The sequence below is a fragment of the Pan paniscus genome, chromosome 12, assembly GCF_029289425.2.
Source record: "Pan paniscus chromosome 12, NHGRI_mPanPan1-v2.0_pri, whole genome shotgun sequence".
In the NCBI taxonomy this organism is placed as follows: domain Eukaryota; kingdom Metazoa; phylum Chordata; class Mammalia; order Primates; family Hominidae; genus Pan; species Pan paniscus.
This window is the reverse complement of record NC_073261.2, coordinates 15,142,756-15,431,113: the sequence shown is the minus strand read 5'-3', so window position 1 is coordinate 15,431,113 and position 288,358 is coordinate 15,142,756. Positions and strand designations below refer to the sequence as shown.

Genomic DNA, 288,358 nt, shown 5'->3' with positions numbered 1-288,358 from the left:
ATGGGTCAAAGTGGGCGAGGGAAGGAATGACCCGGAAGTGAGGCTGGAGGGGCAGGAAAGGAGTGGAGTGCCAGCATTCCTGCTCCGCCCTACGCTTCCCAGGCACCCCTTACACACACCTCCCTGTCCCCAAAGCCCCCAGCCATGTCTTCATGGAAATGAGGCAGGAAAGCGGAGCAGGCGCCGAGGTGCCCATTGCTGTACATCTGTAGTTGCTGCAAAGAGTGAGAGCAAACCTGGCGATAAAATTGGTAGTAGGTAAATAGATAAATGAGATGGTCCCAGGAGAGAACTGCTCATGCTCTGAAAGACTCATGTGACCAAAAAGGGCAGACAGAGTGTCCTATTTTTTTTTTTTTTTTGAGATGGAATCTCCCTCTGTCACCCAGGGTGGGGGGCAACGGTGCGATCTCGGCTCACTGCAAGCTCCGTCTCCTGGGTTCAAGCAGTTCTCCTGCCTCAGCCTCCTGAGTAGCTGGGATTACAGGCACGTGCCACCACACCCAGCTAATTTTTGTATTTTTAGTACAGACAGGGTTTCGCTATGTTCATCAGGCTGGTCTCGAACTCCTGATCTCAAGTGATCCGCCACCTTGGCCTCCCTAGGTGCTGGGATCACAGGCATGAGCCACCGCGCCCGGCCCATGGTGTCCTATTTAACAAGCCATCTGGCCCAGCCGTCATTGGAAATCCACCTGGCTTCAGGTCAGCCCCATGCAGGGCCCTTTCTGAACTCTTTACACCCTAGGCTACTGCCAGTTGGGGTGGGATGGGTGCGGGAGGTGGGTGCTGGGTTTTGTACACCCAGAAGTTTTCAAATGAAACCGTGTTCTAGACATTGGAATGCCCGTGAGGCCTTCAGTAGACCCCACATCATCACCTCTCAGTGCCTGCCCTGACAGGGACTAGGACACGTTGTGAATGTGAGGGGAGCATGGCCATGGGCTGGGCGTGAGCAGCTGTCCCCAGGCTGTCATGTTCAGAAGGCACCTAAGCTTTTAGGGTTTACTGGTTCTTTCCTCCTCCTGGAAGGCCTCCACTGATTTTAAACAAATGGTTAATGCATTTATTTATTTATCTATTTATTTATTTGATTGATTGATTGATTGAGACGGAGTCTCGCTCTATGGTCGCCCAGGCTGGAATGCAGTGGCTCGATCTCAGCTCACTGCAACCTCCACTTTCTGGGTTCAAGTGATTTTCCTGCCTCAGATTCCCAAGTAGCTGGAATTACAGACACCTACCACCATGCCAGGATGATTTTTTTTTTTTTTTTTTTGAGACGGAGTCTCGCTCTGTCACCCAGGCTGGAGTGCAGTGGTGCGATCTCGGCTCACTGCAGCCTTCGCCTCCCGGGCTCAAGCAATTCTCCTGCCTCAGCCTCCCCAGTAGCTGGGATTACAGGGTGCGCCACCACACCTGGCTAAGTTTTGTATTTTTAGTAGAGATGAGGTTTCACCATGTTGGCCAGGATGGTCTCAAACCCCTGACCTCAAGTGATCCACCCTTCGAAGATCCCTGCTCTCTCAGAATTTGTAATATAAACATAATGTTAATGAGAGGTACAACTTAGAGAACTTATCGAAGTCAAAAGAGTGAGATTTTAAAAATACAATACAGTTTTAGTTATAAAAATAATAGATGCGATGTGGAGAAATTGGAATCCTTGTGCATTGCTGGGGGGGAATGTATTTTAATTTTAATTTTTAATTTTTTTTAGAAACAGGGTTTCTAAAACCGTGTTTAGAACCGTGGCCCAGGCCGAGTGCAGTGGAGCCGTCATTAGCACACTGAAGCCTTGAACTCCTGGGCACATGCGATCCTCCCACTTCATTGTTCCAAAGTGCTGAGATTACAGATGTGAGCCTGACTGGGAATGTAAAATGGTATATAACCTCTGTGGAAGACAGTATGACAATTCCCGAAAAGTTAAACATAGATTCAACATATGATCCAACAATTCCTCGTTTAGGTCTATACCTCAAAGAATTGAAAGCAGGGATTCAAACAGTTAGATAGCTATACACCCCTGCTCATAGCAGCATTATTCACGAGGGTCAAAAAGTGAAAACAACCCAAGTGTTTATCAACAGGTGAATAAATAAGCAAAATGTGTTGTATTCACACAATGGAAAGTTATGCAGCCTTAAAAAGAAAGGAAATTGGCTGAGCATGGTGGCGCATGCCTGTAATCCCAGCACTTTGGGAGGCTGAGTTGGGTGGATCACCTGAGGTCAAGAGTTCGAGACCAGCCTAGCCAACATGGTGAAACTCCCGTCTCTACTAAAAAATACAAAAATCAGCTGGGCATAGTGGCAGGTACCTGTAATCCCAGCTAATCGCTGGAACTGGGGAGGCGGAGGTCACAGTAAGCCGAGATTGTGCCACTGCACTCCAGCCTGGGCAACAAGAGGGAAATTCCATCTCAAAAAAAAAAAAAAAAAGGAAGGAAATTTTTTGATACATGCTATAACATGGGTGAACCTTGAAAACAATTACACTAAGTGATATCAGCCAGACACAAAAGGAAAAATCCTGTATGATTCTATTTACATGAAGTACATAGGAAAATTCATAGAGAAAGAACATAGAATAGTGGTAACCAGAGCCTGAGGGGCAGGGGAAATGAGTTAGTGTCTAATGAGTACAGTTTCAGTGTTGGAAGACGAAATGTTCTGGAGATGGATGGTGGTGATGGTTGCACAGCAATGTGAATGTACTTAATGCCACTGAACCGTACACTTAAAAATGGTTAAGGCCCAGAGCGGTGGCTCACGCCTGTAATCCCAGCACTTCGGGAAGCCGAGTTGGGTGGATCACAAGGTCAGGAGATGGAGACCATCCTGGCTAACACGGTGAAACCCCGTCTCTACTAAAAATACAAAAATTAGCTGGGCGTGGTGGCGGGCGCCTGTAGTTCCAGCTACTCAGGAGGCTGAGGCAGGAGAATGACATGAACCTGGGCAGAGGAGCTTGCAGTGAGCTGAGATCGCACCACTGCACTCCAGCCTGGGCAACAGAACGAGACTCCATCTAAAAAAAAATTAAAAAAAAAAAGGTTAAAAAGTGGCACATTTTATGTTGTGTATATTTCACCACAATAAAAGACAAAAAAGTGATGAATGCACATAGTAAACATAATTCATTCAAAAAAGTGAATGTTTTCCAATTGGCTTTCCCACCCTGATTCCCAGTCTTGCTTCTCAGTTACCCATTGTTAGCAGATGCTGGTGGATCCTTCAAGACATGTTATCCCTACGCAAATAGAATCATGCTGTCTACAAAACTGCAACATTTTTTTCACTTGCTAATATCACAACCATCTTTCCAATTCAGTATAGGAGCATCAACCTCATTCTTCAGAAGGTTTCATTTTAGGATATTCCGTAATTTAACCAGCTCTTTCTTAATGAACATTTCGGTAATTTCCAGATTTTTGCTCTACAAACTATGCCACGTTACATATCTGTTTGTGCTGCATTAATTATCTTTTACATAGCTGTGGGAATATATCTGTTAGATAAATTCTCAGAAAAAGGATTTCTGGATCAAAGGGCATGTGTGCTAAAAATGTTGGTAGATATTGCAATATTGCCCCACAAAAAGAATACACTAATTTTAATTCCCGCCAATGGGCTAACTCACTGGCTGTTCCTCTATCCCTCCCTCCCTCTCTCCATCCCTTCTCTCCCTCCCTTTATTTCCTTCCTTCTACCTAACAAACAGACAAGTAAAAAGTCCTTTTTTTGGCTGGGCGCCGTGACTCACGCCTGTAATCCCAGCACTTTGGGAGGCCAAGGTGGGTGGATCACTTGAGGTGAGGAGTTTGAGACCAGCCTGGGCAACATGGTGAAGCCCAATCCCTACTAAAAATACAAAAAATTAGTCAGACGTGGTGGCAAGTGCCTGTAATCCGAGCTACTTGGAAGGCTGGGGCAGGAGAATTGCTTGAACCCGGGAGGCGGAGGTTGCAGCGAGCCGAGATAGCGCCACTGCACTCCAGCCTGGGCGACAGAGCGAGACTCCATCTAAAAAAAAAAAAAAATGCACTTTTTTTCAAGGTACATAACAGAAATAAAAATAAAATGTATACTGTTTCTCATAGTCTGATGATTCAGGTTTGGTGTGTTTATATGACAGATTATTTTGAAATGTTTGGGCCTTATGCATGATTTTTGTGTTGCCCATACACATTTAAAAAATATATTTTGTTTTAAGGAATGACTGTTGTGCTCAGGGAATAATTTTAGTTTTGGTTGTAATCACCCTTTCTTTATATGATTACTTATTTCCCTGAAGTTTTTAATTTTTTTGAATAGGTAATATATTTCCATGGCTCACAATTCAGAACTAGGAACCAATGTATTGTGAACAATTTATCTCTTTCTCTTATTTCCTGTCTCTAGTTCCTACCACCTTCTCTGTCCTCTGAAATCCTGTTTTTAGTTTCTTATATATTCCTCCAGTTTCTTTATGCAAATGGAAGAAACTTCAAATATAGATTCTTATTCCTCTTTTTTTAAATAAATAATTTCAACTTTTATTTTAGATACAGGAGGTATATGTGCATGTTTGTTACCTGGATATATTGCGTGATGCTGAGGTTTAGGGTACAATTGATCCGGTTACTCAGGTAGTGAGCTTAGTACCCAACAGTTAGTTTTTCACCCCTTCCCCTCCTCCCTCCCTCCGTCCCTCCCTCCCCTCTCTAGTAGTCCGCAGTGCCTATTGTTGCCATTTTTGTGTCCATGTGTATCCAATGGTTAGCTCTCACTCACAAGTGAGGACATGTGGCATTGGTTTTCTGTTCCTGCATTAATTCACTTAGCATAATGTTCTCCAGCTGTATCCATGTTGCTGTAAAGGATGTGTTTCACTCTTTTTTATGGCTGCTTAGTATTCCATAGTGTAGAGGTACCACATTTTCTTTAATCCATGGATGAGCACCAATCCATGATTTTGCTACTGTGAATAGCACTTTGATGAACATACAAGTACATGAGTCTTTTGGTAGAACTATTGTTTTCCTTTGGATATATACCCAGTAATGGGACTGCTGGGTTGAATGGTAAGCTCAGCTTTAAGATCTTTGAGAAATCTCAAAATTACTTTCCGCGGTGATTAAACTAATTTACATTCCCACTAACAGTGTCTAAACCTTTTATTTTCTCCACAGCCTCATCAGCTGTTTTTTTTTTAAATTTTTTGACTTTGTAATAATAGCCATTCTGACTGGTGTGAGATGGTATCTCATTATGGATTTGATTCCCATTTTTCTGATGATTAGAGGGTGGAGCATTTTTTCATATGTTTGTTGGCTCCGTGTGTATGTCTTCTTTGGAGAAGTGTTTGTTCATATCTCTTGCCTACTTTTTAATGGGGTTATTTGTTTTTTTGTTGTTGTTGTTACTCCCTTCTTTTTTTTTCATGCAGAATGTAGATACTATTTGTTCTGCAAACTTTTTCCCCCACAGTTGTTGGTAAATCTTGGAGGTCTTTCCTTACTAGTAGATAGAAAGCTTCCTCATTCTTCTTTTTTTTTAAATTGAGGTATGATTGACATGCCAAAAAGCTGTACATATTCAGTTTGTACATCTTGATGAGTTGAAAATAAATATATACCCATGAAACTGTCACCATAAAAAAGCCATAAACATAACCATCAAATCTAGAAGTTTTCTCTCTTCCTCTTTTTTTGTGGGTGTGATAAGGGCATTTAATATGAGCTCTATCCTCTTAACACAATTTTAAGTATACAATACAGTATTGTTAATTATATGTGCCATGCTGTACAGCAGATCTCTACGACTTGTTCATCTTGAATAGCTGAAGCTTTGTACTTTTTGACCAGCATCTCCCTGTTTCCCTCTCCCCCCAGTCCCTGGTAACCTCATTTTTCATAGTCGTATGTGTATAAAGTATTGCATTACTGTGGGGCCTTAACTTTATTTAACCAGCCTTCTATTGATGGATATATGCTACTTATTTTACTGTTATAAGCAGTGTTACCATGAGCAGCCTTATATATGTGGACATTTTGGATTTGTACAAATCAATCTGAAGTGTGAAAGTGGAATGGGTCAAAGGATTGATCTTTTTTTTTTTTTTTTTTGTAGAGTCAGTATCTTGCTGTGTTGCCCAGGCTGGAGTGCTGTGGCACCATCGTGACTCACTCTGGCCTCGAACTCCTGGGCCCAAGCAATCCTCCCACCCCAGCTTCTCAAGTAGTTAGGACTACATCACAGCCAACTAATTTTAAACATTTTTGGCAGAGATGGGGTATTGCTCTGTTGCCTGGGCTGGTCTCAAACTCTTGAGCTCAAAAGATCCTCCCGCCTCTGCCTCCCAGAGTGCTGGAATTATAGGCATGAGCCACCACGCCTGGCTGATTTATCTTAATTTTGATAGATGCTGTCAGATTGCCTTCCAGAAGTGGTTGCATCCATTTACATTCCCACGAATAATGTTTGAAAGTTCCTCTTTCTCCACAGACTCACCAACAGAGAATATTATCAACTAGTTGGATTTTTGCCAATGTGATAGGTGAAAATTATCTGTAGTGTTAATTTGCAGTTATTTTATGAGAGAGTTTGATGATCTTATACATTTAAGAGCCAGTTGTTTTCCTTTTCTTTGAATTGTTTGTTCATTTTTCTCTTATTGGGTTATTGATGTTTTTCTCAAAACTCTTTATGTATTAGGGAGATTCACTCTTGTCTGTGTTACGAGTTGTAAGTTCCTCTTCCCACAGTGTCACATGCTTTTGGTTTTGCTTATGGTGTATTTCATCACTGCCTTCTGAATTATAATTGCTTAAATTTTTTTTTTAATTTTGAAATAATTTATGACCCAAAGAGTTACAAAGATAGTACAGAGAGTTCCCTTAAATCCTTCTTTCAGCTTCCCCTACTGTCCTCCAGAATTATGGTACAATGACTTTCAGTCAGAAAGGTAACATTGACTCAGCGGAGTTAATTAATACATAGATTTCAGTTGGGTTTCCCTAGTATTCCACCTAATTTCCTTTTTCTGTCCAGCATCCAATCTAGGATCCTGTTTTGATTTAGTAATGATATCCTCTGAATCTCCCATCTGTCACAGTTTCTCAGTCTTTTCTTGCTTTTCATGACGTGGACAGTTTTTAACAGTAATGGTTGGGCATTTTGTAGAATCTTCCTCAATATAAGTCCATTCAATGTTTTCTCATGGTTATATGAAGGTTATGGATTTGGGGGGAGAATAATGCAGAAGTAATGTGCTTTTCTACCAGTGTACCATGTCAGGATACATGATATTAACTCTGATTGCTTGGCTAAGACAGTGTCTAGCTGGTTACTCCACTGTAAAGTTTCTATTTTCCCCCTTGTAATTAACAAGTATTTTGGGGGAGGTACTTTGAAGCTACTGAAATATCCTGATTTTTCTTAAGCTTCTGATGCAGGGCAAGTGAGCCTCCAAATTGGAGATTAGCCAGAGGGGGTTTTTGGCTTTGCTCAGGAAAGAATTCAAGAGTGAGCAGTGGTGTGAGACAGCAACTTTTATAGATGCGGTAGTGAAGAGCAGCAGCAGAGGAACTGCTTCTTCTGGAGCACGGCTACCCATAGGCAATGTGCCCAGAGCAGCAGCTCAGGGGCAGTTCTGCGGTCATACTTATACGTACTTTATTTATTATCATTATTATTTTATTTTTTGACAGAGTCTCACTCTGTCGCCCAGGCTGGAGTGCGGTGGAGCGATCTCTGCCTCCCTGGTTCAAGCGATTCTCTTGCCTCAGCCTCCTGAGTAGCTGGGACTACAGGCATGTGCCACCACGCCCGGCTAATTTTTTATGTTTTTAGAAGAGATGGGATTTCACCATGTTGGCCAGGCTGGTCTTGAACTCCTGACCTCAAGTGATCCACCCGCCTCGGCCTCCCAAAGTGCTGGGATTACAGGCATGTGCCACCATGACTGGCCTGTACTTTATATACAAATTAAGTGATGGGTTATTCAGAAATTTCTAGAAAAGGAGTCATAACTTCCAGATGTCGCCATGGCAATGGTAAACTGTCATGGCACTGGTGGGTGAGTCTTATGGAGAGATATTTTTGGTGCCTCTTCTCTGTTTCAGCCAGTCTTCAATCTCATCTGGAGTCAAGTCCTGCCTCCTACCTCACTTCTACCCACTAATTTTAGCATTCTTATATGGATCTTGTTACAGACTGGGCCAGCTACATAATTTGTAGGTCTTAGCACAAAGCGAAAATTCAGAATGCCTTTTAAATAAAGTATTAGGAATTTCTAGATGGAGACAGCAGAGAATTAAACAAAGTGTGGGGTTTTAATTGTTGCTGTGGAATTTTAATGATTTTACCATTTTCCTCATTATTTCTACACGTATTAATTGGAGTTCTTCTGTAAGGAAGAGCTGTCCCTTCTGCCCTATTAATTTATTAAGTCATTTATTTATGTCAGTATGAATTTGTAGATATTTATTTCATTCCTTGGGTTATAAGTCAATACTATTGTTATTCATTTTTGCTACTCATATTGTTTCAGTTTTGAAAACTTGGAGAGCTCTTACAGGTGGTTCCTGTGTTCTTTTAATATGCCCCATCTTTTCTTAATTATTTATTTATTTATTTGAGATGGAATTTCGCTCTGTCATCCAGGCTGGAGTGCAATGGCGAGATCTTGGCTCAGTGCAAACTTCACCTCCCGGGTTCAAGTGATTCTCCTGCTTCAGCCTCCTAAGTAGCTGGGAATACAGGTGCTTGCCACTGGGCCCAGCTAATTTTTGTATTTTTAGTAGAGACAGGGTTTTGCCATGTTGGCCAGGCTGGTCTCAAACTCCTGACCTCAGGTGATCCACCTGCAGACGTGAGCCACCGTGCCCAGCCTTAATTTTTTATTTCTTTTAGTACTTCTTTACTTCCTGGTAGCACAAGATGCTCCAGGTTCATTTGCATTTTCTCTTTCTTAATCCTGGAATCAACCACTTCTCCAGGGATCCCTGATTCTTCTTATTATTGGAGAATGGTATTAGAAACCAAGATTTGGATGCTAGGTGTGCTCACAGGTACTGGGGTGTCACTGTTTCTAGCCCCTCTTAGTGAACAGAGCTAGGAAATAGTAACCCATACTTACAAACATATTTTATTTCATCATATTATTTCACTCAAATTTTTCAAATATCATTGCTTTTTTTTTTCTTTTTTTTCTTTTTTGAGAGGGAGTCTTGCTCTGTCACCCAGGCTGGAGTGCAATGGTACGATCTTGGCTCACCGCAACCCCTGCCTCCCGAGTTCAAGTGATTCTCCTGCCTCAGCCTCCTGAGTAGCTGTGATTACAGGTGCACACCACCATGCCCAGCTAATTTTTCTATTTTTAGTAGAGACGGGTTTCACCATGTTGGCCAGGCTGGTCTCTAACTCCTGACTTCATGATCCTCCCCCTCTGCCTCCCAAAATGCTGGGATTGCAGGCCTGAGCCACTGTGCCTCATCAATCATTGCTGTTTTAAAATTAATAAACTTTATCTTTTAAAGCAGTTTTAGTTTCACAGCAAAACTGAGCAGAAGGTGCAGAGTTCCCATCCACCTCTCCCCACCCATGCACAACCTCCCACACTGTGGACATCCCCCACCAAAATATTAACAATCGATGCACCTGCACTGACTCATCCTCGTCACCCAGAGTCCATAGTTTACATTAGAGTTTGCTCTTGGTGCTGTACATTCCATGGGTTTTGACAAATGTATAATTACATGTATCCACCATTATAGGATCATGCAGAATAGTTTCCTGTCCTCAAAATCCTCTGTGCTCTGCCTGTTCGTCCCCTCCCTTCCCCCAACCCTTGGTAACCACTGACTTTTCTGCTGTCTCCATAGTTTTGCCTTTTGAGAATGTCATGTAGTTGGAATCATACTGTATGTATCTTTTTCAGCTGGCTTGTTTCACATAGTAATATGCATTGAAGTTTCCTCCCCGTCTTTCCATGGCTTGATAGCTAATTTCTTTTTAGCAGTAATATTCCATTGTCTTGATGTACCACAGTTTATTTATCCATTCACCTATTGTAGGATATCCTAGTTGCCTCTAAGTTTTGGCAATTATGACTAAATGTGCTGTAAACTTCGGTGTGCAGGTTTTTTTTTTTTCTTTTAGACAGGGTGTCACTCTGTTGCCCAGGCTGGAATGCAGAGGCACAGTCATTGCTCACTGCAGCCTTGACCTGCTGGGCTCAAGCAATCCTCTCACCTCAGTGTCCCAAGTAGCTGGGACTACAGGCATATGTCACCATGCCTGGTTAATTTAAAAAATTGTTTTAGATATGTGATTTCCCTATGTTGCTCAGGCTGGTTTCAAACTCCTGGGCTCAAGCAATCCTCCAGCCTTGGCCTCCCAAAGTGTTGGGATTGCAGGTGTGAGCCACCATGCTTGGCCTCTCTGTGCGGATTTTTCTGTGGACATAAATTTTAAATTCATTTGAGCAAATATCAAGTAATGTGACTGCTGAAACATATGGTAAGAATATGTTTAGCTTTGCAAGAAACTGCCAAATTGTCTTCCAAAGTGGCTGTACCATTTTGCATTCCCCACCAAAAATGAATGAGAGTTCTTGCTGCTCCATATTTTCACCATTATTTGGTGTTGTCAGTGTTTTAGATTTTCGACATCCTAATAAGCATGTGGTGGTACCTCATTATTGTTTTAATTTACAATTTCCTAATGATATATAATGTTGAACATCTTCTCATATGCTTACTTACCATCTGTGTATCCTGTTTGGTGAGGTGTCTGTTAAGGTTTTTTGTCCATTTAAAAAACATTATTTTTTACTTTTTTAGAGACAGGATCTTGCTCCATCACTTAGGCTAGAGTGCAGTGGCACAATTGTAGCTCGCTGCAACCTTAAACTCCTGGGCTCAAGCGATGCTCCTGCCTCAGCCTCTTGAGTAGTTGGGATTACAGGTGCATGCCACTGTTCCTGGATAATAATAATGGTTATTATTATTAATTGTAGAGAAGGGGTCTCGCTATGTTGCTGGGCCTGGTCTTGAACTCCTGGCCTCAAAGTGATGCTCCCACCTTGGCCTCCCTAAGTGCTGGGATTACAGGTGTGAACCACTGCACCCAGCCTTTTGCCTATTTTTAAATTGAGTTGTTTGTTTTCTAGTTGTTGCATTTTAGGTCTTTTTTTTTGTCAGGGGCAAAGGGGACGGGGTATCATTTTGTTGCCCAGGCTAGAGTCCAGTGGTACAGTCATGGCTCACTGCAAACTCAACCTCCTGGGCTCAAGCAGTCCTTCTGCCTCAGCCTCCTGAATAGCTGCAACTTTTTATTTTGTTTTGTAGAGATGGGGTCTCACTATGTTGGCCAGGTTGGTATTGAACCCCTAGTCTCAAGCAATCCACCCACCTCAGCCTCTCAAAGTGCTGGGATTACAGGAATGAGCTGTGACGGCTGGCTAAGAGTTCTTTGTATAAAGTGGATAACAGTGCTTTATCAGATGTGTCTTTTGCAAATGTTTTCTACAAATTCCTGGCTTCTCTACTCATTCTCTTGGCATTGTCTTTCAATATTACTGCATTTTAATTAACCACTTTGAAACTCTATAGGGAATTTTTAAGTTCATTTTATTTATTTATTTTTTTGAGACGGAATCTTGCTCTGTCGCCCAGGCTGGAGTGCAGTGGTGCAATCTCAGCTCACTGCAGCCTCTGCCTGCCGGGTTCAAGTGATTCTCCTGCCTCAGCCTCCCCAGTAGTTGGGACTACAGGCATGTGCCACCATGCCCAGCTAATTTTTGTAGTTTTAGTAGAGATGGGGTTTCACCATGTTGACCAGGCTGGCCTCGAACTGCTGACCTCAGGTGATCCACCCGCCTCATCCTCCCAAAGTGCTGGGATTATAGGTGTGAGCCACTGCTCCCAGCCTTTAAGTTCATTTTTAAAAGTTGTTTTTTTTGTTTGTTTGTTTTGTTTTTTTGAGATGAAGTTTCACTCATGTTGCCCAGGCTGGCGTGCAATGGTGCGATCTTCACTCACTGCAGCCTCCGCCTCCTAGGTTCAAGTGATTCTCCTGCCTCGGCCTCCCGAGTAGCTGGGATTACAGGCATGCACCACCACGCCTGGCTCATTTTTGTTGCTGTTGTTGTATTTTTAGTAGAGATGGGGTTTTGCCATGTTGACCAGGCTGGTCTTGAACTCCTGACCGCGGGTGATCCGCCCTCCTCAGCGTCCCAAAATGCTGGGATTACAGGTCTCAGCCTCTGCACCCGGTCTCATTTTTAAAAGTTTGAACTCATTTTTTTCCTTGTCCTTGAGTACGCTTTTCAGTCTCGGTCTTTGCCTTCTTCCCTCTTATATCTACTGTCTTCACCCTTTTTCACAGCTTGAGTCATTCAATAAATGTTGAGTGTGCATCTACTATATGCCAATCCCTGTAGATACTGTGGATATGCTATGGAACAAGAAAGACAAGCTCCGCGCTCTCTTGAGTCTTCCTGAAGGGTCACATCTACTATATACATAGAAATGTAAAAAGAAATACATGCTTGTTATTTTAAAAAAGAATAAAATAGAAGTGTATAAAGTAGGATGTGAATGTTTCCCCTCAGTCACCCTAATCCCACTCCTCTGTAGTCTCTACAGTTAATGGCTTGGGGCGTAGACTTCGATGGTACCTTTGGCTAAACCAAATCTGCATGATGTGGAGGTCTCAGGTTGTGGCAGACCTGGCAAAAGTATTTCCAGATGGAAATTGGCACTGGTTGGGATGTAAAAACCAAGCCAGAGTATCCCCATTTTCATTCCCAAAAGTTATCTTTTCGATAGGCTTGCCTGATTGTTGCCTGCTGACCTTGGAAGTACTTGAGGCTTCCAAGATGTGTTCCTTGGAACCCTGGCTGGGATGCTGTTCTGAAAGATTCCATGGTCAAAGGAATTTGAGATACACTCTCTATTACAGTTCCCTTCTTGAGGGCTCATTATGCATATCAAAGCATCAAAGCTCTGAGAAGTCCTGCAGTCATAAATCTTGTTTATTCCCATCTTCCCTAAATGTATTTAATCATGTCTTCTATTTGTTCCATGGAACTCTCGTTACTCCTTGTTGATCCCGGGTTCTGTGGAACTGACTCAGGGAGCCCAGGAGCCTGTGCTAGCCCATCTGCATATGGCTATTGCACCAATAGCTCAAGCAGGTAAGCAAGCAAAGTGTTCCAGATCAGTGACTGACACAGCGTCCTGTGCAAATGTGCTGTGAATACAGCATTTCTCCAGGGCATTTTGTATCTTTCTAGGGTGAGGCGAAGGCCTCCGAGGATGTGAGCTTCCCCTGAAAAAATTCACAGCAGATGACCAGTGATGCAGACCAACCTCGCCACCACTCATGCGAGAACATTCTATATTCATGACCTTTGCTTGTGAAACCCAGTGACCACTGTGAGCTCTAGGCTTATTTAGACATAAGCTTGGCTCGCACTCCAAATTCAATGCCTTCTAGAAATCCAAAGTACTCCTCAGAATTTCCACCATTTCCCTAGACACCATGCCCTCATGTTATCTCTGACTTTAGCTCCTGTTCCTATGGGTGCTGTCCTGGCTCCACGCCTCCGGATGGTAAAAATGTCAGCCCTTGAGATTTCTGCAAAGGGATCTCTTCACAGCAAGCATGTGGTGTATGGGAGGTTTGAAGCAGGAGTGGGCATGTGAAGAAGACAGAGGAGAGGTCTCGGCAGCCTATGGTATGGTAGGCAGCCCCATCTGTAGAGTCCCTGATCTTGGGGGCACCAGTGGCCTCCATCTCATCCAGTCCTGGCTTCCTTTGCACGTGTTGCTGCTCTCTTTCTGTCTCTTCCTTTCCTTCCCCTCTCTCCACCCCCTTTGCTGCAAAGACTCCTGACTCACACAAGAGTTCAGCCCTATCTGCAGATCTCACCTTACTCAAAGGGGCTTATCAGGCTGGTGGTGAGGGAGTGTGGTCTGTACAACCACAGGAAGCGGGTTGGCCTGTTGGAGCATGAGCTCTTTTTTTGCTTTGTAGCTCTTGGTATTTGTTCTTCTTGGATTTTCTAGTGCTTTCTGGAAACTCTGCTTTCTCAGGCTGTAGGAATGGGAATTCAGGGCATGTCCCCATGTGGGAGCAATGAAGGAAGCATAGACAGAGAGATATGTGATGTGCGTGAGAAAGGACAATTTTTAAAATTTTTAATGAGAACAAATTTCTTGGAAAAGATAATCTAAACAAAAGGAAAAAAAATCCAAGTTATAAGAAGAGTATACAGTGAAAAGCAAGCCTTCCTCCCCACTTTCAGTCCCTTAGTTCTTGTTCCTAAAATAGCCACTGTCACCAGCTTCTTATTGATCTTTTGGGAAATGTTTTATGTGTATATAAACAGAAATGTATATGTATTCTCCCCCAATAAAAAAATAAATGATAGGCTGGACGCTGTTGCTCACGCCTATAATCCCAGCACTTTGAGAGACTGAGGTGGGTGGATCATTTGAGATCAGGAATTCGAGACCAGCTTGGCCAACATGGTGAAACCCCGTTTCTACTAAAAATACAAAAATTAGCTGTGCATGGTGGCGGGTGCCTGTAATTCCAGCTACTCGAGAGGCTGAGGCAGTAGAATCGCTTGAACCTGGGACGTGGAGGTTGCAGTGAGCTGAGATTGCGTCACTGCACTGCAGCCTGGGCGACAGAGTGAGACTCTGTCTCACAAAAACAAACAAACAAACAAACAACAATAAATAAATGGTAGCCTGTCATACATGTAATTTTACTTTTGCCTTTTAAAAATTTAACCGCATACCTTCACTATTTTACATGGAGCTACTTATAAATATATGTTCATAAACACAACACACGTATATTTTATTTTTTTCCTTTTATTGGCACAAAAGTCAAACCTAGGTGATCCTTCTCATCAGCCATTGGAGAAGGCTTCTAGGGCATGGGATTTTCCGGTATGAGGTGGTATTCTGGGTGCCAGAGATTCCTGACGTCAGATTTAGTGACGATGAACACTAAGCATCGTTTCCAACTGCTCATAGCTGTGGCAGATTGTATCCTTGTTCCCAGTTCTCTTCTGTCCACTCTGTAACAGGATCTGTGTGTATCACCCCAGGCCGCGGGACCTGGAGCACCTTCCCATGGGAGGAGTGTATTCCCTTGCTTCCTTGGCTTTAGGCTTGGAAGAGGGTGGGAGTTGTACACGCCAAGTCCAAGTCAAAGCTCTAAAGACCATTGTGGACTTCTGCTTTGTGTCTGTGTCCTGACCATGAGGATGGAGATAGGAGCTGGGCTGTTCCTTCAGCTTGGGTCTCAGACTAAGAAGACATGGAATAAAGCCACAGTTGACCCACATCTTTGAATGATGTGTGTGAGAAATAAACCGTGCTTGCTGTAATCCCCTAAAATTCTGGAGTTGTTGGTTACAGCAGCCTAACCTGGTGAAAGGTGACTCCTGCTAGGAGACAGTGTTGGCTGTGCTCAGTCACAAGGCACCAGACGGCTCTGAGGACCTGGTTCCTTGCTCGCAGTGTCCTCTGTTTGATCTGGATCAGCTGTCCGTTGATAAAGAAGCTGAGCTGTAATCACAGCACTTTGGGAGACCAAGGCAGGTGGATCACCTGAGGCCAGGAGTTTGATACCAGCCTGACCAACATGGTGAAGCCCCGCCTCTGCTAAAAATACAAAATTAGCCAGGCGTGGCGATGCATGCCTGTAATCGCAGCTACTTGGGAGGCTGAGGCAGGAGAATTACTTGAACCTAGGAGGTGGGGGTTACAGTGAGCTGAGGTCGCACCATTCCACTCCAGCCTGGGCAATGAGAGCGAAACTCTGTCTCAAAAAAAAAAAAAAAGGAACCTCAGGTTGTTATTACAGGAACCAAGATGTCCCACACTTAGGGACTTTTCTGTACTTTCTATATGATGTGGAAGTGCCAATAGCTGGGGATTTTCAGGAAGTTATTTGGCAGTGCAAAACAAGAGTTCTAAATAATTTTCACTTCTAGAAATCTAGCTCAAGATAATAATTAAAAATACACAGGGAGGTTCATGGTAGAGTTATTTGAAAAATTGGAAGCCACCTAAATGCCCCATTACAGGGCAACAGTGTATACACTATTCTATATGATGGACATTATGAAGCCATTAAAAATCAAGTTGCTGAATATTTAATGACGTAAAGGAGATGTTGGTTTTTAATATTGAATGAAACAAACAGGACACAGAACTGCATATGTATAACAGTCCTAATTTGCAGAACAAATTTAGGATTGTGCCGTTTATAATTTTATATATTTTTTTCACTTACACTTGTGAATAAACATTTCCCCTCAGTCGTCAAATATGTAAATATGTATAAAAAGAAGACCGGGAAGGAAATAAGCAAAAATAGCGGTTATTTCTAGTAGAGAGCATTTCCTTTCCTGTACTTTCTATATTTTCTAAACATTCTACGATGAATGTGTACTACTTTTATAATAAAAAAAAGTGGCTGCTACTTAAAAATGAGAATTATTCCGGTCACCTCTAGGGCTGTGCCTTTGTGCTGTGCTTACCCAGGGGCCTTAACTGGGGCCCCTCGTCTAAGAATAAGCCTGTGTGTTTAATTAGGTCACTCTCCTGCCGACCTAGAATCTCCTCACAGGGCTTAGCTTGTGCTGCCCAGGACCCCCCAGGGGCCGCCCTCCGAGGGAACTCTCAGCTTCTCACAGACAGGCACTGCTTCTGCCTGCTGAGTGTGAATTTGAGACTTCTGTGAACTGTCACTCCTACAGAGCTGCCACTCTCAGGTCTCTCCAACCTATCTTCTTTAAAAATCAATTCAGACGGCCGGGCGCAGTGGCTCCCGCCTATAATCCCAGCACTTTGGGAGGTCAAGGCGGGCAGATCACTTGAGGTAAGGATTTCGAGACCAGCCTGGCCAACATGGTGAAACCCCGTCTCTACTTAAAAATACAAAAATTATCTGGGCGTGGTGGTATGCACCTGTAATCTCAGCTACTCGGGAGGCTGAGGCAGGAGAATCGCTTGAACCCAGGAGGCAGAGGTGGCGGTGAGCCGAGATCGTGCCACTGCACTCCAGTCTGGGTGACAGAGCGAGACTCTGACTCAAAAAAAAAAAAAAAATCAATTCAGACATAACTTATTGAAGAGAAAATGAAGATGGGAACATTTTAACCATTTTGGATGATGATAATTCATTAATTCAATAATGAACAATAGCTGCGGTGCCAGGCAGCTACTGTTCATTGTTTCCTAAGGCCTTCCCCGTATGTCCTGTGTCACATGCATTCAGGCTCTAGAGTGACTGGTGTGTGGACAGAGGGAGAGGGAGAATTCTCAGAAGTCAAGCTGGTGTGACAGCTGGAAAAGCCGCCTGGGAAGGAGGTCATCCCAAGGGCAAAAGGAGCTTGGCACAACCAGCTTGACCCAATAGAGAGGCCTTCAGTAGAGACTTCCTGGTCTGCTTCCCCACGTGCTGTTTCACTCACATCTTTATCCAGGTCTGGCCCTTGTGAGGGTGTGCAGTGTGCTGTGTGGGGTGCTGTGCGGTGTGGTGTGCATGTCTGAGTGTGAGTGAATGAGTGAGTGAGTGAGAGTTCAGGGTCTGGTGTCCACGGGGGAAGCTGCAATGGAGTCAGGGAGCAGAATTGGGGACAGGTGGAGAAGGGGCAGCTGGGACTGGCAGCCTCATAGGGCAGAGTCTGTGAAAAAATAGTACAGCCCCATCCACTTTCAAAAATAGTCTTCTGTAACTGTTTTAGAATAACCCATGTGAACTGTTGGTGACACCTTGGACCTTGTCATCTCCCAGGCTGCTCCACATCTGAAACCTTACATTTTATCATCTTTCATGGTTTTAAATTCAGGTAGGAGGTACATACAGTGATGTACATGAATTCCTATGCCCACTGCTGGGTCTGTAAGAGTCACCCATGTTATTGTGGGTAGCATGTTTGGTTTTTCTTCATTGCTGATTCCACTGGGTCGACACGTCACCATTTATTGACCCATTCTGGAACTGCTGAACATTTGGGTTGTTTTCAGTTTGCGACGATGATGGATAAAGATGACGTGGCATTTTGCACACGTCTTTTGGTGGACACAAACCATTGTCTTTTTTTGCTTGCTTGTTTTGGGATGGTGTCTCACTCTGTCATCCAGGCTGGAGTGCAGTGGCAGGATCTCGGCTCACTGCAAACTCCACTGCCTGGGTTTAAGCGATTCTTCTGCCTCAGCCTCCTGAATAGGTGGGACTACAGGTGCCTGCCACCACGCCTGTCTAATTTTTGTATTTTAGTAGAGACAGGTTTTCACCATATTGTCCAGGCTGGTCTCAAACTCCTGACCTCAAGTGATCCGCCTGCCTCAGCCTCCCAAAGTGCTGGGGTTATAGGTATAAGCCACCGCAACCGTCCCACACCATTGTCTTTTAACCCACTTTCCTTCCTGTGGCCTCTTTGCTGCTCATTGAGACTCTGGTCCTTCAGCCCTGCTGGGTTTCCTGCCCATCAGTCTGGCTACTTGCCCTGAAGTCATTTCTTTCTTGGCTAAGACTCCTGCAAGGGTTGTCTCTCACAGGCTGTTCCCACGTCTGCACCCTCCTCTCCCTCCTGACTCCTGCCCTATCTCACCACTGACATCTCATCGGCCAGCCAAGGCCTCCTCTGACCTATTGCCTAGTGTAGGGGGCATTGGGGCCTTCTCTCCCTCTGCCTTTCTGCAGCACAGTGCCTGCTCCAGGGGCTTGGGCCAGCCTTTCTCTTCCTCCTCTTCCGCTCCTCTGCCTCCTTCCTCTTGGCCTTCTCTGCTGGGTCCTCTCCTGTCTCCATCCTACCTGGTTGTTCCCGGGGCTCCGTTCTTGCCTCTCTTTCTGTCCCTCTCCAAGGCTCCTGGTGCTCGATCTTTAGCTGCCATAGACGCTGATGCAACATCTCTCATCCTTGCTCCCTAGGTCCAAAAATCTAGGGGGTTTTCCAAACTCATTTGATGGAAAACCTTAATAGGCCTGGACAGGAGGTTATTTGCTGTCCCTATGTAGCCACTTCGTGTGAATGAATATTCATATGTTGGCTGCAGGAATGTCAATGTGTTTGACTATGGGCTGCTGCCCCAGATCCCAACAAGGGTGTGATCGTGCATATATAGAGGAAATTATGTTTTACCTTCTTACATCCAGAAAATATTAAATCTAGCTGGGTATGGTGGCTTGTGCCTGTAATCCCAGCTAGAGGCTGAGACCAGTGTATTGCTTGAGCCCAGAAGTTCCAGACCAGTCTGAGCAACATAGTGAGACCCCCGTCTCTAAAAAAATTTTTCTTAAAAGGAAAATATTGAGGCTGGGTGCAATGGTTCATGCCTGTAATCCCAGCACTTTGGGAGGCCAAGGCGGGCAGATGACCTGAGGTCAGGAGTTTGAGACCAGCCTAGCCAACATGGTGAAACCCTATTTCTATTAAAAGTACAAAAAAATTAGCCAGGCATGGTGGCGGGCACCTGTAATCCCAGCTGCTTGGGAGGCTGAGGCAGGAGAATTGCTTGAACCAGGGAGGCGGAGGTTGCAGTGAGCCAAGATCGCACCATTGCACTCCAGCCTGGGCAACAAGAGCAAAACCCCGTCTCAAAAAAAGAAAAGAAAAGAAAAGATTGAATCTGAATATATCTGGCCCTAATGGGTTCAGTTTAGGAATTGTAGACCTGCAACTCCCAAGTGTGCCTCAGCCCAGGCCTCCCCAGCTCATGAATGGGGCCGTTCACCCTCCTGACAAGCCCCCTTCCTTCTGGCATCCCTGGGTGGGTGACCCCATACTCCTCTGGCTCCTTAGAATCTAAGCCTCTTCCCTCACCAAGATCCCCTACGGCTGATCAGTTCTCAAGTCTTGACTAACGTAGTGTAGTGGGTCTCTGGGCTGTCCTCCCTTCTCTATTTCCCATCAATTCAGGCTCTCAGTAGTGCCTTCCTGGGCTACTGCAGTGACTTCTCAGCAGCTCTGCTTTATCTGAGCTTCCAATGCCTCCTTGAGCTGACACCAGGGGCAGCCTTAGAAACATGGTGGAGCACATCCTCATCGTGCTCAAGATGCTGCCTGGCTCCCCACCACCTATAGGATCAAGGTCAAGCTCTTTAGTGGAACACAGGAGCCTCCCAATCTGGCCTCACTCCCTGCTCCCATCTCCCATGGGTCCTTGGGGACTGGTTGTGGGCGGGTCACACCCCTTCTCCCTTTCACACCCACTGTTGTTCTGCTAAGAATTCTTCCTGTGGTCTGCCCAGGGGGCTCCTGTTCAGTTTTCAAAAGAGAGTGGGCATCACCTTCTCCTGGAACTGCCTTCACCCCGGACCCCTACAAAGGCCAGGTTTTTGGTGAAGTACAACTCTCCTGTTGATGTCCTGCTTCTATATTTTACGCCCAAAGCCCCGTGACTGTAATGGGGCCAGGGAGATCGACCCTTCTTGCACAGGGGATTAGGTCACTCTCCCTCTTGCCACTTTCCACGTATGGTCTGTCGCCTACAAGATAAAGTCCCTGGAGAGCCACTGCAGCGTGCCCCAGCTCACCCCTCATGCCCTTCTGCTGCATTTCCAGTCACGTGTGCCCCCCTCCGGCCAGGCCTGTCTGCTTGCGATTCCTGCCCACTGGCCAGTCTGTCACTCAGCACCATTCGTGGACACCCTTGCATGAGTGCGGCTCCACCTGCCCTTGCCTGGCGGCTTATCCTTCAAGGCTTCCTTCTCCGGAAAGCACTCCCTGATCCCCCTGGGTGCTCAAGGACATGGGCTCATCTTTTCACTGTTTCCTAGTAACATGTGTTGTCTGTCTCCTCCTGTACTGTGAACTCCCTAAAGGACAAGTGACACATCTTAGTCATAGTTTTGAACCCAGCTTCCAGCGTGGGCGTGGCGGGAGGCAGATGCGTAATCAATGCATGTTGTCTGACTAGGATGGTTTATGAATAGGAGCTGCCTGGAATACGCAGATCTCAGACTCCCACCAGCTTCCCCTTGCCTCTGAACTCTGCCCTGGCCCCTCCTCATCTCTTCCACATCCTGCTGTGTAGATACTCGTCCCTTCCGACTCTGAAGGTTGCAGGGAGGGGGCCCGTGGCTCTCTGTGGGAGAGGTGCCCTAGCTTTGGCTCTCGGCCTCCCCTGGCTGAACCTCAGTGGGAGCTGAGCAGGTTTGCCGTGGCCTTGGATGCCCTTCCTTCTGCCCCAGATCTTGCTTCGGTGCTCTCCTGCAAATCCCTGCCCTCTGCTGCTGGACTAGAGGCCTCCAGCACCCTCCCTGACATGTTCCTCCAGGAGAGGACACAGCTGTCTCCTGAGACTCCAGTGCCCTCCACCTCCGCGATCCTCAGATGCTTCCCTGGGGAGACACGACCTGTCAGGACTGCACAGCTGCTGAGATGAGGGACCCCTTGCTGTTCCAATTTAGGAGTAAATAAGGCTTCGCCCCCTCAGGGGTTAAAGAGGAGTCCCAAGAGCCTTGCACTGATGGCACTTTGGGGGAACTCTTGGCTCCTGGTCTCCCCTGCCTTCTCTGGTCTGTGTAATGACATTCCTGTCCCCACCTCTCTTCCACCTTTCCCTGAAACTGCAGGCTCCAAGGGCTCCAGCCCAAGCTTGGGGTCAGTGTCTGGCATGCCCTCTGCCCGGCCCTGGTCCCAGCATGCCCACCCAGGTCACACAGGCGCACCCCATTACCCACCCACCCACCCACGCTCACACATGCATGCAGGCCATCATACACGCTGACAGCCACACTCATGCACATGCGTGCACCTGCTCACGTGTGCACATATATCCACACTCACACATCCCCCACTCACAGATGGACTTACACACGCACCACAAACTCCTAGCAATGTCCATTGTTTTGATGGAAGGAGAGATAGGTTTTTGGAAATTTCCTAATCTCACCCCAAATCTCTCCCTCCATGACCCTGAGCCCAAAAAAGTGGCCAGCATTTGCCCTGGGTAAGGTAGAATTGAATCTGGGCCATGGTGCCCCACATCCCTGACTCATTCTCTGACCCTCCCAGCCAGTAGAGACCACCCTTTGGTCACAGACTGGTCGGAGTCCCTCCCCAGCCAGCCTAGAACATGGCTTTTAGCAGTGTGGCCACATCAGAGGGGAGCAGACACCTGGGGACCATAGCATGGTTCAACGGCCATTGCCCTCAGGGCAGGTCCCATCCTTTGCTGTACCCTGTGGTTCGTTTTCTTTCTGCCTCCCAGCACTGGGCTCCTTGCTGGCTATGTGAAATTCCTTTCTCTTCTAAACTAACTAATAAAAATCCTACATTTTCTTTAATACCTCATCCAAGACTCTCCTCTGTTAAAAAGACTCCCTGGTGTACCGGTTAGGTCCCCCGCTCAATCCCTCTGTACCAGCTGCACCTGTGCGAGGAAGGCCCTGTCTGGAAGGAGGTTTCTGGTCACCTCAGGATGGTTTCTCCAAGCTCAGGAGAATGGAAGTTGCCCCATCCCCAGGCCACAGGTTCCGCACTGCTAAAGCTGTGGTGGATGCGCTGTGGGGATCTGGAATTTTGCCTCTTACAGAAGGTGAGGGGAGGCAGCCACGCCCTGCGCTTGGTCCCTGCCCCACCATGCACCCCGGTGCTGGTGGCCTCTTTGAGTGCAGGCAGTAGGGGTGAACAGAGCCTGCTTGGTCTTGACACTTTTTTTTTCCAAGAGAATGGGTCTCGCTCCGTTGCCCTGACTGGAGTGCAGTGGTGCGATCATGGCTCACTGCAGCCTCCACCTCCTAGGCACAAGAGATCCTCCCCACTCAGCCTCCTGAGTAGCTGAGAGTGCAGATGTGTGCCACCATGGCTAGTTTTTTGAAATTTTTAAAGAGATAGGTCTTATTATGTTGCCCAGGCTGGTCTTGAGATTCTGGCCTCTAGTGATTCTCCTGCCTTGGCCTCCGGACTCACTGGGATTCTAGACGTGAGTCACCGTGCCCGGCAACACTTTTTAAATGGATACAGTCTAGGTAGAAGAATCAAGAGGAACGCTGGCTGGCTTGGTCCTGTTTCCACCTCCCTGTAATAAAGGAGAGCTGCCAAACTAGGGGCTCAGAAGAAGGTGGGAGGAAGAGGGGAAGAACTCCAGGATAGCAATAAGGAGGCTGGAAAAGGGGTCTTGGAACATAGACCTTCTTTTTTTTTTGTTTTTTTTAGCTTTACACATTTTTTAACTTTACTCCAAAAGTGATATATTTTTACAAAAGTAATCTGTGCTTAATACAAAAAGATTAGAAAATAAAATGTGAAAGACAAATATATAAAAATCATCCATAATCCAATCACTGGAAATAAACATTTTGTTGTACATTCTTTAATATCATGTACTATATACATAATCACTATTTATTTGAAAAGTAAAAATAAACCTTTAATTTCTGGTGTGGAGGGCATTATTAGGTACTCTGAGAGACTCCTCCAAGGTAGAACAGCTAGACTGTAGACAGAGCAAAGCAAAACTCATGAGCTGATTACAGAGTTAGTAGTAATGATATTTGGCTACACAGGGGCATGTAGATTGCCCTGCAGTTAGATTTTTTTTTTTAAATAACACTATAACAGGAAAACTGAGTCTTAAACTAGCATCAAAGTGTTAGTGTTTTAACTGTAACTCATTAAGCCAGGACATCAAGGATGGCTGAAGTTGTTATAAGTCCAGAAAGAAATCAAAGATTTCAGCAGAAGTAGACAAAAATCAACTCTACAAAAACAGTGATCTAATTTAAGCCATATAATTTCCACAGATGAAGGTCAAGCACCAAACTCACAATCAAGGACAATCCCAACATGTTAAAAAGGCAAATCAGCATTTTTTCTGGTTTTTTTTTTTTTTGCACCTGTTTTTTTATTTTATTTTATTTTTTATTATTATACTTTAAGTTTTAGGGTACATGTGCACAACGTGCAGGTTTGTTACATAGGTATACATGTGCCATGCTGGTGTGCTGCACCCATTAACTCATCATTTAGCATTAGGTATATCTCCTAACGCTATCCCTCCCCCTCCCCCCACCCTACAACAGGCCCCAGTGTGTCATGTTCCCCTTCCTGTGTCCATGTGATCTCATTGTTCAATTCCCACCTAAGAGTGAGAACATGCAGTGTTTGGTTTTTTGTCCTTGTGATAGTTTGCTGAGAATGATGGTTTCCAGCTTCATCCATGTGCCTACAAAGGACATGAACTCATCATTTTTTATGGCTGCATAGTATTCCATGTTCTATATGTGCCACATTTTGTTAATCCAGTCTATCATTGTTGGACATTTGGGCTGGTTCCAAGTCTTTGCTATTGTGAATAGTGCTGCAATAAACATATGTGTGCATGTGTCTTTATAGCAGCATGATTTATAATCCTTTGGGTATATACCCAGTAATGGGATGGTTGGGTCAAATGGTATTTCTAGTTCTAGATCCCTGAGGAATCGCCACACCAACTTCCACAATGGTTGAACTAGTTTACAGTCCCACCAACAGTGTAAAAGTGTTCCTATTTCTCCACATCCTCTCCAGCACCTGTTGTTTCCTGACTTTTTAATGATTGCCATTCTAACTGGTGTGAGATGGTATCTCATTGTGGTTTTGATTTGCATTTCTCTAATGGCCAGTGATGATGAGCATTTTTTCATGTGTTTTTTGGCTGCATAGATGTCATCTTTTGAGAAGTGTCTGTTCATCTCCTTCGTCCACTTTTTGATGGGGTTGTTTGTTTTTTTCTTGTAAATTTGTTTGAGTTCATTGTAGATTCTGGATATTAGCCCTTTGTCAGATGAGTAGGTTGCAACATAGACCTTCTTTTTAAGAAATTTTGAAATTTGGAAGCAATTTCAAGTTTATGAAAAGTTGTAAAAGTAAAAAATAGTACAGAGGCTATCCTTACAGGCTTTACCAAGATGTACCTGTTGCTAACATTTTACTCTGTTTGCTTTGTTGTTTGTCCCCTGCTCTATATGAACACACATGGGTATGTATGTATGTATGTGTATGTATGTATGTATATGTGTGTATGTATGCATGTATGTGTCCGTCTGTCTGTATGTATGTGTATACACACAATTATTTTTCCTGAACCACTTGAAGGTAATTTACACTTATCATGAGCTTTATCCTAAATTCTTTAGTGAGAATTTCCCAGGAATAGGGATATTTTCTTACATTACCACAGTATAGTCATCAAGTTCATAGGTTTACACTGAGACAGAACTTTCATCTGACCCACCACCCACACTGCAATCTTATTTGTTGACCCCATCATGTCCTTGGCACTATATGTGCCTGCAGTACAGGATTCTGCGTAGGCTCGAATATTGCGTTCATTCACCGTGGCTCTTTAGCCTCCTGTAATCTGGAACATTTCCTCCACCTTTCTTTGTCTTTAACGACATTGAAAAGTCAAGGGACTTTTGTGATGGGCCGTGGGCAGAGGCGGTTTTGCCTACCGATTAAGAATACGGATGCTGGCACCCAGCTGCCTGGGCTCAGTCCCACTCTGCCATTTATCAGCCTGGTAAGTGTGGGCGAGTTGCTTAACCCTTCTGTGCCTCAGTTTGATCATTCATGAATCCACTGAACAGTTAGCCTGTCTCGTGGGGCTGTTAGGAGGCTTGGCACACAGTAAAAATGGGCAACCATTTGCTTATTGTTATGGTGGCAAGTCTTTTCTTGAAGGGGCTCCCAGTGCATCAAGCCTCACAGGGGTGCCTTAGCATTGGCTCAGGAATCAGGACCAAGCGGGGCCTGTGGCAGCCTGCAGTCCTCCCTGACTGTACATGCGGTTAGCCTAAGGACTCTGTGGTCTGGACAAGCAGCCATATCCTAAGATGGTAGCAGAGACCATACCAGCCAAAGACTCAACAGGGATGTGGTTACCTTAACAGGCAGCAATGTGAGGACCTGGGACCCTCCAGGAAGTGAAGCCCTTCCCAATTACCAGTGTGGCTGTGGATAAGTCCCACATTGTTGAGTCGACCCCAGAAGAGGTACCTGGAGAAGGGACCCGAGAAACCACTGAAGTGATTCATCGTACCTGAACGTTGCTGGATGGCTTCACCACCCTCAGGTGCAAAGAGACTTCAAGATAGAGCCTAAGTTCAGCTATAGGAAAGGCAGGTTTTGTACAGCTGCCATGATGCCTCCCAGTGGAAGGGCTGAGCAACCCCTAGAGACTTCTCCTAACCAGGTATTACTCCTCCTTCTCTTTTCTGACCTAGAAAGGAGCCAGGCAATGTGGAAAAGGGGCTTAAAGGGCTCCCATGAGATGAGCAGAGCGCATGGAATAATGAGTGGAAGTGACTCCAGACAGCCTCCTGATTTCTGAAGCTCAGTTCTCCCCTGACACCTTCCGTGAAGGCTGCTGTATATAGCCTGCTAACCATCAGCCCGTCTATCCACGAATCTACCCATCCAACTGTCTGTCCATTCACTCATTCATGCATCCACCCATCTCTCCATCCATCCTCCATCCCTCCATCCGATGAGGAAACACATATCCTGCAGCCTCCATATCTTTGCCTCACCATCTTAATACAGTCATGCGGGGCTTGACCACAGGGATCTGTTCTGGAAAACGTGTCATTAGTCGATTTCATCATTGTGTGATGTCATAGAGTGCACTTACACAAACCTAGATGGTACAGCCTACTACACACCTCGGCTGCAGGGTACAGCCTATTTCTCCTAGCCAGCATCACCACAAACATGTGAGTGATGCTTTGCATTATGATGGCGATGAGGTCACTAGGCCATAGGAGTTGTTGAGCTCCTTATCATCTTACGGGACTCAGTGGCATACGCAGTCCGCTGTTGGGCAGAACATCGTTCCGCAGCACACAACTGTGCTTGCCCATCTGGCTTTGTCAAGGAAGGAGCTCTTCCATGGATATGTTTTTCTGTTGTTGTTCCAGATAACTTTTATCCTTTTAAGAGTGCCACCTTCATTTAGTTTAGTTTAGCCATTTTAGAGAGAAAGTGCTGAAACCGACTGTAAACTTGTCTGTCTTTTTTTTTTTTTTTTTTGAGAGGGAGTCTTGCTGTGTTGCCCAGGCTGGAGTGCAGTGGCACGATCTTGGATCACTGCAACCTCTGCTTTCTGGGTTCAAGTGGTTCTCCCACCTCAGCCTCCTGAGTAGCTGGGATTACAGGCATGCACAACCATGCCTGGTTAATCTTGGTATTGTTAGTAGAGATGGGGTTTCACCGTGCTGGCCAGGCTTGTCTCAAACTCCCGACCTAGTGATCTGCCCGCCTTGGCCTCCCAAAGTGCTGGGATTACAGGTGTGAGCCACTGCGCCAGGCCCTTTTCTTTCTTCCTTTCCTTTTCTTCATTTCCTTTCCTTTCCCTTCCTTCCTTCCTTCCCTCCTTCCTTCCTTCCCTCCCTCCCTCCCCCCTCCCTCCCTCCCTCCTTTCTTTCTTTCTTTCTCTTTCTTTCCTTCCTTCCTTCTTTCTTTCTTTCTTTTCTTTCTTTCTTTCTTTCTTTCTTTCTTTCTTTCTTTCTTTCTTTCTTTTTCTTTCTTTTTTTCTTTCTTTCTTTTCTTTCCCTTTTTATTGACGGGATCTCACTCTGTTGCCCAGCCTGGAGTGCAGCGATCTCAGCTCATTGCAACCTCCAACCCCTGGGTTCAAGCAATTCTCCTGCCTCAGCCTCCCGAGAAGCTGCCAAGAGGCTAATTTTTTTTTTTCTCCTGCCTCAGGCTCCCAAGAGGGCAATTTTTTTTTTTCGTATTTTTAGTAGAGACAGGGTTTCACCATCTTGGCCAGGCTGGTCTTGATCTCCTGACCACGCATCCACCCGCCTTGGCCTCCCAAAGTGCTGGGATTACAGGCGTGAGCCACTGTGCCCAGCCTTGTCTTTCTTTTTAAAAGAGGGCCTGGCACTTCAGTTAAGTCTTTCTGGATGATCCAGGTCACCGCTCCAAATGGAAGTCACATGCTTGGTTGTGGAGCCAGTGGTATGGGCCCTCAGGGAGTATTTAGAACTCTACACTAAATGGCCCCAGTGGTTCTGCTTTTTGACACTTCCTTTTGTACTTTCCGCCACCCCCCCATTCTGAGATCCCAGTTATCTTCCCAATTCTTATAGCCCTTGGCATGCTTCTAGCAATGTCTTCTCTAAATGGCCTTGAGCTGGGAAATTTGATAACCAAATGTGTCAGAATTGTGCATAAAGCAAGAGTGCTGAGTTATTTCTTTGATCATGAGTACAGTACGGAGCCTCCTGACTTTGTATCCCGTCATTTGCCTCATTCTGGGTTCTCCGCTACTCTCCAGGCCGCTGAGGTCCAGCCCTAGGAATGAGGAGGGTGCAGTGGACATGAATTGCTCTTCCTAGATCCTTGCTGCTTTTGCTCTAGAGAAAAGGATGGGATACCAGAGCCTGTCCTGGCTGACTCCTCCCTCAAAGGGGCTCAGGGGAGATGGGAGCACAGGGTGGGGCCAGCTGGGTCAGTGGTGCCTGAAGCTTCTGAGGGAGAGGAGAGTGGCTGGGCCCCACTGATAGTGTGCAGGAGGCTGAGGAAGGGACACTTGCCTCCTCCTCACTCTGGGTGACGATGGCCAGTGTAGACTGGGGAGAGCCGGAGGGACTGGTCTCCCCTCAAGGCCCGAAGCAGGACTGGCACCAGCGGTGAGATGGGCACCTGGGGTGGGGGCCAGGGGTCTCAGCCCATAAACACCCCACACGCCACAGCAGCACACAGGGGCTCCTTTAAATACACAGCTATGGGGACTCCCAAAATGCAGACGAACACTTGCACTCACAAGGGACGCACTTCCATAGCTGCAGCAACCCATCAGGGAACTGACCACACACACTCTGGCGGGAGGTCCCCTTCACTTCCCTCCCTCCACGAAGATCTCTCCCCTTCACCACGGACACAGTGACAGGTGCTATCCAATTGTGACAAACACATCATCTCTGAATTTGGACACTGGGGTCCCATTTCAGAAGGTGACAACCCTCACACCAACCACTGCACCTACTTTCTTACAGGGTTGGATGCCTATAACATGCCTGCATGGTGGGACAGCAAGCTGCTGATTGCCCGCACACACTCAGATGCACGCTTGCACACATGCTCACACATGCTTACATGCACACTCACACTTGCCTTCAGACACACATGGGTCCAGGCAGGGCCCTGGCTTGGCCCGACCTGTTTCCCCTATCCTTTCTGCAGCTGCAGGGGGTGCTCTGCCCTCCTCTGCTGGGTTTCCACCCCCTCTGTCCTTGGGCCTTGGATTCTGGGGGGCTGGCGGGCTGATGCCAACATCCTCCTCTCTCTCCCCAGGATTTTTGTCAACCGCAGCCTGGCGCTGGGGAAGATTCGTTGCTTTGGCTTCGACATGGACTACACTCTGGCTGGTAGAGAGGGCTGGAACACAGCGTATTGGGAGCTGGAGGGAGCAGGGGTGGGCAGCTGGGCACCAAACCCCTGATTCTGTCTGGGCCTCTGCAGCCTACGGGTCCCCAGCTTATGAGGCCCTGACCTTCGAGCTGCTGCTGGAGCGCCTGGTGTGCATTGGGTACCCGCATGAGATCCTGCGCTACACCTACGACCCCACCTTCCCCACCAGGTGTGTGGCTCAGGACAGGTGGGAGGCCACCCAGCCTTGGTACCCCCACCCACAGTGCCCCCCGACCCCCGTCTGCAGGGGGCTGGTGTTTGATGCACTCTATGGGAACCTGCTGAAGGTGGATGCCCACGGGAATGTGCTGCTGGGTGCCTATGGCTTCACCTTCCTCTCGGAGTAAGGGACAAAGGTGCCAGGAGGGTGGCAGGCCAGGAAGGGAGGACTGCTCACCTTGGGGGAGGACAGAGGGAGGGAGGGAGGAAGGACACAGGCCCACGGTGGAGGCTCAGCACAGAAGGGATGCGTGGTGGTTGGAAGGGATGGCCAGAGCCTGGACAGGCCTCCAGGAGGCACTGGGGAGGGGTCATTGGCTGCACCCAGCCTACCCCTCCTCAGGGCAGAGATCTGGAGCTTCTACCCCAGCAAGTTCATTCAGAGGGACGACCTGCAGTGTTTCTACATACTCAACATGCTGTTCAACCTGCCTGGTGGGTGGAGGGTTGGGGGCACGGGAGGTGGTCCTGAGTTCCGGAGCTGAGGGTCCCAGCTCTGGCCTGGTGGAGAACTGCCTGGCTCCCTGGGCTGACAACTGACCATCCTGTCTGCCCCCAGAAACCTACCTCTATGCCTGCTTGGTGGACTTCTTCTCCGGCTGCTCCCGTTACACTAAGTGCGTCTTGTGCCCTGCCCAGCCCTGGGACGACCAGTAGGACACTGCCGCTGCTCAGGGACCAAACCCCAAAGAGGGGCCCCCCAAGGGTTCCCCAAGGGGCTGGAGGGGCTCCAGGAGGCTCAGTGCGAAGGCCTCTATTGCAGGGCAGCCCCCAACCCTGCCACTGGTGCTGCCCCCAAGGGGTGACCCTTAGCTCTGGGTGATGCCCCTCCCAGGATGGCTGGGACATAAGCCCAGTGAAGGCCCCAGTGTGGCTGGTGGGGTTGCTCTGGTGTGGGACTCAGGGTTGGAGGTCATTTCAGGCCCCCTTATTGGCCTCCCCGTCCCCTCTTTGCCTGCCCCAGTTGTGACACCGGCTATCAGCATGGGAACCTCTTCATGTCCTTCCGAAGCCTCTTCCAGGATGTGACTGATGCCATGAATAACATCCACCGGTCGGTGAGTGAGTGGTCCAGAACCCCCGGACCCCTGACCTGTCTGCTCTTGGTTCCCTGGGCAGCCTTCAGGCCTCCGGTCCCCATAGACTTTCCATCCTCTTCCCACTGAGGACTGAGGTCTGGTCTGGGCTTCCCAGAGCCGCCCACTTTTCTCATCTTGGACACAGACATGTGGGTGGGTACACACGCGCACACACACACACACACACACACACACACACACACACACACACACACAGGCGCTTTGCTCCCTCCTGCAGGGCTGTCTCAAGGAGAAGACCCTGGAGGACTTGGAGAACTATGTGGAGAAGGATGTGAGTGGCCACAGACCCAGGGCCATGGCCATCACCCCCGAAGCAGCAGGGCTGCCCCCGCAACCCTTCCCTGGCTTTCTTCGAGGTTTAGGCTGAGCTCTGCTCCCCGGATGGCTGGGGATCTTTCTATGGGGCCTGGTGCCTACCTGCCTGGGCTGGGGTGGGCTCCCAGAAGGCTGAAACCTGAGGAGAGGATCCCAGGGCGGCTCTGGGAGTCCCACCCCTGCAAGTCCCTCTATCTCTGCCCCAGCCACGCCTCCCCATCCTGCTGGGGAAGATGAAGGAGGTTGGGAAAGTGTTTCTGGCCACCAACAGCAGCTACAACTACACCAATGTGAGTATGTGTATGGAGGGGTGGACCGTCGGCCTCCTTCCTGGCCCCAGGGGACGCAGAGGCACTGCAAGCAACAGGGAGGGGTGGGGCGGGGAGCCAAGACCCTCCTACCCCCACCACTGGGCTGGTCTCCTGGACTCCATTTCTTGGCCTTTCAAGGCCTCAGAGGAATGAGCAACTTTCTCACCATCTTGCTCCCGTGGCCACCAGTGTGCTGGGGGGATGGTGGGTGAGGGCAGAGGCAGGTGGTGGCCCAAGCTTGGTGCCCTGACGCTGCCTTGTCCTTGCCAGGCCATCATGACCTACCTGTTCAGCATCAGTGAGGTGAGTGTTGGAGTGTTGCGTGCACGGCTGCGGTGGGCTGTGCAAAGGGCCGGGGTGCCAGGCTGCACCGCGATGCTGAGGGCCTCTCCCAGGGTGCCGGGCTGCACCGCGGTGCTGAGGGCCTCTCCCACGTCCAGCCTCCCTTTGAGGAAGACCTGAGTGTGAGTGGTCATTTCTCACGAGTGGAAGCTCCCCAGTGGGTAGGAGCCTGGTGACCTCAGCCAGGCCCTGGGAGGAGCCTTTGGGGGTGATAGGAGGCAGTCAGGTGTGTGGGGACGGGCGGCAGAAAGTGGGTGAGATGAGGGCATGGCAGGTCAAAGGGAGGGGTGCTGGGAGTGACAGGTCCTGGGCACTGGGAGTGACCAGGTGTCACTGGGCAGGCAGCAGGGCCCTAACTTGGTAGCCGTGCTGGTGCCACCTGTCCCTGGGTCTCTGTGCTGTGAGGAGCTCTGGAGGCTGGCCTGAGGCTGCACATGATGTTCGACACCCACCTCCACAAGTTCCTTTTGAGCACTTCCTAGTGCCCAGCTTGGCTGGGGAAGCTGGGCAGCGAGACCTGGTTCCCAGGGGCTGAAGAGGTCTCATCCAGCTGGGAGGTTGGTGCGGAGAGGCAGGCTGTGGTGGGTGACTGGCTGTGGCAAGGTCAGATTTACCAGGCTGTGTGTGTGCAGCCCATGTGCACCCCCAACAGGCTGAAGCCTCGGGCAGGCCCTGGAGGTCCTACTTTGACCTGATCGTGGTGGACACGCAGAAGCCCCACTTCTTTGCAGAGGGGGTGGTCCTGAGGCAGGTCAACACGGTAATGGCAGGTGCAGAGGTCAGTCCACCTGCACCCATGGACCACGGTTGGGGAGGGCAGCCTGCCTGCCCCTTAGACTTGACCTGCCTTTATAGCTGGCAGCTCTGCTGGCCTGTCTGTCCCTGGAGGCAGGGAACCCGAGGCCGCCTTCAGCGCCCTCTGCTGCCTCCTTCCTCCCACACCCCCCCATGGTTACCTCTGCCACTCCCAGCTCCCTGCGACCCTCCCTAGCTAGAGACCAAAGATGTGGTTCTCCTGGCTCCAGGGCACCCCTCTGCCCCTCCAGGACTCAGGAAAGCTCCACGTGGGCACCTACACAGGGCCCCACCAGCACTGTGCTGTCTACTCTGGAGGTACCAGCTCCCACCATGCCCCGTCACCCCTTGGGCACCCTCCTTCCCGCGACTAGGAGCCCAGGCCCCTCACCTGCCCTGAGTCACCTACCCCAAGGCAGGAAGGGCAAATGAGTGTCTGTCCTCCCCTTGGTGGGGCAGGCTCTTCGGACATGGTGTGCGAGCTGCTTGGGGTTCGGGGGAAGGACATCCTGTACATTTTTGGGGACCACATTTTTGGGGACATTCTCAAGTCCAAGAAGCGTCAGGGCTGGCGGACTTGCCTGGTGGTTCCTGAGCTGTCCTGGGAGCTGGACATCTGGGCCCAGGAGAAGGGTGAGCTGTTGGGGTCTGGAACAGTCAGAGGGGCACTGGCCTCCCATGCAGAGGCCCCAGCACTGCCTTCTCCTTTTTCCCGTGGGGGGTTAGTAGTTGTGACCAGGAATCCTGGCCACTCTGTTGTTTCTGAGGGAGGAAACAGACAAAGACATACAGACCCAGAGAGGCTAAGTGGCCTGCCCGAAGTCACACAGCCAGTAGGGGGAAAGCTGAGAGTCAAATCCACTTCTCCTGACCCAAGAATCCCGTGGTGTTTCTGCAGGCGGTGCCTTCCTCCTGCACCTGACGCCACCCTCCCCACCCACCCCAAGGATGTTCAGTGAGTGGAAGGTACACACCTTCCACCCAGGTATGACTTGAAGTCATCCTCCAGGGCAGGGAGTTGTGTGAGCCCACACAATTTGGGCTTTGTCCTGAGAGCTGAGGCTTTAGGTTTGAGTCATTGCCGTGTGACCTCAGGAAGGTCACCTGACTCCCTCACCTGTCCCATGGGGCCTACAGGGCCTATGCTGTCCCTGCCTCAGCCTGGGCAGAGTCTCACGTGATGTAAGGGGCCAGGGGTGTTATGCACACAGCTCAGGGTGTGCAAGACCTCCGCTGGGCCAGGGCAGACACAGGCAGGCAGGGCCAGTGGGTGACACAGGCCGTCACTCACCCCCACTGACCCCTGGTGGCTTTTCAGAGCGGTTGGAGGAGCTGAAGAGACTGGACACGCACCTGGCAGACATATACCAGTGAGACCCTGGCCTTTCTGGGGGTGGGATGGGGCAGGGAGAGGTATGGAGGGGCAGTGGCTCACATCCCTGCCTGGCGGCGAGGTCCCGGCCAAGGTTGTCAGAACATCAAGATCTGTTTCAGGCTGGGCTTCCCTAGCAAACTGAATGTGGGGACCCCTCTCACCCCCTCGGGACTGCTCACATTCTGTGACCTCTAGGCCCTTCCTCTGAACCTATCCAGCACTGAGGGACCCGCCCTCGCACGCATGCACACACCCAGCCCGGCACCCCCACTGGATGCCCGCACGGTGTCCCCCCACCCGACCCCTGCTGGGGTCTAAGGAGACTGTCCTGGCACTCGGAGGCTCTGTGCCTCCCCTGGGTCACCTGGCTATTTTTGTACCAGGCACATGGATGGGAGCAGTTGTGAGCTGCAAGTCATCACCTTCACCAAGAGAGAGATCCAGGTGAGAGCTGGGTGGCGAGGGAGGAAGGGACAGGCCCAGCGGGGGCGGAGCCGGGTTTGCTTCCCCACTGCTTGCCTGTCAGCTTTGTCCTCGGTGCCAAAGGCCCAGTTACCCCATTCTCCTCAACCTCGCCTGGGCTCCACCTGCCTTGTCAGCCAGCGCCCTCTGCTGGCCGACATTCCAAAGGGCAGCGGTGCCCTCTTGAAGGGCTGAGTTGAGCCTGATTTGCAGGCTTTGCCTCCAGTCCCACAGTCTTTGCCAATCACCCTGCCCGGGAAGTGCCTGTGTGCTAGCTGGGCCCTTATTGACTGACTAGCCAGTTCTGATAGGAAATGTGATTTAGGGCCAGTGAGCCCAGGGTCCTTGGAAAAGAGAAGAAAAGACAATGTTCCCTTGTGGCATTACTGACCGGCCACCAAAAAGCTGGAGGTGCCCATGGGTCGGCCAGGTGGAGGGAGTCAGGTCACTTGGTCATCCCAAGCCCAGCTGGGGCCGATCACAAAGGGTCTTTGCAGAGCCTTTTACAAAGCACAGCTGTTTGATCTTCCCCACAGCCTTAAGAGGTGGATGGAGCAGGGATTGTCACCTTTATTTTACAGATGAGGAAACTGAGGCTCAGAGAGAGGTCATCCTGGGAGTAAATGTTGGAACCATTCTCTAGGCTCTAAAAGCAGACAGGAAACAGGGCCTGGTGGCGGGGTGGGGCCTGCCAGGATAGTAGGAGCGAGGCTGGGGGTGTCGCCTTGCCAAGTCCTCTGTTGGACTCAGATGGTAAACGAAGCTGTGGGTTTAGTCCTGGGTGGTCCATCTTCAGGGCCAGGCAGGTAACTGTGATGGAAAGCTGCAGCGGGGCCTGTGGCAAAGTGAGGAGCTGCCCCACCTCCAAAAGCCAAGTGTGCAGCCTGTGGGTCTACAACATGCTGCTCCTTCCTACAGAGAGTCACAGGTTTCAATGTCCCCCGGTGAGAGGCCCAGAGAGGCCAGGGTTGCCCAGAAAGGGAGTAGGCCAGGTCAGGCCTGAGCGGGCTGGGATTTCAATTCAGTGTGTTGCCCCTCTGGCCAGAGGGCCACCCAGGAGCTGGACCTGTGCTACGGCACCACGGGCGGCCTGTTCCGCTGCGGTTTCCGCCAGACACTCTTCTCCAGCCAGCTGGTGCGCTACGCCGACCTCTACACTGCCACCTGCCTCAACTTCCTGTACTTCCAAGTGAGCTCAGCTCGCTCGGGCGGCCCCGGAGTTGGTGGGTCCCTGCGGAATCTCCACGGCTGTTTGTGAACATTTATCCTAGAAGGACCCACTGGTCCCCAGCCTTGCTAGGAGCTTGCAAGGTCACCAGCCCTAATCTCCCACCTTCAGACTCAGTGGGATCACCGTCTTGCAGATAACTGTCTGTGTCCTAACAGATGCATGGGAAGAATTAGGTTTATACAGATAAGATGCCTCGGCAGGGATGTTCTTCCTCATGCCCAACCTTAACTCCTGCTTTAGATTGAGATCACACTATCTCGTCATTTCCTTGGTAGAAAGGATATCAGTTGCAAGGAGGAAGGCACAGTCCTCCTACCCTCAGTAAACATACAGTGGCTTCCGCAGGGGTGGAGGAGGCAGCAGATGATACAGTAAACACTCTGGCTGGTTTTCCTCTGGGAGACCGGAGGATGCTTCTGGGTTAAAAGCAGGGTGGTAGAGGTGGCTACGATGGCACTGGGCAAGGGTTAGTAGGAGTCATGGGACTGGCCAGCTCAGGGCTTCCCTGGAACCTGCACGTGTCAGTCCTCCCAAGTTGGCATCATCATTTCCATTTGATAAGACGTAGAGCTTGCAGTTTAGGATCTGAACTTGAAGCTAGACCTCTGAGGCTCCCTGTCGCCTGCCTTCCCTGCTGCCCTTGGCTGCCTTCCAGACGTCTGAGAGGGGAAAAACCATTTATTGAGTGTCTGCTGTGTTTCCTGCACTGGGCTGGGTGCTTTTCATCGATTATGCTTAATGCTCAATATAACTCAGCAAAGTAGGTTTTATCTTCCTCATTTTATCATTGATGAGGAAGCACAGAGAATCTAAGTGACTTGCCATCACACAGCTAGTGGACCACACAGCTGGGATGTGAGCCTGTCAAGCTCCAGGGGTCACACTGTGTCTCCCGCACTGTGCTGCCACACACTTGGGGGAACTGGCTTTCAGCGGGCGGCCTCATCTCATCTCTGGACTCTTAGATGGGCTGGACCAGAGAGCTCCTGTGGGCGAAGCTGGGGGTCCAGGCATAGCCATCTGTGCTGGTAGATATTATTGTTAAAGTAGAGACCAGACAGGTGAAGAACACACCAGCCCCCCATCCCCAAAAGTGACAAGGCGAAACACTTAAAGAAATTTGACCTTGCCAATCTTCCTGGCTTGGGATTTTTTTTTTGGCCAAGTCTAGCTCTGCTGCCCAGGCTGGAGTGCAGTGGTGCAATCTCTGCTCAATGCAACCTCCACCTCCCGGGTTCAAGCAATTCTTGTGCCTCAGCCTCCCAAGTAGCTGGGATTACAGGCATGCACTACCATGCCCAGCTAATTTTTATGTTTTTATAGAGACAGGGTTTCACCATGTTGCCCAGGCTGGTCTTGAACCCCTGGGCTCAAGCGATCCACGTGCCTCGGCCTCCCAAAGTGCTGGGATTACAGGCGTGAGCGACCGCGCCTGGCCTTGGCCTGGGATTTTTGAGGAAGTGAAGTCCAGCTGCCAGAACCTTCCTGCCCCTGCTGACCTTCCGAGGTTCCTTCCTCTGCAGCAACATCGTTGGGCAGGAAGTTGGCAGCTGTGGGCAGGGGAGCCTGTGCATAGCTGAGGAATCCTGGAAGGCCGTACCCAGGACGGAGTGCTTCACCTCCACCTGCATTTATCCCTACAGATGCCACATGAGTCAGTTGTGGAGCAAGAACAGGCCAATCTAGACTCTGCCTCCTGCCTCCTCTCCTGCAACCAGAGGGTGAGTGGCTGTGGCCGACGAACTCTGTGGCTTGGGGTCCCATGGGCTAGAGTAGTGGTTCCCAGTGGGGTTGTAGCAACCCCAGGACGCATGAGGCAATTGGTGGGGGGGCTTGTGGGCTTGTTTTTGTCTGCAAGCATAGTCATTCCTCATTATTTATGTAAAAATGCGTATTATTTTATTGTAAAATGCTTTTCTCTTTATTTCTCCTTTGTTAGAGTATTATCTTGATACTTTAAATTATAGAGATGATAATTGTATCGATGAATTTCAATTCAGGATGGAAAAGTAGAAGTTAAATATTTGTTTTTAAAATGGGATATTGGAGCCAGGTGTGGTGTTTCACACCTGTAATCCCAGCACTTTGGGAGGCTGAGGCAAGTGGATCACCTGAGGGCAGGAGGTCGAGACCAGCCTGGCCAACATGGTGAAAACCCGTCTCTATTAAAAATACAAAAATTAGCTGGGCATGGTGGCGGAAGCCTCTAGTCCCAGCTACCCGGGAGGCTGAGGCAGGAGAATCACTTGAACCCAGGAGGCGGAGGTTGCGGTGAGCTGAGATTGCACCACTGCACTCCAACCTGGGCAACAGGGAAAGACTGTCTCAAAAAAAAAAAAAAAAAAAAAAAGAAAAGCAACAGTTGGATCCAAAAGGGCGACAGGTTCTGCTCAGCAGTGCTTTGTGCACTGTTGGGCCCTGCACCCCTACGGACTGCTGTTGGCCAATCCATACACATTATTCCCTCCAGGGGAAGCTGCAGGACGTGCCCTCTTCCACATTGAGGCTTCCTCCCCAGACAGGCTTTGTTAACATTAATGACTAGTGGCTCTAGCTTCAGATCCCTTTGACACTTTGTGAGGCTTGACCCGCCTCTGATCTGAGACAGGAGTGGATGCCTGGATTCCTCGTTGGGTTCTGCACCCCCAAAACCCTGCATAAATGTTCCTCTTCCTCCCTTGGCTTTCTGGGGGCTCACTTTAAAAGATGTGTATCCCATAGGCCCCCTTTAGCTGGGTTGTACCAGGCACAGTGTTTGTTCTTTCAACCAGTATTTACTGAGCACCTCCTGTGTGCCGGGCAGTTTAGAAAATAAAGTGTAAGTTACTTCATTCCTGCCTAGGAGAAGCTCAAAATTCAAGTGCATTCACAGGCTTTAATCAGTGGTTGGCAACTGTTTTTCTATCCTAGCCCAGCAGAGAGATGGACACACTCCTGTCAGTAACAGAGGCTTGCTGGGGAAGCCTGTGGTTTGATCCCTCTATATCCTCACCCCATCAGGATCCAGCCTAGGGCATTTTGACACATTATCTACTCCTGGTTGGGAGTCACTGTGTGAGCTTGGGAAGAAAATATCCATAGTCACTTTCTGTGTTTCTTATAAGGGTGAGGGCAAAGAGAGAAACGAGGACCAGGAAAGTTACATCGAGGCTGACGGAATCCCAGACATGGGCTGGCATCACGGGCCATCTTCTACTTGAGATATTTTTCAGATAACACAAGTATGGAAGAAGGAAAAAGCAACTGTATTGAAATCTCCTAAATGCAGCAGATTCGGAGCCTGCAAACACTTCTTTTAGGGAGGAGGCAGTATTGCCCTTAACCTAGAAGGCATCCTCAATGGTCTTTGAGACATTTGGAAACGTGTGCGCAAGTGAAATTATTTTACCTACTTCTCTTGAACGCATGATGTCTCATATCCAATTTTATTTCTAAACATTTCTTTTAAAAAATAGTTATTTCTGTGCACTTCTGATTCTGTTAGTAGTAAGAACAATAAAACCTGATTGGCTATATATTGCCTCACTACCTGCACTTTCATTCTGGGTCACTACGAAAGATGTTAAATGAGATAGCCCAAATGTCTTTGAGTTTGTGTATACACATTAAAACACATACAAAGTCATGCTCATGATTTTAAAACTTGACTCTCGAATGTGTTAGAAGCTTCTCTGTGGTATTAAAGTGCTGAAGCATCATTGTTCTGATGTCACTGATTTCAATTTACTCCTACAGTTTACTTTTTGTCTGTTAAAGTGGTATCATCTGGCATTTTGTGGAGACCTAGGTTGAATCTGCATGTTTGAAATGACAAAGTAAACCCTTGAAGGAACAGGTCTGAGGACACACTTCATTAGCTTCATTTTCTGTGGATAGACAATGGCAACACTTGGATACCTGAGGGTAAATAAGGGACAACGGGCCATGGAATCAGAGAGTTTACTTTTTTTTTTTTGAGACAGAGTCTCATTCTGTCGCCCAGGCTGGAGTGCAGTGGCACAATCTCGGCTCCACCTCCTGGGTTCAAGCAATTCTTCTGCCTCAACCTCCGAGTAGTTGGGATTACAGGCACACTCCACCACACCTGGCTAATTTTTGTATTTTTAGTAGAGACAGGGTTTCACCATGTTGGCCAGGCTGGTCTCAAATTCCTGACCTCAAGTGATCCGCCTGCCTCGGCCTCTTAACGTGTAGGGATTACAGGCGAGAGCCACCGAGCCTGGCATTTTTTTTTTTTTTTAAACATCTTCTTTGCATTTCAGAAGCTTCCAGGTTTGACACTGCTAAGGCCTTTTCTTCCTTTCCCTGGTTTGACTTTCAGGTCCCAGAGCCTGCAGGGGCAGGTTCTCCAGTAAATACCAGGTCTCACTGGCCTGTGTCTTTAAACACTTGATTCTTAGTCAAGGGCTAAAGGATAGTATTTATCAGAAAAACTGCTCAGACCCTAGAGCCCATACTCTTCCGGAAAGGTCCTGAAATATAGTGTGGTAGCTAACACTACAAAAGTCAAATCTTAGAATTCCTACCCAGGGTAGAGAGGATACAGAAAAGGACTGAGGGATAAACAATCTGGCAGAAATGCTTTAGGGGATCCTAGCGAGGGAAAGGAGAGAGGTGGCCAAAGGGCCTTTCTTGTGCTTTTCCTATGTCTGGCCCATTCCCTGCCTCTTCTCCCTGTTACCTCTGCTCTGCCCTCAGCTAAGATCCCTGACTAGACCAGTTTCTCTTCAGTCCCTCGCTCATAGGCCTCTATTTCTCAGGACTTGGAGTCTTGCATTTGCGGTTCTTAGATTAACATGTGTCCCCACTGGACTCTCAGCTCCAAAAGGTAATGTCCTTTTGGCTCACCGTTGTGTCTCTGGCATCTACGTACCTGTGTATTTTATTGAAAGACACATGCCACCCAGTTTATTATTACTCTTGTAGAACTGCAGGGAAAGGGGCAGGACAAAGAATATGAGAAAAAAGAAAGTGGAGAAAGCATATACGGCTTTGGATTAGAATGCTGCTCCTAAACTCTCAGGAACGTGTCTGGGTAGGAGGTAGGACAGATACTTCTATTTGGGTGTTTTTTTTTTTTTTTTAAACTTGATGTCACCTCTACACTCCTGTTTTATCTATACCTTAGGGACAGAAGCACACCATTGCTTCCAAGACTGTGTGCAGACACTGACATTCATCTCCCAATTTCTGGAAGAATTTTTAGCTGGGCATGTGGCCATCTGATACACATTTCCCTGCTTCTTTAGATGTTGGTGGGGTGGGGGAGGACATGGGACCAAGTTCTGGCCCCTAAATTCTGGACAGAAGTAATGGTCCAACTTCCAATCCGTGACCTCGGGAGGGGCATGCCTTCCCATTCCTCTCTTCCCCCTTCCAGCTGGCTGGAGAGTGAAGTTGGGTGGGAGCCTTCTTTGGCCACACGGACGAGGCTGCCTCCGAGGGATGGTGGAGTCACAAGACAGACATAGCCTGGGCTTGGCAGTAGATTAGCATTGGGCTGTCACTTGGATGGCTGATGTGAGAGAGATGCATTTCCATTTGGGACTAGTGACAGCAGCTGAACTGACATCCTCATTCTGGCATCGTCTTAAGCAGTCAGGAAATGAAGAGAACAGAAGCAGCATCTCTGCGGTAGTGAACTAGTGGTAAAAATGTGATCATTTATTTGTAGAATAAATGACAGTACTTTGGCTGTCACAGTGATTCCTGCTTGGTAAACTGGGAACAGTTCAATAATTTATCTTGCTCAGATGTGTTTCCTTATCATCACCTTAGTCCTCATTTCCTTACTTTAAATAGAGATAGGAGTTAAAAGTTCTGAACCTGGAGCCAGACAGCCCTGACTTTGAAATTGCAGGACTGACATTTATTAACTACTCTATTTCCATAACCATGTCATAAAGCTATTATAAGGATATAGTGAGATAACGGACATGGAGCTTGGCCAGAGTAAGCACTAAATAAGTGTTTTCTATGCTATTGTATATATATGTGTGTGTGTGTGTGTGTGTACATTAGTCAGGATTTTTTCTTTAGCAATTGAAGGAAACCTAATGAAACTGGTTTGAGAAAAAACAGAATTTATTGGTTCATATAACTAAAAAGCCCAGGGTTAGCCCAGCTCCAGGCATAGCATTAACCAGGGAGTCAAATCAATGTCATTGGACATAGCTTGCTCTCTCCAACTCTCAAGTTTATTCCGTGTTGGTACTATTCTCTGGCAGGTTTTGTCCATGAGGTTATAAGATGGCTGTTCCCAAACTCCAGATTTCTATCTTTATCTTTTCAGCAACTCTACCAGGAAGCGTCTTTCTAATGAAAGTCTGGGAAATGATGCCTCACTGGTTGTGACACTACCCCATCCTCCAATCAATGCCACTGGCCAGGGAGATGCCAAGTTTGGCTTTGCCAGGACTGGGTCACATGCTTATACTGCGGTTGAGTCCATTCTTCTTAACCATGTAGATTGTCAGCAGGAAAGAGGTGGTAGTAGGGAAATTGGGGTGCTTTTTTCGTGAGACAGAGTCTTGCTCCGTCGCCTAGGCTGGAATGCAGTGGTGTGATCTCAGTTCACTGCACCCTTTGTTTCCCGGGTTCAAGTGATTCTCCTGCCTCAGCCTCCCAAGTAGCTGGGACTACAGGCACACTCTACCACACCTGACTAATTTTTGTATTTTTAGTAGAGACAGGGTTTCACTACGTTGGCCAGGCTGGTCACTACTCTTGGCCTCAAGTGATCTGCTCACCTTGGCCTCCCAAAGTGCTGGGATTATAGGCATGAGCCACCGCACCCAGTCTGGGGTGCTTTTATTGGAAAAGGGAGTACATGCCAGGGAGGCAAGAACTTTTTTTTTTTTTTTTTTTTTTTTTTTTTTTTTTTTTTTTTGAGACTGAGTCTTGCTCTGTCACCCAGGCTGGGATGCAGTGGCATGATCTTGGCTCACTGCAACCTCTGCCTCCCAGGTTCAAGCAGTTCTCCTGCCTCAGCCTCCTGAGTAGCTGGGATTACAGGTGCGTACCCCCACGCCTGGATAACGCCTGTATTTTTAGTAGAGACAGGGTTTTGCCATGTTGGCCAGGCTGGTCTCAAACTCCCGACGTCAAATGATCCACCCGCCTCGACTTCCCAAAGTGCTGGGATTACAGGCATGAGCCACCATGCCCAGCCTCAGGAACAGTATTTTATAGTATGTAAAAGACTCAGCCGAGTGCCTGGCATAGTGAGCACTAACAAATGTGAACCATCATGCCTCTCCTGTCTTCTGGTTCATGGTCATTCTGCACAGAGATGCTATATATAATCCCCCCCCCTTTTTTTCTTTCTTTAAAACTTGCTTTACACTCACCTCCTCTAAAAAGCCATCCCCGAACAACATTAGACTTATTTCTGCAAAGGCCCATATTTCCACTACAATTCCCTATGAATCTCCTTCCCAAATCATTAAGGGCCCACCACCTTCTTTCCTTCCCACTCTCCCTCCTTCCTGCTCCCTATGTCTAGGAGCAGCTATTTACTAAACAAGAGGGTTACTGAGTATCTAGAAAGAGTCCCAGAATTAGGGTGCAGTTTTCTGCAGCTGCAGTACCATCCACAATCATTTCCACATCCTTTTGTGTCTGCAAGACTCTATAGTCTGACGAGGCTGTTCGAAACCTCCAATGTGCCATTTTGAAACTTATAATTATTAGACACCAATAGTTCAACCTACACTGTTATTGTTGGTACCCAGGGTAATACTGTGAGACATCCTGCAAGGAACTAGCAATAAAGAAAATAAAACTGCCCTTTTGGGAACTAAACTGTAATGTCAAGACAATGGTTTTGAGGAAAGACATAAAACCACCATAAAGAGACAACTGACTCCTAGGCCTGGGATCAGGGGAGGGATTTAGGTAGCAAAGATGGACCATTCTAGAAGCCAGAAAAAAAGTAAGCGCACAAGCAATGGATGGCACTGCAGGATCGATCATGAGAACCTGGTTGACGGGCTTAGGACAGTGTCTGAGGTTCGAGGCGAGAATATTCCTAACAACACAGGACTCACTTCAGACTCTCTAAGCCTGGTGATTTTGAATATTTGATGCCTCTACGTCCTATGTTCAGATTTTGTGATCTCTAAGCAGCCCTCTGAGCATTACTTGGCTTCACAGGTAAAGTTAACTCTAATTCTTGCATTTTGGTGACAATTTTATTTTATTAGGTATATTTAAGATTTACAACATGATGTTATGGGATACATATAGATAATAAAATGGCTGCTATAGTGAAGCAGATTAACATTATCATCTCAGTTTTTTGTGATAAGAGCAGCTAAAATCTACTTATTGAACAAAAATCCCTAATACAATTGTATTAACTTTAGCCCTATCTCTAGACTTGTTCATCTTACCTGCTATTTTGTATCCTTGGCCTGCATCTCCCCATTTCCTCTTCCCCAATCTGTGGTAAGCACTGTTTCTCTGTGTACTTGAGCTCTTTCTTAACAAATTAAATATTCCACATGTGAGACCATGCAGTATTTTTCCTTGGGTCTGGCTTATTTCACTTAGCATAATGTTCTCCAGGTCCCTGTACGTTGTGGCAAATGGCAAGAACTCCCTCTTTTCCAAGGATGAATACTATTCCACGGCATGCATATGCCGTATTTTCTTTATTTGTCCATTGATGGGCATTTAGGTTGTTTCCACATCTTGGCTATTGAGAATAACACTGCCACAAACATGGGAGTGCAGATATCTTTATGAGGTGATGATTTCATCTTCTTTTTTTTTTTTTGAGATGGAGTCTTGCTCTGTAACCCAGGCTGGAGTGCAGTGACGCAATTTTGGCTCACTGCAACCTCCACCTCCCGAGTTCAAGTGATTCTTCTGCCTCAGCCTCCCAAGTAGCTGGGATTACAGGTGCCCGTCACCATGCCCGCCTACTTTTTGTATTTTTAGTAGAGACGGGGTTTCACCATGTTGGTCAAGCTGGTCTTGAACTCCTGACCTCAGGTGATTCACCCACTCCAAAGTGCTGGGATTACAGGTGTGAAGTCACTGCGCCCAGCTGGTGATTTCATCTTCTTTGGGTACATACTTACTCAGAAGAGGGTCAGATAACAGTTCTATTTTTAATTTCTTTAGGAGCCTCCATACTGTTTTCCATAACGGCTGCCCCAGTCTACATGCCCACAAACAGTGTACTAGGGTTCTCTTTTCTCCACAATCTCAACATTTATCTCATGTCTTGTTAATAGCCATTCTTATAGATGTGAGGTGATAGCTCACAGTGGTTTTAATTTACATTATTCTTATGATTAATGATGCTGAACACCTTTTCATATCTAGACCTACTGGCCATTTCTTATGTCTTCTTTGGAGAAATGTCTGTTCAGGTCCTTTGCCCATTTTTAATTATTAGTTTTTCCACAGTTGAGTTGTAAGAGTCTCTTATTGAAAGTCTGCTGGTATTACAGGTTTATAGCTCAGTTTTTTGAGCTTTATTATAAATCTGACTTTCAGAAATAGATCTGCTTCCCTTAAAAAAATCTAGTTCCTGGATGAGGCTGATAGACCTTTGATCAAAGTCCATTCTCCTTGGTAATGAATGCTCTTTGTGAGGTTTCTTAGGACAGCCAACTGGTATATCCTTAGACAAACTCCTAATTCTCTATGCAAAGCCATTATCATGGTTTTCTATAATAAATAAGATAAACAAGCAGGAACTAATAGAAATTTAATGTTGTTTTAAGATAATACTTAAATATTAAGAAAGCTAAAATTTAAAATGTGTTGACTAGGTTTTTCTACACATTATATTTACATAATGACTAAGGTAAAACCTTTCCACAAATAGTTGCCCAGGAGGAAGAAAAAGCAACCTACAACAGTCTCTGGGGCTTGCACTGCCTTCTCAGGCCAGCTATCCCCTAGCTGAGCAAAGAACTGAAGAAGCAAGTGTCCACTCCCCACCCCTCTCCCCTGCCCCCCTTTTGTTACTTGAAGTGTTTCTGAGTAACAAATGCAAAACTAGGTTTGAATATAAAAGCTAGACGACCACGCCAATTCAGGATTGTGTTTCATCTGAGGAGACCTGGCATAGAAAAAACAAGAATTCTCTCTCATTTACAAGGATACTGTGATGAAAGTCAAAGATCACACATAAATTTATGATCTCTGAGCAAGGGCACAGCTAGCATAAACTCATCTGTAAAATGAGGGGTTTTGACTTGGCCGTCTGTCAAGGTCCATTCAGCCTGTCAAGCTAGCGTCAAAGTTCAGATCTTCCACGATGAAAGAACTTGCCCTCTGCTAAGGTGGATGCAGAAAGAAAAGTCCCATTATATTGTGGGACCAACCTTCTGATATAAAAAACTATGTTGGGATTAAAGTAGATCAATAAAGTATAAATATTTATCATAGTTGTAGGGTAAATATTCAAAAGTTTGAAATTTATGTATACTGTAAAACTGGCAAACTGGTCTTAAACACATAAAGCAAAGATTTTCCCATGGGGAGATAAAATTTGAGAGTAAGCCCAGTGAATTACTGAAGTCCTGAGCGTCCATAATCTGCATCCACGATGCCTCTCTATTACACACTTTTTTCCAGGTCACTTGGACAAGAATATTTCTTGTCTTATGTTGGTTCTGAAACACCTTTTTTAAAAAAAGCATCAAGAAATTATGATTCAGGGGTTTGAAACCCCAATGTTACAGGCAGCGCCTCATTTCTACGGAATATAAAACATTTTGTTTCTTCCACTTCTAACAGTTCATCAAGAGAAGCCACTACTAAATCGTGTTCCTGCAGCATTTCTGGGTAGCGGGACACTGCTCGCTCAATCCTCGACGAACGCCGTACAGGAGTGATAAGTTTCATGTCTTGCACTTCCGGCATCCCATTTATTCTGAGAGACAGCAAGAGATGCATTAAAAACCTTATCATTTAAAAAAATTATCTTTATTATTTTTTGTTTCTTATTCAATAATAAAACAGGGAAGACATTTTAACATAGGGTGATACAAGACATATGTCTAGAGCAGCTTTCATCTTCAGATGGCTTTTTCCAGGAGTTCGAGACCAGCCTGGGCAACATAGCAACACACTATCTTTACCAAAAAATATAAAAATTAGCTGGGCATGGTGGCACACGCCTGTAATCCCAGCTACTCAGGAGGGTGAAGTGGGAGGACTGCTTGAGCCCAGAAGGTCAACGCTGCAGTGAGCTATGATTATGCCATTGTACTCCAGTCTGGGCAACATGGCAAGACCCCAGTCTCAAAAAAAAGGCTTTTCCCTGATTTCCAGAATGTACTGGGTGGTGTCCATCTGTTCTTGGATGGTGTAAGCATAAGGATTTATTGAATGAAGTATGAAGTGTGGTTTTTATTTGAAGTCAAATATTTGGCAGTTGGTGTTCATTTATTCTATAAACTTTCAAAACAGATGACAAGTTTTAAGGAAATGGGGCCTAATACCAAATTTGGTTGAATTAATGAATTCTAAGATTCTTTCTAGCTTTTTCTTTTTAAAGACAGGGTCTCACTCTGTTGCCCAGGCTAGAGTCCAGTGGTGCGATCACAGCTCACTACAGCCTCAACCTCCTAGGATCAAGGCATCTGCCCACCTCAGCCTTTCAAGCTGGTGGGAGCACAGACGTATGCCAGCATGCCTGGCTAATTTTTTATTTTTCATAGAGTTGGGGTCTCCCTATGCTGTCCAGGCCACTCCTGAACTCCTAGGCTCAAGTAATCCTCCTGCCTCGGCCTACCAAAGTGACAGGATTACAGGCGTGAGCCACCATGTGCCCAGCCTTTTCATTTTTTTTTGAGATGGAGTTTCACTCTTGTTGCCCAGGCTGGAGTGCAATGGTGCAATCTTGGCAGACTTGCCTGCTAGTTTTCCTTAGGCTAATGTAATTAGTGGTTTTGTGAATTCTAGAGCCATTAAGAGGTAGTTTTTCGATTAACTGTTTTCATCTACTTATGAGCTGACTGTAGTTCATCCACTTATGAACTGAACTGTTTTCATCCTCTTATGAGCTGACTGTAGTGGGAAAATGGTGTGTGTCAGAGAGTTTAGGACTGGAAGAGATTCGGCTGTGCTTTCCAGGGAACTAAAACACAGAACTGTTGTCTTGGTGCCCTTGTTTGGAATTCTTTCCAGATCATGATCAGAGAAGAGTGGTGCTACACTCACATTTTAGAAAATGACACTGACGCCCTGACACGGCTCCTTAAATTACTATGGATTCTGCCTTAAATTTATACTTGTTAAAAAATAAAACGTTTCTGACTTTATGAGCAGTCTCTGACTAGTACATACTCCACTGATCTCCATTCTTAGAGGGGTATTCACTGTCCCTTTTCTCCCACAGCTACAGAGTTTGCTCCCGCTTGGGACTTTGTGCCCCATCTTATCACCCCAACCATACCCAGCTGTGTCAGGACTTGCAGGAAAGGCAGGTAGGATCTGCAAGTGCAGGACAAATGAGAGTGAAAAGGTAGGCGAGACCATAGGACGGGGGTGAATGCATTCTAATACCCCTCCTGACTCTGGCAGCACCTTCCTCACTGCAGGTCAGGTCTCAGTTACTCTAGATCTGTGAAGGAAAAATTGAGACTTGGACTAGAATTAAGTCTGTGAACACAAAGTCTGCTTTAGAGTTTGCTTACCTAGGGATTGGACCAATCTGTAATTTGATACCAGGATAATTATGCTGTTCTGCCTTGGCTGTTCGGGGTGTCGCCATGACTTCTTCCCTCTCTTTTGGAGAAAGACAAGACTTCACAGATTCCATCTTCTTGGCCAGCTCTTCCACTGATGTTATACTAGTTTCAGCAACTAAAGAGTCAGAAGTAATCCCTGTGTATGTAAGATCATGAAGGAAAGTAAGATTTACCAATTTAACACTTCAACTAAAAGTCAATAACATGAAAAATACATACATACAATGATTTCCCAGTGATCTTCATGGGCTCCACATACTGAATAGTGATTAATTTGAAGTGTGACTTATAACTTGTTTTTTCACGTTAAGCTCTGTAGCAGTGTCTTGCTACACCAGGGTACCCTCCTAGCCAGCCCCCGAGACTGCTGTACGTAGATTCTTGACACCCTTTCAAGACTCTGAACATATGTCCAGTCTCCTATTCACTCTCAAGAGAGCTCTCTTAGGGACTAATCACTGGCCTTCTACCCTTACACCACACCTTGGATCAATTTTCTTGACTCACTAAGGTTAACTCACACAACCTCCCAATCCCATTCCTCCCCAGGATGACCACATGGTTACTGCCTTGGACAGTGGGTAAAAACTGTCTTGCATTAATAGTTTTCATGGTAGCCCAAACACAATCACCAAAATGAAAGGAAGGAAATCAGACTGTGCCAGGCACACTGTGGCTAGAGGCTGACACCCTAAGTGAGGTCAATAGGGTGCAACAAAGGCATGGATTCCTGTCTTCTCTTTTTATTCCTCTTAAGAACACTGCCATGTTTTAACCAAATAACTGAATTGTAGCCTCATTCTCAAAGAATCTACTATTATCTATTTTATGTCCTTCTTACCACATGTAGTGGGTTACTTAGCTACATGACTTGATTGTTCCCCAGTTAAATCTACTCTTTTTTTTTGAGATGGAGTTTCGCTCTTGTTGTCCAGGCTGGAGTGCAGTGGCGTGATCTTCATTCACTCCAAATTCCACTTTCTGGGTTCAAACGATTCTCCTGCCTCAGCCTCCTGAGTATCTGGGATTACAAGCACGCACCACCACAACTGGCTAATTTTTCTTTTCTTTTTTCTTTTTTTTTTTTTAAGACAAGACAGGGTTTCACCATGTTGGTCAGGCTGGTCTCAAACTCCTGACCTCAGGTGATCCACCTGCCTTGGCCTCCCAAAGTGCTGAGATTACAGGCGTGCGCTACCGTATGCAGCCTAAATCTATTATTAAAGGAAAAAGATTTGTCACCTTTTAAGATAACAAGAAGAATCCAATTTATTTTCTAAAGATAGCTTGCTTTTTCTTTCCATTCATATAACAAGTATCGTAAGCAATTATAATGTCACTCGTGTTTGGCACAATATATGTCTCATAGAAGAGTCTTCTAAAGGTTATGACCACTGACAGTGATGGTCATCCAATTGAAGAGATGCCTGAGATAGCTATTTTTAAAGCGTAACACAAATTTAGATGAGTATGTTGGTGGGTTTATTATGATTAAACATGTAACTTAAGGCATTTCTCCTTTCTGCCTCAGTCTCTTCCAGCAAAGAGCTGTTTGTCTTTGCCATCTAGGATTCCAAGGAAGTGGGACACTCCAGTCTAGGCTGTTTTGGTGGAAACAACCTTTGTTCAGTATTGAGCAGTGCATTTACTTGTAATAATACAAATTAATCAGCTGATGACAATGGCTGAAAGGGCCAGGTCATGGAAACCAAGAAGTGAGAAGCATTTCAGGGGATGATTCTTTTCTTCTTTTTCCTATATGTCCTGGATGATTTTTACTGGTACAGCTAGAGAAGATGAATTTAAATACAAAAATAATAGTACCTTCTGTGGTTCTGTTTGAGTCTTGCAAGATATTAAGAACAACTTTCCGCAACTCTTGTATTGGCTGGAAGGAAGGAAGAAAACATACAAAATCTTAAAAACATTCATGCAAAAAATTTGCTAAGGAACTTTAACTTCAAATACATGTTTTATAATAAAAGTTTCCTTTTAAAATCTCTTGTCTAACTATAAATCTTTTGTCTAGCTTGACAGTTTTATAGCTTCATGAGAAAAGTAAAGGAACAGAGAAAATTCTGATTAAGTGTTGGCACACTCGACTTAATGAACAGATGTATTTAAAGTTGTCCATAATGTAATTTGTCTACATCAAATTCTATTTTCCTATTGATTTGTATAATACTGTCAAATATGTATTCCTACATAAAGATTCTGGCCCAATGATGTAAAGCTAGCCACACAGAAAATGCATTTTATATATAGATATAGATATATTTTCTTGAGACAGAGTCTTACTCTGTCCCAGGCTGGAGTGCAGTGGCGCGATCTCGGCTCATTGCAAGCTCTGCCTGCCGGGTTCATGCCATTCTCCTGCCTCAGCCTCCCAAGTAGCTGGGACTACAGGCGCCCACCACCACGCCCAGCTAATTTTTTGTATTTTTAGTAGAGATGGGGTTTTACCGTGTTAGCCAGGATGGTCTCGATCTCCTGACATCGTGATCCACCCGCCTCGGCCTCCCAAACTGCTGGGATTACACGAGTGAGCCACTGTACCTGGCCCCAAACACAATGTTTTTTGAGATGGAGTCTCTGTCACCCAAGCTGGAGTGCAGTGGTGCGGTATCAGCTCACCACAAACTCCACTTCCAGGGTTGAAGTGATTCTCCTGCCTCAGCCTCCCGAATAGCTGGGATTACAGGCATGCGCCACCCCATCTGGCTAATTTTTCTATTTTTAGTAGAGACGGGGTTTCGCTACGTTGGCCAGGCTGGTCTCAAACTCCTGACCTCAAGTGATCCACCTGCCTCAGCCTCCCAAAGTGCTGAGATCACAGGGGTGAGCCACTGCGCCTGGCCCAGATACAATCTTTGTAGGCATTGTGGGTAATAGTGCTGAGATCACAGGGGTGAGCCACTGCGCCTGGCCCAGATACAATCTTTGTAGGCATTGTGGGTAACAGTGCTGAGATCACAGGGGTGAGCCACTGCGCCTGGCCCAGACACAATCTTTGTAGGCATTGTGGGTAATAGTGCTGAGATTACAGGGGTGAGCCACTGCGCCTGGCCCAGATACAATCTTTGTAGGCATTGTGGGTAATAGTGCTGAGATTACAGGGGTGAGCCACTGCGCCTGGCCCAGATACAATCTTTGTAGGCATTGTGGGTAATGTTCTCCAGCTTTTCCTGTTTTTCTTCTTTTATTTGTTAACATACTTAGAAGAAAAAACCTTCAGGGAAAAGTAATTTTCTGATAAAATTATCTGAGATAGGCTTTATTTTTCAAGTATGTAAACCATGCCATGAAGCAGAAGCTGCACTTTCCCACAAGAAAACTATAGTTGGAGGTTTGTCTTCCTTACCTGGAACTCTGTATCAAATAGATATAAACTGACAATAAAGCATAAAAGCAAAGCTTTCCATACATTTTTTCAAAATCCAAAATAGAATTATGATTTCAGCTAAATGAATGGGAATAAATGTATAGAATATATTACAAAGAGTGAATTCTATACAACATTCATCAAGCATATTTTATATTTGTATAGCCTTCTGGTTAATGATGGTGGATTAAATATACGTTTATTTCTAATCTCTCTTGAAAATCGACTGAAAGGATAATAAAGGGATTAAAAAGAGGCAATAACCACAAAACATAGGAGAGAAGAAATGACAATAAGGTTTTGGAAGCTGCAGTGCAGAAGGAAGAGAGGTAAACAATTTGATCTACTTGAGAGAGGTGAATCCCAAGCTGGCAGTGTGGCTAAGAAACAACCTGACAGAAAGGCTAAGGAATGGGTGGTAGGGCCCAAATTAGGAGGACTCTTTAGCATCTGTTCAAAAAGCAGTCAGACCTCCAAATCCACCCTGCACCCCTAAACTCCATGCAGCCTAGTAACTGTGTCTGACTCCCTTCATCCTAACAGAAAACTGGGAATGTATTCTGCAAGTCTCTGAGGGATATCATGCAAGATTAGGATAGGGTGCTTTCTGAGAAAAGGAGATAAGCAAAAGTTTCTATGTTGAGGGTTGAGACTCCCTGCTCTCTTCTCTCCCACAGCACTGGCAGCCTGGTGTCTAGCTCCCAGGAAGGAGATTGGAACAGATTTCTCCAGATAACTTGACCAGCTTAAGAGGAAAGACCTAAAGATACTGATATTGAGGGTTTTCTAACTAGTCAACTCAGCCAGATCACCCTGTGTTGAAGCCCCATCCATGTGTCTCGGGCTTTAAATAAGCTTTTTCAGACCCACCTTTTATATGTGCAAACAGCCCAGTTTCACCAGCATCTGTGTAAAGCCTTTAAAGAATAATAGAGAACAAAACAAAAAGAACAAACAAACAATAACAAGAGAGAAAGAAATGAAAAACATTGGAGAAGAAATAGACAATGTAGGAAGAAGAAAACTAATATGGGTTCTAAAAACAAGGGATCCACCCAACTTAAGAAGGATGTAAAGGGAATCTAAAGGTGATGGTAAAGAGATCCCAGAAAGACAGCTGGTGAAGACGGCAGTAAAAAGTAACTTGTTCAGTCTGGAATAAGCCAGAAGGGTCTAGGAGAAAGCTCTTTATCTAAGAAAAAGGAATCAATAGAATATCTGATGTTTTCAAAGTATTGAGGAACTTAGACAATTAGAGAAGAGTTTGTGAATTAATTATATAATAAATACTCAGAAAACTAAGCAAAGGCAAAACAAGACAATAACTCCAGGAAAAGTAGAAAGTTGTGCTTGAAAGGCAAAGTAATCATAGTATATATTGCATGGCTCAACATATTCATGTATTTTTTTTTTTTTTTTGAGACAGTCTTGCTCTGTTGCCCAGGCTGGAGTGCAGTGGCGTGATCTCGGCTCACTGCAAGCTCTGCCTCCCAGGTTCATGCCATTCTCCTGCCTCAGCCTCCCGAGTAGCTGGGACTACAGGTGCCCGCCACCACGCCCGGCTAACTTTTTTGTATTTTTTAGTAGAGACGGGGTTTCACCATGTTAGCCAAAATGGTCTCGATCTCCTGACCTTGTGATCCACCTGCCTCGGCCTCCCCAAGTGCTGGGATTACAGGCGTGAAACACCGTGCCCAGCCCATATATTTCTTATATATTCATAACAATGTGAATGCTAAATAGTGACCAGAATTTCCATGACTCTAATGAAAGTATAAGGAATGGCAAAGGTCTATAAGGATGGTAAATAGGGGTGTGTATTTGTGTGTGCTGGGGATCTGTGTATGTATGTGTGAAAGAGGGCTAAATCTTCACTCTGCATAGCTGGAAGTCCATAAATCATATCTAAAACTGAAAAATCAAGAAACAGAAACACGTTTTCTGAAACTATAGAGGTTAATATAAAAATAAATCAGTTTGCTCTAGGAAGGGGAAAATGGGAGGGAAGGAAGGCAGAGATCTTATTGAATGAAACTTATCAAACTACTTGACTGCTTAAACTATGTGCATGTACAATTCTGATTTTGAACCATTATGGAAAAAGGTATCACACAGAATATGGAACATGACATGGAAAATGACATTTTAATGAAAAGCATTATAAAACTATTTGATGCAGTGTTTGTAAATAATAATTATATAGTTTTTTTTTCTAAATTTTAGAATTAAAAGTTATTTCATGCCATGGCTCTGAATTATTGATTTAAGGATGTTGATGTATTGGGTTTAATATATTTTTAAGTTCTTTATGGTAAGGTATGACTTTATAAGTATTGGATATTGATGTTGCAAACTTCTAACCATCATATTACAAACAACAACAGAGAACTCACATGAAAGAGAATTTTAAGAAGTTACCCACCCAAGACAGATACTCACTGTTGCCCCATTTTTAATGGCCTCTTCATATAGCCCAATAACATCAAAGGTGCCTTTACTTGCCAACAACTTTGCTTTGCAGATCCAGAATTTAGCAAATTTTTCAGCTTCAGGAATGCTGGACAATATGTTAAGTATTTCATTAGAAGGTACACCCTGAAATAAACCAAAATATCCAGAGGTAATTATTGCCATTTCACTGTTAGTCTCACATCTCCTAATATTTATTACAGCAGGTATGCAGAAATTGGTTTGATCACTAATATTTTTGAACTTTTAAAAAAATTTCAATTTTACTGAGGTACAATGTACATGTAATAAAATGCACCTGTTTTAATTATCCATTTTAATGATTTGAGATTAATAATAATTATTATTTTTTTTTTGAGATGGAGTCTTGCTCTGTCGTCCAGGCTGGAGTGCAATGGCGTGATCTCGGCTCACTGCAACCTCCACCTCCCAGGTTCAAGCAAGTCTCCTGCCTCAGCCTCCCGAGTAGCTGGGACTACAGGCACATGCCACCACATGCTCGGCTAATTTTTTGTATTTTTAGTAGAGATGGGGTTTCACCGTGTTAGCCAGGATGGTCTTGATCTCCTGACCTCGTGATCCGCCCACCTCAGCCTCTTAATGTGCTGGGATTACAGGCATGAGCCACCATGCCTGGCTTAATTTTTCTTTTTTTTTTGAGACAAGGTCTCACTCTGTTGCCCAGGCTGGAGTGCAGTGGTACGATCACAACTCGCTGCAACCTCTACCTCCTGGGATCAAACAATCCTCCCACCTTAGCCTCTCGAGTAGCTGAGACCACAGGCATGAGCCACTGAGCCTGGCTTCCTCATCATTAAATTTTAAGAGTTATATGAGACCAAATAGAAAATGTTTATCATAGCTGAAGGTAAGAAATATGTTCATTTTTACATGGTACAAAAACAAAACAAATCCTAAACATTTACATATTCATAATATTCCATATTTATAATAACGAGAACACTGAGTAGTGATGAGAATTTCCATAGGACTAATAGCAGTGTAAAGAATGACACAGGCATGCGAACGTCATAGGGGTGTATATGTGTAAGTGTCAGGGATTTATGCAGGTGTTTATGAAAGAGGGTTAAATCCCACAAAAAGATACTTTGAAATGGATTCACTGGTTTGGTTCCCTTCTGGCTTGTGCCGTAAGCAGGACAGTGACATGGACCCAGAGGAATGGGGAGCACTACCATGCCCAGAAATCCAGGTACTGGCACACTCAGCCAAGCAGCACCTTCTACTGCTAGAAATGGGGGAGACGCAAAGGTAAGTTCACAATTGAGAATCACTAACATTTGAGAAAACCAACACTACATGAAAGAGGCATAAAACTCAACAAACAAGAATGAACACTGGAGCAAAGAGGAATACTTTTAAGAGTATCACAGTCAATATCTTCAGAGTGATAAGAGAGAGTATTGCTATCCTAAAACTAGAATGGGCTGTTATGAAAAATAACCAACAGAAAGGCAGAACAACTGCCATGGACAGCGCTGAAGAATACATCTGTGAGCTGAAAATTCAGCTGTGAAATCCTCCTAGAAACCAGTGTAATAAAACAATGAAGTGAACAGTATGAAAACAGCATTTAGAGTTCTGAAGGATATATCCATTACTCAATAACTCCAATATCCATCTAAGAGAGTTTCTAGAAGGAAAAAAGTTCAACACACAAAGTGGTTGTAGAAGAAGAATTTCAAGAAATGAACAAAGATAACAGTTGTTCAGGTTGAAAAGGCTCTCAGATAGTTAAGCAGGATGAATGGGAGAAAAAAATATAACAGAAAACCAAAGATAAAAAGAAAATCGTACAAGCTTCCAGAGAGGGGGAAGAAAAGAATTACCTATAAAGGAATGAGAATCAGACTGACGTGAGACATTAACAAATGTCTCCAGATGCAAGAAAGAAAATGAAGCAGTCACTTAAATTTTTCCAGGGAAAACAAGCTGAAATTAAGAAATTTCCCCCAGCCAAACTATGATTCCAGCATGAAGGCAAAATAACAAGTTTCACGAGAATACAGACTCAAAAGGTTTGCCATTCAAAAATCATAAAGTCACTAGTGAGTAAACTTTAGAATTCACATGAAAGACTTGAAATAAAAGTAACTGCAGGCCAGGTGCAGTGGGTGGTTCACACCTGTAATCCCAGCACTTTGGGAAGCTGAGGCAGAGGACTGCTTGAGGCTAGGAGTTTGAGACCAGCCTGGGCAACACAGTGAGACCCTGTGTCTACAAAAAAATGTAAACTATAATGGGTGTAGTGGTGTGTACCTGTAGTCCTAGCTACTCAGGAGGCTGAGGTGGAGGATCACTTGGGTCCACCCAGGAGTTCAAAGTTGCAGTGAGCTATGATGGCATCACTGCACTCCAATCTAGGCAAAAGAGTGAAACCCTGTCTCTTAAAAAAAAAAAAAAAAAAGAAAAAAGGAACTGCAAGAAGAATATGATATATATTCTGCAAATCATGTTTGAGCTTACATCTATCACTTTATTTTCATTTCAGTGTATTATTTTCTTTATGAAATAAAACTAGATTAAACACAGAAATGAGGAAAAAATAATTCATGTAAGCTGAATTACAAAATAAAATGGCAGGCATAAGTTTAAACATACAAGTAATCATAATAAATGTGTACGAACTAAATTTGCTTTTTAAAAGCAGAGAGTTTCAAATTTGTTTAAAACATTTAACTGTGTGCATTTATATGAGACATACCTAAAATAAGCCAGCCCATGAAGGCTTAAAGTAAAGGGATGGAAAAAGAGCTACCAGAGCTACCAGACATATTCTAACAACAAAAAGCAGGTGTGGCAAGATTAATCAGACGAAAGAAATCAAAGCAAGTCATGAATCTTTCTGTACCTAACAACATAACTTTAAAAAATAGAAAGTAAAAATTGACAGACATATGAAGAGAAATTGTCAACGATTAATCACAGTGCCAGTGACAGACTTTGGCATATTTCTTTCAGAAAGCAATAGATCAAATAAACAAAATAGGATATACATTATTTTCAAACACTTTTGGAACATTTACCAAGAATGATCAGATATTAAGGCCACAAAGAAAACTTCAACAAAATCCATCAAGTAGAGTACACATAGGACACATTCACCAACTACAATGCAATATAATTAGAAATTAACAGCAGAACAAAAAAATCTACACATCTGGAAATTAAAAGATACTTTTCTAAGATATTTTTTGGGTTAAAGAACTCAAAATGGGAATCTCAAGCTATTTAGAAATGAACAATGAGAAGATATGTCAGTTATGAAGCTTTTGTGTATTGGCCCCAAACCCCATCCTCTGCTTTGTGATGCTGGGGATGAAACTGTAAAACTTTCTGCTGGGCAGCAGCTCCCTGCTCAGCTCTGCCAGCTGGGGGCACGAGAGGGAGGCTGCAGGGATGGAGAAGGAAGACACTTACTTCTTCCTATTTGCTTTCATCACCCCAGCAACGGTCCCTCACCCTGGCAGTAACAGTTGGTTCTAGCATCTTTTTTTCCCCCTCAGAGCCCACCTCCCTGTGCAGCTTCAGAGCAGAAGCACCAAATGGATAGCATCTTTTCCTCAAAATCTGAGCCCCAGCCCTGCAGGGCCTCTCCTCCATCATCTGCTGGGTAGTATGCCTTCCTTACAGTTGGAGTCCCATTTCTACCAGGGTTTGTCTCTCCTGCTTCTTGGTTCTGATACCCTAACCTCTCTTTGTTCCCCTAGACCCAGTGGGTACAAGCTGCTTCCTACAGTTATCACATTACCTCAGGTTCCTCTGTGCTGTCTGCCCTGTGTGTAGCACCCACACCCCTTCTGATCCCTTCAGCATCTTGTGCACACAGGCTTACCGTGTGCTTTCACAGCCAGCATCTGTGCTCCCTTGTATGTGCCCAGAGAGTGAGAAGTGCCTGACAATTCTTGTCCGCCCGAGGCAGCCATGAATAAATGACCATGGAAGCTTTAACAATGTAGCTTCCTTGCCTCTGATCAGGATGATTCTGAGAGATGTGACCCACACTGTCTCCAGAGCTCCCCTGTGGGGCTGTGCCAGAGTCACCGTCCATGGATTCGCTTTTCTGATCCTACAACTTCACTCCCCTCCCAGTTTTCCCTGGAGTGTTTTCCTAATAAACTACTTTCACATGGATTCTCCTCTTAGGGTCCACTTCTAGAGAACCCACATAAGATACTGTGTAACCAATTACGTTCTTTCTGTGGTTTGTTTTTCAGACTTGATCCTGACTGATAAAGAGTATTACTTAGTCAAATCTGAGGGATATGACCAAAGTAAAATTCGGAGGCAAATCTGCTATAGCACTGAACATATTTATAAAAAAAAAAAAAAAGAAAGACTCACTTTTAAATGATCTAAGGTTTCAATTAAAAAGCTAGGAAAAGAGCAATAAATATAAAAATAGATGCAGACATTGATGCAAGAGAAAAAATAATCAATAAAACCTGAGGTCTTTTAAAAAGATTAATGAGAAAAAATCTTTGGCAATAAAACCTGAGGTCTTTTAAAAAGATTAATGAGAAAAAATCCCTTTAAAAAGTCACAAAATTACTAAAGTTGACTCAAGATATATGAACTCTAGAGCAATGACCCCATAACAAATTGAGAGGATATATACAAAATTATCCTCCAAAGAAACACGGTCCAGATGATTTTTATGGGCAAGTTTTTATCAAACCTTCAAAAAATAAAAATAATTCTCATGTCATACAAACTATTTTCAGTTTATAGGGCAAAAAGGAAAATACTCAACTCATCTGCCTAAGTCAGCATAACATTGGTACTAGGAAAACACAAGAAAAGACAACCAAAGTACACAAAAATGTGAATAAAAGAATTGCAACTCACAAAAATATAATACTTCATTTCTCTACATACCTATACTGCATGGACATGCATGAAAACAGAATGAATGACTGGCAATGGTGGTCACCTCCAGAGAGAAGTTTGGGATGCCTAAGTATGTATGTTTGTAGAGGGAGAGGGCTGATCATTTATCTGCATTACTTGAAATGATTTCAATAATAAAAAGGTACTCATTTTTTAAATAATACAACAACAAAAAAAGAGGATAAGAAAAAGAACTCAAGTTTAATTCCACAAGGAGAAATAGTTAATATTTAACTGGATGTTGTGAAAATGTTGCCTGGAGTAGACTTAAACTGAACTTTTCCTTTTTTTTGCTGATGTTCAACATTACCAGCCAAAGGACTGAATGAGTTTTGCTTTAGGCAAGGATCTTAGAAGTTTATTCCATCATTTTTTATTAATATATTTTTCCTTCAGGAAAAATTTCTCCTAAGGATCATACTCTTTGCCTACCATCTATTTTATCCTTATCTGCAGAATCCAAGATAAAACTTAAATACTATTTGTAGCTACCCAGAGTATTTAGAATACTCCAACTTTACATAGAAACTTGCCTTCTGACCTCAGTTTCAATGTTAAATGTGTACTCTTCAGAACTTGATACCCAAAGAAGGCAAAGTTCCTTTAGGAGCCAGTTTGTTTGGATTAGTTTTCCAACTACTTTGTGCCTCAGTTTTGTTTGTAAAGTGGTCATAGTAACAGTGGTTATGATAATTATGTGAGATAATCTTAGCTAAGTGCTTATAAAAGCACAGATACACAAAAGACACTGTTTATGGGCATGTCATTATTATTATTACTCTGTATTTACAAGAGTAGCTAAATTTCTACTTAGATGAAGGCTATCTCTCCTATATTATATTTAGGAATATGTTTAAAAATTATAAGACTTTGGGACAAAGCTGGAGGAGCTTATCTTCTTCACTTACCCCTTCGATGAGGTTCAGACATTCTGTCAGAGTGTTGTTAATTTTACTGGACAGTTCGAGTTGTGCTTTCTTTTCTTCCTCTTCTTTTTCAATGCTCTTCCAGAATGAAATATTCATTTCCTTTATTACTTTTCTTTTTGTTTTAAGTTCCATAGGGGGCCGTTTATAGGTTTTTCCCTTAGATTTCTGCCATTCTTCTAGTTGTTTCCTGAAATTCAATTAAAGGGAGAGTGGTTTTATTTATTTTTAAACATAGTCAAGCTGCTAAAGTATATAATATGTATAGATAGAGTATAATTAAATACTTTCAACTACAGACAAAATCAGGAGAATGGAATTAAAAAACAATTTACAAATGGGTAATGGCAGCATTGGGTTGCGCCCACCCACGAGAAGGCAGACACCAAGATTCTAAGATCACACGTGGCCAGCACTTCAGACTTCAAATAGAATTCGTGATTATTCATTATTTTTCTCAGAAAGTTTTCACTTCACTATATGCTACTTGACACTTGCTTTCCTAAGACATCCCTCTATTTTTGAGATGACTAACTCAGCAATTCATTTCTCTCACCCATAAGCTGTCACTCAACCCAAACCCACCAAGCCTGCATTCTACCCTCAGTAAGGTCTTGGTGTGTAAACTGACCCACTTCACCTAGTTCCTTAGCCCTCTCTTGACCAGACATGACCCTTTCATAAGCTAGACCTATAAAGTCAGGGCTCTTAAGTAGCTGGTCTCTGATAGTGCCAAGTGTCCCCCACTGTTCACATTTTCCACTCCAGCTTCTAACAGGTGATAGACTGCTTTTTGGGGGTAGGGGCACCAAGACATATAGACCTCATGTTTGGATGTAGACGCTCCAGTTTCTTTAAATTACAACTACATATTAATAATGACTTCCAAGTGTACATTTCAGTCCAGATCTCTCCCTGGATCCCCAAACTTTGCAAAACCCACCGTCTAGTTGATATCTTTTGATGTCTGACAGGCATTTCAAATTTAATACTGTCACAAACAAAGTTATTGATTTTCATCTCTGCATCTGTTACAAGTTTTTCTTACTTTGGTAAATAGCACCCCAGGCTGTGTCACTGCCAAGAACTTTCCACAGCTCTTGGAATAAAATTCAAAATATTTTCCAAGGCAGAAAGGCACAGTGTAATCTGGCTCCTGCCTACCTCTCCAACCTCGTATCACACTAGTCTCCCTGTCACTCACCCCCTCCAGGAGCTCAGGTATCCTTAAAGTTTCTTTCTTTTTTTTTTTTTTTTGAGACAGTTTTGCTCTGTTGCCCAGGCTGGAGTGAAGTGGCATGATCTCAGGTCACTGCAACCTCCGCCTCCTGGGTTCAAGTGATTCTTGTGCCTCAGCCTCCCAAGTAGCTGCAATTACAGGCGCGTGCCACCACACCCGGCTAATTTTTGTATTTTTAGTAGAGATGGGGTTTCACAATGTTGGCTAAACCGGTCTCAAACTCCTGACCTCAAGTGATCTGACCACTTCAGCCTCCCAAGGTGCTGGGATTACAGGCGTGAACCATTGTACCCTGCCTCCTTGAAGTTTCTTGATCCAGACTCATTCCTGCCTTAAGGTCTTGCATCTTCAGTCCTCCCCTCAAATGACACCTCCATGAAGAGGCAATTACCTGTAATTACCGTGTCTTATTTAGTCAATGTGTTGGTTTTCTGTCTCCTCCACTAGAGTGTAAGCTCTATGAAGGCAGAAACCTTGGCAGTCCAGTTCCCAGCACAGTGCCTAGCACACATAGGTATTTAATAACACACAGTAAAATTCACCTTTTAGTGTGCAATTCTGAGTTTTGACAAATGCATCAAGTCATTTAAGCCTGACTATTATCAAGCTATAAGATGGTTGCAACACTATCAATAATTCCCTCATGCTCCTTGGTAGTCAGTCTCACCCCTAACCCCCTGCTCCTGGCAATCACTGATCTGTTTTTTGTCTTTATAGTTTTGCTTTTTCCAGAATGCCAATAACTAAGTTTTGAATGAATGAATGCTATTAACTCTCATTTCTGACTCCAGAGCAACATCCATGCAATATTTATTATTTCAGCCCCAAATACTGCCCCCTCACCTTCACTCCAACCACCTACTTGATGATACAAGGTGAGACATTTGGCATGTGCTTCCTCCATGTTCCTAGCATTTTCCCTATCTCCTTAGCCTTCCTTCTAATCATGAACGAAGAGGGAACTTTCCTTTTCTAAAGGCAACTTACTCCTAGGACCTCGATGCCATAATTTTGTTTCTCTAGTACTTTCTATATATACACCAATTAGCTCCAGAAAGGTAAAGACTCACTGTGTGCTCATCACTGTGTCTCCTAGCGCCTGGCACACTGCAGGTGCTGAAGAAACACCTACAGAATGAGTGAATGAATCTCTCCCTCTCTAGACTCCTTCTCTTTTGTAATCAAACATGTTCAACCTGCAACACAGTCTTATGACCAATCCTCTGTTGTCTGACCTAGACTGAGCTCCAGGGCTGGGACCCTGACTTCCTTATTCACCACCTCAAGGTCTCTGCACTCACTTCTCTTTCTGCTCAGGATTGTTTTTCTTCTTGTCACCAGTCTTTTCTCAGACTTAGGTCTCAGCTCAGACATTGCTGTTGAAAGTACTTCTACTGATCCTTTTATCTAAAGCAGCCATTCCAGCCCTACTCTCTTGATCATAGCACCCTGAATTAAGTTGTTTACTTACTGTCTCTTCAGGAGGGCAAGGAGCTTGGTGGTGGTGTTCAGGGCTGTACCAAGCTGTACCTTGCTTCACCCTGCTACACTTTTTAGCAACCATCTAATTTTACATGCTCCCTTCACTCGTCAGAAATTTCCTTATTTTCTACTTCAAGCAGGTATACATACGTGCTTCTCCTGGGAGGCTCACCCACTTCATGAGACTAATTTGGTCCTGGGTAGAACGTGTACAAAATCCACTGGCTCAGTTTTAATCAATGTATGTTAATATTAACCAACCTGAGATCTTGATTTCCACGCCTGGCTAATTTTGTATTTTTAGTAAAAACAGGGTTTATCCATGTTGGTCAGGCTGGTCTTGAACTCCCGACCTCAGGTGATCCGCTCACCTCGGCCTCCCAAAGTGCTGGGACTATAGGCATGAGCCAGCGTGCCCGGCCTGAGATCTTGATTTCTACCATCTGAACTCTGTATCTGAACTGACTGCTCCTGCTTGAGCTTACTTGCCAAAACTTGGCCCACTCAGACTCATGGAAGTTTCTGGTTCTTCCCTGGTAACTTTTCTGAACTTAACCACTGGTTTGCTTGACAAGAGATTACCATCTTCTCACTTCCTAGCTATGTGAACTCACTCATCTGTTCTATTGCTGTTCAGTCTAGCACGGCACTTATTGAACGAGTGTCTACATCTGCACCCCCTACTTCTTACTCATCCATTCTGTTTCAATTTCTTAAAAAGAAAAAAAAAAGCTATTTTAAGCATACGATTACAGAAAATGATTTATAACATGTGTATGTACCACCTAGCCCTGTCAAGTCTTAATATTTGTTATATTTGCTTCAAATCTTTTTTCAGACTGTAGTTAAAAATTACTTAGGAGCCATTATTTATGGCCTATTTCCTGACCTAGTCTTCTTGATGGTCAATTTGCCTAATCATCTTAAGTTGCAAAAGCTTAGAATTAAAGCAAAGTACCTTCGATCCTCTGCTGTTGCCTTCTTTTTGATATTTGGGTTTGTTTGGGTCCCATTTACGGTTGTGACATCAGCTTGAGTTTTGGGAGCTGTCTTGTTCAGAAAATGGTTCTGGGGAACAGCCTTTTTCAACTTGGAGTCCAAAGTCTGTGCTTTTTGCTGAAAGCCATTATTGTTATGTTTATTACCACTGGTTCCATTTGGTCTTATGCTAGGGGTGCTTGGAATGGCTGAATTAAATCTGCCAACTGTCAAATTAGGCCTCTGGCTCACGGCTTTTGATTTTTGCAGTACACATGATGTCTGAGGTATACAAACTTGGCTGGATTTCTGATCTTGCTTGATGTTTGGATGTCTGTTGTTATATTCACCCTGAAGCAAACTGGGGTATGTTCTGGGTTTGGTGTGCTTCACTCTCTGTTCAGTAACAGGGTATGACCGTATCTTAGTTTCATTTTGTCTTTCATATTGACTCCTATTAACCTTTATATCTTTGATGTCCTTGACCACTGGTTTCTTTGATGACTGAACTTTACTAAGGGTCTGAATAAAGTGAGAGGGAACCATCCTTGAGGGTTTTACTCCTGGTCTTGCAAGATCTGCTCCTCTAAAGAGTTGCTGTGATTTTACTGGGAAAGTCCTGATTTGTGTTTCTCCAACAAATTGTTTATTAACCCTATCTTTCAGAACAGCACTATTAACTGAACTTTTGCCCAAGGCTTGTTTAGGAACTAAACTGTTCTTGGTTTGATTATAAGAGTCAGTCTTTGGCTTACTTCTGGTATATAATTTAGGATCTGGCTTCCTCTCAGGTTCTGTTAAGATATCGAGCAAGTTCTCTTTGTTTGTTTCTTTTAGAAAGTTATCCAAAGATTCGTTTTCAACATGGATATTATTCATAAAGTCTATACATTTAGCATTTCCTTGATCTGTTAACTGCTGCTTTGTAGTTTTCAATTGCTCTATATTAAGTGACCCCACAGGTTTTCTTGACAGTTCTCCTGTTGTGGACGATCCAGCTTCACACTGTTGAAAACTCTTGCTAGAAGGCTTAGAGTACGGGTTAGAAGAAACACATTCTGAAGTCAGCCTTTTGCCCAGAAGTTTTGGTGGCTCCAACTTCGGCTTCTGGGACCCTGCAGTATTAGGTGGTCTGGGCTGGAGTTTAATGCTGATGGACCTTTTAGGTTTGACAGGCAAAACAACATGGTTGGTAACATCATTTTTGGGTCTAATAGTCTGAAAAAACAGAGAAAATACATATTAAAAAATCCTTAACATATCTTACTGTTTTTAAAATAATAACTGTGTTTAACACATGCTAAAAAAAATAATCATTTTTAGAATTTCATCTAAGAAAGTTGAATCCTCAGAAAGTAAAGAAAGACTCACTAATAGGTAGTTTTTGTGTTTTTTTTTTTTTTTTTTTTGAGACAGGATCTTGCTCTGTCACCCAGTCTGGTGTGCAGTGATGCAATCTTGGCTCATTGCAACCTCTGCCTCCTGGGTTGAAGCAATTCTCCCACCCCAACCTCGCAAGTGGCTGGACTACAGGCGCATGTCCCTACACCTGGCTACTTTTTTGTATTTTTAGTAAAGTTGGGGTTTCACCATATTGGCCAGGTTGGTCTTGAAGTCCTGACCTCCAGTGATCCACCCACCTTGGCCTCCCAAAGTGCTGGGATAACAGGTAGGAGCCACCACACCTGTCCTAATAGGTAGTTTTTACAACTTGAGTTCCTATCAGAAGTATATTAGAATCTTTTAGCTTGACAGAATTAAGCAGAGATGCAGTGAATATACAAAATTTGCTCTTTCAAAAATGAATTTGCCTCAAACAGTAGTTGTTGAATGCCTATTATATCCTAAGTGCCCTCCAAAGGACCCTGAAAAAATACATACGTAATGAACTTATGTTAGGGTACCTCCCAACAAATCTCTCCTAGTACTTTGTATAGCCACACTATATGTTTTTTAAACCACTGCCTTTGTAAACATCACAGTATCACTCAAGAACCTCTGTCTCATCCCGGAGATCAGTGACAAGGAGATAGGTGGCAGATGATGTGAGGCCTGAGATATGCTGCCACAGCTCTCAATAAACATGTAACATCTTAATAGTCATATTTGTAAAATCAGCCAGGACAGGGTTTTAAGGTTAGAGTCTATGTTAATAATAAGCAAATGTTTAGTCATGTGGTTTAAGTTTGGATAAGAAAGGTAGGACTCGACTACAGAGAATTTTGAAAACTAGGGAAGGGAGTTTAGAATTCATATGGTAAGTAATTGGGCAAGCCACTATGAATTCCTGAGCATCTCTCATGAAAGCAATTACTCAGAAAGGAGAATTTCACAGAGATTTATGGAATATGTTTCCAGGGTAAGATATGGGAATGCTAGAGTTACCACTCTATTTTTGATTTGACAAATATTGTGAAGAATCACTACATAAACTTGGCGAGTATGTAGAGGATGTCTAACCAGAACCACTTGGCATTGAGGGCAAAGAGATGTCTACTCTGGATGATAGCGGTGTGTGTGGTGTTATTAGCAGTGAAACAGGGGAGTTGGGAGTGGGAGGCAGAGAGATGGATGGTATACCCACAATGGCTATATCTGGATTAATCTTTGAGCACCAACATTTATATACACCTCGGATCTCTCCATCATTGCTTACTGAAGAGGTGGAGGGATGTTGGCATGAAAGCTTCCGAATGTGTTTTTTTAGTTGCTTTCTTATATATTAAAAACAAATTGATATAATCCACAAACCATAAAATTCACCATTTTAGTGAGTGCACACTTCTATGGATTTTAGTATAGTCACACTATTATACAGCAATCACCACTGTCTAATTCCAGAACATATTCATCACCCTAGAAAGAAACTTGGTTTACTTGTTGGCAGTCACTCCCCATTTTCTGCTCCCTGCAGTTCTTGGCAACCGCTAGTCTACTTTCTGTCTCTGTACGTCTATAGATGTGCCTATTTTAGATGTGTCATATAAATGGAATCATGTAATATGTGGCCTTTTCTGTCTGGCTTCTTTCACTTAGCATAATGTTTTCAAGATTTACCCATGTTGTAGCATGTATCAGTACTTCATTACTTTTTAAAATTAACTTTTTTAGAGCAGGTTTAGATTCACAGCAAAATTAATAATAGTAAAAGTATCTATTATCTAGGAAGGATGCCATATATCCCGGTTTTCACAAGATAGTTTTGATTTATGCCTGTTGGTCAAAGAGTACTGCTTTTTACTCTCAAAAGTGTCCTGGTTTGGACATTAAAGCATATGGCCAACTTCCTCACATGGTTGTTCTGAGTGAGGTAATGTATATAAACATGTCTCGGTGTTAGTTATTGTTGTCATGTATCGAAAGTGTTATATAAATTGTCAAGCATTATATAACTGTAATGATGACTATTATTTACATCGTGCTTTTAGTTTCTCCTAAATTCTGTAATTCCCTTCCTGAGTTCACTTTTTACTTTTACAACTGTGTAAAGCAGATAAGGTAGGTATCATCCTCATTTACGAGCTGATGTACTGAAGTCAGTATTGTCAACTTCCAGAGAAGCCTCTGGGAAGTCTGAATGAGGGCCCTTTCCAGTAGATTTTTCCTTAAGACTTGCATACTATACTGGTTCAATCTGCATAAAGTTAAAGTGTAACCCAGTGCTTCCCAAACGTTAAACCATTGTTCATAAATTTTGCCTTATATACATTTTGCTATCCTTCACAGTGTCTAATAATGTCATGTATACATACAACATATATATGTCTATATATGCATATGCATATGACTGAAATATGACTGAAGTGATTTGGTGAATGAATCATTAAAACTTATTAAAATTCTCACCAGTGAGAATTTTTCACTTCAGGAAGCACTATTTTAGTTACATTTCAGAACACAGATAAAAACTATGTTTTAAAAAACTAAAGGTGAGATTTTTATTGCAGATGAATAATCTGTGCCTCTTTCAGAGGGCTAATTTCTTCCATTTAAACTTTAAGTTAAGGATCCTTTACCATTCTATCTAATGTAGCTAAATTAAATTGATTAGGAAGCATATACTTGTTAAGTGGCTTGGAAGGTTCAATGCAAATGTTCTCTTTTAATGACTACTGAGCTATTTAACTTCATGGCAGCATACCAAAGTGGTTAAGATCACAGGCTCTCAGCTTTGTCACTTAATAGCTATGCGACCTATTTAACCTTTCTGTGACTTAGTTTGCTCATCTGTAAAGTGGGGCTACTAATAGTAGCCTCATAAGATTGTGAGGACTCAGTGAGGTAATGCAAGTCAGAAAAGTATCAGGCACACAGTAAGCATTCAATAAATGTTAGCTATCAAGAGGACTAAAGTTCACTTGAGGCTTTTCTTGGTTAATAAAACTAAACTACAGTATGTCATACTTTTCAAAAAATGATTGTCTCTTATTAAACCAAACTGTTTTTATATCTGTAAGAAATACCTTTCAAATACATGTTCTTTAGGTTGCTAACATCTTTATTATTTTTATTACTAATCATACTTATGAATGCATATTTTTAAAAAGACTAATTTCTACTTACAGATTTAGAAGGTGGTGGATTCTGGCAATTATTCTTGGATTTTAGATAAGGCCTATAAAAGACAAATTAAAATTAATCCTCAGCACAGAAGGATTCTAAGCTAAGCTTGGGAAGTACAGTGATTAAAAATTATGAATAGAATTTTAAATAATTAGAATTTCTGTAATGGCAAAATAATTCAAAATTATATTCAATAAAGTCTCCTTATCATCATTTCTTTAGTTCTGTATCCTCCCCCTTGGAGACCACCAACTGCTCCTACTCTTTTTTTTTTTTGCCTTGTGATCCTTACAGAGACTGTCTATACATAAATCTAGCATTCTCACAATATTAATGAGATACATGTGTTTCCTTCATATTTATATAGTCTTACTCATTCAAACATCATTCCTGGAGCACTGCAATGTGCCAGACACCGAAGACACAATGCCAAATAAAACCATTAACTGCTTCTTTAAAAAATTTCCGGCTGGGCGTAGTGGCTCACGCCTGTAATCCCAGCACTTTGGGAGGCCAAGGCAGGCGGATCATGAGATCAGGAAATAGAGACCATCCTGGCTAACACGGTGAAACCCCATCTCTACTAAAAATACAAAAAAATTAGCCGGGCATGGTGGCACATGCCTGTTGTCCCAGCTACTCGGGAGGCTGAGGCAGGAAAATGGTGTGAAACCGGGAGGCAGAGCTTGCAGTGAGCCAAGATTGCGCCACTGCACTCCAGCCTGGGCAACAGAGTGAGACTCCGTCTCAAAAAAAAAAAAAAAAAAAAAAAAAATTTCCTTGTTTTAAGTATCTTCAAATACTATCTTTTCTAACTTTCAGGGGGGAAAAGAAATATTTAAAAAAAAAAAAAAAAACCAAGACACACATGAAATATAGCTAGTGAGATAGGAAATGCAGAAAAAGGATTGGAAAACAGAGGCGAATTTAGAAGGAATCAATCTGCATGGACCAAAAACAACTGCTAGACTAACAAGGACTTTGATTATGACTTGTTTGATGTTTGTCTCTCCCATCTACAGCATAAGCCCTGGGAGGGCAGGAATGTCTGTCTTGTTAAGCGCCATTATCTCTAGCATCAGAAGTGACTGAGACGTTATAGGTACTAAATAAATATTTGTTGAATAAGTGAATTAGGTTCATTTAATCAAGGAAATAGAGGTGAGTAAACACCCAAGATAAAATAAAGGGTGAAAGCTAACTTTGTAAAAATTAATTTTCAAATAAATACTTAGCAACTCAAATGGGGAAAAAATTAATTAATGCTAAGAAAGGACAAATAACACGACAAAGATGGTAAGAATCTACAAAGGATAAAAATGAAGTGGTCATGTTCTGTCTACCTTAACAGTAAATGCTGAGAGAATGACCCAAGAGCAGAGGGTATCACTCTGCTACGGAGGATGGATTGTAACTGGCTCTCCTGCCTTAGCAAGAAATGCCAGAACCATGGTCATTCAAGTTCTTGACCAAAAATTGCCTTCATGAGAATCAACTTCCCCAACAAAAAAAAAGCAGAAACAGGCAAAGCTTCCAGCATGGTAGGTAATACTGACCCTTCTTCCCTCCTTCCTTTGGAGATTCACACAGTAACAATGCATAAAGCTTTGCCAATGGACTAAGCACTGCCCAGGGGTTTTTGTCATGCCTGGACTGAAATGCTCTTTTTGCGTTATCATAGAATCCCAGTGCAGTCTGAGTAGACTCTAAGCAAAAGGGACATGTTTCAAAAAGGCTTTAAATTGCTAGTACAAAGAAGGCAACAAAACTTGCGTAACTGTGGACAGATAAACTCACTTGGTGTTTTGGCTCTTCAGTTTTCCCTTGGCTGCAAGGTACTCCTGAAGCTTTCTCTGCCGCTCTTCTGCAACACAGGCAAGCAAACAAACGACATAACTTTAGTTCAAGATTTTAACCAGTTCATTAATATTCTAAAAGATGACACTTTTCTGTAGTGATTTTGGCTTTGCAACATAATGTTATAAAATCCTTAGTCCTATAAATGTGCCTTCAAGCTAACATCAACATCAACAATATCATTTATATGCCAGGCTTACACTAAGTTCTTTAAACTTACTACTTTTTTTTTTTTTTTGAGACAGGGTCTTCCTCTGTCACTGAGGTTGGAGGGCAGTGGCACAACCACGGCTCACTGTTGACTTGATCTCCCAGGTTCTAGCAATCCTCACACCTCAGTCTCCTGAGTAGCTGGGAATACAGGCGTGTACCACCACGCTGGATAATTTTTAAAAAATTTTTTGTAGAGACAGGATCTCTCTATGTTGCCAGGGGTGGTCTCAAATTCCTGAGCTCAAGTGACCCTCCTGCTTTGGCCTCCCAAAGTGCTAGGATTACAGGCGTAAGTCAAAGCACTCGGCCTAAATTTACATTATTTCTTTCAATCCACAAAACAATCCAATGAGTTTTTGCAATCTGAAATTCAGAGAGGGTAAATGTCATGCCCAAAGTCACCCAGCTAATATGTGGCAATTCCAGGACTTGAAAACAGGCTTTTCTAACCCTGGAGCTCACAGCCACTGTTCTCAGCTACAACAGTCTGTTTTGAAGAATTTCTGTTACTGGCCCACCTGAGCTGGTGAGCCAGGCCTGGTCTTATGTCTTTTGTTTTTTTACAGGGATGATGATTTTTACCCACAAACCCTTATATGGCTTCCTTTGTTGGTACTAAGGATAAAATATGCCCGGTCTGCTCACGGCAGACACCTATACTATGGTGACTTTCTACGCAAGCCATTTGTGAGGGGATGACAAGTCAATAATTTCTGCCTTCAAGAACTTTCAAACTAGTAGTGGAGATAAAATCAACACAGCAACAATTACAGTATAAGGTAAAATCTAAGGGCCATAAGAGAGGAAAAGAAGTATGGGAGTTCAGAGGTAGGGCATAAATGAGGGGAGTAGGTGGCTAGAAAAGGTTAAAATTAAATAATGATGTGAAGGAAGACAAAAAGACGACAGGGGTGCCAAACGACTCTTAACCTCATCTGAACGGAGTTGCCCTGTTTTGCTCTCTGATGCTCATGTATCTATCCTTAGAGACAGCTTGGCAGGCAATGTAGAGCGTAGGGGCTGACATAGGGGGTTGGAGTCCCACCTCCGTGACTTCTAGCAAATTAGCAAACTTTGCTGCTGCTAAGCCTATAAGGCGGACAGAAATGCCATCTTTAAAGCTTGTTATGTAAAGTGCCTAGGACCTCGTAGGCATCAACAGGAATAATGGATGAAACAAAACAACGGTGCGTATCTTGGAGAAAGTGGCATCTGAGCAGGAGTATTTTGAAAGGTAGGAAAGGGCTCCAAGCACATCTAAGAGATTAGGGAACGCAGAAGCCTTAGCCCTGGGTGCAGATTTAACCAATCAACTTCTAACCACCGCAGGCTGAGAGGTGAGGAGTGAGAGCTCCGCCAGAGGCAGGAGACCCGGGCTTCAGCCAGACCCCGCCTCCTGGCACACAGGACCACGCCCGGCTCTGCCTGGAGCCAAATGTGGATCAAGACAGCGCGCAGCTTCCCACTGCTGGTGAAAATCCGAGCAAGGGGCCTCAGTTTCTTTATCCGGAACGTGGTGACAATGACGTCTCTTTGCAAGGCTGCTGCAGGGCTTTCTGGAAATATGCCCGTGAGGTATCTGGGCCTGCGCACAGCCTCCCCCGCCCAGGGCCCAGACGTCTACCTGGGGGCCGTGGCCGGGGGTCCCGTCTGCGCTCCCAGGATGGAAAACGCCCAGGGGAAACTTAGGCAGGCGAGCGGACGGGCACCTCCCGCGGGAAGAACTCACTCGGTGGCCTCCTACTTCCCCGGCCGTGTTCCAACGCCTGAGAATAACGAGAACTCATTCGCGGTCATACTCACCGACAGCGGCAGCAGCGGTAGGCCCGGGCCCCACCATGACTCCTCAGTGACAGTTTTTCTTCAAACGCCGCGCCTGTAGCCAGGACCGGCGTGCCGCGCGTCCGCGCGTCCTCATTGGCTCCTGCGGGTTTGAAACTCGCTAGTCGTCAGCACGGGAGGGCGGGACAACAGGCAATAGGCTCTTTGCGATTGGCTCTGGCCTTGAGAACCCGACCTTGGGGCCCTTTGATTGGAAGAACGTGCAGCGCACCTCGGCATTGAGGGCGGCTTCCTCGGGGCGCGGCGGCGTCGCCCGCCTCTGAGTGCTCCTGTGAGTGCGCCTCCGAGTGGGCACGGGACCCTCCGTGGGGGCCTCAGCCGGGCTGGTGGTTGGGGGCGGTTACGCTGAATCCAGCTGGGGTTGGCGCTCCGGGAGTCCCTGGGCGGAGAGACAGGGCGGTCCTCCCAGGATGCTGGGGCCGCTACCTGATTCTGTCCTTTCAAAGTCTCAGACTCACAGGAGCTATGAAGAAATAATATTATAAAGAGGAGATACGGGTTTTATGCATCTAAAGGCTCCTAGTTCTTAGTACCGCAGGGTGGCTCGTTTAATTGTGGTAAAATATGCATAACATCATATATACCATTTTAACCATTTTAAAGTGTTAAATTTTTCAAAAATGTGCAGTTTAGTGGTATTAAGTACCCTCACATTGTGGCACAGCCACCACTACTGTCCTTTCCAGAACTTTTTCATCTTCCCAAATGAAACCCTGTACCCGTCACTAACTCCGCACTCCTCCCTCCCCCAGCCCCAGGCAATCACCATTCTAGTTTCTGTCTCTATGGATTTGACAACTGTAGGTGCCATATAAGTAGAATCATGCAGTATTTGTTCTGTGACTGGCTTGTTTCACTTAGCATAAAGTATTCAAGGTTCATCCATGTGTAGCATGTGTCAGAATTTCCTTTCCTTTTAAGGGGGAATAGCATTTCGTTGTGTGGACATGCCACATTTTGCTTCTTGGTCCATCCCTCTCCGGACACTTGAGTTGCTTCCACTTTTTGGCTATTGTGAATAATGATATGAACATGAATGCACAAATAACTCTTTGAGACTCTCCTTTTCATTCTTTTGGGTATATACCACGAAGTGGTATTGTTGGATCAAACGGCAATTCTATTTTTAATTTTTTGAGAAACTGCCTTACTCCTCTCACGGTGATCTCTTGTTCAAGGTATATTTTCGATTTCACCTGATCAGCTGACTATAAGGCCATAAGGCTAACGGAGAAACGCAGGCCTAGTTTCTCCTAGTTACTAGGAGATCGCAGGCCTTGTTGTCCTGAGTCTCTAGACACACTTCATTCCCCTTGTTTTAATCCTAAATTTTTTTTCTTTTGAAAAAAAATTTAATCCTAAATTTTTTTTCTTTTGAAGTTTGTCCTGTTTCATCTATTCTCCAGTTTCTTAAAGAGGTCTGGAAAATGCGTTTGGCTCCTTGTGTATGAAGGTTCCTCTTCCATGGATGCTGGAGAGGTCGTGTGTAGAGGGGCAGTCATATCTGGGCACCTGTTGGCCAGGTTCAGCTTACCAGTTGGGTACTCAGCAGGGCATGAAGCCACTGCAGCAGCCCTTCTCTTTAGCCGTAAATAGGGAGTTTGGAAGAGAGCCAGGGTTTCTGGATTTATGCATTTTGATATTTTCAATAGTGTATTAAATGTTTAAAATAGGAAAACTGATCATTATTTTTGTTAATGACTGAGAAAGGGACTCCTTCACCAACAGTTTCAGAAAAGTGAAGGCAGTTTTGTTTTGGTCTTTGTAGAATCTAGGTGGTTGAATGCATGTCAGTTTTAGAAGTCACCTTGCCTGATATCCCACGCAGTGCTGGAGTATTCCACAGACCCCATGTAGGTACTGCACCTTTGCAGGAATACTGCTGGTGTTGGTGAGCTGCCTTACCTGTCCTGTTATTGGAGACGCCTGCTTATTAGGAAACTGAAAATGAACTCAAATGAGCTTCCTTGCTTACTGGTCCTAGTCCTTTGGAGCAACATAGGCCAGTTCTGCCTCCTTTTTTTCCATCCTTTGGGTATTTGACGGTCTATTTTGTAGGACACAAAATGTGGGAAAATAGCTAGGCAGGTTTAAAAATTCTCAACTCTACCAAGCATGGTGGCTTATGTCTGTAATCAATCCCAGCACTTTGTGAAGCTGAGGCAAGAGGATTGCTTGAGCCCAGGAGTTTGAGACCAGACTGGGCAACATAGCAAGACCTCATTTCTTAAAAAAAAAAAAAAATTACAAAAATTAACCAGGCATGGTGGCACGCACCTGCAGTCCCTTCTACTCAGGAGGCTGAGGTGGGAGGATCACTTGAGCCCAAAAGTTGAAGGCTGCAGTGCACTGTGGTCATGCCACCGCACTCCAGCATGGGAGGCAGAGCAAGACCCTGTCTCCAAATAAATAAATAAATAAATAAATAAAATTCTTAACTCATTCATCAAAGTATCCACTGTAGCTTTCCATGATCCTGGTGTTGTTTTTTTTAGAAGGATCTGGCTCCATTGCCCGGCTGGAGTGCAGTGGCATGATCTCAGCTCACTGCAGCCCCCACCTCTCTGGCTTAAGCGATCCTCCCACTTCAGTCACCCATCTGGGTAATTTTTGTATTTTTTGTAGAGATGGGGTCTTGCCATGTTGCCCCAGGTTGGTCTCGAGCTCCTGGCTCAAGCGATCCATCTGCCTCCATCTCCTAAAGTGTTGGGATTACAGGTGTGAGCCACCACACCAGGACAATCCTGGTGGCTTTTAATGGTTTTCCATTGCTCTCAGGCTAATGACCTATAAGCCCCTGCAGGGCTTGGCCTTTTACTCCCTCAGCATTAGCCACCTCCCTTAGCCTTAGCCCACACTACTCTCCCCTTGCTCAGTGTTATCCAGACACTTTGTTTTTTCCTTTCCATACTCCTCTCTGTCTGGGAATCCAACCTTTCTTTCTCATTTCTCTAGTTGATTATTATTATTTTTACTCTAGCAGCCTTATTGAGATATTTACATACCGTACAATTCTCCCACTTACAGTGTACAATTCAATTTTCTAACATTTTCATCACCCCCTAAAGAAACCCTATACTCATTAGCAGTCACTCCCCATTCTCCCCTCCTCTCAGCTCCTAGAAACCATGAATCTACTATCCATCTCTATAGATTTGCCTTCTGGACATTTCATATATATGAAATTATGCAATTTGTGGTCTCTGATGGGCTTCTTTTGTTACCAAAATATCATGGGTTTGATCTAGGTCCTGCTGCTCGCTGCACAGAAAGCCAGCCACTGAGATGACAAGTATTGCCAAGGAAGAAGGCTTTAATCAGGTGCTGCAGCTGAGGAGATGGGGGCTCAATCTCAAATCCATCTCCCTGACCTAAAACCAGGGGTTTGGATAGCAGGGAAGAAATGTAACAATGCGTAAGAAAACAGGAACCAGGGAGGGGCAAGGAAGCAATCCTGATGAATGAGTGGTCCAAAGTCTCATTGCCTGGATGTGGTGATCTGGCGAGTTTCAGTTCTTTGATACTTTTTTTGAGAGGCCCGAAGTCTTTTCCCCAGGAAGGAACTCACTCAAACAAAACAAATATAAGCTTCGAGCTTTAAGACCAGAAGGGTCAATTTCTATGTTTATCCGAAAGAACAGTCTATGGGACTATTGGTTAAGTTTCACTTTCACTTAGTATGCTGTTTTCAAGGTTTATCCACATAGCATGTGTCAGTACTTCATTCTTTTATGACTGGGTATTCTATTGTGCGGATATACAATATTTTATTTGCCATTCATCAGTTGATGGACATCTAGGTTCTTTCCACTTTTTGGCTATTATGAATAATGCTGTTATGAACTTTCATGTATAAGTTTTTGTGTAGACATATGTTTTCAACACTCATGGGTATATACCTAATGAGAGGAATTACTGTGTCATACGATAATTCTATCTTTAACCATTTGAGGAACTGCCAGACTGTTTTCCAAAGCAGCTGCAGCATTTTACATTCCTACCAGCAGTGTATGAAAGTTCGAGTTTCTTTACATCCTCAACAACACTTGTTATTGTCCATCTTTTAAATTACAACCATCCTAGTGGTTGTGAAATGGTATCACATTGTGGTTTTTATTTGTATTTCCTTGATGACTAATGATGTTAAGCATCTTTTTATGTGTTTACTGGCCATTTGTATATCTCTATTCAGAGTCTTTGCCAATTTTTAAATTGGGTCAGTTGTCTTCTTACTTTTTTTTTTGAGATGGAGCCTCACTCTGTTTCCCAGCTGGAATACAGTGGTGTGATCTCAGCTCACTGCAACTTCCACCTCCAGTGTTCAAGTGATTCTGGTGCCTCAGCCTCCCAAGTAGCTGGGATTACAGGCACCTGCCACCATTCCCAGCTAATTTTTTTCTTTGTATTTTGAGTAGAGACGGGGTTTCACCATGTTGGCCAGGCTAGTCTCTTTGTTGACTCTTAATCATCCTTCAGTCTCAGACAAAACATCCCTTTCTCAAGGATTGTGATTAGCTTATTTGCTTATCTTTCTCCCTGCTAGTCTGTAAACTGAGGGTAGGCCACTATATTCATTGTTCTTGGCACCAAATAGAAACTAAATTAATGTCTTTTGAATGAATAGGGCTTTCTCCTTTTAAAGATCCCTTCAATACAGTAACCACACTATATATAAGTAGCCACAAGCCCATTCAATAATACTACTAGCTCTTATAGCCCATATGTCTCTGCCTTGTCTACCACAATATCAGTAGAGACTTTGCTAAATGCAATGGTAAAAATCAAAATACAGGCTGGGTACGGTGGTTCATGCTTGTAATCCCAGCACTTTGGGAAGCCAAGGTGGCAGGATTGCTTGAAGCCAGGCATTTGAGACCAGCCTGGGAAACATAGAGAGACCCCATCTCTATGAACCACACCCCCAACCCTCCCAGAAAAGAAATAAGTATGGCTGGGTTGAAGTCACCAAAGATGGCTGACTGGCTGGTCAAGTAACTTTACCTGATGGTTTGTAGAATATTTACCTTCACCCAGGTGGGAGAATTGCTTGAGCCAACCCTCAGTGTGGATTCAGGAACTTGATTTAATTGGTATCATGATTGTGGATTAGATTCTCAGGGATGCATTCACTAAGTAAAAGTGATAATAGCTACTTTTAAGTAAAATAATGAATGAATCAAACACTCTAAATCCATGGTGCTATGCTAAGCTCTTTCTGTATTTTATCTCATTTGATATTACAAATATTTGATGTGTTAATAGTAATGACTATCTCCATTTTTACAAGTAAGGAAACTGACATTGAGAGATTAAAAGACTAGCCCAAATCACAAAGTAAATGAGATTTGAATCCGGTCTTGATTCCAAACTCTACAGTATTCTAAATTCAAGGAGACTAAATTATAAGATGGAGAGCCAATTTTACTTTATAACAGGGTTAGAATGGCAGAAGAGACCTGACATTCACACCTCTAGCCAGTGCATCATCTTCCTGTAGGCAAATATGCAGGAAATCTATAATAAGAACTTCCTTTGGTGAAGGCCAGGTGCAGGGGCTTACACTTGTAATTCCAGCACTTTGGGAGGTCAAGGTGGGAGGGTCGCTTGATGACAGGAGTTTGAGAACAGCCTGGGCAACATAGTGAGACCCTGTCTCTACAAACAAATACAAAAACAAACACAAAACAACTTCAAGAAAACTCCTTTGGTATGGATCAGAACAAGATGAATTATCTATCTGATCCAAATGCTTAGTGACATTAAGCCACAGTCCACTCACCGCCACAATAGAGATATACCTGCCAACGCCACTCAGGTAATCCCATCAAAAGTGGTAATGAGGTCTGCAGCATGACTTGTTCTTAGTGATCCCAGCCTGAGACCTTGGGATTGCAGCATTTTATTCTACATATGCACAAAACATCTGTTGAAAAATCTTCTAAATTGATGCAATACATTCATATCAAGAATACCTCTCTGTAATCTCCATAAACCCTCTCCTTTCTGTTTTAAAAAATAGTAACAGCATTTCTCCTTACATGACAAAGAAATGACTTCACCATCTACGAAATAGTGAATAGGAGCTGTGTGGAAGGAAATTAGCTCTACTTCTTGGTGGAGATGAGAAGGGAGTGTTCCTCTGAAAATCAAGGCTCTTGTCATGCTAGGAGCCAAAGTCGTATTTTAGAGTGTGGAGAGTTGAGAAGATAAGACAGGGACCATCCACTCATGTTTTTCTTATTCCATAGGCCTCTCTCAATTGGGCAAAGCACTCCAGACCTTTTGGAAGAGTGACACCAAAGGCAAGCACCTGCTTGGCAGGCCCCTCAGCTTCTACGCAAGTATAAGTGAGTATATAAAATGGGGGTACCTGTGCTGTTGAGTACCTTATTTCCAAATGAGGCCTGCCGGTGTCCCTGTGGCTGTGAGAAGGCCTCTACTGGATAGGTGGAAGTTGTGTGTTCTCATCTTTTCTAACCCTGGATTGACTTGCCCAAAGGGAAGCCATTATTAACACTATAATAAAACCATCCTTAATCTGGGACTCTCTTCATGCAGTGGTTCTTAACCAGTGATAAACATGAGAGTTACTTTTGGAGCTTAAAAAAATTAAGATGCTCAAGGTCTACCCAAACTGAATCTCCAGAGGTGAGGCCCAGGGATGTATACTTTTGAGCCAGACCTCAGTTTACCCTCCAGAGCTCATAAGGTTGCGTAACACCCTTTGTCAGCCACTCTGATAACAAGAAAAATTGGTGAGGAATAAGTTTTAGAGAAGAAGGAGCAAAGGTGTTCTTGGCCAGTGAGAGCCAATGACAGGGAAATGCAAACAATGTATCCACAAGATAGGTAGATTACCCTATAGAGCATTTTAGGATAAATGAACATCTCATGCCTAGGGTTGAGAGAGGGTACAAAAAAAAAAAAAAAAAGACCACTCTGGATACACAACGCAATAAATGGAATATAGAGTTTTTTCCTTGTAAATTAAAAAAAATCCCTTGTTACTGAGGTATAATTTAATCTATTTTATGTATAGTTCAATGAGGTGTTATAGATAATAAATTTTTTTGTAAATTATTATATTGTCATATACTCATACATTCATTTTTAAAAGTCAGAAATGTATATAACCATTAAACTTATAAATCATTCAGTCATTCAGAGATATAGATACACGAGCATATTTTATATCCACCACAATAATTATTACCATCTCAACAATTCCATCACCCCTCAAATTTCAAGCGTAGGGGTTTTTAAATGTCAGAGGAGTCTACTCAGTGGGAGGAAGGTTAGGGAAATATCTTTTGGCTTTTTGCTTCTGTCCCTTGGGTTTAAAGGCAGGGATTTGGCTTTACTCTCATTGATTTGGAACTTGATATATAGGACTGTAAGAAAAGAAATAGACTGTAACAAGTTCTGTGCTAAGACTGTTGAGTCTCACCATGGTGACTCTCTTACTGTTTAGGCAATGAGGGAGGTGGGGCAGACCATAAGGATAGCTGGCCTGGGAGAATAACGCTCCAAGGCCATTTCTACAATGATTCCATATTTCACTGTTAATCAGAGACTGAGCAGCTATTATACTTTTTAAGATTTCTTGAATTTGTGTTGCTTGCTCAGTGTTTTGTATTTCCTTATTTCTTAAAATATATTAATATAAAAATAATTCTTTAATATTTCTTAAAACAAAAGGACATTAAGGAATCAAGTCTTACTTAGTCTTGCTCTAGCCAGACTTGGGCTAAGGAAACCCTAGGAAAGTCGTGGCTGCTAGAAAGAACAGGATGAGACAAACGAGAGACCAGTTCTCTGTGGTGCTCTGTATCAGTTAAGCTAGATTTGACTGCAAGTCATAGCAAACCCAGTGAAAATGGCTTAATAACAGTAGCATTTCTTGTTTTCTTAAAATCTGGAGGTAGGTTCTCGGTGTAACAATGTTGTCAGAGATGCTGGCTCTTTTTCTCCTTCCACTCTGCATTCTTCACTGTGTGGCTCTGACTTCCCAGTCGTTGCAAGTTGCTGACCACAGTTCTAAGCTTCACTTCCTCATAGAACATATCTCATTCAAGGAAGAAGGAAGATAAAGGACCATCTATATGGCTCTTTATTTTATCAAGGTAGAAAATCTTTTCCAGAAGTTGTTTCCAGATCGACATCTCATTTGATAGGATTAAGTCAACGTGACTTAGTCATGTAAGAATAGAATGAACATAATCTTAAACCAATTGGATTCATCAATTGGGGAAGGGCATGTTGACTTCTCAATGAAATCAGGGTTCTGTCAGTAAGGAAGAAGAAGAGATGGCAATTGCATGAACAACCAACAGTGTTCACCATATACTTCTCTCCTCCCTTTGACATCACTTTTAGGATTTTATCTACTACATACCTACTGATGTCTTTCATATCTATATACAGTTATTTTTCTGAGTTCTAGATAGGTTATCATCTCCCCATTGTACATCTGCAATTGAGTGTCCTTCTAGTAGCTCAAATTACATGCCTAAAATTTTACTCATCATTCATCCTGGAATGGAGAAGACCTCCATATTTCTACCAAAAATATGGTTAAGATGCTGCCACTCATCCAGTCTCCAGTACCAAGAAACAGGGTCATCTTAGACTACTCCTTACCCAAATCTACCACACCTAATTCCAAGATCCCTTGATTTTAACCTTGATTTTCCAACTAAATATATCTTGCATCCATGCTTTGATCTATTAGTTGTTCTTTTAAAATTCTCTTTTATATATTTTTTAACATTTTTAAAAATTTATCTTTTGAGACTGGGTCTCACTCTGTTGCCCAGGCTGGGGTGCAGTGGTGTGATTATGGCTCACTGCAGCCTCCATCTCCCAGGCTCAAGTGATCCTCCCACCTCAAGCCTCCCAAGTAGCTGGGACTACAGGTGTGTACTACCATGTCCAGCTCATTTTTTTATTTTTTATTTGTAGAGATGAGATCTCACTATGTTGCCTAGGCTGGTCTTGAACTCCTGACCTCAAGTGATCTTCCCACCTTGGCCTCCCAAAGTGCTGGGATTACAGGTCTGAGCCACCGTGCCTGGCCTATTAGTTGTTTTTAATGTAGCTCTGTATGTGTGAGTTTGTATAAAGATGGGAACACATGTTTTGTGTATGTGTAATGTGAGCTTTAAGTGAACCCGGAAATATTATCATTCTTAATGCCATTTATGCATACTGGCAGCTAACAAAGAGGAGAAAAAAATATAAAATCTTGGTTTGATTTTATAAAGTAACACTAAATACAATTATTTATGTAAACATTTACCATTTGTCCCTAATTACAATGCAGTAAAATAATGATTAAGACAATGAATAACTATGTGTCAGAGAATTTTGTTGCAAGCTTTATTTAGTTATGACTGATAACACTCTATCAATCACTATTGTTGATAATAATGTAACATTATGGTCTGATCACAATTTTTAGAACCTAGAAGAAACATTGATTACATTCCAGAAAAGAAAGTTTTGATAACAGTGGTCTCATGGTTGTCAAAGTTGAGTTCATCTAATTTTAGCTTGTAGGACTTGATTGCAGGTGGAATTGAATGAAACAAGAATGCCCAGGTAAGTTTAATGGCAAAAGAGTCAAAGATCGGACCAATTACCGGCTCAAGGTAATTAATGTACATTTATTATATGATTACAGGTCTCCCAAGTACTAGAATGCAGAGTTTCCTGGCTATGGGATAAGCACAACTTGGACCAAAATGCCCTGTATTAATGAAATCAAACTTACTCATCCCAGAAAACACTGTCTGCTATTGTGGAGGATGCCTGGTCACACTCAGAGGATGAAGGGGCTCCCATAAATATAATACGTTATAATTATCTTAAATATATTTATAAATACATATATAAATAATAATTAAAAAATAACATTTCGTGCTTTGCCTTCATCTTGAGGCTCGGCTTCAAGAAGTATTTTACCAAAATGACCTCCCTGATTAGCATAAAAAACTGTTGCGGCAGGAAGGCTTAGGTATTATTCCCTCCATTTTGAAAATGATAAAACTGAGGTCCCAGAAACTTATGCTATTTGATTAAGAGTTCATCAGCAACTTAAAAGTAGAAGGCAAACAGTTGAAATGAAATCATGAAATCCTAGGTCTGTGGCTTCTTGGTTCAACTGCTATTGTGCATATTTCTTAGTTTTCTTATGCCTTAATTTGCCCATCTGTAATATGGGTAGAGTCTTTTTGGTAGCCATAGTCAGTAGCTCTGGTCCTCCTAAGATTGTTATGAAGAATAATAATTAAAATGATTGGTACTATGCAAAATATAGGGTGTTCTTTAAATAACAACATTATATGTTAGTGTTGGTTCCACTCTTACAAAGAGTGTAAACATTCATTTAGAATTACAAGGCTCAGTACATGCTCAGCAAATGACTAACAGTAAAGGATTTAGCTTCTTCATGTACATGGTACATATGAACTGTCAACACTGCACAAGTGAGACAAGTGAGACTCCAGACCTAAGCCTGGTTTTCCAGTATCTGAAAGTCAGTGATAGAGGGTGGCCCCCCTGCCAAGCACACCCAGTAGTCTTGCTTTGTGGCAATAAACAAGTTTGGATGGGCAACTGATGTGAAATAGTTCTTAGTGCCGTGAGTTTCCCAGAAGAAGAGGAGGTTGGTCTCACTACCTGTGATGGTTTTGGGTATCTCAGGCATCTCCTATGAAGAAAAGAAGAGAATTCTGTTAGAGAACAAGATGTTAGAAAAAGGACTGAAGCTCAATCCCTTAGCATTTGGCCTTCACGAGAAACAGCACTTTAGGACTATGGTTGTAACGTAATGCTATAGGCTTTTCATTCATTTGTTCATTCAGCAAGCATTTATTACATGCCTAGTAGATGTGTGGCCCAGTCTATTAATAAGAGTTGATTTCCTTAGTTGATTGGAGAGAGATCTAAATTAGTTATGAAGATTGTCAGTGACACTAGTATCTTACTGTATCCAGGCAGGTAGGAGGGAAACATTGTTTCTGTCCTGCCTTCAACATAGGCCTAAGACATTTTGCATCAAATCTGAGCACTACAGTGATTCTAAGCCCCCTAAACATTTTGATCTCCAAGTGAACAAATCATACCTTTGGGAAATCAATTTAGCATTTAGATGACATTTATCTCAGTATTTAAGTCAACAATTGAAGGTTAAACACACACACACACACATACACACACACACACACACAAAATTCCTAAGTATATCAGTAAACTCTTTCAATATACTCTTTAGAATGTACTTTTCTTGTGAGTATAAGTAGAATTTAACAATACTTTTATGGAAAAAATAGATTTCAAATTCCAAGTTGAGATGCTTCTTTCCTACTCTTTTAAATCTAAAGCAAGTAAATATACTTTTGAGGCTTCCTTGGGGTTTCCAATGTCAGCAGGATTTATTTCCCAAACCTATTCCTCTCCTACTTTTTCCCTTCTCAGTAAATGTTGTTTCTCCTCTTCCTTCTGTTGGTTCTGTCTCCAAAATATAACCCAATTCTGTCTGTTTCTTTCTACTTCTTTTCCTTACCCCACCCCCATGACTGCTGTGAAACCTCCTCATTGGACTTTCTGCTTCTCTATTGCCTTCCTTCTGATCTGTTTTCTATTTTAGGAAATATAAGTGAGGTCAGGCCATTGCACTGTCTGAAACCCATTAATGGGTTTTCATTGTACCTCAAATGAAATCCAAATGCAAGCTCTGCAAGCACTAGTCTCTGCATATTTTTCCTCCTTCTCAAAATGCCCCAGTTCCAAGAATGCTTCTTCTGATCCTTGGAGCTGTCCTTTACCATCTTGAAGTTGTAGGGCCTGGGTGCATTCAGACTCCTCTGAATGTCCTACCCAAAACCCCACAACCATGACCCGCCCCCTCCCATCGGCAGCTCTCATCTCACAAGGGGCTTTGTTTTTACCACTTTGTCTAAATAGCACTCTCCCACTTTTCTCTATCTTAGCACCCTATTCATTTTTTTTTTTTTTTTTGCAGCATCTTGCTCTTTTATTGGTTGTTTGGGTTGTCTGTTTTCCATATCCTCCAGAAGACTAAGTTCTATGAGACTAGAGGCTTTGATGCACCACTGTCTACACTGCTGTTGGCACTATGCCTGAAAAATAGAAGCCTCTCAGTGAATAATGCTTGTTGAATGAGTTCATGAATGAAGCTACTGCCCTACTCTGTAGACATCACTTGATCCAGGTAGAAAAGCACAGGCAGGCACATAAATTCTAGTTGGGAATAGAAGGTCTTGGATTATATACTTACAAATTGAGTCACCTACTTATCAGTGGAGAAAACATCTAAGGCTGTTGTGTGTGTGTGTGTGTTTGAGGGGGAAAGTGGTAGTGGAGACAGGACTGGGACGAAGGATAATGCTGACATCAATGCAGAGAGAGGGGCACTGGAAGCAGCAGGCCCCATTTTGGGGCTTGGCTCCCAGCTTGTTGCTTTGTGCCCATTGGCAGGTGATTAATCCTCTCTGATCTCAGTTGGCTTATTTGAGTTTCTTGGAGGCAGGCCACATTGTCCTAATGTCTAGTATTGTGTAGGTCAGATAATAGATGTCAGTAAAGATCAATGGAATAAATGGATGCTCTGGGATGGGAGGTGAATAAGGTCAGGCAGGGAAAGGAAAAAGAAAGAAGGTAATTTTCCTCTTACTCTCTGTTATATTTTCTCATAGATCCTGCCTAGGCATGCCTCTGGAATTGATGGGAGTGGGGTGGGCAGGTGGGGGCTGTGGTAGGAAGGAAAGAGGACGGTGTCACCTTGTTAGAGGTGTCTGCCTATTGGGCTTATTTACAAACATATGAGATGTAAATGAAGGTAAGTTGGAGACAAAGGACAACTGACCTTCAGCAGCACTGGTTGGTCTTCATCTTGGGCAGTCACATACAATTGAGTTTTTGAGATTCTTAGAATCACGGTAATTTTAGCATCATCCTTTGATGACTTATAAGCACCCATGTCAAATTTCACTGGTGAAGAGAAGAACCAAAAAGAAAGTAAATTCATTGTATTTGTATAAAATCAAGTGTTGATGTAGATTGTGTGTGCATGGTGTGTGTGTGTGTGTGTGTGTGTAGTTAGGTCCCCACCTATGGTGTAAATACCTGGAAGTCAGGAATGGAATTCTATACATCTTTGTGTCCTTCACAATGTCTTCCACACTCACTAGGCAGGTAAATACTTGGTTAATGTTCTTAGAATTTTCTACGTTGAATGAATCCTTGGGGGCTGAATAAGTGTTGAATCTCTTATAATTTCATTAGTGGGATAAGACCCTGTAATTTGCTAGATCATAAGTTCATAATGACCTAACATGGAGGGGTTTAGGAAGCTGATACACTCATATGTTGCTAGTGATACTGAAAAGTAGTTCAGTTTTTACTTACAGAATAATGTTTAATAAGAGCTGTCAAATTGTTTATGCCCATTGATCTAGGCATTCCTCTTTGGGATGTGCTCAAAGAAATTACAAGATAGGAGAAAAAACAATAATATATACAAAGATATTTGCAATCAAGCTATTTAGAGTAAACCCAAGGGACCAACATAGCAACCTGATTGAATTGTCTAGTGATATTAAAAATGGCAAATACATATACGATGTCAATATTGGGAAAATTGCAGAAATAATATTAAGTAGGAAAATAGAACACAAAATAATTTGTAAATGTAGAGTTGAAAGCATGTTAGCTGAAGTGCATCCAATCAGAAAAAGTCTTGCTTGTTTATTGCAAAATTGCCTCTCTGGACCTTTGAAAATATGTATACTGTTGAAACTAAAACATGTCTGCCATGAAAATTGGATGTGTGTGATAAAAGTTTTTGGACACTAAACTTCATCCTTTAAGCCATATTTGTAGCTTGTTGGAGGTTTTGCCTCACAAATATGTTATCAGAGATAATAAAGACCTTCCTAGTTTGGTGTTACTTGTGAGTTTGATCAACAGACTTTTTAAAGGAGAGTGATTGTTCTTCATTGGCTTCTGGGTAAATCTGAGTAAATCATTTAATATGTCTGACAGTCAGTTTCCTCAGTTTTAAAATTGAGGGTAAGAGTGTCTGAAAGAACCAAAGAGGTAGTACATCAGCTAGCTTTGTGCACAACCCTTTACTCTCAAAGATAGGAAACTTCTCTCTTGTGGAACTTCCAGATTTAGTTGAACCTTCTGCCCTGGCTTGGGATTTTTATGGGGGTGCTGTGCTTCAAGCTATTCTAGAAGAATTGTGCAACCCAGAACTCTGAAGAGGTATGTTTTTTGCAAGCAGAAAGATTGAAATAAATAAATAAGTAAATGAAAGGAGGGGAGGATGACAGAAATGTCTGGTGCCATTTTAATGTACCTGCTTCATCCAGATTATGTAATGCAGCAGCCGTGAGGTACTGATCATTGGCTCGAATTATACTTTGATTGAGGGCGTCATTCAGGATGAATTCGTATTTGATGATCCTCATAAAGTTGTATTTCACATTGCTCAGGAAGCTAAAAGGTGCTGACCTAGGCTTGATGATTTCTAAAACCATGATCACAAGTGCAGATTAATGTCTATGTACAAACACAGATGATATACACAGTCTAGTACAAGCAGGGAAAATAGTTCTGGAGGGGATATTAGGAATATTCCAATCCAGATGAGGAAGCAAAGAGAAGTGAAATCACCCAGTCAGCAGAACTGGTTTTCTAGGATTATCCTTGTTGTTGCTTATGTGCTTCTTTTTAAACTTCAATTCCTCAGGCAATAGTTTCATTGTTTTTAGAGACTATTTGCGCAACTTTTTCATTTTTCATTGTTTGGGTGTTTCTAACTGACAAGGAAGACTACCGGTATTTCCCGTCTATGTTTTCAAACGAATGCACTCTGAGAAAAAAATGAATGCATTAAAAATAATTATATATGTCACAGAGAGTGCAGACACACCACGTTTCTGCAAAGTGGCACATATCAATAGCGTCACAAATCCTCATGGCTCTGGGAAATTCTACTTCTAGGAATATATTCTAAGGAAATAAAGGGTGAGAGAAATGAATATTTATTTATACAGATGTTCATTGTTGCATTGCTTATAATGGTGAAAAACGGGCACTCTAAAATGTCCTCAATACATTGCTAAGTAAGAAAAGCTGGATATAAAGTTGTAAATAGTGTGGTCTTGATGTTAGACATATTTGTTCACATGTAGGTATGTGTATAGCAAAGATTTTAAGGAAACATACCATAGTGCTGGCAGTAGTAAACTCTCACTGACGATATGAGTGATTTTTATTTTCTTATATTTTGTTACATTTTAAAACCTTCTAGGTGAACACGCGTTATTGCTTAGGTATTATCTTAAAAACAGGAATATTGGGTTTATAGTTCATGTGGAGGCTTGTACAGTAAAGGGATGGAGGAGAAACCATGATTTTTTTACTCAGGTAGAACTGTATTAGATTTGAGGCTCTCCCACTTACAGATGTATGCCATTGGGCAGTTTACCTATCTCAATGAGCTTAGTTTCCTTTTATGTAAAATGAGAAGGTAAGATTCTTGTGAGGTTTAGACATAATCCAGTCATTAATAAATTAGTATTGCTGGTAGTATTCATATAGGTAGTAGTAGTAGTAATAATAATAATAATAATAGGCCGGGCACGGTGGCTCACGCCTGTAATCCCGGCACTTTGGGAGGCCGAGGTGGGTGGATCATGAGGAGATGGAGACCACGGAGGAACCCCGTCTCTACTAAAAATACAAAAAATTAGCCGGGAGCAGTGGCGGGTGCCTGTATTCCCAGCTACTCGGGAGGCTGAGGCAGGAGAATGGCATGAACCCAGGAGGCAGAGCTTGCAGTGAGCCGAGATTGCACCACTGCACTCCAGCCTGGGTGACAGAGCCAGACTCCATCTCAAAAAAATAAAATAAAATAATAATAATAATGATAGTAATAGCTAACATTTATTGGGTGCTTACTTTGTACCAGACATTATTCTAGTCCAGAAGTTAGGGGATGTTGACTCATTTAATCTTTATAACAGTCAGGAGGGCCCAGCTAGCTCAGTCTGTAAAGCCTGAGACTCTTAATCTTTACAACAATCCAATGAGTGGGGGATTCTGATTATCTCCATTTTACAGTAGAGGAAACTGAATCACGGAAAGATTATGTAACATGCCCAAGGAGGCACAGTTAGTATGAGAGGAACATAGCTCGTAAGTGGTCTTATTACTGCTTTCTCCTGAAAGGCTAAAAGTCACACGACCTTTACAATATGGCTAAGAAATAATGGCTGTGAGCAAGTATTCTCGATTCAGGCCACTGCTCATTTCTCCCTCCTAGAGAAGAATAAAAATTAATTTTCCTCTGTATAGTTACCAGACTAATGCTTGGTTGTATTCTTGTTATTCTGACTCCACGTTTAATTTTCCCCTAAATTCTACTGTCCCTACTTGCTTAAAACTGTAAAAGAAAGATATTATTGTGCTTGACCCCTTACCTTCCTCTGAGTCATTGGCGATGGCCTCCAGGTCATCATCAGTGATGGATTGGCTTAAACTCAACCGTCTCTTCTTCAGAACCTTCCCGTTGGTCGCTACTACCACCATGCTCTCCTTGAAGGTAAGCTTGGATGTTTTAGAGGTTTCAGAGATACTCAGAGACACAGATTGATCCATGCAGCCTTCATGGAGTGGGCCATAGCTTACATGATAGAAGGATTTCTATGAGGAAGGAAAACAGAAGCTGAGAGGCTGTTCATGGTCAGGGAATGAAAGTTCTTTCAGTAGGTGCTGTATTCAACAGAGGTAGTGAGGAGGATCTCCATTCTGGTCTTAGGTAACTGGTGTTTCATTAGGCTTCCCTCCCTCTCTCCCTTTTGTCTCACCTTCCTTCCTCCTTCCGGATAAAAAGATGATTTTTTTAGGAAGACTTTTTCATTTATTTGCATGCTCAAAAATGAGATGTTGTAACTAAATAGGTTAACAATGATTGTAGTGAGTGGTAGCTTTCCAATTAGTTCCCTCTCAGGAGGTTAAAAATCTGCTTAACAATGCTCAAAATATTTTAGAAATACTCCTTTGGGGACAGCTTTTAAAGCCAGTACTGAAGACATACTAGGCAGTACTTATAGTGTCTATTTGTGGTCTCCAAACACAATAACACAGATTGATGAGTGGCTGTAGACTTCTCACTTTCAACTGGCTTGCTTCCTCTCTCTCAGCTTCATGTTTGGAGACTTTCTCTAACCTCTGATGCTGGTGTCAGAGAAGACAACCACAACACATCACGTTAGGAGACAGACACCTGGTGAAGCGGCCTGCGGGGCCTTTCTCAGGATGGCATAACTAACATCCTGATGAAGCCTGCCCCAGGAGACTCCAGTTCTCAGGGATTTGGGATAGTTCTGCTCTATTCTGGGAGAAGCCAATGCACATCAACTATTAGTTTAGAGAGGCAGCTGGTCTCACTTATAATGAAAGACAGGTCTCTGGACCTCTAGTGAGGGTAAAACAAAAGTATTTAAGATTCAAGTCATTGCTGTTCTCTTTGGATGAAGAAACCACTGTGTAAGAATAGCAGTTCCATGAGAATTACAGTCATTTGCTTACCTGATTCAGAGACAGATGATCAATGGAGGAACTGTCTTCTTCATTTTCACTGTCAAAATAAGACGATGAGAATGTAATTGTTGTTATTTCAGTGTGGTCTCTGGCCAATGTACTTTAATGACCATGATAGTTGTGGGTCACACACATACACATGGCCATTACTGTCATCTTTGAAATTTAAGGACTTCTACACATACACATAGGTAGAGCAATTCATATCTTACTAATCTGGAATTAGTAGTCATCAAGACAGGCTTTGAGCTTTACCTGTACTTTATCTGTAAAAATTGGACTTGGCTAACAAATTGAAGAGCTTTAATTGAAGTTCAGGGAAGAATGTTAAGCTCCTTTAGAGAAAAGAAAGGTTTTGAAGCACTTCATTTTTATTTTAACCAAATAGATTATATGTTACACATTACTTTCATGTATTCACTAAAACAGATTTCATAATTTATACTTAGTAAAATATCCAGGCAAAATTTTGACAGCCTAGTTTGTGTTAGTATTTACTACAGATAATGGAAACATCATGTTAGTTTAATATGTTCCTTAGTTTTATCTTTGTGTTCATTTACCTTTCTTCTACATCTGAGTGAGATTTGCCTGCATATGTGAGTTCACATGCCCAGCTTGCTGTGGAGCCATTTCCTGTTCCTGAATGAGATCAAGTTTTCCTGAGAATGGACCAGTAAAACCCATTCTTATATCAGGGCATGTGATCTCAACAGAGGCTGTGTCTAAGTTGATGCTGATATTCATGTAGGGCTCAGCAGCCCTCAAAAATAATTTTTCTAAAATGGCAGTCTCCCTGCCAATGTAATCTCAGTTTAACATACTGAATGCTTAGTTTTTCTGGGTCTTCTCTGAACCTGCTCTGACTTCAGGACTAGTACACATCTCTACAGCCTCTGCCGGCCTGCCCCCATGCTGGCCACTGTTATGCCTAGCTGGATTCTGGTGAGCCTTGAAACCCTCATTAAATCACAAGAGATAAATCTTACTCCTTACCTGTAACAGTTCTTCAGGTCTTCAAACATGTCTGGAACTTTGGCCATCTTGACTTCTGCAACAGAGAACACCAGCCACCATCAGCTCAGCCAGCCTCTAATCCAGATATCTGTGAGGGGAGCCCCTCCTCTTTGTGCTTCCTGAAAACTTTGTTGAATGTCCACATTCAGCATTTTCTCCATCTTCTAGCTCCTTTGAATTAGTTTGCTATGTACCTGTCTCCTTTATTAGATCGTAAACTTCTTTTAGAATGTTTTATTTATATTGGTATTCCTTATGTGCCCAACCTAATGTATTGCACAGAACAGGCATTCAATCAATGAAAGTTTGAAGAGGTTACAAAAACACCACAAGAATAAGGTATTTGCCTTACACAGAGGTAAGAGAGAGACAGAGTTAGAAATGTTCAATTTTCTCCTAATAATTTTGGATAGTAGAGATTCCCTCCCATGAGAAGCCTCAGTTGTATTCACCCATGCCCTCACAGGAAACTAGTTCTGCTGTCCCTCAGTAAAACGAATCAGTCCTTATCAGCAAAATGAGAGCATCATTTTCTGAAATCTGACTGTAATTCTAGGTCACATACCAAACCAGGGAGGGACAAGAAAAGAAAGGAGAGGCTGTAGCTTTAGAGAAGGCAATGTGAGAGAAAACAGTCAAAGAGAAAAACAACAACAGAAAATACTTTAATAGCCAGAGATGTGAGGACAATACCTTTGCTGACTCAAACGCCAATGAAATGACTCCCTCTCTGGCTGGCAGCTTAAGCCTGAGTCAGTCTTCTTCGCCTTTTGTAATTGTCTTAAGTAGGCGTGGCTACGTGGCTACAAGTGCGTCGTCAAAACGGGGAATTTACAGGGAAGAATTCAGTTTTGTATTTTTCTATGTTCATTCAACTCGATACTGGCTAAAATAGTGAAAGATGGCATAGCTGATATTATTGTTGTTTGCAGATATTCCAGAAGTTATTGATTTGGTTCATTTATTCACCCCTTTGCTTTATAAGATGACAAACATGTAGTCTTAGAAAAAGGGAAGCACAGGAAACTTATCAAGTTTCTAGGAGGAAGGGAGAAATCGTGAAATCCGAAGTCAAGGGGCTAGATTTGGAGAGGAATTTATTAATAATAATAGTTCTAATAGTAGCTGTAGTTGTGTTCTGGCTGAATTTGTTGACTGTGCTCCAGGGTGAATTGGCAGAATACTTGGCAGCTCCTGGCAACTTTTGAGGGAAAATGAGCCATCTTTTCTGAAGAGGGAAGTTTGCTTGATTAAGGCATAAATCACCTCAGAGTTTGGGGTGACAAGCTCCTGGTTAGGGCAGGGTAGAGAAGAGAACAGTGGTATTTGAGCACAAAGAAGTCTGGATCCTCTTACTCTTCTGAATATTGTCAACACATTTCCTACAGAGGGGATGGAGCTTCAGGAGAGAACTCTCCACCCTGGCCCTGTTACAGTAAAGTAGCCCTCTACCAAGGACCAGAGAGAAGCCTGGTCTTCTGTAGGATACGCCCAAGGTGTGTCTTCTGTAGAAGAAGGTGTGTGCAAGCCCTGGGAGGTATGCGTAAGGCCTCAGCCAGAAGCCAGTGGCTAAGTTTGGGAATGGAGATTGGGAGAAAGGAAGGCATGGATTTTTACATATGAGACTTCATTGGTGTTGCCTGGTTACTATTATTAAAGAATTTCTCAGCTTTTATAATTCCTGTGGCCAGCCTAGTTCAGGTGGTAGAACACCAGACTCTTAGCAAATGAATGTTTTGGGTTCCCAGTTGGAGTTTAAGCCATGTATATTTTAAATAAAGGAAATGAACTAGGTGTGATGGCATGCCCCTGCAGTCCCAGCTATTCAGGAGGCTGAGGCAGGACAATCACTTGAGGCCCAGAGTTTTAGTCCAGTGTGGGCAACATAGTGAAGCCCCCATCTGTAAAAAATAATAAAAGCAAAAAAGCATGGATCTGGGAGGAAAGCAGCTTGTGTGAGTTGGATAAAGTATTCCCTCTGTTCCTGTTTAATTGTAAATAATGGGGTTGGTTAGGTGTCATAAGGTCTATTGCAGGTGCAAAATCTCTTATTCTGATTTAATGCCAGTCTAATTCTCCTGGTCATAGACCTGGTGCTATAATAGTTATAACAGGAGCCACAGAAATAACCACACTTGGATGTAAGCAATGTAAGTGTAGCACCAGACTAGGGTAGAAGCTTGGGTGTCTAAGGATGAATCCTGAAGCAACAGTGATGCCAGCCAACTGGCTACATTTCTGCTTACCTTGGTTCCTCCTTAGGCAACACAGAAATGTTAATCCTGATTAACCCTCTCCTCCTGAGAATCTTGTGAGGGCTATTGCTAAGGAACAATTGCAAAGCACATTGTGAATGTGAGCTGCTATGGAGATGCAACTAAACAAAAATAATAACAATGCTAATGATGGCTTCAGTCACTCAAGAACCTGTATAGTCATCATTATAATGCCTTAGTTCACCAAAGAAAATATAGTTCTTATGAAAATACTGGCTCGAAAGCTTCAACAGGGATAACATTTTCAGGTGAAGGCCACCATTGAAAGCCTGAAGATGTTTAGCTTCTGGGAGCAATGCATACCATCTCTTTGGTAATCCAGGAAAAAACCCTGGTTCCACCAACATAGGCAATACCTATCCTGGTCCCATCCTCACTCCTCTGTTGTAAATAATTCCCCAAAGGTGGTTGTTGAATTTTTCAAAGAGAACTTGGTTAAGAAACAGCCAACTTGGGTTAGAATATCACCCAACCTTTTCCTTCACATGATCTTCTTGTAAATTGATTTTTAAAGGAAAACTAGGGTGGGTGAGGTTCAGAGAGAGGTGGGTCCTTGCATTGTTTTGAGGAGCCCGCTTTTCTGGGACTGTGAACAACATTCACCTCTTCTAGGGAAAGGACAGTGGAACGTACTGGGCAGGGCTCTACTGGGTAGATAGTGGAACATACTGGGCAGGCCTGTGGTGTGTGCGTTGGGAGCCATCCTATGACAGGGACTTTGGGTGACTTCAGGCACCCACCTCTCGACTCTGAGGAAGCCTCAGAAAACCCTTAATGAGTCACTGTCATCTAAATCATTTAGGAAAAAAAAAATTATTGTGCACTTATCCTATGCCATGGGTTTTGCTAGGAATCAGCAGTTTTTTCCCATGATCCACAAAATCAGATATGCAAGGTGAGATGATCTATGTTGGTGGGTGACTGGATATGTTTTATAAGATTGGAACTTGTGGGTCCAAAGAATCACTGTGATGCCTTTCATGTGACAATTGTTTTATAGTTTACCTGCACTGTCTCACTGCCTCCTCACTGCACCTACAAGAATTAGCTGATACTATCATCTTTCATAGCTGAGGACCCTTGAAGAGGTTAAGTGACCAACTCAAGATCACAAGACTGATGAAACCAGTGCTTGAACTCAAGCTTCTGATTCCGAGTCCAATCTTCTCTTTCCACTGCATAAAGATACTCGAGTCTCTTATCACCACCAACACCAAGTGATGGCTTATAAAGATCATCCTTAGGGTCTTTCCCCCTCAAACGTGCTATCATTCAGTAACTCTAGGATCCTTGTTAAAAACAAAAACAAAAACGGGGGTTGGGGAGAAGGGATTGAAATAACTCCTCTCCCTCTCTTCACCTCCTCTGATGAAATCTGATTTTATTCTGTGATATGTAAGACCTGAATGAAGGTGACTGAAGTAATTGGGTACATGGTTAGTGGTGGAATCCGGATGTGAACCTGAGTCATGGTCTTGCCATTGTTCCTTGAAGACAGGAAATATTTGTAAATATATTTGGAAGCAACTTTAAAATTGTTGCATGTGGTTGGGTCTAACAGAATCACTTGAATGAAGAGAAAAACATAACTTTTTCCTGTGAATTTTCAGGGAAATGCAATTATTTCCTTTCACGTGGTATAAAAGCTCTTCAGAGGAATAAAGCATGCATGAGCCAACACATGCAGAGACAATTGAGCCTTTAGTCGCAACTCATGCTCTAGTTATAATGTGTTTTTAAATTCCATGTTAGCTACAGAGAAGGAGGAAAGGACTTAACATAACAGCCTACCATGTTCAAGGGATTATAATACGTTATCTCATTTAATCCTCTCATGAAACCTGTGAGGTAGATGTTCTTATCACATCTTACAGAAGAGGAAGTCAAGGTCCAGAGAAATTAAGCAATCTGCCCAAGATTGCAAGGTTACCAAGTTTCCTAAATGGGATCCAGACACCAGGGCATACACTTCTTCAACCATGAGGATGTCTCTTTTCCTTAATGTAGCTGCTTCCTTTCCTGTGTTCTTTTAAATTAAGTTTTAATTATTCTGCTTTATCTTAGTTTATTGAAGGTCCCAGAATATGTTAGAGAAGGATGCATGTCGGAGACCATCTAGTTTAGACTCTTACTTTTATAAAAGAGGAAACAGGGTACAGGGGAAGTATGGCCCGAGGTCACATGGAGAATTCATATGAGAGTGTGAGGTAAAATTAAAACTCAATTTCTTGAATTCTAGTTCAAAGTATCCTACTACTTAGTGACCCTGGTGCATTAGTGAAGAGAGAAAGAAAAGAAGAAATAATCTCTAATGGCTTCTCACCCATAAGTATAAAAGGAGTGGCTGGGTGCGGTGGCTCATGCCTGTAATCACAGCACTTTGGGAGGCTGAGGTGGGTGGATCACCTGAGGTCAGGAGATCGAGACCAGCCTGGCCAACATGATGAAACCCCGTCTTTACAAAAAATACAAAAAATTAGCTGGGCATGGTGACAGGCATCTGTAATCCCAGCTACTTGGGAGGCTGAAGCAGGAGAATCACTTGAACTCAGGAGGTGGAGGTTGCAGTGAGCCGAGATCATGCCATTGCACTCCAGCCTGGGCAAGAGTGAGTCTCCATCTCAAAAAAAAAAAAAAAAAAAAAAAAAAAATGTTACAAAGAATGAAACCCCGTTAAGTAAGTAAAATCAGCTATGATTCCTGCTATCCTGAAAGCTGACGGTGAAGACCTTCATCAACACTTTTCTAAATGAGTAGATAATTACAAACTGAGATAAGCACGGTAAGGGCGTGTGACATAAGCACATGTCTTAGACTGGGAGTGGACAGTTCAGTGGAGAGCAAAGAGGGAAAATTCCAGTCTGAGATAAGTCCCTGGGGGTCAAAAAGGGTGGAAGTAGGTAATTGGGAGTCTGGAGCTCAGAGAGAGGAGGGGGAAGGAGTGAGGGGTATAGGAGTGGAGGGTGAGTTGGTGAGATAAGGATGAGGAGGAAAATAAGAGCCAGGTAGTCATGGCCTTAGGTAGGCTCCATAAAGTCTTTACTCAAAATTTAATGGGAAGCCATTAAGAGTGGTATGTATTGGTGACACAATCAGCTTTGAGCTTTTAAAGGATCACCTTTGTGTTTGTAAACAATTTCTAGATTTTAAAGCAGTAGACAAAGGACAGAGATTATATAGAGAAATGAGAAAGCTTCCACAAAGTGTACATGGAAACCAGTCTTTCTGCCTTAACTCAAACTGTGTGATGAAGGCAGCAAGTGCTTGGGAGCCCAGAGAGTCAAGGGATGGCCATGGCTTGGAGGATATGGAGCAATTCAAGTGGGCTAAAATCTGAAGTCCATAGCAGGAAGGGACAGCTTCACGTTCAGTCAGCAAATTTCTATTTAGCTGCAATTACCTCTTCACCTTAGCTCACCTGTTCTCTGATGGATGTGCTTTTTTTGTTTGTTTCTAAATTCCCTTTTCCTTTTCTCTGGAGATGGGTGATTGATGTAGTCTGGGTATTTGTTCCCTCCAAATCTCATGTTGAAATGTAATCCCCAGTGTTGGAGGTAGGGCCTGGTGGGAGGTGTTTGGATCATGGGGGCAGATCCCTCATGAATAGCTTGGTACTGTCCTCTCAATAGTGAATGAGTTCTCCTGAGACATGGTTGTTTAAAAGTGTGTGGCACTCCCCCATTGCTCTCTTGTTACTGCTTTCGACATGTGACATCCCTGTTCCCCTTCGCTCTCTGCCATGATTGGAAGTTTCCTAAGGCTTTGCCAAAAGCTGAGCAGATGTGGGTGCCATGCTTGTACAGCCTGCAGAACTGTGAGCCAAAATAAACTTCATTTCCATATAAATTACCCAGCCTGAGATATTTCTTTATAGCAACATAAGAATGGCTTAATACAGGCCGGGCATTGTGGCTCACGCCTGTAATCCCAGCACTGTGGGAGGCTGAGGGGGGTGGATCATGAGGTCAGGAGATTGAGACCACCGGCTAACACGGTGAAACCCCGTCTCTACTAAAAATACAAAACATTAGTCGGGCGTGGTGGCGGGCGCCTGTAGTCCCAGCTACTCTGGAGGCTGAGGCAGGAGAATGGCATGAACCCGGGAAGCGGAGCTTGCAGTGAGCCGAGATTGCGCCACTGCACTCCAGCCTGGGCGACAGAGTGAGACTCCGTCTCGAAAAAAAGAAAAAAAAAGAATGGCTTAATACAGAAAATTGGTACTGAAGAATGGGGCATATAGCTATAAAGATATCTAAAAATGTGGAGTCAACTTTGGAACTGGGTAACGGGCAAAGATTGGAAGAATTTAAAGGGCTCAGAAGAAAACAAGAAGATGAGGGAAAGTTTGGAACTTCTTAGAGACTGGCTAAATGGTTGTGACCAAAATGCTGATAGTGATACGGACAATGAAGTCCAGGGTGACAAAGTCTCAGATGGAAATGGGGAATTTGTTGGGAACCGGGGCAAAGGTCACCCTTGCTGTGACTCAGCAAAGAAATTGGGTGCATTGTGTTCATGTCCTGGGGATCTGTGGAAGTTTGAATGTAAGAGTGATGACTTACGGTAGGGTATCTAGTGGAAGAAACCTCTAAGCAACAAAGTGTTGCTTAGAAATTTCTTTCTTTCTTTTTTTTTTTTTTTTGAGCTGGAGTTTTGCTGTGTCGCCCAGGCTGGAGCGCAGTGGCGCAATCTTGGCTCACTTCAAGCTCTGTCTCCTGGGTTCATGCCATTCTCCTGCCTCAGCCTCCCAAGTAGCTGGGACTACAGGCGCCTGCCACCATACCTGGCTAATTTTTTAGTATTTTAGTAGAGACGAGGTTTCACCATGTTAGCCAGGATGGTCTCAATCTTCTGACCTCGTGATCCACCCGCCTCGGCCTCCCAAAATGCTGGGGTTACAGGCATGAGCCACCCCGCCTGGCCTGCTTAGAAATTTCTAAGCCAGGATATGGCCTGTCTGCTTCTAACAGCCTGTGCTCAGGGGTAAAGAAATGACTTAAAGTTGGAACCTATGTTTAAAATGGAAGTAGAGTCTAAAAATTTGGAAAATTTGCAGCCTGGCCTTGTGGCAGAGAAAGAATCCAAGTAGGCTGCAGAGCAATCATTGCTAGAGAGATTAGCATGACTAAAAGGGAGCCAAGTGCTAATATTCAAGACAATGTTAAAAAGGCCTTGAGGGCATTTCAGAGATCTATGAAGCAGCCCCTCCCATCACAGGTGCAGAGGTTTGGTGCACTTGGCCCAGAGGTTTTATGGGCCAGGCCAGGGCCACACTGCTATGCACAGCTTTGGGACACTGCTGCCCGCATCCAGGCCACTCTGCTCTGGCTCCAGCCTTGGCTCAAACGGACCAAGATAGAGCTTGTACCACTGCTCCCGAGGGCACAAGCCATAAGCCTTGGTGGTTTCCATGTGGTGTTAAGCCTGCAGGTGCCCAGAATGCAAGATTGAGGGAGCTTGGGCACTTCCACCTAGATTTCAGAGGATGTGTCAGAAACCCTAGGTTCCCAGGCAGAAGCATGATACAGGGGCAGAGCCCTTGCAGGGAACCTCTACTAGGGCAATGCCAAAGGAAAATGTGGGGTTGGAGTCCTCACACACGGTCCCCACTGGGGCACTACCTGGTGATACTGTCGGAATGGGGCTGCTGCCCTCCAGACCCCAGAATGGTAGATGCACTGGCAGCTGGCACCCTGAGCCTGGAAAAGCTGCAGGCACTCAACTCCAACCCATGAGATCAGCCACATGGGCTACTCCCAGGGAAGCCCACAGAGGCAGGGCTGTCTAAGGCCTTGGAAGCCTACCCCTTGAACCAGCTTGCAGGACATGGAATCAAAGATTATGTTGCAGCTTTAAGGCTTAATGTCTTCCCTGCTCAATTTCAGGCTTGTGTGGGACCTGTTGCTTTTTTTTTTTTTTTTTTTTTTTGTCGGAGGTGTTTGAACCAGAACAATTCCATCTTGAATAGGGGCTAGGTAAAATAAGGCTGAGACCTACTGAGCTGCATTCCTAGGAGGTTAGGAATTCTAAGTCACAGGAGGAGATAGGAGGTCGGCACAAGATACAGGTAGCGAAGACCTTGCTGATAAAATAAGTTGCAGTAAAGAAGCCAGCCAAAACTCACAAAGCCAAAATGGTGATATGGTTTGGCTCTATGTCCCCACCCAAATCTCATCTCAAATTATAATTCCCATAATCCCCACATGTTGAGGGGAGGACCTGGTTGGAGGTGATTGGATTATGGAGGCAATTTCCCCCATGCTGTTCTGGTGATACTGAGTGAGTTCTCATGAGATCTAATGGTTTTATAAGTGTTTGGAAGTTCCTCCTACACACATGCTCACACTCTCTCCTGCAGCTTTACGAAGAAGGTACTTGCTTTCCTTTCTGCCATGATTGTAAGTTTCCTGAGGCTTCCCAGCTATGCAGAACTGTGAGTCAATTTAAACCCTTTTTCTTTATACATTACCAGTCTTGGGCAGTCCTTTACAGCAGTGTGAGAACTGCTGGCGATGAGAGTGACCTCTGGTTGTCCTCACTGCTCATTATATGCTAATTATAATGTATTAGCATGCCAAAAGACACTCCCACCATGACCCAAACAGTCATGCCTGTGCCGGTCTCAGCACCATGACAGTTTACAGATGGCATAGCAACGTCTAAAAGGTACCCCATATGGACTAACAAGGGGAGGAACCCTCAGCTCTGGGAATTGCCTACCTCGTTCCCAGAAAGCTTGTGAATAATCCACCGCTTGTTTAACATATAATTAAGAAATAACTATTAAGCATCCTTAGTTCAGCAGCCCAAGCTGCTGTTCTGCCTATGGAGTAGCCATTCTTTATTCCGTTACTTTCTTAATAAAATTGCTTTTACTTTACTGTATGTACTCGCCTGGAATTCTTTCTTGTACGAGGTCCAGAGCCCTCTCTTGGGTCTGGATCGGGACCCCTTTCTGGTAACATTTTGACCAATTTCTCCCTTCTGGAATGGGAATGTTTACACAATGACTGTATCACTTTTGAATCTTGGAAGTAAATAATTTGTTTTTGACTTTACAGCCTCATAGGTGGAAGGAGCTTGACTTGAATCTCAGATGAGACTTTGGACTTTGGGACTTTTGGGTTGGGGCTGGAATGAGTTAAAAGTTGGGGGGATTATTGGGAAGGCACAATTTTATTTTGCAATATGAGAAGCACATGAGATTTGGGGGACCAAGGGTGGAATAATATGGTTTGGATGTTTGCCCCCTCCAAATCTCACATTGAAATGTAATCCCCAGTGTTGAAGTGAGGCCTGCTGGAAAATGTTTGGATCATGGGGACAGATCCCTCATGAATAGCTCGGTGCTGTCCTCTCAATAGGGACTGAGTTCTCACAAGACCTGGTTGTTTAGAAGTGTGTGGTACCTCCTTCCTCACTGTCTTGCTCCTGCTCTCACCATGTGACATGCCTGGCCCTCTTTGCCTTCTGCCATGATTGGAAACTTCCTGAGGCCCTCACCAGACACAGATGATTGTGTCATACTTTTTTTATAGCCTGCAAAACCATAAGCCAAAATAAACTTCTTCTCCTTGTAAATTACTCAGCCTTAGGTATTTCTTTATGGCAACACAAGTATGGCCTAATACAGTGATGAACAGGACTGCTTCCTCTTTTTCTTCTTTTTTGGAGACCTGTCCTTCTTTCCCTCTTCATGGATGCCCTTTAAAAATCAGAGTTCCTCAGAGAGCTTCCGGTGTGGCAGTCATGTCTGTGCCTGTCTCTCACTTTTCTTCTTACTAATTCTGGTTATCTCATCAAAAGTGCATTTTTAAGAAATTCCCTTTCCTTTTGAGTCATTTTCTTTAGTGGAGTCAAGGTTATCTCTGGTCTGAGCTTGTTTTTCAACTTCCAGGAATAGCTTGTATTACTTTTTTCAGATTCTAAAACATGTTCATTAAATTTTGCTGAGGAAATATAAAAATATAAAGAAGAAAAGAAAATCTGCAATTTAATAACTAGAGATAATCATTGTTATGACCCCATTGTCTTTTCTTTCAGTCTTTCTTTTTTTCAAGGCATATATAGATTTGTTTTTAGACAATTAGGACACTAAAAACTTTTTTTGATATTTGCTTTCCTGAAATCTAGAGAACATACATGTGGTAGGCAGTGCTCACCAAATACCTGCTCATTTGAGAGATTACTCGATTAATGTCTGTCTTCATTTCCTGGTCTCCCTTGCAGTTTAGACTGGGGACATGTGTTTTTTTCTGGCCAGTGAACTGTGAGAGGAAGTGATAGATGAGGTGTTACGTGTCTTGGCTGATGCAATCAAGGGCCAGTGTATGCCTGTGTCACATAAACTTGCCCTGATGCAGCAACTTTGGAAGTCACGTGTTCTAGAGAATGTGCTACAAATGAATTAGGTGTGGTTGCAAATGCATGAGAATAGAACGACCTGTATTAGATGTAGTAAGTCACTGAGATTTCGGAATTTATTTGTTACTGTAGTATAACCTTTATCTCAAATTCCTCTTTCACAAATCATTTTCTTCTTGGACAGAAATATGCCTAGATTAGCATTCCTCTGTCATATTCTCTACCTTCTGGGAGATGAACTTTCCAATAAGACAAACCCAGAAACTAATCAGATGCTTTCATGTTGGCCAAATTTGGATTCCAGATTAAATATAAATTAGCTGTGAAAATAAAATGGCCAATAATAAAGTTGGTACTGTTAATATCCCAGATACAAATCATGTAATAAATATATTACTAATCTAACATTTATATGGTGCTTTACAGTTTTTCAAAGCATTTTTCATAAACATAAATATAAGCATTCAATCTGATACAAGGCTTTTTATCCATTGCAAATAGTCAACAGTGAAGTCCTATGCCAGTGCACAGTTCTCTCCTTCCTCCTTTTGGTGTGAACTCCTGGCTGCAGGGGAGGAAGGGACCCTGGTTAGGGCAATTGTGGCCTCAGACTGGGAGTGGCAGGTGTGGCATACAATGTGGCTGGAGACGCAAGAGAGGCTTGGATCCTCATCCTGGCTCTGATCCTAATGAGCTACGTGACCTCTGGCAATTCCCACATGTCTCTGGGCTTTCCTTATCTATGAAAGGAGGAGATTGGACTGGCTAACTACTGGGGTTCTTCCAGCCCTGTTCATTCAGTATTTCATGACTACCCTGAACATGACCATGTTTTGCTTCATGGCACCTCTGTGCTCTTGATAGATTGTGTTTGGTTGCTCAGGACCCATGCTAGACACATTCTCCTCAATAGATCTTTGTCTCATGCACAGTTGAGTTACATATACATACATGCTACGCTCTTTCTGCTTTACTTCGATGGCAAATTTAACTTACCACCCTGAGTATAAATATAAATTTTTTCTAGTATAGAAATATGTAACAGTTGCTGATAAATTAGAAGGAAATGGCCATTTAGCTATGTGTGTTAAGTGATTATGACTTAGCTTTATTTTCTAGAAAGCTTGACATACCTGAAGGACCATTGGGGCCTTTGATGATCTTCAAGAAAAGGATGCTTAGGTTTTTGAGTTTGAAAGTCTGGACAAGTATTAGAGCATTTTGTTAAGAAAATGCACATCTTAAAAAAATATGATTATCGTTTTCCCTTTCTGTACTCTTCCCTCCATGGGGTCTTTGTGCTGCCCCTAATAGGCCATTCTATCCCATGCAAAGTTGCTCAAGGTACTGTGGCTCCCCAGGAGAGAACGAGCAGGATGAGAGAGTCTGAGCCTGGACTCAGGAGGAAGACCCAGGGCCTGGGGGGAGCAGGTATTCCTGTAGAGCACAGTTCCATGCAAACCTGCCTGGAGCCAGCTTGGTAACCTGTTTTACAACTCTGTCATGCATGAGGCACTGTGTTAGAAGCCCTGGGGAAAGAGGTGGCAAAGAACACCACTTGCCCTTAACAAGCTTTTAACTTGTGAGGAAGGCAGGTGGAGATGACTGTGATGCCAGCAGAATAGAGAAGTGTTATAACAGAAAGGAAGCAGAGGGATGGGGAGGGAGCAAGTGAGGCTAACAGAGTGAACACAGGGACGGTTTCTCAGACGTTGCTATGTGTTAGCTTGAAGAGTTAGATTTGCATAGTGGAGGGAGAATGGACATTCCAGGCTGAGGAAATAGGATGAGGAAAAGCATAAGACATACATTTCATATCTGTTTCTCCTACTTAACTTTTTAGAGCTTCCATTGCCTCATATGCAAACCTGGGATAGTAATTCTTGTTTTTGTTTTTTTTTTTTTTTTTTGAGACAGAGTCTCCCTGTCACCCAGGCTGGAGTGCAGTGGCACGATCTCTGCTCACTGCAACCTCCACCTCCCAGGTTCAAATGATTCTCCTGCCTCAGCCTCCCAAGTAGCTGGGATAACAGGTGTGCACCACCATGCCCAGCTAATTTTGTATTTTTAGTAGAGATGGGGTCTCACCATGTTGATCAGGTTGGTCTTGAACTCCTGACTTCAGGTGATCCACCCACCTTGGCCTCCCAAAGTGCTGGGATTACAGGCATGGGCCACTGTGCCTAGCCCTGGGATAGTAATTCTTACTTCACAGAGTTTTGGAAGGATGAGATTGTGTTTGTGAGACTCTTTGGTTTAGTGTCAGTTTCCTTTTCCTTCTCTCCAAATGTCCAGCCTTCCCCAATCTCTACACCTTTGCTCAATCTATTCTTCCTTTCAGATTTAGTCTCTCTCTCCCACCCATGGAATTTAGACCTTTCTTGGCCCTACTAGTCCAGGTCCTTCCTTGACGTAGGATGGAAAGCATAGATTTACTTCAGGGAATGTCAAATGTGGCTGGCCAAAAATAGAGTTAAAGCCCAATAAATTTGGAGTAGAATGCAAGCTTGTTAATAGTAGGTATAAAAGGCTGGAATAATTATTGAGGGTTATCAGTTCTTTCATTAATTCATTCACTGACTCCTTCATTCATAAAAGATGGGGATCTTTGATTCAGGAACATGCTTAGAGCTAAGGACTGTGTGGGAAATAAGAAAAGCATGGTTCCTAACCCCATGGTGCATCCCTACTAGCAGAGAAACCATAAATTACATGTATAATGATGGTTGGGTGGCACATCAGTCTGTTTGTGCTCCTATAACAAAATACCATGGACTCGGTGGCTTATGAAAAATAGAAATTTATTTCTCACAGCTCTGGAGGCTGGGAAGTTCAGGTGCCAGCATATTGGGTACCTGGCAAGGGTCTGCTTTTTGGATCATAGACCATACTTTCTTGTTGCATCCTTACACGGTGGAGGGGACAAGGGAGCCCCCAGGGGTCTCTTTATAAGAGGCTGCTAATCCCATTCATGAGGGCTCTGCCTCCCAAAGAGCCTTCCTCCAAATATTATCACAGTTGGGGCTAGGTTTTAACATATGAATTTTGGAGGAAGACAAACATCCCGTCTACAGCAGGTGGTCATTAAGAAAGGAGTAATACAGAGTGCTATGAAGATATATACTGGGGAGACCCTGATTAGTTTAAAAAGTCAGAGAGAGTCCCTGAGAAAGCAACATCATGAGTAGGAAGGGTAGGGATTAATCAGATGAAGGTGCAGGTAGAGATAGGGAGAGGAATTCATGTCTCAGGCAATGGGAACAGCACTTGCAGAGGCCCCAACACTAGAAGGACTATGGTGTGTTAGAGAACCTAAAGGAGGGCTAGGGAGGCAGAAGCCCAGAGAGCGAGGGGCAAGGGGCATGAGATGAGGCTGAAGAGATGGGCAGGGCCAGGCCATGGGCAACCTGTGAACATGTCAAGGGCAGTGGTTTATCCTGAAGGCAGTTTTGAGGTGTTTTAAGCAGGAGAGCAAGCACATCAGATTTGTATTTTAAAACAATCTATATACATCCAAAGGAGGGGGCAAATGTGGGAGAAGGTGAATGCAGTCATCCAGGTGAGAGCCGCGGGGATGTGCTTGAGAGATGTATCTTCTGGAGGGAGCAGCCAGGACACGGTGTTCTGAGGGGAAAATGCTTTGAAGTATGATGGGCCTGTGAGGCAACACCGGCAGGAGTCGCCTACATGAATTTAGAGCTCAGAAGAGGCAGATGGGCTGGAGCTAGAGATGCGGCTCCTCTGCAGTGCGAGCCGTGAGAGTGGGTGGGGTGGCCAGGGAGGGTGTGCAGAGCGGGAAGGCATGCCCAGCAGTTGACCGACCAGTGTTCACTCAGGATGGGGCAGATGAGGGCCCCGGGAAGCAGAAGCCGGAAGATGGGAGGGAATGTGGAGAGTGTGATGTCCTGGAGACAAGGGAGCCGACAGCTGTGGTTCATCCACGTAGAGATAAAATCGGTGTGGTACACACCTCCCTGTGAAGCCAAAATCATCACCGGCTCCTCATTGCTGCTGGTGTTCCTCATTGCTCTTTCCAGCAACCTCTGGCCTGATTTCAGTGCCTTCTCTTCAGTCATTCAGTGCCATATTCTGCCCCCAGCTCTTTCTCAACTTAGAGGAAAATAGTCTGATAAAGTCTTCGATGAAAAATTCCTAGAACCTAATGTGGTACAACTTACAGGCACTTATGTCTTTCAAAAGATGAGTTTGGAAAAAGCAAGGCCTTACCTTGGGCCTGGGACCTTTGCCAAAGTGAGGGCTATTGACCCACTGAAAAAAGTAAATGCATGGGCATTAGGTACAATGTAATTTAAAATTTTGAAAATTAAGATTAGGCATTGTAATATTTTATTCCATTAACCAGATGTGGTGATGCACACCCGTAGTCATAGCTACTTAGGAGGCTGAGGCAGGAGGATGGCTTGAGCCTAGGAATTCGAGGTTACAGTGAGATATGACTGCACCATTGCATTCTGGCCTGGGCAACAGAGTGAGACCCAGTCTCAAATAAATAAATAAATAAATAAATAAAATTCTTTATTCCATACTTGAAAGCAATGTTAAAAAAATCCATAAATCCAGTTCATACTAAAAGTAGAAGAGAGCAATAAAAGAATACATAAATGACAGACGGAGAGTCTGTCAGAGTAAGGAGAAAAGATTAGAGAGGTAGGTGGCATAGGGGCAAATTGTGCTGGGCCTTCTACGTTTAATATCTAGACTTTCATTAATGAGCAATGAGGAACCACTAGAGTGTTTTCAGCAGAGTAGTGAGGGGACGCAGAAGATTCTGACAGTGATGAACACAACAGATTACCACATGAAGTGAGTGAAGGCTGGGAGAGCAGTCTGCTGCTCCAAGCTCACAAAAGGAGAGCCTGGGCCAGGGGAAGCGGTGATGGGCCCACCAAACTGATGGGAGGGAGGGTGGGAGAATGGATCTGGGGAGGGAGGGCCATCTGGGTATGCAAGAGAGCAGAAGGGGGACTCTAGGGTAATATGAAGATCTTGACTCTGGACCACAGAAATAGAGAAGTCTAGAGGAGGAAATGGTTTGGGGTGGAAAATGATGCTTTGGGCTTTAGACAATCTGAGTCACCATATGGGGCAGGTTTAACAGATAAGTATTTCCCAGATTTCTCCATAAGTGAGTTCTGCTTTGTCTTTGGACCCTGGGAATTTCTATAGACCTGAGCCAGGGGCATGTCAGAGTTTGGAAAGAAGGAGTTCTTAGAAATAGATAGAAAGAGTGGAAGTGACACATTTACCACCTCCTGGGTTTGAGGAAGGAAACTGGGCCTTCAGACTCTTGGTCTCAGATTTCCTTGAATGTAGCCTGAATAAGGCAGTGGGTTGTATTTCAAAGCCAAACTTGCAGTATTTAAAACCAGAGGGGGAAAGCATGGGTTAATAAGTGCTATTTTGGAACCAACAAAGCATTTGAAAAATTAAAAAATAAAAAGGCAGCTGGGCGCAGTGGCTCACATGTGTAATCCCAGTGCTTTGGGAGGCTGAGGCGACAGGATCACTTGAGCCCAGGAGTTTGAGACAACATTGCAAGACTGGGCAACAAGCAAGACTCTGTCTCCACAAAAAATAAAAAAAATTAGTTGGGCATGGTGGTACATGCCTGTGGTCCCAGCTACTCCTAGGTTGACGAGGGAGAATCGCTTGAGGCCAGGAGTTCAAGGCTGTAGTGAGCTATGATCACACCACTGCACTCTAGCCTGGGTGACAGAGCAAGACCCTGTCTCTAACATAATAATCGTAATACATTTTTTTTAAAGTAAAAGAAAAGAAGGTCACACTTTCTCATACCAAAATAAATTCCAAATAAATTAAAGGCTTAAACATAAGAAAGTTAAACCATAAAATTACTAGAAGAAAATAAAGGCAAATATTTAGATAATCCTGGGGATAAATTTCTTTGGAATGAATTTCCTTAAGATGAATCTCTAAAAGTGAAATTCAGGGTTCACAGGTCTTTTCTTTGTCCTTTTCTTTTCCCTTTCCCTCTCCCTTTTTCTTTCTTTTCTTTTCCTTCTTTCTTTCTTTCCTTCTTTCTCTTTCTTCCTTCCTTCCTTCCTTCCCTGCTTGCTTGCCTGCTTGCTTGCCTGCTTTCCTTCCTTCCTTCTTTCTTTCCTTCCTTCTTTCTCTCCCTTTCTTTCTCTTTCTTTCTTTCTGTTTCTTTCTTTCTTCTTTCTTCTCTTTCCTTCCTTCTATCTTTCTTTCTTTCTTTCTTTCTTCTTTCTTTTCTTTCTCTCTTTCTCTCTCTGTCTCTCTCTCTTTTTTTTTTTTTTTGGTGAGACAGGGTCTCATTCTGTCACCCAGACTGGAGAACAGTTGCATGAACCTGGCTCACAGCAGCCTTGACCTCCGAGGCTCAAGCGATCCTCCTGCCTCAGTCTCTCAAGTAGTTGGGACCACAGGCACATGCCACCATGCCCAGCTAACTTTTCTTATTTTTCATAGAGACGAGGTCTTACTGTGTTACCCCAGGCTGGTCTCGAACTTTTGGGCTCAAGCAATCCTCCCACCTTGGCCTTCCAAAGTGTTGGCATTACAGGTGTGAGCCACTGCACTCAGGCCAAAGTTGTCTTCAATTGTAAGGTTTTTGGTACTCTATTGCCAAATTGTCCTCCAAAAAGGTTATGTCTTTTTACCCTCCTGCCAACATTATATAAAAGTGTCCACTTTTGTAGACTTTTACCAATGCTGACTACTTTTGGTTTCAAAAAAGCTTTCAGTAATTTTCTGTTAATTACTTTTACCCTTTTTTATTGAGGGTGTTCAACTTTTTATTGTTAGCATATTCCCTCTGGGCTCCATTGGACGCCTTGGCAGCTTTTTGGTAGTTGGTGCCTTTAGAAAAGTCCTTCTCGTCTGGCCCTTTCTAAGCAAATCTAGTGAACAGAATTGGCTCTATGCTCAGCATTGCTTAATACGGTTGATCCAGGGCCTAGGACTCATTCCTTCATTACCATCCACTTGCATTGTCTTAAAGCAAGGCTCTATTAATTTAATTTGGCATTTCCTGTCCCAGCTCTTTAGTTTCATTAAACAAAGGCTTTAGAAAACTCCCAGTAGATGCCTATGTTGCTTCCTTTTAAAAAATTTTGGAGCTGTTTCCCTAGCCTAACCTTTTCTTCAGGGCAGGAGTTAAGTCCCTTCTACTGCATTCCTATGAAGATGGTGATTCAAGAGGCAGGGCACCTGTTGCTTTGTGAAACAGTCCACTCTGCAGCTGGACAGCTCTGTTACTAGAATGTTCTCCCTTCTGGGGAGCCAATATTTTGATGTCCTCTGTGAGTCTCATCTGCTTATCCCATCTGTTTATGCCCTCGAAGATGCACAGGTCTGACACCACGAGGTAGCCCTTAGAAATTTGATGGCATTTCTGATGTGTCCCCAAGTCTTCTCCAACCACTCCTCCCAGAGCTTGTTTCTTAAGCCCCTTGTGGAGCTGATTGCTTTCCTCAAGGCAGCTCAGTTTTTCCCAGTTTGCTCCTGGTGATCCTGAAATATGATTGACTCCTGAATACTCCAGGTGTGAAGGAGAGTGGGGGTGGCCTTTCTACTTGTCATGGTCTGGGTTTTAAGTTGCTGTCCAGTGGAGCAGAGGTGACTTTCCCAGTGAACTACATTTTTTCCCCTCTAAATCCTTAGCAATTTTGTCTCCAGAGGCAAGACCTGGCTAAACCATTTGTGTTGAGGATTGAATCAAGAATGATTGAGGAGATGACAGTAGTCCCCCCTCATCTGAGGAGGGCATGTTCCAAGCCCCTCAGTGAATGCCTGAAACTGTGGATAGTACCCAACTCTATATGTCTATGATTTTCCTATAAATTAATACATGCCTATGACAATGTTTAATTTATAAATTAGGCAGAGAGGCCGGGCGCAGTGGCTCAAGCCTGTAATCCCAGCACTTTAGGAGGCTGAGGCCTCACCTGAGGTCAGGAGTTCGAGACCAGCCTGACCAACATGGAGAAACCCCGTCTCTACTAAAAATACAAAATTAGCCGGGCATGGTGGCAGGCACCTGTAATCCCAGCTACTCGGGAGGCTGAGGCAGGAGAATCACTTGAACCCGGGAGGCGGGATTTGCGGTGAGCTGAGATCGTCTCATTGCACTACAGCCTGGGCAACAAGAGTGAAACTCCGACTCAAAAAAAAAAAAAAATGAGGCAAAGAAAGAAATTAACAACAATAAGTAATGAAATAGAACAATTCTAACAATATACTATAATAAAAGTTGTATGAATGTGGTCTCTTTCTCAAAATTCCTTTTTTTTTTTGAGACAGGGTCTCACTTTATTGCCCAGGCTGGAGTGCAGTGGCACGATCACAGCTTACTGCTGCCTCGACCTCCTGGGACCAAGTGATCCTCCCACTTTAGCCTCCTGCGTAGCTGGGACCACAGGCATGCACCACTGTATCTGGATAATTTTGTTTATTTTTTTTTTGCAGAGAGAGGAGGTCTCACTATGTTTCCCAGGCTGGTTTTAAATGCCTGGGCCCAAGGAATCCTCCTGCCTTGGCCTCCCAAAGTATTGGGATTACAAACGTGAGCCACCATGCCTGCCCCAAAATTATCTTATTGTTCTATACCCACTCTTCTTCTTGTGATGATGTGAGTTGATCCATTGCCTCCTTGATGAGATGAAGTGAGGTGACTGATGTGGGCATAGTGATGCAGTGTTTAGGCTGATATTGGCCTGATGATATGTCAGAAGGAGGGTCATCTGCTTCGGTGATCCTGGATCATAGAGTCATGATGATGTCAATGGTTGGATGTCAGGAGCAGACGATGTCAATGACTAACGATAAGCTGGACAGGTGGGATGGTGGCACAAGATTTTATCACACTACTCAGAATGGAGCACAATTTAAAACTTCTGAATTGTTTATTTTTGGAATTTTTCATTAATATTTTTGGATTGCAGTTGACTGTGGGTAACTGAAACTGTGGAATGTGAGACTGTGGAAAAGTGAGGGAGTACTGTATTATGGAACTCTATTCGGTAGGGGAACATAATTCACATTTGTGGGGCCCAGGTCTCTGCATCTGTAGGGATCCAGTTGTTTCATTTCTCGTTGTAGCAAGAACTTGGCTTTGGAATCAGACAGATTGATGTTTTCTATCATTCTAAATGGGTGCAGCTACACTTTTCTCAGGAGGTAGTTCTGAAAATTTAACAAAATGTGAATTTCTTGGTAAAAAAAAAACAACTCAAAAATATTCAGTTTCCTTTCCTTTGTGTCTGATGTACTCCATCAAATACTTGGAAATATGTTTCTCTCATAGAAATGTCACTGATCTTTGTAATTCTGATTATCCACAAACCTTGGGGATTAGCTGTTTCAATGTTCCTATTTTACAGATAAGAAAATGGAGCCCGTGGTAAGTTAAGTGAGTTACTCATGGCTACTTAAGTAATATTTTACTAGGTGATAGACCAGAGCTAGAGCCCAGGTCACCTTCTTATCAATGCTCTGCCTTGTCTCTGTGCCTTCCTGTCTCTCTGTATGTGTATGTGCCTGTTGACAGTAAGGCATAGTTTAACCCAGTAGAACTACCGGTCTGTAATGAATTCCACTTGTAAATGACTGACCATTCAAGGAACAAGTGTTTTCTCTATGCTTGACACCTGTTTTGGATGCCAAAAAGGATACAAATGTAACTTCAGACACTCTGGGCCTCATTTTGCACTCATTAGCATGTCCAAAATTAAAAAGACTGACCATACCAAATATTGGTGAGGATGTGGAAGAACGGGAACTTTCATACACTGCTGGTGGGGATGTAAAATGGTACAATCCCTTTGGGTAACAGTTTGACGGTTTCTTAAAAAGTTAGACATATATATTTACCATATGACTCAGCCCTTCCACTGCTAGGTCTTTACCCAAGAGAAATGAAATGCTGTGCTTTTACAAATGTCTATACAGGCATGTACATAGCAACCTTATTTGTCATTGCAAAAAACGGAGACAATTCAACGTTGTCAAGAGTGAATGGATGAGCAAGCTGTGGTCTGTCTATGCGATGGTATCCTACTCAGCAAGACAAAGAGATGGGCTAAGGATACGCCCAGCCATAAGCATGAATCTTGACATAATTGGGCTGAAAGAAGCCATACATGAAGGAGTATATACTACATCATTTTATTTATGTAAAATTCTAGAAAATGTAAATGAGCCTATGGAGACAGAATGTATCAGTAGTTGTCTGATGTTAGGGGGCAGGGAGTTGGGAGAGAGGGTTTACCAAGGGGCATGAGGAAATTGGGAGTGATGGATATGTTCATTATTTTGACTGTAGTGATAGTTTCAGTGGTGTATACATTTGTCAAAATTATCAAATTGCATACTTTACATTTGTGTAGTTTTTTCAATGTTAGCCGTACCTCAATAAAGCTGTTAAAAGACTATACTGGCTGGGTGCAGTGTCTCATGCCTGTAATTCCAACACTTTGGGAGGCTGACACCAGAGGATCACTTGAGCCCAGGAGTTCGAGACTAGCCTGGGCAATACAGAGAGACCCAGTCTCTACCGAAAAAAAAAAAAAAAAAAGCCAGGCCTGGTAGCATGCAACTGCTGTCCCAGCCACTTGAGAGGCTGAGGCAGGAGGGTCACTTGAGCCTGGGAGGTGAAGACTGTACTGAGCCATGATCACACCAGTGCACTCTAGACTGGGCGACACAGTGAGACCCTGTCTTTAAAAAAAAAATAAGAGAGACTCTCTGGACCTCATGATTGTGCAGATGTAAAGAAATTGTAGTAACAGTAATTCCAATTTCCCTAGTTCCTGTTCTCTTCTGACCAAGAACTTGGAGCTGCCAGCTAGTCTCAGCCTGGTGTATCTCGGAGTCCTCAGAGGCCATCTTACATGAAAATCGGTCTTGCAGCTACAGTCCCCCAGGCACTGTTCCTGTTATTGCTGAGAGCTCATTGCCTGTGAAGCTTCATGACGGCCCAGCACTCGCCCTGCTGCTGCTGACCAGGGGAGAATGCGGGTGTCCACTCTGGAGGCCTCTCTCCTCTGAGGACCCATGTGTGTGTTTTAAGGCCTGTGGCCATTCTGCATTCGGGTAGGAAAGAGGGCATCTCCCTGGTACTCACTGTGTCTTGGGCACTTTTTTACACTCACATCTCACAGTGAAAATAACGCCTCCAAGCCTCTTTCTCTGTGACCTCCCATGGCTGAGCAGAGACACCTGCTAAAGAAACACACTGTGCTGTTTTCTCACGTCCCATTCCTCTGCGTGTTCTCCCCGCCCTTGCATACAGATCAGTTCATACTCATACATGACTTCCTGCTGCTCGCCCTGTCAGACCACCTGACACGTCTGGACGAGTCTATCCTAGCATGGGCACGAGGCCTCAGCTGGGCATTCCCTCCCCACAGTGGGGCCAGGTCTTCATGGCAGCTTCCCCGGCAAGTACCACGTACAAAAGACTTTTCCATTTCCCAGTGCCTCTTCTTGGGCTCCAACTTAGAGGTGGAAGAGCCAGAAGGAGGGGAAAGAGGTGAAGAAAGAGTGAAGGATGGACCTGCTGCCCTTCCCCAGAGCTGTGGGTCGGGCTGAAAATGGAATGGGCTGTGGGGTTGATGTTTTTCTTTTTTTCTCATCCCCCAACCTCAATTCTCATCATGACATTTTCCAAACATACAAGTTAAAAATGAGCATAATGAACATCTGCAAACTCAACTTCCAGAGGTTTTAGTTTTTTTTTTTTTTTTTGAGATGGAGTTTCACTCTTGTTGCCCAGGCCGGAGTGCAATGGTGTGATCTTGGCTCACTGCAACCTCTGCCTCCTGGGTTCAAGCAATTCTCCTGCCTCAGCCTCCCGAGTAGCTGGGATTACAGGCATGCGCAATGCCCAGCTAATTTTGTATTTTTAGTAGAGACGGGGTTTCTCCGTGTTGGTCAGGCTGGTCTCGAACTCCCAACCTCAGGTGATCTGCCTGCCTCAGCCTCCCAAAGTTTTAATTTTTGAATATAAGTTTTGAGTGGACTAACCTGGAATGAGTTTTAATTACTAAAATGAGACTTTTATCTTCTTTTTCAAAAATCCAGTTAAAGAATAATAGTATTATTATTTTGTGTTTTTTAAAAAAGATCCAAGTTCTACATGTAAACAGTCAAATGGTTTTACAAAATTTGTTGCAAAAAATAATCAGATTCTGGCCCTCTTCCCCCATCTCTCGCTTCCTATCTGGTGTTTAGTACTTGTTTCTTAATGACTGCTTTTACTGTTACTTCTTGAATTTTGAGTTTTACATATTAACAATTATCTTTGGAAAATGAGGACTTAGGTTCTTTGTCCTGCCCTAGTCTATATCACACGCATCCACATTTCCTACCTCTTGATCTTCCTAATGCAATTATATCTTCATTTTCTTAGACTAGTAATCAGTGCTTGTATCATTATGAATATGTGCTATTCAGAAGTGAAGCATTAGTAAACTAGGTATTTTTCTTTGTGTTTTTTTCCCCTTATTTGCATAGTTTCCTATGTACTTATCATGAAGGCTGGATATAGTTTATATTGGTGGTCTTCTTTAAGAAAACAAATATAAAATTGTAAACACAAAATTAGGTATAGGGTCTTGGAAAGGACTTGCAGATTAAGTGTTCTGAAATTTAAATTTGATTAACTTTACAGTAAATCCACCTCTGATTATCATTAATTTCACTTTAAACTTTTCACGAATTATTTAAATCTCCTCTTAAGACATTCAAATGTATTGGGCAGTTTCTTTTTATCTTAGGAAAAAAAAATTCCTAGCGCTCTCTGACCTGCTCCAAGTTGGACTGGTGGCTCCTTGTTGCTGTGCCTGCTTTCATCCTGGGATCTCCCTTCACCATCAGGATTGCCTTCACCTCATTCCAGTCTTGGATCTTTCTTCTTGTTTCTTGAGTATTTTATTTATTTATTTATTTTTGCTTCATTCCCTTCAGTGGCCTCTTGGGAAAAGATGTGTAGGGAGAAAAATTTTCTTTAGAAACTTGCATATCTGACAATATATTTATCCTATCCTGACATTTGGTAGATAGTTCAGCTGGGTAAAGAATTCTAATTAATTTTCCTTCCTGATTTATAAGACATTGCTCCATTTTCTTCTGGCTTCCAATATTGCTGCTGAGAAGTCTGACACCATTCAAATGCCTGATTTTTTCCATGTGATTGTTGTTTTCTGTCTGGAGTGTTGTAGTATTGCCTGTTTATCTCCAGTGTTCTGAAATTTCATGATGTAGATCTTTCTTCATTCATTATGTTAGACACTCAGTGGGCCATTTAATCGGGAAAAACATGTGTTCTTCAAGTTCTACAAACTTTATTACTTCCTTTTTCTTGTGTCTTTCTCTGGTCTGTTTTCAGCCCTGAGTCTCTTAGATCTGTCCTCTAATATTCCTATTGACTTTACTTCATTTTCTAAGTCTTTATCCTTTTGCTTTACTTTCCGAGAGACCTGCTTAACCTTATCTCCCAACTCTTTTATTGAATTTCATTTCTTTTACTATATATTTTTTACTTTGAATACACCTCTCTCTTCCTCACATTTTCCCCCATAGTATTTTGTCTTCAATTGACAGTTCTACTATCTTATTACTCTGGAGATATTAATAATAGTTAGTTTTTAAATTTTTATTTATTTTTATTTTCTTTATTTTTTATTTTTTTATTTTTATTTTTATTATACTTTAAGTTTTAGGGTACATGTGCACATTGTGCAGGTTAGTTACATATGTATACATGTGCCATGCTGGTGCGCTGCACCCACTAACTCGTCATCTAGCATTAGGTATATCTCCCAATGCTATCCCTCCCCCCTCCCCCCTCCCCACCACAGTCCCCAGAGTATGATATTCCCCTTCCTGTGTCCATGTGATCTCATTGTTCAATTCCCACCTATGAGTGAGAATATGCGGTGTTTGCTTTTTTGTTCTTGCGATAGTTTACTGAGAATGATGGTTTCCAATTTCATCCATGTCCCTACAAAGGATATGAACTCATCATTTTTTATGGCTGCATAGTATTCCATGGTGTATATGTGCCACATTTTCTTAATCCAGTCTATCATTGTTGGACATTTGGGTTCGTTCCAAGTCTTTGCTATTGTGAATAATGCCGCAATAAACATACGTGTGCATGTGTCTTTATAGCAGCATGATTTATAGTCATTTGGGTATATACCCAGTAATGGGATGGCTGGGTCAAATGGTATTTCTAGTTCTAGATCCCTGAGGAATCGCCACACTGACTTCCACAATGGTTGAACTAGTTTACAGTCCCACCAACAGTGTAAAAGTGTTCCTATTTCTCCACATCTTCTCCAGCACCTGTTGTTTCCTGACTTTTTAATGATTGCCATTCTAACTGGTGTGAGATGATATCTCATAGTGGTTTTGATTTGCATTTCTCTGATGGCCAGTGATGATGAGCATTTTTTCATGTGTTTTTTGGCTGCATAAATGTCTTCTTTTGAGAAGTGCCTGTTCATGTCCTTCGCTCACTTTTTGATGGGGTTGTTTGTTTTTTTCTTGTAAATTTGTTTGAGTTCACTGTAGATTCTGGATATTAGCCCTTTGTCAGATGAGTAGGTTGCAAAAATTTTCTCCCATGTTGTAGGTTGCCTATTCACTCTGATGGTAGTTTCTTTTGCTGTGCAGAAGCTCTTTAGTTTAATTAGATCCCATTTGTCAATTTTGGCTTTTGTTGCCATTGCTTTTGGTGTTTTGGACATGAAGTCCTTGCCCACGCCTATGTCCTGAATGGTAATGCCTAGGTTTTCTTCTAGGGTTTTTATGGTTTTAGGTCTAACGTTTAAATCTTTAATCCATCTTGAATTGATTTTTGTATAAGGTGTAAGGAAGGGATCCAGTTTCAGCTTTCTACATATGGCTAGCCAGTTTTCCCAGCACCATTTATTAAATAGGGAATCCTTTCCCCATTGCTTGTTTTTCTCAGGTTTGTCAAAGATCAGATAGTTGTAGGTAAGTGGCGTTATTTCTGAGGGCTCTGTTCTGTTCCATTGATCTATATTTCTGTTTTGGTACCAGTACCATGCTGTTTTGGTTACTGTAGCCTTGTAGTATAGTTTGAAGTCAGGTAGTGTGATGCCTCCAGCTTTGTTCTTTTGGCTTAGGATTGACTTGGCGATGCGGGCTCTCTTTTGGTTCCATATGAACTTTGAAGTAGTTTTTTCCAATTCTGTGAAGAAAGTCATTGGTAGCTTGATGGGGATGGCATTGAATCTGTAAATTACCTTGGGCAGTATGGCCATTTTCACGATATTGATTCTTCCTACCCATGAGCAAGGAATGTTCTTCCATTTGTTTGTATCCTCTTTTATTTCCTTGAGCAGTGGTTTGTAGTTCTCCTTGAAGAGGTCCTTCACATCCCTTGTAAGTTGGATTCCTAGGTATTTTATTCTCTTTGAAGCAATTGTGAATGGGAGTTCACTCATGATTTGGCTCTCTGTTTGTCTGTTGTTGGTGTATAAGAATGCTTGTGATTTTTGTACATTGATTTTGTATCCTGAGACTTTGCTGAAGTTGCTTATCAGCTTAAGGAGATTTTGGGCTGAGACGATGGGGTTTTCTAGATAAACAATCATGTCGTCTGCAAACAGGGACAATTTGACTTCCTCTTTTCCTAATTGAATACCCTTTATTTCCTTCTCCTGCCTGATTGCCCTGGCCAGAACTTCCAACACTATGTTGAATAGGAGCGGTGAGAGAGGGCATCCCTGTCTTGTGCCAGTTTTCAAAGGGAATGCTTCCAGTTTTTGCCCATTCAGTATGATATTGGCTGTGGGTTTGTCATAGATAGCTCTTATTATTTTGAAATATGTCCCATCAATACCTAATTTATTGAGAGTTTTTAGCATGAAGGGTTGTTGAATTTTGTCAAAGGCTTTTTCTGCATCTATTGAGATAATCATGTGGTTTTTGTCTTTGGCTCTGTTTATATGCTGGATTACATTTATTGATTTGCGTATGTTGAACCAGCCTTGCATCCCAGGGATGAAGCCCACTTGATCATGGTGGATAAGCTTTTTGATGTGCTGCTGGATTCGGTTTGCCAGTATTTTATTGAGGATTTTTGCATCAATGTTCATCAAGGATATTGGTCTAAAATTCTCTTTTTTGGTTGTGTCTCTGCCAGGCTTTGGTATCAGAATGATGCTGGCCTCATAAAATGAGTTAGGGAGGATTCCCTCTTTTTCTATTGATTGGAATAGTTTCAGAAGGAATGGTACCAGTTCCTCCTTGTACCTCTGGTAGAATTCGGCTGTGAATCCATCTGGTCCTGGACTCTTTTTGGTTGGTAAACTATTGATTATTGCCACAATTTCAGCTCCTGTTATTGGTCTATTCAGAGATTCAACTTCTTCCTGGTTTAGTCTTGGGAGAGTGTATGTGTCGAGGAATGTATCCATTTCTTCTAGATTTTCTAGTTTATTTGCGTAGAGGTGTTTGTAGTATTCTCTGATGGTAGTTTGTATTTCTGTGGGATCGGTGGTGATATCCCCTTTATCATTTTTTATTGCGTCTATTTGATTCTTCTCTCTTTTTTTCTTTATTAGTCTTGTTAGCGGTCTATCAATTTTGTTGATCCTTTCAAAAAACCAGCTCCTGGATTCATTAATTTTTTGAAGGGTTTTTTGTGTCTCTATTTCCTTCAGTTCTGCTCTGATTTTAGTTATTTCTTGCCTTCTGCTAGCTTTTGAATGTGTTTGCTCTTGCTTTTCTAGTTCTTTTAATTGTGATGTTAGGGTGTCAATTTTGGATCTTTCCTGCTTTCTCTTGTGGGCATTTAGTGCTATAAATTTCCCTCTGCACACTGCTTTGAATGCGTCCCAGAGATTCTGGTATGTTGTGTCTTTGTTCTCGTTGGTTTCAAAGAACATCTTTATTTCTGCCTTCATTTCGTTATGTACCCAGCAGTCATTCAGGAGCAGGTTGTTCAGTTTCCATGTAGTTGAGTGGCTTTGAGTGAGATTCTTAATCCTGAGTTCTAGTTTGATTGCACTGTGGTCTGAGAGATAGTTTGTTATAATTTCTGTTCTTTTACATTTGCTGAGGAGAGCTTTACTTCCAACTATGTGGTCAATTTTGGAATAGGTGTGGTGTGGTGCTGAAAAAAATGTATATTCTGTTGATTTGGGGTGGAGAGTTCTGTAGATGTCTATTAGGTCCGCTTGGTGCAGAGCTGAGTTCAATTCCTGGGTATCCTTGTTGACTTTCTGTCTCGTTGATCTGTCTAATGTTGACAGTGGGGTGTTAAAGTCTCCCATTATTAATGTGTGGGAGTCTAAGTCTCTTTGTAGGTCACTCAGGACTTGCTTTATGAATCTGGGTGCTCCTGTATTGGGTGCATAAATATTTAGGATAGTTAGCTCCTCTTGTTGAATTGATCCCTTTACCATTATGTAATGGCCTTCTTTGTCTCTTTTGATCTTTGTTGGTTTAAAGTCTGTTTTATCAGAGACTAGGATTGCAACCCCTGCCTTTTTTTGTTTTCCATTTGCTTGGTAGATCTTCCTCCATCCTTTTATTTTGAGCCTATGTGTGTCTCTGCACGTGAGATGGGTTTCCTGAATACAGCACACTGATGGGTCTTGACTCTTTATCCAACTTGCCAGTCTGTGTCTTTTAATTGGAGAATTTAGTCCATTTACATTTAAAGTTAATATTGTTATGTGTGAATTTGATCCTGTCATTATGATGTTAGCTGGTGATTTTGCTCATTAGTTGATGCAGTTTCTTCCTAGTCTTGATGGTCTTTACATTTTGGCATGATTTTGCAGCGGCTGGTACCGGTTGTTCCTTTCCATATTTAGCACTTCCTTCAGGAGCTCTTTTAGGGCAGGCCTGGTGGTGACAAAATCGGTCAGCATTTGCTTGTCTGTAAAGTATTTTATTTCTCCTTCACTTATGAAGCTTAGTTTGGCTGGATATGAAATTCTGGGTTGAAAATTCTTTTCTTTAAGAATGTTGAGTATTGGCCCCCACTCTCTTCTGGCTTGTAGGGTTTCTGCCGAGAGATCCGCTGTTAGTCTGATGCGCTTCCCTTTGAGGGTAACCCGACCTTTCTGTCTGGCTGCCCTTAACATTTTTTCCTTCATTTCAACTTTGGTGAATCTGACAATTATGTGTCTTGGAGTTGCTCTTCTCGAGGAGTATCTTTGTGGTGTTCTCTGTATTTCCTGAATCTGAACGTTGGCCTGCCTTGCTAGATTGGGGAAGTTCTCCTGGATAATATCCTGCAGAGTGTTTTCCAACTTGGTTTCATTCTCCCCGTCACTTTCAGGTACACCAATCAGACGTAGATTTGGTCTTTTCACATAGTCCCATATTTCTTGGAGGCTTTGCTCATTTCTTTTTATTCTTTTTTCTCTAGACTTCCCTTCTCGCTTCGTTTCATTCATTTCATCTTCCATTGCTGATACCCTTTCTTCCAGTTGATCGCATCGGCTCCTGAGGCTTCTGCATTCTTCACGTAGTTCTCGAGCCTTGGTTTTCAGCTCCATCAGCTCCTTTAAGCACTTCTCTGTATTGGTTATTCTAGTTATACATTCTTCTAAATTTTTTTCAAAGTTTTCAACTTCTTTGCCTTTGGTTTGAATGTCCTCCCGTAGCTCAGAGTAATTTGATCGTCTGAAGCCTTCTTCTCTCAGCTCATCAAAATCATTCTCCATCCAGCTTTGCTCCGTTGCTGGTGAGGAACTGCGTTCCTTTGGAGGAGGAGAGGCGCTCTGCATTTTAGAGTTTCCTGTTTTTCTGTTCTGTTTTCTCCCCATCTTTGTGGTTTTATCTACTTTTGGTCTTTGATGATGGTGATGTACAGATGGGTTTTCGGTGTGGATGTCCTTTCTGTTTGTTAGTTTTCCTTCTAACAGACAGGACCCTCAGCTGCAGGTCTGTTGGAATACCCTGCCATGGGAGGTGTCAGTGTGCCCCTGCTGGGGGGTGCCTCCCAGGTAGGCTGCTCGGGGGTCAGGGGTCAGGGACCCACTTGAGGAGGCAGTCTGCCCGTTCTCAGATCTCCAGCTGCGTGCTGGGAGAACCACTGCTCTCTTCAAAGCTGTCAGACAGGGACATTTAAGTCTGCAGAGGTTACTGCTGTCTTTTTGTTTGTCTGTGCCCTGCCCCCAGAGGTGGAGCCTACAGAGGCAGGCAGGCCTCCTTGAGCTGTGGTGGGCTCCACCCAGTTCGAGCTTCCTGGCTGTTTTGTTTACCTAAGCAAGCCTGGGCAATGGCGGACGCCCCTCCCCCAGCCTCGCTGCCGCCTTGCAGTTTGATCTCAGACTGCTGTGCTAGCAATCAGCGAGATTCCCTGGGCGTAGGACCCTCCGAGCCAGGTGCGGGGTATAGTCTCGTGGTGCGCCATTTTTTAAGCCGGTCTGAAAAGCGCAATATTCGGGTGGGAGTGACCCGATTTTCCAGGTGCGTCCGTCACCCCTTTCTTTGACTCGGAAAGGGAACTCCCTGACCCCTTGCGCTTCCCAGGTGAGGCAATGCCTCGCCCTGCTTCGGCTCGCGCACGGTACGCGCACCCACTGGCCTGCGCCCACTGTCTGGCACTCCCTAGTGAGATGAACCCGGTACCTCAGATGGAAATGCAGAAATCACCCGTCTTCTGCGTCGCTCACGCTGGGAGCTGTAGACCGGAGCTGTTCCTATTCGGCCATCTTGGCTCCTCCCTCCTTTATTTTTATTTTCAAAACAGTGTCTTACTCTGTCACTCAGGCTGGAGTGCAGTGGTGTGATCATGGATAACTGCAGCCTTGATCTCTGAGCTCAAGCTATCCTCCTGCTTCAGCCTCCCAAGTAGCTGGGACCACAGGCATGTGTCACCATACCCAGCTAATTTTTTTTTTTTTTTGAGGTGGAGTCTCACTCTGTAGCCCGGTCTGGAGTGCAGTGGTGCAATCTGGGCTCACAGCAACCTCTGCCTCCTGGGTCCTGGTTCAAGCAATTCTCCTGCCTCAGCCTCCTGAGTAGCTGGGATTACAGGAACACACTACCATGCCCAGCTAATTTTTGTATTTTTGTAGAGACAGGGTTTCACCATGTTGGCCAGGCTGGTCTTCAACTCCTGACCTTGTGATCTGCCCACCTTGGCCTCCCAAAGTGCTGGGATTACAGGCGTGAGCCACTGCACCCGGCCACTAATTTTTAAATTGTTAATAAAGACGAGGTCTTTCTGTGTTGCCCAGTATGGTCTTGAACTCCTGGGCTCAAGCAATCCTCCTGCCTCAGCCTCCCAAAGTGTTGGGATTACAGGTGTGAGCCACTGCATCTGACATTTTTTAAAAGTTTTCTTCTCTTTACCAAGTCTTTTTTCCCCTTTCTGCTTTTTTGGGTTGTTTTATTTTGATCTCTATCTTGCTAGAAGCTTTCTGCAGATGTTTAGTAATACTAGATTTTTGAGAGTGGGCAACTGGAAAGCTGATTGGAAACTCTGAATACATGGGTGAGGCTTGTTGGCTGTGAGTGTCATTGCTTGATGTCCTGTCAAGGCCAATGGGTTTGGGACCCCTACTATTAGTATAGGCCTGATTCCCTGGGAAAGCCTCTTTTGATCTCCTGCCTGGAGGATAAAGGCCTGGCTACCAGCCTTCTGTATGTAATGTGAGGGAGAAGGGCTGGAATATTCAACATCATGCTGAATCCTTTCAATGATCATCTTGTTTTTAGTAATCTCCTACCTTAACTCTCTGTCTTCTGCTAGTATGGGAAAGATGACTTGAAAATCTAACCATTTATTTTTCCCCCATTAATATCATTTTATGATTATTCAGAAGTTAAATAATTGTCATGCTGTCCTCCAAAAAGACTGAATCAACTAGCAACAAATAAGAATTTTCTCACAGCTCTGCCAGCATTTTAAAAGAATAGCTTTATTGAGCCCAGGAGGTCAAGGCTGCAGTGAGCTGTGATTACACCACTATACCCCAGCCTGGGTGACAGAGCAAAACCCTGTCTCAAAAAAAAATTTTAAGGAACAGCTTTATTGTTGTAAAATAGACATACAATAAACAGAGCACATATTTAAATTGTACAACTTATACTTTGATATAACCCTGTGAAAACATCACCACAATCAAGATAGTGAATATATTTATCACCTCCTGATACAGTTTAGCTCTGTGTCCCCACCTAAGTCTCATGTTGAATTGTAATCCCCAATGCTGGGGGAGGGGCTTTGTGGGAGGTGATTGAATTGTGGGGGTGCACTTCTCCCTTGCTGTTCTTGAGATAGTGAATGAGTTCTCATGAGCTCCCCTTCACTCACTCTCTTTCCTGCTGCCATGTGGGGATGCGCTTGCCTCCTCTTTGCCCTTCTGCCATGATGTGTTTCCTGAGTCCTCCCTAACCATGCCTCCTGTACAGCTTGCAGAACTGTGAGTCAGTTAAATCTCTTTTCTTCATAAATTACCCAGTCTCAGGTAGCTCTTTATAGCAGTGTGAAAAGGGACTAATATACCTCCTAAGTTACCTCAAGCTTCTTCTTAATTCCTTCTCCTCCCTTCCTTCATTGCCAAGCAAACAACCACCTGTTTTCTGTCACTATAGATTAGTTTACATTTTGTGGGTTTTTTTTTTTTTTTTGAGACAAGGTCTCACTCTGTTGCCCAGGATGGAGGGCAGTGGTGCGATCATAGCTCACTGCAGCCTTGAACTCCTAGTTTCAAGTGGTCCTCCCACTTCAGCCTCCTGAGTAGCTGGGACTACAGGGGTACACCACCACAACTGGCTTAAAAATTTTTTTAAATAAAAATGGGGTCTTGTTATGTTTCTCAGGCTGGTCTCGAACTCCTCGCCTCAAGCAGTCCTCCCTCCTTGGCCTCCCAAATTGTTGGGATTACAGGCATGAGTCATGACTCCTGGCCTAGTTTACATTTTCTAGAGTTTTGTATAAATGGAAACATACAGAATGTATTTTTTTGGGGAGTAGGGGAGTGTTTCTATTTCTTTCTTTCTTTTTTCTTTTTTTTTTGAGACGGAGTCTCGCTCTGTCTGTTGCCCAGGCTGGAGTGCAGTGGTGCGATCTCGGCTCACCGCAAGCTCCACCTCCTGGGTTCAAGCAATTCTCCTGCCTCAGCCTCCCGAGTAGCTGGGACTACAGGCGCCCGCCACCACACCGGGCTAATTTTTTTTGTATTTTTGGTAGAGACGGGGTTTCACCATGTTAGCCAGGATGGTCTCGATCTCCTGACCTCGTGATCTGCCCGCTTCGGCCTCCCTAAGTGCTGGGATTACAGGCGTGAGCCACTGTGCCTGGCCCAAGTGTTTCTATTTCTTAACCAGCTTTCATGCAATCTTTTTTTATTTTACCATCTCTGTGATCCCACTCCCAAAGGTACTAGATGTCGATTGGTCCTTAGGATCAGCTACCATTTGCCCAACTGCTTTCCAGCCTTCAAAAAATTTTTTTCTTTTTTTCTTAAAGATACTCCTGTGTGAGGCTCAGAACTCTCGAATTGCTACTGCAAATATGAACTCAGTGATGTGAATGCCAGGGAATTGCCTGATTGATCAAAGAAATGTATCCCCTTCTCCCTCACTCTTGCTGTCTTCTCATTTGTTTTCCCCATCCTTGTGGATTCGTGAATTTAAATATCCCTTTAATGTTATAATATTTTAATGGCATTTGGCGAAAAGTACAGGATTAGGTGCAAGAGTGCATAGCTGTTATTTTTTTTTTTGGCCTCTGAGACTGTTCATATATGCAAGTTATTTAACAGAAAGTTCTGCAGTGACCTGAGATGTCAGAGGGGTCTGATAGAGTATGTTTGAAGGCAGTTACTGGAAAAAAATAACGCCATTTCTGGTTTGTACTTCAGTAAGTTCAGATGACCCAATATATTGTTTACATGTGGCATTCAGTAAAAAAGTAGCTTCCCCTCCCTTTCTTCTTCCTTTTCTCCTTTCCTGCTTCTATAAAGCATCTGCTTTGGGAAACTTCTTAGGAGGAGAGCTTGCCAGCCCGTGGGTAGTGGAGAGGTCTTGCAGAGATAAAAGAGATGCTCCCACTCAATGCAGGATGGTGTGGAGGTAAATGGGGATATGGCTGGCATCACTCAGGAATGGGCCTTCCTGGCAGGGAAGAGAAGGGAGGGGAAAGAGGAAGGGAGTCAAAGATGAATTGCTGAATACGGGGATTCCAGGGCCTGGAGCCAGGAAGAGAACTTTGGGAGGTGTGAACGCAGAGGGCATCAGCTGATGAGGAGCAGCCTGAAGTCCGGGGAGGACCTGTTTTTGGTGGCCAGGAAGAAGGTGACTTCCACAAACAGGGAGGCCACAAGGCTGATGGGCTGGGGGTTGGAGGGACAGCTCTAGGACAGGCTTGGGAAGCAGGCTTAGGTAGGGACTGCGAGGTTCTTGTTGAGTCTTTTTCATTCCTGGTCTTAGAAAATAGAATCCAAGGCCTCTTGAGAGTGGAAGGTGGGTTGGGAGGAGGGCAGATGGGGCTTAGGCCCAGGACACCCGTAGAGCTACTGCCCAGCTGTCTCTCAGGGACTCTGCTGAGGTCACTCCAAGGATCATTCTTAGCCTTGCTAGACAGTACTGACAGAGGGAACCATAGTATCACACCCACTTCCTTCTCTTTCAATGAAAGTTTAAAGGTCACCATTTCCTCTGGCAAAGGAAGTTCCACAAATATTCCATTTCCGGTCTTAGAAACAGCAAGGTATCAAGCGATTGCGAATTTCCTGTGCTGGGGAATTCCCAAGGAAGAAGGGGCAGAGTTCTGGTGGAGACAAAGTGAATTCCGAGTGATTAGTCAGTAGCAGTAGCAGTAGCAGTAGCAGTAGCAGTAGCAGTAGCAGTAGCAGTAGCAGTAGCAGTAGCAGCAGCAGAACCAGAATTTCCCCGCATGTGTCTCAGGCTCTCATTTGCCAACTCAGTCTCTAAGTATTTTTATTGGCAGGAAAAATAAAATAGCTATGAGTGAAATAATTCATTAGACCTGAGCCTCCATCAATTTTGTGTTTAAAGGCCTGACTCTCTTTACCTTTCCCTGGGATGGAAGATGCAAATGTTCCTGATGTCACTGTCAAAAAAGAAGAACCAGTGGGTATATTGTATGCTTGAGTTCCAGCCATTTGTCACAATAGATAGAGATGACTGCCATGTGTGTAGACTTTCTATAGACTGTGTGCTAAACCCGACCTGCCACTTCCAAGGAGTAGATGAGGAATGTCCATGGTTCTGGGGAGCCCTACCCCAATTTGGGGCAGACATTCCAAAGCTCATTTTCTGTGGATGGGGGTTGATGGTTGAAGGACAGCCTGGGAGTAACTCGTCTGTACTAGAGCCCAGGAGAGTTACATGCTGCTTCCCATGTTATTCATCATTCCCCCATGTGAATAGCTATGGCGTGAGGTCCAAGGTTAGGGCCTTTCTACCATAAATGGGGGAACAAAATTCCCCTACCAGCCTGAGAAGTTTCTGTTATAAAGAGGCCTTTTTTTTTGCGGGGGTGGGGGAGCAAGCAGACTAATGTGTTATTTCCATACAGTTTGTTTTAAAATGTAGACGTCATATGCAGGAGAGGTGGTGTGGTGAGTCACAGCGGGATTAGAAGGACCAGTCCGAAAAGCAGAAGAGGGTCAAGTTCAGGGCACTGAGGACTACTGCATTCAGTGGCATGAAAGGCAGATGGCTGAACAGGAGGGGGACATTACATTGCTTGTTCTCCTTGAGCCTCGATTTCCTCATCTAAAAAGAGGGTCATTTATTCACAGAACATTTATTAAACTTGTGCCAGGCACCGTGCCAGGAGCTGGACTAAAAATTAAATCCACCCCCGTGAGGTGCTCTGAAGGCTAAAATATGAAGTATGTAAAAGTAACCAAGTGCTGTACACATGCAGCTATTCAATAACTGTGTGGGCATTGTGGGAGATTTTAATTTTCTTTTTTATTTCTTTCTCTTTAGTGAGAGTTGTTGGTTGTTATTATGGTCGTCGCTGTAACTGTCTATTTCACTTGCTTTTTTGTTGCCTCCAGCCCATTCCAGGGCTGTCATCTAGGACACTTCTTATCACCTAAATAACCAGGGAGGCAAAGCGCTTTCTTAAGAGACGGATCCAGAAGAACAATGCTGGTTTTCTGTAGGAAAAGGGGCTGTGGGAAGTAGAGATAAGAAGGGAATTGGCCAAGATGAATGTACAGAGCCTTATTTTTTTTTATAACACGGCAAGATTAGATACAAAACAGGACAATAGCATCATCTGTTTTTATAACTGGAAAGGACCTCACTTTACAGGTGGGGAAAAATAGAGTGGAGAGGTGAAGGGAATGGTCACAGAGTCAATCAGCATGTCTGCGTCAAAGCCTGGGATTCCCGGTTCAGGGCTCTTACTACAGTGACGTATGGCTAATATTTTGGCATTGTTTCGGGGGAAAGCTGAAGCACTGATGGTGTACATCACTCTTGAGATAGTCTGTAGTCCAGCAGGGAGGAAAGCAAGGAAGGGAGGTGGAGGCAGCATTTTTGGGTGTGACATTTCGTTCTTGTTTTGTGGCCAAATCATAGTGTGATTGGGACAAGCCACTGCCTTTCTCTGAGCCTCCACTTTCTTTTTCTTCTTAAGAGGGAGGGAATAGTAGAGTAAAAGTAGTCATTTTATCAACACCTGCTATTTTGGAGCCATATTGCAAGTGGGTTGGGGGTTGACCAGTTGGCTTTTTTACCCATAGGATTAAATCCAACCTCGATACTGTGGCATTCCCAAACTCCAGTCTAATCTTCTTCTCCATCAGCCATGCCCCACGACACCCTGGTCATATCTGATGTTGCCCCTTGCACTTGCCCCCTCCTTACCTTTGCTTTCTGACCTACCATATGGCTATTGGTTGAAATTCTCATTTTCCAGGGCCTTGCTTAAATATCATCTCATCCATGAAAACTTTCTTGAACCTCCCCTTGCCCTGTTCCTCCCTAACCTCTCAAGCCAGAATTTATTTCCTTTTGTGGCCAAGGGACTGGGTTTGTGACCTCTCTCACGAGACTTAATATTGAGACCAAACGTCTTTAGACCTCACCAGCCAGAGAGATGAGCATCTATGGAATGCAGGCTTTTGCCTGGACTTGCTGATGCAGGGCCTCTGCCTTCCTCCAGGGCCTCTCCTGCTGTTTTAGGAATTTCCCTCATGGCACAGTCCATGAGCTCAGGGTCAAGTTCATACATGTTTTTACTTCTTCTACTCTGCAAATGGTCTTCTTGAACTCTGAGGGTCCTAAAGCTGCTCTGCAGTTTGTGGGGTGAGTGGAAAGGGGCTTTCAAAAGTTGTGCTGTTGTTTCCCACCCCAATAGCATGAAACCCAAAGATGCTTACAAATAGCTGCCTTGCTTTCTAGTCCCAACTTCTCTCTCCTGAGGCTTTAAAACAAGTCCCCTAGGTTGAGCTGGACTGGAGTTGTATCCTATCTTCATTATCTGTCTAATCTCTTTCTGCTCTCTAGAGAAGATATTATATATGTGTGTATGTATGTGTAAATATATAATATCCATATATAGAACATATATTGTTATATTTACATATACATACATAACATATGCATGTATTCATATATACATATGTAGTATCAAAGTTGGAATTAAACTGTATATTTTGTAATTTGCTTTTATTTGCATCTATCACTGTAAAATGAATATTTATCCATACCGTAAGATATTCTTCAATGTATTTTTTTTTTTTTTTGAGACAGGGTCTTGCTTTATTGCCCAGGCTGGAGTGCAATGACCCGATCTTGGGTCACTGCAGCCTTGACCTCCCCGGCTCAAGTGATCCTCCCACCTTAGCCCTCTGAGTAGCTGGGACTAGAGGTGTGTGCCTCCACACCCAGCTTTTTAATTTTTGTTTGTATTTTTTTTTTAGAGACAGGGTTTTGCCACATTGCCCAGCCTGGTCTTGAGCTCCCAAGTCCAAGCAATGCTCCCACTTTGGCCTCCCAAAGTGCTAAGATTACAAGCATGAGCCACCACGCCTGGCCCCAATGTAATTTTTAATGGCTGTATAGTATTCCATCATGTGGTTGTACCCAAAATTATTTAACCAGTCCCCAGTTTATTTCAATTTTTTTTTTACTATTTTGAATAATGTTTTAGTAAATACCCACAAAATATGTACAGTGGCTGGGCTTAGTGGCTCACGCCTGTAATCCCAACACTTTGGGAGGCTGAGGCAGGTGGGTCACCTGAGGTCAGGAGTTGGAGACCATCTTGGTTAACATGGTGAAACCCCGTCTCTACCAAAAATACAAAAATTAGCCGGGTGTGGTGGCACACACCTGTAATCGCAGCTACCTGGGAGGCTGAAGCAGGAAAATCACTTGAACCCAGGAGGCGGAGGTTGCAGTGAGCCGAGATCACACTACTGCACTCCAGCGTGGGCAACAGTGAGACTCCATCCATCTCAAAAAAAAAAAAAAAAAAAAGTACAATTTGTTGTACCTCCCTGATTATTTCTTTTAAGTAGAATTTTCTTATAATTTTTTTTTATAAGTAAAATTTTGAATCAAGGGAGAAGCACCTGGAGTCCTTCAGATACCTATTGCCAAACTGAACTCTTCTGTTCCAGGTTTACTACATTCAGCCTGACTCAGGGTTTGGGGAGTAGAGGAGGGCGTGGAGGCAGAGGGCCTCTCCCTGTCCCCACAGACCTCCCTTGGTGAGGTCCAAGTCTGGACAGGTGGAGTGTGGCATTGCACCTTCAGGTCCTGCTTCCTGTAATTCCCCTAAATCCATCCAGTGGAGCCTCATTGTTCAAGTCTATTTTTTTTTTTAACTCCCCTGAAGACGGAGTCTCACTCTGTTGCCCAGGCTGAAGTGCAGTGGCACGATCTTGACTCATTTCAACCTCTGCCTCCCAGGTTCAAGTAATTCTCCTGCCTCAGCCTCCTGAGTAGCTGGCACTACAGGGGTGTACCATCACGCCCGGCTAATTTTTTTTTGTATTTTTAGTAGAGACGGGGTTTCACCATGTTGGCCAGGCTGGTCTTGAACTCCTAACCTTGTGATCTACCCGCCTCTGCCTCCCAAAGTGCTGGGCTTACAGGTGTGAGCCACCAGGCCTGGCCTCAAGTCTATTTTTTAACTCCAGGAGGCCTGGTATTCAGAGGGATTAGGGCTGGCAGAAGGGCCTCAAAGCTTTCAAGGCCTGGGGAATAGGCTGCAGCCTGGTTCAGGGTAACCCAAGTGATTTTGGTTCCAAAGGGACAGGAAAAAAAGTGATTGATATGGAAGTTGTCAAAGTGCAACTGTCAAGACATTAAAAAATGTAACCCTTTTACTAATATACAGTAGACTTGTGTTAAATATTTAACTGATTGTAAAAGGAAAAAACCAAATGCAGTTTTCCCTACCATACTGTCACAACACCTCAACACTGAGTTCTTCTGTGACCTCTAGTCACCGAAATGCTTGGGGATTTCTCCCACCACTAGTCCTCCAGCAGCCGACACCAGCTGGGTGTCCTAATTCACTCCAACACTATCTACCTGGAGGTAGCGTTAGATCCCACAGGTTCAGGGCTCAGTCTCACAAGACCGCCTCCCACTTCAGGTGCCAGTTACAAGTGGTAGGTTGTCACCTATGCTTCTGACTGATGGCTATAAATCTGGGTTTGCTTCCCTCGGGTTCCGTGAATTTGCTAGAGCAGCTCACAGAACTCAGGAAAACACTTAAGTTTACCAGTTTATTCTAAAAGATATTACAAAGGATGCAGATGAACACCAGATGAAGAGATGCGCAGAGCAAAGCATGTGAGAAGGGGCGTGGAGCTTCCATGCCCCTCTGGGGCACCACCCTCCAGGAACCTTCATGTGTCCAGCTATCTGGGAGCCCTTCCAAACCCTGTCCTTTTTGGGTTTTTAAGAGTGGCTTTATTACGTACACATGATTGACCGAACCATTGGCCATTGGTGACTGACACAACCATCAGCCCCTCCACTCCCTCCAGTGGCTGGGGAGTGGGGCGAACAGTCTCAAGTCTCCAATCCTGCCTTGGTCTTTCCTGTGACAAGCCCCATCATGAAGCTACTGCATTGGGGCTGCCAGCCAGCAGTCATCTATTAGCATGCAAAAGACACTCTTATTATTCCAGAGATTCCAAGGGTTTTAAAAGCTGTATGTCAGGAAACAGGAGATGAAGAACAAATATATATTTCACAACATCACACTCGTTGGGGGAATTGACAGGATAGCAAAACTGATGAAAGGAGGATACGAGAGACTGAGATATGTATTTCCATATATATATATATAGAGAGAGAGAGAGAGAGAGATATTTCCATATATATATATAGAGAGAGAGAGAGAGATATTTCCACATATATATGTATATATATATATAGAGAGAGAGATATTTCCATATATATATATATAGAGAGAGAGAGAGAGAGATGATGCAGATATACATATACATATAATCAGTGGAATAAAAAGTGCTGGAATGAGAAGCAAAGTTAGCTGCATGCAGTGGTTTGTGCCTGTAATCCCAGCTATGCAGTAGGCTAAGGTGGGAGAGTCACTTGAGGCCAGGAGTTCAAGACCAGCCTGGGCAACCTAGTGAGACCCTGTCTCAAATTTATTAAAAAATTTATATTTTTAAAAGAAGCATAGTTATATACAAATTAGGGCAATAATATTGATTTGTTAAAAAATGAAGCAAAGTTACATACAAAACAGGACAATAATATAACAGTTGGGTTTATCTTTTCTACTGAACAGAAATAATTTTATATTCTGGTGAATAAAAATTACTTGCCACTCATCAATCTTCTGCAAGTTAACAAGTAACTCTACAGAGCCTTGTGTTCAATCAATGGTAAATAGCAAGTCAAACAAAAATACTTTCCTTTACAGAAGGGGTCAGCAAACTATGGCCCATGGGTCAGCTCTGGCCTCTTGCCTGTTTTTGTAATCAAGATTTACTGGAACACAGCCACACTCCTTTGTCATGTGTTGTCTGTTGGCTGCTTTCATGTTGTAATGGTGGTTGAGTATTTGTGACAGAGACCTCATGCTCTTCACGCTGAAAAGATTTACTATCTGATCTTTTACAAAAAAAAATTTGTGGACTCCTGCCTGAGAGCATCAGATGCCCCTTGGGCAGGCAGCTTAGACACTAAAAAGGCACACCTACTCTCTTTGCCTTTTCCTCACATTTGGATAATTTTTAACACAGTGTTTTAGCCTTTTCCTTCTTATGTCTGCTCTCATAAGGGCAGTTCTGCCTTAGTCAGTCTAATTGTTTAGACTTTTGTGATGCTAAATCTGTAAAAATGCAGGGATCCAGCCTGGGCGCAGTGCCTCACACTTGTAATCCCAGCACTTTGGGAAGCCGAGGCAGGAGGATCACTTAAGCCCAGGGGTTCTAGACCAGCCTGGGCAACCTGGCAAGACCCTGTCTCTACAAAATAAAATAAAAAAATTAGCTAGGCATGGTAGCACATACCTGAACTCCCAGCTACTGGGGAGGCTGAGGCAAGAGAATTACTTGAGCCCAGGAGGTTGAGGCTGCAGTGAGCCATGATCATGCCAGTGCACTCCAGCATGGAAGACACAAGACCCTGTCTCAGGAAAAAACAAAAAAATAACTAGGGATCTGGGACATGGAGTAGGGATTTTTTTTTTTTTTAATTTAAATCAGAGCAGCCTCCATTCCACAAAATTGAATAAAAGTTCGCTGGGGCAGGGATTTTAACAGGGAGTTTGGAAGAGAAAGGTGGAGACAGCAGTAAGGAAAATGGATATGAGAGAAAAAGAGAATATTAAGAAATGTTGCTTGGACAATGTACAATTTTCATGGAGTTTGTGGAAATAAGCAAAGGATCAGAATTATTTTAAATTGCTTTTTTTTTTCTTTTTCGGAGCCAGAACGTGTGTGCATGTGTGAATGTGTGTGTAAGCGTGAGCGTGTGGTGGGTGGGTGGATGTTTTCCTGACTGGAACTCAGTGCTGAAACGGGCCTCACAGTTGCTCATCGTCAGGGATACAGAGGAACCAACAAGGATGAAGTACACAAGGATTGTCAACCTATTGGGGATGACTGGCCACACAGCCCCATGAAGACCACCTGGGCAGCTCCTCTCTCAGGCGTTCTGACTTGAAGAATGGCCAGCTCCTGTGGGGTCAATACAAGAATAACTTATGTGCACAGAAAGAATATTTACAATTACTTGAGCTTAAATTTATATAATTAAATTTATTATAATTATAAATTGAAAAACATAATTTTCTTTTTCTTTTTCTTTTTTTGAGACAGGGTCTCACTTTGTAGCTCCTGCTGGAATGCAGTAGTACAATCTCAGCTCACCGCAGCCTTGACCTCCTGGGCTCAGATGATCCTCCCACCTCAGCCTCCCGAGTAGCTGGGACCACAGGTGTGTGCTACCACACCTGACTAATTTTTTTTTTTTTTTTGAGGCGGAGTCTTGCTGAGTCGCCCAGGCTGGAGTGCAGTGGGACTATCTCAGCTCACTGCAATCTCCGCCTCCCAGGTTCAAGTGATTCCCCTGCCTGAAGCCTCCCGAGTAGCTGGGATTGCAGGTGCCCGCCACCATACCCAGCTAATTTTTTTGTATTTTTAGTAGAGATGGGGTTTCATCGTGTTGACCAGGCTGGTCACGAACTCCTGACCTCAAGTGATCCTCCCGCCTTGGCCTCCCAAAGTGCTGGGATTACAGGCATGAGCCACTGCACCTGGCCTAATTTTTTTATTTTTAGTAAAGATGAGGTCTGTGTTGACCAGACTGGTCTTGAACTCCTGGGCTCAAGCAATCCTCCTGTCTTGGCCTCCCAAAGTGCTGGGATTACAGGTGTGAGCCACCCTGCCTGGCCCCTAAATTTGCTTAATGCTTTAAGTTCAACTTACAAATCTTACTATTCTATTTATAAGGCCTCTTTTTAATATAACAAAGAGAAAAGCCACTTTTCTTTGAATCAGTGTTCAGTTATGCCATTGCTTTACATCACCAACCTAAATCACAAACAGAGAGAGGTTCTCTAAAAGAAAATGATGTTTGTTTGGGAATAGAGCATTGCAACGGGAATATGCACTCCATAGTAAACTCTGTGCATATTCAGGGTAAGTAAAGAAGACAAAGGTTTTTACAGGAAGACAAAAGTTTTCAAAAGAAAAAAAATGAGCATTACATCACTGTTTTGAAATAGTTATGCTGGGCTACTAAGATCAATAACAAAGATATTGCCAGTCTGAGGTTGGACAGGCAGTTGCTGGGCACATGTCCTTTTAAAGTAGTATTTTTTGTGTAAGGTTGCAATGGCCTTTGTGCAAGGTTTTGTTTTTTGCAGAGTCTTTTTCATGATCAGGGATACAAGTGTGAGAACCCTTTCTTCATGGCCTTCCCTGGCTCCATTTATCAGGGTTTTCTTAACATTAGTGTCTCCATTTTGATTTTCACAACTTTAACACCATATTAAATCCTCCTAAATACTTAACTCTCTTTTCTAGCATAGTTAATTGAGTTCCCTTAAATATTTTAAACTACAAATTTGATATATCTGATTCTTTCAAACACTGCAAGTGCCTGCCAAGGCAGACTTAAAAATCTGATGAATAAAATCTTTCTAGCCATCTAAGCAATCCCTAAAACTCCAAAAAAAAGAAAATTAAAAAAAAAAATGTAGTAAATCAGACTCAAAATTCACACACCTTTTACAAACTTAACCACATTGTTTTAGACATTTCAAATTAAAATAGAAGTCTAATGTCAATTACACATTTCAAATTGGAATTACAAGGTAATATTTTATATTCTTTAATGTGCAGAATTGTCTCAGACACATTAAATAACAAAGGCATTACCTGGAGGATTCTAAAACAACACTTATTTGTAAACTTAACACAAAAGCGTTGCTGCAATGGGTTTCCTTTAGGTCATCAGCTCTATGCCTTCCCCCTCCCCGCCCCCGGTGTTGTAAAGCCCTGAACTAAGGGGTGCAAATTGCAGTTAACCACTACAGGTGGTTCCTAGGTCAAAGGTTCTGACACTGAGGTTTCTGAGTCAAAGTTTCAAGTACTTGATTTGGGCTGTTGGCTAATGACTCTGAGACAGGATCATTGGTCTACACTAGCCACAGGGTAACACACTGAGTCATTCTCAGAGTTGGGATCAGGCTCCTAAGTCAGCGAGAGGTCCTAAGACTTTTTAGTTGTGAGTTGGTTTCGTAACCACGTCCCATGAATACCTTTTAAATGTCATGCTTACCTATTTTATCTTATCTGCTTTCAACTTTTTCCATCTGATTTATGTAGGTACAATTTTGCACCTCCTATCTGGTTTGTAGTTAATATCTTTTATTGCTTTATCCTACTCAACTAATTTTTTTAGTGCCTGTTTTTTTTTTTTTAATGTGTGTTGATGACTACAATTCTAAACTCATTCTACTGATTCATGGGTGCTTTAAAATCTGAGCAGTCTTTCGCATTTACTGCCTGTGATGGCCCATCCCACCAGCTAAAGTGTGTGGCCACTGCTTACAGCACCATGTGATAACGAGTAAGGGAGAGATGCCGCCCAGACTCTTCTAGGAGCAGCCAGTAGGACCTTCCAGGGGTTGCAAGCAAACCACAGCAATATGTGGAGTGTGGCAGAGGACGGCCCCAAGAGGATGTGGCAGCGGCTAGTGCAGCTCAGCTTAGTCTGAGAGGAAATGCTGGAGAGGAGAGCCCAGTCTGTACAGGCGTGACAGCCACAAGGACTTCAATAGCTAACATGGCTGAGTGGACTTTATGTGCTATCTCATTCAGAAAACAGGAGCAATCAGAAAGGAGTCACCTCCTATGTGTACCCCAGGAATTGCTAACCTACTTGCATCTGAATGATGTCCATCACCTCCCTTCATCACCTCCTCTGGGGGCTCTGCAAGGATTTGACTCCTGCATTAGTGATCTGTCTCACCTACGTTGTCATTCACATGAACTTACTAATGTGCTATGTGACAACTACCATCTTAAACACAAAAACCCTCTTTTGATTCTGTGGCTCCCTCCAGCTACCCCTGCATTTCTCTGTCCCCCTGCCCCATCTCTGCACTCACTTTTATTTTACAGCAAAACTACTCAAGGGAGTCTCAGTGCTCCTTGGCTCCATGTCTCTGCCTTTCATTCTCTCCTCAGTTCACTCCTGTCAGGCTTCCGTCCTCAAGTTCTTCTTCACTTTTGTTCTAGGGCCGCTGACATCCTCTTTCTTGCCAAATTCAGTGGCCAGGTCCTCACTTACTCAACTGCTCAGCATTGTTGGGCCTGGTGGACCACATTCTCCTTCACCCACCTTTTGTTGCTCTCTCTTCTCTCCAGATGTTTCTCTCTTCTCACTGGCTACTCCTCTTTTGTCTCCTTTGTTAGCTCCATTTCTTCCTTCCAACCTCACTGTGCTGGTGTGCCCAGTGCTCAGTTTTTAGCTATTCTCTCTTTTCCAGTGGCATTCATTAGATGGTATCATGTGACCCACGGCATTATATGCCTTCTACATGACAGTTACTCCTGAATATGAATCTCAGGAAAGATTTGGATTTATTTTTAATTAATTTTTTTAAATTTTATTTTAATAAACGAGGTCTCTCTCTGTCATCCAGGCTGGAGTGTAGTATTGAGTGATGTGATTATAGCTTACTGCAGCCTTGAACCATGGGCTCAAGTGATCCTCCTGCCTCAGCTTCCTGAGTAGCTGGGACTACAGGCATGTGCCACCATGCCTGGAAGACTTTTTTTTTGTGTGTGTGTGGAGACAGGGTCTTGCTCTATTGCCCAGGCTGATCACAAACTCCTGGCCTCAAGTGATCCTCTCACCTCAGCCTCCCAAAGTGCTGGGATTACAGGTGTGAGACCTGCCTGTGCTAAGATTCAGATTTTGTATTCAATTGACTGTTTGACATCTTCACTTGGACACCTAAGAGGTATCTCAAATATTAATTAACTTGGCCAAAATAGAGAACTTTTGACTCCTGCCCCCGCAATACTTGCCCCTTCCCCAGACTTCTCCATTTCTGTTAAATATCCCCAGTTACTCAACCCTCAAACCTATGAATGCCCCTTGATTTCTTTCTTTCCCTCATCTCCTACGTTGACGCCATCAGCTAGTTCTGTTGCCTTTATGCCCAGAATATAATCCTCACCACCTTCTCTCCTATTGCCCGAGTCTAAGATGTCAGTCTCTCCTGCACAGTCCATTGCCCTGGCCTCCTGAGTGGTCTGCTTCCACTTTTGACATTTCTACTCCTCCTTCCCCCAGGGTCAATTTTTCACAGCAAGAGTGGCATTTTTAAAACCATATATTAGATCATCGCTTTTGTGTTTGGGAACCTCCAAGGGCTTTGCATCATATATCAAGTTGACACCTCTCCTACCCAGGCCTGGCTCTTTCCTGCCCCTCTGTCCTCTCAGCCCCTCCACCCATTGTTCATGCTGCTTCAGCCACACTGGCCTTCTTGCCATGCCACATTTGTGCTAAGCCCACATCCAATCTTGGGGCCTTTGCACTCGCATTTCCTCTGCTTGGCATGCTGTACCCCAGATCTTTGCATGATTGGCAGCTTCTGTACATTCAGCCACCTGCTCAAGCCACCCTTTCAGAGGGCCTTCCCTGGCCACCTCACCTGAAATAGCACCTCCGATTGCACCCATCCGGTTATTCTCCATCCTGTTCTCTTGCTTGGTGATTTTCCATCACTGATGAGGAAATGAACCATGGAATGCTAGGGCTGATGACCAGAACTTTCCCCCACCCCCACATTATTACAGAGGAGGAAATGAGGTCGGAGGTAAGATGGGCCCAGGATTTCTACTCCCGCCTGGACTGCAGGCACAGCACTGACCTCAGCTGTGCTCACTCTTGGCATTCACCCAACCCTTCTATCTCCAACTGCCCCATTTACCAGAAAGTGAAATATTCTCAGAGACAGTGAGCCACCTGACTTGGACAGCAGCCCAGGGCCCCTGGCACCCTGCTTTCTTCCTCCCTGCCACCCTTTCCCCTCCAAGACCTACCTTTCCCTGTGATTCTCGCCCACATGCTGCATTTCATGGTTTTATGACCTGATTTCTGAGAGGGATTTGAATTTTCATGATTATTTATGTAAGCAAATCATTATGCTTATACAAATGAGAAAAGGAGAGCTTCTGGACTTCCCAGGGACAAAATCTTGTCACTTGGCTTGCTTCCATATTGCTAATTAAGGACCCAGGATGTGGGTGAGATGTGCTAAAAGCTGGGAGGAGGCTCTGGACTCTGACTATGGGCCCACACCCCTGGGCAGGCATCACACTAGTCCTTTAGGTCATCCTCAACCCAGCTTCCAGTTGAATCAGATGTTTGTGAATAACTCAGCAAGGCTGTATGGGAAATGAAGAATGAGGTGGGGAAGAGGTCTGTGCAGAAGACACACTGACTTACCCCTCTACCTCTAACTAGGGTGTTGTAGCAGCCACCCACCCCCCAAGTCTGTCTTCCAGACCACGTATGCTTTCCTCCACCTTTGCATCTTTTATCTTCTGCCAGCCCAGATGCTTGCTGACTCCAGCCCAAGCCTATAGGATAAGCCACAGCCTGTCCCTACAGACTACGCATTGCAGAATCTAAGACGTCAAGTCAAGTTCGGAAGCACTTGCCTTCTCCTCTCCAGGTACACAGGCTCTCCTGGAAAGCTGGTAGCAGCTTTGGAGGTGTGGTGTGTTACCTGCTGCAGGTGCAGAGAAGTTGACTTCACAGCCCTTCAGAAAGACTGCCTTCTTCCAGTTGTATTTGTGTACTTGGTTGGGTGTGGGGAGGATTCTCAGCTTTCTCCACTCAAATTATCAGACCCTTTCCATTTAGTGGTAGACCATTTCCCTCGTCCAGGCCAAGGGCACATAGTACAGAGAAATAGGGAGTTGTTACCCAGGGAGAGAACTTGGCTCTAAACCTGTAATAGAAAGGTCAATTCTGGTCTGGAGGGTCAATTTTAATCTTTGGCTCAGATCCAGGAATTGGAACCAAGGCTTTTGAACATTTTAATGCAGGGGATTAAAAAAATGATATAAGTCATTCACGAATATATTTGCTTAACATCTAAAGAGATCCCTCAAAACACTAGAAAAAATAAGAACAAAAATCTAATAAAACAAAATTTGTTAAACACATTTACCAAATTTTTTTTTGGTAAAAATTCAAATGTCATAAATAAAGCTAAAGTTCCTCTTGATGACTCGCTCCTCTGCCCTATTCCACTCCAAGTAACCACTATTATCAGTCTTGCCAATACCCTTCCAGACCTCTCTACCTCTATATACCATTAGAAGCACATGGTTTTGCATGGCGGATGTGCAGTGTTTTGTTTTACGTAAATGTTATCACTCTGTTCTTGTTCCATAATTTGCCTTTTTCTCTCAATGATTTGCTTGGCTATCTTTCTATTTCAGTAGCATCTCCTTTCTTTTTAACTTACCATTGTTTATTTAACCTTGCCTCTATCAACAGATATGTAGGTTGTTTCTAGTTGATTTCATTAAGTATTTATAAACAACGCATCAGTAGATGTCCATAAATTTCTTTAGAGAAGATGGCAAGTAGTGGAATTGCTGAGCCAAAGAACTTGTTTAAAAAACCCAAAAAAACTAGACACTACCAATTTTCTCTCCAAAATGGCCATACCCACTTACCCATACAGAGATGATTTGGAATCTGGCTTCCTCACAAGGTGAGATGCCTTCACAGTTTCATTCTTCCTGGCATGTCTTCCCTTTTGTATCTGAGAGGGCTGGCAGAATTGTGTCACTAAATCAAGGATAGGGGGTCAAATGACAGCTCAAGCTCACAGGCACCTCTGCTTTCTTCCCAGACCACCTGCTTTCCTGCCACCAGCTCTGTTCCATCTTACAGAATGGTCACCACTTGGGTGTCTGCTCCGACAGCCATGTCATCCTTTGCACTGCAGTTATGAAGCAGACAGAGCTAGGAGAGGGGCTTTACCAGCCTCTGCCCTAGCTTGGAGAACTTCAAAGAAGGAGGGTATTGAGAGTGAGCTGCCGAAGACTGGCAGCTCCCTCAACTCAACAGTTATCCTTCCACAAGAAGTCAGATACTTTTTTTTGGGATAAAATATTTAAAAATTATTATTTTATTTCTGAATAATATATTTACATGATTCAAAAATCAAACTGTAGGCCAGGCATGGCTGCTTATGCCTGTAATCCTAGCAATTTAGGAGGCCGAGGCGGGAGGATCACTTCAGCCCAGGAGTTCAAGACCAGCCTGGGTAACATAGTGAGACCCTGTATCTACAAAAATTTAAAAACAAAAATTAGTTGGGCATGGTGGCTGATATGGTTTGGCTCTGTGACCCAACTCAAACCTCATGTTGAATTTTAATCCTCAATGTTGAGGGAGGGTCCTGGTGGGAGGTGATTGGATCATGGGGGTGGGTTCTCCCTTGCTGTTCTCATGATAGTGAGTGAGTTCTCACAAGACCTGGTTATTTGAAAGTGTGTAGCACCTCCCCCTTCACTCTCTCACTCTCCTGCTCCGCCATAGTAAGACGTGTGTGTTTCCCCTTTGCCTTCCGCCATGATTGTAAGTTTCCTGAAGCCTCCCAGCTATGCTTCCTATACAGCCTGTAGAACTGTGAATCAGTTAGACCTCTTTTCTTCATAAATTACCCAGTCTCAGGTCATTCTTTATAGCAGTGTGAGAGTGGATGAATATAGTGCCATATGTTTGTATTCCCAGCTACCCAGGAGGCTGAGGTAGGAGGATTGCTTGAGCCTGGGAATTTAAGGCTGCAGTGAGCCATGACTGTACCACTGCTCTCTAGCCTGGGTGACAGCGAGACCTTGTCTCCAAAAAAAAAAAAAAACCCAAACTGTGTAAAATGTGTTCATAAAAGTGTCTTGCTCCCACACCTGTCCCTATATATCTTATTCCTCAGCCTCTGACAACTACTTTATTCATTTCTTATGTGTCTTCCAGAATAAAAAAAAAAAAAAAATCAAATACAAGCACAGTGGAATGTATTGCCCTTCTTCCCCTCCCTTTTGTTACATCAGAGTTAGCATATCATAAATACGGTCTGCATTTTCTTCTTTTTCAGCTATCAGCATGTTTTGGAGAGGATTTCATATTCGTGCAGACAGCATGTATTAGTCAGTCCTTGCATTGCTATAAGGAAATACCTGAGACTGCATAATTTATAAAGAAAAGAGGTTTAATTGGCTCACAGCTTCGCAGGCTGTTCCACAGGAAGCATGGCAGCATCTGCTTCTGGGGAGGCCTTAGGAAACTTTTACTCATGCAGAAGACAAAGCGGGAGTGGGTGTCTTATATGGCAGGAGCAGGACAGAGAGAGAGAGAGAGAGAGAGAAAGGATGCCACATACTTTTAAACAACCAGATCTTGTGAGAACTCTGTCACGAGAACAGCACCAAAGGGATAGTGCTAAACCATTCATAAGAACTCCACCCCCATGATCCAATCACCCCACACCAGGCCCCACCTCCAACATCGGGGATTACAATTTGACATGAGATTTGGGCTGGGACACAGAACCAAACAATACCAGAGTGCTTTCTCATTCTTTTCTATAGCTGCCTAGTATTCTATGTCCTTTACTTCATTTAGCCAGTCTCTTGTTGATAGACACTTGGGTTACTTCCAATTTTTCCTATTACAAATGATGTGCAATGAATAATTTTGATCATTTTCCATTTCACATGGGTTATGTCCATCTGTGGGATAAATCTCCAGGAGTGAAATTGCTGGATCAAAGGGGAAGTGCACTTGTGATTTTCATAGTTAGCAAATTTTGTTCTATAAGGGTCATATCAATTTATAGTCCCACACGTAATATTTAACAGTGGGGATTTCCCGACAGTTTGACCAACAAGGTCTGTTGTTAAAGTTTTGATTTTTGTCAGTCTGATGGGAAAATACTAGTATCTCAAAGTGCTTTTAATTTGACTTTCTTATTACAATGTTAAGCATTGTTTTACTCTGCCCAAGATCAAATAGTATTTTCTTTTCTGTGAACAGACTGTTAAGATCCCTTGCCTCTTGTTTTGCTGGATTTTTGTTCTTTTTTTTCAAATGTTTTGAGGCAGTTCTTTACATGTGAAACAAGTTATCTCTTTATCTGGGATGTGAGTTACAACTACTTTTCCTCTGGCTTGTTTTGTGCTTTGACTTTGCTTCTGGTGATTCCCGCAATTCTGAAAGTGTACTTTTTGCATCATTCATTCTTATACCCTCATGCTCTTGTTCACGCTGGTTCCTCTACCTGAGGGCCTTTTCTTTTCTTTTCTATCTGGGAACATTTTTTAGAGATAGGGTCTCACTCTGTCACCCAGGCTGGAGTGCAATGGTGCGATCACAGCTCACTGCAGTCTTGAACTTCTGGGCTCAAGCAATCCTCCAGTGTCAGCTTCCCAACTAGCTAGGACTACAGGTGCATGCCAGCATGCCTGGCTGATTGTTTTATTTATTTATTTATTTTTTGTAGAGATGGGAGTCTCACTATGTTGCCCAGGCTGGTCTTGAACTCCTGGGCTCAAGCGATCTTTCTGCCCCTGCCACCCAAAGTGCTGGGATTACAGGCGTAAGCCACCATGCCCAGCCCATGTGTGGAAATTTTCTGTTTATCCCTTTAGGCTTGATTCTTATGTCATTCTCCTCACTCCTTCCTGGATACTCCTTTTGTACTTTATCTTACTCTACTTGTCATGTTGCCTTGTTTTTGCTTATACCTATCTGCCTCTCCTATCTGAGGAGGAACTTGTTACCTTTCCTGTCTCTGTACTCCCAGCTCCTAGTACATAGCACTTGCTCAACAGATGTTTGGTGCATTGATAGATAAATCACTGGTAGCTGTTACTACCAGTCCTGACTCCCTGCAGTGCTTCAGCTGATCCTGTTCCAGATGTGCACTGAATATCCTTCTGTTGAACAACAGAAATAAAGGGGATGGGTGAGGAGGATAGTCTTCGGTGGCCAAGGATATTTCTAGGTACTTTGCAGCACTCAGCAACGAGGAGTGGGCTTTAGTCCCCCGAGAACTCTCACAGCCCTGTTTGCCTTTACTGTTCAGTGTCAAATCCAAGACAAGTCAATGATCAGGAAAGACCCTTTTCTTTTCTTCAGTGAAGTTTATTTCAGAACCATTGAACAGTATGATATTTGCTCATTTATAAATATTCCCATTTAAATAATCTGAGCTTATATATTTTCAGTCTTAATTAAAGGACTTGATTTAAAGAGAGCACACCAGTCCAAATTGAATTGATTCCATAGCTATTAAAAACTAGGCTCTTTTACAGACACTGCTACTTCTTGCCCCCCTTGAATAAATTAGACCAATGAATAAAACAAACAAACAAATAAATAAATAAATAGGGAAGCGGTTGCTCATCAGAATGTGGGAGTGAATGACAGAGGGTTTCTTAGAACCAAATGTGGCCGTGGTTTCTGTCAGGCGGGCTTTAAGTGAGTAGGAGAGGTGAGACAGGCCTGGCTCAACAAAAGGGCTGGGGATTGGCCCTGAAAGGAGAGAGCTGACTGTCCTGGCTGATGGACAGGAGATCCTCTTAGCACTACCCTAAGGCAGGCAGTTGGGCATTGGTGTAGACAACAGGAAAGTCCAGGCTATAGCCGTACTCAAAAACCTTTCTGTTCCCTTTCTGCCAGCCCTAGGGATTGAGTCCACATTCAGCACAGGACTCTCTGGGTACAGCTCTCTTTAGGAAGACACAAATTGCATGGTGAAGTCAGTTATATCCTGGCCGCCTTTGGTCCCTCCCAGGAAGACGGGCATGTTTTCTGCTTGAGAGGTGCTGATGTACCAGTTGGGGAACTGGGCAGACTCAAATTCCAGCTTGTTATTGATTTCTATCTTGTTGAAGACAAATCGCTTTTCCATCTTCTTCTTTGGGTAATTTTTGGGATCTACACTCTGCAGCGAAAGAGAAAGAAGAATTTTTGTGAGGCAAGGGACAAAGATGCTATGGGAAAGATGTTCTTTGGGTTGACCAGAGAGGAAACTGATGAGCAGGTCACATGATCAGGAGCCAGACTCCTGAGTTGTAACTGGGCCCCCACCTTTCCGTGTGATTATTAAAAGAGCCCTTCTTCTTTTCTAAAACTTAGTGCCAAATGCTGAGGAGCATAATGTAGGTGAGAATTTTTTTTTTTTTTTTGGGGTGAAAATTAAGCTAGAGCTTCTTGAAGTACCTAGTTTCCAGGGGCTTTTTATTGTATTTTTCCTTATGGTCCTAGAATGACATCAACTTGGAAATGAAGCTTTTGCTGAGAAAGCTGGAGGTGATAGTGGTGGTGATTTTGGGAGTGGAGTGGACGTGATAATGGGACCCTTTAAGTCATTTATTTCCCAAGGTGTCTATCAAATGAGAGCAGCCCTAACAATATATAATCTGTTGGGGTTGTAACTATGGTAGGACATAATAACATCAGCAAAATGATTTAATTTTTTGCAGCAGGATTGAAGGTTGCACGCAGTTAAAAATTATGTTAAATTTATTTACATTAATGCAAAATTGTCAAATAGACCTGTTCCCAGCTTTTCCTAGGGATGGGGGCGGGGAGAAGGTGGTTGTCTGGGAATAAGTGGTAGCAGGAGGCTGAGAAGGGCTTCATTCCATAGCATTCACTTACCTCCAGCTGTAGAGTGGGCTTATCATCTTTCAACACGCAGGACAGGTACAGATTCTTTTCCTTGAGGCCCAAGGCCACAGGTATTTTGTCATTACTTTCTTCTCCTTGTACAAAGGACATGGAGAACACCACTGAAGAAAGAAGGGGGTCTTGTGGTTAGGGACACAGCAGTGCAGGGTCACCCCAACCCCTAGGCCCCATGAGTAGGATACATGTAATTTGGTAGCCTCTGTGGGAACCCACAGTGAGGTTCCTTGGCCTAAGACACAGGATAACTTGACTTCTCACAGACAATAGCAGGGTCATTTCGTTGATTTAGGGTTTCCCCTCAAAGGCCTGAGGGTTTCTCAGAGCCTCATAGCAGTAGGAACGGAGAATGAAAGAGGGTCTACATTTTAAATGCTGAAGGAAGGAAGGAAGGAAGCCATTGTGTCACTGGCTGGCAATGTGCCCATCCACAGGAGCGGAACAACTTGATCAATGTGGAAGGAAAGGAAAGAGGTGAAGCTGTACTTCTGCCAGAAATCAGGCACCAGAACTGTTTCAGGAACAGAGAGTAGCCCATGGGAAGAAACTGGGAGAGGAGAGGCTGAGCTGGGAAAGTGGCTCCAAAGAGAGACACTCATTTTGATCTTCCTCAGTCACAGCAGTGTCAATTGGAGGCCCTGGGATCACTCTTACTACCCGATTCCAAAGAAACAGGATTTTCTTGGCCTGGCTGAGAGCAAATAGCTTCCCCTGAGTGAGGCTGTCCTTCAAAGTCAGCAGCCTTAGTTGCCCACACTCCTGTGCACAGGCTTTGGCTACTGTGGCACGATGCCAGGCAGATCACCACAGCTAATGATGGGTTCACCGCACTTGAAACATTTGCCCGTTACAGCGGAGAGATATAAGTTCCTGCTGGGCAGTAAAATTTCCCTACAAGGAACCACCTGGCATTGGGTCGGACAGATGTTGGGGCAAGGGGGGAAGACTGGGGAGGGGGATGGACACATTATCGCTCCAGCACTCTTGTTTCAGCCTCAACAACAGGAAGAGAGAACCCACAGGCAGTTAGGCCATGTCCATCAAATGACCCCATATTGTGGAAGAATTGACATTGCACTATGCACAAGAGACTTGGGTGGACATGGTCCTGGGAGTGCTTGAGCCGTCTAATTTCTCAGGGTCACACTCCTGTTAACAAATGCACTGGCCAGTGCAATCAAATGTGCCATTTCTAGGACCAAAGTTTGTATATTCCTTTTTAATATTTTTTTTCACTTGTGTTGATCATTTGCCTTAAATTAACTTTCTACTTTGTTTAAAACATGGAGAATTAGCAAGCTGCCAGGAGGCCAGGCAGGGAAACCAGGATGTTTCCATTTACCTTGTTGCTCCATATCCTGTCCCTGGAGGTGGAGAGCTTTCAGTTCATATGGACCAGACATCACCAAGCTTTTTTGCTGTGAGTCCCGGAGCGTGCAGTTCAGTGATCGTACAGGTGCATCGTGCACATAAGCCTCGTTTTCCCATGTGTCGAAGAAGATAGGTTCTGAAATGTGGAGCACATGTTGTTTAGGTATAAAATCAGAAGGGCAGGCCTCGTGAGGCGAGGCGGAAAAATTTGATTTCTTGGAGGACCCCTGAGCATATACGGTCAAAGTCTGATGACAACACCAGTAGGGACGAAGCTGGGAGTGGGGTGGCTAAGAACACTGGACCTGACACCATTAGACATGGGTTCCAGCTTCAGGTCTATTACTGCTCACTGTGGACGAGCAACAGAGCTACTTAGGTAAAATGGTGATGGTCATAACACTAGCCCACAGGGAGGTTACGAACCTCTGGTGACAATGTAAGTGAAAGGCCCCTGAGAAAGAGTGAGGGAGTTGCAAATGTCAGTAGCCATCAAGATCTTCTTTAAGAATAGTTTCCACTAAAGAGATGATTGCTTTGGTTTCCAGCCTTCTTTGTTTTGTCTCCCCGCTGGGCCTTCTACCTTTAAAGGGCTTTAGCTCTGGGGGAATTGAGTTGGCTGGGGCTTGATGACTTCCAAGAGGACACAAGTGGAGATCTACTGCCTGCTCTTGGCTAACTACCTTCTTCAAAGATGAAGGGAAAGAAGGTGCTCAGGTCATTCTCCTGGAAGGTCTGTGGGCAGGGAACCAGCATCTTCCTCAGCTTGTCCATGGCCACAACAACTGACACGGCCTGCCTGAAGCCCTTGCTGTAGTGGTGGTCGGAGATTCGTAGCTGGATGCCGCCATCCAGAGGGCAGAGGTCCAGGTCCTGGAAGGAGCACTGCGGAGAGAGCGAGGGAGGGAGCCTGGTGAGGTGGTCCTGCCAGGAACCATGCTTTGACATCAGAGAGTAGAAAGCTCAGAGAGGAGGAAAGGGCTTGAAAGAATCCCGAGCTTCTAAAGATCATCCCTCTCTGGGCCAGGCGTGGTGGCTCATGCCTGTAATCCCAGCACTTTGGGAAGCCGAGGTGGATGAATCATTTAGGTCAGGACTTCAAAACCAGCCTGGCCAACATGGCGAAACCCCTTCTCTGCTAAAAATACAAAAATTAGCTGGGTGTGGTGGGGTGCACCTGTAATCCCAGCTATTCAGGAGACTGAGGAAGGAGAATCGCTTGAACTCAGGAGGCGGAGGATGCAGTAAGCCAAGATTGTACCACTGCACTCCAGCCTGGGCAACAGAGTGAGACTCTGTCTCATAAAACAAAACAAAACAAAACAAAACAAAATAAAAAGATTGTCCCTCTCTGAAGCTCAAGGAGGTTAAGGGTGTACTCAAGGGCACACAGCAGGTTAGAGGCAGACTCAAGACTAGAATGTGGGCTTTCTGACACCTTACAGGCTATTCTTTTAGAATAAATCCCATTTCTACTTTGTTCATCTTTTTTGTACATGCCCCACCTACACCATACATGTATACCTTCTCTATATCTTTTTGTATCCCTAATGCTGTCAAACTATGATTTGCTTTTTCATGCAGATGACCATAACATTTTCCATTCACCTATGCTCACTCAGCAAGTATTCAATTTTTCTACACTGTTCTTTTTTTTCCTTTTTCATAACACGGTCTCATAGGCATTCTGCAAATCCTGTGAGAGTACTTTTTGTGAAATGTTACCACTTTCCTCTTATTCAGAGAAGCTCCGTATTAAGGCTTCACTGAGGTTGCCTTAAGGCATGATAATGGTTCAAAGGCTTGAAAGACAGTTAAAGAGACCTCTAAGTGCACAAAAGAAAGTTGAGCAGGAGAGAATTTCCTGCCTGGAGCAGAGCCAAGCTGCTGGAAGAGGCAATGGGGGCAAAAGCCAGGCAGACAAGCCAGTGGGCTCCTCCCACAGCTGCAGCCAACGAGTTATGCCAGTCTTAAAACTTCTAAAGAAATGTGTTTTTAACAAGATCGAGGACTGGATTATGAGGCTAGGGGAGGCTATCACAAACTGGAATAAAATAAAGCCAGAGAAAAGTGGCTGCCTCCCAGCCTGCACAACTGACCTAGCTAGGCTGATGGCTGGGCCACCTAGGAAGGCTACTGAGCATCATATAAAACAGAAGGGACAGCAGGAATATAACATGGCTCTTTGTAAGGATGAGTCTGAAAAATGACCATTTGCTGCCCAAATGCCCTTAGCTACAACTGAAAATATTTCAGAACTGGAGGTTGCAGGATGCTGGCATCTCAGAGATCATCCAGCTCAGCCCTTTATTTCTCAGATGAGGTCTAAAGCGGATAAAATGACTTGTCAAGGTCAAACAGCAAGCGAATGGTTTTCTTTCAAGTCTCAATTCATCTTTTTGTTTACATCATCTATGTCTTATTGTTATAAGCTTCACCCCAGGGAGCAAAAAACTGTTCTACTCAAAAGGGGTAGACATATGTTAGTTCTCAAGATCATCTCTTGGTTTCAGAGTTTAACTCAAGTGATTGGCATAGGCTGAACCCATCTCCTAAAAGGAGAATCAAATTTGTGTTGAAGACTTGGTTGTCTTCCTACTATGAAACGGGGAACATTATCACTACTCCTCCCCTGTCACCACCAAGTGTGGCCACCACCACCAACGTTAGTGAGTGACTGTGGTGATATGATGACCAAGTGGCCAGGTCAGCAAGTGGTGCAGCCTGTGTCTCACTGGAAGAGGTTAAAGTCTTTCTAAAACAAAATACCATGGCATCAAAGTGGCCCAGAACTCCCTTCTTTGAGCTTTCCCTGTGTTAGAGCCCTTCCTTGGGTTGGGAGTTAAACCCATAGTCTTACCTTCATCTGTTTAGGGCCATCAGCTTCAAAGAACAAGTCATCCTCATTGCCACTGTAATAAAAACAGGGACATGTCTCAATTATGTCTTCTAGACAGGTTTATTTTTCCTTCCCTGTGTACAAGACTTGACTGTTCATAAGAAACTGCAAACAGCCTGCCTCTCAAAGCTGCCTGAAACACCTGGCAAGTTTCACAGTGATATGTGCAGAACAGTCTAGAAGGCAGATTCTAGGCCTGGCAGGTGGGCACCCTGGGTGCTCCCTGTTGGATCTTGAGGCCTAACCTCTAGCCCAGCAGAGTCAGCTAAAATCTGAACTCTCCCTCTCCCTCCAAGCCACACTTTGCAAAGGGATTCCTTGTATTGTGGGCTTGGAATCTTTTCTCCCCATTTGCCTCTGCAGGAAGCCCTTGCAACAACACATCTGGATAGCCTCCAGGTCCCAAGGCTGGAGGGACTTGTAATGGGAAAGTAGTCTTTAAATCAGATTTACTTGGCACCCTGTTTGCCACTGAAAGAGGCAATTTAGGGGAAAAATCTGGTCTCCAAGCACAGATAACACTCTACTCTTGAAAGAGGAGACCTGCTCATGTTACTGGTCTCAGCGTCCCCACTGACCTGTAATAAGCCATCATTTCACTGGCGAGTTCAGGTACTTCTGCCATGGCTGCTTCAGACACCTGTGTAAAAAGGAGAAAATGAGTGACTTCCCCATGACGGCTACGTTCATGTGTGATTTCTCTCAGCATCCAGTGCATGGCAGTCATGCAAAGAAATGATCTCTGAGTAAATGAATGAATGAATGTGTGAAAGAGAAGTCTAGAGAAAAGCATTTGCTAAACTAAACCCCAACTAGCAATGTATTGGCTAGGAGAGCTGGAGCAGAGGCTTTGACACTAACCTTTAGGGTGTCAGCTGTTAGATAAGCAGTATTCATTCCCAGAATATTTCCCGAGTCATAAGCATTATATTACACCTGGCATTTTTGCAAAAAGCTGAGAGAGGGAGGCAGAGAGGGAAGGAGGGGGAGAGACAGAGAAAGAGAGAGAGAGAGAGAGAATATGCATACACACAAAGAGGGAGAGAGACAGAGAGACTCCCTTAGCACCTAGTTGTAAGGAAGATTAAAGTCATACTTGAGCAATGAAGATTGGCTGAAGAGAATCCCAGAGCAGCCTGTTGTGCCTCGTGCCTCGAAGAGGTTTGGTATCTGCCAGTTTCTCCCTCGCTGCTTTTATGGCTTTCAAAAGCAGAAGTAGGAGGCTGAGAAATTTCTCTGTTGAATACCTGATTTCACAATCAAGTTAAAGGAAAGGGGAAAAGAGTATTGGTGGAAGCTTCTTAGGGGAGGGGACTAATAAACTGAGATAATTCTCTGGTTCATGGAAGGGCAAGGAGTAGCAAACTATGACACATTTTGCAAATGTATCACCATGCAAATATGCATTGTTTTTCTGACAATCGTTGTGCAGTTGATGTCCACATTAAAATACTGGATTTTCCTATGTTAGAAGAATGTTTAAATTTAGTATATGTGGGACAAAGTGGAAGACACACAGATTTATACATGCACATACTTTTCTTCATTCACTTCTTTGTACTTAAGTTTAGGAATCTTCCCACTTACAGATGGATAAATGGGTACAATGAAGGAGCAATAGCCCTCCCTGTCTGTATTGAGGGTGTGGGTCTCTACCTTGGGTGCTGTTCTCTGCCTCAGGAACTCTCTGTCAATTGCAGGAGCCTCTGAGGAGAAAATTGACCTTTCTTGGCTGGGGCAGAGAACATACGGTATGCAGGGTTCAGGCTCCTGACGGAGTTGGGGCAACCCTGGAGATAAGCTCACACAACCCTGCAAGACCAGGTGCTGTTACCCTAGCCAATCTCATGGATGAACCAGATCAATGCCAGATGATCTCTGCCTAAAATGATTTTTTGGTGAACTCTGAAAAGTGGAATATTGTTTCTGTAAGAATATCCATCTGAGACTGTATCTCTTGGTAATACCAAGAGTTATCAGTTTCTCTTTAACCGAGACACCAGCAAAGTGCCTGCTCCAGGGTACTGCCCAGGGGAGCCCTCCGTTTGTAGAATGAATGAGAGTCCAGGTTATGAACAGTGCCTGGAGTGTAGGAACACCCTCCTTTGCCTCTGACAGGTCTGCATCATAACACTTTTTTTTTTTTTTTTTTTGAGACAGAGTCTCACTCTGTCACCCAGGCTGGAGTGCAGTGGCGCGATCTCGGCCCCCTGCAAGTTCCGCCTCCCGGGTTCACACCATTCTCCTGCCTCAGCCTCCCCAGCAGCTGGGACTACAGGCACCCGCCGCCACGCCCGGCTAATTTTTTGTATTTTTAGTAGAGACAGGGTTTCACCATGTTAGCCAGGATGGTCTCGATCTCCTGACCTTGTGATCCGCCCGCCTCGGCCTCCCAAAGTGTTGGGATTACAGGCGTGAGCCACCGTGCCCAGCCTGTAACACTTCTTATAGCACTGAGTTGAAACCTTGCTCCTCCTGGTTCCTCCAGGAAACTGAAATCTTTTTGAGCCAAGTCTAGCACAGTGCCTGGCATGTACATTCAGGTGGTAGAGTTTGCTGCTTGAATGGGTGAATGGGAGTTTGACAGCATTTTTATTCAAATTAGTATGTGCCAGGTATCGTGCTCGCTCTGCATTGTCCAAGGGAGTGAGCCTCTGTGCAAGTATTTGAGACGCGAGGGAAATAGGTTCTACTGTGGGAAAAAGAGCATTTCATGGACTTGCTCTCCAAGCAGCCTTCTGATTTTTAATTTGGCTCCCAGTATCTTGATATCAGGAGTCAGTCACAAGAACTCCATCTTTAGTAAGTTATATTTTCCACAGGAAATCTAAAAGCTGTTCAACATGTTAGTTTCCTGTGAGTTTGATAAGCAATAATCCATTCCTAACACTGAGCCCTCATGAAATTTGGTGTCTGGTCCTGCAGATAGCTAAAAGCCCTGTCTGGGTGGCCTAGGGGACTCCTCTGTTTTGCCTCCACAGGATCCACTTTGCAAATTAGCCACTGGTTCTCCCGTTGTAGGAACTGCCACCTTCCTCAGAGCCTGTCTTTCTTCCTTCCTTCCTTCCTCTTTCTTTTTCTTTCTCTCTCTTTCTTTTCTTTCTTTCTTTCTTCCTTTCTTTCTCTTTCTCTCTTTCTCTTTCTTTCTTTCTCTCTCCCTCCCTCCCTCTCTCTCTCTTTCTTTCTTTTCTCTTCTTTTCTTTCTCTCTTTCTCCCTCCCTCTCTCTCTTTTTCTCTGTCTCTCCCTCCCTTCTCTCTCTCTTTCTCTCTCTCTCTCTCTTCTAGACAGGATCTACCTTTATCACCCAGGCTGGAGTGCAGTGGTACAATCATGCATTCATTGCATGATCACAGCAGCCTCAAACCCTTCCTCAGAGTCTTTATGTGGCAACCAGCAGGGTCTGGAGGGTTGGTGGCTCTGTGAACTCTCCTGACAGAACACAGAGATGTCTTTGGTCTGTTGATGTGATTATAAGCTGAGCAAAGGAGGATCAAAGCCAGTGACAGGAAGGGAGATATGCAAGGGACCCAAGCATCAGCTCTGAGTTAGTCCATTCTGCTTCTGGGACTTGGGATACAGGTCAGAAACCTTGAGCTTCTACTTCTCCATCTTCCAATTGTAGCATCCAGGACCTCAGAATCTGCCAGCCGAGAGGAGCCCTAATGATTGTCTGGTGGGATATGGTGGGACCACAGAGATGAAGACATGAATAGCTATTTGAATGTGAACAGCAGACAAAGAAATCAAGGCTAGGAGGGTGGAAGTGACTCATCCAATAGCACAGTGTGGTTGAAGCAGCACTAGTATCCAGGTTGCATGAGCCCCTGATGCTTTCACTCGAGGGAAATTTTGGAGCCATGGGGCAATGCCCCCTGACGTAACAGTCTCCACAGTTCTGCCATGTCTCATCCTGGCCCTGTAACCTGGACCCAAATCTGCTATCATCCCATCCATCTCAGGAAGTGAAACCTCTTATGTCAAATAGGTTGTGCAATGTATGTATCAGATCCTGTCTTCCCAAGGAGACCGCTCAGGCCACAGCACTTCCTTCTGATCCCCAATGGGCAGAAAATATCTCGCTATAGACATAGTTGGCACTAAGGGAGGGAGTGGAAGAGTGATGATGATGTAGATGGTGATGTAGCCCCAAGGAAGTGGAACAAGCAGAGATGGGGAGCTGGAAATGCCAGGATGCTCCAGCTTTTGGGGAATTATTCAGCTCTTGAGTCACTAAAGCCTTTCTCAGCTGCAAGTTCCTCTTTACCTTGTCAGGTCATTCTTCCAAGACAGGAGACTGACATTTATTCAAAGCAGCAAGTGCCCTGATACCATCTTGTGTCTAATCATGGGCTTCCCAGCCAGTTATCAAGGTTGATCTCATCTCATTGGTCTTCAATCATTTTGAACAAGAAGACAAGCAAAATAATCATGGGTTAGTTCTTATATTATCGTGTGTACATGTAGTGATGTCTGTTCTTTGCAGTGAGCTGTTCCTTCCTTGTTCACCCTCTTGCTTAGAACAGAACTAAGCAATCTGCCCCCAACATTTTCCCCAATTTCCCATCTCATTCTTGGCACTGGCTTCCTAATATTTGTTCTTATGAGTCATTTTCTTGTATCATTTCCATGGGTCCCTCTGGGATCTTAAAGTATGAAAAATGTTGTGTGTACCCACACCTGTCTCTGTGGATATTTCTCTCCTTTCCCTTCTGCTTCTGGGATTATTTGGGAATGGGCACTATGATTTTTATCATATCGCTTCCACTTCCTTTATGGCATCATCTCCAATGGGCTTCTTTTCCCTCTTGGATCCAGGTTCTCACATTGGGGACATGCAGAGTCCAAGGGACATTCCATTCTCCTCCCTGGTCTAGAACAAGGAGGGCTTAGATATATGAGCAGGTGGCTGGGGCTGGCGAGCTATGTAGTCTCCAATGGCTTTTCCCTGATGTCGGAGTTGTTATGTCAGTTCTGGGAGGCCAATAAGACCTTGTCCTTCCTTTGGATCCATCAGAAAAAGCCCCTGGGTGGGTAAGATGGATGGCAGGGCTCTCCTACTCTATGTCTTTTTTCACACCTAGTGGGTATAAGAGAGGGGACCACAAACAGAGGGGGCTCTGGTACCACTTATCCATGGTCTGGAAACATTTTCTGTAAAGGGCCAGATAATAAATGTTTCAGGTACAACTACTCAACCTTGCATCATTTCAGAAAAGCAGTCAGATAATACATAAATGAATGGGTGTGGCTGGACTTGTCCTGCGGGCCCCTGTCTTATATCATTGTATTATATCATTTTTTCTTACATACAAATTTAGAAGCAATACTTTAAAAAAAAAAGCCATCCTTTATTGAGCACCTACTAAGCGCCAGCTACCTTTTTTTCCCTCATTATCTTATTAACTCTTCATAATAACCTTTAAAGTAGATAATATTGAACCGTTTGACCTATGCAGAAACTGAGGTTGAGACAATAACTTATTTAAGACCGCACAAACAGTAAATGCTGGAACTACGACTCAGATATGGGTTAACTGAACCGAAACCAGATCTTTATTTCTCACTTTTCATTGTTACATATGTTTATTGCCTCATCTCCTCCTGTCCACACGGTGCCCATCGGCAGACTCCTTTCTCATTCTCAGTGATTGAGTGACATTCTAAACTACATTGGCCTGGCAGATTCACCTCTGTCCCCTAAATGTTTCCACATTGTCCTTTTAGGATTGAGATCCTCTCTGTTCCCTTGTCTTCCCTCCTTTCTTCTTCTGGCGGTGACGTGCTGTGTGAATTTGTTTCTTTCTCCTCTCAGGGTAGTACTGGGACTTTCCAAATCAGGGTTTTTAGTGATCTCTCTTCCCTTTTCTGAGTTTCTTCCTTATTCCCATTCACTTTCTCATCTATAAGAGGCAGCTTTGTTGCTGGAGGATTTCCTTTGTCCTTTTATTCTTCTTTAAGACTTGTCATAACTGTCAAAAGCAATCCCTTGAAGGTATCTATCCTTGGAATTGTGTGCTTATGATGCTGAAAAATACTTCTCTTCTAAAAGCTATGATAAAATGCTTCTCTCCCAAAATGTCTGTTGTTGCTGTATTCTACTCTCTGGTTATTACACAATCAAAGATGATTTGGTCATTTCCTTCCAGGACTTTGTTAATTTCACTTCTTCAGCTGCTTCCCCCTTGTTGGCTGGAACTGAGTTTTCTATCTTCTGGGAGAAGTCCTCAGCAAGGCCACTCAGGATTTGTTGGGTGCATTTTGTCAAGTCTAGGACCCAGGCTCTGGGTGACTGATTTCCTCTAATTACCGAGCAATGTAAAATGAGGAAGTCTGATTGTGTAAAGGTGTTAAACTTTTGTGTGATGGCAAAACTTTAATACCATGAATAGAGATTCCAGAATTTGCCAACTTCTAATGGGATTCCTTTCACTCCCTGACATTAGAATGTTAGAAAATCTACCACAAAACATCTGTGAGGCTATCCTACAAGGCCCGTTTTTCAAAATAGGTTTTTACAAGGATTGCTATTTGGGATGATAGTTCCAGAAAGGCGCTATCAAAGTTAATTGATGATGTGTGCAAGCTGAAAGTTATATGTTAGAACTAGCAGTGATTTCAAAAATATCCCTTTTAGGCTTTTTCCTAATATATCTGCTCATTTTCAAAGTTCCAAATATTATAAAAGTATTTAAAGCAAAAAGAAGCAGCCCTCCATTTCTGCTGGCCCACTTCCCTGTCTCAACTAGAAAGTATTTTCCCAAGCAATGCTATTCCAGGACTCACAGTCCATCCATCCATCACCTACCATAAGTTCTTTGAAGGGCTCATTTTGAGCGCTTCCTGAGTGCCTGGGATCTGTTATTTCTCTCCATTTCTACTGCTGCATGGTAGTTCAAGTCCTCCTCCCTTTTCCCCTAGGCCATTTGAATCATCTGCTAATTGGTTTTCCTGATTGCCACGGAAACTTCATCCATCCCTTCCTCACATATCAGCCACAGAAGTATCTCCAAAAAGCAAATCTGGTGACATGAAGCCCTTGCACAAAACCCATTCATTACTGGTTCCCCACCTCCTTTGTGGATAAGTTCAAGCTCCTGAGTGTGGCAAGCAGGGCCCACCTGGAATCCCCTGCCCTTCTCTCCTATCCCATGCATCAACCTTTCCAGTCTATTTGCAGTTCCTTGAATGTGATATTCTTTCTAGTCTCTGTGCTTTTGCATAACCTTTTCTTCCTGATTGGAAACTCCTTCTCCTCCTTGTAGTTTGGCTAATTTCTAGTCTTTCAAGACTCAGCTCATGCTTCACCCCCTCTATAACAAGTCCTTTCCCAAGCTGGGTGGTGGATGCTCCTCTGTGCTGTGTGAGTCTTGAACATCCTCAGCAAACCTCAGCTTTGTTTGCTTGTCTCCCTTGCTGTCAATGCACCTGATTCAGGGCTGGCATATACTGTTCACCTCCATGACTGGCTCATGGTGGTGCTCCGTGAATATCATCCAACCAAACGGATGAGAGCTACCATGCCATCACTTGTGACTTCCATCTGGAGCTAACCTCCCCCGACAGGAAAGCGTTTCCTTAGGAAAGAATATCTTTGGGTTAAATAGAAGTAGAGACTCACCAGAAGCACTATGTCCAGCTCAGAATGAACTGCTCAGTAAGCAGCCTTGTCAATGAGGAGGCAGCAGGCCAGCCCCAGAGGCCTCAAAGTGGGAGAGTAGAGAAGCGCAGTTCCTGCCACAAAGGCACAGTGGACACCTTGCTCCCCTGGCTGGCTGGAAGCAGATGGTGTCCAACTGCTTCCATGGGAATTCTGCGCCTTTAATAAAGTTTTATGGGATAGGAAGGTGACTGGCATTGACACTGTAACGAGGAATGGGTGGTGCCACCTTTGCTGTGTCTTACCAGAAATACCGGTGGCAGGTAAATTTCTAGAGAGACACTCCCATTTCTCCCATATAGCAATTTTGAAATGTTTCCTGAGGGCTTTCCAAATTCATCTGGGAACATAGGAGTTCCAGAAAGATGAAATCAAAGGTGATGGTATGCCAAAGAAAGTAGCTTTTAGAATGACTTACATTAGCCATTCATCCATTCAGCACACCAGGCATTCACTTTGAGCGGGGTGTGTGTGTGTGTGTGTGTGCGTGCATGAGTGCGTGCGCGCGTGTGTACATAGGGGAAGGGAAACAAAACAAAAGTACACAAGACATGATAGTTGTCCTCAAGGAGTTTTTGCAAATGTTCACAATTTAAGAGAATATGCTGTGCTGTGGCTGGTGTATAAACCAACTGCTAGGCAGAGGCCTTCCACACACACTTGGGGCAAATGCGACCTCTAGGACCGCCAGTGGAATCTGGGCATGCTGTTTGTGGTCAATAAACCCTGGTCCCTTGATCAGGGACCTATGTTTACTTTTCCTCTCCCTGGAAGTCTTCATTAGTGGGCATCCAGAAGGTCTTGCACAGGGCAGAGGGAGGCACAAAGACAAGAGTTTGAAACCAGCCTGGACAACAAAATGAGTTTCTATCTTTACAAAAAAAATTTTTTAAAAATTAGCCAGGTAGGATTGCATGTGCCTGTAGTCCCAGCTATTCAGGAAGCTGAGGCAGGAGGATTCCCTGAGACCAGGAATTTTGAGGCTGCAGTGAGCTATTAAGTTGGTGCAAAAGTAATCGTGGTTTTTATCATTAAAAGTAATGGCAAAACTTTTAATGACAAAAACCGTGATTACTTTTGCACCAATCCAATATGATTGCACCACTGCACTGTGCTCCAGCCTGGGCAACAGAGTGGGACCCTGTCACAAAATAATAAATAAATAAAATGTAAACATGTTAAAAAAACCCCAAAAACAAAAAAATGGGTGTTGAGACCCCTGAATTGAGGAATAATAGGAAGGAGTGTGATTCTGTGTGTGCATGCATGGGTGTGCACCCTCAGTGCCTGGGTGGCTTACCCTGGGCTAGTTCAGGTGGCAAATGGTTTTCCTCCAGCTGGGCTACCACCATCTTCCCCCAGGGCCTGTCCATGTATTTGGTGGCAAGATACCTATGGACTAGAGTCCCTCCTCAGAGGAAAGCCTCCTCCCATTTCTCTGGCTTTCAGGTAGCAGTCCATGACTTCAACGGGTCCCCACTGCAATGTTATGGGTTAGTTTAGGTGGGGTCTCCTCTGAGAGCCTCCCATAGCCCAAAAGGCCCTGTCCTAGCTGCACTGCATCTCCCTCTTCCCAGCTCTCTAGCCTTTCTCTTTGCTCATCCCACTCCGCACAGGCTTTCTGCCTGATCCTTGGATGTGTCAATCCTGCCCCTAAGGGATGCAAGGCAATTTGTCCTTTTATTATTAAGATCTCTCCTGAGGCCAGGTGTGGTGGCTCACACCTGTAGTCCTAGCACTTTGGTAGGCCAAGGTAGGAGAATTGCTTGAGCTCAGGAGTTCCAGGCTGTAGTGAGCCATGATTGCACCATTGCATTCCAGCCTGTGTGACACAGCGAGACCCTGTCTTTTTTCTTTTTTTTTTTTTTTTTTTGAGACAGGGTCTCGCTCTGTCACCCAGGCTAGAGTGCAGCGGTGTTTTTCTGCTCACTGCAGCCTCAACCTGCACATTTTTTGTAGAGACGGTGTCTTGCTATGTTGCCCAGAGTGGCCTCAAACTCCTGGGCTCAAGAGATCTTTCCACCTCAGCCTTCCAAAGTGCTGGGACTACAGGCGTGAGCCAGTGCACCCAACAAAGACCCTGCCTTAAAAAGAAAACAAAAATAAACAACTCCCTCAAGTCTTTTTTTTTTTTTTTTTTTTTTTTGAGACGGAGTCTCGCTCTGTCGCCCAGGCTGGAGGGCAGTGGCGCAATCTTGGCTCACTGCAAGCTCTGCCTCCCGGGTTCACGCCATTCTCTTGCCTCAGCCTCCCGAGTAGCTGGGACTACAGGTGCCCGCCACCACGCCTGGCTAATATTTTGTATTTTTAGTAGAGATGGGGTTTCACTGTGTTAGCCAGGATGGTCTTGATCTCTTCACCTTGTGATCCGCCTGCCTCGGCCTCCCAAAGTGCTGGGATTACAGGCATGAGCCACCGCGCCCAGCCAGACCTCTTGAGTCTTAAACTCCTCTGTAGTTCCAGCCACCCTTTAGCACATGACTCTGTTAATTTTGTTCTCACTGTCTGAAATCATCTCCTGTCCACTCTTGACTGACAGGTCTCTGCACTAGCCCATTGCTTAATCAGAGTAGGCCCCTGTCAACTTATTCATATTGTGTCCCCATGCCAGTGTGGATGATTAAAATTGTTGAGTGGAGGCTGATCAAATGAGCCATCTCCTTCCAAGTCCTCACTTGCTGGCTCCTGTCTTAGTTTTATTCCCCATTCTTCAAAGAACGTGAGCCCTGGAAAGTATTTTAGTCATTTAGTTCAGTGCCTTTGGATGGGAGGATCACATCCCTGGGTCCCGTCCTGCAGATTGTTTTGCTCTAGCTGACTAGGCAGGATTCCCTGCCTTCTCTCACTTCTGCATGGGACTTCCTTCTGAAATTGCTGCTCAGTCAAGAGAATGACCTTCCCCAACATAATCCTACTCCACAGGGACTTAAAGGTATCAGAGATCTCTTGCTCATCTTTCTGGCCAGGTGCCAACGTCAGTTTATAGCCAAGGGACAAGACTAGTTAGCAGATCAGGCAGGTCTTAGACCCCAGCGTAAGTGCCAGACTTCTAGCTGCAGTTGTTCCTGCCCACACGGGGCGTTCAGGTGGAGAGAGGGCATGGCACTACACTGAGCTCGTGGCGAAACCCAGGACTCTGAAATCTCGGTGCCAGCCCCAGGCCACTCTCTTCAGCAGAACTTCAGTCAGTCCTGTCACTAGGAGATGGGACCCTGCCTGACTGCATTCTTACAAATGGCTGCATTGGCAAGGGGACTAGACTTGACTGAGTGGAGACTGGGGGAAAAGGAAATAAGCCCTCAGTGCTTTCTCTGAGCACGCCACCCTTGCTGGCTTAGCATCTATTGTTTGTCAGAAGACTTAGCTCTTATCTTGGCAAATATTCTCTGCTTGACCAAATTTTAGTCAGGCTCCTGAACCTTCTCCCAGGCACATTTGTACACTTTCTTGTAAAATCCTTTTTTAGCAAGAACCTTCTATGTTCAATATCTGATCACCCTTGAAATCTCACTGGATTCCCCATCCTCCACCATCCCCAAAGTGGTGTCCAATCACCCTGTCCTGTCTTCAGCAAGGATCCGGTTAGGTGGGTTTAGGCAGAAGCTCCCTTATTTTTCATGTTTCCTCTTAGTAATTTCGCATCCACTGATCTTTGCTCTGCTTCCTGGCTATGAATATGTCCTTGCCCGTGCTGTATATGTAGTTGTGTTCAATCTCTCTCCCCCACCGCAAAGTCCCATTGCAGTGTTTCCTATATCTTCTGTGCTGGTTCTGAATGAAATCTTCCTTACCATGAATTTAAAAATATCATTGAATTTTTTTTTTTTTTTTGAGACGAAGTCTTGCTCTGTTGCCCAGGCTGGGGTGCAGTGGCTTGAACTTGGCTCACTGCAACTTCCTCCTCCCGGGTTCAAGCGATTCTCCTGCCTCAGCCTCCCGTGTAGCTGGGATTACAGGTGCCCTCCACCACACCTGGCTAATTTTTTTTGTATTTTTAGTAGAGATGGGGTTTCACCATGTTGGCCAGGCTGGTCTCGAACTCCTGACCTCAGGTGATCCACCCGCCTCAGCCTCCCAAAGTGCTGGGATTACAGGCATGAGCCACCGTGCCTGGCCAAATAATTTTTTCTTTGACAACATTGTCCTGTAGATAACTGGATTTCAAGGAATTAACCTTTGTGAAATCTAGCATGTTCTTTGACTTCCTTCTTCTAAAGGTTGATTTTATAGGAGGCAATATTTTAAAGTATCAAGGCCACCTGGGAATTCATTTCAAGCTCACTTTGTGCCAGGGAAGGGAAATTTTACTGAGAATTTCTTTTAAGTTCTAGCCAGAAAAAAAGCAATCTTAAGAATAAGGAAATAGACCCATCATTTTAAAACCCAGAAAAGAACCTTTCAACATAGCATTCCCCAGGTACCAAGCCTCCCTGATTAGTAGGAGGTTGCTTTGATTGTGACTGGTCAGGAACATACCTGGCCCTCCTCACCCGTGTGTAAGTTCCTGGAGAGCTGTGACAAAATCGCCCACATCCACTCCTCCTGTGCCAACTTACCTATAGTATGCACTTCACAAATGGGCTGGTGGATTGCAGGGGGCACTCAGTGGATAAGCCAGATAAAACAAAGAGGGGTTTATATGTAGCTTTGTCCTCTCAGCTGTGTCCCCAGAACTCAACTTCCTGGCTGGATGTCATCATGTTCAAAATGTGGACATCAAGACCCACCTCTCAGAGTTATTATAAAGATAAACAAAGTCACACATGGGAAATCACCTAACAGAGATGGACGTGGTTGACAAGCAGGAAAGATTCGTTTGCCCTCCTCCCTCCTCCTTCCTTTCCTTCCTAATGAGGATAGCCTTGTCTTCATTGCTGCCATCGAATCTCTGATGTCAGTGGTCACCCAACAGGGATCAGTGGTCACAGGTGGGCATGTGTGTTAAGACTGCAAAGTGTTCCCTGGGAACGTTTACTCATAAAGCAGTCAGCTGGCCTGAGCTGCAGTAGGGATGGGGAATGCTGCTCCAGCATGCATCTCTGTCCCTAGGTCTCATCCGTTCCCTGAGGCCTTTGTCCAAATGGAGACCTGCATTGGGCTCACCACAGGCTCATACTCAGGCTCAGGATCAGGGACGTCTTGAGTTTTCCAGCATCCTTAACAATTTAGCAGCACACATTCTCAAAGGTTTGATACCCTTCATATAATATTTTTAGTACTGCTAGGAAGACACAGATGAATTAAATATGGGTACTTCTTTTCTGGGAACTTATTATCTTGAGTACAAGGAATTAAGAGTAGGAGGTGAGAAGAGGCACTCCCTTTGGCCACCCCCATGGTCTGGTGACTCTTGGAATCACGTTCACAGATGTCCGCCTCTTGGATGACAGCCTCCAGCCTTCCTGCTTTCTCACCCTCTGTCTTCTCAAAGCACCAGTGATTTGTCCTTTTCAGAATCGCAAACCCATAGATATCCCCTCTCTCTATCGGCCCTTTCTGCTTTTCCGTCCTTTTTGATCCAGCTTAATTTCTGTGCCCCATCTCTTCAACCATTTTCTTGCTGGTCTCTTCAGCACCCTTCCCATTTTTATTCCATTACACTCACCAAACAAAACTTCAGGCTGGGTTGTATCGCTAGTCTGCTTCCTCTGTATCTCCACTGGGGCTGCTAGAGGAGGTTGGGAAATGAGTTTACTCAGCCTCACAGGTGGTTGCCACCATTGGCACGGGACCACCACCACCCACTGGGCTCTCACACTGCCCACCAGTCCTACAAAACTTTCCTAGTCAGCTGCCCACAGTGACGTAGAAGGAAAATAAATCTTGGGGCCTCCTAATCACTAAGCTAAAGGGAAGAGTCAAGCTGGGAACTGCTTAGGGCAAACCTGCCTCCCATTCTATTCAAAGTCACCCCTCTGCTCACTGTGATAAATGCATATCTGATTGCCTCCTTTGGAAAGGCTAATCAGACACTCAGAAGAATGCAATTGTTTGTCTCTCACCTACCTGTGACCTGGAAGCTCCCTCCCTGCTTCAAGTTGTTCTGCCTTTCTGGATGGAACCAGTGTACATCTTACATATATTCACTGATGTCTCATGTCTCCCTAAAATGTGTAAAACCAAGCTGTGCTCAGACCACCTTGAGCACATGTGGTCAGGACCTCCTGATGCTCTGTCATGGGTGGGTGTCCTCAACCGTGGCAAAATAAACTTTCTAAATTAACTGAGACCTGTCTCAGATTTCCAAGGTTCACATGTTGGTAACCACGAAGGGATTCTGAGTGGAGATGCCTCTTACCTTTGACAAATCTCCTACTGGTGTTTGGTACCAGCATGAGCTAACTTTATGGCTCAAACCAACAGGACAATTTGCTGAGGTCTGAAAGCATCTCCTTCAGAGAATTCCTGATCTCCCAAAATTTGGTCAAAATCAAAAGTTTATTTTGCTGTACAACTCCCTGTTTTTTTCTTTGTTTGTTTTGAGTTTTACTTGCTTCCAACAAGGAAGGCAAGATTTCCTGCTTCCCTGATGATGGAAGGCAGGTAACTCCTTTAAGGAGTTTGAGCTCACTCCCCGCAGGTAAGAGAGGAGACCACCCCTCATGTTTTTTTTTTCTTTCCTAGGAACTTGCCTTTTTTTGAGCAAAAGTTTTTTTCTTCTCTGTTGACTGGATTCTGTTTTCTTCATTTACTTCTGCTGTCTCTCCTTTCTCTTGCACCGTCTGCTGCATGAGAGCCCTAAAATAGTTTATAATAGCCTGGGGTTCCTTAAAGAAAATGGAGAAGGTGCCAGGCTCCCTTTTGGGGAGAAACTTATATTTTTCCTTATGGAATCCCTAGAGTGTAAACAGACAAGTTCATTTCAGCTCTTAAACTGCTTGCGTTTGTATTGTGTTACCTGATTTTTTGGACTATTATATTTTTGACTAGCTATTGCAACAGAAGCTACTCTTGGGTTTTCAAGGAATATTGTAGTTTAGACATGTAGAAATGTCTTTTAAAAAAAAACAAACTTTTTTTTAAGTGCACTGTAAAAGCATCATATGGTCTAGCCTCCTAATAATTTTCCCTTTTTGGAGACCAGGATTCAGGGTGGGCTCTGCCCAGAGCTCAGAGATCCAGTTAAAAGAGAGGTAGTCTCGGCCGGGCGTAGAGGCTCGCGCCTGTAATCCCAGCACTTTGGGAGGCCGAGGCGGGCGGATCACGAGGTCAAGAGATGGAGACCATCCCGGCCAACATGGTGAAACCCTGTCTCTACTAAAAATACAAAAATTAGCTGGGTGTGGTGGCAGGTGCCTGTAGTCCCAGCCACTTGGGAGGCTGAGGAAAGAGGAGAATCGTTTGAACCCGGGAGGCGGAGGTTGCAGTGAGACGAGATGGCGCCACTGCACTCCAGCCTGGCAACAGTGAGACTCCGTCTCAAAAAAAAAAAAAAAAAAAAAAAAAAAGATAGGTAGACTCGATGTTGTTGTACCCGAGCAAGTTAGAGCAACGCCACACTTTGAGACGAATTTAAGAGTCCTTTATTAGCCGGCGACCAAGAGACGGCTAACGCTCGAAATTCTCTCGGCCCCTTGGAAGGGGCTTGATTTTCCTTTATGCTTTGGTTTAGGAAGGGGAGGGGAGCTCAGTTGCAACAATTCTACAGGAGTAAAAACAAAAAGCAAAAAGATTAAAAAGACAAGTGGTTACAGGGAAACAAACAGTTCCAGGTGCAGGGGCTCTAAATCTATCATAAGATGTTAGGTATGGGGGCTCGGCCGGACACAAACTCAAGGCTTTATGGTGTTATCTCTTGAGCGAAACCCTGGGAACTTCGTACATTGCTTGCTTCAGTACCTTATCAGTTAATTGGACTCTTTGATATGTTGAGAGTCAGCGTACACAAGTTAACTCCTTGAGGAAGGGGGTGGGTAAGGAGTCCTTGATGTCTTGTAAATGAAGGAGCGAAATCGAGTTCCTCTGGCTTTCTCAGCTAAGGGAGAGCTTATTCATGTGGAAACAAGGCTAGGTGATTAAGGGAGAAAGGGAGAGTCTGAAAACAAAGTTAGGTATTACAATGTAAATAAAATTGGTCTCCTTATACAGTCCTATGGTAATTTCTTTCTTTTTTTAAATTTTTTTTTGAGAGGGAGTCTCGCTCGCCCAGGCTGGAGTGCGGTGGCGCAATCTCGGCTCACTGCAAGCTCCGCCTCCCGGGTTCACGCCATTCTCCTGCCTCAGCCTCCCTAGTAGCTGGGACCACAGGTGCCTGCTACCACGCCCGGCTAATTTTTTGTATTTTTAGTAGAGACGGGGTTTCACTGTGTTACCCAGGATGGTCTCGATCTCCTGACCTCGTGATCCGTCCGCCTCGGCCTCCCAAAGTGCTGGGATTACAGACGTGAGCCACGGCGCCCGGCCCCTATGGTAGATTTCTATAATTTTATGGTTGATTTGGCATCCATCTTTAATCTCCCTCTAGCACCACCAGACTTTTTCTCTCTGTACCTTGAGATGTAAATTTTGCTATCTGAATTTTCGTCTAAGAGTTGTTTCCTTTAATATGCAAATTTGGGGTTATTTAGCTGACAACTGCCAAAGTAGTGAAACAAGTTATCAAGAACTTGAAAGTCTAAGGTAGGAAAAAAAAAAAGTCTTTATGAATCTATAAGATGTACTTCTATTGGCATGCCTAATACGTCTATGTATTTATGTGTTGTGTACACAGTTTTTCACTACTGAAAATATATAGAGGAGTTCTAATTAATTGACTTAAGACAATAAAAGCGCTTGAATCAAATACCTTATCAGGAAAAAGGAAAAGACAAGTCAAATGCTTTTTCAAGTTTATATAACTTAAGTAAAATCTTTAATAAATAAGCTAGCTTTAAAATTATTTGAAATGTCTTAAGAATTGCCAGCAGGTTCTGGGTTACAGAACCAGTGGGGGTGCAGTGGGGTGAGGGTTGGTGGGGTGGGGGGTGGTACGAGGGCTTCGTTTTTTCTTGCTGCCCCCTTCTGGGTTGGGGAAGTGGCAGGACCTTGGCAGCACCCCGAGCCGGCATGGCGCTAGTAATGGAGGGATGCCAGACCCAAGTGGCTAAGGCCCGGCTGCAGAGCCAAGTTGGCATTTCCAGATTGGGGCTCGGGCCGCACCCTCTCCAGGACCCTCCGCTTGTACCGAGCAGATTGTTGCGGGCAGTTTGGGCCAGCTGTCCTGGCGTGGAATTTCCCAAATTCAATAAATCCTCCAAGAAATCAATCCATCCATTCATCCATCCATCCATCCATCCATCCATCCATCCATCCATCCGTGGCAGATTATGAAGCATGGATCATTACTTTTGGGATGTGGATATATTCAGTTAACAAGGAGCAGCTTTCAAGAGCTGGATTTTATGCTTTAGGTGAAGGTGATAAAGTAAAGTGCTTTCACTGTGGAGGGGGGCTAACTGATTGGAAGCCCAGCGAAGACCCTTGGGAACAACATGATAAATGGCATCCAGGGTGTAAATATCTGTTAGAACAGAAGACACGAAAATATATAAACAATATTCATTTATCTCATTCACTTGAGGAGTGTCTGGTAAGAACTGCTGAAAAAACGCCATCACTAACTAGAAAAATTGGTACCATCTTCCATAATCCTATGGTACAAGAAGCTATATGAATGGGGTTCAGTTTCAAAGACATTAAGAAAATAATGGAGGAAAAAATTCAGACATCTGGGAGCAACTATAAATCACTTGAGGTTCTGATTGCAGATCCAGTGAAGGCTCAGAAAGACAGTACACAAGACGAATCAAGTCAGACTTCATTGCAGAAAGAGATTAGTACTGAAGAGCAGCTAAGACACCTGCAAGAGGAGAAGCTTTGCAAAACCTGTATGGATAGAAATATTGCTGTGGTTTTTATTCCTTGTGGACATCCAGTCACTCGTAAACAATGTGCTGAAGCGGTTGACAAATGTCTCAAGTGGTACGCAGTCATTACTTTCAAGCAAAAAAATTTTATGTCTTAATCTAACGCTATAGTAGGCATATTATGTTCTTATTATCCTGATTGAATGTGTGATGTGAACTGACTTTAAGTAATCAGGATTGAATTCCATTAGCATTTGCTACCAAGTAGGAAAACAAAATGTAAATGGCAGTGTTTTAGTTGGCAATATAATCTTTGAATTTCTGGACTTTTCAGTTATTAGCTGTCTTATTTATCCAATTTTTTTTACTGTTATTTAATTGAAACCCTAGACTAAGAAGCATCATATTATAACTGATCACAATGTGTATTCATAGTATATTGACTTAATTTCTAAGTGTAAGTGAATTAATCATCTGAATTTTTTATTCTTTTCAGATAGGCTTAACAAATAGAACATTCTGTATATAAATGTGGAGATTAGAGTTAATCTTTCCAATCACATAATTCGTTTTATGTGAAAAAGGAATGAACTGTTCCATGCTGGTGGAAAGAGAGATTATTTTTAGAGGTTTGTCGTTGTGTTTTGGGATTCTGTTTTCTTTTAAAATTGTAAATATGTACTTGTGTGAATGATTTTTTAAAGTGATTTTACCATTTTTGGAAGAGTATTTAATGATAGAATATCATCGAGCCAACATGCACTGACATAGAAAGATGTCAAAGATATATTAAGTGTAAAATGCAAGAGGGAAAACACTATGTACAGTCTGAGCCAAATCAAAGCATGTATGTTTTTTATATGTGTACAACAAAACGTTTGGAAAGATATGCACCAAATTGTTAAATGTGGTTTCACTTGAGGGGGTGGGAGGATGGGCCCCAGAGGGGTTTTTATAGGGGCCTTTCACTTTGAATTTTTTTCATTTTGTTCTGTTTGAAATTTTGTTTTTTCTTTTTAAATGGAGTTTCACTCTTGTCGCCTAGGCTGCAATGTAGTGGCGTGAACTCAGCTCACTGCAACCTCCGCCTCCCAGGTTCAAGTGATTCTCCTGCCTCAGCCTCCCATGCCTCCTGTGTAGCTGGGATTACAGGCACCCATCACCATGCCTGGCTAATTTTTGTATTTTCAGTAGAGATGGGGTTTCACCATGTTGGCCAGGCTGGTCTGTAATTCCTGACCTCAAGTGATCCACCCACCTTGGCCTCCCAAAGTGCTGGAATTTCAGGTGTGAGCCACCACGCCCAGCCCTGTTTAAATTTTTTATGTGTGTACTACTTTTGTAATCAGAATTATTAGAAAGCATTTTACTGATTTAAAAGCTTAGGCATGTTCAAATGCCTGCAAAACTACTTAACACTCAGCTTTAGTTTTTCTAATCCAAAAAGGCCGGGCAGTTAATCTTTTTGGTGCCAATGTGAAATTTAAACGGTTTTATGTTTTTCCTGTGTTGTGAATGAAAAATATTTCTGAGTGGTGGTTTTTTGACAGGTAGACCATGTCTTGTCTTGTTTCAAAATAAGTATTTCTGATTTTGTAAAATGAAATATACAATATGTCACAGATCTTCCAATTAAGTAGTAAGGGTTTATCCTTAATCCTTGCTAATTTAAGCTTGCATAAGTCACTTTACTAAAAGATCTTTGTTAACCTAGTATTTTAAACATCTGTCAGCTTATGTAGGTAAAAGTAGAAGCATGTTTGTACACTGCTTGTAGTTATAGTGACAGCTTTCCGTGTTGAGGTTCTCATATCACCTTGTATCTTGAAGTTTCATGTGAGTTTTTACCATTAGGATGATTAAGATGTATATAGGACAAAATATTAAGTCTTTCCTTTACCTAAGTTTGCTTTCTTGACTAGTAATAGTAGTAGATATTTCTGTAATAAATGTTCTCTCAAGCTCCTTAAAATCTCTTGGAAATTATAAAAATATTGGAAAGAGAAGAACAGTTTTTAAAATATATATATATATATTTTTTGAGATGGAGTCTTGCTCTGTCGTCCAGGCTGGAGTGCAGTGGCGCAAACTTGGTTCACCACAACCTCTGCCTCCCGGGTTCAAGCGATTCTTCTGCCTCAGCCTCCTGAGTAGCTGGGACTACAGGCGCACGCCACCACGCCCAGCTAATTTTTGTATTTTTAGTAGAGACGAGGTTTTACTATGTTGGCTAGGCTGGTCTCAAACTCCTGACCTTGTGATCTGCCCGCCTTGGCCTCCCAAAGTGCTGGGATTACAGGTGTGAGCCACCGCACCCGGCCAGTTTTTTAAATATATTTTTAAAAACACTTGAATAAGAGTCAGTGTAAACTAGAAGTTTAAAAATGCTTCACAGAACGCCCAGGGTTTACATTACAAGATTCTCACAACAAACCTATTGTAAAGGTGAGTAAGGCATGTTATTACAGAGAAAAGTTTGGGAGCAAAACTGTAAAAAATTATATTTTTGCTGTATTTTCTAAGAGAAAGAGTATTGTTATGTTCTCCTAACCTCTGTTGATTACTACTTTAAGTGATGTTCATTTAAAACATTGCAAATTTAAATAAGAGTTTTAAAAATTAAGTAATGACTGCCCTGAAACAAAATCATTCCCAGCATACATTTTTGTTTGGATTTATCAATCAAGCAATTTTATACTTATCCCTGTCAAATACTATAAGGTGTCAAAATTTGGCATAGGGGTTACAAAACTATAAACCCAGCCAAAACAGAATAATCTTTGCTTTTTCAATCATCTTTGATTAATAAGACATTACTATTGGTTTAATGAAAATAGCTACATCTTGCATTATTTAGTAAAATTACCATAACTTCTAACTTTGTGGCTTTAGGCAGTCTAGTCCACAGGCAGGAAGGAGGTTTGTTTTGGAAAAGGACTGTTATCATCTTTTGTTTCAAAGCTAAACTATAAACTAAGTTCCTCCCAAAGTTAATTCAGCCTATGCCCAGGAATGAACAAGGACAGCTTGGAGGTTAGAAGCAAAATGGAGTCAGCTAGGTCAGATCTTTTTCACTGTCTCAGTGATGGCAGTTTCATAACTTTAAATGATGGCTATCACAGTTTTCATAAATAATCTAGATAAACAGTTAAAATAAAATAATTAGGTAAATGTAATGGGATAAATATTTGTAGACAAACTCATCATAATTTAGAATCTAAAGTTAAATTAAATAATAAGTATTTCATTATTTGGGTATTTTCCAAGAAAAACATATTGTAGGAAACCATTCTTTCTAAAAAAAAAAAGTGTCCTTTTAAAAAGGTGAATAATTTTTGTCTAATTCAAAGTTTATTGAAAAGTTATGTATAAAACAAGGTAAAAGGAACAAGGAAATAAGGGAAATGTGAAGAAAATTATAGAAATAAAGTGGTATTTTTTGGTAAGAAAGCTTAAAGAGAAATAATTTTAGGTAAGAAAGAATCTTACCTAAAATTTTGTGCTAGAATAAAGTGACTGGCTAAGAAAGGGATGTTCAAAGCTATTTATGACAAACCCACAGCCAATATCATACTGAATGGGCAAAAGCTGGAAACATTCCCTTTGAGAACTGGCACAAGACAAGGATGTCCTCTCTCACCACTCCTATTCAACATAGTTTCGGAAGTTCTGGCCAGGGCAATCAAGCAAGAGAAAGAAATAAAGGGTATTCAAATAGGAAGAGAGGAAGTCAAATTTTCTCCGTTTGCAGATGCATGATTGTATATTTAGAAAACCCCATCATTTCAGCCCCAAAACTCCTTAAGCTGATAAGCAACTTCAGCAAAGTCTCAGGATACAAAATCAATGTGCAAAAATCACAGGCATTCCTATACACCAATAATAGACTTAACAGAGAGCCAAATCATGAGTGAACTCCCATTCACAATTGCTACAAAGAGGATAAAATACCTGGGAATACAACTTACAATGGACATGAAAGACCTTTTCAGGGTGAACTGCAAACCACTGCTCAAGGAAATAAGAGAGGAAACAAACAAATGGAAAAACATTCCATGCTTATGGATAGGAAGAATCAATATTGTGAAAATGGCCATACTGCCCAAGTAATCTATAGATTCAATGCTATCCCCATCAAGCTACCATTGACTTTCTTCACAGAATTAGAAAAAACTAATAGCCAAGACAATCCTAAGCAAAAAGAACAAAGCTGGAGGCATCGTGCTACCTGACTTCAAACTATACTACAAGGCTGCAGTAACCAAAACAGCATGGTACTGGTACCAAAACAGATATATAGACCAAAAGAACAGAACAGAGGCCTCAGATATAACACCACACATCTACAACCATCTGATCTTTGACAAACCTAACAAAAATAAGCAATGGGGAAAATAATTCCCTATTTAATAAATGATGTTGGGAAAACTGGTTAGCCATATGCTGAAAACTGAAACTGGACCCCTTCCTTACAACTTATACAAAAATCAACTCAAGATGGATTAAAGATTTAAACATGGCTGGGCGTGGTGGCTCACGCCTGTAATCCCAGCACTTTGGGAGGCCGAGATGGGTGGATCATGAGGTCAGGAGATGGAGACCATCCTGACTAACACAGTGAAACCCTGTCTCTACTAAAAAATACAAAAAATTAGCTGGGCATGGTGGTGGGCGCCTGTAGTCCCAGCTACTTGGGAGGCTGAGGCAGGAGAATGGTGTGAAACCAGGAGGTGGAGCTTGCAGGGAGTGGAGATCACGCTACTGCACTCCAGCCTGGGCAACAGAGTGAGACTCCATCTCAAAAAAAAAAAAAAAAAAAAAGAAGGATTTAAACATAAGACCTAAAACCATAAAAACCGTAGAAGAAAACCTAGGCAATATCATTCAGGACATAGGCATGAGCAAAGACTTCATGATTAGAACACCAAAAGCAATTGCAACAAAAGCCAATTGACAAATGGGATCTAATTAAACTGAAGAGCTTCTGCACAGCAAAAGAAACTATTGTCAGAGTGAACAGGCAACCTACAGAATAGGAGAAAATTTTTTCAATCTATCCATCTGACAAAGGGCTAATATCCAGAATCTACAAGGAATTTAAACAAATTTGCAAGAAAAAAAAAACCCCCATCAAAAAGTGGGCAAAAGATATGAACAGACACATCTCAGAAGAAGACATTTATGTGGCCAACAAACATGAAAAAAAGCTCATCATCACTGGTCATTAGAGAAATGCAAATTGAAACCACAATGAGATACCATCTCATGCCAGTTAGAATGGCGATTATTAAAAAGTCAGGAAACAACAGATGCTGGAGAGGATGTGGAGAAATAGGAATGCTTTTACACTGTTGGTGGGAGTGTCAATTAGTTCAACCATTGTGGAAGACAGTGTGGCAATTCCTCAAGGATCTGGAACCAGAAATACCATTTGACCCAGCAATCCCATTACTGGGTATATACCCAAAGGATTAGAAATCATTCTACTGTAAAGACACATGCACATGTATGTTTATTGCAGCACTATTCACAATAGCAAAGACTTGGAACCAACCCTAATGCCCACCAATGATAGACTGGGTAAAAAAATGTGGCACGTATACACCGTGGAATACTATGCAGCCATAAAAAAGAATGAGTTCATGTCTTTTGCAGGGACATGGATGAAGCTGGAAGCCATCATTCTCAGCAAACTAACACAGGAACAGAAAACCAAACACTGCATGTTCTCACTCATAAGTGGGAGTTGAACAATGAGAACACATGGACACAGGGAGGGGAATGTCACACACCAGGGCCTGTCAGGAGGTGGGGGGCAAGGGGAGGGATAACATTAGGAAAAATACCTAATATAGATGACGGGTTAATGGGTGCAGCAAACCACCATGGCACATGTACACCTATGTAATAAACCTCCATGTTCTTCACATGTATCCCAGAACGTAAAGTAAAATTTTAAAAAAAAAGAAAGAAAGAAAAGGATGTTCACGACAAACCAGAAAGTCCAAGCATGTCATGAATAGTCTGTGTAAGTCACAATAAGAGGATTTATTTAAAAAAACTTTTATATGATAAAGTTGTCTATAATTAAAGGGAAATTATAATGGTCTTTCTAGAGATTGGGTTGATGTTAAAAAACTACTTATACATTAAAAAATTGGTTAGAACAATGAAATTTTCTTACAGGGTTGATTCACTCTTAATAAATTATAAGAGACTTAAGAATTTTTTTTTAACCCAAAGTTCAGCTTTTATTGCATCTTGCTGTTTTAGGTTTTCTCTCCCCTTTAAAAGGGTGGGAAATAGTAATGCCCTCCTTCAACTCCCTTCAGCTCATATACGTTTTTTACCCTCAGATTCTGTTTGTTGTGTCCTGATGCTAACAATGTTTTCTTAGAGGTCTAAAGGAAATGTTTTCTTCCAACATAATATTCTGTGCATTGCAGAAGGTCTTTTCTTTTGCCTTTTGGTAACTGGCTTAACAGATTTTATGTTTTATTGAAATAATTTCTATGCCATTATTATTAAGTTTTTGTTTGCTTAGAAAACACTGAGATTAATACAATTTTTTAAAAATTATGATTATTACATTCATATGTCTTTATGTATGTGCTTTTAAAGTCCTTGTGACATTGAGTTATAGGGCTTGACTCCTGGGTCTTAAAAGGACAAGTCCTGCTAAATCTTAAATACTGACAGCAATTAAAGGCTCATCTTCAGGACTGGTAGAAGATGCCAATCAAAATAAACTGCATTCTTGAAACACAGAGCCAGAAATTAAAGCTATTCAACTCAAGGCCCAGGAACTATAGTGGAAGAGGTGGGTGTGTGAGATTGTAAGGGCCAATTTTGAGAGATAAAATAAGTTCAATTTCTCTATAAATTAATCATAATCATTGATGTCCAAGCCACACTGATGCAAGATCAGCATATGGGTCCTGTGTCAGATTAACAAGGTTTTCTTGAAGCATTAACCTACTCCTTAATAAAGGTTATAGAGGTTATAAAAGGCTTCTGGAAGTTATAGCTATGGTCAAGATAAAAATTTCATAGATTGTTAATACAATTTTGGAAAACAAATTTAATTGGCTTCATGCTGTTTTTATTAGGGCTTATTGTTTGGAAAATTAAGTCTCGTCTCTCAAAGAATGAAGGCTTTCACCTTTTTTTTTTTTTTTAAATCCTTGAGTTATCACTTTGGTCAAATGAATGACTTATTTTACAATGACCTTTCATCAAGTGTTTTAAACCTTTCAAATTTGACAAACTTTCCAAAATCAAACTACAAATTATGTCTTTTTATGAACTAATGAATCCTTTAAGATACTAGGTTCCCTAAAGTCCAAAAAAAAAAAAAAGTAACATAATGTGGCTTATTTGGTATAAAAATTTTACAGGAAGCATTGTCAAATATGAAATAGTGTTTGGTTTTGTTTGGGCTGTATTTGTATAAATATGTTATTGGTATGTGTTCCAAAATTATAGGAAACTCCTATAATTCTGATATGACTTGGTGTACATTATCAGTAATAATTATAATTGTTATGGTAAATTATTGTGTGCCATGGAGGTAACAAATTTCCTCATCAAGTGTGTCTTTGACTATGGTTGCCCTAAAACTTTTTGTCATTCACAGACAATTGTCTTGCTTTGGTCCTCTTTAGAAGGTGGTTTTATAATCAGCTATAAAACTCTAACGGGTGCTCTTGAATGCAGGCTTAAGATAGCTTTGGAGACTGTGACATCAGAATAGAGGAAAAACTTTCAGTATTCGTGGAGTGCTGAAATATTCATGAATATCAAGCAAAACAGGAATTAACTTCATAGATGGAACTAAAAGAATGCTGAAGTAATCTTTTTGACTTTTTTTCTTAAAATGTTGTTGATCCTTCGTTTTGTTTTTCAGAGTCAAGGAAATTTTTCTGTTGAGATATTGACAGCTTTTAACAATTAAGTATACTCCAGTGAACACAATTTGGAGCATATTTGTTTCTCTCTCTATATATTTGGAAACAATTTTTGAGTATTCTTAACTTATGGCAATATAGTTATTTACATAAGTACAATAAGAATCTATTTTCATTTGTAACAGAACACAGTTGGACAAACTGTTTATTTTACCAAGGCTTTGACTGCAATGCTGTCTTTACTTTAAGGAATCAAACTTGACTTATGGAGCCAATAAAAGCCCCTTAGGAAAACTGGCCTAATATCTTGTCTAGCCAGTCCCCGTACAGGGTTCCTGACCTGTGGTAATTAAAGAATGTCACTCTGACAGGCCCAGGAGCCCAAAGTTTATCTTGGAATCTCAAGAGGAGAGGAATTCACCCAACTCATAGGTATTTTGATGGTACAAATCCATGGCTGGGCTCAGCTTTACAAAAGTCTTATTTGAGATTCCTTCTATGGAACAAAGTTACATCAAAGCCAATTTAAAAGTCCATCAAAAACTAGTTATTCTTGCTGCACTGTATACAAATAAACAGCTCAAGTATAATAAAGCAAATCAGTCCTACCATGATTTGTCTAGTAAAAATGGGAAACTGGAGAGAGAAAAATTATGTTTCATAAAACTATAGTACACTTGTTGGTAGATTCTAGTCTTGCTTAATGTTTTTCAATTTTTATTATTTTCTACAATTTGGACTGAATTCTAATTTTTCTTGGCTATAGGTTTTTAAAATAATGTTTTCAATTTTTTTTCTTCTTTTCCACCCCAAGTTTTCCTAATTGAGAGTCACTGAAAACTAAGCTATGCTTTTGTAAAGCCCTGCAAACTGAAGCTAGACAACTTAAACTTCAGAAGAAAACAACAGCAACCTATTTACATACATAAGCCACTTTCATATGTGCCTACTGATGTATAGACTTCAGAGGAATGTGGCCTATATCAATTTTACAGATTGTTCTTTTGTTTGTTGTTGTTTTCCTCCCTTCCTCCCCCTATTTTCTCTTCATAGGACATGAAACTTCACAACCTGCTAAAAATGAACTTTCCTAATCACTCAGAACCTACCTGTCTAGGAATAAACCATCCTAGCCTTGAGCAATCAGATGAAACCTGGGACCAGAGACTCATTTTCTTCTAAAATGCTTTCTCTAAAAGATTTTTAAAAAGAAAAGGGGGGAAATGTGAAAGGAAAATAAATCTTGGGGCCTCCAAATCACAAAGCTAAAGGAAAAAGCCAAGCTGGGAACTTCTTAGGGCAAACCTGCCTGTCTTTCTATTCAAAGTCATCCCTCTGCTCACTGAGATAAATGCACATCTGATTGCCTCCTTTGGAAAGGATAAACAGAAACTCAAAGAATGCAACTGTTTGTCTCTCACCTACCTGTGACATGGAAGCCCCCTCCCTGCTTCAAGTTGTCCTGCCTTTCTAGGCAGAACCAGTGTACATCTTACATATATTGATTGATGACTTATGTCTCCCTAAAATATATAAAACCAAGCTGTGCTCTTACCACCTTGGGCACATGTGGTCAGGACCTCCTGATGCTCTTGTCATGAGTGGGTGGGTGTTCTCAACCTTGGCAAAATAAACTTTCTAAATTAACTGAGACCTGGGTCAGATTTTTGGGGTTCACAGCAACAATTTAAAAAACTCACCATTGACCTGAAATCTTGACCTTATGCTGTTCCTCACACTCAGCCATGAAAATAGACACCATCCTATGAGCTCCCTCAGCCATGTCCTGCCACACTTCCAACATGTGTCCCCATCCACCATCTGTTGTCTTATTGCTGCATCCTACCCAGGCCCTGATCTCTGGACCCATTGTTGTATAATTAAGAATTTGGGGCTGGGTATGGTGGCTGTGGCTCACTCCTGTAATCTCAGCATTTTGGGAGGCTGTATTAGTCAGGATTCTCAAGAGGGATAGAACCAATAGGATATATATATATATCTGATACATATATATATATACCTGTATATAATAGGATATTATATATCTGTATATAATATACAATAGGATATATATATATGTCTGATACATATATATATATCTGAGTTTATTAAGGAATATTGACTCACATGATCACAAGTTAAAGTCCCACAATTGGCCATCTGCAAGCTGAGGAGCAAGGAAGCCAGTCTGAGTCCCAAAACCTCAAAAACAGGGAAGCCAACACTGCAGTCTTCAGTCTGTGGTTGAAGGTCCAAGAGTCCAAAAACTGAAGAACTTGGAGGCTGATGTTCGAGGGTAGGAAGCATTCAGCATGAGAGAAAGATGTAGGCTGGAAGACTAAGCCAGTCTAGTGTTTCCCTGTTCTTCTGCCTCCTTTTATTCTGACCACACTGGCAGCTGATTAGATTGTGTTTACCTGGATTGAGGGTGGGTCTCCCAGTCCACTGGGAAAGGGTGGACTTTCCCAGTCCACTGACTCAAATATAATCTCCTTTGGCAACACCCTCACAGACACACCCAAAAACAATACTTTGTATCCTTCAATCCAATCAAGTTGACACTCAGTATTAACCATCACAGAGGCCAGGGCAGAATGATTGCTTGAACCCAGGAGTTTGAGACCAACCTTGGCAACACAGGGCGATCCCATCCCTACAAAAAAAAAAAAAGTTTAAAAATCAGCCAGGATAATTAGCCATTTTCTGTGGTCCCAGATACTTGGAGGGTTAAGGTGGAAGGGTCACTTAAGCCTGGGAAGTTGAAGCTACATTGAGCTGTGATCTGTCATTGCACTCTAGCCTGGGCAACACAGCAAGACCCTGTCTCCAAAAAAAAAAAAAAAAAAAAAAAAAAGAATTTGGTCTATGTCCCAGGTTCCTGACATGGAGCTTCTAAAACTGTTGGAATTTTCTGAGTAATATAAGTGTCTTTGTTATGTTAATGAGCTAATTCATGGCAGGGCCTGTAGATAGCTTCAGGATGGGGTCTAGTCCCTGAAAAGACCAAAAAGGTAATTAGAGTTGGGGCTTTGAGCCACATGATATTAGCCAACCCTCCAGACCTCTAGGGAGAAGAGGGACACTGGAGATTGAGTTCAAGTACATGGCCAATGATTTAATCAATGATACCTATGTAATGAATCCTCCCTAAAATCTCTGGGCATTGGAGCTCAGAGGAACTTCCTGGTTGGTGAGCACTTGATGTGCTGGGAGGGTGGTGCATCCTGATTCCTTGAAGGTAGGACGCAGAAGCTCTGTTTTTTACTAGTCCTCTCTCTATGTGTCTCCTCATTTGGCTGGTCCTTCTGATTTGTATCCTTTATAATAAAATTGTAATAATAATGATAGCATTTTCTTGAGTTCTATGAGTTGTTATACCCAGTTATTGAATCTGAGAGAATTGTGGGAATTTTTGAACTTATGGCAGTCATTCAAAAAATATGAGTGGCTTGGGGACCCCTGAAGTGTGCCTGGCATCTGACGTAGAAGCAGTCTTGTTGGGGACCATGCTCTTTAACTTGTAGAGTCTACACAAACTCTGGGTGGTTAGTACTGGAATTGAATTGCAATACATCTGGCTGGGGTTTAAACAGAAGGCCCGTGTTCTCAGGGACCTTGCTCTTTTGTGCTCTGTCTCTGTCTCTCTCTCTGTCCCTGTCTCTATCTCTGTCTGTCTCTCCTTTAACTTTGTACTCTACTTGTTTCTCCTCACGAGACCCACTCAAGTCTTGCTTATCTAAAGCAAAACAAAATGGTGAAGGCCGTACCTCCTTCATTAGTATTCTCCTCACCTTCTGCTTTGTTTCTCTTGAAAGAGTGCCTTCACTTCCTTCTCCTCCCACTCATCAGCCCTCAACAATTTTGCTTCTTCCTACTACTTAAGCAAAACTTCTTTCATAAAAGTTATTCTTATTCCCATAGTCAATGAATAATTCTAAGCTTAAAAAAAAATCCGTGAGTTTCTCTGCAGCATTTCATACTATTTGACAATTTTCTTTCCTTCTTGAACTACAACCCCCTCCCACCCCAGTTTCTGTAATACTGCACTGGGATTCCTTTGTCTATTCCTCTCTCAGTCTCCTGTATAATCTTCTTTTGTCTACCCCTTCTAAACTGCACGTATTGCCCATTCCCCACCCTCCTCCTCGATTCCTAGTCCATGAATGTCTTACCATCCACCCAGATACCTGGGCGTGTCACCTTGAGTATGTCTTCTCACTCACCACTCTAACCCCACATCTGATCACTCATTGTATTTGATTCCTTCTGCCTCCCATGTGCCTTGTGTCTCTGTGCATTTATATCCTCTGCCTCTGTGATTGCCATAGTCCACACAAAAACAGCTTACTTCCTCAACAGTCTCTCTGCTTCAAGTTTTGTGACCCTCCTACCTGTTCTTCATCTCACAGCCAGGGTGATATTTCCAAAACAGACGCAATCATGTAGAGCCCGAGTCCTGGCCCATGGCAGGTGCCAGTGACCTTTTACTGCATGCTTGAATGAATATTATATCCCTGCTTAAAACCCCCAATAGTCTCCTGCGGCTCTTTGCATCCAAGCTCTTTGACACAGTTTCAGGTTCTCCTGACTTGGCCGTTGCACGCTTCTTTCACTGGCCTTGAATAGGTCATGCTTATCCTTCCTTTATCTGAAACACCCTCCTTCCCTTCAGCTGGGTAACTGGAACTTATCCCTTAGATGTCAGCTTTCATAGGCTTTTTCCTGCCCTACCTGCTATATGGTTGCAGGTCACTTCCTGCTCCACCTATTGTATATTTATTACATTTTATTGCAATTGTTTGTAGTACAGATTTACACACCCACCATCAGCATCTCAGCAGCCACGTCAGTGCACACGTCTGGTAACACTTGGTGAGGTCAGACTTGTAAAGTGTTGACACTGTATTTGGTATAAAATCGTATCTTATTGTGGCTTAATTTTCACTTCTATAATTTTTAATGAGGTTGGGCATTTAAAAAAATGTTTCCTAGCCATTTGTATTTACTCTTAAAAAATATATGTTAGAAAACTGAGAGAATGTATTTATTCTTTTATGAAATGTATATACTTTTTCCTGCTGGGCTATTTTTTTCTTATTTGTAGGAGTTTTTGTTTTCGTTTTCGTTTTTTTGACAGAGTCTTACTCTGTCACCGAGGCTTACAGTGATATGAGCTCATCTCACTGCAACTTCTGTTTTCTGGGCTCAAGTGATTCTCCTGCCTCAGTTTCCTGAGTAGCTGGGATTACAGGCACCCGCCACCATGCCTGGCTAATTTTTGTATTTTTAGTAGAGACGGAGTTTTGCCATGTTGGCCAGGCTGGTCTTGAACTCCTGACCTCATGTGATCCGCTGGCCTCCCAAAGTGCTGAGATTCCAGCGTGAGCGGCCATACCCGGCCGGGAGTTCTTTATATATTCTGAAAACTAATCCTTTGTGAGACATAAGTGTTGTAAATATTGTATCCCAGTTTGTGGCATGTATTTTTAATTTTTAATGGTGTCTCTCAATGAAAAAAGCTTAACATTTAAATGAGGTCAAATTGATCACCTTTTTATTTATGGTTGATTCCTTTGGTGTCATGTGTAAGGAATGTTGTTCCTTCCTGTCCCAAAGTTGCAAAGATTTCTTATGTATTTTGTCCTAAAAGTTTTAAAGTTTTGCTTTTCCCATCTGTGCACATTTCACATTTGCTACATCTCACTGACTGCTTCCTCTGCTGCAGAGCAAGCTCCATGAGAGCAGGAGGCATGGGTCCTGCTTCTTGTTGGTCCCCAGAGCCCTATGTCATGACTAGGACCTGGCAGGGGACTAGTGAGTAGCTCCTGACTAACTGACTCAATGAATGAATGATTGGATGATTGAACAAAGTGGTATGGGAGTTCACAGCCAGCAAGAGATGCCTTAGAAGAGATGAAGAAGGAGATGGTATAGGGTAGTGGTTCTCAATTCTGGGTCCACGGTGGACTCACCTGGGGACCCTTAAAATGTACCGTGGAGGATCCCAGCCCAAGAGATTCTGTATGACTGGTCTAAGATGTGGTCTGGGCACCAGGTGATCCCAGTGTGCAGCCAGGCCTGAGGCCACTGGATTTGGTGGTAAATGAGGTAGCTATCAAGGGTACAGACGTTGGTTGCCAACAGGCTTGGTCTTGAATTTCAGCTTTGTCACTGACTTGCTGTGTCCTCCTGCACTCGTTGAGCCTGTTTTCTCACCTGAGAGATGGGTGTGATAACACCTACCTGCTGTAGTTGTTGTGAGAGTTAGAGGAGATAAGCATGTTCCTGGAATGAAGTGTGTTCTTAATCCATCATAGGTTTTTTGCTTGTTTGTTTGTTTGTTTGTTTTTTCCTTTTCAAGAATGAGGTTGAGCCAGACTTTGACAGCTGGGTGGGAAGTGAACATGTGGTGATTGGGAGAGAAGGGCAGTTTATGTGAAGGGAATGTAATAATTAGAGAGTGGGCGTGGGAAGACATGCTGGGGAGAGTGTGCAGGCCGGTTAGCCCTGGTAGAGGGTGCAAGAGAGCAGTGGGGAATCTGCCAGGGAGACAGGTGGGCGACCAGGGTGCCAAGGGTGTGGCTTTTCCCAGGTTCCCATGGACACAGCCATCCTCCCAGATGCCCAGCCTAGCTGTGAGTGAGCAAGAGTTCTGGATTGTCTCTCTCACTCTGTCTTTTTCTCTCATTCCAGAAACAAAGCAGTGACTGGTACTTAGGAGGAGGATCAGGTCAAGTTGGGAGAAACTTGCTTCTGCTCAGGGGAGCAGAAGCAAGAATGGAGGCCCCACCCATGCTGGAAGATGATGAGGGTTTTGGTTCAGGGAGGAGGAATATTGGGGATCTAAAGGGGCCTGGGAGTGGGGCAGGACCCTGCCTTAGGACAGGTAGAAACATTTTCTATGAAAAATGGGGTGGAGGTTGATGGTAGGACCAGGCATCTTTAGTTGGTTCCCTGGAGTGTCAAGCCCTTGAGATGGTCTTTAAAAGCCATGCAGTAGGGTTTGAATCTGGTGTTCAAGCTCATAGGTTATTAACATAATGACACTTGGAAACTATTTGGGAGAGCTCAAGTGAGTGGCCCGGAAGTTCTGTGTTGGTGCAGCAGGTGACTTAGGATGTGCTGCTCCAGACTCATATCTTTGACTGCACACCTGACACTTCATCTGGCTATCCTGTAAGCACCTTCAACTTAACATGTCCTACACAGAACTCTTGATATTCCTGTTCCTCCCCCAGTTCCTCAGTTCTTACCAAATGTTCTTCCAGTTACCCAATTGCTCAAGTAAAAAATCTAAGTCCTTCTCTTGGATTTCTGCCTGTTCCCTCAACATCCCACCTATCCATGAGTGTTCTGTGGGCCCTGCCTCTGAAATAAATGCTGCCTTTGTCTCCCAGTTCACTCCAGCCACCCATCCTGGGGCTGCACCCTCCTCCTTCCAAGCCCTCTCCCTTTCCTTCCTGGTGCTGCCTGTCATGTCAAGCATATGCATCAGTGCGACCAGGACATTTGAAATGCAACCAGTACAATTGCGCGCGGTTATGCCTACCAGTTTTTCTTCCTTAAACATTTTATATTTATGTTTGAAAGCATGCCACCTTTCTTCACTTGCCAACTGACAGATTTATTAGTTGACAACATCCGCTGATAGCATCAGTAATGTTAATTGTTTTTGCACATGTAGCTTTAATTATTCTCATTATCATTTATAGGAGTTATTCTTTGTAAAGGGTAACTGAGTTTTCCAAAACAAACAGAAATTTGGGATGTGCCCATGGAGCGTGACTCATGAAATCAGATTCTTAGAAGGACCTCGGCAAGTCTCTGGGTTGCTGTTAATGAGCCTGGCTGGCTGCCAGGGGTGTGTCTGCCCTTTATGGGGCCACCACTGTTCAAATGCTTGCCTGCAGCATTACTTGCCTAGGTAGTGCTTGTTTCTACTGAACTGTCAGGGATCCAATTCTTTGTGGTCTAAGTAACAATACTCAGATTCAAAAGGAATTGATTAATAAGCCAGAATGCCAATGTATTACATTTTTGATGAAGACCATATTTACAGTGATTGTATCTGCTCAAGCTCAAATTAGGATTAGAGTTCTGACAAATACATATGTGAGAACTATGAGGTTAAATACTTGAAATTTGGACTTTTCTAGAAAATCTGAATGTGATTGCCATTCACATACCTTTCTGGGGATGATGATTCTTGTACTTTTATTTTAAAAGACATAGAAAACTAACTTAAGAATCAGATTGCTTGGCTGGGCACAGTGGCTCATGCCTGTAATGCCAGCACTTTGGGAGGCCAAGGTGAGTGGATTGCTTGAGCTCAGGAGTTTGAGATCAGCCTGGGCAACATGGTGAAATCCCATCTCTACCAAAAATACAAAAAAAAAAAAAAGAATAAATTAGCTAGGTGTGATGGTGCGTGCTTGTAGTTCCAGCTACTTGGGAGGATGAGGTGGAAGAATTGCTTGAGCCCAGGAGGCAGAGGTTTCAGTGAGCTGGGGTTGCAACACTGTACTCCAGCCTGGGCGATAGAGTGAGACTCCGTCTCAAAAAAAAAATTCAGATTGCTTTATTGCTGGTTTTCTTTCTAAAACTGAGATTGGGTCCCATCATCCCCTGGCCCCCATTGGTTAATGGTTCCTCCTTTGTCTATTGAATAAAATACAGATGTCTGCTTTTGGCAACATGGTTGAATGTAGACACTGCAGGGTCTTCCTGACTCAAAATGAGTAAGGCTTAGATAAAACACATTTTGAAATACATTTCTGGATGAACAGCAAGGAAAGGAGATCTCTTAAAATCCTTTTTCTGTCCCCCTCTCCCTACCCCCTCCAAGTGGGCTTAAGTAGGAAGGGTGGTGAGCGGCAGGTAAACACACGTCAAAGGCAGTCTTCCTCTCTGAGGGAAAACACTTGTATAAGCATTGCAATCAATGGGCCTCTTTAATTATGTGCCAGTGGCAAGAGCGGGTGCTGAACCCAGGGGCCTGCCTCAATCCGGGGCCTTTGAGGCAGAATAAAGTGGTTTCAGGTTGTTGGCATTTCCTTGCCCTTCCACCCGAAGCAGACGCAAATCCTCTCTGGAGGCAAGTTCCCCAATTCAGCCAGTACAACTCCCACAGACTAAGATCAATCATGTACAAGCTCACAGACAAAGGTCACCAAACACACAGAGCAATAAACAAATTCATGAGTGACGTGAATGAGAATAAACAGAAACAATAACCACCAGCTGGGATGCTCTAAGTCTTCAGCTGTTAGAATTCCTGAATATAGAATAAAACTGCCACAATGGCAAACATGCATCTAGTACTTACTGTGTGCTGGGTTCTAAGAATTTTGCACATTGTGCCAGATACCGACTCAGCTTCACACTCACCCTCCTACTGTGCCCTCTTAATTTGCACTAGATTAAAAGGTAGAAAGGAAGAGGCAGCTATTCTGTTCTTGGCTGTGCCTCCGGCAGCACATGCAAAATGGGCAGTAACAGTGGCAGTCACAGGTAAGTAGCCTTCTCACAGTGTGGAGTTAAAGGCATGGGACTGAGACGAGCAAGGTTCCTAAAGGGATAGTGGCCAGTAGATGACCAGGGGCTACTGGAGTGGCTGCATGGCTCTGTGGAAGCTCAGAGGAGCCTTGGGTCCTGCAGGTGCAGTAGCAGCTTTCTGTAGTTCCTGATCTCTGGGTCCCACAATCTTCCCCTTTTTTGCTCCTCCACTTCTAATTTTGTAACTGACTTCCCTGTGTGTACTTCTCTCTCTGATTGAAATAGCCAGACTGGTTTCTGTTTCATGATAAGACGTCGTCTGGTACGAACACAGTAACTCATTTAATCCGATATCTCTATGAAGGAGGTACAATAATTATTCCTATTTTACAGATGAGGAAACACAGCAGAGAAATAAAGTCAATTGTCTAAGGTTGCACATTTAGTCAAGGGAAGGGTTGATATAACATATAATTATTTAGAAAACATCTAAGGAAATAAAAGGCGTAATTTAAAAATAAAACTAGGCAGGTTTAAAAAAATGAAGTAATCTATAAGTAAAAAAGTATAATTGTTGAAATACATATCTTAGTGGATGGGTTAAATAGCTGAAGAAATGATTAATGAACTGGAAGGTAGTTCTGAAGAAATCAGAATTCAGCATAGATCGAAAAAATGGGAATTTACAAAAGTACACAGGAATTATAAAAGAGGTTAAATGATAGGGAGGGTAGAATGAGAATTAACATTGGTCTAACTGGAGTTTTGGAAGAAGAGAATAGAGAGAATGAACAAGGCAATATTTAAAGAGGTGGCTGAGAATTTTTCAGAACCAACGCAAACTATGACTTTACCAACAGAGAAAACAATGTACACTGAGGAGGATAAATAAATATACTATGAACAAATTGTAATAATACTACTCAACAAAGACAAAGAGAAGATCTTAAAATCAGCAAAAAAAGAAAGTCAGACTTAGAAAGAAATGACAATGGCAGACTACTCAACAACAACAATGGAAACCAAATTCAGTGAAACAGTATTTTCAAAATGCGTATTTAATCTATCTTTGAAGAATAAGGGTGAAAAGGGTGAAAATTTCTGCCTTATATAAAATGTCAACATTAACAAAAAGTAATGAAGGTAATATAAAAATGTTTTCAAATAAACAAAACTGAGAGTTTACCACCAACAAGCATTCATTAAATGGACTTTTAAATGCAATTTTTAGGAAGAAGGAAAACAATTCCTAAGGAAGGTCTGAGATGCAAAAAGGAATTATGAACAAAGAAATTGTTAAAAGTATAGGTGAATTAAAAAAACTGCCTGCATAAATGATAATAATGACAATGATGCTATTAATAATGAGTTGATAAGGATAAAGAAAAGGACAGAATTAAAATACTAGAAAACAAGCATGCTGGAAAGGATTCAGGAATTACTTGAAGGTTAAAGTTCTAGGGTCCTTCTATCCTTCTAGAGGGGAGTCAATATATTAATTTTTGACCGTCACTTACACAGTGAAAAACTTTAAGGATAACCATAAAAAAATAGAAATAGAGAGTATAACTTCTGAAACAGTCAAGGGAAAAATATGGAATAAGAAAACTGACCAAAAAACATCTCAGTCAATCAAAAAAAAAAAAAAAAAAAAAAGAAAAGGTTCGGAAGGAGAAAATCAAAGCATAGAAAAAGCAGGACAAATAGAAGTGGAAAAGCAAAAGGTAGAAGAAACAGGTCCAGAAATATCACTGATGCCCTAAATCACCATTAAAAGATGAAAACAAAGGAACAACATCAAAAAATTCTAGGGACTGTAGTAGTGCTGATCAGAATAGGCTCTAAGATAAGATGCATTATTGTGAGTCAACTTGTGATGATGAAAGGTTTAATTCACCAGAAAGACACAATTATAAACTTGTAATCAAATAGCTTTATTTTATTTACTTTTATTTATTTATTTTTTTTGAGACAGGATCTTGTTCTGTTGCTCAGGCTGGAGTGCAGTGGCTTGATCTCAGCTCACTGCAGCCTCCACCTCTTGAGGCTCAAGCTTTCTTCCTGCCTTAGCCTCATGAGTAGCTGGGTCCACAGGCACACACCACCAAGCCCTGCTAATTTTTGTATTTTTTGTAGAGATGGGGTTTCACCACGTTACCAGGCTGGTCTCAAACTCCTGGGCTCAAGCGATCCGCCCCCCTCGGCTTCCCAAAGTGTTGGGATTATAGGCGTGAGCCACGGTGCCTGGCCTCAAGTAACTATTTAAGTGAAACAAAGCTAGTATGGCACTAATGAAAAATGTATAAATCCATAATCGCAGAGGGATTTCAACTTACTTCTTTCGATTATGTAAAGGTCAAACAGACAAAAGACAATGACAAAACTTAATGCAATGAACACGTTTGATTTAATGAACATATATTGGATATGTACCCAAGAATTAGAGAATACATACTGGTTTTGAGTTTATGCAGAACATTTACAAAAATGTAGCGGAGGCCTAAATTATAAAAAGTTGCTATCACGCAGAATGACACACAAACCCCTGAGTCCGGAATTCAAAGCCCTCCACACTCTCCTCTACCTTTGCATCTTTATCCTCCACCACACTGCAGTGCATACTCTGGGCTACTACTCACTGTTCTTGATTCAAATTCCATGTTCTGTCAGCTGAAATCATTCTCTCTGCCTGGAATAACTACTTCATACATATTCTGCTATTGAATTCCTGTCTTAGCACCCCATCTACTCCAAGACGATGTCCAGTTGGGGTTACTCCCTGTCCCATTTTCTTTGATTACACTTTTTTTTTTCTACTTCCATTATATTATTGATCACATCTGTGCCACAGTTTTTGACTTTGTGTCTGCCTTTACTCTTTTCTAGACCCTGAGAGCTCCTGAAGGGTTGGGTCATTTCTTTTTTATTTGTTCATTCCTCACGGCACAGTGAGTGCTTAATAAATGGCTATTGACTGAAATTAAACTGTATCTAAATGGACATATTCCACTTCTGGGCCATTCATTCTTTCTTTCTGTTGGAACCAGGAGATGGGGAACCATAACAAAGGTAAGGTTGTGCCATGTGAAAGAGCATGGAACCTTCCCCTGAGGGCCAAAAAAGAGCAGGGAAAGGTGCAAAGACAAAATCTTCCATTTTTAAACAATGTAAGAATGTGGTCCACCTCATGCTCAGGTGGGACTTTATCATGACGTTATTTCTGGGGACTTATATAGCTGCATCATTTACCCCATATACATTTACCTTCAGTGTAGGGAACTGAGGACAGGAATTTTGTTGATGCAGACTCTTGCTAATGAGGCTAACACTTGGAGAATTTTTATCATGCATTCAAGAAGCTTGTTTTACATTTCTTCATTAATACTTTAGTTGGTGGTTTAGCTTTAGTTGTAGGCTTATCAGATATTTGGAGATATCTTCATAAACGATGGCTTTGGTTTTAGAAGACTTATTCTGAAGCTACTATTTCTGGCAATAATCAAACAGCATGGCCATTTGTTTTGTAAGGCCTTTCCTAGAATATGATGGTAAAATCTACGTGTGGAAAAATGCTTATTCTTCTGTCCTCTATAAATGTGAATCTAGTTTGTCTTCAAAATAAAATCAAGTGATTAAAATGTAGTTTTCTAAGAAGATAAATGGAGCAAAGCACTCTGTGTTTCACAATGTTGGAAATCACTCATCCCTCATGAAACTGTCCCAACTGATCCTGACTCACATGAATGAATTAAAATAAGAGTTAATAATATCAATTTACATTTTTAAAGACACTTTCCCATGTTTTAGACTATTGGTTGGAAAAGCTGGTAGGTGTACAATTTGTGGAGAGTAGGCTGTTTTTGTCTGTCGTTGTTTGACGTATTTCAAAGCCATATCTAATTTTGTTGCAGAATGGTCTGAATTCTACAAAAATGTTGAGTTGTATAGTGTGGAGAAGTACAGAGCCATTTACTGAAAGGCTGGGGGGAAATGACGAGACCCTGAGATAAGGCAGCAGTGGTGGGAACAGAGTGGAAGGGAGGTAGTTGAGATATGTTCAAAGTAGAATCAGAATGGACATAGTGAACAACTGGATGCAGGTGGGGGCTGAGGAAGCAAAGTTGAGGATAATTCTGAGACTTCTAGGTTGATCCACTGAAGTTACATTATTCAACACCACAAGGAAACTAGGGGAATGAGAAGGCATCTTGGTTTGCTTTGGAGTGGAAGGGCAGTGATGTAAGAGGAGTTAATGAGTTAAAGTTTGGATATGCCTGAACTTCAATTTGATATGTGCATCTGATATACCCTTGGGGTGACCCTCCAGGCAGTGGTTGAACATGTGTATTTCTTAGTAACTGATAGACATCACAGACTCACATCAGTAAGGAAGCAACAGCAAACTTGATTGGACGATATACCTGGAACTCAGTACCCTATGACTGGAGCAAGTCTCTGTCAGTGAAATGAGGATAAGAAGAATCTTGACCTTGTGGAATATGTTGTTAGGAATATATGTGATGAACAACATAGGATACTTCCTACAGGGCTCCACATGTAGTAAGGGCTTTATAAATGCTTGATAAATATTATTGTTGTAATTTATTTCCAAAGTAAGATGCCACTGGAGGAATCTTTGGAACCCAAATTAATAACAAATAGGACTGGATGCAATGGCTCACACCTGTAATCCCAGCACTTTGGAAGGCCAAGGCAGGAGGATCTCTTGAGCCCAGGAATTCAAGACCAGCCTGGGTGACACAGGGAGACCTTATATCTATGAAAAATTAAAAAAAATTAACCAGATGTGGTGTTGCACGCCTATAGTCCCTGCTGCTTGAGAGGCTGAGGTGGGAGGATTGCTTGAGCCCATGAGGTTGAGGCTGCAGTGAGCCATAATTGTGCCACCACACTCCAGACTGGGTGACAGAGTGAGACCCTATCTCAAATAAATAATTAAATAAATAAATAAGTACAAACCAGCAAACGCTAATCCTTTCTAGAGATTGTTGAACTCTGGAGGGCAGATCTGAATGGAGCCAGCAGAGGGACCTATGGAGATCAGCCTGGCCCTGGACAGCACCAGGCAATGGGGTTGCTGGAGAGGTAATGGGATTGAACAGGGTTTAAGCCATGAGGTCTCAAGAATCCGTGAAGACTCAGACTAATTTTTTTTTTTTTTTGCCTGAGGATTAGGTGGTCCTGGGAATTTCAATGAGAGCAGGGTTAATGAAGGAATGCAGGGTAGGAGAGCTGAGGGAAGGCAGCTGAGAGAGCCTGGCTTATGAATGGCTGCATCAGTGTGGCTCACCTGCTTTCCCTTGTATCTACCTAGCAGATGACCCTACCCCAGGCCTCCAGGGCCAAGGTCATTTCCACATAGTCATGGGCCCTTGAGGGCCTGGAGCAGTGTAAGGAAGACAGAGTCTTAAGAAATTGCATTAACAGTCATGGTGCTTGGCAAGTGTCGTCATCCTATGCCAAGCCTGATCTGAAGGGGTGCATGCCCATAGGTAGCTGCTGCCCAAGATTACAGCAGCTTCTTCAATCCCAGATCCATGCTCTCCTATATTCATTTTTCCAGGGGTTCCTGTCCTTTGACAGTGATGAGATGCAGAATGACTTATTGAGTTATTCTCCTGATAGTTGCCAACTTTTCCAAATGACAATGGGGCAGGGAGCTTGAGAGTGGAAATGAGGCCCTAGGGATAGCGTGCTTAGGAAAACACTCCGAGCCTGATGTAATTCTGGGGGTACAATGGCATTTTCATCATCAAGATTGATGTAAAGGGTGACTAGCAGTGAGTTGGGGGTGACTCGCACTGGGGCTAGGTTTCTGATTCTGCCTAATCCAGACAGAGCAGAAGCACTAGTGGGCTGGTGGAGGGCCTCCAGGGCCTCACTTAACGTCCTGGAAAAACAGCTCCAGATGGTTGGTTCACGTTCTGAGGACAAGCTTGGGTACTACAGGATAGAGAGAGTGGTGGGAGATGCCGTGGCCTGCCCTGCTGATGCCTGTCCTGCCATTCCTGCGTGTGATGTCTCTGGGGCATCTTGCCTTCCCTGCCCAGACCTGTAGTTCAGCTGAGGGCATGTGGAGGCCAAATGGCTTCTTAGAGTGTTACTTTCCTTGAACAGCTCTGCTGGGAGAACTGGAGGAGCTAGCTAGTCACGGTAACTGCAGCAGTCAAAGGATCGTCCCGGTGGAGGTGGGGTGGAAAGGTAGAGAAAGAGAACATATAGCGTTTTCCTTGGAGATGTGTGGGCATGTCATAGAGGAAATACCCAATTCCTGAGCCTTGAGCCCTCCAGGAAACCTTGGAATATTAGGTTAGTCATCCCCAAGGAAGTCTAAGAATTCTGGTCTCACCCATCTCCTTTAATTCCCACAATGATCCTACATGATATTAAGGAACACGGGCCAGTAACCCTCCAAGCAATGGACGTGGTGGTGAAGTTTGACCTCATGATGGAGCGGAGGTTGGTTTGAAACCTAAGAATTTAATTTATTGTTTCAAACTGTTCTCCACTCAGCGTTATTAAAGCATACATAATTGACACATAAAAATTGTATATGTCTACGGTGTACAATGTGATGTTCCGATCTATGTATACATTGTGAAATGATTACAACAAGCTAAATAACATACCCATTCATCGTGTTTCAAAGGAATTAAACTCAAGCACAAAAGAGAGGTGCTGTTGAAGAGTAGGGCTGCTCTATCTAAGTAGTATGTCTGGGGTTGTCCTGGATCAGGGTCCTTTTGTGCTAGTAATAAACCAGCCCTTCTGGGGCTGCTCCACTTTCCCCACATTTTCTTCTGGAGCCTCCCTAAGAATTAGGACATGGCCACTTTCTCTGCATAGGCTTCCTACTTCAACAAGGACAGGGCTTGTGCTGCCCCATGCCACTTCAGTGTCCCTACAGCACAGAGCTGAGTGCACACTGGCTGAGTGAGGAAATCCCCTTGGATTAATCTTGGTTCTAAGCATCATGGCTGTATTTCACACGTATATGAATTACAAATTACAGCATAGTCGAATAAGGATTTTTGTGCTACAACTGGAATCCCAGATTATGCAAATTGGATAGTATAATATTGAAATTCCTAGGACTTTTTATTGGTTTTAAAAAATTATACAAGCTTAGAGTAAGAAATTAAACAGTGCAAAAGAATTCACTGTGAAAAGTAAAATGCTCTGTCTCTGCTGAGAGACAGATATTGCAGCCCAGATACTACTGGGGTCAATAGTTTTCTTTAAGCATACCATTTTGATGGTTTATGGGACTTACAGCTCAAGAAGCTTGACACTAGGGTTGATCTCAGAAAATCGTTGTTGCAGGTATTAGATATGACCGTCTCATAAAGATACACACACAGACACGGCGATTGGAGATATTCATTGGGGCTTATGGGCTGCTTGTCCTTTCTGCTCTGTGCCTAAGTTGGGCTCAGAGTAGCCTGGCATCGGCTGTGGGGAGAATGCTGGCATGGGGTTAGCAGGAGCCCACTTAACATGTCCTAAGCCACCTGGAAGAGTCCTTCAAGGAGACCAGACTCCAGAGGCCCTAAGGAAGGAAGGACTTTTGCCTGTTTTTAGGTGTTCTAGTCCCAGAGTTTAGGGAGGAATGGTTTGGCTTTGGGTCGTGTGCCCCTTTACCGAGTGGGATGGGATGTGCCCATGAGCTGTTGAGCTGGCTCTTGGAGAAGACAGCAAAAGCGGGAATAAGAGGTCAGGAAGCTGTGTGGTTGTAGGAAATCCCAGCAGAGGGCCTGGGGGTCAAAAGTGGTCATGGTAGTGACGGTGGAGGCTGAGGTGGTAGAAAATCAGAGGAGTACAAACCCCATGGGCTGCTGGTGATCTGACCGAGCTCCTATGCTCTCCTGGTTCATTTTAGGCTCTGTAGCAGCAGATGATTGGCTGGTGTGAGAGCAGTGCACCTGCCATATCAGGCAATCCAAGAGAAGTCCAAGCTACGCTGGGAGGAAACCTGAAGGCAGCAGCAGGTAGACTGGCTGAAGACAGACAGGCAGGCAACTTGTCAATCAGATTTGTGTTTTTAAGGACTCTTAACTGGGGAGCCCTCCATGACAGATCAGATGAGAGAGGAATCTGGGTCCGCCCATGTGTCAAGCTACCAGAGGGTCCCATCGGTGCTTGGATCTTCTTTGAAGCTGGGTCTGAGGTTTGCAGGTAGAGGGTGAGCTGGTCAGAGGGGCCTATTGCAGAGCTAACCAACACCTTCCCAGGAATGCAAGCACAAGCACCCCACCGCGGGCAGGCGGGCAGGCACTTCTCCTTTTGCCACCAGGACCTCACAGAGGCTGATCTGGCTCTGTGAGGTGGGAAAATGGGTTGTACTTAGTACATAGAGATAAAAGGCTTAGGAGGCCCCTCCATCCTGTGACCCTGTCCCCAGACCACAGGTGCCGGCAGGTGCTGCTATTTCAAGGCTGGGCCTCAGTGCAAGCTTGTGGTTTCTTGCCCACCTGTGATGTCCTCCCACTAATGAAGGGGCTCTCCATCCTCTGTCTGCCTCTAGCAAGTGGAGGCTCTGGGCCCTGGGCAAGACACAGGGGGAAAATGCCATCTGTTATCCAAATATATTTCAATGGGACAGGAAAGGGATCTTTATGTCATCTGACCCCCTTCCCCATTTACTGGCCTTGTACCCAAAGCTGGACGTGCTGTGGTGATGGGGAGTCAAGAGGGGGAAGATTCAGGGGAGAGCCCTGCCAAGGGGGCCCAAACAACCAGGCTGACCAGAGCAATGCCTGGCCTTGACTCATGGCCCATGTGTTATATCCTGGGTGTGTTGAATCATCTCTGTTTAATCTTATTAAAAAAAACCCTTTCCTGTGACAGAAAGAGCCCTGGGTTTGTTATTTTCAGTTTATGCAAAGTGGATAAGAGGGGTGAGGAGTTCATGTTGATTGTCCAGGAGGAAAAACCGAGGCAGACACCAGAGCTGGGGCTCATTCCCACAGTTGAGGGTGCATCACCCTAGTCTTTAGGCAGAGAGTGCTTCCCATCATGGCCTGGGCCCCAGCTCCCCTCACATGCTCGGTGCTGCTGGGGAGGCTTGGGAAGGGGCGTGGAGGCATACCGTCTGATTTGGGGAGCTTGTGTCCTGTTGAGAGAGAGGACATGCACACACCCGCCTGCACAGCAAGAACTTCCAAACCTGGCTGCTTAATGTACTCCAGGGATATTTCAAGTGAGAAGTGCAGGAATATGGAAGCAGGGACTCAAGCAGGAACCATGGATGTTGGGGCATCCATGAAGGGGTAGCCCTGACTAAAGGAAGATTTAAGGAAAAGCACCACTCTTTGTATCCAAAATAAAGCCAGTGCCTGTTGTTTCTTATGTTATTGCTGGAGAAAAGGTCAGGGCTGGGCTCTCGGGCTCCCCACGTGTGAGGTTCTTGGGACTGAAGCCTTTGCCTCCAACAGTCTCTTGGGGTCAGAGGCTGTTTTGTTCTTGTTTCCTCATTTAAGCTGCAGTGGTAACAGGCCGACACACAGGAAATCATAAGTCAGGAGGGCCACTGCCACGCAGGAAGGACCCATCTGAACTGCTGCAAACGGCGAGTTGGAAATCATTTACTTAATCGTGACTTAAATGGCCAGACAGGAAGGCTCGTTTATCCAAGGAAAGATGAAGGCTTATGGGTTCTGTATGTGTGTGTGTGTTGCTAAAATAGAAGTTTCAGCAGTCAAAACATACACAATAAATATTTTATTTGTTTGATTCATTTAGATGTTTCTGGGGCTAGTTTTGAACATTGGGAAATGGAATCATTTGATCATTTGAATTTACCAAAAATGTGGATATTTCTAAAGTAGCAGAAATAAAGGACTTCAGCATTGGAAGGGGCCTCAGTTGCTCCCTCTCTATAGATGGGGAAGGGCATCAAGACAGATGGCGTGACTTGCCCAGAACCACTCAGCCAGGCACAGAGGGAAGCTGGGTCTGACTCACCACCACCCACAGCTGGTCTCTGCATTTTGTAATGCTTTGCTACTGACAAAGTCTTTTGCGTGCCTTATCTCTTTTGATCCACGCATGTTACAGCTGTGGATAACTAGTCCTTGATTCCTCCTCAAAACACCACAAGCATCCTATTGTGTTTAGATGAGCCTGGTCTTTCCCTTCACCCATGTCCAACATGTGAATGTGCTGCACCATGCACATTAAGGCCTCCCTGGACCATTACTAGTGAAGTGAGGCAGACAATAGCAGCTACTGTGGATCACACATCTTCTGTGTGACAAGGACACTGTCAGCCATTTCATATTTATTATTTTATTTTCTCCTTACGACATCACTAAGTACTGGTGATTATTATCCTTCTCTCTTTGCAGGGATATAAACCAGGCTTAGAGGAATTAAGTAACTTGCCCAGGTTCCTGTAAACAGGAAGGACAGCAAGTCCTCACTAAACGTCACCGATAGGTTCTTGGACACTGACTTTAAGTGAAACAACGTGCAGCAGGTCCTCGAATAATGTCATTTTGTTCAATGTTATTCGTTTTCTTATATGTCATTTTGTTTAAAATTGTGGTTTCCAAGAACCTATTGACGACATTAATAGGCTCTTAGACGCCAGTGCTATTTCTAAGTCAGAAGTGCAAGAACGTGAAGTGGAGACTTGATAAGGGACTGTGGGTGTTGGGGCATCATCCATGTATTTAATCCAGTATATTCAAAATGTTACTTACACAGTCAATATAAAAATTGTTAATGAGATATTTTACGTTTTTTATTATGTGCCATGTCTTTGAAATTTGGTATGTGTTTTACACTTTACACTGCAATTCTGACAAGCCAGTTTCAAGTGTTCAACAGCCACATGTGGCAAGTGGTCACCATATAGGGCAGTGCCACTCTATAACAAAAGAAAGGGGAAAATATTTCTGGAAGGATGGTTGTTGGGAGTTGATGCCATAGTTAGCTCTTAAGGAGCTGAGCTTTCAATATTCCTGGCATGGGATATTGAAATATCAGCAAGAAATTAAATGACATAGTAGTCATTATGCCTAAATTATTGTTATTTTTTGATTGAAAAAAGTTGAATATTTCAAATATCAAGGTAGTAGTGAGATATAATAAAGAGAGAGTCAGTTCTAAGTATAGAATTGCTGATTCAGTTAAGCTGTGTTCTCCACCATTTGGGCCACATTGAAGAGACCATGTAGCTGCTTTCAGCCTCAGTTTCCTCCTTTGCAAAATGGGGATTACACTACCTGCCTCACAGAGATGTAAACTTATGTTATCATGATTGCCAGGGCCCACCTGTTTTCTTTTAAACATTGAAATCACTGTGCCTGAAACAGGAATTTCCCTGCCCTTTGTGCAAGCTCCAGAAACAGGAGTCAGCCTGAGTCCCGCAGCTAAGAACGTGGATTCTGGTCATTTTCTCATAGCGAACACACTTCACAGGTCCTTCAAGGGAGTACATTTTCCTATAACTCACCTTAATCTCAGTTGAAGCCTCGTTTCTTATTTTGCATTGTGGCCAAAAACTAAATCTCATTTCTTTCACGTAAACTTCAGCAATTCAATAATAGTACAGTCATTTTATGTTTCAACTGAACCAAGTCAGGGTTCCACTCCTGCCTCCCCTTTCTGCTCTGAGGACATCCATGAAGTGGAGGGGGGTCTATGTAGCCTGGAGCTATTGGTGAGGGGCGATGGGTCCGTGGTAGTCTTGGGGAACTGCGGGGCTGTGTCTGGCTGGTCTGGGGTCTGGTGATTGGCCTTGCTCCTCGCGGTTCACGCTGCAGGACAGCTCGTGTCCTTCTTGTCCTAATGATCAGCTTTTAGGCTCATGGGCCTGTCTCTGCTGAGATATGGGATAGGACAGCCTCTGGATCTTCTTATAAACTCTCCTGGGGCCACAGGGGACTCTGTTTGTGTCTGTGCCTACATAGGATGATTCTGCCCAGACCTTTGCTGCCATTTCTTGCTGTTCTGCTGTTTTTAGTCTCTGGAGGGCTTGCAGTTTCCTTGGGGTCCCTGTGGAAGCAAAGCAAAGTCCTCTCCACCCTCAGATGTCTGAACGTATCTGGGTTTTATCGTCCACCCATCCCAGAGCTCAGTCTAGTGGAGGGGGCAGCCTTCGGGTTCTCTCCTTCCTCCCAGAGCCTCTTCCTTTGCACCAGGGCAGACTCTTCCTATCTGTTGGAAAGGGCTGTCTGGTTCTTGAATATAGAGTTGCAGGTTTGAGGGGTGTAGGCTGAGGTAAGGCAAACTATCACATGGAATAAAAATTACCCTGTGTCAAGGAACAACCAGAGCTGGACAGTTTTTAAATGTGAAAACCAATTTTATTCAGGACTGTGGCGAGAGGTGAAGTGAGACCTCAGTATAGAACTGGGCTCAATTCCGAATGCAGCATGGGCAAATGGGAATGTATAGTCTAGGAGCAGGGTGGGAACCTGTGGATGAAGAATTACTAAAAGGGCATATCAGGGGTGAGGGGGCGTCCTGGCTACACCCACTAACGACTGTTGCTGAAGAAAGGCCTGGTGACATCACTGGGGAATGGTGGGGGATGAAGAATCCAATCAGATGGATATTGAGGATAAGGGGATCTTGATAAACTGGCTTAGGAGGGTTTTTGCTAAAACTGATTTTCATAGGTAAGTCCACAGATAGGGCTTGGAGAAAGTTCAGGGACCTATGGTTTGGTCGAGCAGATGCTTTGTCATCTGTCACACTGGCACTGTCACCTGGCTTTCCTTTAGTCCCCCCCCCCTTTTTTTTTTCTGGAGTAGTTTTGGGAGACCAGAGGAGCAGGGAGTTAGGGAGAGTAGTCAGAAAAGGCCAGAGAAAATAAGGAGGTGTCTGTAGGGAAAATCCTTAAATCCTCTAATTAAATTAAATTAATTTATTTATCTGGGACAAGGTCTCACTCTGTTGCCCAGGCTGAAGTGCAGTGGTGTGATCTCGGCTCACTGCAGCCTCGACCTCAGGGCTCAAGCAGTCTTGCCACCTCAGCCTCCTGAGTAGCTGGGGCTCACAGGTGTGCACTACCATGCCCGGCTAATTTTTGGTTTTTTTTTCTTTGTAGAGATGAGGTTTCGCCATGTTGCCCAGACTTGGTCTCGAACTCCTAAGTGATCCATCCACGTCGACCTCCCAAAGTGCTGAGATTACAGGCATGAGCCACTGTGCCCGGCCTAAATTCTCCAATTTTTAAATGCTTCCCTGCTCCCTGTTCCAGATTTGGGATATTGACTGCTGTTATATCAGCGATTTCTCCCTGTGGAGAGGTAGCCAATAGGAAGCAACAAGAGCGAGGAGTCCTTATATCGAAATAGAGGGTAAGAGAAGAGACAGATGTTATCTTGGCAGTGATTTAAGAACAGCGAGTCTGTAAGCAAAGCAAAGCAAGGCTCCCAGGGGCTGAGAAACAATGGCTTTCTGGGGAAGTGTCTGTGTTCAGAACCTTAAGTTGGAAACATCTCTGAAGATGTTTGCCATGAAGGTTTTCTTCTGAAGTTAAGTCTTTCATCACTAGGTAGGCGTGTTTTGGAGGCTCTATCAAACAGATCCTGTGTTTATTAGAAAGCCGTGGTTCATAAAGCCCCATGCTAATTCTGCAGGTAGCAGGGTGGCCCTGGCCTGACCCGGGGACAGAGTGGCTGTCCTCCCTCCAGGCAGGAAACTCTCTCCTGCCACCTAGTGGCTGCATACCCACATTTCAAGGGAGCTTCTGGGTGGTGAGTTTACCAGACAGAGGTAGAGTTAAGCAAAACAAAACTAAACTGAATAAAGAAATAGAAAGAAAATCAGGTGTTATAAAAACAATTTGGCATTTGTTTGTGTTTCAGCTCCGTGTCGATTTATTGCTTCCACAAATAGTGCCGATATGCACCAGGCACTGTTGTAAAACTGAAAATATGTTTTTGGATGTGCCCAGTCTGTGAGTATTAAACGATGGTTGATTTGAAATTTGCTATGATTCATATTTCTGGGGGTAAGATGCAGGATTTCTTTGGGGGGCCTAGGACGTGGCATTCTAGAATTCTCAAAGAATCAACCCTGGTGGGACCAGGAAGAGCTGAGCTGAGGCCTCTCTGCTCATGTGTACTTACTGGAGATCATGGAGACAGGTGAGCCTGAGTGCACGTCTCACCAAAGCCACAGCAGAGGGGGAGGAGGCGGAAAGAGAGCTCTCTCCATTTCTGAGAAGTTAATGGTAAAAGTGGCATACATACCTACTTTACAATGGAAATTGGAAACCACAGCATCAAGTGTTTCCAATGAAATTTGGCAATTTGGGAGTTTTCTGAGCTGCGTTGGATGTGGTTTTGCAGGCTGTTAGGATGAGCAGGAGATGATGGAGAACATCGTCCTTTTGAGCTTCCTCTTGGACGTGGGTCACTCCCACTCATGGAATTAGAAAGCTTAGACCTAGACTGGAATCTCACCTTCTCAACGTGCTCCCGGGCAAATCACTTAAGATCCATCTTCTCCTCCTCCTGCTCCTTCTCCTCCTTCTGAGTTTTTTTTTTTTCTTTCCAAAATTCAAATGACACGGTACTGGTAGAAGAAAAGGTCCAAGTCTGCTTTTACAGCTCCCCTCATCCCCAAATGTACTCCGACCCCAAGATGACCATGTTATCATTTGATTGGCATCCTTCTAGTTTCAACTCATTTCTTTGCATGTATATGCACGTACATATACACTATTTTATTTTGCCAGGGGTCACGGTTAGCTGCATTAATTTCTTTTAAAATAATCTTTATTTAGTTATAGTTTACATTTAACAACATACTCATTTAAGTGTATAGCTTGATAAGTCTTCACTGTAAACCAAAAATAAAATTCTAAGCCCCCCCACCATCTGAATGGACCCCTTCTCTTGGCCAAGAGCATTCCAAAGTTAACCTGAAAAAACTAGTTCAGGTCATGATGGAAGGGAAGGTTGGACATGCCCCAGTATAGCCTTCTCCCTTTTGGAATTCAGGAAAAGCTGACCAGCATTAACATCAACACAGACCTTATGTCTGATAGGAAACTTTGACAATCTATTCCCTCTGAAGCATGCTACCCGGAGGCTTCATCTGCAAGATAAAACCTTGGTCTCCACAACCGCTTATCATAACCCAGACATTCCTTTCTGTTGATAATAATCTACCTTGTAACCTGGAAGCTCCCTGCTTCAAGTTCCCCCACCTTTCCAGATTGAACCAATGTAAACCTTACATGCATTGATTGATGTATTATGTCTCCCTAAGATGAATAAAAGCAAGCTGTATGTTGACTACCTTCAGCACAGGTTGTCAGGACCTCCTGAGGCTGGGTCACGGATGCATCCTTAACCTTGGCAAAATAAACTGTCTAGATTGACTGAGACCTATCTCAGATACTGTTGGGTTCAAATATATAACTTATGAAACTAATACACAAATCAAGTCATAGAATATTTCCATCACTCCTCATCTACCCCCAAATTTCCTTATGCGTCTTTGCAGTCAACCTCCCACCCCATCCCCAGGCAACTGCAGATCTACTTTTTGTCTCTGCACCTTCAACTGACCCTTTCTGTGATTTCATATGAACGGAATCATGCGCTGAACAGTCTTTTGTGTCTGGCTTCTTTTGCTCAGCATAATGTTTTTGAGGTTTGTCCATGTTTTTGTGTTTGTCAATGGTTAATTTCTCTCCATTGCAGAGTAGTTTTCTATTGTACATGTGTACCACAATTTGTATATCCATTCCATTGCTGATGGACATTTGATTTGTTTCCAGATTTTGGCAATTATGAATAGAGCTACCATGAACACCCAGGTACAAGTCTTTGTGTGGACTTATGTTTTCATTTCTCTTGGAATGGAACTGTCATATCAATAAGTATATGTTTAACTTGGTAAGAAACTGCCAACAAATTATCTGCGATGGTTATGCCATTTTGTTTTTCTACCAGCAATACACGAGCATTTCAGTTGCTCCACAACTTTGCCAAAACTTGTTTTCTTTAATTTGGACATTTAAGTGGTGTACAGAGGCATCTCATTGTGGTTCTAGTTTTCTTTGCCCTGGTGACCAATGGTGTTGAACATCTTTTCATGTGCTTTTTGACCATTTACATATCCTCTTTTGTGAAGTGTCTGTTCAAATATTTTTGCCCAGTTAAAACATTTGGGGGTTTGTCTTATTATTGTGTTGGGAGAGTTCCATATTTATTTATTTATTGAGATGGAGTCTCACTCTGTTGCCCAGGCTAGAGTGCAGTGGCGTGATCTTGGCTCACTGCAACCTCCACCTCCTGGGTTCAAGCAATTCTCCTGCCTTAGCCTCCTGAGTAGCTGGGATTACAGGCATGTGCCACCACACTGGCTAAGTTTTTGTATTTTTAGTAGAGATGGGGTTTCATCATGTTGGCCAGACTGGTCGCAGATTCCTGACCTCAAGCAATCCACCTGCCTCGGCCCTACAAAGTGCTGGGATTACAGGCATGAGCCACTGTGCCTGGCCCATATTTATTTTTTATTCTTTATTTTGTATACAAGTTCTTGGTCAGATACAATAATACCTGGTCAGATGAGATAATGAGTTGGAAAATGCTTTGCAAATGGCGGAGAATAATTTAAATGTTATTTATTCATTAAGGGCAGAGGCCCTTCCTGTTGTGGTCACAGAAGCCGTTTGCTTCTTCTGCCTTTTATAAACCAGCAGAGTCGAGCTACACAGGCTGTCTGTGTTGGCTGCTATTAGTTAATCAGAGAGTTTTTTTTTTCTTGCCTTGTCATTCTAATTTGTGACACATAATTAGCCACAATATGTGTTTTCAGTTGTGACACTGGCCTGGGAAACCAAGGGATGTTTAGAGTGGATTTCCTTGATTTTGCAATAATTGTGTGTTTTTCTGCATCTTCTGTTAAACACAAATTCATGGAAGCAAAACATGGAAGCAAAGTACCCTGGACATCCCCCCTTCTTTATGAAATTGATTTCTCTTAAATGTAATGTTTGCTTGTTCCCTTACTTTAAAAGCAATTTAAGAGTTTATTGAGACAGTGAGCCCTGGAAACATAGATGCATAGAGAGAAAATTCTACCACCCTCAGGTCCCTATTGTCTTCTCTCAAAAAGTGTAGTTTCGGGGCCTTTTAGAAGTTTCTTTTCTGCTCTGATTTGCATGTTTGTGAGTGTTGCTATTTTAAGTATTTGGATTTGGTCTGCAAATCCTATGAGAGATGGCAACAGAGTAGGGATCTCAAAGCCTGCAGGATGTATTAAGTCCAGCAGGACCTTGTATTTACAACAGAGGGTCCTTGAAGACATTCCATACATTATGCTAGGGGAGTGGCCAAGCAAACTTTAATGTGTCCCTATGGTGGGATATTTGGGGTTAATACCTGCCCTTCTCTTAATTTCTTTTTCTTTTCTTTTTTTCTTTTTCTTTTTCTTTCTTTTTTTTTTTTGAAATGTAGTCTTGCTTTGTCACCCAGGCTGGATTGGAGTGCAGTGGTATGATCTCAGCTCACTGCAACCTCCGCCTCCTGGGTTCAGGCAATTCTCCTGCCTCAGCCTCCCAAGTAGCTGGGACTATAGGCACACACCACCATGCCTGGCTAATTTTTTGTATTTTAGTAGAAACAGGGTTTCACCGTGTTGCCCAGGCTGGTCTGAAACTCCTGAGCTCAGGCAATCCACCTGCCTTGGCCTCCCAAAGTGCTAGGATTATAGGCATGAGCTGCTGTGTGCAGCCCTCTTAATTTCTTTATTTGATTTTTATTTTTCACTTCAACAGTCTGATAAAAAATGATAATCTAATTATCTTAGTCCATTTTGTGCTTCTAGAACGGAATACCTGAGACTGGGTAATTTATAATAAACAGAAATTTGTTTGGCTTACAGTTCTGGAGGCTGGAAAGTCCAAGATCAAGGAGCTGCATCTGGTGAGGGCCTTCTTGCTGTGTCATCCCATAGCAGAAGGTGGAAAGGCAGGAAAGCATGCACAAGAGGGCTGGGGGGAGGAGGCAGAGATCATCCTTTTATCAGGAATCTACTCTCATGATAATAGTATTAATTCATTTATGAGGGCAGAACCCTTATGACCTAATCACCTTTTAAAGGTCCCATCTCTCAACTCTGTTGCATTGGGGATCAAGTTTCCAACACATCACATTTTGGGGGACACATTTAAGCCATAACACAAGTGAACTTAATATGACAGCCAATTATTTCTAAGTAAGCACACCTAGCAAATTTTTGTTTGTTTTGCATTTTTATGATTGCAGCCAGTGTTGGACTCTCTACTCCTAATTCCACATTCCTCCCAGGTTTGTTCTGATTCCATTTCTGTCTTGTATTGTTTTCCGCCTACTCTTTTGTCTTGGAGCAGATGGCTTATTCCAGTTTATATGTAATAAAAGATCTTTACCAGCTGCCTTGATTCTACCTACTTAAAACCTCAGGAAGCCATCTGCTTCTCTCTGGGCCCTGCACCTGCCCCAGTGTTCAGGTGTTCCTCATTTTCCTTGGCTCACAGCTTAGTCTCCTAACAGGTCTCACAGCCCTGCCCTTCTCTGCAAGGACCCATCTTCCATATTGTCATGAATGGGAACATTACAAAAGGAAAAACTCAAAGCAATGCTGCCATGCCTAAGGACCCTAACCTCGAGGGACTATGTGACATCTGTGTCCAGAATGCTCTGTGACAGCTCCTCAGCCCCATCTCCAGTCCAACCTGGCACTGAGGCCCAGTTAGATGGAACCACTGTGTGTGCTCAGAACAGGCTGGCTTCTCCCTTGCCCTTGGGTATTTTCTCTGCCTAACAAGCTCTCCTCGATCCCTCCCCTTTGCTGGCTTTCCCTAGATGTGAATGTCACAGTAACAAAGCCATGGTAAATGGGTTCCCCGTCATGTCTCCAGCACCCAGCTTAGCACCTGGTATGTACTAAATGAAGACCCTCTGGATGAAGGAACTGTAAGCCATTTGAGGTCCAGGTGGCTGTCCTGTAAATGATCTTAAGCACTTTCCCCTCCCACAGGTAGGGTCTAGAGATAGTTTTCTGTGGGTCTTTGCCCAGTTGTCAAGAGACCCAGAGGCCACAGAACCTCAGCACAATAGTGGTAACTGTGCCATTCAGCTTTCTGCGTCCTCAGACTCCAGCCTTCTTGCTGGATCTCTTGGATCTTGGAGTTTCTCTCTTCTTTCTCTTTCCTCCCACATGCAGGGAAGCTCAGGCCTGCACACCCGACAGTTGGCAGTGGGAACTGTGTATTACCTGGTTCCTTTTACCTCCCATGAAGCTGACTTTCCCAGCTAAGTCTTTACTCGGTGGGGGCAGGTTATCAGAGGTCCTGGTTATCGAAGTAATATTAAGGCCTTTGTAGAGAATTGGAAAGCATGGAAAAATGGAAGAAAATCATTACCAACTCCGCCTTTCAAAGGCAACCACTCTTCACACATTTCTAGCCTGTCGTCTGACTTCTGTCTGCTAGCCATTTTAACAGGAATCCCCAGATTACAACCATGTCTTTACATTTTAACATTTCTTAGGTAAAAATAGTCTTCACTTAGGTGATCCTCCTAAAGGGAATTATAAAATAATATTTTAAAAGGAAGATTGGAAGATGACAAAAGAATCATTTTTATTCATATTGGAATTGGGCCTTGAGGCAATCTACTGTGTGGAGGTGAGATCACACCTAAGGGATTAAGAAAATGAGGAGGCTGATGCTTGGAAAGAGGCCAGCTGGTGGTAGGTTTTCCAAGTGAAACCAAGGGATGAGTCAGCAGACAAGCAACCAGCAAGTGTCCTCCACACCTGGACGCCTGGGTGGAGGTGAGAGAGTGGAACACTTTGAGAGCTCCCTGGCTAGGAAGAAAAGAGAAAGCTTTTCCCAACAGCCAGTGGAGCAGGAAGGGTTGGCCTGCACAGTGCTATGATGAAATAGCAACCTGTAGAAACTTCTAGATTTCCCACAGTGACTTTCTGCACTGTCACTAGAGTGCAGTGTGGGACTCTTCTGGCCACACGGTCCACTTTGGGTCTCCCTAACCAAGCATGTGGTCTCCCCACCCCTGGGATCTTAGATTGTGTCACCCTCCTACCTGTATTCAATCTATCGGTCAATAGTTATTGAGCACCTACCACATGCTACCCACTGTATGTAGTGCAGGGTGCTCGGCAGAGGATTTGCAGGTTAAATCCTACTACATATCTCTTCTCCCCTCTTGAGTTCCCTATAGAGGAAGATGTACGTAGCTAACTCTATATAACAAAGGGCTAACTTTGTACATGACTGGACAAGCATCCAATAGCATCCCAGTACAGGGCTCCTCTTGTATCTGGGTTGGGTGGGGCCCACGGTAGGGCTCAAGGCTGGAGAAGAGTGTCACGCTACTGTCCTCCCATCCAATACTAGATGGTTGGGTGTGTGAAATAGACTCTGCGTTTACCTGCACAGGCAGCCATGTGGATGACGGTTGGAACTGGGAATGTGTGGTGGATGTTTGGGTCTCCTTCTAGAAGGCTCTGACCAGGCACCTTTATTACTCGGGGGCAGGAGAAAGAAAGAGGGCAAGAGGATGGCTGGGCCTTCTCTCACGAGGGAGAGGTTGGCCAGATCTGTCCTAAGAAGCATGTCCTTCCTCTGAGTGCTGCAATAAGGGAAAGGGAGCCTACTCCGCTGGGGCTCAGGAAGTGAGCATGGACCTGGGCACAGCCACGGGCTATCAGCACACCACCAGCCTGCTCCCTGGCCCAAGGCACCCTGGCACATGTCAACACAGCAGATTAGCAACTTCTCCACCTCTGCAGGGTTGGAAAGCAGGCATGGAGGCATAGAGGAGGCACAGAGAGCGCTGAGGGACAGAAAGAGGATAGCCTTCCTTGGAGAAGAGACATTTAAGCTGGGCCCTGAAGGATGAGACTGCAGAAGGGCGGTGCTGAGGTCTCAGTGTAGGCCTGTCTGGTTGGAAGCTAGGTCTTAGCCATTTGGTGGGGGTTTAGGGACTGGGATTCAGCCTCTAGGGGAGGACACTAAGAGTAAGCATGTAGGTTAGGATTCTAGTCCAGCAAATCAGGACCATAGAACAGGAGTCACAGTGGGAGAGCTGTAAGTTCTTAGGAAACCACAACAGACATACTTACACAGACAAGGAAACACAGTTGGACTACCAGCACTTCATTCATCAAACATCATTGAGCATCTAATGTGTATCAGGTTATGTCACAGCCACTGGGGTGACAAGATAGACAAGGCTCCTGTTCACATGCAGCTTATGTTCTTGTGGTGGAGACAGGCAACAGACCAGTCACAAAAAATAAGTTAGGGAAATACTGGGATGGTAACTCGCTCTGTGAAGAAACTGTTACGTGATTGGGGGAGGGTGGCAGGTATGGAACCTGGAGAGGTGGGGCAGGGAAAGTCTCTGAGGGGTGCTGATGAGAAGCAGCTAGGCATGAGAAGATCTGGGGAGGAGCCGGGCAGAGACCGTAGCATGTGCAAAGTCCCTGAGCTATCAGTGGAATCTAAGAAGGAACCTGGGGAAGCCCTTGAGTGTGGCAGGGTGAGTGCAAAACTGAGAGTGGAGGGCATGAGGTCAGAGGTGTAGATGGGGCCTTATCAGTCAGGGTGAGGAATTTTAACTAAGATGGGGGCCATTGAATGGTTTAGGCTGGGGAATGACAAGATCTAATTGACACTGTAGAAGGGCCATTTTATTCTGGGCAGGGTTGAGGCAGGGGACTCTGTTAGGTCCACAGGAGAAGGGATGGTGGCTTGGAGCTGGGTGGTAGCAGAGGGCAAGGAGGGAAGTGAACAGATTTGGAATATTCTTGGGGGTGGGGCAAACAGGACTGGTTAATGGCTCCCGAGAAGGAAGACTAGAAAGGAAGCAGGTTTGGGCAGGAGAAAGGCAAAAGTTTGGCTTTGGCCATTTGAGGAAGAGATGCTAAGTGACAGTGTCAACTCGGCAGTTAGGTAAGTCTCAATTCCATGGGAGAGGTAAGGACTAAAGAGGCAAATGTAGAAGGCATTAGTTAATAGGCGGTTTGAAGCCATAGGACTGGATGAGATGCCCTGAGTATGCCAGTGCCTGGGCCTCAGCTGAGGGCAGTTAAGACCACTCCCAAATCCTACCGGCTGGTGGGGAGTGGAGAGGGCAGGGCAGTGTTCAGCTTACAGGCTGTCAGTCTTTCATAACCATGTGTGGGTGTAGCTGGCTCGGGCTGAGACTGGCACTGCCCCCATGTCTTCTGCATTCCTCCCTGCTTATCTCCACTCAACATGGTTCCTGGAAGGCCCCATTTTCTTCATACCCCACCAACTGGCCACACCAGTTGGGCTGCAAAGGCCAGAGCATAAGTCTAAATGGTCTTTGTTTACACATGGCCTCCTTGGTTACCATGTCTTGGTGTCTGCCCTCTGTCTTGGCTGGTTGATGGAGTAAAAACCCATATTTACATTACATGGCATCCTCTTCAGTTCCTTTAGGACCCTTCATCTCAAGAATTGCAAGAGATTTTAATAGTCATTCAATCTTCATTTTGAAGATGAAAAATTGAGGACCAGAGAAGAGAAGCGACTTGGCCAAGGTTTCAAAGAAAAGTCAGTAGGAATTGTGAATTCCTGGAGGCCAGGGGCCATTAGTGCTGTTCTTGATCAGTATATGGAGATGTGAGTTTCAACAGTAACAGGGACATTTTAAAATTAAAATGATTTAACCTTTAGAAAATGTCCTATTTTGTAATAATGATGGATTCACAGGAAGGTACAAAGAAATGTCCAGAGAGTTCCTGAGCCCCCTTCAGCCAGCTTCTTCCAATGTTAACATCTTGCATTATTATAGTACACCATCAAAACTGGGAAATTGATACTGGTACTGTCCAGATAGCTTACTCAGATTTTGCCAGTTATACTTCCACTCATGTGTGTGTGTGTGTGTGTGTGTGTGTGTAGTTCTATGCAATTTTATGTGTGTAGCTTCATGTAACCACCACAATCACAATACTTAACTATGCCCTCATCACAAGACTCTCTCTTGCTATGCTTTACAGCTGTATCCTCTTCATCTCCAAACCCTAAGCCCACCTCACCGCCTCCACCATCTCTAATCCCTGGCAACCACTATTCTGTTCTCCATCTCTGTAATTAATTATGTTAATTAATTTTATACAAATGGAATCATGAAGTATGTGTCCTTTGAGATTGGCTTGTTAATTTTTCACTCAGCACAATTTCCTTGAGTTTAATCCAGCTTGTGTGTAGCAGTAATTCTTTCCTTATTATTGCTGAGTAGTATTCCATGGTATGGATGTATCACAGTGTGTTTAATCCTTTGCCCATTGAAGGACATTTGGATAGTTTCCAGGTTTTGGCTATTATGAATAAAGTGACCATAAAACATTTGTGTACAGATTTTTGTGTGATCATAAATCTTCATTTCTCTGGGATATATGCCCTGTAATGAAATTGCTGGGTTGTGTGGTAGATTGATTTTTAGTTTTAAAAGGAACTGCCAAATAATTTTCCACAGTGGCTATGCCATTTTACATTTCTACCAGCAATGTATGAGTGTTTCTCCACATCTTCACTAACAGTTGGTGTCATCACTATTTTTTCATAAACCATTCTTATATGTGTGTAGCGATACATTATTGTGGTTTTAATATGCATTTTTCTAATGGTTAGTGATGCTGAGCATCTTTTCAAGTGTTTTATTTGCTAATCTATAAGGCCCCTTTGGTAAAATGTTCACTCATTTTCTAATTAGATGTTTTTTTAATGTTGAGTTTTGAGAGTTCTTTAGATATTTTAGATACAAGTCCATTGTCAGATATGTGATTTACAAATATTTTCTCTCAATCTGTAATTTAGTTTTCATCCTCTTAACAGGGTCTTTTGGAGAGCAAATAATTTGATTTTCATAAGGTTCAAATTATTAATTTTTTCTTGTATAGTTCACACTTTTAGTGTTAAGTCTAAAAACTGTGCCTTGTCACAGGTACCAAAGGTTTTCTCCAGTTTTTTTTCTAGAAGTTTAGAGTTTCATGTTTTACATTGGAGTCCATGATCCATTGTTAATTAATTTTTGTATATAGGTAGATGTTTAGGTTTAGGGTTTTTAAAAAAAAATTACATATGTTTAATTGCTCCAGTTCCCTTTCATTGAAAAGGGTATCCTTCCTCCATTGAATTGCCTTTGTCAGAAATTAATTGGACATATTTGTGTGAGTCTATTTCTGGACTCTTTATCATGTTACTTTTAAAAAATGCATCAGTTCCTCCACCAATACCTCATTGTCTTGATTATTGCAGTTATATAGTAAGCCTTAGCATTAGGAAAAGTGTTTTTCCTGCTTTATTCTTTTTCAAAAAATTTTTGGATATTCTAGGGCCTTTACATATAGATTTTAAAATAACTTTGTCTATGTCTAACAGAAAGGCTTATGAAGATTTTGATAAGAATTGCATTATGCCTATACATTAATTTAAAAAGAACTGATGTCTTTATTCAGTTGATTCTTCTAATCTATGAACATAGCATCTCTCTCAAAGCATTTAGTCCTTCTTTAATTTCTGTCATTAATTTTTTAAAATTTTCATCCTAAAGATTCTGTATATGTTTTGTTGAATTTATGCTTAAGCATTTCACTTTCTTGGTAACAATTATAAATGATTTTGTGTTTTTTATTCCACTAGTTCATTTTCAGTGTGTAGAAAAGCAATGAATTTTTGTGTGTTGATCTTTGTTCCTACACCTTGCAACATTATTGAACTCACTTATTAGTTCTAGGAGGTTTTTTCATTTTTCTTGTAGATACCTTGAGATTTTCTATATAGACAGTCATGTTGTCTGTAAACAGGCACAGTTTTATTTCTTCCTTTTCAATGTATATGCCTTTTTTTTTTTTGCCTTATTGCAGTGGCTAGAACTTCTAGCACTATGTCAAATAGCATTGGTGAAAGCAGACATCTTTGTTCCTTGTCTTAGAGGAACATTTGGTCTTTAATCTTGATTTAAAAAATTCCTTGCACTAAGTTACGGTGTTTTGGGGTGAGGTGGGGTGAGGTGGGGATTCCCCCTTATGTTTACAAGCTGGGATTTTTTTTTCCTGTGTCTAATTATTTTCCTCTTTGGCTTGAAAAATCTGATAAAACATTTTAGGACTGTGTATAAAATAGAATTAGCCAAGTGCAATGTCTTTATTCAGAAGAAATTTCATGGACGTTGTGCCTACTCTCTTGGCTTCCTGGCTCCATGGCTTTCCAGATCCCACAGTAAGCTCTGGATAGTAGAGGTTATAGTAAGACTGACTTCTAAATAAATGAAGTGACTTTAACCTTACTGATATGGCTTAAAGAAAAGGAGTGGCCTTTAAGATCCATGAACTTCTCAAACAAAAGTGATAACGTTATCTCCATGCATATATAATACTAAATATAATGCAACTGAGAGAAGTAGGCTGTGGTAAGAAAGGAGACCCAAGTGCCATCTGAAGGCAGCACTTACCACTCTGCTTCATCCTACTGAGGAAACAAAGCATGAGTATTGCCAGATTTTCTTCTGTTTCAAGAAAAGCCAGAAATCCAGGTTTTTGCGTGAAATGTCCTGATTTTAATGTTGGGAACTAATTTATATTTTGAAATAACATTGTGTGGGACAAGTGAACTTGTACGTGGAACTGCTTTCTCCCAGTGGCGACCAGTTTGGACCGTTGATACTCAGCAAGTTCAGCCAAGTGCGCCTTGTCATTGTCAGTCATCAAGGTGATGTGTGATTGGTCAAGCAATTAGTTTTGCTCAGCATCTCATGTGTTTTCAAAGGACCTGAGGGTTCATTTGCCCATGCAGATCTTGTAGTCCTGTTTATTCTATTAATTTATCTTGCAAATCTATAATGTTTTATTTTAAGCAGCGAGAGCCGTGGCAGCCTTTGGTCTGGACCCTTTCTAATGATCATTTAGTGTCAGGCTATGTGGGATTTGATTGTTTTGCGTTGCCTGAAAGCCAACAGTATCACTCCTCCTCTAGGTGTGGCAGAGATGTGAGAGAGGGAGACTGACAGTCTGTGGGTGTGTATGCAGTGTTGGGGGAAGCGAGGCACAGGGGACAATACTGTGGTGTAGAAAACTAGTCTAAGGCAGCATCAGGAAGTTCATGAAGCCAAAATGATTTTCATAACAGCACAAGACATTATTTGTTTTTGCCTCCCTCTCATTTTTTTTTTTTTTGAGACAGAGTCTTGCTCTGTCATCCATGCTCGTGTGCAGTGGCGCAATCTCGGCTCACTGCAACCTCCACCTGCAGGGTTCAAGCAATTCTCATGCCTCAGCCTCCTGAGTAGCTGATTACAGGTCTGCACCACCCCGCCGGCTAGTTTTTGTATTTTTAGTAGAGATGGGGTTTTGTAATGTTGGCCAGGCTGCCCTGTCATTTTTTTTTTACTAGTGTCCGGTGGAGTTTTTTAGGGGCTACATAACATGATACTGTCATTCATCTAATGGCTAATGAAAGGGATATGTATACGTTTTTGTGTTTAAAACAAACTTCTTTGGGGTCCTCAATAATTTTTAAGAGTATAAAGGGGTCCTGAGATCAAAGAGTTTGAGTTCTGCTGGACTGGGACAGTGGTTGTCAACCCAGAGTGTACATTAGAGTCATCTGGGAAGCTTTAAAATAGTACTGATGCCCGACCTTACCGCAAACCAATTAAGCCAGAATCTCTGTGGATGAGAAGTCTTCATTGTCATCATCACCATGACCATCATCATTGTCACCGTGACTATCACCATTATCATCATATCATCTTCATTATCATTGTTAGTATCTCCATCACCATCATCAGCATCACCATTATTATCATCATCATCATCCCCACCATCATCCTCATCGGAACTTCACCTGCATGGAGGACAATCCACTATGCATTAGGTGCTATGCTATTTGCTATACTCCTTACTCTCACAACTGCCCAGAGAGGCTGATATTATCTCACTTTATAACAGGAGGAATCTGGATCGGAAAAGTTAAGGTAAGCTAATTCACAGAGCGAGAAGAGATAGAGCCAGGATTCAAAACCAGTTCTCTGCTACATCAATGTTCCCAGTCCTTGCACTATTGAGAACCTCTTTAGTTATGCTTTCACCCCTCCAACACCACAGTAAATTTTTTCTTTTTTTAAAAAAATTATACTTTAAGTTATAGGGTACATGTGCATAATGTGCAGGTTTGTTACATATGTATACATGTGCCATGTTGGTGTGCTGCACTCATTAACTCGTCATTTACATTAGGTATATCTTCTAATGCTATCCCTCCCCGCTCTCCCCACCCCATGACAGGCCCTGGTGTGTGATGTTCCCCACCCTGTGTCCAAGTGTTCTCATTGTTCAGTTCCCACCTATGAGTGAGAACATGTGGTGTTTGGTTTTCTGTCCTTGTGATAGTTTGCTCAGAATGATGGTTTCCAGCTTCATCCACGTCCCTACAAAGGATACGAACTCATCCTTTTTTATGGCTACATAGTATTCCATGGTGTATATGTGCCACATTTTCTTAATCCAGTCTATCACTGATGGACATTTGGGTTGGTTCCAAGTCTTTGCTATTGTGAATAGTGCCGCAATGAACATTCGTGTGCATGTGTCTTTATAGCAGCATGATTTATAATCCTTTGGGTATATACCAGTAATGGGATGGCTGGGTCAAATGGTATTTCTAGTTCTGGATCCTTGAGGAATTGCCACACGGTACCTACCACAATGGTTGAACTAGTTTACAGCCCCACCAACAGTGTAAAAGCATTCCTATTTCTCCACATCCTCTCCAGCACCTGTTGTTTCGTGACTTTTTAGTGATTGCCATTCTAACTGGCACCACAGTAAATTTTTATAGATTTTATAAGCACATTGTATTTACTGTGCAAGAATTGGTTTATTTTTTAAACCATGTGTTGCAAACATACAATGGTTAATTGTGATATTTGCTCAGTACAAGATCATCAGATCACTACACAGACTTGAGGTAATTCCACCTAAAAGCAAAGAGACCTGATCCCACATTAACTGAGAAGGCTTTACTTATTTATTCCCTATAAACGAGCCAATATGAAGAGAAGGCCTTAATGTGGTTAACTATGTAATTTTTTTCTGACTTTTTGAAATACTGAGAAGAGCTCATGACTCTCCCATCTCCTAATTCTACCTTGGTGGATTTTAGACTGACCACAACTCATGGGTAAATGAGGGAAGAGGAATAAGAAACCTTGCTTTTTTTTCCTCGTTTTTGGCTGACTGCAGTGGCTCACACCTGTAATCTCATCACTTTGGGAGGCCAAGGTGGGAAGATCACTTGAGCTCAGGATTTCAAAACTGGCCTGGGCAACATAGTGAGACCCCATCTCTAAAAAAAAAAAAAAAAAAGGCGACAGGCGGTGCGTGCCTGTAATCCTACCTACTCAAGAAGCCGAGGTGGAAAGATCACTCGAGCATGGGAGGTCAAGGCTGCAGTGAACCTTGATTGCACCACTTCATTCCAGCCTGGGTGACAAAGCAGGACACTGCCTCAAGAAAACAAAAACAAAACCTTACTTTTTTGGCTATTCTTTTCTGGTAAGACTGGTATAGAGATGGGGATGAGGATGGCTATTGTATGAGAGAGCAAACAGGGTCCAAGCAGTGCTCTGAGCTGTCTAAGGACCAGTAGTCAGCTTAACTTCTCAAATTTCCAGGTAAGGAGTTCGGAGTGGTAGAATACCCTGGGTATGCCCAAAGCGTCACCTCGCAAATAGCCTGTCATGAATAATTTGTTTCATTTGTTATGACTGGAAACTGGCTTTGTGTATGCCAGAGAATGGGGGCAGGAAAGAGAGATTGGTGTCTTGAGCTCTCTGTGCCTATAACATACATTGTACTGTATCAAACTATTTTACATGAATGACACAAGTATTCTGAATAAAAAAATAATTGAACATTGTTAAGAACAAGGTGTCATGTAATTTTTCATAAATAAAAAAATTATAGTGGCTTAGACTGAAAGGAACAGAGAATTTAAAAAATTAAAAAGAAGCCTTACTATATTATTCTATATATTTTATATGTGCCATATTTGCCATAATTGGATGAGGCTTTTGGGACCCTTGGGAGGTTGTGAGTATATTTTGCATAATGGAGGAATAGAAATAGTTTGTACCCAAAAGACAGATTGTGATAGATGCAAATTTGTTGACACTTATCCCATTGAGAGATGTCCTCTATATGTTCTACTCTTGAATTGGTGCAGGTTCTGTGACTGATCAATAGAATATGGCAGAAATGAAGCTTTTGCCAGTGTCTGGGCCAACGTCTTAAGAGACTGTGAACTTTCAATATTCCTCCACTCTTCTGTAGGTTGTGATACTTGCTCTTGGAATCCAGCTGCCATTCTGTAAAGAAGCCCATGCAGCCCGAGAAGGGGCCATAGGAAGAGGAATTGGGGCCCTTGGTCAACAGCTCCCTGTCAATTGTAAGCACCAATTTGCTGGCCACTTGAGGGAGCCATCTTCCGTGTGACCCTCCAGTCTCAGTTACACTTCCTGACACTGCGGGAACGGAGACGAGATGTCCTCATTGAGCCCTGCCCTGCCCAAACCACAGATCTTGAACAAAATACACGAGTGCTTTTTTTTTTTTTTTTTTTTTTTGAGACGGAGTCTCACTGTGTCACCCAGGCTGGAGTGCAGTGGCATGATCTTGAGTCACTGCAACCTCCACCTTCCGGGTTCAAGTGATTCTCTTGCCTCAGCCTCCGGAGTATCTGGGATTAAAGGCATGAGTCACCGTGCTCGACCACGAGTGCTGTTTTCAGCTACTGTTTTGGGATGGTTAGAAATGCAACAGTAGATAGCAGAGATATTTTGATTTTTGTAATTTTTTGCTGTAACCGTCTTCTACTACATGAAATTATCTAAAACATGTGAAGGAGGTAGAAAAAGATGAGGTGGCTGCACATCCACTTCTACAACAAGGTGACCACAGAAAGTAGCCATGAGTGAGAGGGAAGGGGCAAAGACTAGGTTAAGTCAGGGAGTGAAGTTGGGCTCAGGGAAGACTTCTGCTGTTTTTCATTCTTCTTAACAATCAGGGAGTCCAGGCAGAAGTGGCCTGTCCCATCTCTTCTTCCAGGTGCTCATTTAGACTCAGTTAACATCTCTCCCCACCTCCTCCCTGTACCCCTCTTCTTTAACACACGAAGGACCTTCTGGAGACTTCTCTCAACTAAGCCCCACCAAGGGCTTACTTCTGTCTATGGCCCCTTGGCTACTTGATGATTTCATGTTCTTTATTTTTTTTGGGCAAATATTCCTTAATGTTTTTAATTTTTAATTTGTTAGGATCATTATGTTTCATAATGCCAAAAACAGATGGTCAACTTAGGGAAAAAAACGTATAAAGCACTTAGGAACATATGTAACAATGAGTACTATGATGCATATTGACTGAGCACATAATACATGTCAGGTACTCTCTCTCTCTCTCTGTGTATTGCACTTAACTCTTACAACAACCCCAGCACACAGGGGCTTTGAGGCTGAGCAAATTGCCCAAGGTCCCATGGCTGATAAGTGGGAGAGAGGCTGTAGTTTTCTGTCCCAAAGGCCATGGTCCTAACTATTATACTATGCATCATCTTAAGCACTATGAATGTTTAATGTCTGTCCTTCCTGTCTTTTATGTGTGTGTATTTATAAATATAGAGGCATGCATGGAAAAATTCATTTATAACCTATTTTTGTCACTAACAGTATATCTCCAATGCCTTTCTGTCACAAGATAGCCTTCTACAGATCATTTTTAACAGCTGCATGATGTTCTATTGAATGTGTAATGATATGTAGAAAACCTCATGCTCTTTTCAGCCATTACAGGAGTTTTTAGTAAGGGAAGACCCATCTTTGTTAGGAGAACTTCTTGTTAGTCTTCCCTGGGGATTGGGACTCCTCAAATTGTACCAAAATAACAAAATATGGTCATTAAAATGAGTTTGAAAGAGTTTGTCCTGTTTATTATCCTGGCCTTTGTTTTGGTGAAGTCTGATGTAGGTAAGGAATAAAGATTGGGCAGGAGTGGGGGAGGAGGGCTGAGTAAAATAGTTTTCAATAAGGAGGGATGAGACTGGAGCTAGTCAAGTTTTGTTTGGAAGTAAGGAGTGGGTGATGGAGGAAGGAGGAGCAAGGGAGGGAGAGGAGAAGAGGAAGGAGGGGAAGGGAGAAGAAGCCATCCAGGATCTAGTGGTTTCCTGACTAGACTGAGGCATGGAGAAAAGGGACAAGTGAGTGATGGGGTCATAAGTTGTTGTCTGTGGGGCTACACTATAAACCCTCTGCACTTCTCCTGCAAGTCTCCAGCATCTTCTATATTGCTAAGATGCATTTGAGTCCAAGAGACCCCTCTTTGGCATGGGAAGTTCGAAGGTGAGGAAAGAGGACAGCCTCCATGTGGGTTATATATGGACGTGCTGCAATTCATTGAAGAGATTTCATATTGTTGGACATTAGGTACACCCTGTAAGCTCAGCAGTGAGGTGAATATTTCTTTAGAATATAGCCTCTAAAGAGGATTCTAGGTTGAAGAGTAGGCACAGGACAAGGCTTTTAGTATATCTGAAAACTTTAGAAATGGAAACATTTTTGGGGGGCGAGTTGTTGTCTTAATATTTCATTTTTCTAGCTTGTGTGACATCCTTTTGAAAGCAGCAATTCTGGCCTTTGTGAGAGATGGTGAATGCCTGCAGGTGTGTGGACCGGTGCGTCCCTTCCTTCCTACATGCACGGCCCCAGCTGGGCCCAGCAGAGTGCTGTTACAGAATAATTTCCAAGGGCTGTGTCTCTAACCTTTGGTCTTGTCCCCCATTGCTGTAGATTTGGCCAATTGACTTCATAAGTGCCTCTTATGAACATAGATGTTGGCAATGGAAGTTGAGGACCAGTCAGTGGTTGTTTTATTGAACACACAGCGTAAATCCCAACACAATGCTGACCTAAGAGAATTCCAGCCACTCTGATTCTCAGTCTCTTTATATCTGAAAGGGTTCTGTTCCACTTTTTCCCATATCAAAATGTCCCTGCAGCTACTTAGCAGAGCTGTCGCAACTTATACGTAGAAGAGGTAACAGTCCACAAACAGAAAGGCACAGGACGAGAGTGGTCTGGGTGATGCTTCCTGTGGGGGAAAAGGTGATGATGGTGCATCTGCACACCTATGTTCATAGGTAAGTCTGGGAGGAGGTGACCTCCCCTTTGGTTGAGGTGCTGAGGCGTCTTGTTAGAATGGCACTATTCCATTTATCTGATGCATTCTGTGGGTATTTTGTGGTATGGCCACTACAGGTACCATGCTGGGAACAATGCCAGACACTGCCTGCTAAGCCACAGCATGAGTCACATGAGCATTTGTGGGCTTTGTGAACTAAAGTTATTGAACGATAGTTATCTGAAAGGGAATTTAGGGAAAGGGGACTTTAGTCCAGTGAACAGTTTGCAAACCAGGGGGAGACAGCCTTCAGTGTAAAATGAAGACGTGTGTGCCCCAAATAACAAACGGAGAGTTTGTCTTTTAGAGAGTAAGTTTCCACCCAGGTTCCACTTAGGCAAATGAAGGATGCAAACTTGCTTAGTTCTGATTTGTTTACATTTGCTGAATTCGGATTGGTCCGTGCAGGCTTTTCTGGGAACTCCAAATACATGTATGACCTCTAGTCATACATGGCAAATGGCCGCTTGGCTCTAATTTGAATTTAGGCCCAGTTAGTCACTCAGGATTAACCTTTTTCAGGGTTCACAGCTCTGAACAATGGACTTAGACCTGCAGGACATAGTCTGTTCCTAACTCTGGGACTACCTGTGCCTTTTGACTGTGCCCAGTGAGCAGCTGTGGCTCTGGGCCCGGACCCACAGGGCGATAAGGCACAGAGGTATGCATGGAGCAGGCTGTCCTTGCTGAGTGATCATGAAGATACACTTACATAGAGCAGCACTTTTCCTTCCAGTCTTTGTGATTTAACTCATTAGATCATTATAACAAGAGTCAGTCCTCTATTTAACCCATGAAGCACAGGTGGAGTCCAAGCTTAGTTTGTGAAGGATGAGCCAAAAGGATTCTTCTCTTGTAGACTTCAAGCTCAGCTCTCTCCATGGGCCCTGGAGTAGGTGAGAAGGCCTCTGTCTTCCAGAGCCCACTGCCAATCATCTACATTTTCTGTTAGCCCAATTCTAGGACATTGCTTTACCAACTGAAGGGTGAGAACTATCATAAGTTATAAAAATCAATTGAAAAACAAAAAGGTACAGAACAGAAAATAAAAGATGAGAATCTATTAAACATAGTGATGTTACTGGAAAAGGGGGTCTCAAACCAGACCCCAAGAGAGAGTCCTTGGATTTCACACAGGAAAGAACTCAAGGTGAGTTGCAGGGTGCAGTGAATTGAGATAGTTTATTGAAAGCTATTCCATTACAAAGTAGAGCATCCTCAGACAGCAAGTGGAGGAACATGCCATCATTAAATTTTTCTTATATAGGAATCTTGTCTATATAAAGACTAAACTAAGCTGTGCCTATGTGTGGGTGGGCTGACAGCATGAAAAAATTTATTCTCCTATTGATTTAAAGAGAACTATCCTTGACATTTTAGTGTGTTTAAGTACATCAAAGCATAACTATAATTATCTTGAAAGCATATATTTTTATGGGTATTGGGACATCTGGGCTTTCTGTTGTTGTAGAAGTTTGTCCTTGCAGGAATTACCAAGCCGCTTCCTTAGCTGTAAACATCTTAGGGCCATGGGTCCTGACTGGCAAGGAATGTGTCTTGCTAGTTTTAAGATGGGCTTGATTTGAAAATGGTGTCCATCTGGCTCTCCTAGGCTCCTGCTTTCCTAACAGTAAGGGTAAATGCTATGTTATGAAATGTCATTTCTGCCTTTAGCTTGCAAACTCTTGATGGTGAAATTCTCCTGTCTGTTTTCAGTGGGGTATTCTGCATCCACGTCTTCACAAGGAGCTGAAAACAAATTGGATGGAAGCAACTGGGTTTTATGGGACATGTTAATGTTTTAATGTCATTTGGTGTGGAATTCAGATGTCCAAGCAACATTTTACACTACAAATCTGCAACTTTAATAATCACTCAAAGTACCTGAACCTCAATGCTTTCAGACAGACTTGGTATAAAGCCACCACCTCTTTCTATTATGGCAGCCCTATCCTGAGGACACAAATTTCTGCAGTGCTTCTGGCATATCTCTGATTAAACAAATGTCAACAAGGTTAAAACAAACGTCATCTCTGATATGTTTGTTTTAAAGCCTGGATTTACTCATTGAATATTTCACTCCTACTAGCATGTCTTGTAGTAGTTTTCTTCAGGGACCCTAATTATTGCTATTAAAAATATGTGTGCAGCTACATGTTTTTTTTTAATCAATTTGCAATGAAAACTTTAATTGAATAATCTATTAGTGTTATTATTTGAAAGTGAAATCTTTTCTTTTTGCTTTCTTGTTCTCACACATAGTGCAGACAGTTTCCACACGGGCTCATAAAAGGAATGATTCTGCCTTGTGTGAACTTTTTGCCTTTATTGTTAATTGCACCATTTTGTGACTGGCTTCTTGACCCTGTTGTAACCAAGCTCATAATGTACATTATTTCTTATTTTGCACTTGTAGACACTTGAGGAAGTTCCCATTCTTTGTTTCTTCTTGCTTTTGTTCCCTGTGATAACTTTTTCATGCAGACATTTTTTTTTTTTTTTTTTTTTGAGACCGAGTCTTGCTCTGTCATCCAGGCTGGAGTGCAGTGGCATGATCTTGGCTCACTGCAACCTCTGCCTCCCGGGTTCAAGAGATTCTCCTGCTTCAGCCTTTCTAGTAGCTAGGATTGCAGGCGTGCACTACCACACCCAGCTAAATTTTTCAAATTAGCCACCCCACCTGGCTAATTTTTGTATTTTTAGTAGAGACAGGGTTTCAACCATGTTGGCCAGGCTGGTCTCGACCAGGTGATCCACCCGCCTCAGCCTCACATAGTTGCAGGTGCTATTCTGAGCTCAGGGCTCTGGCAGCTACAAGCCCAAGATGCGGTCTCCAACATGTGGCCATTCAATGTCATGGCGCCCTCTACTGGTCCTGGGAAGCGCAGCTCTGCCAGTAGCTCCAGCAGGGCACAGCTGTTAAGTCGTGATGTTCTACAGGTGACCAAAGGGCAATCTCTGGACTCCTTAGCAGCTAGGTCCTCTCTGTAGCAGGACCCAGGAGAAGGCAGGGGCTGAGGATGGCTCTCTTAGACATTTGTGATGAACCAAACGTGTGCATTCATGAAACTTCTGTGAGCAAGCAGGTGAGTAGAGTTGGGTTATAAAAAGTCTTAGGGTCTCACTGCAGAGATGGACTTGCTGTGTAGATGGTGCAGAGCCACTGAAGAGTTCTACTTGGGGTAATGGTGTGATTGGGTTTGCGTTTTAGGAAGATTTCTTGGCCAGAGTGAGGCGGGCAACCCAGAGCAGGGAGTGGCCAGAGGTGGGTGTGCAGTTATGGGCCAGTAATCCAGGTGATAAATGGTGTCTCTGAGCTTCAGGTGGGGGTGCCACGTGTCTCCATCTGCTCTGTACCCTTGAGACTGGCCTTATGGGCTGCGTTAGTGGTCTGTTGTCCTCTATCTCCTGGTTGGGCTCAGGCAATGGGAGATCAGAGGGAGGAAAGAGAGCTTGGTTAGAGTGCACCCGCGCCCCTTCAGGTTGGCAGTGGCCACATTCCCCTATACAGAAGGCCACAGTTTCTGTCAGTGGCCCTCCTACAGCCCCAGCTTTCTCAGTGGGCCAGCCACCTCCCCATCCCTTGCTCCTCCTCCTCCAGAGAGGGTTGTGGATTTCCACTGTCAGCAGTGCCTGGCGCTCCACCATCTCCTGCTGCTTCCTCTGGACCTGCCTGCAGTTTTATAAATAACCTTTCCTTACATTACCTCCAGCATGCACCTTTTGTGTGTATACTCTGCCCCCTGTCAGCACATGACTCATGCCAAAGAGTTTGAATTTTTTTCTCCAGGCAACAGGAGGTCATTGGAGGGTTTTAGACATTGAGAACAGATGTGTATTGTGGAAATATCTGTCGGACTGAAGTGACCAGGATGGTCCAAAAGAGCGAGAATTTGAGGCAAGCAAACCATCAGCAGGCCAGCAGCAGAAATCCAGGTCATAAACAGGGAAGCTGAGGCTCACAGGGTTGGATCAAGGAATGGGAGAGGGAAGCCAAACAATTCCATGAGCATGTCAGTTGCACATATTACTTGGTAACTATTTTTATTTTTATTTTTATGTTTTGAGACAGAGTCTCGCTCTGTCACACAGGCCAGAGTGTAGTGGCATGATCACAGCTCTCTGCAACCTCTGCCTCCTAGGTTCAAACAATTCTCCTGCCTCAACCTTCCGAGTAGCTGGGACTACAGGTGCGCACCACTACACCCAACTAAGTTTTGTATTTTTAGTAGAGATGAGGTTTCACTGTGTTGGCCAGGCTAGTCTCAAACTCCTGACCTCAGGTGATCCACCCACCTCGGCCTCCCAGAATGATGGGATTACAGATGTAAGCCACTGTGCCCGGCCGGTAGCTAATTTTAAAAAGCTGTAAATTTAATGTTTTGGGTTTTTTTCAGGCCACAAAATGATTGTTTCAAAAATGTCAATAGCATCAAAATGTTCTGCTTTTCCCTGTCTTAAACAACTCCCCAACATTTCCCACACAAGCTGGGCTAAGCCAGCTGGCCCCTTCATTGGTATTAAACCTGGATCTTTCTGGAACCACTGTTAAATCACTTAGACTAGTCCAAGAGATATATGGTCACCAGCCTGTATAGTGTCATCAAAGTATAATGTGAGCCACCTACATGAGCCACATAGGTAATTTTAATTTTTTTTTGTACCTATGTTAACAAAAATGGAAAGAAATAGGTGAAGTTAATTTTTCAAATATATTTTATTTAACCTAATATTCAAAGTATTATCACTTCAAAATGCAATTCATATAACATTGTTGAGACATTTTGCATTCTTTTTTTTGGTACCAGGTATTTTTTATTCTTAAAATATTTAATTGACAAATAGATTATATATATTCAATGTGATGATTTGATTTGACAAGCATCTCATTTTCTCTACTCTCAGGCTCTGGCAACTACCATTCTACTCTGTTTCCATAAAATTAACATTTTCAGATTTCATATGTAAGTGAGATTATGTGGTATTTGTCTTTCTGTGTCAGGCTTTGATTTTACTTAGCATAATGTCCTCCAGGTTTATCCAGGTTATCACAGATGTCAGGATTTTGCTGAATAATATTCCATTGTATATATATATGTACCTGATTTTCTTTATCCATTTATCTGTTCATGGACATTTAACTTGTTTCTGTATCTTGGCTATCGTGAATAACGCTGCAATGAACATATGAGTGCAAGTATCTTATTGAGATACTGATATTATTCGAATGTATTCCTTGAAGTGGAATTGCTGGGTCATATGGTAATTCTATTTTTAATTTTGTTAGGGAATCTCCATACTGTTCTCCATAATGGCTGTACTAATTTACATTCCTATGAATAATGTACAAGGGTTTCCTTTCCTCCACACCTGGCCAACACTTACCTCATTTTTTAATAATAGCCATTCTAACAGGTGTGAGATGATATCTTGTTTTGATTTGTGTATTTCTCTGATGATTAGTTATGTTAAGCAGCTTTTCATACATCTCTTGGCCATTTGTATGTCTTCTTTTGAGGAATACCTATTCAGGTCCTTTGCCCATTTTTAAAAAAAGTCGGGTTATTTGGCTTTTGTTACTGAGTTGTGTGAATTACTTATATATTTTGGATATTAACCCTTTGTCAGATGTCAATATTTTCTCTCATTCCATATGTCATGCCTTCACTCTGTTGATTGTTTATGCTGTGCAGAAACTTTTTAGTTTGATATACTCTCACTTGTTTTTGCTTTCATTGCCTGTACTTTTGATGTTATATCTGAAAAATTACTGCTAATGCCAGTGTCAAGGAGCTCTTTCCCTATGTTTTCTTCTAGGAGTTTTATGGTTTTAGATCTTACATGTAAGTCTTTTTCTATTTTGAATTAATTTTAGATTTTGTGGAACACAAGGGTCTAATTTCTTTCTTTTGCATGTGGATATCTAGTTTTCCCAACACCACTTATTGAAGAGACTTTCCCCATCGTGTATTCTTGGTACTCTTGTCAAAGATTAGTTGACTATACATGCACGGGTTTACTTCTGGGCTGTCTATTCTGTCACATTGACCAATGTGTCTATTTTTTTCCCAATGCCATACTGTTTTGATTACCACAGCTTTGTAATATAGCTTGAAATCAGGGCATGTACTAGGTCTTTGAAATCTGCTGTGTGTTTTATTCTCAGAGCACATCTCAGTTTGGACCAGTCTCATTTAAAGTGCTTGATACTCACCTGTGGCTAATGGCTGCAATGTTGGGAAGCACAGTGTTAGACTTTTGCAGAGACTGCAGACAGACAATTTTCTGTTTTTTTTTTCCACCTTAGTTAGAGAGACAAATGAAAATATAAACTCACACAGTCCTCGCATTACCACTGCAGTCCTAAAACTGGCCCAGGGCAGACACTTGGATGTTGTCATTTCTTTCCTCAGCTCTGCAAAGCCCAGCAAAGAAAAGCTTTCAGTCTTCAATTGTCCCCATTCCTCACCTAGTGGCTTGTGTTTTCACAGCCAGAGTGGAGGGGCTGGGGGAGACACATAAGACAGCAGCTTGGCCAGCTCTTGGAAGATGGAATATGCAAGTGGAAAATGGTCAGACTGTTTATATAAAATAACTCTGATCCACAATCTGCAGGAATCAGCTCAGGAAACCCACTCATTATCCACAATAGCCAACCCAGGAAGCCTATTACCAGAAAGTCAGACTTGCAGGAAGTGAAGACCACTATTTCTAGCAAACAATCCAGGGAGCCAGTCACTCCTGTAACAGTCAGTCAAAAATGGCCAACACGTGATTAATAACTGACAACTGCCCTAAATTTTTTGTTCCCTCTTCCAATGTAGGACCAACCAGAGAAAGCCAAACATGCTCCTAATCAATCACACAGGAGTCCCCATTTCTAGTTAGCCACCTGCAACTCACCCACATCTACAGCTGCCACTCAGGGGATACATGAAGACTTCCCTTCTTTCTGCTATGAGGCTTTCTCCCCTGCTTACTTCTGAGTCTCTGCCAAGCAAGTGATGGTTGCCGACTCCCTTGTCAGAGCAAGCTCTGGATAAATAGTCTTTGTTTGTTCTCATTTGGGTGGTCTTTGTTTATTTCCACACCCAGCAGAGGGTAGAGTTGAAACCTGTACCCAACTTTAGGCATCCATCCATCTCTACAACACAGGCCTCACCCCTCCCCCAGCCAACAGCCTGATGTTTTTCAGCAGGTGGGTTCCCCTTCCCTTGTCAACCCCACCTGTCGTCTCAGCCTCCCAGAAGACTCACAGTCAACTTGAGACCATTTGTTTTTGGACTTCACTTTCCCTAGTCATATTCATCTCCTGGGTTGGAGCCATAATTACCCTAAACACGGGCTAAGCTGGAGCTGCTCCATGCCTCAGACTGCCATTTCATTGCATGGCATGGCCTTCATCAAATGATTCCATCTGACATTTTAAAGAGAAAATTGAAGCCAGCAGGTGAGCACAGCCTCACATTTACCACCAAACCTTCTTCCTGAACCATCTTGGCATCTGTCCCTCCTCCCTCCCTCTTGTTACACTGGGGGAGGTCCCTCTTCTGTTCACAGACAGTTTCTGCTCTGGATTCTGAGTCCCAATTCTCTCAGCCTTCCCAGGACCTTTACACCATGTTCTTCTCTTCTGAATATTGGGTGCTCCTGTCTGAACTGGATCCTTCCTGTAGAAATTTAAAGCTCAGTGCTTCTCATAGTTAAAAACAACACAACAACAATATCTCTTTACCTGTGTTCTTACCTGAGCTGTGGTCCTGGCTCCCCACCCCTTTCAACCCAGGTGTGAAGAGTGGTTTCTGCTGTCTTAGTTCCTTGTTGCTGCTCACTACTGGCCTGCCCTGTGCCCTCCTTTTCACTTGCTCAGCCTTGGTGAGGGGAACCAGCTGAGGGAGAAGAAAAGGAAAAATCTGATAGGTAGACAGTTAAGGCTAGTCTTCAGAGAAGCAGCCTGCCTGAAAAAATCATAGCTACAGGCAAAGATAGAGCAGCCTGGGGAAAACTCAGGCTGCACCTGAATAGATAAGCGGCACAGAAGCCTCTTGTTCTTTGTATGATCAGTGAGCTCCCAGAGAAAGTTTCCTCCACTTCTCAGATATGCACATGGTGGGCTCCATGGGAGCTTACACAGGGAGGGGATGGGGGCTTGCCTAAAACAAACCCACAGTTATACAAACAAGAGAAGCTACACTTTATGCTTACCTGGAGACATCCCACAGCTGCATAAATAAGGGAGAGTTATACAGACAGTTTTATAGGTAAGAGAAGTTACTCAAACAGCTGCAGATATGAGAGGAGTTTCTTATAAAAGCTTTTGGATTCAGCTGTCAAAGTGGCAACCCACTCAGACTCCCCTCTCCACTGCAGAGAGCCTTCTTCTTTCACTTATTAAATTTTCACTTCAACCTAACCCTCTGTGTCCATGCTCCTTAGTTTTCTTGGTCGTGAGACAATGCATGCAGATAACATCTGAGACAATAAGACCTTTGACCCTGACCTGTTTCACAGTCACTCTCTTTAGATACACACGGTGGATGTTTTCACATGGACATTCTAACATGACTCGACCTCCTGGCAGCATTTATAACAGATCTCCCTCTCTCCCACTGAGCCCTGCCCTGGGCAGGGTGAGGGCCACTCTCCCAGAATCCTTCCACCTTCTTTGGTAGCTCCTCCATTTTCCTTGTCAGCCCATGGGCTGAGCCACTAAAGGGTGCAGCTTGTCCAGCTCAGTCCTAGGCATCTCTCCACTTTGCCCTTTGTTCCTAAGTAATTACATTCATGCCCTTTCTTAAAGTATTATTTATAGGCTGTTGGCTCCCCTGTTTGTTCCTACCAGTGCTTATCTGATTCCAAACAGCTATATGATCTTCATAAAGCTCATTCTGGGAAGAACATGTTATTATTACACCCATTTTCAGTTGAGAATTTACATGCCCACAATCATACAGCTGGCAGCATGGATTGCTGGCCAGGCTCTGTCCCTATCAGGGTCCTCTGGAGTCTCTGAGAAAGCCCTGAGATGCTCAGCATGGAGGTTCTGTCTCCTTCTTGCTGCTGCTCCTCGCAGGTCAGGCAGGATCCTGATGAGAGTGTGAGATGGTATGAGGGCTGCTGTGCAGGTAGCACAGTTGGACTGGCTGGTGGCTGAGTGAGGGAGGGAATCTGGTAAGAGAAAACTAAGAGAAAGATCAGTTGTATAAACTTGGAAATCATCAAATATGTATATTTTTCATTCACGGAAAGAGAAGGAAAATTGGGAAAAATTGGAATATGTACTTTACATTTTTAGCACCTCTTAGAGATCTAATATCACTGCATTCATTTGCAAACATAAAATATATTACCTATGAATTACAATAAGGAAGAATAAAGCAGAACATTTTAGGCTTTGGGCTGGTAGAAGCTAGATTTTAATTCTTTCTAGTTGTTAAACTTCCCTGCAGATTCTACTTTTTTGAGAACGTAAGTCTCATGTGTCTAACCTCCATTTTAAATCTCTTTTTGGGCAATATAACATTTATTTAAGTTTATTTTTTTGCTTTCTCCCATTTCACTTAGTTTGTGAAATTTTAAGGACACAAAAGCCATGAGACTATTATTCTCACCTCTCAGCTTTAACTGTCAATATATTTTTACTAAAAGAAAGGAAACATTACAAGGGTCTCTTCTGGCTCTCATCCTCTTTTCCATCTCTTGTCTCCTACACCCTTCCCAGAAACAGCCGCTATCATGAGTTTAATCAGTCCTTTCTGCTTGTTAAAACATCTGAATACATATTCAGTTGCATTTATGTATATAACTGTGAGATTTTGAATATTTAAAAATGTATGTAGGCATATATTATTTTATAGTCTTGTTGATGAATAACTGATGCACAATGAAATACATGTATTTAAAGTGTATAATTAGATGAGCTTTGATCTATATATATACCCATTAAACTATCCCCACAATCAAGATAATGAACACATTTGTCATCCCTCCAATATTTTTGTGCTATTTTGCAATCCATCCTTTCCTCCCTTCTGCCCCATCCCTAGGTAACCACTCATCTGCTTTTCTGTCTATAGATTAGTTTGCCTTTTCTGTAATTTTATGTAGATGTGATCATACAGTATGTAACTTTTGTGTGGCTGTTTTCACTTAGCATAATTGTTTTCAGATTCATCCATGTTGTTGCTTATGTTAATAGCTCTTTCTTTTTTATTACTAAGTAGTGTTTCATTGTATCAATATACCACACTTTGTATGTTCCAGTCATCTGGTAATGGACATTTGGCTTGTTTCAACTTGGGGCTAGTATAATTAAGGCTGCAATGAACATTTGTGTATACATCTTTGTGTAGACATTGCTTTTATTTCTCTTGTTTGATTGTTGAGAAGTGGATCATAGAGTTTGGGTATATTTAACTTGAAAAACTGCCAACTGTTTTCCAAAGCGGCTGTGCCATTTACACAGAAGCGCTTAAAAGATTTAGTTGTGTCACATCCTGATCAACACTCAGTATGGTCAGTCTTTTAAATTTTAGCTGTTCTAGTGGGTATGGAACACACATTCCAAAGTGCACGTTAGGTTCTTTGCATGGTCCCAGTCTGAGTGAGTGTGGGTGTGTAAGTTCTCCCTGCGGTAGGATGGTGTCCTGTCCAGGGCTGGTTTCTGACTTGTGCGTGAACGTTAATAGGTTCTGGTCACCCGAGATCCTGAACTGGAACAAGTGGGTTGTAAAATGAATGAAGGAATGACTTATAATTATTATGAAATAAAATTCTGGGCAAGGTGCTGCTGGCTCATGTCTGAAATCCCAGCATTTTGGGAGGCTGAGGCAGGAGGATTGCTTGAGCCCAGGAGTTGAAGACTAGCCTGGGCAACAAAGCACAACCCCTGTCTCTACAAAAAATAAAAAAGAAGATAGATGGGCATGGTGGCACACAACTGTAGTCCTAGCTACACTGGAGGCTGAGGTGGGAGGATCTCTTGAGTCCAGGATGTTGAGACTGCAGTGAGCTATGATTGCACCACTTCACTCCAGCCTGAGACACAGAGTGAGACCCTGTCTCTAAAAAATATCATAAAGCATTTACAATAATCATACAAACGCATAAGATACGAGTGGTACAAAAGTGCTTAGCGAGCCCACCGTGTTTTCTTGTTTTTTTGTGTGGTGGTAGGAGAGGATCTTTAAAATTTTTGTTTTGCAAACATTTATTTCTTAACCCACTTCCACTATGACCACATAACTCACTGATTACCAAAATCCCGTAAATAATGATTTTACTTGTTTTTATTAATCTTTCTTAAATTCTGTATAACTCATATTTATTTTTATATTTAATATTAGAAGTGTTTTGTGTCTTTATTTACAAGTTTGATGATGTTCTTGTGACCAGAAACATGCTGTAAAACCTAACTCTTCTTCTGCCTGGGCGACAGAGTGAGACTCCGTCTCAAAAAAAAAAAACAAAACAAAAAGCCTAACTCATCTTTATATCAATTAGCCTATGGTAAAATTGGTTTCACTGTACATCATTTTGCTTAAAGTCAAAGTTTCCAAGAACCTAGTGACATTAAGTCAGAACTTACTGTAATCTGATAACTTATATTTATGTTGGTGTGTGCATATATATGTGTCTGTAAAACCATTATGGCTGTATACATATGGTGGGTAATGAGCATGTCCATCACCTCCTAAGGAATTCTTATTTCTGTTTGTAATCTCTTCCTGTCTCCAGGCAGCCACCGATCTTCTTCCTGTCACTGTAGAAGAGCATGCAATTTATAGAGTTTTATATAAACAGAATCATACAGTATGTACTTTGTTTTGATCTGGTGTCTTTCACTCAATAATAATTTTGAATGTCATTCATGTTATCACATGCATAAATAGTTCTTCTTTTGTATTCTAAGTAGTAGTCTATCATATGGATATATCATGATTTGTTTATTCATTCACTTGTTGATGAAAATTACATGTTTACCCATTAAGTTATCAGTTCTGGATCTTTTTAGTTCCTTGCAGGGATCCAAATATTCACCTGGTATCATTTTCTTTCTGCCTAAAGGACTTCCTTTAACATTTCTTGCAGTGATGAATGCTAGTGATTAATTTTTTTGCTTTTGTATTCCTGAAAATAAATTTTTTATTTCACCTTTGTTTTGAAAGAAATTTTCACTAGGTATAGAATTATGGATTGATAGTTTGTTTCTGTTGCTGCACTTGTGTTTTTTTTCTATTTGTAAATCTGCTGTCATACTTATCTTTATTTCTGCGTATATATGGATATTTTTTTCTGGTTGCTTTTAAGATTTACTCTTTATCACTGATTTTGAACAATTCGATTCTGATGTTCCTTCATGTAGTTTCATCATATTTCCTGTGCTTGGGTTCTTTGAGCTTCTTGGATCTGTGATTTCATAGTTTGTGTCAAAGTTGTATTGCTGGAGGGCTCAGGAGGGTCTCCGGATGCTGGTGAGTCTCCAGCCCCAGCCAGTGTCCACGTTCTTGACACCATCATGAGAAAGAATTCAGGGACAAGTCAGAGTGAAGTGAAAGGCAGGAAGTTTTTATTGCAAAGCAACAGTAGACACTTAAGAGAGAAGTATTGTCTCTTTTTATTTTGAAGTCCTGGGGTACGTGTGCAGGATGTGCAGGTTTGTTACATAGGTAAATGTGTGCCACAGTGATTTGCTGCACCTATCAACCCATCACCTAGGTATTAAGCCCAGCATGCATTAGCTATTTTTCCTAATGCTCTCTCTCCCCCACCTCACCCCTGACAGGCCCCAAATGTGTGTTGTTCCCCTCTCTGTGTCCCTGTGTTCTCAGTGTTCAACTCCCACTTATAAGTGAGAGCATGCAACATTTGGTTTTCTGTTCTTGCGTTAGTTTGCTGAGGATCATGGCTTCCAGCTCATCCATGTCCCTTCAAAGGATATGATCCCATTCTTTTTTATGGCTGCATAGTATTCCATGGTATATATGTACCGCATTTTCTTTATCCGTTCTATCATTGATGGACATTTAGGTTGATCCCATGTCTTTGTTATTGTGAGTCTACAAGGAGCTTAAACAAATTTACAAGAAAAAACAAACCCCCATTAAAAAGTGGGCAAAGGACATGAACAGACACTTCTCAAAAGAAGACATTCTTGCAGCCAAAAAACATATGAAAAAAAGCTCAACATCACTGATCATTAGCGAAATGCACATCAAATCCTCAACGAGATACTGTCTCTCATGCTAGTCAGAATGACGATTATTAAAAAGTCAAGAAATAACAGATGCTGGCGAGGTTGCAGAGAAATAGGAATGCTTTCACACTGTTGGTAGGAATGTGAATTAGTTCAACCATTGTGGAAGACGGTGTGGGGATTCCTCGAAGATCTAGAACCAGAAATACCATTTGACCCAGCAATCCTATTGCTGGGTACATACCCCCCAAAATAGAAATCATTCTATTACAAAGATACATGCACCCGTATGTTCATTGCAGCATTATTTGCAATAGAAGTGCTCTCTCTTAAGAGAGAAGGGCATGCTTGTAAGAATGAATCACACACAAGAGAATTTTGGTTTCTAGTGTTATGAGCGTTTCTTTAGTTAGGAAGTGAAATAGTCATAAGGTATTCTGGAAAAGGACAGGATTATAGGGACCTCCGAGTTATCACCCCCTTTCTCCTTTGTTTGGATGTGCGCAAGAGTCACGGACATGTCTCCTGGTTCAGCATTTTGGCTGTTTTCTCTCCCTTATTTTAGGTTTACTGTTATCCTTTGGTTTCTTTGCCTAGTTCCTGTTTTAACTGCTGTTTGGGTCTTTCCAGCCTCCTGTGACTACCCAGTGCTATTCCTATCTCAGTTGGAAATTTAAAAATCATGATTTCTTCAAACATTTTTTCTGCCCCTTATCCTCTGTTTAAAAACAAATAGAGGATAAGAGCTAAGTCTCTAAAGTTATTTTTTCTCTCTGTGTTTTTGTTTAAGATAGTTTATACTGTGCTCTATTCAGGCTCATTTTTTTTATCTTATGCAATGTGTAATCTACTTTTAATCCCACCTAGTGTATTTTTATCTTAAATATTGTAGTTTTCAACTCTAAAAGTTCATTTTGGATCTTCTTATATCTTCTACATCTCTACTTAATATGTTTAATCTTTCACTTGTTGAACATACGGAGTACTTAGTAAACTGTCCTTTTCTGTTAATTATAGTATCTTTGCAAGTTTGGGTCAGTTTTGAAGTGTTGATTTATCTCCTTTTTATGGGTCATATATATATATATGTATTTTTTTGAGATGGAGTTTTGCTCTTGTTGCCCAGGCTGAAGTGCAATGGTGCGATCTCGGCTCACTGCAGTCTCCTTCTCCCAGGTTCAAGCGATTCTCCTGCCTCAACCTCCTGAGTAGCTGGGATTACAGGCGCCCGCCACCATGCTGGGCTAATTTTTATATTTTTAGTAGAGATGAGGTTTCACCATGTTGACCAGGCTGGTCTTGAACTCCTGACCTCCGGGTGAGCCACCCACCTTGGCCTCCCAGAGTGCTGGGATTACAGGCATGAGCCAATGTGCCCGGCCTTATAGGTCATATTTTACTGCTTCTTTGATGGCCTAGAAAATTTCAGTTGAATGCTAGACATTGTGAATTTTACCTTGTTGGGTGCTACATATTATTTTTGTGTTTCTAGATATTAATATTTTGTGTTTTTATAACTAGTCGAGCTGTGTGCTAGGATGTGATTAGGTTACTTGAATACAGTTTGATCCTTTCAGATTTTCTTTCAAGATGGGTTAGGCGGGAACAGAACAGCATTTATCCCTCTACTAAGGCAAGACACTGTGTACTCTACCAATGCTCCATGAAATATGAAGTTTTCCCACCTGACTGGTGAAAACTGCTCCTGGCCCTGTGTGAGTACTGGGACTTTCCTGTCTCTCTTTAATGTGCTTATGCTCTTCTCTACCTTCTTCAACATATAAAATAAATTAATCATAACCATTTAATGTCTGCTAATTTTATCATATGTATAATTTCTAGGCCTGTTTCTGTTGATTGCTTTTTCTCTTCATTATGAATAATATTTTCCTGCCAATTTTCAAGGCTGGTAATTTTTTAATGGATGCCAGACATTTTGAATTTAACCTTGCTGGGTTTGATCATATTTTAATATTTATTTAAATATTCTTGAATTTTTTTCTGGGACACAGTTAAATTACTTGGACACGGTTTCATTCTTTTGAGGCTTCCCTCAAAGCTTTGTTAGGCAGGTCCAGACAAAGCGGGCAGGCTTTAGTCTCAGTTAATTTGAACTTATTATTGAGGAAATATTCGTTTGAGTACTCCATATGCATTACAAGGTTGTTCCACTCTGGCTGGTGGAAACATAAATGATTCCTGTCTTTGGGTGAGCTTTGGACATCATTCCTTCTGTTCTTTTCCACATATTGGGTAATATCCTTACATGTATGCACTGATCGGTACTCAGCTAGTGACGTCAGGGCAATCTTCTGCAGGTCTCTGGAGCTCTCGCTGTCTCTCTGTAAATCTCTCTTTTTCCCTACAACTGTCTCTTCTCTGATACTCTTGCCTACATATCTGTGTTAGTGTTCCTACATTTTCAACTTGGTTTTCTCAACTCAGGTGAACGCCAGTCTCTGTTGGGTTCTGCTTCTTTGTGCTGCAGCTATGCCCTTACTATGCCCCTTAGTAAACTGGGGCAATTCTAAGACTCAGCTCATTTCACCGCTTTTCTCAGACACGACTATCTAGTGCTGTCTGTTATCCAATGTGTAACAAACAATGCTTTGTATATTTTGTCTGATTCCTAAGTTGTTTAATGCGGAAGGGCGTATCTGAATCTTGTACTTCATCTTGGCTGGAAGTGGACAGAAGTCAATCTAGCCTTTGACTTTTGCCACCTATGTAAGAGTCCACAAATAATAGCATAGTGTTTAAGAGCATGGGCTCTGGTTACTAATTTGAATATCATTCCTTTTTATTTATGTAACCTCTCCTTAATCTATACCATGGAGCTAATAATTATATCTCTTCACATAATTAGGACAGGGAGCATTTGAGCCAACTCCTAAAAACATAATTAGCCTAGTGCCAGACCCACAGGAAGTACCCAACAAATGTTAGCTTTTATTAATAATTACGCACTTTTACATGAGTGCTCTGGATATTTTTCAAAAAGCATCTTAATATTTTGGTGGATTTCTGAAATGCCATTACTGGGCCAATGCTTGGCTGTTTTAAATTTTTTTCTAGTCTCTTGTCCTTGGATCTTTCAAATCTGTAGCTATTAATACATGGCAGGCAGCCCTGCACACCTATGGCCACATTTCCACCTGTTCCCTGCAGCCAAGCAGAGGCCACATTAGTGCATCCGCTGACTGTGTTCCTGGTTAGGAGGGAAGGGGGCAGGTGATCCATGGAAGGACAGGGGCTAGAAAATCAAGTGTGAAACTCAGAGCCTTAAGCGAGTTTGTCAGCTTGACATTGGAAGATAATCCTCTGGTGGTTCCCAGCCCAGGCTGTACATCAGAGTCACCCAGGAGGCATGCCATTGGACAGCAATCCCATTCTAGGAAAGTCTGATTCAGCTGTAAGAGGCAGAATCCTAGGATCTGTACCCTTTAAGCACCCTAGATGACAGCCAGGTTTGCCTTCTAACAATTCCTCACACCTGGTAGCACCTTGGATCTCTGTCCCCCAAACCCCATCTCAGGATCACCAGGCAAACTTTGAGAAATAGCAGTCCTGAAGCTCCATTCTCAGGGATTCAGGTGAACAAGCGCTATAGGTGATTCTGAAGAGCAGCTTGAGTTGACATCCATTTGTATAGGACAGAGTTTCTCAGGCTTTAACTTGCATCAGAATCACCTGGAGGACCTGTTGAAATAGATTGCAGGGCCCCATTCCCAGAGTTTCTAATTCATACATAGCTCTGGAGGACCTGATAATTTACATTTCAAACAAGCTTCCAGTGATGCTGATGTGCTGGACTGGTGGACGGCACTTTGAGAATGACTGGTTTGGAGTTTCAGAGTTCACAAGGCACTTGTACCTTCGTTTTCTCTGTTAACCCTGAAGTCAAGCCTGCAAGGAGCCACAATGAGCCCTGACTTACGGGAGCAAGAGATAGAGGCTTAGGTGAAGTCACTTACCTAAGCTTTTCAGTCCTTCAGCCAAGAACCTTCTCACACTGACTGGGCGTGACAGCATCCTGGTGCAAGGAACTCAGCTTAAGGTGCTAACACTGCAGGTGGCTGTGGATGAACTCGGCCCTGTTACCTGTCACCAGATAATCCAGAAATCTGCTTTCTCCCAGAAACTCAAGCTAGGAAATTCTCCAGATTATCCTATTGGTGAATGTGGCTAAATCCTGGCCACCTTCCCAAGGAGTCTGTACTGCCGCTCCTGGTAGGTTCCACCCAAACCCTCCTGGGCCCCTTGAATCCCCTTCTCTGTCCCAGCCCATACCAGAGGCTCATTCATCCTTCATGCAGTTAATAGGGTGCGTTGGAGCCTCACTCTGTGCACCCTGGTCCAGGAATATCTGCCCTGTTTGTGTATCTGGAGCCGTCAATGCAGCCAACACTGGCTCACTCTGAGAGGTGAGAGAATCACTGCTGTGCCCCGGCCCAAGTGGAGGAGGGTGGGGAAGGGAGGGCAGGACCCAGGGAGATTTCATGCAGCGGTGAACATTTAAATTTAATGATCCTCCTCAGTTTTGAAGTCCATTGGCCAGGAGTCTGTGTATTGCTTTTGTAAGTGTGTGTGCTATGTTGTAGGAGGAGGGAATATGACTTTCCTCAGACTTACACTCTTGCTGCTGCTATCTGTCTTTGACAATGGGGGTGAAATTGATTATTTTCTTTATCCTTGTTTGCATCAATCACCCAGGCCATCGTCATCTCTTGCACTGTAATTTTGATATGGCTTTTTGCATCTTCTGCTCCAATTCCATCCACTCCTCTCCACCTCCAGGGGCTCTTTCAGGGTGTCTCTGGAATGCTTGGTTCATCCTCAGCATGTTTCTGCACCTCCTCTTTAACCCTTCCCTTCACCCTCCTGCTCTTACTGAAACCTGGCTCTGCCTGAGAATACTGCTTTATCTCAGTCCTTTCCAGGGGTGGCTGTCTTTTTTCCTCCCTTAACCCTTATGTCACAGGGCCCAGGGATGGAGTAAGGTCCTCCTTGATGCTTCCAGATCATTCTTCCTCCTCCAATTCACTGCTGTAGCTCCAACTCCCACCGCCCTCTAGTGTGTCCTCTTAATGGCAGTCATTCACCATCTTCTTGTCCCTCCCCTTCATTTCTTGGAGGGTGACTGTCACTTGCTGCAACAGAACCCTGTCCCAATCCTTGATGGTTCAATCCACACATAGACATTCTTTTTAATAAGGCGGCCTCTCAGGTCTTTAATTTTCTTCCCTCCAATAACCTTGTAATGATCCCCCAGCTTAGCCACTTACTGCCAGATCATTACCAGTAACTCCAGCCCCTCCTTAATTCTAGTTTCTAATATCCTAATCTGTGACCTCACATTCCAACTTCTTCATTCTTATCCCCTGAGTCAAAAAATCCTTTGATCCACGCAATCCATTAAGTCATCTACCTTTTCACCATTCTTCACTCCACTAGGGTTCTCATTCCTTTATTACCCAGATGAAATTCCAAGGCCTGTTGGAATCACTCCCTTGCAGCCACTGTCAATACTTCTGCCCCTTTTACTTCATCACCCTTATGTGGCAAAACCACAGCCCTGGTTGAGTCCAGCCTTACCCCTGCTCTGTGCCGGCACCCACACACGCATGGCTGATGGAGGTTGGAAAAATCCACACATGCACAGGGCCCTGTATGTCAATATACGTTTCCAACCTCCAGCCTTGCATATGCCTCAGTGCTGCCTGGCAACACATTATATGTTTTCCTTAGTTCCTTCAGTCTCCTGGGTTCCTAGGTGAGTATCTCACACATTCTTCTCTCTCTGCAAACCTCCAACACCTCCACGTCACTTTCAGCTGATGACTTTGTTGGCTATTTCACTTGAAATACAGAAGCAAACATAAATCCCACCCACTGCCACCACTCTGCCCATCTGCCAGCATGGCACCCCCCAATCTAGGCCTTTCCTGCTGTCACTTGGGGTGGGCTGACTATACTCCATCCAAGTCCTTTTTACTTACGCACTCATCTTGTACCCTCTCACCTGCTCAGGACGTGCCTCTAGCAAGTCCCCTCATGCTCCGGCAACATCATGGTTCCTCTTCAGCAGACCAGTCATACTGGCACAAAGCATGCAGCTGTTCCTCCCATCTCCACCACCCTCTCCATCTATCTTTCTCATGTTGCTCTATCCTTAATTATAGCAAAACCCATAGGAAGTGTTATAGAGACCCCCCTTTCTATAATTTCTCCTGTTCTATTTTAAACTTGCCCCCAAAGTACACACCAAAGTGGCTGTAGTCTCCGCCACTGCACCTAAACTTCCCTTGCTGAGGTCATCACCAGACTGCACGTGGCCAAACCCACTGCTGTCTCTGCTCTCCTCTTATTTGACTTGTGAGTCATATGAGCACATAAATGATCCAAACTGCAACACTCCTAAGAAATGGTTGTACCTGGACAAGAGGCATAAATTGGGGCCGTCTTAGGAAAGCAGATATACAGCCATCCTACCTTTAGGCACTCACTGTTGGATGCAATTGGTCACTCTTCCTTGGGACCTTTCCGCCATTGGCTCCACTATACGCACTCTCCTGGTTTCCTCCCCTCTAGCCGCTGTCTTTGGTCTCCTTTCTGATTTTGCTGCGTCCTCTGTCCTCTGAATGATTGCTTCTCCACTACGGGGTGATTTTGCTCCCCAGGGGACATTTGGCAATATCTGGAGAGGTCTATAGTTGTGTTTTAGGGTGTTGCTACTGCCATCTAGTGGGGAGAGGCTAGAGATGCCGTTAATGCCCAGGACAGTCCCCATAACACAGAATTATTCAGCTCAAAATATCCATGGTGCCAAGATCAAGAAACCCTGCTCAAATATTAGCATGTGCTGAAGGCCCTTCTCTTTCCTTTATCAATATCTGCCTCCTTAGGGATCTTTTCTAGTCTCAGTGGTTTAACATTTAAAATCCCAAATTAGGCAATAAATTGGGCCCCAAACTTCGTTAGTATAAAATGTAGAATTGTGTTATTAGAAGGCTAATAAAATGACCTGGTGAGCATCTGCAGCTAGCCTCTGAGCAATTTTGGGGACTACGTGCAAGATAAATCCATCTGTTCCCTCTCTGTAATGTGGCGCCACCTTGTGGCCGTTTTTTCCTCGGGTTAAATATCTTTGGGGATGCAACTTGTCTTGGTTAATGGCTGTGTGAGGCCAGCGCGTGGTGATAAAGGAATTAATCAAGACAATATTGAATTTAGAAAGGCAGATTTATTTAGAGAAAAGGAGAGATACGTTGCAAGGGAGCAACGGGCAATACAGCAGAGGGAAGGCTGTCTGCAAAGAGGCAAGGGCTACATATGACGTAGGGCTGCTTAGGCTGAATGCTTGCAGACAAGATGCTTGCGTGCAGGTGGGGCTGTGAGCTGAGTGCTTGTAACTGGATGCTTGGGTGCTAGTGAGCCATTGGCAGCTGACCCTATTTCTTGGAACATTCGCTCCCTGCAATCATTTTAATGTTAAACCGCCAGGTCAGTTTAAATTTTCTTTTCTTTTTTTTTTTTTTGCCTTTAGTAGGACCTGCCATTGTGAGACTATCTAAGGTAAATTAGACACCCTCCTGGTTTAAGTCACCGCTCCAGTGACTAGGCAGGGAGCTCTTCCTTGAAGAGGGTGTGGGCAGTGGGTACTTTGCATGTTGTCCACACCAGGCGAGCTGCTGCTTCAGGGCCTTTGCATTTGCTCTTTTCTTTGCCCAAAATGCACTTCTCTCACTGTTCACATGATTTTTCTCCCTCTTTTCCTTTTAGTCGTTGCTTAAAATCACCTTCTAGGGAGGCCTTCCCACACCACCTCTTCAAGATTTCAGGGTATGCACCCCCACCCCTAGCCTTCTTATCCCTCTCCACTGCTTTCTTCTCAAAGCACTTGTTACATTCAAATAAAATAGATTAGTTACTTTATAGTTCTAATTTTACTATTTTTTGTTTACTTCATCAATACCCATGTAATCTCTGGAAGGAACGTTTCTTTTTGTAGTGTATTTCTAGCACCTAGAACAGTACTTGGCACATGGCAGGTGTTCAAAAGTATTTGTTGATTATTTTCTCAAAGGGCATGGAGTCTTAGAAGTTTGAGAACACAGTTCTAAGCACAGCTGTTTAGAGACTATGGATGATGCTAATGGCTGTATTCCCAGTAGGTGGGGCAATTCTCAAATTGACCTGGAATCCTTGAGATCTGGGGACAGTCACCAAGCACTGGGCTCTGTGGGGAGAGATGTGCTGGTTTTTAGAGAGGAGAATAGCATCCTGGGAGACTTGGCCCCAGAGCTTTCCTGTCCCAATCTCTTCCCAACTGAGTCCCAGAGGCAGGAGGCCTTGTCTGTAGCTGGTCAGTCCTGTAACTGTTTCCCTCCCATCTACACAGATGCAAAGAAGGCTAAGAAAAGCAAGCTGTCAGGTGAGCAGGGGCCCTGACTCCTCCCCAGAAGGCACTAAGAACTTCCATAGGGCAACTGGAAAGAAGGTTCTACTTCCTCACCGGCAGCTGTTGCTGGGGAAAAAACCAGCCTCAGGCCCTTCCCTGTGCTGAGAACCTGAATCCGATATCAGGTTCTCCAACAAACTTGGATCCAGCTGACCCTCACAAGGGGTCAGATGCAACCTTGCAGCATATGGAAGATGGCAGCAAGGTCCTTGTGTGGACTATGCCTAGAATCTAAATTAAGACAAGGCCTCAGATCTGTCTCCAAAGTTTCACAGCTAGTGTGTGACTAAATCTTGATTCCACCCTCTCAGGTTTTACCATAATCCCAAAAAAGGTTGAAACAAGAAAAGTTATCTTTGGGCAATTACCTCTTTCTGTTCCTTGCTTTACCTACTAATGTTCTAGGCTCACCCTCTGGTCTGCAATCTCACTGAACTGACAGATCCCACATGGCCTAAAGGGTTTTCACACTGGGTTGACTAGGCTCTCCCATTGCTTGTCCTACTGTCTAAGCCACCTCCTGGGTAGGGTGCCCAGCGTCATTCTGATGCTGCCTGACTTTCTTTCCAGCTACTTTTGAAACTTGGTATCCATGGCAGAGGCTTAAAGGGCATGTTCCAGGTACTTTTATTTCCAAATTCCCCAGTGGCATCAAGGAAATCAGCATCTCTGGATAGCTCTACTAAGGCTTAGTTCTCATTGTCCAATCTAGCTCCTGGGTCATGGGAGGCATTCAGGGAATATTTGAGTGTAAGAGTGAGTTGCTTTACCTCCAGAATATCCTTCCAACGGCTCTGAAGCAGGCTGTGGAGTCCTGCTGGCTGACCACAGTTCACAGGTGGCTCCCAAACCTGTGGTCTACATCCATCCTTTGTCAGTGTCACTGCCATTGTCCCGCAAATGTCATTTGGGCCTAGCCCCTGGGATAGTAATCAGTCTTTACATAGATATACATTGTGCTTTACATTCACAGTAATTCTGAGTGGACCTTAAAATAAATTCCATGTCAGGTCTCACCAGCCCATGGGTTACAGATGGGGTTACCTTTCAGCCTTGTAAGGTGCCCCGTCTTTGAGTGTAGACATGGACTCACAACGAGTCCACTCCTGCTGTTCCTCTGCTCTTGCTGAGGCTTCTGCTGCTGCTGCTGCTGCTTTGCAGAGGCTGGCCAGCTGTGGTGCCTGAGGCACCTGCGTCTTCACAGCACCAACTTGCATGGTGGCCACGGTGTGGTTGGAAAGGGATGCTTAGATGGGAGGCCAATGGGAGCTGCTTCAGGAGGCAAATCCAAGTCACAGAGATCGAGTCACCGAGAGCATAGTAAACTCAAAATCCCTTCTTTTGCTTAATAACTGAGATGCTGTCACTGGGTTAACCTCACCAAGCCTTGTTTTGTCTTCCCTTAGAGTGATTTCTCTCTTAGAAGGCTCCTCATATCCTTCTGGGGAAGGCTTCTAGTGAGTCCACAGATAGCTGGACCAGGCATGTCCAGAAATAATCTGATTCTCACATTTGAGTTAGCCAGCGTTCCCAGCTATATCCCCATTTTGTGTCTATATAAGTTACCAAAGCCCACAAGGATATTAGGTGGCTCCTTAGTTTGCTTTATGATTATGCCTTGTGTGTGTGTGTGTGTGTGTGTGTACGCCTATGAGGATTCCTTCTCTCCCGTTCTTGCTATGGCTTCTCTTCCCCACTGATGGGCTGTAGTTCCCTGTCCTTTTGACTTTGGGTTTAGTCATGTGACTTTTTTGCCAAGGGAACGTGGGCAGAAGTAACTGGGAGCCAGTCCCAAGCTAAGGCCTTGGGAAGCATGGTGAGCCTATGCCAGCTCCCTCAGAACTCCTTCCCTTGGCCATGAAGAGAGAATAACCTGGATTGTACCTTCAGCCCATGTCCTAGAATACAAACATGGAGAATAATGAACTTGACTCAAAGGCTGAAGGGCAGCTGAGCCCACATGAGGTCAATTGAACTGCAGCTACCTACAGACCTGAAAGTGAAATAAACATGTATAAGTCTCTGACGTTTGGGGTTTGTTTACGTAGCATTATTGTAGCAGAAACTTAAATAATACTGGGGGCTAAATATAGTGGACCAGTGACAGCACAGAATGGTAAAATGGAGTGATTGTTACTTACATCACAACCCTTCATCTCTGTTGATGGACACTAAAATCAAAGTGGCAATTACTCAGAGTTGGGAGTCATTGAGTTGCATCATGGTTGTTTAGAATCATTGACAGTTTGAGCTCTAAGTGATTACAGAGATGGTTTCCTCAGCTACAGGTAAATAAACAAAGGCACAGAGAAGTAAAGTGACTTCTAGAGGGCTTCATTGACATTTAGCAGCAGAATCAGAGCTAAACAATGAGTCTCTCATCTCCAGCCTTTCTATTCTTGTTTCCTAGGTTGGGATTTTGGGAAATAGTGCAGAGAGATTAGCAGTAGTGACATGGAACAATGTGAGCCTCAGCTTCCATCCCTGAGGCTGCCTTCATCTGCCAGGGAAATGTCTCTGTGTGCAGCCTTGCCCTCTGCACACAGTGTGTATGGCCACCTGAATAAGTGTCCTTTCATAGCGACTAATGGATTGAAATGGGTGCTAGAGCAGTGCTTCTAAAAACTCCATGTATTAATCATCTAGGGGTCTTACCAAAAACGCATGCAGATTCTGATTCAGTAGGTCTGGAGTGGGGCTTGACATTCTGCACTTGTAACACATGGACCACACTTTGAGTAGCAATGTATTAGATCATTCCAGTGGAAACATGTATGAGTGATGGAATGAACAGATATAATTAATCCAGGTCTGGTAAGTGAGGTACTGATACATATTAAGTTGAAGTGAATTTCACATCAAAAATAATGGTTACACAGTGACTTTTACTGCCCCCAAATTCTTTCCTTTTGAGTGGTTTCAAAGTGAACTGAGCCAGCCAGGTTAAGTCCCTGGTTTATTGTGTGATTAGAAGATTTGATCCAGCTTTCTCCTCCTTCTAATTCTTTAAATATGCAATGGCCTTCTAGAAGCTTGTCTCTCAGGCTCCCCATGAGCCACCTGTCTTAATATCTTCCCCCCCAGGACATTTCCTGGGTCAAGGAAGGAATCAGGGACTAGGAAAAGTAGAAAGGTTGCCTGACAGTGAGAAACTTTTTGCACTCCTATTTGTTCAATTCTAAAATGTGGGTATTGTTGGGACTTCTAATTTGAATCTAACCTGAAATTCAGGCCTGTCTAGCTATATATGACCAAGAATTAGGATGAGTTCACTAGAAGCCTATTTTCAGGAGAGCGGTCAGTTAAATTGAAGAAAAAACATGGGTTGGGGAGGTTACCTCATTAGCAATAGCAACGTTTTTGAATCAGAGAAGTGATTTTGAACACACTGTACATAGTTTTCTCACTTAGATTTATCTCTGGGTCAACCCTTGTTGGACCTATATTAGAATCATTTAGTGAAGAAAAGGTGGGTGTCATTAGGAAAAGAGCCATTTATTCAAATGTTCTGTTTGACATTAGGGCACTGGCAAGACTACAGAATCAATAGATATTTAAAAACAGCCAGGTGCGGTGGCTCACGCCTGTAATCCCAGCGTGATTTGGGATTACTTTGGGAGGCTGAGGCGGGTGGATTGCCTGAGCTCAGGAGTTCAAGACCAGCCTGGGCAACATGGTGAAACCCTATCTCTACTAAAATACAAAAATTTAGCCGGGCATGGTGGTGTGCGCCTGTAATCCCAGCTACTCAGGAAGCTGAGACAGGAGAATCGCTTGAACCTGGGAGGCAGAGGTTGCAGTGAGCCGAGATCACACCATTGCACTCCAGCCTGGGTGACAGAGTGAGACTCCATCTCAAAAAAAAAAAAAAAAAAAAAAAAGTATAGTGAAAAAATGCCCTAAAAAATTCAAAAGCCTAAATGAAAGAGGCCAATACACATCAAGGAAACCGAAATGGCATTCTAGAGTCTCCTTTTCCTAAAAGCCCTAGATGGGGATAATTTTCTGGATGATTATTATCAAACTTTCAAGGAACAGTTAATTTCTTCTATACACAAATTGTTTCAGAAAAAAAGAACAAAAGTTGCCCAACTTACTGTATGAGGTGAGTATAATTTTGATTTCAGAACCAGAAGAATATAATAGTAATAGACACTATAGTACCATTTCACTTATGGATGTGACTAAAAACGTTCTAAATAAGGTGTTAACTCTTCAAATCTAACAATGTATTAAAAGTATTTTATGATCCCTTAGGATTTACCCTACAAATACAAGAAAGAGTTGGCATTAGAAAATTGGTCTAATTCATTACATTAACAAATAGTAAAAAGCCATATGATTATCTCTATAGATGCAGAAAAAGCATTTGATACTGTTCAACATCTATTTATGATGATTTTTTAAAAAAATTAGGACTAGTAGGAAAGCATTTTTTTTAACCTGTGAAAGGCTATATATCACAAATCTATATCAAGCATAAAACCTGACAGAGGAAATTTAAATTTATTCTCCTTAAGATCAGTAACAAGACAGAAATTCTTATTACTATTTAATGTTATAGTGGAGATCCTGGAAAATACCTTGGGATAAAGAGGACTGAGAGATATAAGCATTGGAAAGAAAGATATAAAATTGTCATTATTTGCAGATTATGTTATCAGAATGAAGAAAGATTAATTTAAAACTATGAGAACTAATAAGAGTTCAGCAAGGTTGTTAGAAACAAGGTAACTTAGAAACACCAGCAACATTTCTCTGTCAGCAATAACCAACTAGAATACATGGTAAAGAAACACTACTCATAATAGCAATAAATACTGCATATATCTAGGTATTAACAACCAAAAATACACAAAACCTATATGAACACATTAAAAAATCTTATGTAGATTTTCTGATATAAACATGATATAGAAGAGAATCTGAACAAATGGAGATGTTGCAGGAGAATTGACTCCAGGACTGCCATGGATACCAAAATCTGAGGAGGCTCAAGGGCCTTATATAAAGTGGCATAATATTTGCATGTAACCTAAGCACATCCTCCTGTATACTTCAAATCATCTCTAGATTACTTATAATACCTAATACAGCGTAAATGCTATATAAATAGTTGTTATATTGTATTGCTTAGGGAATAATGACGAGAATAAAAGCACACACTTGTGCAGTACAGATGCAGCCATTCTTTTTTTCCCAAATATTTTTCATCCACAGTTAGTTGAGTCCACAGTTGTGAAACCCATGAATACAGAGGGCCAACTGTATTATCATGTACTTATATTTCTCCCAAATTAATTTGTAAGTTTAATATGATCCCGCAGTTGAGTTCTTTAAGAAACTCAATAAACTTATTCTGAAGATCTCCAAAAAGCTAAGTCAATTTTGAAAAGAAAGAGTAAGTAGAGAGACATATTAATTAAATCATTAAGTGGGGGACTGATAGCCTTAGGGCTTCAGAATATTGTTTATATTTTCAAAACATTGTCCAAACTCTTATTGTATTTAAATCTTGTGAGTAGTTTAGAAATTCTATTGTTGAATTAAACAAATTTATTATCATATTTTAAGTTTTTCAAATATTTTATTCAATTTGCTTTGAAATGTCCTTAAGAATAGAGAAAACCTAAATTTTTAGGAATTATCTGAAGCCATAAAGGCCTTTATGTACTTTATATATAAATAGACATACTGTTTTATGGATATTTATTTTCTGGCCAGTATAATAGATAACTTTTTATTAAAGCTGGGAGTCTCAGGTTTATAACGTGACCACTGTTTGTTTTGTTTGGAGAAAACCAAGAAGAAATTAAAAATGTAAATCACCAATTAGGTGATATACTAAAGAATTTCTCCATTTGGATCTGCCTTTCCTGATAATTCTTCTCCTCTTTAGCCTAAATATCTTGTTTGCATGGAAAATTATCAAAACAATCAATATGTCAAACCAAACACTCTAGCAGTCTACTATAATACATTCATTGTGTTTTCTTTTTTTAACTTTATTTTGAAATAATAGTTACTGAAAAAGTTGAATGAACAGTGGAGTTCATATATACCATTCTCCCAGATTCCTCTAATGTTAAAAACTTAACCATAGTATAATGATCAAATCTAGGAAATTAATATTGGTACAATACTATTAATTAAACTACAGAATGTATTAGAATTTCATCAGCTTTTCCTCCTAATATCCTTTTTCTGTTTCAAGATCCAATCAAGAATGCCATGGTTCCATTTGTGTATTTAGTTGTTGTATCTCCTTAGTCTCCTCAAATCTGTGACCATCGCCTGGTCTTTATGACCTTGACAATTTTGAAAGTATTGGTTAGTTGTTTTATAGAATGTTTCTCAGAATAGGTTTGTCTGACATTTTCCTTAATTACATTAGAATTCTGTTTTTGGTAAGAATACTGCAGAAGTCATGTGTCCTTATCAGTGTATCAGATTGGAGTCCAGTATGTCAACAAGCCCTATTACTAGTGACGTTAACCTTGATCACTTGGCTAAGGTGGTGTCTGCTGAGTTTCTTCACTATACAGTTGTTATGTTTCCTTTTGTAATTTATAAATAGCATGAGCTATTTGGAGACTATGTTAATATCCTGTATCTCCTCAAACTTTTGCCCACTGGTTTTGGAATTTATTGTTGGATATTGCCTGTAATGATTATTACTGTGGTTGCTTAATGGTAACGTTGTATTTCCCTAATTCCTTCTTCATTTATTAATTGAAATTTTTCTGTAAGGAAGAGCTGTTATTTCTCCCCCCATTTATATATTTAACTATTTATTTATATCAGTATGGACTCGTGGGTATTGATTTCCTTCTATGGGTTCTATTACTCTGTTTTAATTTTAAAGTATGGATAAAAGATTACAAGTTTAAAAAGTGCCTGCAAGTACAAAATAAGAAACACATTTCTTTCATGAAATTGAGCTTAAGATGCTAGTTATGGAGTGCCACCATTAATAGCTAAGGGCACATGGCAAAATTGCTCATTTCCCAGTCTGTGTGGTAGTTGTTGGTACCACGCTTCGGACCAGTGAAGTAAAGGAACAAGAAAAAGGTGCCATTTGGCAGTAGTGCTACTGGTAGACACAAAGCCATCATGAAAGACGTTTATACAAACAACAGAATTCCAAAGACTAATAAGTAAAAAAGCATTTCCTGTGAATTTATGAATAAACAGATACTAGTATTACTCAGTTAATAACATTGATTAGAATTATTGAAAAGAAATGCTTGGAAGCACATCATTTATTTTGTAAAGAAGTACCAAATAAAACTCCTGCACATGAAGTATTGAAAGTGATAAAATATTGAAACTCTGAAACTAATAAAATATTACAACTCTGTTGGGATCTGTGTACTGGTGGTGTGGCTGCAATGACAGAAAAGTGTAACATTATATTTGTCAATAAAAGAAAGGAAAGAGGTATAGATTTAAAGGATAATTGTACCCTGGAAGCACAATTTAAATGTATCAAACCATCCAGAGTAGTGGCAAGGAAAATTTCATCAGGCAAAAAATGATAAACACGGCGGGGGCGCGGCGGCTCACGCCTGTAATCCCAGCACTTTGGGAGGCCGAGGCGGGTGGATCACGAGGTCAGGAGGTCGAGACCATCCTGGCCAAGTGAAACCCCGTCTCTACTAAAAATACAAAAAATTAGCCGGGCGCGGTGGCGGGCGCCTGTAGTCCCAGCTACTTGGGAGGCTGAGGCAGGAGAATGGCGTGAACCCGGGAGGTGGAGCTTGCAGTGAGACGAGATCGCGCCACTGCACTCCAGCCTGGGCGACAGAGCGAGACTCCGTCTCAAAAAAAGAAAAAAAAATGATAAACACCCTGCCATTTGCTACCACTTACTTGTGTGAACAAAGTTTCTTATTGATGGTGGCATCTGAAGAATTTGAAGAGATAGATCATGGTTTAAAAGGCTTGATTAGACATTTTAAGTGTCAAATCTGTTTTAAAATAAATATCTCACAGAAGCAAGCTCAAGTTTCTCACTAAAAATTTAGAAAAATATTTGGAATATTTATATAAATTCAATATTTAGTACTTTCCATAATACTTTGTATTTTAATTTTAAAAAATTATACATTTTTCCACAAAACTTATATAACCATTCTCGAATCCCCTCGAGTTTTCCCCAATGTTGAAACAATGCAAAAAGTTGGGGAACATTGGCCTTTGAGTCTAGAACCCAGCCCTCTGGGTCTTGAGAGCAGAGGTGAAGACCTCTTTTTGTGAATTTGTGAGTAACCTTGGACGGTTACATTGAGTAGGAGAAAAAACAGAGGCAATGATGTTAACCACTGTGGACTCCAGACCCTTCCTCAGTTTTCCAGTGGTAGAGAGAACCTCAGTGATGACTGAAATTTACCTTCTCTTTTATAGGTTGGTCACTGTGGGGGACTGAGTGAGCAGACTTAATTTGATTTAGGTAAACGAATGTGACATTTCTTACAGCTGAATGTAAAATGTAGTAACACTACATTATCATGGTGGCAGGAAATAAAGTGCAGGTGGATTGTAGGGCAACAGGAAGTCAAGTGCTCTGGTGACAATGGTGATTTTACAGATGATGGAGCCAGCTGGCTTCTTTGGACAGGTTTGGAGACCATGCAGGAGAGAAAGACAAATTAAAAACTGTGAATATCTCATTGAGAACAAAGTGGACAATCAGCAAAACTTCATGGCGGAAGGAATCCCTCATTTCTTGCAGTTCCAGGGAAGAAATAAATGAAAATGAAGCTTAGTGCTTCCTGCTAAGTGCTACAGTTGTGCAGGACCGATTAATCACTTAACCTGCCAGGTTTGTTATGCCGAAGTCAGGGCACTGATGGGGAAGGAGTTGACTCTGAGACACCATATGGGGACGTTTGATCAGGCATATATGAGTTGAGAACTTTGAACCTTCGTATGTCCTTGAGGCTCCATTGATAACTGAGGTAGACAATCACTCTCCTTTCGCACTGCATGTGAAGCATTTGAGTGTCTGCACCTGAGCCAAGTTGCCTCACAGGCTAATAAGAGGTCTCCTCATGACCCCCATGGAGCACTGACAGGGAATTTACAAGGCTACTGTGAAAGGAAATGGCCTAAACTCCAAAAAAGTTAAAGAAACTCGTCAACCGGATATTGTTCATGGAAATATATTCTAAATGTGTTCAACCAAGATTGGGCTGAATTTGTCAATAAGGGTGGGCCCATCTGGGATTTGGGATGCAACGAATTGATTTGAGTACCTGGAGGTAATGTTAGTTTATTGTCTGCTAGGTTGACTAATGGATGCTTAGATATGGTGGTGGTTTACAGTCAGTAAGGCTGAAATACTATAATTTCTTTGACATAATATAATGATCCTTAAAATTGGAGCTTTAAAAAACACTGATGCTTGAGTGACTCCCTGGAGATTCTTATTTAAGTGGTTTGTGTTGCCATGTGGACAGAGGGATTTAAAGAATATCCTTAGGTGATTTTCACATGTTGCTAAGGTTGAGTGATTTCTGTAAAGGAAAATCAGGGATGAAGATGCTGGAGTACATCTCTTATGTGCAATCCACATAGCTGTCCATTAATCACACACCTCAGGATGACCAAGGGACTAAGAAGAAATGTATTGGCGAGGGGCACACCGGCATCCAGGAGAGCTCACTGGTAGCTTCCCTCTCTAGGCTGGAGGTGATGGTGTGGGTGCTGCCGCAGGTTTTCAGCTTTGATGGGAATTAACAGGATTGCAGAGTGGAGGAGGCCAGATGGTGGCACCTCTCATCATAAACAACGTGAGTGAAATGATCACAGTTAACCACAGGGGCAGGATACCAAATAGAGTATTTGAACTTCAGGACCCTGTGGCAATGACAAATTCATCTCAGGGTCTGTAGAAATGAAATACATGGAAAAGCTTCTAAGGTGCTGCTTAACACATATGGGAGGAAGATTTTTAGGTCTGGTGTATAGAAAAGAACTCAAATTACTATAGTGGAAATGTATAGCTTTTTACCCAATTTCCAGGTCTAAGGAAGATCGAAGCCCTGGATTCCTAAGATGAAGGCCAGGTCCATTTGAGGAGGAACTTTGCATAGTGGCATGTTATGGTCTGAATTTTGTCCCCCCTCTTAATTCATACGTTGATGCCCCAAACCCTACTGTGATTACTTGGAAATAGGGTGTTTCAAGGGGTAATTAAGGTAAAATGAGGCTATAAAGTGGGTCCCTAATCCAATGTGACTTTGCAATGCGAGGAAGAGACACCAGTGATTCACACAGGGTCATGTGAGAACAGAGAGAAGGCGGCCACCTGTGAGCCAAGGAGAGAGCCCTTAGGAGACACCAAAACTGTTGACACCTTGATCTTGGACTTCCAGCCTCCAGAATGGTGAGAAATGAAGTTCTGTTCTTTCAGCCACCCAGCCTGTGATATTTTGTTATGGCAGCCTGAGCAGACTAATACATGGTGACTGGTATATAGTAAGAATCTTTCCCCAAGCCTTTGCCAGACATACTTATGGCCATTTATCAGGGCTATGCAGTGGGAGAGCGAAATAGTATCTGGGGGTTTCAGATACTGCCTCTGTATTGATGGAAATCTCCAGGGGCAAAAAAATGCCACAATGGTCCATCAATCACAGCAGAGGATTATAAAGCAGAGGAGACAGATGAACTCTGGGACTGATTTTGTCTAAAGAGGCAGCCTGAGATTATTTCTTTGGGCTCAAAATGTACAGTGCGACAAGATAAATTTAGTGACTGGCAGGATGTCCACATTGGGTTCCTTCTTATAAAGTGAAAGTTGTTATGGAGAGAGGGTCAAGGGGAAGCCCCTAGAATTTCTCCTGACCCTCTGCCAAGATGATAAACCAGAAACCCAAAGCAAAACTCCGTCCCTGGGGGAGTGACTAGAGTTAGTGTCACCATCACAGACTTGAAAGATATTAGGGTATTAATTTCATATCCCTACTTAATTTGCCTATTCTGCTGGTACAGATACTACATGGGTTGTGGAGAATGCCAGTAAATCATTACAATTTTTTTTCCTTTTTTTGGTTATTTTATTTTATTTTAGATTCAAGGAGCACTCATGCAGTTTTGTTACCTGGGCATATTGCATAATGGTGAGGTTTGGGCTTCTAGTGTATCCATCACCCAAACAGTGAACATTGTACCCAACAGGTGATTTTTCAACTTTTGCCCTTCTCCCACCCCACTCCACTGTGGAATTTTCATGTCTGTTATTTTCATCTTTATGTCCATATGTACCCATTGTTTAGCTCCCATTTATAAATGAGAACATGCAGTGTTTAATTTTATGTAGATGGGCAGAAAGGGATCACCTTACTGGCTGGGCTGATTGATCCTAATTGCTCAGGGGGAAAACTGGATTGCTGCTACTCAGTAGAGGTAAATAGGACTATGTCTGGAGCCCAGGAGTTCCCCCGGAACATGTCTTGTTACTCCAGGGAATCTCTTGCTTCTTTCATGTCTGGTAGTTTCAGTCAGTGGAAAATGGAAGCACCCAATAAAGAAGAGCACTGAGGACCTGGATTGCGCAGAAATGGAGGCTTGACTCAACTGTAAGGTGAAGAACAGCATCCAGCAGAGGTGCTGGCAAATGTAAGCGGAACATGGGATGGATGGTAGAAGAAGGTAGCTATGATTACCAAACTTGGCTTTGGTGAGTAACTACAGAATCAAGGAGTCTCGATGTTCTATTTAACTGTTTGCTCCCTATCCCTGCCTTTTTCTCTAACCACCTTACATGAGTAACACTGGGGCTGGCTTTTAAAAGTTTCAGATAGGAGTATGACTACATTGACCTGATGTGATGACTCAGAATTTCACCTGTGAGGGGGAACACAAATGTCTTACCCAAGAAAGAAGAATATGGTCCTGAGGGGCAAGAGGCATGGACTATGCTGGATAACTTCCAATTACCTTTCCAAATCCACCCTCCATGCTTCTCTCCTGGCTGTCTGCCCAGGAGGCTGACCTGCATCTGTGGGCTTCCTTGCCTTCTGGCTTCTGGTTGCCCTTGGCTTCTGGGTTTGGCCAAGGGGGTGTAGTGAAAGGAACTTAGAGAATGGGAATGTCATGTCGGGTTAAAATCAGCGTACTTGTGCTAACTTGAATGGGAGTGGGGGTGAGGGAAAGAGGTTTCACAGTGACTCAATGGCCAATTAGATGCTCATGAATTCATGGCTTATTGCAAGGCTTTCATACACTAGCAATCATGCAAATATATTTTGCAGGGGGTTGGAGAGAGGTGGTTCTCATTGCTCTTTTCCTGGTAGGGCTCCTGGTGGCGATGCCAGATGGAAAAAAGGACTCAGAGTTCTCATGAGCAGAGCTTCTACAGGCATCTCGCCATGGCCAGTTTCTTTGTGGTTTTTATGGCCCTGCACAGGAGTGTTCATAGCCATGATCTCAGCAGCCCTTGGCTTTGCTTTCTTGTCCAGTCTTGGGAGTGCCTGACCACAGCAGGTATATGTAACATTATCCCCTCAGATGCATATGTTTATCACTTTGAGGGGTCAGCAATTTCACTGCATAGTATCATGCTGTACAGGTTTGTACAGGAGCAATAGGCTGTACAATATAGCCTAGGTGTGTGGTAGGCTGTGGCTACACTCTGTGATGTTTGCACTGTGAAACGTCATTAAGCCATGCATGACTGTATTCCCTGGTTCCTTTCCTATGGGGTCACTGCAGGCTATTTTTCTTGATGAAGGTCACAGCTCCTATTAGGTGGCCTTGTTCACAAAGTTCTTTCTCTCTCTGGGTTCTAGTAACCTCCTCTTGTCCTTTCAGGCCTAGGGGCGGCCAGAGGTATACCCCACTTTTAGTAGCCTGAGTTTCTGTACTATGCCTTGGGATTTCCCTGTACTCTACCCATATCTTTATAAATAACTCCTTCATGACATTTACCTCCAATTGCCAAATTTGAACATGTCATCTGTTTTTTTGTTAGCACCCCAATTGACACAGCATGGCTCCCAAGTTGGCCCAAATAGACTAGAAAGTCTTTGATAGTTGTAGGGGAGATATTCCTTTTTTCTACAAGATGTGAATGACTGAGCATACAGTTCTGATTGACACAGGCAGCCCTCTAATGGCCTTGGAGAAACCTGGCCTTAAGTTATGAATTAAACTTAAGACCAGAGAGAATTTTTTAAAATACTGGTCCTTGCTCACCTTATACAACTATTAGGTCAGCAACTCTGATAATTAATAATCCTAGACTTCCAGTTATGTAACCTAGTAAATATTTTTATTGTTTTAGCCACTTTGAATAGGATTTTTCAGGTTTTGAAGCTGAAAATAACTTAAATTGACAGACTCTTATAAGTACACATATGGGGCCAAGCGTAAACACATTAACATTTTTAATAGCCTCTACAAAATTGCTTTCCAAAAAGTCTGCAATGATTCACACGGCCATCCATGTGGTGAGTGAATCTATTGTCTCACACTATTGCCTACTATCTTTTTAATCTGTGCCTTCCTAATGGGTGGAAACTGAATCTCAGTATTGCTTTGATTTGCATCTTGCTAATTACCAGTGTGGTTTACTATAATTACTTATATTTATTGGACATTTATATTTTCTACTCAGTGAAATACTTTTTACGTCAATTGCTCATTTTTCTATGGAATTATTTGCACTTTTCCTGCTGCTTAGTAAGAATTATTTATAAACTTTGGATATTAATTATTTGTTAGATGTGTTACAAATATTTTATCTTGGGTAGTCTGTCTTTTTAAATTCATTTCATGATGTGTTTTGTCCAAAATTCTAAAATTTGGGTGATATTCAATTTATCGTCTTTTTTTTATATGGATTTTGCACTTTGTGTGATTTGGGGCAAAGAAGGCTAAGGGTTCTCTGTCATTTGGCTCTTTGTCTAGGAATTTCAAACTCTAGGCATTTAACCTAGACCCCTTTCTCAGGAGTTGCACTATGGGCTGTCTAATTAAGGCTTTTTATTGCTTTAGTTCTTTGTTGTTGTTGCACATAAATGACAATTTAACCAATAACTGTTTTAAATTTAGAGAAATATGCCTTTACAATAGTCCTATATGGTTTGGTTCTTTAGTCTTAACTCTTTTAATGTTTCTATTTATTACTGCCATTTTGATGTGTAGTTTTGGGGTTATTTTTGTTACTCTGTCCTTCATTTAAATAGCGTGTTGGCCTATGTGCCAAAGTCTGGGGTTTCATAGAAACCAGCTTCAGGAAGATGTAATGGATCAGCTCATAGGAAGCAAGTCTTTGATAATGGGCTTGGGCTATGTGGAGGAGCAGAGGCTTTCGGCCATGTCCATGCACATCATTCCATCTACGTTGGGTAAAGGCTTTACCACAGAGCCTATGCCAAGAGCTTCCTTGGCATTTTCCCAAGTCCACTAGAGTACAAATGGCCCCACACTGGTCTCTGTGGTTCATGGTACACACCATGTTGCCCCACCAATTTAAGCGAGATGAATGCCAACTTCTTTCCAGTGGCAATCTTCAGGCCAGGTTGCCAGCCTGCTTGTAGATAGCCCTTGATAGGTAATAGGCCACATGGCTTTGGTCCTCTTTGGGGGCCCCAAGGAGGACCTATGACTCCAGCAGAGAGCTCTGCATTTGGAGTCTGGAGTTATAGATTCTAAGTTTAATTTTACTACTAAGGTGATTTTTTTTTATGGTTGGCAAAGGTGGGGGCTGAGTAACCTTTACTGCTCCATGGCTCCCTCTGCTTTGTTATGATTGTGTGCCTGGTTTCATGAAAAAGGTGTTGTAGAGATTCTAGAGATTGTAGTGGTGGTCAGTAATCAAGTTCTCTTACCCTACCTGCATTTCATTGATATTCCCTCAACTTAATAAGGTAATGAGCATGTTAAGTGAACAAACTAGTAGCAGGGCTTATTACCAAATGAATGTAGATTGACAGTGTCATAGAGCTTGGAAATTAGAATCTGGACTAAGTGTTTTCTTAAAATCATTTTCATATCTAGGGAATTTGGCCTTGTCAGTACTTATGGTAATTAAATTCAAGCCACACTTAATGATAAGCATCATTGTCATTGTTCTCCATGATAATAAATCATTGATAATAAATAAAACAATCAATGGTAATAAATAAAATATAGCAACGCTATGTTCTTTACTTTTTATAACCAGAATCAATATTGATGGTTTTCTCAAGTACAGCCAGGGTATCATGTAATTATAACATCCATCCCTTCCACTTTAAGATAAACGTTCGGGGCCATTTCTTCAGCAGATGTGATCTCTGCTCTTTACTGATCAACCCCAGTGATTCAGTTCTCCCCTTTTATCATCATCACTCCTACTCCCTCCAATTTCTCTGATACTTATTCACACTAACAGTTAAACTAGGGACTTCAGGATGGATGCTGAGTGCTGGGAATTCTAGGAAGGGCTGGATTCTCTGAGTGCTTGGAATCTATTGAAGGGTCAGGACCAAGTGGAATGAGGGCGGAGGCTGAAGAGGACACATGTCACCCTCTTTTATAGTTTTTGCAACCTTCATCTGGGCGTGGGAAGTTCTAGCTGTACCCACAGGCTTTTGAACCAAAGAAAATTCAGCTGTTAGAGTTGTGTCCTGTGAGTCCTCTTAGCATCCTCTTCTTGACCCCTCCCCTCCACCTTCATGCTCCAAGCATTGACCAGACTGTACTCTCTTTTCAGAGGTCTGAGCATCAATTTGGCAGAGAACGCCTCACCTCCGACTCATATCTGGGGATAAGTCCTAAAAAAGCGCTCCTTTGAGACCTAGGTTCTTTTGTTCCCTTTTGTTTCCTTCCTGTAGTTTTTACTATCTGAGATACTACAGCAATCCCTTAATCTTCTTTGGCCTTCCAACACACGTGTATCTAGTTCCTTTTATTCAATTCCCTTTGTTTGCAATTCCTAGCATGGATTCTGCTTACAGAGGGATCCCAATTGGAAATTCAGACTTAAGGGATTTGGGGGGTCAAATGATGGGAATTTTGGATGCTGTTTTGTGGTGAACATCCCAAGAAAGGAGTTATGTTGACTGATGTGTAGTGGAGGGGATCTTTAACAGGGCAGAGGAGACTCAAGTGAGGTGGCACTGGCTCAGGTTGACTTTGAACAAAAGTGCACCTGGCATTACCACACTCTTTCCTAGGGTCACAGAAACACTGGAAGCCAAAAGTGATAGAATTGGGGCCATGGCAGGAAAGGACTGTGTTCTTCCAAGGCCAGAAAGGAGATTAGGGTGAAAAGTAAGAGACGTTGAGTCAGGAGACTCTTTGCAGGGCTGGGAAGAGGGGCTCATGGATGAGCTTATCTGGAAGGTTCTGTCTCATTCTTTGTGCTTTTCTTCCTTATAGACAGGTAAACCTGAAGCTGTTAGTGCTTCAAGTCTGTCTCCTAAAACTCATTTCACTCTAGTAGTTAACTTATACCTCAGTAAATTTTTAGGCTTGGCTACAGCAGGTAGGATGGGGTGTATAAACAAGATATAAAAATAACTATTACCACTGATCAGGAACCTAGGGCAGAGGGTAGGGGATAAGCTGGCATCTGGGGCTCAGATTTGGGAGAAATCGCTGCCCACCTCTTTACTTCCTTAGGCAGTTCTGGAGTCCACTGCATTTTGAGGGTACCTGAAACCAGGATTGCCTCAGTTAAAAGACCAGTCTGCATAGTCCCTGTGGCTCCCCATGTGGATGGAGCTGAAAGAGTGTTAGGTAGGGGAGCTCTACTGCCTGGCTTTCCATTCAGGTGTGGCCTTAGGTGGGGTAGTTGAGAAATGCCACAGGGACCTTGCCTGAGACGTGTGGCTAATTTTGCTCTTACAGGATGCCTTTAGCCTGACTGCAGAGGGCAAGGCTCCCAGTCCCAGGAGATGGAGTCCCTGACATGAGAGTGCCTGGCATTTCCAGTTCTAGCTCCAGAATGACATGACAGGAGAGCTGAACTCTGGGAAATTCCCTTAGTTTCCCCTTTATGAGAAACCTAGGATCTGTCATCAACCTCATTTCCTTGTGGTTGATTTTGTGCGGATTGGCTCAACACTTATTTCTCAGCGAGCCCGGACAGGTGATACTTGTGCTAATTCTGTGATTTCTTCCTCCGAGCCTCACAGGATCTTCTGGTAGGAGGAGCTGGTTTTCTTTCATGTCATACGTTTCTCATGCCCCACCCAGGAAGCTGGAGCCTCCCTCTCTGCTCATCCAGATAAATGATCCAGGCTCCATTAGAGCCCATCACTGACCTTGGAAGCTGCTGGAGCCACGATTCAGTCCCCTGGACTGTAGATAAAGGCCCTTTCTTGCCAGGTATAGTCAATAGCTGGAAAACCTCTTCTCCCTCCCTCTGGAGCCTTTCCTCTCATCTGTGCTTTGGGGCTTAATGAAGGGAAGGGCCACATCAGGCTGGCTCTGTGCTTTGTCCTATGTGTGGCTGCTTCTTACTGGGGAGTTGCTGGGATCCTGGCAGAGTGGCCCTGGCATGGGACCCTCCCCTTCTCCTAGGCAAAAACAATGCCGATGAAGGGGTGGAGGCTTCAGAGAAGAGGAGTCAGGGCATCAGGTGCCTGTGGGTTATTTAAGGTCAAATTTTATGCCTGGCCTTCGAACTCCTAGGGGAGACACTACCATACTATCTGGATCTCCAGGTGGAGGAAAATTCTACCTGTTCTCCCTTTGCTGATGCTTCCTTCAAGTTTTGTCCCAGATGTGGCTCAGAACTTCTGCCCAGAGCTTCGTGTCAGGCCAGGTTTCCCAGCTCCCTGTCTAGAATGAGGGCCTGAGGAGCTAGTGTCCTGGAAGGTCTTGGAAACATCTCTTGTGGTTCATCTGTTCTATGTCTGCCTTCACAGGTGCTGAGACAACCACACTATGAGAGGCACTCCAGGAGACGCTGACGGTGGAGGAAGGGCCATCTATCAATCAAGTGAATCAAATGCTGTTGGGATGGGGCTCTGGAGGCTTAGGCCCTCTGCACTCACGCTATCTCCTGTGGAAGCCCCAGCCTTCTCTGCTCCTCTCTGTACACTGCCCTTCCCACCTGGTGCTGCCCACCTACCACTGGGCCCTGGGCTTCTGGAGGGTGGGAGCTATTGCTTAGTCACTGCTCCAGCTCCAGTCCCCAGCACCGGGGCCAAGCACAGAGTAGGCACAAAAGAGGGTAGCTGGGCCTTGGCACACAGGTTCTGTGAGACTGCTCATTGCCCTCTGTCTTGATAGTTTGCCCTCTTAAACCAGTGACTTCCCTTGGTAGCCCTTGCCTTCCTCACCAGAGCTCACAACTTCACTAGAAAGAAAGGCTAGGCTGATGGGTGATGTGAGTGCTGTCAGTTTGGGGATGCAAACCCCACACCTTCCTTACAAAATGGCCTGGGTTAGATACTTTTCTCCTGGGTCTAGTAAAGCAGCCTTGATTATAATATTTCTTCATTTTTTTCTCTATCCCAAAATCAGTGTGTAAACCTATTACTGGGACTATTAATGATTTGAATCAGCAAGTGTGGACCCTTCAGGGTCAGAACCTTGTGGCAGTTCCACGAAGTGACAGTGTGACCCCAGGTGAGTGGTCACCCTGTGCCTTGCCCACTGTTTGCACTGCTGTGGCTGGGAAGCTGGCATCAGCCTTTTGTAAAAGTGTGACTTTACAATGGGTCCCACCAGGAGTGGGGAGAATTTCACACCTAATTGGGAAGAGAAGTCAGGGAGAACTTTGTGTTCCACTAAGATGAAGAAGCCAGAGATGGTGGAGGAGCCTCCAAGGGAATAGGAAAGCTGCTGTCAGTCATCTGAAGCCCTGTCTTATGGAAGACTAGTAGCTTGTTCTGCATGACTTCAGGGTGTCCTAAAATGACTAAATGGGTGAATACCACAGAAAGGCAGGTTTCAGCATCACATTGGGAAAAACTTGCAAAAGGGACCAAGCTCTCCAAGAATCAGAGGGGCGGCTTGATGTAGGAGCTCCCCATCTCCACGTGCTCAAGCAGAGGCGTGAGAATCTCAAGAGCATACTCTGTTGTCTGCTTAGCTCTCTGTGTTTGCTCATTTACTAGGGCAGTGATTGGCACATGGTATGAATGAATGAATGAATGAATGAATATGGGGGTTGGCCATTTGGTGGGTCTAGTTGGGATTACACTCTTCAGCTCTCTTCCAGATCCACTTGAGGATACTGCCCTGCTAAATCAAATAATCTTTCTGACTTCAAAAGGAAACTGATACCATCTCTCCTCTTATCTTTACAGTCACTGTCGCTGTTATCACATGCAAGTATCCAGAGGCTCTTGAGCAAGGCAGAGGGGATCCCATTTATTTGGGAATCCAGAATCCAGAAATGTGTTTGTATTGTGAGAAGGTTGGAGAACAGCCCACATTGCAGCTAAAAGTGAGTAGCTAAGAAAAATATTTAAAAAGCCTTTCCTTTTAGAAGTGTTTGGTTGAATACCTAATTTTAGAATTAAAAAAGAAATAGTCTCATCTTCCTAAGCATATTTATTCCCAGCCTCTTTTAAGTTATGTGCATGCAATACACTTTTCTTTTTATCCTGGCTGTCAGTAGTTAAGGTCCCTGTTTTGCTTTTTTTTTTCCAAGCCAAACTGCATCCAGCTTTATTAAAGATACTTTCCATAAACATTCATGGTATTTCAGGCAGGATATGGGCAGACAATTGTTAACAGTATACAACAACTTTCAAACTCCCTTCTTCAATGGACTACCAGAAATCAGAAAGCCACTATAAAACCCAATGAAGTCTTCATCTGATGCTCTGAACAGGGAGAGTTTAGAGTGAGAGTTGACATTTCACATTTAGCATGTGGTTTAAACTTTTCACAAGCCAACCCTGACTTTCAGGAAGTGAAATGAAAATGGTAGAATTTATCTGAAGATCCACAATCTAGAAACAGAACCACTGCTCTTTTGACAGGTGCCATCTCAGTGGCATCACTGGAAAGTCCAGAGTGCCTGACATACTGGTAACCAATGATTGAGGGCCAGGTCCCAACAGATGTCTGGGCTTAAAGGAGTTAAATCTATGCTGAAAGATGGAAAGGGAGAAGAGGACATAAAAATGAATTTATTTTCCATACCACAAGCCTTTTCTGCCAAGGTGGCCGTGTGTGTCAAAGTCAGAGAATCCCTCCTCCTGGGAGCCAAGAGGAACTCTCTCAAAACTAGAAGGGAAAGGTGTTTTCCCCACATCGATCCAGCTTTGGAGACATTCTATTAGTGACATATGCCCCTTCCCCTAAAAACAACAATGAAGTGTTCTGGGTGCTAACAACATAGCTTAAAAAGAAAAGTAAAACAAAATTCTGCATTTTTATAAAACTTGATAAAAAATAGTTTTTCAAACTGTACAGTCACCAGAAGTACACAGTTATCAAAAATGCACACACTACACTTGGCATCTGCAGCACCTTCAGCTTTCTGTGCCTTCCCTGTTTTGGCATCTCTATTTTCTGCAGGGTTATTCCACTCCTTGCCAGCATCAGCTTTCCCTTTTTCCCTTTGGGTACCTTCTCTCCCTTCTTTGCAGGGGCATTTTTAGGCTTGGCCTCTGGATTTGGAGGAGCAGGTTTAGCAGACAACTTTGCGGGCCTTCTCTGTGGTTTGTCCTTCACCTTGGCTTATCTCCTTTAGCATCCCCTTCAGCCTTTCTCCTGGGCATGGTGGTGGCCACCCCAGCGGGATATAGGCACTGGGTGCAGGATGCAGCAGTGTGCGGGTTTTGGTCAGTCTGGGGGCTGTTCTCGCCTCTTCTTCACACTGCTCTGTCTTTCTTAACCTTTGATATATTCTTGGCCATCATTTCTTCAAGTATATTCTCACCCTTATTTTCCTTTTGGAATTCCTATTCATCCATCATTGGAAGTTATGAATCTCACTTCAGTATCTCACGATATCTCATCTAATTTTTTATACTTTCTATCCCTTCATTGCTTTTTAAAATTTTGGTGTTGCATCTGGAAGAATTTCTTGCTTTGCTCTGCCAGCTCATGGTTACATTTTCAGTGTTGTCCCTTCTGGAAATCATCCTTTTATAGCATTTCCTGAAATTTCAATCTTTACTCTTTTAATTCCCAAACTCTCTGGTTTGTTCTTTTTTTATTTTTTAATGACTGTTTGTCCTCGTTCCACAAACTTCAGTTTAATTCAGTTTGATTCAACTCAATCCAATTCAATTAAGCACATGTATGGGTACTTCCTGGCCTCTAGCACTGCGTAGATGCTTGAGATATAGCTGTGCACAGAATGGCAAAGAACCCTGACCATGTGGGTCTTGGATTCTAGTGAAAGGAGAGAAATGGCAAACAATAAATGTAATAGTAGGTAAATTTGTGCTATGTTAGAGGTCTTTACCTCTCCTAGAAAAATAAAAATGGTTACAGCAGGATAGATAGACCAGCAGCACCAGGAACACAGGCGGCGTCAGGCTGCAGTGGTGAATAGTGCAATAGGCATCATTGCCTAGGTGAGATGTTAGCAGGGAGTAGAAAGAGCTAGGGAAGTTAGTTAGCAGGTGTCTAGTGAGGGCACGTCCCAGGACCAGCGAGGACCGGTGTGCAGGAGTGAATTGAGGAATGAGTCCAGAGAGATAAAGGCAGACATGAAAGGCTTGTCCTTTGCAAGGACTCAGCCTTGCAATCTGAGTGAAATGGGAAATATTAGAATGTTTTGAACAGAGGAATGGTGTGAAGGGGCTTAGGTCTAAAAAGGATCTCTCTGGAGATCTTAGGCTGTGGCGGGCAAAGGTGAAAGTCCTTCAGGAGACTTTGAGGTGGTCTAGGTGTGATTTGATGGGCCAGGAGATAGCAGCAGAGGTGGGGAGAAGTGAGTCAGATTCTGGTAGTATTTTAAGTGGAGGAAACAGGATTGTGAGTGTGATCAATAAAGTCAGGACTGAGAATGACATTTTCTGCTTTGTCCTGTCAGCTAAGTCACCCTTACGTTGTGCGTTTGTTCTCAGATGGGGACTAAGAATTGACTGTTGCGTTTGGCAATGTGTGGGTCTTTGGGGACCTTGGCAGGAGCAGTGTTGGTGCTGTAGTGGGGGCGAAAGCCTGGATGGAGTAAATTTAAAGGGAGGAATTACAAGAAAGGGATCAGAGACAGCAGATATGGACAGCGATTGCAGGAAGTTTTCTGCAAAGTGGAACTGGTGGCGGTGGTGGGTAAGCAAAGTAGTTCTTTTGTTTGAGATGGTAGAAATGACAGCAAATATGCTGATGGGAATGACTAAGAAGAGCAAGCAAAATTGAGGGAGCACAAGAGAGCAGGGAGAACGGCTAGAGGGATGTCGTTAAGTTGCAAGTGCAGATGGGACCTTTCACCCAGTCCTCCTCAAGCAGGGAGGTGCAGATATGGGTGCCACGTGCTGGGAGCCCATGTTACGGTGTGGTTTGTACAAGTTGTCTTCTAATTACTTCAATTTTCTCAGTGGGTGGGAAGTTGAAGGTGATGATGGAGGAGGTATGGGAGTTTCAAAGGAGGAAGCATTCTTCCATTTATTAAACAGCAAATCTCTGTTGAGTAGAATGCTGGGGGCTTTCCTCTGTGTTGAGGAATACAGTGATGAACAAGTCTAACAATCATTCTGGGGTTGATGAATAAATACGCTAAGTTTAGATAGCAGTCGGTACTAATGAAGAAAATAACTCAGGAATATGATCGCAATGAGTAGGAGGGGGGATTCCAAACCGATTTTGGCTGGGATGGAATGTTCAGTAAAGTTCTCCCCAAGGAGGAGACCCAGGTGATGGGGAGCAGCTGGCCTTGGGAAGATGTGGGGCCGGTGTGAGGTGCAGGGAGAGTAAGTGCCAGGACCTTGGGTGGGAACAGCTTGGTGTCTTGGAAGGCAAAGAAGAAGACAGGTGTGGTGGGGGCAGAATGAGCATGCAGGAGAGTGGTAAGAAGGCAGGGCAGCAGGTAGGCAGGGGCTGGGTGGCGTAGACCCTGTGGGCTTTGCCGAGGAGTTTCACTGTAATAACAATAGAAAATCATGCAAAAGGGTATCATAATCTTATTTATTTACTTCGGTTTAAAGTTCACTTACCTGCCTTATGGAGAATGATTATTAGAGAATAGAGTAGGTTCAAGGAGAACGTTTAGAAGGTCACCCTAATTGTCCAGGTGACAGAGTGATGGCCTGCATTGGGGTTGATGCCATGTGTGGAGTGCAAGAAGTGACTCGATTCAGGAAATATTTTGGTATTTTGGAAATAGAGTCCACAGGCCTTGCTCCTGGGTTAGATGTTAGGGGATCAAAAAAAAAAAAAAAAAAAAAAAAAAAAAAAGAAATGTCAGTAATGACTCCTACGTTTCTGGCCACCCAAAGAATCAGATTAACTGGAAGCCATTAATTGAGTAAAGGAATCCTGTGGGAGAAGAACTTCTCACTCAGGGTGGAATGTGGCTGAATTACAGATCATTTCTGTGTCTCTCTTGAGATCTTGAACACTTGCAATTTACTTAGAAATACTTATTTTACCTAAATATACAATGCACGTACGTACAAATATATAGACATACAGAATATAGTTCCATATACAATATAGAAGGCATTTTTTGATTGCTCTATTTACCTTCTTCCTTTGATACAAATCCTTTGATTTGTTAGACCCTCTTGGGTCTTTTTCATTGGTATTTATCTTTCTCATATATGTGGCAATTAGTCAGAAATTCATACCCTAACCTGGCTGTCCTTTGTCACGCCAGTGGTTCTTGCCGGGTAGTGACTCTCACTGTTGTGGTATTGGTAAGGGAGGTAATTTCCAATTTCTTCCTTTTCCTAAGGGTCCCCTCAGCCTCTTGTGTGAGAAGAGTTCTAACTTGTTGTTCAAGTGTGGCTGCTTGTTCATTAAACTCTCCCTTGTAAACTTCCTACACCATCTCTGGATTTGAGGGTGGGGGCTTGGAAGGTAAAATTTCATGTATGTTTACTCTGCTGCTCCTTCAAAATGTGTGTTTCTCTAGGCCTGCTCTAATAGATGGATAAGGTTTTCTGGAACTTTGGAACATTTATTGAATTATTATGAATAACCTTGAATAGCTCAAACAGCTTCTGTTTCTCCCAATGGGTACTTGTTCTGACATTTCAGGAGCAGAAGATCATGGATCTGTATGGCCAACCTGAGCCCGTGAAACCCTTCCTTTTCTACCGTGCCAAGACTGGTAGGACCTCCACCTTTGAGTCTGTGGCCTTCCCGGACTGGTTCATTGCCTCCTCCAAGAGAGACCAGCCCATCATCCTGACTTCAGAACTTGGGAAGTCATACAACACTGCCTTTGAATTAAATATAAATGACTGAACTCAGCCTAGAGGTGGCAGCTTGGTCTTTGTCTTAAAGTTTCTGGTTCCCAGTGTGTTTTCGTCTACATTTTCTTAGTGTCATTTTCATGCTGGTGCTGAGATAGGAGCAAGGCTGCTGTTATCATCTCATTTTATAATGAAGAAGAAGCAATTACTTCATAGCAACTGAAGAACAGGATGTGGCCTCAGAAGCAGGAGAGCTGGGTGGTATAAGGCTGTCCTCTCAAGCTGGTGCTGTGTAGGCCACAAGGCATCTGCATGAGTGACTTTAAGACTCAAAGACCAAACACTGAGCTTTCTTCTAGGGGTGGGTATGAAGATGCTTCAGAGCTCATGCGTGTTACCCACGATGGCATGACTAGCACAGAGCTGATCTATTTCTGTTTTGCTTTATTCCCTCTTGGGATGATATCATCCAGTCTTTATATGTTGCCAATATACCTCATTGTGTGTAATAGAACCTTCTTAGCATTAAGACCTTGTAAACAAAAATAATTCTTGTGTTAAGTTAAATCATTTTTGTCCTAATTGTAATGTGTAATCTTAAAGTTAAATAAACTTTGTGTATTTATATAATAATAAAGCTAAAACTGACATAAAATAAAGAAAGAGTAAACTGAAATTAGCAAGAGTAGTTGAATAAAGCCATTGCAGTGGGTAAACCTGGGACTGGGGCTTAGCTGGGGACAAAAGGGCCTTCCTTGGTGGATAGCGATGGGGTGGGGGTGAGAAATTCAGTATGTAACAGGGCTCTGCTGTTTGGCTCCTTTCTTTATGGTCGAATAGCCTTGGTTTTTCCCTGCTTCCTCTAGTCTTTTCCTTTTAGACCATCTCACCATTCACATACTTTTTTCAAAAACTTCAGTAAAGGTGTCTTTTTTTTCTTCTTGGAAGAGAAAGCCTTGCTTTCCCAACAGCCACCTTTAGAAGATATATTCTGACGAAATTAAATAACTGACTGATATAGTTTGCATGTTTGTCCTCGTCCAAATCTCATGTTGAAATGTAATCCCCAGTGTTGAAGGTGGAGCCTGGTGGGAGGTGTTTTGGTCATGGGGGTGGATCACTTGTGGCTTGATGCTGTCCTCACCATAGTGAGTGGGTTCTCACAAGATCTGGTTGTTTAAAAGTGTGTGGCACCTCCACCCTCACTCTCTCTGTTGCTCCTGCTTTTGCCATGTGATGTACCTGCTCCCCCTTCACCCTCTGCCATGATTGGAAGCTTCCTGAGGCCTCCCTAGACGCCAAACAGATACCAATACCAAGCTTCCTGTAAAGCCCGCAGAACAGAACTGTGAGCTAATTAAACCTCTTTTCTTAATAAATTACCCAGTCTTGGGTATTTCTTTACAACCGTGAAAGAACGACCTAACACCCTCACTGTGGGTATAATTGTAGAAATACATACCTCAGATCTGATTCTGTATATAATGGATTTCTTTATTTTTACTCTAACACTGAAAATGCAGAACATTCTGTTTGCTTAAGTACATTCTTCAAAATAGCATAGCAACTTATTTTTTTTTCTACTTTTGGGCAATCAGACTGCATCCACTACTAACAATTACAATAAGCAATCAGCAAGCATGGATTTAATGTGATACCTCTTTATTCTTTAACTTTTTCTTTTTGGGGGGTTATTTTTAATTAAACATTTAAAAATAATTTTTAAAGCTCAATTTTTACGTATCTTTTTAAATTGACAGATAACAGTGTATGTTTTTATTGGGTACCACATGATGTTTTGAAGTACATATACATTTGTGGAATGGTTAAATCTAGCTAATTAACAAATGTACTGCCTCACATGGTTATCATTTTTTGTGGTGAGAGCACATAACATCCACTCTCTACATTTTTTGAGAGAATATATCATCATTTACTATAGTCTCCTTGCTGTAAAATAGGTCTCTTGAAATTTATTCCTCCTACATAACTGTAATTATGTAGCCCTTGGCTAACATCCCCCCATCCCTCCTCCTGCCTAACTACACTAGCCTCTGGTAACTACCATTCTACTTTCTACCTCTATGAGATCAACTTTTTTTAAAATTTCACATATGAGTGAGATCATGTGGTATTTGTCTTTCTGTGCCTGGCTTGTTTCATTTAGCATAATGTTCTCCAGGTTCATCCATGTCGTCACAACTGGTGGGATTTCAATCCCTTTTTATGGCTAAATAGTATTCCATTATGTGTATGTACCAAATTTTCTTTATCTACTCATCTGTTGATGGACACTTAGGTTGACTCAATATCTTGGCTATTGTGAATGGTGCTACAATAAACATGGGAGTGCAGATATCTCTTTGACATAAAGATTTGAATTCCTTTGCATAGTGTGATTGCTGGATCATATGGTAGTTCTATTTTTAATTTTCTGAGCTTCTATAATGTTTTTCAGAGTGGCTGCACTAATTTAAATGCCCCCCAAAGGTGTATAAGAACTTCCTTTTCTCCACAACATTGACAGCACTTATCTTTTGTCTTTTTGATAATGGCCATTCTAACTAGGGGAAAGTTATATGCCATTGTGATTTTGACTTGCATTTCTCTGATTAGGAATATTGAGCATTTTTTCATATATCTATTGGTCATTTGTGTGTCTTTCTTTTTGTGAAATGTCTATTCAGGTATTTTGCCTGTTTTTCAAACAGGTTATTTATTTATTATTATTATTATTTGCAACTGAGTTGTTTAAGTTCGCTATGTATTTTTGATATTTACTCCTTGTCAGATGTATAGTTTGCAAATATTTTCTCCCATTCTGTAAGTTGTCTCTTCACTCTGTTGATTGTTTCCTTTTCTGTACAGAAGCTCTCTTGTTTGATATAGTCACACATTTGTTTATTTCTGATTTTGTTTTTTGCCTTTGATTTTGAGGTCTTATCCAAAAAATCCTTGCTCAGACAATGTTTCTCCTATGTTTTCTTCTAGTAGTTTCATAGTTTCAAGTCTTATGTTTAAGTATTTAATCCATCTTAATTTTTGTATATGGTGAGAGATAAGAGTCAATTTTATTTTTCTGCGTGTGGATATCCAATTTTTCTAACATCATTTATTATTTTTTATAATAATAATGACAATTATAGCATTTACTACAATGACTTGTAATACTCTAAGGTGCATGTGTGTGTCTGTGTTTTAATATTTTACAAATTGTCACAAAGGCACTCAACCCCATAGAAGATGTAGTATTTTTTAGTGTAAAGCAATTTTTGTAGTCTTGACAAAAATCATTTAAAATTCTGTCACAAAGCAAATTAATTTCCTATTTCATGAATTAAAAATGAAAAGAGACTACAAAAAGCTTTATTTGTTTTAAATAATGTTTCCCTTCTTTTTTGGGGACAAAACAATGTCTACTTTAATTAGGTAAATCTTCCTCAGACTTTGATGTTGTATCATAGCATATATCATGATCTTACCCACTATGTTTAGAGATTGTTTTTTAAATTAAGTGTGTAATAATGCCCACACCTTTATTAACTCTGTTTAGCTGCATTAGTTATGATGATGCTAAAATCTCTCATATTTCATTTTTTCTTGATGTCATTTCATCAAACCATTAAGACTCATGGTTAAAATATAGTAAATATATAATAGAGGCATATGTTTATTTAACACAAAGCTTGTTGTTAGTATCATGTTCACAGTGGTGGGAGCCATGACTAATTCATCAGTGTCCCCAGTGCCTTGGCAGTAGGTCTTCACCATTAAATCTCATGTTGTAGAATTACTTTATCACTTGCTTTAAAAAGAATCATTTGCTTGATAATTTGCTTAGAGTAATGTTTGCTATTAGTGTATAAAAATGCTACTGTTTTTTCAGCAAAGACTTGGGACTAACTTAAATGTCCATCAGTGTTAGACTGGATAAAGAAAATGTGGCACATATACACCATGGAATACTATGCAGCCATAAAAAGAATGAGTTCATGTCCTTTGCAGGGACATGGGTGAAGCTGGAAACCATTATTCTCAGCAAACTAACACAGGAACAGAAAAGCAAACACCACATGTTCTCACTCTTAAGTGGGAGTTGAACAATGAGAACACATAGATACAGGGAGGGGAACATCAGGCACTGAGGCCTGTCAGGGGATGGGGGGTAAAGGGAGGGAGAGCATTAGGACAAATACCTAATGTGGGGCTTAAAACCTAGATGATGGGTTGATAGGTGTGGCAAACCACCATGGCACATGTGTGTAACAAATCTGCACGTGTATCCCAGAACTTAAAGTTAAAAAAAATGCTACTGTTTTTTGAACGTTGATTTTGTAACCTGCAACTTTATTGAATTAGTTTATTAGATCTAACAGTTTTTTTTCGATGTTTAAGATTTTTAATGTATAAGAGCATGTCAAAAGCAAACATGGACAATTTAACTTTCTCCTTTCCAATTTGGACGCCTTTTATTTCTTTCTTTTGTCTGGCTCTGGCTAGGACTTCCAGTACTATGTTGAAGAGAAGTGGTGAAAGTGGGCATTCTTTTTTTCTTCCAAATCTTAGAATAAAAGCTTCAAACTTTTCCCCATTCAGTATGATGTTAGCCATGGGTTTGTTGTATATGGCCTTTCTTATGTTCAGATACATTCCTTCTATACCTAATCCATTGAGAGTTTTTATCATGAAGAGATGTTGAATTTTGTCAAATGTTTTTTTCTGCGTCTTTTGAAATGATTATATATTTTTTCTTTCATTTTGTTAACATGGTATATTATATTTATTGATTTGTGTGTATTGAACCATCCTTGCATACCTGGGATGATTTGCTATGGTGAATAATCCTTTTAATGTGCTATTTGAGTTTGGTTTGCTAGTAGTTTATTATGGAATTTTGCATCTATGTTCATTAGCGATGTTGGTCTGTAGTTTTCCTTTTTGGTGGTGTTCTGGTCTGGTTTTGGCATCAGGATGATGCTGGCCTTATGGAATGAGTTTGAAAGAATTCCACTCTCTTCAGCTTTGTGAAATAGTGTGAAAAGGCTTGGTGTTAGTTCTTCACTAAATGCTTGATAGAATTAAGGAATGAAGCCATCAGGCCCTGGGGTTTTCTTTGATGAAAGAGTTTTAAACTGCTAATTAAATCTCCTTCCCTATTGATCTGTTCAGTCTTTTTATTTCTTCATATTTCAATAGTGGTAGGTTTTATGTGTCCAGGAATTTATCTATTTCTTCAAGGTTTTCCAATTTGTTGGCATATAATTGTTCATAATAGTCTCTATGATTCTTTGTATTTCAGTGATATCAGCTTTAACATCTCCCTTTTCATTTCTGATTTTATTTATTTGAATATTCTTTTTTTCTTAGTCTAGCTTACATTTTGCTTATTTTATTTATCTTTTTAAAAATCAGCTCTTCATTTTGTTGATCTTTTTTAGTCTCTATTGATTTATGCTCTGATTTTTATTATTTTTTCTTCTACTAATTTTAGGTTTAGTTTTTTCTTGTTTTTCTAGTTCCTTGAGATGCAACATTACATTGTTTATTTATAAGAGTATATAGTATATAATGCTGTATACTCTTTTTGTCTTTGACAGTTTGATGATTATATGTTGTGGGGTAGTCTTATTTGGGTTCTTTCTTTTTAAATATAGGTGTTTATCACCATAAACATTCCTCTTAGGACTGCTAATGCTGTATTCCATAAGTTTTGGTATATTGTGTTTCCATTTTCATTTTTCTCAAGACATTTTAAAATTTTCCTTTAAATTTCTTTATTGGCCCATTGGTTGTTCAGTAACATGTTGTTTAATTTCCATGTATTTGCAAATTTTACCAGGTTTCTCCTGTTAATTCTTTCTAGTTTTATACCACTGTGGTCAGAGAAGATATGTGATATGATTTCAATCTTTTTAAATATGTTAATACTTGTTTTGTGGCCTAACATATATTCTGTTCTGAAGAATGTTCCATGTTGCAATTGAAAAGAATATGTATTCTGTAGCAGTTAAATGCAATTGTTTTTTGTAAATTTCTGTTAGGTCTATTTTGTCTAGAGTGCCATTTAAATCTGATGTTTGTTAATTTTGTGACTGTATGAGCTTTCCATTGCTGAAGGTGAAGTGTTGAAATCCCTTACAATTATTGTATTGCAATCTATCCCTTTCTTTAGATCTATTAATATTTTCCTTGCTGAATTCACCCCTTTGCCATTATATAATGACCTCCTTTGTCTCATTTTTACTTAAATAAAAATTAAGTTTTAAATTTACAATCTATTTTATCCAATATAACTATAGCTACTTCTGCTCTCTTTTGGTTTCCATTTGGGTAGAACATCTTTTCCATCCCTTCACTTTCATTGTACATGTATCCTTATAGATGAAGTGGGTTTCTTGTTGGCTGTGTAAGTTGGGCCTTGTTTTTTTTTTTTTTAATTCAGCTACTCTATGACTTTTCATTGGATAATTTAGTTCATTTATATTCAAGGTAATTATTGATTGTAAGAACTTACTCCTGCCATTTTGTTACATGTTTTCTAGTTGTTTTGTGGATCCTTTATTCCTTTCTTTCTCTCTTACTGTCTTCCTTTGTGGCTAATTTTCTTTAGTCGTATGTTTTGATTCCTAATTATTATTTTTAGTGCATAGGTTTTTGCTTTGTGGTTACCATGAGGCTTACAAAGACTTTTTATGGTTGTAACAGGTTATTTAAAACTGATGACAACTTAAATTTGATTGCAAATATTTCTACTTTTTAATTTAACTCCTCTCTCAACATTTTGAATTTTTGATGTCATAGCTTATATCTTTTTATGTTGCATATTCTTTAAGAACTTGTTATAGTTATTATTTATAATAGTTTTGTCTTTTAACCTTTTATACTAAAGATATAAGTGATTTACATACCACCATTATGTTAATAGAGTATTCAGAGTTTGACTATGTACCTACTTTTACCAACGAGTTATATTCTTTCAGATGTTTTTGTGTTACTCATTTGCATCTTTTTTTTCATCTTGCAGAACTCCCTTTAGCATTTCTTGTAAGACAGGTTTGGTGGCGATGAATTCCCTCAGTTTTTGTGTGTCTGAAAAATCTTTATCTCTCCATCATTTTTGAAAGACAGCTTTGCTGACCAGAATATTCTTGGTTGGCACGTTTTTTTCCTTCAGCATTTTAAATGTATCATTCCATTTTCTCCTGGCCTATGAGGTTTCTGTTGAGAAGTTTGCTGTTGGGCATATAGAGACCATTATATGTTATTTGCTTCTTATCCCTTGCTACTTTCAGGATACTCTTTTTGTCTTTGACAGTTTGATGATTATATGTTGTGGGGTAGTCTTGTTTGGGTTGAGTTTGATTAGAGATCTTTGACCTTCCTGTACTTGGATATTTATATCTTTCTCCAGGTTTGGAAAGTTTTCCATTGTTATTCTATTCCTTTCTCTTTCTTTACTCCCTCTTGAGTACCAGTAACCCATACATTTGCTCTTTTGATGTTACTCCATAAGTTTTATAAGCTTTCTTCATTTATTTTTATTCCTTTTTCTCCACTGACTGTATATTTTGAATTACCCTGTCTTTGAATTCACAGATTCTTTTCCTCTTGTTGTTCAGTTCTACTGTGGATGGTCTCATTGTATTTTTAATTTTTTTCTCGGCTCCAGAATTTCTATTTGAGTTTTTGAAAGTTATTTCATTATCTCTGTTAAGTTTCTCTGACAAAATTTTGAATTGTTTTTCGGTATGTTCTTGAAGTTTGCTGAGCTTCCTTAAAACAGGTATCTTGAATTCCTTGTCAGGCAGTTCTTCCATCTCCATTTCTTCAGGGTCAGTCACTGGCACCTTATTTTGTCTGCTTGGTGAAGTGATCATTCCCTGATTTATCGTGATTCTTGTAGCCATTTGTAGATGTCCGTGCATTGATGTAAGTATCTAATCTAGTCTTTGCAATCTGGCTTTGTTGGGGAGCTTCCTTTAGCAGTAAGCCTGTCCAGAGATTCAGAGAAGTTTGACTGGGGAGATCCCTAAGCCTGTGACCATTTCAGCAATTGCAGCACTAGGAGCTGCTCTAAGTCCAGGACCACGATGGCCAGAATCCTTTGGCAGCAGAGGCTGAGGTAGCACTGGGTCACATCCAAAGCTTAGAGTCTCTGAGACCAGCACAGCACTACATAGGGCATGCTCAACACCATGGCCACTATGGCCTGCCCACTGCTGGCAGTGACTTGTACCAAACTCAAGTCCATCTCACTGGTGCCACAGGTTCCTGTCTGGTGCTGGGGTAGATCTAGAGGCTTCATCTACAGGTATAAGCCTGGTGGTAGGGATCAAGTTGTTTGCCCTGTGGTGGGTTTTACTGTGGCAGGCGTGGTACTGAGTTCCAAGGTGAAGTCTTACTCTTAATTCCTTTTTCTTTCCCCGAGAGATAATGTCTCTCTCTATACTGCACTGCCTGGGGTTAGGGAAGGGGTGATGTGGGTAATGTAAAACGGTCCTTCCTATTCTCTTCAATGCATCTGTTATTATTATGATGCTAAAATCAAGTACTGTGATCTCTCACCTGGTTTCCTTTGCTCTTGTGATTTTTTTTGTGCATGAATAGTTGATCAAATTGATGTTTCTGTGTGGGATGATTAATGCAAAGTCCTACTTTCCTCCTTCCTCTGCCACTCTCCTCTAAAGTTTTCTTCCTCAATTGAATATAATGTTGGCATTGCAGTTTTATAAAAATCAACATTAAAATAAGTGTTAAAGTTAATTAATTCTGGAATATCCAATAGAAGAATTAGTCATTGGATATTCACTCGTATATCCATACTATGCTAATAAATAGTGGCAGGTTGTTACATCTGCCAATTTATATTATTAATTAAAAGCTGATGACACATTAGCTTGTGACATGATTATGGTTGTAAGTGTTACAGCATCTCCATCCTGCTACAGGCTGTGTGATGATTTGGTATTCCCACTTCTTTTCTCTACTGTGAAAAACTTTGTTTGTTCAGTCACTGATACCTTGGACTTTCACTTGGCACAAATGTGAGCTCAAACAAAAGCTCAAATATGAGTCCTGACATCATGTGGCTGGACTCAAGGGTAAGGTGTTCATTCTGGTGATACAGAAGAGGCTATGATGACAGAGTATAACCAAAATGAAAACACCAATTTATAATAATCTCATAGAAAGCATGTGGAACCCAGAAAACACAGATCTGGGCTCCCTGCCTTACCCATCACATGTGAGAAATAGTGTATTATGCCATGGTTTACAAAATCATGGAGGATCCCTGCAAGGAGCAATATCCTCATTTTCAGGTGAATAGTCTGGTCCACACCTAGTTTTTACACATTGCTATAAAATACTTTTGCATTTGAGAAGCACAAGCTCTAGGCTAATACTCATCAAATAATTTGTTTTCTTTGGACCTTTGGCAATTGGTGTTATAGAAGGTCTGATGCACTAGGAGAAGGGGGATTCTGGGGGCGGGGGCGGAATTAGTAGTCTTATAACCATGCCACCAGAGATTCACAATTGTAGATAAAACAGGTGAGCGGGTTGTTTCTCTGTCAAGTTGCTTTGGGGCTGATATCCTCTCACCTCAGGACTGCTGAAGGGTAATGGCTGTTTCCTGAATCTGGACAGGAAGACTTTGTCTCATAATTCATTAACAACTGGGCATGGGGACTGAAGATGCTGCCCACAGTGTGCTGAAAACAATGGTCATAACTCATAATACATGTCAATAAAATATTGTTTTGTTTCTTAGACTATTGCTGTGAGAAATCAGCAACAATTACCTTGAGCAAGATGGCAGAGCAAAGTCTGAGACATGTCATCATTAGGGCTGTCCCTATCTAGCAGGGTGTCTGCAAATGACCTACCCAGGGTGGAGTCACCCAAGGTGGAGCACCTGTGCAAATGTCATTACGTAGTGACACAAGTACAGTAATGTTCAGCACACCTGTATTTCCCAAACTTGAAACTACATTAGAATCATCTGGATATTCACTGAAAACCTAGGGCACTTGTGCTCGCTCCATGCCTAGTAGATTAAAATCCCCTCCTCCAGAAATTGCAACTTACTAAGTTTATGGTGGGACCTAAGAATTAATATTTTACCAAAGACCCTAGGGAGTGCTAATTTCTAAGTAAACACGGGAAACACTCTTCTGGACCATCCAGTGGAGTTTTGTGTGTAAAAAGACACAAATTAATCATGCTTGGAATGATCTATATGCTTCTATAGAAATAAAGAGATATGTAAAAATACATACCTCCTGCTTTTTTTGACGTTTACTTTTGTAAAGTTGTTCTCTCTTGAGTGATTTAAAAGCAAACTGAAGGAAAATGACTTGTATAAAAAGTTCACATCCTCAAATAAAATTTTTCATATCCCCAAATTGGAAAGAACCGAAATTTCCATCAAGCAGTGAATAGATAAACAAGTTGTGGTGTATTCAATGCTACTTAGCAATAAAAAGAAATTAAGGATGTGGGTGGTGGCACGCGGCACGGCAATGGCAGCAGGCGGCAGCGATCCACGGGCTGACGATGTAGAGGAGGACACTTCACAGCTCCTTTTTCCTAAAGAGTTTGAAACAGCGGAGACCCTTCTAAATTCAGAAGTTCATATGCTTCTGGAACATCGAAAGCAATAGAACGAGAGTGCAGAGGATGAACAGGAACTCTCAGAAGTCTTCATGAAAACAATGAAACTACACAGGCCGTTTCAGTGGTTTCGAAAACAGAGAGACCATTGCCAGTGTTCGTAGCTTGTTACTCTAGAAAAACCTTCATAAATTTGAGTTGGTCTGTTTGGCCAACCTTTGCCCAGAGACTGCTGAGGAGTCCAAGGCTCTAATCCCAAACTTGGAGGGGTGGTTTGAAGATGAGGAGCTGCAGCAGGTTCTTGATGATATCCAGACAAAGCACAGCTTTCAGTATTAATCCCTAAACATCACTGCTGCTTGGAGAAACTATGGCCCCACAGGGTCTGGGGCTGATTTGCATAGACATTTCATTGTAGAAGACAGTTGGGAATTCCTTTGGAGAAAACAGCCCAACTTGCTGTTGGGTTAGGTTGCTGTTTCAAATAATTCGTAGGTCCAGGTGACATGTAATCTTGGAGCAGCCTTGTGCAGTGGCTGCCAGTGGCTTCCTGAGTGTGCCCTGGGAAGTGTGAGGTGGCTCGGGTGGGAGGGGGTGTCATATTAGCCACACTGTTGACTCCCTCATTCATGACTTTTGGCCCCCACGTTATCTTGTATTCTTAATACTTCATGTTTTAATTTCAGTGTGTTTATACGTTTTGAAACTAGACCAGAACATAGTAGACTTTATAGAGAAAGACCAGTTTTATCTAGATGCCAAAGGAAGAATTAAACCACTGTTATTGTTTGAGACTTTTTTTTTTTTTTTTTGGAGATAGGGTCTTAACTCTATTGCCCAGGCTGGAGGAGTGCAATGGTGCAATCATGGCTCACTGCAACCTTCTGGGATCAAAAAATCCTCCTGCCTCAGCCTCCCAAATGGCTGGGGCCACAGATGTGCACCACCACTCTTGGCTAATTAAAAAAAATTTTTTTAAAATTTTATTTTAAATAGAGGGTGTGTCTCACTATGTTGCCCAGACTGGTCTTAAACTCCTGGCCTCAAGTGATCCTCCTGCCTTATCCTCCCAAACTGCTGAGATTACAGGTGTGAGCCACTGCACCTGGCCTGAGGAGTATGTAAAGTTCCTGGGCCTCTGTGCATGCCTGAGCAGCTGCTGTTCAGAGACTTCAAGCAGCTCTGTGTCAGACCCCAGGTCCTGGTAACGTGCGCTCACTCCACCTCCTGATCTGAGGGTTGCAAAGATTCATGGGAGAAGTGTGGTTTCCTGCTTCCCTTGGCGGGGTGCTGGGGATTCCCTTGGCTCTCTGTCGCCAACAGGAGGACTGTCACCTCGCCCTGCTTTCCTTTGTTCTCTGTGGGTCGAGTTGTTTCCCTGATCAGTCCCAATGCGAGTACCTGGATATATCAGTTGAAGGTGCTGTATTTACTCACCCCTTTTTGTTATTTTCCATGAGTGCCACACACTGCAGCTGCTTCTCATTGGTCATCTTGGCCCCCACCAGCAGTTCTTAATTCTAGAGAAAACATTAAGTTATTCAGGAGACAAAAGGTAATCATAATTTACTATATAGCCTAATTGTCAGTAATGTTTATATTGCAATAATAGTGTATACGCTATCCAAAATCATGATGTAAATATTTTGGAAGGATGCATGGATGAATGAGTGTGTGTGTGTGTGTGTGTGTGTGTGTGTGTGTGTGTGTTTGTGTAGTAGGGAGTTAGATGAGTTGTGTATGACAATTAAAACTATTTTCCATGGAAGGATGTTAACACATAATGGCTCAAACAGAAAAATCAAGAAATAGCACCACACTCATAGTACTTTGAAAAATGGAGGTAAATATCAAAAACAATTAAAAGAGTAAAAACTGGTTTCCTCTGAGCAGCAGGAAATAATGACTATTCTGTTTTGTAACAAGACTTTGAAGCCTGAGAAAACAGACTACGTTTATGTGAAGCTTTTGTTTCTGGAGATGAAAATAGCAGAGCCAAGAGGAATGATGAAAAAATTAATTGTTGGACTATATGGAAAACTCAGGCTGTGTTCATGGTCTTTGAGTGAACTATTTTCAAGTAAGTGGTCTACCCCTTGTTATTTGAATTTAAGATAGTTTACTTTTGTTATTAATACTCTTTCTGTTTTAAGCAAATTGTGATTGTCAATTTTACCAATGGGTTGGAGGCCATAGACTGAGAAAGCAACCCTCCTTTTCTGCACTGGAAGGATGAACCATCATTCTGCCTGTGGGACCTTGCTCTGACATTGCCTTGGATTGGAATCCAAGTCTATGGAGAGGGACTATGTGTTTTCGTTCTTCGTGGGTCCATGTCTTTAAATTTTAATATAGTATTTTTATGCTTAAAATGGTCATAAAGGATTTTATTTTACTTTTTCCTTCTGTAAGATTTAGATAAAAGACTTTCTGGCTTTCTCATATAACTGGCTTTATGTTTTCATCTTTATTACTGATGTCTGATTTATTTCTGCCTTTTAAATATTTATTATTTTAGCTTATTTTGTTTTATTTAGATTTACATATGGCTTTTAAAAAAGGTTCTCTAAGAATATAATGAAGTAATGAGATTATGTAAACACTCAATAAAGAACAGAAATAAACTCAAATAAATATGGAGGTAAATATCAAAAACAGTTAAAAGACAATAAACAAGAATACTTATTGTTGTATTGTCCTGATCATCTCCAGGAAATCCAGGAAATTGCTTTAGAATCCATTTTCTTTCTATGGTGTAAAAGAAATACTGAGTAGGTAAGAAGGAATATTTGTAACAAATATATCTAAGGTCTAAACAAAAGAGACCTATATAAACTCACCCAGATGAATAAACAGAACTAGGAACTTTGGAAGAACTGTATGCCCATCCTCTATTCTATCCTCTTCTCTTCCTCCCCACAGATGTAATTGTCATCCTAAATTTGATGGTAACTATTCTCTTAAATTTTGTTATAGTTTTACCATCTATGTATATGCCCCTAAAATAGATATTGTTTATGCTTTAAACTTTATATAAATGAAATAATACTGTATGTATTCTTTTACATCTTGCTTATTCACATTCTTGGGATTCATGGTGATATGTCATGTCAGTTTGGGTGCTTTGATGAGAAGATGTTAAGAGATTTAATGGGAGACATGCCTGAAGGGCAAAAAAGAGGGATCAGGAGTAGGTAGGGAGAGCATTCAGACTGTGAGGCAGGACTGACACCAATGATAGAAAAGAGAGAAGGAAAGGCCAGGTGCGGTGGCTCACACCTATAATCTCAGCACTTTGGGAGGCCAAGGCAGGCAGATCACTTGGGGTCAGGAGTTCGAGACCAGCCTGGCCAACACAGTGAAACCCCACCTCTACTAAAAATACAAAAATTAGCCAGCCATGGTGGCACGTGCCTATAGTCCCAGCTACTTGGGAGTCTGAGGAAGGAGAATCACTGGAACCCAGGAGGAAGAGGCTGCAGTGAGCCGAGATCATGCTACTGCACTCCAGCCTGGGCAACAGAGCATCTTGAGACTCTGTCAAAAAAAAAAAGAGAGAGAGAGAGAGAGAGAGAGAAGGAAGGAGGAGTGGGTAGGAAGAGCGTCAGACTGCAGTGCACCTGTGAAGCTCTGAGAAAGTCTCAACCTGGCACATGGGGGAGCCCTAGAGCAAAACTTGGCTGCAGAGGCATTCCACATCAGTAGGAAAGACTGCCATCACTGGCTGGGAGCAGTCCAAGAAAAGAGTGTTCTTGGCAGGAGCACTGCCATGAACCCAAAATTGCAGCAGCTGAGGTTGTCTTCCAACTGTTCTCCTTGTAACAGGTTCTTTTAAAGGGAAGTCTGAGAGTCACACCTCCATGCTCACAATCCACTCTTGTGCTGCATGGACCCCATCCTCTATGTATGTTTGGGAGCAGATCATCCATGCCTCCCATGGGTGTCTACCTGAAGGGAAACTTAGCAGAGGAATGTTAGTGAATGGACTACAGCACCCATTTCTATAGTTGGGCCAACAGTTTGTTCTCATCATCTTTTTTCTCCGCTGTCTATTCTAAATTTCCTTTACCCTCAACTAATAGCTTGGCAGGTCTTAGTGGCTTTCCTGGGGATGTGATCAAATCCCCCACTCTGGCGGTCATGTACTTCTTGAGCTGGGGTTACTGCATGCCTATTCACATTTAGTTATTCAAGGGAATACCAAGAGGTGTCCAAATGGATCACTTGGGTTCCACAAATATTACACACATATACCTCCCTATCTTCATATGTAAAAGCAGCTATACCTCCTCTTACATATACTGCTGGATGGCAGCCCATCCTTCCAAAGTATTACCACTTACATGGTGTTCCAGGTATACCTCCAGGAAGCCATTCAATGCTCCAACAGGTTGCTACTTTTGGGTTGACCAGTGAGTCCAGGGAAGTAGTGGAGCAGGCTTATACTGACTTTGCGGGGTCAATTACTACATTTTCAGGATTTTTTGAGTCGGTTGGCAACTTGAAATTGCCCATTATAGTAGTATTTACATCAAGAAAATTGACAAATACTACAAATCAGGGCTTTTCTTTTTTTTCTGGAGAGCCAGTTATTAAAAATGTACTAGTATACCATTAAGTGAACTTAATGATCATGGACCTGTTTCAGCTCTTCCTTCACTATAGGGCCAGTGTTTTGGTTAGATGCTATGTTGTTTTGGACTCCCTGGTTGGATGTTGTATTGCATGGGATTCCATAGGCCCCTGGATAGTGGTTATAGCTGAGGTTCTGAATGTAGGAGAGCAAACCCACACCCAGGCTATGTATTCATCCCTGTGAGGACAAACTGCTTTACTTCCAAGAGGGAGGGGACTGATATACTTAACCTGCCACCACAAGTTTCTGTCTCAGAAAGTTCTTGATTTTCCCTTAATCTGAAAAACTTAAGAAATTTTGCAGAGTATGAAATTCCATTGGAAGGTTTCCTTTCTGCATTTTGAGATATCATTCTATTGTCTTTTGGCTTTCATTGTTGTAATTGAGAAGTCAGTTGTCAGTCTTTTGCACCCCTCAAAGGTAATGAGTTTTTATTATCTGCTACTTTTACATTTAATTTTTGCCTTTGGTTTTATAAAATTTCAATCTGATGTGTTTAGAAGTGAATCTTTAAAACATTTATGTTATTTGAGATTTATTGTGTTTTTTGAAACTGTGAATCGGTGTCTTTATTATTTGAGAATATTCCCAGCCATTCTCTCTTCAAATAATAACTCTGCCTTATTTTATCTTTCCTCCTAGGACTCCAGTCAATAGCTTGCACCTTCTCACCTTTTTCTCCACATTTTTTCCACCTTCTTCTGTATTTTCTGGCTTTCCTGTGCCTGTGCTCCAATCTGGATTTCTTCTCATTTGTCTTCAAATTTGCTAATTCTCTTTTCTGCTGTGTGATGCCTACTGCTAAATATAGCTATTAGCTTATTTAATTTAATTTACTTATCATACAGTCATAGAGGTTCTGCTTGACTCCATCAAATCTGTCACTTTCCATAGTTTTCTGTTCTAGAAAAATATTTTCATGTTTTTCATTTGTTTCTTAAACATGGTTAGGATGGTTGCTTTAAGCTGTGTGTAAAAAAATTACAAAATGTGAAGTTTGTGTAGATATGTTTCTGTTATCTTGTTTTGTTTGCTTTGTTTCTTTTTTCTTGTTGTTCTTGTTCTTGTGACCTTGTTTACTCATATGCCTGGTAATCTTCAACTATGTGTGGCTTGTGCCTTTGAAAATGTATCTGAGTGACTCTTCCCTCCTCTAGAGAGACTTTCTTTTTGCTTCTTGTGGAATGAGTTTAGCCTACATAAAATTGAATACAGTTTGATTGTTTTTAGCTCAATGAAGCTATGAGTATTTAGTGTGAAAATCTTTGTGAGAGTCTGTCCCTGGCCACAGCCCTCCAGAAATGCTTCTTTTCTTTTTCTTTCACTCTTCTCCTTTGTTCAGTGCCAGGACACTCCTCTCCATGGTTCTTAGAGGTTGGAGAAAGGCAATCTAGATTTCATGAGCTTGCCACCTCCCCAGCCCCAACCCTGTGCACTGACTTCTTTATTTTTGTGCTGGTGTGACTACAGTACTGAGCATAAGGTGTACTATATCAGCAGAGAGCATATAGTGGTTTTACTGTTCCCTTATTTTAGATCCTGGTTCTGTAGGTCTGGAGTAGGACCTGAGATTCTGCATTTCTGGCAAGCTTCAAAATAATGCCAATGTATCATCCATAAAGTACACCTTAAGTATTAAAGATGTACACAACAAGGAAAATTTTATCTAATGATTTGGCAATACATGAATAATAGTAGCCAAAATAAATGGTGGAAATTGTGCTATAGGATTTGGGAAAGATTTGCAGGGTAGAGGTGACTATATTAAACTTTGAAGTGAGTAATGAAGGATAGATAGGGATGGACAAAGGAATGAAATCCCAAGACAGGTCTAGTTCTGGATAGCTGAAGAGAGAGAGAAGGCTGCAACTCTAGGCTTTACTCCTGTGGAATTCTTTTCTTGCAGAGTGAGAAGTTTCCTTCATCATATTTGGCTCAGTGTCCTTTCTCAGGAGCATTCACCCTTTTGGCTATAAAGGATGTTTCCTCCATGCTAGAGAGAAATAAGTACAGGTCTTGAACAATCTGGTATCACCACAGCCCTCACCACCTCCACTGATGGCACTGTGGCCTAAGTACCCAGGCCATATAGAGCTCCAAGTATCTATGGGATGGAATAAGAATTTTAAAGGACCTACATCTTAGCTGTTGTCACAAATGAGTTTGCATTCATATGTGCAGCATCCAAACCAATATGTTTTGTCTGTTTGCATCTTCATACCTATGGAAGGACCTTGGGCCTCTTCCCCCAAGATATTCATGTGGGTTCAGTTCTGTGCAGAGAGAGTGGAGCTGATGTCATAGGCTCTGAACTTTCTTCTTTGAGTATGGAAATCATCTTATGCTAATGGAGACCTGAGGAAGCTCCTCTTTATAAACTCAGCGTGATACCAAATTCTAATTTTGACTCAGGGATACCTGCTACACATTTAAATTTGGGCTATACATGATTTCACACTCTTGAGGAGATGACTGTGGGGCTCCCTGGACAAAATTTTAATGGCCTTTTATATCATACCATGCAGTAGGAATATCTGGGAAGGAGACAGGGTGTAAACAGAAGGAAATTCTCCTGCTGGCCAGATAGGTCATTGATGAAGTTGCAAAAAAACCGAGATCTGAGATGATCTATTGGTAGTCACAGCAAAAATGCTGACTGAGATAAACAGGTCAATCTGGGGCTTGGTGACAGACATAGGGGACTCATTAGGTCAGTTGCTCCAGGAAGCTGTCACTTATGGAGAGCTTTTCATGCTCTTCTTTAACCCACATAACAGCCCAGCAAGGTGTAATGCATTTCATATGAGTCATCTGAGGATCAGGGATGTGACAGAATTTCTCCAAAGACACAATTCCAAAAGTTGCAAAACCTAATTTTGAATGCACATCTTTTGAACACAAGTATTTTGCTTTCAAACACCAAACTACTGTGTTAGTTTGGGTTCTCCCCAAGGCAGATCCTGGATGCAGGGAGCTCATTCAGGGGATTATTCCAGGAGATCCAATAGAGAAAATGCTAGTGATCTTGTTACTACTATGGGGCAACTCTGAGAAACCTTAGTGTTATCGTATCAGAGGATGGGGTGGCTGAACATTTGTCTACCAGTTTCTTTCACCACTTACTGAAGTTGCCCCTGAGATGGAAGCCCTAGAGGTGTGAAGCTGACAGATGCTAGGATCTCCAACAGCAGTTGTGAACTCAGGTTGTTGAAGGTATGGAGCAGAGCATCAACAGTATTACCTCAGCTTCCTTTTATTGTAGACCTAATGTCAGGTACTGCGAGCTCAGAGCACTGGGGCATCTGGCAGCCAGGCTTCCTTTCCTGCTGTGTTAGTCAGGAGCCTCCAGAGAGATAGAATCAGTAGGATGTGTGTTTATGCACACAAACACAGACACACATACAGAGTCGGCACTTTGTATCTGCAGGTTCAACCAACCAGCACTGAGGGATGCTGAGCCTGTGGATAAAGAGGGCTGACTTTTTGTATAAGTGGGTTCTGCAGGGTCAACTGACAAACCTGTGTAGAGACAGGGTTTCACTGTGTTGACCAGGCTGGTCTCGAACTCCTGACCTCAGGTGATCTGCCTGCCTCGGCCTCCCAAAGTTCTGGGATTACAGACATGAGCCATTGTGCTTCAACTTTAATTTTTTTAGTCATAATTGTGTAGGCTGAACCAATTAAGATGTCTATGATATTGGCTATCGTTTCTGCTGTTAATATTCAGTCCTCTTCAACTAGGGCACAAAAAGATTAGTTTTTTCCTTGCAAAGTGATGTGGATGGTCTGCTGCTGCAGGTGCTATTTTCAATATTGTCTCACTTCTTAAAATGAGTTGTCCATTGTAAACTGCTGATTTCTTTGGGGCATTGTCCCCACAAACTTTTTATAAGCCATCAATGATTTCACCATTCTTCCACCCAAGTTTCACCATAAATTTGATTTTTGTTCTTGCTTCAATTTTAGAAGAATTCATGTTGCTCTTATAGGGGCTCTTTTCAAACTGATGTCTTACCTTTCTTAGTGCCTCAAACTAGATCCTGTTCAAACATCTTATAACAAGTTAGTAGGAGTTTATTTTGGTGCAAAATAATTCAAAATCCATGCATAGTTTTTTCATAATATGCATTTTCCATGAACTTTTTGATGACCTCTTGTATGAAAGGGGATTTATTAGGGGAATGAACTCATGCAATTTTGGAGGCTGAGAAATCCCATGACAGACCACCTGCAAGCTGGAGACCCTGGGATGCAGGTAACATGCTCAGTTCAAGTCCTAAAGCCTCAGAACTAGGAAGCCACTGGTGTAATTCTCACTTTGGGATAGAAAGCCTGAGAACCCAGGGAGATGCTGATATTAAGTCCTGGAGTCCAAAGTCTGGAGTTATAATGTCCAAAGGCAGGAGAGAATGCCCCAGCTCCAGGAGAGACAGCAAATCACCTTTTCTCTGTCTTTTTCATGCCATCCATGCCCCCGGCCAGTTGGATGGATCCCACCTACGTTGAGGGTAGATGTTCCCCACTAGTACACTGACTTACACAATCTTCTTTGGAAACACCCTCATAGACTTACCCCAAACTAATGTATTACCAGTTCTTTAAGTATTCCTTAAACCAGTCAAATTGACACTTAAAATTTACTATCACGCTACCTATACTAGAGATAGTGATCTAGAGTCCATTGAGGTGGCTAGAGTGCTTAGGAGCTGGCTTTGCTACAGTAAGACTCCCTTCTCCCGTGGAGAAGCAGCATGCACAGTGGCTCTGAGAAGCTGGAGGAGGGTCACTGGAGTCAGTGGGCTTCTGGTCTGAAATTGACCAAGAATATAGTTCCTGTGGACCAGGAGTGATTAGAAGCTACAGAGGTCTTGAGAGACCCATCCCTCCTCAGTCTACCTTGCACTTACTGAGGGCTCCCACTCTTAGGAATAATTCCATTGTTTCATTTTGTGGCATCAGAGATGAGTCATTGACCCGCAAGAAGTCCCGTAATGTTTCTCAACTCAGTATCTGTGACTGTATTTCCTGCTCTTAAAAGTTTAGCATGCCCTCATTTTTCAGGTTGCTTGGAGAAGTCTTAACCATGCTGTTCACATAAAGAGTCACTAAATCCTCTGGCATCAGGAACTAGAAAATATCCTGAGTGTTGGGCAGTGCCAGACTTAGTGAGGCAGAACTTCCTTCCTTGCCCATGTGGATAAAAGGCCTGGGCCCTGTTACAGCCTGTCAGAAAACCCAAGTGCAGTAGAAGCCATTGTTCATAACGGTAGGGATACAGGGTCCTTCGTAACAGATTATCAGTGTGGCCTATGCTGGAAAGTCTGGTGACCTCTGATTTTTTTTGCTTCCAGGTCTTTGGCCTTGGCACTCTTTGTCATATTAGAGTTTCTGGGTCTAGGCCTGGGCAGGATTCATAGGTGCAGCTGCTTCTGCTGGAGGTAGACTGCATCCAACAAAGTCAGGGTGCTGGGTGAGTTCTGGGAGTATAGATTCTGACTGGGGTCACTGCTGGGCTGGCCACCAGTCTTTCCTCTGACCCAGGGTTAAACTGTGGCTTGGGACTGACTCAGGTCCTCTCTTGGGGTCGGTCTGCACATAAAAGGACTCCTATCCTTGGCAGTTCTGAAACAACACCACCACAATGGAAAAAGGTAAAGATCCTCATGGAAGGGCGAAAAATTGACAAGGGGGTGATATTCTGTGCTCTCATTCTTACTATTTTACATTTTGACTTTCTCAACAGCATTGAAAATTGACACACCTCAGCGGGGGAGCATTCAGGATATCAATCATCGGGTGTGGGTTCTTCAGGACCAGACGCTCATAGCAGTCCCGAGGAAGGACCGTATGTCTCCAGGTGAGTAGCCACGGTCTGTGAAAGGCAGCTCCTTTGGCCAGTGCTGTTGTGTGTTAGGTGCTCAGATGTTATTCCACAGTGGGCTTGTTAACCGGGCATATCTACAGAGAGGAGCATCTCACAGACAATAATGAACAGAGGGTGAGCATAAGGTTGTTCTGGGACTATGGTCATGAAGTCAGAGGAGAGAGAGAAGGCGTAAGGGAGACTGAAGGGTCAGCCTATGAAAAACAGTGGAAGACATATTCTGAGAAACTTCAGGGAGTAAGAGTAGGACAAAGAGGGTAATCTATGGGAGGACCAGTTTTTGAATCCATGAAATACTGACTTTTCTAATGGAAAGTGTTCCCCAAACATAGGATGGGGGTCCGGGTTAGGTGGTGGGTGGTGAGGTGACCATTCTATGAGTGCACTGTGAGTGTCAGTTAGCAGATTCCCTTAAAACTCTGGCTCAGAGGTACCACCCTGGAAACGGCACCTGAACACCACTTTTCACGTCGTGTTCCCAGTCACTATTGCCTTAATCTCATGCCGACATGTGGAGACCCTTGAGAAAGACAGAGGGAACCCCATCTACCTGGGCCTGAATGGGCTCAATCTCTGCCTGATGTGTGCTAAAGTCGGGGACCAGCCCACACTGCAGCTGAAGGTGAGTGTGGAAGACAGGTCCTGCCATTTATTTGATGGAAACTCAGATTTTAGGATCTTTTAAAAGACAATGTACTTATTATGCTCATGCATTTTTATTTTTGGTTTCCTTGGGGTTGGTATATGTTATGAAAGACTAAGAAAAATTGCAGGGACATTTTGAAACAAACCTACTACAATGACTTATTATTTTAACTTACAAAAATATTAATAATTTGGCAAGGATGATGTCTAACTTCAATAGAACACACACACAGAGTAAAATCAGCAAGGACATTTTAGCAGTTAATTATCACAAAGTAGATGAACTTATTAAAACATCTTTTTGGCAAAAAATACATTGCAACTTTAAATGAACAAACATAATTCTCTGTAACAAACACTTCAATAATCGCAATTTTCCATTATTAAAAAAAGATAGTTATAGCAGGCCTCTGTGTGCTACAGGAACTCTCTTGACCCTTTTCAGTAAACAAGCATAAGCAGACACTCAACTTGATGACAAGATATAAAACAGTGTTTTTCAGCCAGGGGTGATATTGCTCCAGGGACATTTGTCAATGTCTGGAGATGTTTTGGTTGTGACAACCTGGGATGGGGGTGTGATACTTGCATTTATCAGGTAGATGACAGGGATGCTACTAAACATCCTATATTATTATACAGGACAGACCCTGAAAACAAAGAATCATCTTGCCTAAAATGTCAATAGTGCTGAAGGTGCAGAAACCTGACAGAAAATAACTGTTTTAATTTGAAATTTACAGTAACTGTTACATAAATATTCTTTAAGTTTCTGTTTCTGAACAACAAATAATGGCCCAATCAATGCTTTGTATTCTCAAAAACTTTCATGTCAACACATTTTTCAGAGCCTCACATTAAAAACCATTAAAATTTGTAGCCTGAGTTTCAACCATAATCTTAAAAGAATTTAATTTATATGATTTTCAATCCCATAATATGAAACAGAGGTCTCCAAGCTGCTTCAATGAGTAGGGAATGCTATCCTTGGACGTGGAATATCAGTGTGTAAAGAACGTGAAACATTCAAACAGTTATGTTTCTTGCTGGTGTCTCCTTCGCACCCTTCAGGAAAAGGATATAATGGATTTGTACAACCAACCCGAGCCTGTGAAGTCCTTTCTCTTCTACCACAGCCAGAGTGGCAGGAACTCCACCTTTGAGTCTGTGGCTTTCCCTGGCTGGTTCATCGCTGTCAGCTCTGAAGGAGGCTGTCCTCTCATCCTTACCCAAGAACTGGGGAAAGCCAACACTACTGACTTTGGGTTAACTATGCTGTTTTAAGGTCAGTTGGGTTTGGAGGATGGTCTCCACGCAGGGAAAATCTTAGTATAATCTTAGCCTGGAATGGGCAGGGAGAATTTGTTATTGGACTTTCCACCTAAGAGTATCTTGCTGCCTCCCAATATATTCATGCAGTGACCTAAGTGCTGGACTGGTCCCTCTCCCTGGGGCCATGTGGAAAATAGTCCAGGGAAATTGAGGGCCTTGCCATGAGCATGTGGCTGAAATATGGCACCATTACAAAAATAATAAAGAAAGCTCTACTTAACATAATTGCTAATAATGCTCCAAGTAAAAATGAGGGTGGTGACTCTTAAATTTTAAGTCCAGGTCTCTGGATTTTCAGATACATTCCTCTGTGAGGGAGTATCAAGACCTTTTGGATTCTGACAAGGAGAAGCAGATATAAATGTTCCATCAGAAAGAGGAGACCAAAAAGAAAACTGCGCCGCTCCTGGGCTTGGCTTATGTCTCAGTGAAGTTACATATGCTGGTGCTGGTTTGGGTGAAGAACTGCTGTGGTTTATGAAGCTTTCTTTTTTTTTTTTAATTTTATTATTATTATACTTTAAGTTTTAGGGTACATGTGCACGACGTGCAGGTTGGTTACATATGCATACATGTGCCATGCTGGTATGCTGCACCCATTAACTCGTCATTTAGCATTAGGTATATCTCCTAATGCTATCCCTCCCCCCTCCCCCCACCCCACAACAGGCCCCGGTGTGTGATGTTCCCCTTCCTGTGTCCATGTGTTCTCACTGTTCAGTTCCCACCTATGAGTGAGAAGATGTGGTGTTTGGTTTTTTGTCCTTGCGATAGTTTGCTGAGAATGATGGTTTCCAGCTTCATCCATGTCCCTACAAAGGACATGAACTCATCATTTTTTATGGCTGCATAGTATTCCATGATGTATATGTGGCACATTTTCTTAATCCAGTCTATCGTTGTTGGACATTTAGGTTGGTCGTCAGTGTGGCGATTCCTCAGGGATCTAGAACTAGAAATACCATTTGACCCAGCCATCCCATTACTGGGTATATACCCAAAGGACTATAAATCATGCTGCTATAAAGACACATGCACACGTATGTTTATAGCGGCATTATTCACAATAGCAAAGACTTGGAACCAACCTAAATGTCCAACAACGATAGACTGGATTAAGAAAATGAAGCTTTCACCTGAAGTTTTATCACTGGACCTCAAAAGCATTAAATTTGTGAAATAAAAATTTTGACATCTCAGTGGCTCTTTTATGAATCAAATGGCTTTAGTGGAATATTGTGGTTATAATATTGATTCCTTGCATTTTTAAGGAGTTTTATAGTTTGTAAAGCAGGCTCACACAAAGGCTCTTGTTTCTAAGAGGAACGAGTAAGATTGTTGGGGAGGGTGGTATCTTCCCAAACTCAGGTTTCTCCAGGCCTCACTACTGGGGTGGGTGGGACAAATAGTGCTTCACTAATAGAAATTTCACTCCCTATTTCAGTGAACAATGCAGGTGCACAGCTATCTGAAAAACCCTCCCTGCCTCTTCTGGCAAGGGTTTCTGAGAGTCTACTGTGGGTTTTTCCTGTGAACTCACAAACCATAAACTGACATGGGTCCCGTTCATCTAGAGAACATTTATTTTGAAGACTTCTTTTTAATCCTCTCTTATTTTGAAATAAGTTTTCTTCTTACAGAATATTAGCTGAAATTTTATTTCTTGCCGTATTATGATTCCCAAAATAGTTCATCTGTGTAGTCCTGTTGTAATGTTTACTTTCCATTATATTTTTACTTGTCCCTAAGCTTTGGAGGAAGATGTGGAAATGCTGTTTTCCTGAGCACACTGATGAATTCCAGGGCCCTGCAGGCATTGCCCCAACCTCCTCATCCCATCCTGATGTCTTCTTTCACTCAGCATTTGAGTGACCACATTGATGTTAGAGATTACATTTTTCCTGGTGACAGCATAGCACTCCCCGAGCTTTTCATTTCTCATGGTTCCTACAAAAAAGTAGAACTGTTTCTTCTCTGCCTTTCCCTGTGCTGGTAATTTCTCTAGACCTGTGAGATGACCAAAACACTTAGGAGAGTGAAAGGGGTCTATGAATGCACGAGGTTAATGGACCTAAACTGAGATGTATGGACCAGCTGTTGGACCAACTGGGATATTTGATCTCCTAAACTCAGGGCTGGGGAGAAATCTGGCCATCTTTGACGTTGCCTGGATGTTTTCTGGAAGAAGCAATTCAACTTCTTCAGAAATTTATGTCTACTCGTTTTTATTCTTTATTTTCTTATAAATGCATAAAACATTGCATTTTCTCTTAGTATTCCTTGAGATACATCCTATAATTACTTGTATTATGGCTTAAAATGAGATATACCTGCCTAATAAATTTTTAAATGTATAATATTGTTAATAAAGTATACTGTAGGTATACTCTTGTACAGATCTCTAGAACTTATTTCTCTTGCTTAAATGAATATTATATGCATTGAAGAGCATCCCTTCATTTCTCCTTCCCCCAGTCCCTGGAAACCACCATTCTACTCTCTGTTTCTATGAATTTGACTATTTCAGATATCGTATCTGTAAGTGGAATCATGCAGTATTTGTCGTTTTGTGACTGGCTCATTTCACATAGCATGATATACTCCAGGTTCTTCCATGTTGTCCCAAATGGCTGGATTTTCTTCTTTTTAAAGGCTGAAAATACTTGGCTAAGATTTGAAAAAAATTTTTGTTCCCACCATCCTCTTTTCCTTTAAAAATTCCATATATTAGTCCCCTTGAATTAGTCCCATATATCACTGATTCTCTGTTCTTGTATGTGTCGTATGTCCTTTTATTTTTTTCACTTCATAATTTATTTTGGATCATTTCTATTTCTATGTCCTCAAATTCACTAATAATTTCTTCTATATGCTAATTTCATGTAGTGTATATTTCATTCCAGACATGGCAGTTTTTACATCTTGGAGTTTGACTTGAGTCTGTTTTAAGCTCTTTCATGTCTCTACTTAAATTATTAAATATACAGAATTTAGACATAACATTTTAATGTGTATTTGTTCATTTTAACATCTGTATCAGTTCTGGGTTGGCTTTGATTAATTTTTCTCCTCATACTGTGTCTGAATTTCCTGTTTCTTTGCCTTTCTTGTAAGCATTGGATGTCAGACACTGTAATTTTACTGTGTTAGCTGCTAAGTACTTTTTTAATACATAATAATGCATTCTTACTTTGGAAAGCTTTCAAATTTACAGAAAAAGTGCAAAGATTGTGTATTAACATTTTACATTTGTTTTGCATACATGTTAAAATGAATACACCAATATTGATACATTATTATTATATAAAGTTTATATTCTGGTTTCTTCAGGTTTTTTTTTTTTTTTTTTTTTTTTTTTTTGAGACGGAGTCTGGCTCTCTCACCCAGGCTGGAGTGCAGTGGCACCATCTCGGCTTACTGCAAGCTCCACCTCCCGGGTTCATGCCATTCTCCTGCTTCAACCTCCTGAGTAGCTGGGACTACAGACTCCCGCCACCATGCTCAGCTAATTTTTTGTATTTTTAGTAGAGACGGTGTTTCACCATGTTAGCCAGTATGGTCTCGATCTCCTGACCTCGTGATCCGCCCACCTTGGCCCCCAAAGTGTTGGGATTACAAGCGTGAGCCACCGCGCCTGGCCTCTTCAGTTTTTATCTAATATCCTTTTTTTGTTCCACCATTCCATCAAAGATAAGACTTTTAGTCACCA

The 288,358-nt window shown here is 42.8% G+C and overlaps 8 protein-coding genes across 16 annotated transcripts; 5 read left to right on the top strand and 3 right to left on the bottom strand.

The window, feature by feature from the left end:
• Positions 1–26,568: 26,568 nt before the first annotated feature.
• On the top strand, positions 26,569–39,152 carry NT5DC4 (5'-nucleotidase domain containing 4). Its single transcript, XM_055107405.2, has 17 exons — positions 26,569–28,649; positions 29,314–29,387; positions 29,482–29,599; positions 29,678–29,773; positions 29,978–30,084; positions 30,209–30,266; positions 30,614–30,707; positions 30,967–31,020; positions 31,271–31,354; positions 31,646–31,678; positions 32,370–32,495; positions 32,764–32,830; positions 32,972–33,145; positions 33,831–33,882; positions 34,271–34,331; positions 37,224–37,301; positions 38,685–39,152. The coding sequence occupies exons 1-17, from the start codon at positions 28,576–28,578 to the stop codon at positions 38,778–38,780; spliced, it is 1,446 nt and encodes a 481-aa protein (XP_054963380.1). The 5' UTR covers positions 26,569–28,575; the 3' UTR covers positions 38,781–39,152.
• A 6,135-nt stretch (positions 39,153–45,287) lies between these two features.
• CKAP2L (cytoskeleton associated protein 2 like) lies at positions 45,288–72,430 on the bottom strand. The gene is made up of 9 exons (XM_003804505.5): positions 72,121–72,430; positions 70,045–70,111; positions 68,248–68,299; positions 63,665–64,902; positions 59,967–60,174; positions 54,118–54,273; positions 50,121–50,184; positions 48,243–48,432; positions 45,288–46,474 (listed from the first exon to the last, which is right to left on the bottom strand). Exons 1-9 carry the CDS (start codon positions 72,155–72,157, stop codon positions 46,249–46,251), a joined length of 2,238 nt encoding a protein of 745 aa, XP_003804553.4. The 5' UTR covers positions 72,158–72,430; the 3' UTR covers positions 45,288–46,248.
• IL36G (interleukin 36 gamma) lies at positions 70,118–262,214 on the top strand. Of its 9 annotated transcripts, none has more exons than XM_055107399.2 (9): positions 72,379–72,430; positions 78,408–78,506; positions 196,427–196,679; positions 197,190–197,281; positions 254,463–254,594; positions 255,137–255,210; positions 255,738–255,842; positions 256,526–256,665; positions 261,381–262,214. In XM_055107399.2, the coding sequence occupies exons 6-9, from the start codon at positions 255,156–255,158 to the stop codon at positions 261,588–261,590; spliced, it is 510 nt and encodes a 169-aa protein (XP_054963374.1). In that variant the 5' UTR covers positions 72,379–72,430; positions 78,408–78,506; positions 196,427–196,679; positions 197,190–197,281; positions 254,463–254,594; positions 255,137–255,155; the 3' UTR covers positions 261,591–262,214. The 9 variants fall into 9 exon arrangements, with proteins under 9 accessions (XP_057157222.1, XP_063450760.1, XP_054963372.1 ...); XM_055107401.2 differs by lacking the exon at positions 72,379–72,430 and adding an exon at positions 72,488–72,716; XM_063594690.1 differs by lacking the exons at positions 72,379–72,430; positions 196,427–196,679; positions 197,190–197,281 and adding an exon at positions 71,924–72,137.
• Positions 80,827–91,578, bottom strand: IL1A (interleukin 1 alpha). The gene is made up of 7 exons (XM_003804504.5): positions 91,507–91,578; positions 90,793–90,847; positions 89,785–89,833; positions 88,674–88,896; positions 86,546–86,716; positions 85,049–85,173; positions 80,827–82,870 (listed from the first exon to the last, which is right to left on the bottom strand). The coding sequence occupies exons 2-7, from the start codon at positions 90,837–90,839 to the stop codon at positions 82,670–82,672; spliced, it is 816 nt and encodes a 271-aa protein (XP_003804552.1). The 5' UTR covers positions 90,840–90,847; positions 91,507–91,578; the 3' UTR covers positions 80,827–82,669.
• On the bottom strand, positions 142,605–153,769 carry IL1B (interleukin 1 beta). Its single transcript, XM_003804503.5, has 7 exons — positions 149,540–153,769; positions 149,022–149,083; positions 148,405–148,456; positions 146,228–146,429; positions 145,516–145,680; positions 144,147–144,277; positions 142,605–143,427 (listed from the first exon to the last, which is right to left on the bottom strand). The coding sequence occupies exons 2-7, from the start codon at positions 149,066–149,068 to the stop codon at positions 143,215–143,217; spliced, it is 810 nt and encodes a 269-aa protein (XP_003804551.1). The 5' UTR covers positions 149,069–149,083; positions 149,540–153,769; the 3' UTR covers positions 142,605–143,214.
• On the top strand, positions 156,317–166,224 carry LOC100970113 (baculoviral IAP repeat-containing protein 8). Its single transcript, XM_055108370.1, is given in 2 exon segments — positions 156,317–156,364; positions 165,181–166,224. Coding segments are annotated over 2 exon segments (972 nt in total). The 3' UTR covers positions 166,105–166,224.
• A 9,847-nt stretch (positions 262,215–272,061) lies between the features above and the next one.
• Positions 272,062–273,689, top strand: LOC100992899 (DNA-directed RNA polymerase II subunit RPB4). Its single transcript, XM_055107403.1, is given in 2 exon segments — positions 272,062–272,256; positions 272,258–273,689. Coding segments are annotated over 2 exon segments (429 nt in total). The 3' UTR covers positions 272,492–273,689.
• Positions 273,690–274,012: 323 nt separating this feature from the next.
• On the top strand, positions 274,013–287,487 carry IL36A (interleukin 36 alpha). Its single transcript, XM_063594688.1, has 4 exons — positions 274,013–274,232; positions 282,532–282,645; positions 283,155–283,294; positions 284,389–287,487. Exons 1-4 carry the CDS (start codon positions 274,055–274,057, stop codon positions 284,599–284,601), a joined length of 645 nt encoding a protein of 214 aa, XP_063450758.1. The 5' UTR covers positions 274,013–274,054; the 3' UTR covers positions 284,602–287,487.
• Positions 287,488–288,358: the final 871 nt, after the last annotated feature.

Coding starts and splice junctions, on each gene's coding strand:
- IL1B (XM_003804503.5), bottom strand. CDS start 149,068: ATGGCAGAAGTACCTGAACTCGCCAGTGAAATGATGGCTTATTACAG. Junction 146,430..148,404: donor ATGGCCCTAAACAGATGAAG/GTAAGACTATGG, acceptor CTCTCTCCGCAG/TGCTCCTTCCAGGACCTGGA. Junction 145,681..146,227: donor TCCCTTCATCTTTGAAGAAG/GTAGTTAGCCAA, acceptor TCCACATTTCAG/AACCTATCTTCTTCGACACA.
- IL36A (XM_063594688.1), top strand. CDS start 274,055: ATGACTATTCTGTTTTGTAACAAGACTTTGAAGCCTGAGAAAACAGAC. Junction 274,233..282,531: donor TTTGAGTGAACTATTTTCAA/GTAAGTGGTCTA, acceptor CTTTCTCAACAG/CATTGAAAATTGACACACCT. Junction 282,646..283,154: donor GAAGGACCGTATGTCTCCAG/GTGAGTAGCCAC, acceptor TCGTGTTCCCAG/TCACTATTGCCTTAATCTCA.
- CKAP2L (XM_003804505.5), bottom strand. CDS start 72,157: ATGGTGGGGCCCGGGCCTACCGCTGCTGCCGCTGTCG. Junction 54,274..59,966: donor GTCTGAACCTCATCGAAGGG/GTAAGTGAAGAA, acceptor GGTTTATTTCAG/GGTGTACCTTCTAATGAAAT. Junction 50,185..54,117: donor CCATTAAAAATGGGGCAACA/GTGAGTATCTGT, acceptor CCTTCCTTCCAG/CCAATACAAGAGTTGCGGAA.
- IL36G (XM_057301239.2), top strand. CDS start 71,753: ATGTGGATCAAGACAGCGCGCAGCTTCCCACTGCTGGTGAAAATCCGA. Junction 72,138..78,407: donor CACCGACAGCGGCAGCAGCG/GTAGGCCCGGGC, acceptor CTTATTCCATAG/GCCTCTCTCAATTGGGCAAA.
- NT5DC4 (XM_055107405.2), top strand. CDS start 28,576: ATGGCCAGTGTAGACTGGGGAGAGCCGGAGGGACTGGTCTCCCCTCAA. Junction 29,388..29,481: donor CATGGACTACACTCTGGCTG/GTAGAGAGGGCT, acceptor GGGCCTCTGCAG/CCTACGGGTCCCCAGCTTAT. Junction 34,332..37,223: donor TCACCAAGAGAGAGATCCAG/GTGAGAGCTGGG, acceptor TTATCCCTACAG/ATGCCACATGAGTCAGTTGT.
- IL1A (XM_003804504.5), bottom strand. CDS start 90,839: ATGGCCAAAGTTCCAGACATGTTTGAAGACCTGAAGAACTGTTACAG. Junction 89,834..90,792: donor GACCTGAAGAACTGTTACAG/GTAAGGAGTAAG, acceptor TTATTTTGACAG/TGAAAATGAAGAAGACAGTT. Junction 88,897..89,784: donor ATCATCTGTCTCTGAATCAG/GTAAGCAAATGA, acceptor CCTTCCTCATAG/AAATCCTTCTATCATGTAAG.